This window comes from Dendropsophus ebraccatus, chromosome 13 (assembly GCF_027789765.1).
Source record: "Dendropsophus ebraccatus isolate aDenEbr1 chromosome 13, aDenEbr1.pat, whole genome shotgun sequence".
NCBI lineage: Eukaryota > Metazoa > Chordata > Amphibia > Anura > Hylidae > Dendropsophus > Dendropsophus ebraccatus.
The window spans coordinates 53,479,523-53,701,800 of record NC_091466.1 but is presented as its reverse complement, the minus strand read 5'-3'; the positions used below and the strand labels follow the sequence as shown (position 1 = coordinate 53,701,800).

Here is a 222,278-nt window from a genome sequence, read left to right as displayed (position 1 = left end):
GGGCCTTAACAGGCATGCTGTCCTCTATGGGGCTATCCATCTATCTGCCTGCAACCAAATCTATCCGTTTTTCCCCATACCAACCAATCACAGCTCAGCTTTCATATTTTAACAAGCTCTTTATACTGTTGTTAATATAGCTTAAAGGTGCGTTCACACATACAGGATCTGCAGCAGATTTGATGGCGCAGATTTGAAGCTGCAGATTCAAAGCAAATCTGCGCCATCAAATCTGCTGCAGATCCTGTACGTGTGAACGCACCTTAACAGGCTAGATAAACTCAAAGGAAAATCCATATGGTATGTTCATGTGCTTTTTTGTTATGTTACTGTATACACATCTTGGCTTTGACAAACAAACATGTTACTTTATGTTTCTCTTATGTTGCCTTTCACAGCTGTTATTTAATGTTATTTTTGCTCTCCGACTGTTATTATGGGAAATGCAACTAACCTTCTGTTAATTTGTAGGAGTTAAAGGGAAACCAAGCATCTAACCTGCTGATATCTCCTTGGCGCTGCTTCCGTGCTATTAGGAGTATAGTACTAATTAGGACTACCACCACCAGTGCACCGATCCGGCCTGTCCCTGGCTGGCCCACTCTGCTGATATTCATTTAAAGGGGCGGACCGGCTAGGGGCGGATTGGTCCACACCAAAACACCTAATTAGCATAAGCATTAAAGGGGTTATCCAGCCCTACAAAAACATGGCCACTTTTCCCCCTACTGCTGTCTCCAGCTCAGGTGCAGTTTGCAATTAAGCTCCATTTACTACAATGGAAGTAAGTTTCAAAACCCCACCCAAACTGGAGACAACAGTAGGGGGAAAGTGGCCATGTTTTTGTAGCGCTGGATAACCCCTTTAAACTCCTAATAGCATGAAAATGGCACTGAGGATCAAGGTAAGAAACTAACCTTCATCTTCAGCATCCTGTGCACATTAGGGAGATATCACGAGGTAAGATTATTTTATAATACTTTACTTATGAATGTAAATTTAGTATTTGTGATCTTTTGTTTGCAGTGCATGTTAATGGGATAAAAAAGACAATTACTTATCAGCTGCTGTATGCTCTGCAGGAAGTGGTATAATCTATCCAGTCTGACACAGTGCTCTCTGCTGCCACCTCTGTCCTTGACAGGATCTGTCCAAAGCAGAAAATGTTTTCTATAGGGATTTTCTGCTGCTCTGGACAGTTCCTTACATGGATAGAGGTAGTAGCAAGGAGCATTGTGTCAGACTGGAAAGAATGCACCACTTTCTGCAGGGCATACAACGGCTGATAAGTACTGGATGACTTAAGTTTCTTTAAAAATATTTTTTTTTTACAAATCGGTATAACTTTCTGACACGAACTGATAAAGAAAAATATGTTTTTTCTGTGGAATATCTAAATATTGGTAAGGGTGTTAGAACTGAGACCACAACACATAAAAAGCTTTTGTCTGTATGGTAGCGTGTATTTAGCAGGATGGGTTGTATTGTTTAGTGATCCAGTTTTGTAGTACATAGGTCATATTGTGAGAGAAACACAGAACATGCACAATCCAAATAACAGAATGGGTGCTCACTGCCAGTATACGTCCACGCCCCCCCCCCTGTTCCGCCCCAACCACACCCCCTCCCAGCCCCCCCCCCCCCCCGCGTAAAGAGCCCATTTGCGAATATTTTATTCGCAAAGCGGCCATTTTGCGAATAAAATATTCACAAATTGGCTCTTTAGGCCGAAAAACATATGTACGCCACTTGATACATGTCCCCCATAGAGTGTATACTATAAGGGCAAATCGGCACACCAAAAAGTTATATGTGTAGGTACTTTATTCAAACAAGTACAATAGAAACTGACAATACAAATGACAATAACAAATGACACTAAAAACAATCCCCAACTCGGGGAAAACACCAGGTAAGATTTTTGCCAAGACAACAACCCCCAACTTGTATACAATATCCAAAATAAAGATGGTAAGTACTATACAACACTTGAGTAACCAAGTTGAGTAACTTGAGTTTGGATCATGGTTATTCAAGTGTTGTATAGTGCTTACCATCTTTATTTGGGATAGTATAGTATGCGAGTGGGAATTGCCGTCTTGGAAAACATTTTACCTGGTGTTTTCCCAAAATTTGGGGACCTTTTTATGGGGACCTTTGTATTCTCAGTTTCTATTGTACCTATTTGAATTAACACGAATGTACCAGCAGTACATTCGCTTTAAGAATTTCACATGGATAGAACATGGATTCTGGGGGGAACCAGCCTTGGGTGAAGCACTGGAGGTGGGCCAGCCCACCCCCAGCGGGAGGAAACCCCTGCCCCTCTATGATGCAGCTCAATTGATTCTAATGGACATAGAGGGGCTGGGGTCTCCTTCCACTGGGGGTGGGCCGGCCCGCCTCCAGTGCTTCACCCCCGGCCGATGCGGGCGAATGGAATGAAGCCGTATGCGGGAACCGGGCCATGAATCAAAAAAAGGACAGCAGCACCAGCTTCACTGCGTCGGCGCTATTCTATCAATGTGAAAATCTTAAAGTGAATGTCCTGTGGGTACATTCGCTTTAACTACTTTTACATATATTACTTTCTGGTGTGCCGATTTGCCTTTCTTTTTTTGCTCATATACATAGGACATATTGATTGCTTTTTAGTAATAAAAAAAAATGGGGCAGTAAAGTGAATAAGATGCCCAGTCTAAGATTAAACCAAAATTTAAAGCCATCTTCAATGTACTTGGTTATTTACTCCTATGAACTAAGCCATTCACATATAATAATAGGATTTTCAAGCGTGTTTATTAAGTTTCATCTTTAATAAATCTATCTGTCCAGCAGACCTAAGAACTGCCAATACAAGAGTGCCCAGACACTACATAAGCCAACCAGAAAACAGTCATCAGAGGTAATAACCTTCTATAAGACATACATCACAATAGCCGTATAGCTCGCATTGCTATCGCCTGGGGGTGGCCTAAAGCCAAAGAAGAGTTTGACAGGAGCAGCACTAAACCAATAACTGGCAAAGCTCATGACATTCCAGTACAAAGACAACAAATGCTACATAAAGGGCCATCCTGGACAACCCCAGCTACCACAGAATATATGCACATTTGTACATTTACATACCCACCTGCCCTGCCCTCATCAGTGTAAGGAAAGTGTCTCTAGGAAAGTGGTGAGGGGAGTACTGCCCACTGGGTGGGGGGTGGGGGGAGCAACTACCTGGGGACTGCCTACATGGGGAAGGGGGCTACCTACACTTATACTTCGGTCCCTTCCCAGGGCACCTTACCAGTCTCCATTCCATATCCTCCTTGCCTGGGCGCACATCCCCACCTTCTCAGGGGCACACACATCAGCTCTGTTAGATTTAAAGGGCCAGTGCACCCTTAATTGGCTGCTTATGCAGCACGTGGGAATAACTGCCTAGTTTTTCATGGCTCCCTTGCTGGAGCCTCTGTGTGCTCCCCTAAAGTACTGTGTCCCAGCCAAGTGTATTCTCTACCCGAGTATACTGCCATGTTTCCTGCCCGAGTTCCCCTCTACAGTCTTCTGTTCCCTGCTGCTGACCTGCCCATGTTGCCTCCTGCTCCACCTCGCCTGCCACCGCAAGCAAGCCAAACCAGGGGTAGTCTGCCGCAGCAAGCCTATCCTTCCTTGCAGTGGGCCCTGGTGAAGACCAGCAGCCCCTTAGACTCTGCTCCCTGGTGAAGCTTACTCCATTGCTTGCTGTGGTCCTGGGGATCCCCATCCATGATTGTTACATACACATATTGGACAGGGGGATTTCTTATATTCTTGCCCTGCGTACATCAGCAAAAAAATCCAGATTTTTGAGCAAACCAGATCTGCAACTTTTTGCTGATGGTACTAGGCACGGCTCTCTGCCTGTCAGTGTGCAGTACAGAGATAATTGACAGGCAAAGAGGCCACTAATGGGTCTCTCTGTCTGTCAATCATCCCCACACTGCACATTGACAGGCTCCCCGCCCAGATGACTAGTTGCTGCCCCTCTCCCGGCCATAATAAAACATCTTTTTCACCTTTAAATAAAGCTACTGCTGTAGCCTGGCTGGTAGCCTTGTGGGAGCTGCACAGTAGATCTATACTCTTCTGCTGGGAACTATATCATCACAATCGTTCACTTTAAAGTGTATCCCACTAGACAATGGGCCTTCTCTGGAGTGATAACTGTTACCCTTAATCGTAGTCTAATGAATATATCTTGGTTTATTGGATGCCCAGAGATTGCAGAGATAGAACCTACAATAAAACATGGTGATGGGGGGAGATATTGTGCGGCTGAATATTAGAGCTAGGGCCCTTATTTCCATGGAAAGTAATGGTAATACAGACATCACTAGGTACATCACTATGGGTTTTTTTACATTAACAGACCAGGGCCGCCACAGGGATGCCGATGGTGTGGTCCTTTTCTTGAACCACCGCTCGGTTCCAACGCACAGAGCCAGTTTATTCCCGAGCACCAACCAGCATGAAGCACTGGAGGTGGGCCCGCCGGTTCCTACTGTGACGCGTCTTCATTGATTCTAATGGAGCTGCCTAAAAGAGGGGAGGGGTTTTCATCACACTGGGGGCCGGCGGGCCCGCCTTCAGTGCTTCATGCCTGGCCAGTGCTCTGGCAATAGACTGGCGCTTTGTTCAAAAAAAGGACCGCGCCACCGGCATCCCCGCTCCGGTGCTGTTCTGTTAATGTACAAAGCCCATAGCGACGTACCTGGCGGTCCATTCGCTTTTAACAATTGTATTCCTCTAACTTTGTATTGTACAGGATTAACTATTACTTACCTACCCAACTCAGCTGCTGCAGATCCTCTTTTTTTTAAAACAGTACCAGAATGCTTCTTTCTATGACTGATTGAAGGGCACTTTCACAAGAAAATCTACCTTTTATGAGACGACTTAGTTTATACAATGTTTTATTCATTTTTCGTCTTTGAGTACCCTATAAAAAACAGGGAATTTTGTGGTAAGAAACAAGTATATTGATTGCGGTAAAAGCGCTGGTAAATTTTTACATTTAAACATTCCCATACACTAGAGGAAAGTGTTGTCATTTTTTCCCTTCATTTAGTCATAATAGAGAGATAGGCGCCATCTCCCGAGAATAAATATGTCGTCTCGATCGTCACATCATCTGAAGGGGAAAAAAAAAAACTTTTGAACTCTAAACAGTTTATAAAAGCTTTGCCATCCCCATTCAGCGTACACATTTCGGAATCCCATGAATAAAAATGAGGGACGAGACAAGAAACATTTCCATTTCAACAAAAATATTTTTTAAGGCTTCTCTTTAATATAGTCTTTCTGGACGCAGAATTTTTCCTAGTTCCTCTCGTCTGTGCTCACTGGCTATTCCTCATGTTAAGTATGCTGCCTACATTGCATTGCAAGCAAGGACAAATGGTTGATTTTATTCCGGAACATACGGTAAGACTGCTTGCTCCATAACTTTAAAGGATTTGTATTTATTTTACCTCTGCTGTACATTTCCCTTTATATCTACTTCACAGCACAGCCTGACCCCTGAGCAACATTTTGCACTTTACTTTTTCATCTTCATAAAACTTCGCCATTTACAGCTGAGTTTTTGCCTCTTGTCTATACAAAGCTTTGACTAGGCTCTCATTTGCTTCAGAGATAATATTGAGGCCTCTGTTACAAATTCTGTTCTGGCCCGGAAAATGGAGCTAGATTGTCTATGCATATCAAAGGATGCCGATGGATTGCAAGAGATCCCATTCAATTCAATGGGGTTTGTCAGGTTTTCGTCTGGTGTCTTTGCATTTAAGCCAGGGCAATGAGAGGGAGCAAGCGAGCGCCGACCTGTCAGGTCAGCACACGCTTGCTCTTTGTTTCCAGCTCGCTGCCAGCACTATTACACGTGTCGGCAGCAAGCAGGTAAGAGCTGGGGGGGGGCTGCCCAGGTGATCGTCCAGGCAAGGTCCAGAGCACGTTATTTCTTTTATCCTCCTCCTCCCCATCGCTTGCTAGAAAAATGGATCTCGCCAGACTTCTCCTTTAGGGTGCCTTCACACCTACCGACTCGCAGCGTTAATAACACTGCAAGTCGGCTAGGTCCTGGCAGATCACTGTCAGTACATACACACAGCGGTCTGAACGACCGCTGCGTGTATGTAAATCTGCCGGCTGCTTAACCCCTTCTGATGCCGGCCGCCTCCCGCTCAGCTCTGTATACATTACCTCCTTGCTCCGCGGGGTCCCGGCGTCCTGCTCTCGCGCCCGGCCAATCAGTGTTTTGCCCTGCCGCAGCCACTGATTGGCCGGGCGGGAGAGCAGGACGCCGGGACCCCGTGGAGCGAGGAGGTAATGTATACAGAGCTGAGCGGGAGGCGGCTGGCCGGCATCAGAAGGGGTTAAGCAGCCGGCAGATTTACATACACGCAGCGGTCGTTCAGACCGTTGTGTGTATGTACTGACAGTGATCTGCCAGGATCTAGCCGACTTGCAGCGTTATTAACGCTGCGAGTCGGTAGGTGTGAAGGCACCCTTAATGTTAACCCAACTTTAAAGGGTTTGTGTAAGATCAAACATGGCTGCTCTCGTCAAGAAACATCACCTGTGAATGAATTGTGTCTGCTATTCCAGCTCAGTTCTATTTAAGTAAATGGCAGTGAGCTGCAATACCACACACAACCTGTGGACAGTAGTTGCTCTATGCGTAGAAGAAAGTGGCCATGCTGTTTTTTTTTTAATCCTGGAGAAATCATTTAAAAGAATTTTCCAGGGATAAGAAACTTCTTAAGAATGCCCAGAATGCCAGAATAGTAAATTCCTTTTTACACGGTGGTTAAAATATTTTGTACAAATTTATACTAATTTACAGGAACAATGGTCTTTCCTGGAACCACATTCATACAATGTCATGGGCAGTTCAGATGCCCAGAATGAGTGGTTGGCTCGAAGATTCAGCCAATAAGAGTGGGCAATCCTCTAATAAAACAGCTGTATTCAGTTAGTAGTAGAAACTGCCACTGCAATTCTTGAGCCAAATTTTAAGTGAATTGAAAATGTACGGTAACTATAAAGGAAGGCCTTATACTGATTCCCACTGGGTCCACCTCTGGCTTTGGATCAAAAAGAGCAGTGGCCCAAAAAAAATGCTGTATGTGAAACCAGCCTCACTGAAATGTTTTTGAATGTCCCCATCCCCTTCTCAGCCTATCTGCTGCCAACTGAGTCTGTGTCCTCAGGATGCAGATTCAGCAGAGATCTAAGGCCACTTTGCCTTGTACGCTCCAGGTTGTCTGGGCCTATGGCAGGTTGTGAGAGCTGAGGAGGTAACTTTAAGATACAGGCTGCATTATCTTTGTGTGCCTATATGCATCTTGCAGGAAAAGGACACAGCCAGTATCGGACTGGGGTATCTGGGGCCCACCAGAAGAAATTATCCTGAGGGCCCACCAATGAAGAACCAGTGAGAAACAGCATGTCAGTCAGTGTTTGTGCAGGTTCTAAAGCTGGGGGCCCACCAAAGGATTCTTTGGTCCAACACTGGACACAGCCATAACTCAGTATGAAAAGAGGTAAATTTTATTTCTTTGTGCACAGAGGGGGGCACAAAATGTGGGTGCACAAAAAACTTGTGAGGGCACAGGGAGTGAGTACAATGTATGGGAACACATGAGGGCACAAACATTTGGGGCACATAGAGGGTATTATTACAGAATGTAGGGGCACAGAGGGGGAATAATCAATATTTGCAGGAATGTGGGTATCATCAATGCATAGGAGCACAGAGGTGGATTATTAACATGTGCAGGCATAAAGGCGGCGTAATCTATATGGGCAAAGCGGGTGGCATAATTGATATGTGGGGGCACAGATGGGTATTATTTTGTGTTAGGACACAGAGTGGCACTGTTACATTATAGGGTCTAAAGGTGACTCTTTGGGCACTGTAACTTTATGGGGCAAAAAAGGAGGCATTATTACTATGTATGAAACCATGGGTACAGTATTACCATTTGAGGCACTATGGGTTTACATAGCTTTTATAACAAGGTATAGAGGGTGCTGAAAAACATGGAGTCTAAGAGTCCTATTAGACAAAGTGGCTTTTTGTTTTTGCCGATTAACGATAAATGATGGCAAATGAAAAATTGTTTACCATAACACACAGAACAATAGTTGTAACTAAGATCGATGTGTACATACATGGAAGATTAGGGAATATATAACGAACAATAAGTGAACGATTAAAAATGATTTAAGGTTCACACAAACAATTTTTTGACCGTTGCCTGCATACACACATGATTATCATTTAAATTGGAACGAAATAACGATTTTTTGTGCGATAATCTTCCCGTGTAATAGAGCTGTAAGATTCTGGAGAAACACAGAGGGAGATTCATCAAACATGGTGTAAAGTGAAACTGGCTCAGTTGCCCCTAGCAACCAATCAGATTCCACCTTTCATTCCTCACAGATTCTTTGGAAAATGAAAGGTGGAATCTGATTGGTTGCTAGGGGCAACTGAGCCAGTTTCACTTTACACCATGTTTTATAAATCTCCCCCATTGTAGCCAGAATATTTATCATGGCAGTCTAGGCCAGATGGAGAAGAAAGGGGAACAACTCCAATCAGAGAACACACTGCTTAACATTTTGCTTGCTTCTGTATAAAATCAAAGACAGACAGAAATGTAGATCAGACCTACGTGATTATTATATGATCCTTCAATAAAAAAGTCTTACAGAACTTTGACAGTCGCAGCAATATTATGATACAATACCAGAGCACATTATAAAATCAAAGTCAAAGATTGTCAGGATGTTGCGAATGTTTTCGGTGATTCATGTCGTTTTTGTCCTTGGAAAAGTGTTTTTTGATATGAGCGTGATTTACAATCCTGGGAGCTATCTTTTAACAGGTGATGCCTGAATTGTGAAGGTCACCGAAAACACAAAACTGAATGTATGTAATTTGTCTTGGTTCAAAATAGAATCTGCAATTCAGATGCACACAACCCTATTTATGTGTGAGGCTTCAGACGTAACCAGCAGCCTCAGATCAGTGACATAGCCGCTTCTCGGTGAGATCAGACAATGCTAATGATAGACCCAAAGTATATGTATCGTAATTAAACCTTGTGACAACGACGGAGTAAATTATAAAGGGCAGGAGGCTGCTTGTACTCTGCGTATAAATTAAAATGATCGCTCTTTGTGTTGTGGTTCTGTGATTGCAGAGTCAACCAAGCATTGAAATAAAGGATAACAGCAGAATGTAATTTTAGGAATAAAAGGAATTAGAGTTGGCTTCGGAATGAGAAATAGCTAAGCAAAATACAAACACTTGGTGATTTTTCTGAAATAGCGGCAATCAATGGTGAAAATCCTTGAGCGCTTTTCCTACTTATTCTTTAGCCCTGACATCAAAAGCACCTAGCTGACACTGGGGGTTGTTGAATAATGTACAGAGGTCATTGCTCGTGGCTTTCGACCTAAAAAAAATCAAGAAGTGACTGTAAATATAATTCACTGGACTGATCTTTTTTGGCATACTGATGGAAATTTCATAGCGCCGTTTCTTTGTTATTTCTTTGTAGTGTAAGAGTTCTTAAAGGGAATCTGTCAGCTGCCATTTACTTTCCAAACTGCTGACACAGTTAGATAGCTGTTAGGTCAATGAGACATGTTACCTGTCATATATCCAGAAAAAGGCTTTTATTCTCTGGTGCAAAGTGGTAAAGGGGCTTTCCCAAGCTTCTGAATAGCTGGAATGCTGCTTCGCGGCTTGGGGTTCGGCTTCCAGCGGACTGTCAATGAGGCAGGGATAGGGAGGGGGAGTGAGGAAGCATTCCAGCTTGTGGTAATGGGGCTGGGAAGCTTCTTTGAATAGAAGAATAAAAGCATTTTTTTATGTTCAGAAAGCACAGACGGATATATGAAAGGTATTATGTGTCACTTGACCTTATATCTATCTAACAGTGTCAGCAGTTTGCAAAGTGAATTGCAGCTGACATTCACTTTAAGAGATCCTCATGTGCAGTATCGGATTACAACAGGTCCTTTTTGGGCGGTAGCCCCAGGCCCTGAGCTCCTGGGGGGCCCATGGCAACCCAAAAAGACTTATACTTTCAGGGGTGTATTGTCTCCTGGCTACAGTTCTGCCATGATTTGCAAAAAATCGCTGCTTTTTTACCGCAATTTTGCACAAATCAGGGAACCATGACATTATCTTTCCTGTATTATGGACACCACCCTAGTGCTGCCATAGGTACAGTGGGTAGGGGGGGCCCAAGCTCGGTCAACAGCCCGGGGCCTATGGTAAAGTTAATCCGCCCCAGAGCACGTGACCTGTCCCGAAGCTCCAATCCCGGACAATTCTGCGTCTGAGTGGGGACATGGGATGTGACGTGTCAGGCCCACTCAGCGGTCAAGGTGGGACCCTGCTATGGCTGCTCACTGGCTGAGACGGCCTGACACGTCACGTCCCAGGTCCTGCCTCTAACCAGGAAGCGGCCGGGGACCGAAGCTGCAGGATACCGGCATCAGCACTGTTACTTCTTTCATCCTCCCCCTCCCGGAACACTGCCAAAAATCCCCTCAGCCCAGAATTCTACTTTAAACTTATACAGCCTGGTGTCAAAGCCTGACCTAGATTTGTGATCCTGGTGTTGATCAGAGCTAAATGTTAATCGAATGGTGCCTTTCTGCTGATGCCAGTATGTTGTATAACATCCTACTCGTATACAAATAATCATATCATCCAACACGTAATAATAACCTCCATTCAGCCTGATGCCGGTATAATAGCGCCATACATTTTCCTGAATACTAGATGCTATGGAGGAACACGATACATACTATAATAGAGTGCGCCAATACCAGCAGTGACCAAATGACATCTCCTTATAATAACACTGCTATACAATGTGAAAATAACAAATTAAGATCTGTGTTGGTTGCAAGTCTCAGTAGCAAGCCATCTGTGGTGCCCCCCTATGACTATACAGGTCACAGACCCCTAAGCTAGTCCCTTGTGCATACTGCTATGATACCCCAGATGTTTTCTCAGCATGCTGCACATGAGTTTTCGCTGCTGGCAATAACTGGACAGCCACATGCACAGGCCACATGTGCCTCCCTAAATATTAGATGGTAAATGCTAGTATCAAACATGGCATTCTAAGTGCCAGCTTAGAAATACACTCCACTGAACAGGCACTTTCTCTATTCGGGGTGTTTAGTCTAGACAATAAGGTGTAAATATTTAAATTCATTTACACTAATATTTGCAATAGTGGGGATTTGGTTAATTTTTCAAACCAGCGGCTACTTTCATAAAGCAGCATTCCATATATTCCTTCTATCCATCGCACTGCAGATTGCATTGTGATTCATGAATTTAGCTGAGCATAAATAATAATTTACAGACGAGAAAACTGCAGAATTGCAGCCCAAATGCACTTTGCAAAGTCATGTACTTAGGTCGGCAGAACTGAGATGGCAAAATTGCTAGTGAGATAAAAAGAAGGTATTCCAATATTTGTGGAATAAGCAGGGGAATGGCTATAATGAGAGGAGAAGTAGCAGCAGTAGCCAGGCCATTGTAATTGACTTGTATTGGAGCTTGTCTGTGCAGTGAGAAAGAAATCGCTACTAGCCAGGGAGTAAGGTACCATAGGCTTAAAGGGGTTATTCAGCGAAAATCTTTTTCTTTCAAATCAACTGAAATCAGAAAGTTATATAGATTTGTAATTTACTTCTATTAAAAAAAATCAAGTCTTCCCATACTTATCAGCTGCTGTATGTCCTACAGGAAATGTTTTTTTACTTTCAGTCTGACACAGGGCTCTCTGCTGACATCTCTGGCCGAGACAGGAACTCTGTCTTGGTTTTTAATGAATCCTCTAGATGAATCCTAGAAAACCTCTCCTGCTCTAGACAGTTCCTGTCTCGGCCAGAGATGTCAGCAGAGAGCACGGTGTCAGACTGAACATAAAACAACACTTCCTGCATGACACACAGCAGCTAATAAGTATCAGAAGACTTTAGATTTTTTAATAGAAGTAAATTACAAATATTATAGCTATAGCTATATACTATATAGCTTTCTGATACTAGTTGATTTTAAAGAATAAGATTTTCGCTGAACAACCCCTTTAATCCTTCTTTTTCTGACATCATGCACATTAGATAGCTGCCAGTCCTATCAAACTTTTATTGTAATATGTATGGGGGCCTTGAAATATCTCTGTCATTAGAAATCACTATTGACATGTCACAGATACAGGGTCAGGGTCTGAGTGTTCAAACCCACACTGATCTCTAAAAAGCGAAGTATCTGTCTCACTGCACAAGATAAGCTCTACTATAAGTCTATGGAATTGGTCTCATGCAGCCAGAATCATTAGTGACGTCATATACATGAAGGGGGAATTATAAACACCAGTAAACCAATACTCTGATCTTCACTCTCCATAAATCCCAGTGCATCTGAGGCAGCCCATGTAGCAAGTCCCCTTTATGCAGCCCCTACACGCCTTTATTTTATGCCCAACAAACTGGGCAAAAAAGGTAAAACCTTTTGCGCAAATGGTGGGTTTGTGCTAGGCACAGCTTTGATAAATGCGCCCCCATATTGGAAATGTGGACCCACATGTCACCCCTTGAACACAACAGGGAACATCTTTCCTTTTTGTGGATATGTTGCAGTGAAATGATAGAATCAGGGATTTGATCAAACCCTGGGAAATGATTAAATGACCGCACCGTTCCATCATCTCCCTAGGGATTTGATCAAATCACTGACACCTTTTGGGGAAATGATGGAACTCTATCATTTCCCTGCGACATAGAATTCACTTACCATATCGCCTCTCTGCTCCCCCTAGCCTGTCTGCTCTACTCCCCATCCGCCTCTGTCTCTCTGCTCCACATTAGGCTCATTTCCCCTGCTACACGCCACCTGCTCCTCCGGGCCTGTCCGCTCCGCTCCCTGTCCGCCCCACCACTGTATGCCTACTGGGAGGTGTGCCGCTCTGCTCTCCAGCCGCCTCCGGTCCCGTCTACCCCGCCCTGCGACATGCCTCCTGCTCCCCTGGCCTGTCTGCTCTGCTCCCCGTGCTGCCCTGCTCCCCTATCTGCCCCGCCACCATACGCCTGCCGGGGAGGTGTGCCGCTCTGCTCCCCCATTCGCCTCCACGCCTGCCGGGAGTTCCCGTTCACCCCCGCCACCATAGGCCTGCCAGGAGGTGTGCCGCTCTGCTCCCCCATTCGCCTCCGCGCCTGCCAGGAGTTCCCGTCCGCCCCCGCCACCATATGCCTGCCGGGAGGTGTGCCACTCTTCTCCCCTGTCCACCTCCGCCGCCAAACATAAAGCCGGACGACTCCTCGATCATTCAATCCATCATTTCCCCTGAAAGTGGTCAGGCATTTGATCAAATTCCTAGGGAAATGATGGAACGGCGTTCCATCATTTCCCGGGATTTGATCAAATCTCTAGTGATTTGATCAAATCCCTGGATTCTATCATTTCACTGCAACAGAAACAAGTTTCTGGAGTATCCCATTGCCCAGTTTCACATTTTAAAAAAACTATTTTGTGGTGTTTGTACAGTTTATTATTGGGTAAGTTGTCAGATAAGAAGCTATTGGTATTTAACTAATTTTATATTATGAATTATGTTAGGGAATAACTAACGTGTCCATTCAGTAGTTCTGTATTTACTACTGCAGAAGATGGATAACCAAGTAGTAGATCCTATGGGAAGATGTGGATAATCCAAGTGCTGTTCAGCAAATAAGAATCGTCAGTTTCAGATATAATCCATAGCAATGGTTTACTATTAAATAGCTTTAATAAACAGACGCTGCATATGGAGGGGTAACCCTCTTCCTTTTGGGTTTAGTATTGGATCTCCATCTTGGTTATCCATCTCTTTCATATGCCACCAGTGTTCCAGATAAGTGGAGGGCAGGAGTCGGCTAATATAGAAATAAAATACATATAGATAGTAAAAGAAAATAATCTTTAGGAGGTAAGATAATATGTCTTTCCTTCAAGTGAGTTGACCGGGTCTGCACCATACAGGTCAATGACTCCTATAACAGAGCTTCTCTCCGCTTTATTATATCACAATTTATGTCAATAATTTAGCTCCTTAGCTCCATTGCCCAGGATGTGTGAAATGATTCTTGGAACAATAAAGATTTCTGAATTATGAGATATCGTATTGCATGAGTGGAAGCTGCTGACCCTTGAATGGTCATTTCCCAACATTGTAGGACAGCAGGAATATGTTTAATGCATACACCTATTATAGTTACCATGGAAGACACTTGCTCAAGTAATAATAAGGTTTAAAGCGAATGTACCAGCGGTACATCGCTTTCTTGCTTTAACATGAATAGATCAGCACCGGCACAAGGATGCCGGTGCCATGGTCCTTTTTTTGAACTGCAGCCCAGTTCCCATAAACACCGTTGGTCTATTACTGAGCACCGGCCAGGCATGATGTAGTGGAGGTGGGCCAGCTGACCAAGTGGGAGGAAACCCCCTCCCCCTATGACACCCCTCCCCTCCATTAGAATCAATGGAGCTACGTAATATAGGGGAGGGGTTTCCTCCCACTGGGGCCGGGTCAGCCTGCCTCCAGTGCTTCAATGGCTGGCCGGTTCTCGGTAACAGACCAGCGCCATGCGAGGGAACTGAGCTGCAGTTCAAAAATAGGACTGTGGCACCAGCATCCCTGTTTCGGTGCTGGTCTATTCATGTTTAAAACAAAAAGCGACGTGTTGCTCGTACATTTGCTTTACGATAGACTTGTAATTCCTTTTCCTCCAAAAGAATAATGTAACAACAGCCGTCATTGTAATGACGGGGGCTCCTAGCGTGAAATGACGGACATCATTTTAAAAAATATTAAGTGGATAGGAAAACATGTCCTGTGAACATAGCCATAGTCGTTACATACACAGTTAATCACAGTGGGATATGAGCAGGTGGTCTGTTAAAGAAACCTGCTGACCCTTATAATGCTTCACATGTGTTACAATCTTGCCCCCATATTGTAATCAGGCCGCACTATCCATGAGGCAAGTTGAACCTGTCGCCTCAGGCGTCGCTCTACTGGGACTTCGAGCCTTCATCCCTGCACTCCTGCATATCTTTACATATATTTGATTTACGTATTTGAGAATTATTGTAAATTACTGATTTGGTTTGTTAACTGCGATGTACAATATCCCCGGGCACAGACAGATACAGGAGCTGCTGAGGGACCTGTACAGGGACGGTCACATGACAGGATCTGCTTAAAGGGGTTATCCAGCGCTACAAAAACATGGCCACTTTCCCCCTACTGTTGTCTCCAGTTTGGGTGGGGTTTTGAAACTCCGTTCCATTGAAGTAAATGGAGCTTAATTGCAAACCACACCTGAACTGGAGACAACAGTAGGGGAAAAAGTGGCCATGTTTTTGTAGCGCTGGATAACCCCTTTAAGTCCTCAAGACAAGGTGTGGAGCTGAAAATCTATACAGGGGAGAAGACTGTGAGAGAGGCTGGTGTATGTGTGTGTGTGTACACACTGCACAGTACCATGGCTCCTGTTCTATATGTTCAGTGTAATTCTTTGTATCTACACGGAACGATAATTGCCTGATTTGTCAGATTTTTGCTCAGTGTAATAAAGAGAGCGATCAGCCAATGAAATGATTATCGTCTGATCGTTTCTTTAGGTTCAAACCTAAAATCATCGGGCGTCAGGTGCGTATTGCCACATGTCATTGCCATGCGCGGCCGGCGGCTGATGATTATAGTGTAAAATAAATTTTAAAAAATAACTCGCCTTACTGCGTACCCGGGAAGCCTCGGCGGCCTTCCGCACTGTGTGCAGCTCTGCTTCTTCTCCGGTCTTTGCATTGACTGGCCTCAGCTGCTCAGCCAATCGCTGGCTGTGGCTTGTCTTGGCCGGTGACTGGCTGAGTGGCCAGCGGCCTTTCACTGCAAAGATTGGAGCAGAAGCAGAGCTGCACAATGTGTGGAAGGCCCGAGGACACCCAGGAATGCGGTAAGGTGAGTTAATATTTATTATTTTACACTAAATGCAAGGGTTCCACAGACATCGCTAATGATGTCCGTGCAGCCCTTGCTGCCAGACAATTGGCCGTGTAATAGCTCAGTAAACAAGAGCCGATCTACTGTTTATTACTATCGGGCCAAGTAACAGGACCTAATTCTGTATATAAGGACTCTGTTTTTTTTTCTGTTGTCTATATTGTCCAGGAGAACTAATGCAGACCCAGTTTTTAATTCTGCACTGTACATGTGCCAATGCATGCCCTGCACAATGCAAATAGCTTGCTCAGATTTTCCTGCTACTCTAAAAATCTGCAGTTAAATCAGAAAATGCGGTCTTCACTTTTGCAAGGAAATTTTCCCTGAACCCTGACCACCCTGCAAAATGCAAAATCTAAGATATGCCGGAAAACTCAGCAACATATGGGAGTTTTTATTCTAGAGCATGTGAATGCTATGTACTATATGTAAGTCACACGCACTTGATTGAAATTTATTTCTGACATGGCAATCTGTAACATAAGAAGGGGGATGGGGTGCCATTTGAGTTTTTGCCTTGGGCTATGTGTTCCCTGCCTGCATCTCTACCTCCCTCCTTCAAGATTGTGTGCAGTGGCAGCTGGAAGGGAGAAGACACACTACTGGAGCCTAGACAGGTACATTTATAACAATATCTTTGATATTAATTAGAAATGATTATTGTCAGCTTTTCCCGTCTGAATGGTTGATTGTACATGCCCAAACATAACTACCCGAGCACGCCCATACTGATATCTACTTGGCGAATCGTATGGAATAAGGCTAAAAAAAATCATCTCTATGTACTGTACACTGTATAAAAAGAACCAATACATACATTTCTGATTCCACACTCTTTCCCCAGGTTTAACCCAGTCTAACCGAACGTTTGCTGGAGGGGTGGAATGACTTTATGGCATATTGATTGGAATTCCCTAAAATTATCCCTTAGTGGTTCATTGTGTGTTCCCTGATTTCTGATTTTTTGGGGCTTCACTGATTCTATGGTCCTAGCTAATTTAGGGTCTTATTAGATGGGCCGATCATAAACTGTAAATAATCTGCTACATTGGCACTCATTTACTGAGCAATTACACGTGCAAACTATTGGGCAGCAAGGGCTGCACAGACATCGTTAGCAATGTGCGTGCAGTCCTTGGCTTTAGTGTAACATAATAAAGTATTAACTTACCTTATCACGTTCCCTGATATCCTTGGGCCTTCCTATTGTCTTCAGCCACGGGCCTGTCAGTGCAGAGACCAGAACAGAAGGGAACAGAATGCAGAGCTGCAGAGATGGGGAAAGGCCTCCGAGGACACCAGGGAACGTGGTAAGGTAAGTTAATACTTTATTATTCGAGATGACAGAGTAGTGAAATATTCGACTTCCGAGAATTCGAATCGAAAAGGCACAGAGATTCGACTATTCGAACGAATATTCGATCCCATTATAGTCTATAAGGAAAACAATTCTCGGCACTTGGAAATCAAAATTCGACCACTTGGAGGTCACCAAGTCCCCCATGAAACCTCCCTAAACGATGCAAACACTTCCGGAGTGACACTTGGACATTAAGGGGGGGGCATGCCTGGGTGCACCCAACACCCCAAAACCGCAGTATAATGCCACTCTCCGCAGTTGCAAAGGAAAAATATTTGCGAACGCTTTACGGCAATGTTCACACATTTCGTTCGTATTTCTTGCGCAGCGTTACATACATGATTCCAATGTGCATCTGTAGAGCGTCATGTTATTCCCGCGTATCATGCGTCATGCTGTACGAACGTTACTGGAACAGTATGTATGACGTGCCTTTTTGTGGGCTACTGGAACAATATGTATCATGTGCCTTTTACTGGGCTACTTGCACAATAGGTATCACTTGCCTTTTACTAGGCAACTGGCACAATAGGTATCACTTGCCTTTTACTGGACAACTGGCACAATAGGTATCACGTGCCTTTTACTAGGCTACTGGCACAATAGGTATAAGGTTAACGTGCCCTTAGTGGGCTAAACAAGGGACACTATAAGTAACTTGTACATACAGGGTACTGGAATGAATACAGCTGCTGCTGATGATGATGCTCTTGCTGATGCTGTTATATCATCTATTTCTTAGCACTGGGAAGTGCTTTGGATGCAGACTCCAGAGATGACTTTTTTGCTGGATATTAGCCCTGAAAAGGACTTTTGGGTTCTGTAGTAAGCCTACCTAACCAAAACGCTATTAAAACCTATCTCTCCCTGCTCGAAGATCTCTCCCTGACTAGGTTGAAAGCGCATCTGTGGTCAAGAGGCGGAAGTCAAGTCTTAAATATTCGAGGTCATGTGGTTCAGCCATCCAATGAGGGTAGACGCCGTTTTCGCACTGTGCGTGTACTCCCAGGGTCCCTCACGGCCTCCCTGCATGGTGATTGGATTAAAAAAAGCGCCAAGTGCGATGGGAGAGCTTTCGAATCTTTGCCGCATATTCGACACACTACTCGATTGTATTCAAATCTTTCGAATACCGCAATATTCGATTGAATACCTACTCATTTGAATCGTATTCGCTCATTTCTATTTATTATTTTATACTACAATTATCAGTCGTCAGCCACACATCACTATTACATGCAGCGCGCAATAATTTTAGGTCTGGACCTGAAGAAATTGTTCTCTCTATTACAAGGAACAATATTTGCCGAATTGGCCTGATTCAGTCAATTATCGCTCCATGTTATAGGGCCCTTACTGTTCAATGTGATCACACTTTTGATAGGCCCTATACTATGCTATCTGTAGTTACTTGTACTTCATTAGACATAAAGTTGAAGTGCATTTGTCACAACGATCCACTGCCAGATCAGCAGAGATTTCCTCTGTTAATCTGGAAGTTTGGGTCTCCAAGGCTACAAACACACCTTGAGACTGTAATGCATGCGACCCCCCCATTAGTATAAGTAAGATAATCAGGTACACGGTAACCCTCCATGTTTGGCACCTTCCTTTCTTACTTCTTTGCTTGTATGAGATGTTGCTCGTTGACTTTTAACCACATATTCTACTGGATGCCTCTCTCCCCTGTCCCAGATATGTGGATTTTGTTCTGGACCTTTCCATATATCAACATCTCCCAGACAGGAACTACATCTAGTTCTAATCATAGAATTTACGATTTACAGATTGCCCTGTATCCCAATGTCATGGATATTACTGTCAGCGTCCGCTTCTTTATGTTTTTGGTTGGTCTTTAATCTCCTGTTAAATCTCCATAAATAAACATTTGAATTTGAAAAAAAAAAAAAAAAAGTGTTCATCATTTTTATCTGCGGAAAAGACAAAATAAAGAACAGACATGTGACTTATACTTACAGAACTACAGCTGGAAAATAGAGGAATCAAGTTCTAAGAGGTGCTGAAATGTAACATAAAAGTCAACATTGCGTTGTCATCATTCTGACATTTGGTGGAAAGGAATATTTGGAACACTGACAGACGGGTGGAAACTAAATGTAACAATTAAAGTGACTCTGTACACACAATCTGTTCCCCCCAAACCACTTGTACCTTCAGATAGCTGCTTTTAATCCAAGATCTGTCCTGGGGTCCATTTGGCAGGTGATGCAGTTATTGTTTACAATAACTTACATTAGTATATGCATTAGGCTGGCACCACCTCTCTGTCCTTTCTCCCCACCCTCCTCATCATTAGGAATGCTCCAGGCAGATTGCTTCCTATTCCCCACCTGTGTGTATAATGAACATGGGCTGGATCGTTAATACACCTGTGCAAAGCTCAAACAGCAGTAAATGTTCCTGGATCATTCCTAATGATGAGGAGGGCGGGGAGGAAGGACGGAGAGGTTGTGCCAACCTAATGCATATACAAATGTAAGCCCCGGCTGTTAGACACAGCGCTGTAGGATTAAAAGTTGTTTTTATGACAATAACTGCATCCCCTGCCGAACTGACGCCAGGACAGATCTTGGATTAAAAGCAGCTATCTGATTCTGCAATTTTTCCCACTTACAAAGAATGGAGAGGTCTGTAATATTTATCATAGGTACATTTCACCTGTGAGAGACAGAATCTATAAAACATTCCAGAAAATCACATTGTTTAATTTTTAAATTATTTAGCATTTTATGGCATGAAATAAGTATTTGATACCACGACGTGGTTGTGGAGGAGCGATCCCCGCGTCTCATACCAATCCATTAAAATTCCAGTATGATCGGACGGCTCTTAGCCGTCCGATCATACTGGAATTTTAATGGATTGAAAATAAAAGTCACATTTTATAGTGAGTGCCCTCCCATTCATCTTTTTGCTTTTTGTTAGGTCATCAAATACTTATGTTGTGCATTAAAATACAAATTAATTCATGCAATGTGATTTTCTGGAGTTTTGGGGCAATGCCTACTGGTTAAGGCAATCCCTACTGGTTAAGAGGAAAAATCTTAACAGGACAAAAACCTTCAGGGCAATGACTACAGGTCTATAACACACCTACTTCTAGTGATGTAGCCTTTGCTTTTTACCTTTTTCAAAAGTAGCCAAAAACCTCTCCACCCTGGTAACCCATTTAACGCCACCAGAATGAAGAGTCTAAGCAATTGCAACATGCTTAAAAGTGTATTAAGATTCCCACTAAAAGCTGCAATCCATTACCTCCCTTTTATCCCTGTGCTTGGTTTTACAGCACACCTCACACCATCAATTGATTACAAGTACGGACTTACCTCTCCCCGTGCCTGCGGTGAGACCGTCCACCTCGGGGGGGACAGGCCTGTCCTGGCTGATGGACTGGTCACTCAGCCAATCAGTGCCTGGAGCGGCGTCCCGCCCCAGTTACTGACTGGCTGAGTGGCACGTCCACCAGCCAGGTCATGACGTGTCAGTACCGGAGCTCCCAGAGCCTAGCAGGTCCTGACGCTTACTGCAGGCACGGGGACAGGTAAGTCCGTACTTGTAATCAATTTCCCCCCTGCTCTTTCCTGATTTTATAAATCGCCTTTAAGTGAATTACAAATATGTTTCAAGTCATTATATCTATGGTGCTAATACAGTGCATTTCAATGGATGATGGTGGCACTATGTGTTAATAATCTTTTGTGCAACATTTCAAATAAATTTATTTCACATAATGCCAAAATAAAATATCGCCATTGCTGAAAACAAATCCTGAAAGCCATTATTATTATTGCCCCTGGGTCTAGCTCCAAAGCAATGCTGCTCCTGTAGACATGAGCCTTTGTGGACTTTTTGGAAAATACTTCTTTTTTTCACAATGTAGAATTTTTTTTTTATTATTAAATTATGTATTCTTGAATAAAATATATGAGCCATGCAGTCAATCATCAGCCCCAAACGATGAAGGAATTATTTTTAAATCTAAAAGACGGTTTATAAATATTCATTGTGATGTACTTCTCAATATGATATAAGAAGACACAAAGAAAAAAAAAATCTAAGAAATACATCAAGGGTGTCTATTCAGCTGGAGACCATAAAACACGGAAGATTAAAAGCAATTATTCTTTGAATTTCCACTGCTGCTCACAGCTCCCTGTTTATAGATTGTTTGGAGTATCTGGAATTTCTTTTAATTTGATGTTTGGCTGGAAATCCACTTGTTTGCTGAGAGCTAAGAAAATGGAGCGTTCAGCCTTCTATATGAGATCTTGTGTTATCTGTTATAGGATATCTAACACAGTCATCAGTCCTGTAGTGTTCTCATGTACACATTGTAGGGTCTGTGTATGCTAGTCACTGCATAACATTCATGGCCATAGGGGACCCCTATGCCTAAACTCATCTGTTCCCAGCCTATGGACAAGATATAGTGGTATTATGCTGGTGTCCATGCACAGATCTGCCCTTTTGGGTACTGTACAGTGCTATTATTTGTGCACTGTGTGGTGGTACTGTACATGGGGAGAATAGTTCATAGCAATGTATAGGACTATTTCTAGCTTTTTTTTGTCTCTATGGTATTTTTCATACCTCTTATTGACACATACACAGTTTTACAGAACAGAAAAAGTGAGAAACTACTTGTCACTTATTACCATGCATTCTGTTTTCTGGAAGACAAGCAATACAGTAAGTAAACAGACCCTGATTCCCGAGTTGTGGTGCTCAGCACTGAAATAATCAAGTCCCGGTGTAGAACTCTCAGCAGATAGAAAAAATACAGTGCGGCACTCACCAAGATACTTTAAAAGGCAAACGTTATTCCATCACAGAGTTACAGACAAAGGGCAGTGACCGATTCCTCCTGGCCCATTTTTTCTTTTTTTTTTTGTTCACAGATTTACATTTTTGTTGTATTCTGTATTTTCAGGAATACATAGCAAATAGAGAGGAGTGAATTTACAGTAGGTACGAAGCAAAGTGCTTTATTCCTATTTGTATTCTGCTCATCAAACGGTGGACTTTGAAGTCTGCTCTTCTCCGTGCCGCTCCTGCCTGGGTGCTAGGAAAGATGAATCCAGTCCTGGGACACTGGGAGAAGTTTCCCAAGACTGAATCCATCTTTTCCCAGCACCCAGGCAGGAGCGGCACGGAGAAGAGCAGACTTCAAAGTCCACAGCCTGATGAACAGAATGCAGATAGGAACAAAGCATTTATTCGTACTGTAAATTAGTTAGTCTCTAATAGCAAACCGATAATAAAAGAGAAGTCACATAGCAATATACCCTCTCATGCTGCACAGATGTTGGCATTAGGTTACTCATTTCTGAATTTCCGAGTTCCTGCCCACACATGGTCTATCAAAACGAAGTAAATCTTGAGTTTTGTGCAATCCATATTTTATGCAATAAATCGCCCTAACGATAGGGGTGAAGCTGGCGGCTCGCTCTTCTTCCCGGTCTTCCTGCAGAAGACTGATGTAGAAATCCTTCTTCTGCCGGGAGGAGAGAGCAGGGAGAGACCACGCTTAGCAGGCACTTCTCTATGATCACTCTAGAAATCACTAGCATTCTAAATACCCAAACGCCAGCCGATTAAAACTTTTTACACATCTCTAGGATATGCTAGAAGTGCCAATTTAAAGAGGTATTCCATAGAAGTGTGTATTTAACTGTGCAAAGTTAAAAAAGTTATACTTTTACCGCTTCCACGCTGCACTTTCCTGTGTCTGTGTCACTCAAGGATAAAAGAAAGTGCAGCGCCATGGGGACTGAAACAGAGATAGTGTCAGGGAGGTGAGGGGGTAAAAGTACATTTTCATTTAAACTGGTGCGTTATTTTTATATTTGCTGTAAGGTCTTCCCTTTGGAGCTTCTGTATTATTGGTAATGTTATAATACAAGGGGAGCTAGGAAATATGCCCATAACTATGCTACAACTGTAGTTTTCAATATTACCTGTCTTTGGCCATCTGAGGAATGCTGTGAGAAAGCACGGCTGTGGGGATATAATAGACATCAGGAGGATTAGACTGTATCTAAAACATTTATCTTTTACTAGCATAGAAACTCCAGCAGTGCCAAGGGATGAATGTACAGTCGTGAGCTGAGGCCGGGTATTTAGCAAGTGCAAACCTGAACAAATGCACTTAGGGTGGCATTTATTAAGTCCGGCGTTTTTTACGCCGGACTTATAAATGCCCCCGCAGCTCCGGCGCTACGGAGATTTATGTAGAGGCGGACTGCCTCTACATAAATCCTGTGCGCGCCGGTGCGCACCGCCGAAAACCTACGCCAGCTGAGGACTGGAGTATGTTTTTCGGCGTACATTTGGGCGGAACGGATGGTAAATCGCGCAGGCAGTGTGTGTGTGGGGTGGGGGTCAGGCAGTGTATGTGTGTGTGGGGTGGGGGTCAGGCAGTGTATGTGTGTGTGGGGTGGGGGTCAGGCAGTGTATGTGTGTGTGGGGTGGGGGTCAGGCAGTGTGTGTGTGGGGTGGGGGTCAGGCAGTGTATGTGTGTGTGGGGTGGGGTGGGGGTCAGGCAGTGTATGTGTGTGTGGGGTGGGGGTCAGGCAGTGTGTGTGTGTGTGGGGGGGGGGGGTGTCAGGCAGTGTATGTGTGTGTGGGGTGGGGGTCAGGCAGTGTGTGTGTGTGTGGGGAGGGGGTGGGGGTCAGGCAGTGTGTGTGGGGGGGGTCAGGCAGTGTGTGTGTGGGGGTCAGGCAGTGTGTATGTGTGTTCCATTCATGTTCAGAAAGTTAAATGTTAAGAAACTGTCAATACAGACATTTGAATCTGAATAATAATAGTTACATTTCTCTAGTCAGCAACTATATGTGGTTTTAACAGATGAAAAGATAAAAACATTTGATGACATTGGAATGTTTTTGTAAGAGCTTTTCTTGTGGAAAACCTGATGCGGCCCAGCCTCACCCAGACTCTACCTCCAGTGGCCCCCGGGTAAATTGAGTTTGAGACCCCTGGTTTACACACAAGCTTTCTCCAGAGATGTTCTATTGGATTTAAGTCTGGGCTAGGCTACTCTGTAATAGGTGATATCTGGTCACATATATAACCCTCTACAATGCACTGTAGGAAGCAATCCCTAGTCTAAAAGGGTTGGGCCTAAATCACTCTGAGCCGTGTCTAGTCCTAGTCAGCTACGTGTGAACATCTACAGAGTGCCAGTCTGGCTTTTGCCACAACCACATGTCTGGCAGCTCTGCTCCTGTTGGGCAGACTATTCAGTCAGCTACATTAACTAGTTCACCTGTACAAAGTCCATAGTATTCCTGCAAGAAGGTCAAAAAAGCAAGGAGAAGTTTTTGGCTCTTTAGCACCTCTGAACCTGATTCAATACCAAACAAAGTGCTACAAGCAAGTCACTGCCTTGTTACTAGTCCATGCTCTGAGAATAAAGAACAAGCTCTTCAGTCTGCTGTTATAGGAAAATAAATTGACATTGTCAAGGGTTGGACAAATGCAAAACAAAGGCCCCCTTTCATTACACTCATCCAATCTAAGGACTATGGTCAAAGACAGTAATGTTCGGCTGCCAAATCATTGAAAGTTTCCAGCATAAATCTTTCAGGGTATTCTGTGACAGACCAGTTTTTGTAAGTAAAAAGAACAAGTACTGCTTCAAAGTAAAGCAAATCTGTAAATATCAGCAGAGTATAAGCTAAAGTGTGCTATGTTAAAATCAACCTCAACAGTAATAACTACTAGAGATGAGCGAACCGGGTTCAGGTTCGAGTCCATCCGAACCCGAACGATCAGTATTTGATTAGCTGGGGCTGCTGAACTTGGATAAAGCTCTAAGGTTGTCTGGAAAACATGGATACAGCCAATGACTATATCCATGATTTCCACATAGCCTTAGGGCTTTATCCAACTTCAGCAGCCACCGCTAATCAAATGCCGAACGTTCGGGTTCGGATGGACTCGAGCATGCTCGAGGTTCGCTCATCTCTAATAACTACACATACCAAAACCCTTTTTCTTCAGTAAATGTGCTAGAAAGCCAACCATTAAAGGGTCAGTGATCAAATACCTATTCATGCTATGCTTATAACTGTAATATCCAATGTCTTGTTAAACAAGTGCATTGTGTTGGATTTGCACACTTGCACATTGCTAATTCCTGCAGTTTGCATCACTGAAACAGCTATGCTGACATAGAAGAGGTGTTAGCAACTCCACCCTGCCATGTGACATTTCAAGGCTCTTTAGGGGCCAAGCATTGTTTGGGATGGATGCTACCTCCAGTGGGTGGCAGTAGAGAGAAACTGTTTTCCTTCAGGAGGAAAGCTACTATGCATACTTTGGTTTTCCCCATAGGGCATTGCATGGCCTATATAAGTCATTTTAGATTTTGGAAACCCTGGGGAGCCACAACTACTACTTTTCTACAGGGGTTTTCTAAGCAGGGAGTGCTCTTGCATATGTTGCTGGAGCTTCAGGAAAAATATACTTACCCAGCCTGTTCCTCCGCTGCTACCAGTTTTCCAAGCATCTTGTCTTCCTATGATGTGCCACATGGACAAGAACTGCCCTATCATTAAAGTATTTGGCAGAGCAGGCAGTTCGTGTCCATATGGCATGCAGCTCCCTCAGGGCCGTTTCTAGGGCCGGGCGGGCCGGGCCACCGCACGGGGCGCCAACAGCTAGGGGGCGCCCGGCGGCCTCCGACAGCGCCCGGCCCCCCGCACTCACTAAATCAGCAGGGCCTCCTCCACCGCATCGCCCGCCGCTATCGTGCGCCCCCCGGGAGGGGGGGGGGGCGGGGGGTGGTGGTGCTGGTGCGGGGGTGCGATGGGTCCGCCGAGGTGAGCTTCCGGCACAGACAGCCTCTGTCAGACAAGCCGGAAGCTCACAGCTGCAGCCCCGAACCTCTCTCCTGCTCGATGACGTCATTTGTGCTGGGACCGCGGGGCTGCAGCTGTGAGCTTCCAGGTTGTCTGAGAGAGGCTGTCTGTGCCAGAAACAGCTCACCCCCGCCTTGTAACAGCATCAGAAAGGTGCCCCGGGCTGCTCCCCCTGCCCCCCCCCACTGCTCCTCCTGCCCCCCTGTTGCTCAGCCTGCCCCCTCCCCCTGCTCGCAGACTGCCCCCTCCTGCTCCCTATACTCCCCCTGCCACCTTAGCTGCCCCCCTACCTGTCACCCCAGCTGCCCCCATCTTCTCCCCCTGCCACCTTAGCTGCCCCCCTGCCTGTCACCCCAGCTGCCCCCATCTTCTCCCCCTGCCACCTTAGCTGCCCCCCCTGTATGTCACCCCAGCTGCCCCATCTTCTCCCCCTGCCACCTTAGCTGCCCCCCCTGCATGTCACCCCAGCTGCCCCCATCTTCTCCCCCTGCCACCTTAGCTAACCCCCCTGCATGTCACCCCAGCTGCCCCCATCTTCTCCCCCTGCCACCTTAGCTGCCCCCCCTGCCTGTCACCCCAGCTGCCCCCATCTTCTCCCCCTGCCACCTTAGCTGCCCCCCTGCCTGTCACCCCAGCTGCCCCCATCTTCCCCACGCCACTCCAGCTGCCCCCATCTTCCCCCCTGCCTTCCCAGCGGCCCCCACTACCAACTTAGCTGCTCCCCCTGCCCATCTGCTCTCCCTGCCCCCCGGCCGCTCCCTCTCCTCTCCCTGCCCTCTGGCTGCTCCCCTTGCTCCCCCCCCAAGCTTCTCCCCCTCTCACCGTAGCTGCGCACCCTGTCCCTGTCACCCCAGCTTCTCGCCCTGTCCCTGTCACCCCAGCTTCTCGCCCTGCCCCTGTCACCCCAGATACGCACCCTGTCCCTGTCACTCCAGCTTCTCGCCCTCCCCCTGTCACCCCAGCTGCTCCCACTGCCCCCCTAGCTGCTCCCATAGCTTCTCCCCCTCCCCTGTCACCCCATCTGCTCCACTTCTAACCCTAGCTGCTCCCCCTCCCCCAGTCACCCCAGCTGCTTCCCCTGCCCCCCTAGCCACTCCCCTTGTCCCTGCCCCCTAGCTGCTCCCCCTTTCCCTGCACCCATAGCTTCTCCCCCTCCCGCTTTCACCCCATCTGCTCCCCTTGTCACCCTAGCTGCTCCCCCTGTCCCTGCCCCCTAGCTGCTCCCCCAGTCACCCCAGCTGTTTCCCCTGCTCCCCTAGCTTCTCCCCTTGTCCCTGCCCCCCAGCTGCTCCCCCTTTCCCTGCATCCATAGCTTCTCCCCCTCCCGCTGTCACCCCCAGCTGCTCCCCCTGTCCCCTGTCACCCCAGTTGCTCCCTTAGTCACCCCCAGCTGCCCCTCTGCAAATGAGTTGTGGTCGGAGAAGTCTTCATGATGGCTGCGCCAGATGGAGAGGAAAGCAAAGAGTGAGTGAGAAGACGTCACCTGTGAGTCTTTAGTAACTGCACTGTAATCACTTCTGTAGTTTGCAGAGTCTGTGTACCATTGGTGTCTAAATGGGTAAGTGTATTGTTTGCGGTAGTGTACTGACACAGCCCTGTGGTCACTACAGTACACTAGCGCAAACTTTTAAACTAGCTGCCAACAAACTAGCTAGCAACAGCTGCCAGCACTACAACTCCCAGCATATCCTAAGGGCTGCAGACTGTCAGTACATGCTGGGAATTGTAGTACCTGCAGCTGTTGTAGTTGGGTCCTATACACTGGATGCTTTGTGGCATATAAGAATACATAGATCTGTGGGGGCTCAGTGTAGGGAAGTGACCCCAGAACGGCACTAATAAGGGACAGAACAAACACATCTCCCCCTATATCATATTAGTGATGTTCTGGGGTCACTTCCCTACACTGAGCCCCCACAGATCTATGTATTCTTATATGCCACAAAGCATCCAGTGTATAATGCACCTAGGACCCAACTACAACAGCTACAAGCACTACAACTCCCAGCAAATGCTGACAGTCTGCAGCCCTCAGGATATGCTGGGAGTTGTAGTGCCTGCAGCTCTTGTAGCTGGGTCCTATACACTGGATGCTTTGTGGCATATAAGAATACATAGATCTGTGGGGGCTCAGTGCAGGGAGGTGACCCCAGAACATCACTAATAGGGGATAGAACAAAAACATCTATCCCCCTACCATATTAGTGATGTTCTGGGGTCACTTCCCTGCACTGAGCCCCCACAGATCTATGTATTCTTATATGCCACAAAGCATCCAGTGTATAATGCACCTAGGATCCATCTACAACAGCTGCAGGCACTACAACTCCCAGCATATGCTGACAGTCTGCAGCCCTCAGGATATGCTGGGAGTTGTAGTACAGTGTAGACAGATTTATTGCTCTACCTTCAGGGCTGATGGTTGTCACCCACAGATTGCCGCTACCGGGAGCCTCTGTACACAGTGATTTGTTAAAGGGTTGTCCGCTAAGAAACTACAACTCCCAGCATACCCTGAGAGCTGTATAAATGTAGGGGGTTCTCAGAGTTTTAGTTCGACTGAAAACACATGGGATTTGTCACAGATACAGATGTCTCAGCATGCAAGGAGCCTAACATGAACTCTAAACACAGGCCTGCTCTAGACCAGCAAGGTTTCTCAATCTGTGCCACGCAGGCTGAGGGGGTACGGCAGGAGGCATCAGGGACCAAAAGGAGAGGACCTTAATTTAAAAAAATCAGGCCAGGGCTGAGCAGTTAGAGCACTGTCGGCTCCTGTCACACGGAACCGACAGTGCAGTGTGTACACACTGCTTCTTCCTAGGGACCCGAATCTTGATAAAAGCCCCCGTTCCTTTCCCTGCACTGAACTGAGTAAGGTCCAGGAAGGGGGGGGGGGGGGGCGCTTTTATCAGGATTCGCCCTGTTGCCAAAATAGCCTAGAAACTGCCCTGAGCTCCCTGCAATACATGCACAATCTCTCACTGTCGAGACAACCCCTTTAACTCAGCAGAAACAAATCCACACCAAATTCCGCTACAGAACATATGCAGCATATCCTCCAAGTATGATCATACCTTTTGCACTTTCAGACCAAAAGTTGCCATACACCTTAAATCAAAGTTAGACTAACTTCTCTTAGCTTTTCCCCAGCAGCAGAAGTCTGCGGGAATGGCAGATTGTCATGTTGGATTTCAGCATGCCTCATCCTTTTTCCTATTTCTATGCGCATGCTCGTCTTCATCCCTATGTTGTAGATAGGAGGAATACTTGTGCAGCTGATGGCTATCAGCTATCTTAAAGGAGAAGTCCCATGGAAAGAAAAAATTACAGGCAGGCAGGGAGAAGTAGGAACATAATAAAGAACAGGGCCGTTTCTAGGGCCGGGCGGGCCGGGCCACCGCACGGGGCGCCAACAGCTAGGGGGCGCCCGGCGGCCTCCGACAGCGCCCGGCCCCCCGCACTCACTAAATCAGCAGGGCCTCCTCCACCGCATCGCCCGCCGCTATCGTGCGCCCCCCGGGAGGGGGGGGGGCGGGGGGTGGTGGTGCTGGTGCGGGGGTGCGATGGGTCCGCCGAGGTGAGCTTCCGGCACAGACAGCCTCTGTCAGACAAGCCGGAAGCTCACAGCTGCAGCCCCGAACCTCTCTCCTGCTCGATGACGTCATTTGTGCTGGGACCGCGGGGCTGCAGCTGTGAGCTTCCAGGTTGTCTGAGAGAGGCTGTCTGTGCCAGAAACAGCTCACCCCCGCCTTGTAACAGCATCAGAAAGGTGCCCCGGGCTGCTCCCCCTGCCCCCCCCACTGCTCCTCCTGCCCCCCTGTTGCTCAGCCTGCCCCCTCCCCCTGCTCGCAGACTGCCCCCTCCTGCTCCCTATACTCCCCCTGCCACCTTAGCTGCCCCCCTACCTGTCACCCCAGCTGCCCCCATCTTCTCCCCCTGCCACCTTAGCTGCCCCCCTGCCTGTCACCCCAGCTGCCCCCATCTTCTCCCCCTGCCACCTTAGCTGCCCCCCCTGTATGTCACCCCAGCTGCCCCATCTTCTCCCCCTGCCACCTTAGCTGCCCCCCCTGCATGTCACCCCAGCTGCCCCCATCTTCTCCCCCTGCCACCTTAGCTAACCCCCCTGCATGTCACCCCAGCTGCCCCCATCTTCTCCCCCTGCCACCTTAGCTGCCCCCCCTGCCTGTCACCCCAGCTGCCCCCATCTTCTCCCCCTGCCACCTTAGCTGCCCCCCTGCCTGTCACCCCAGCTGCCCCCATCTTCCCCACGCCACTCCAGCTGCCCCCATCTTCCCCCCTGCCTTCCCAGCGGCCCCCACTACCAACTTAGCTGCTCCCCCTGCCCATCTGCTCTCCCTGCCCCCCGGCCGCTCCCTCTCCTCTCCCTGCCCTCTGGCTGCTCCCCTTGCTCCCCCCCCAAGCTTCTCCCCCTCTCACCGTAGCTGCGCACCCTGTCCCTGTCACCCCAGCTTCTCGCCCTGTCCCTGTCACCCCAGCTTCTCGCCCTGCCCCTGTCACCCCAGATACGCACCCTGTCCCTGTCACTCCAGCTTCTCGCCCTCCCCCTGTCACCCCAGCTGCTCCCACTGCCCCCCTAGCTGCTCCCATAGCTTCTCCCCCTCCCCTGTCACCCCATCTGCTCCACTTCTAACCCTAGCTGCTCCCCCTCCCCCAGTCACCCCAGCTGCTTCCCCTGCCCCCCTAGCCACTCCCCTTGTCCCTGCCCCCTAGCTGCTCCCCCTTTCCCTGCACCCATAGCTTCTCCCCCTCCCGCTTTCACCCCATCTGCTCCCCTTGTCACCCTAGCTGCTCCCCCTGTCCCTGCCCCCTAGCTGCTCCCCCAGTCACCCCAGCTGTTTCCCCTGCTCCCCTAGCTTCTCCCCTTGTCCCTGCCCCCCAGCTGCTCCCCCTTTCCCTGCATCCATAGCTTCTCCCCCTCCCGCTGTCACCCCCAGCTGCTCCCCCTGTCCCCTGTCACCCCAGTTGCTCCCTTAGTCACCCCCAGCTGCCCCTCTGCAAATGAGTTGTGGTCGGAGAAGTCTTCATGATGGCTGCGCCAGATGGAGAGGAAAGCAAAGAGTGAGTGAGAAGACGTCACCTGTGAGTCTTTAGTAACTGCACTGTAATCACTTCTGTAGTTTGCAGAGTCTGTGTACCATTGGTGTCTAAATGGGTAAGTGTATTGTTTGCGGTAGTGTACTGACACAGCCCTGTGGTCACTACAGTACACTAGCGCAAACTTTTAAACTAGCTGCCAACAAACTAGCTAGCAACAGCTGCCAGCACTACAACTCCCAGCATATCCTAAGGGCTGCAGACTGTCAGTACATGCTGGGAATTGTAGTACCTGCAGCTGTTGTAGTTGGGTCCTATACACTGGATGCTTTGTGGCATATAAGAATACATAGATCTGTGGGGGCTCAGTGTAGGGAAGTGACCCCAGAACGGCACTAATAAGGGACAGAACAAACACATCTCCCCCTATATCATATTAGTGATGTTCTGGGGTCACTTCCCTACACTGAGCCCCCACAGATCTATGTATTCTTATATGCCACAAAGCATCCAGTGTATAATGCACCTAGGACCCAACTACAACAGCTACAAGCACTACAACTCCCAGCAAATGCTGACAGTCTGCAGCCCTCAGGATATGCTGGGAGTTGTAGTGCCTGCAGCTCTTGTAGCTGGGTCCTATACACTGGATGCTTTGTGGCATATAAGAATACATAGATCTGTGGGGGCTCAGTGCAGGGAGGTGACCCCAGAACATCACTAATAGGGGATAGAACAAAAACATCTATCCCCCTACCATATTAGTGATGTTCTGGGGTCACTTCCCTGCACTGAGCCCCCACAGATCTATGTATTCTTATATGCCACAAAGCATCCAGTGTATAATGCACCTAGGATCCATCTACAACAGCTGCAGGCACTACAACTCCCAGCATATGCTGACAGTCTGCAGCCCTCAGGATATGCTGGGAGTTGTAGTACAGTGTAGACAGATTTATTGCTCTACCTTCAGGGCTGATGGTTGTCACCCACAGATTGCCGCTACCGGGAGCCTCTGTACACAGTGATTTGTTAAAGGGTTGTCCGCTAAGAAACTACAACTCCCAGCATACCCTGAGAGCTGTATAAATGTAGGGGGTTCTCAGAGTTTTAGTTCGACTGAAAACACATGGGATTTGTCACAGATACAGATGTCTCAGCATGCAAGGAGCCTAACATGAACTCTAAACACAGGCCTGCTCTAGACCAGCAAGGTTTCTCAATCTGTGCCACGCAGGCTGAGGGGGTACGGCAGGAGGCATCAGGGACCAAAAGGAGAGGACCTTAATTTAAAAAAATCAGGCCAGGGCTGAGCAGTTAGAGCACTGTCGGCTCCTGTCACACGGAACCGACAGTGCAGTGTGTACACACTGCTTCTTCCTAGGGACCCGAATCTTGATAAAAGCCCCCGTTCCTTTCCCTGCACTGAACTGAGTAAGGTCCAGGAAGGGGGGGGGGGGGCGCTTTTATCAGGATTCGCCCTGTTGCCAAAATAGCCTAGAAACTGCCCTGATAAAGAATACTTACCTATCCCCATGCTCGCGTAGCGCTGTGGTAAGGGGGTATTCCAGGAAAATTTTACTTTTCCCCTATCCACTGGATAGGAGGAAAGTAGGAGATCACAGGGGGTCCGACCCCTGAACCCCCCGGTAATCTTCGTATCAGGCCCCGCCGGCTCTTTTATGAGCCGTGACCCGTGCCTCTATTCATTGTCATGGAGCGACGGAAAGAGTCAAGTACGCCGGAAAAGCGCTGTAATCATCTCTTTCTGTCGCTCCATAACAATGAATAGAGCCACAGGTCACGTGCCGACCAAGGGCTCTATTCATTAAAGAGCCGGCAGGGTCCGATATGGAGATCACCAGGGGTTCAGGGGTCGGACACCCCACAATCTCCTACTTTTTCCCTATCCTGTGGATAGGGGAAAAGTTAAATTTTCCTGGAATACCCCTTTAACTATCTCTCCACTGCTGGCCACCAGCAGCTCCAGCTGCTGAAAAATCACATGCCCCGTTGATGGATTGCCCGCTCAGCCAATCAGTGACTGGGCCATGCAATTCTAGCTGCAGGACCTGAGGCTGTGACGCACTAAGAAGCCAGCATAAAAATTACATCTCGTGACTGTCAGGAGTGGTGGAACGGAGGCACGGGGACGGGTAAGTATTCATTCCTTATCATGTTCCTGCACCCCTTCCCCCCAAACCCCCCACCCTCCGCCTTCAGTATGCTTTTTTTTCATGGGACTTCCTCTTTAACTCTAATGCTGCCTTTCTCATGCTATTTCTTTCTATTATCCTTTTGTAAATGCATATACATATTCATTCTTCTTAATAGTAACAATTAGGAAGCGTTCCATCTATAATTATTAAGAACAGTGATCTAAAATATTTTTACCATTCACTCTTGGGGGATTTAGTATCCAAAAAAAAGAATATTATCATCAAACCTAACTGGAAAGACGTGTGGGAACATCTGTCGGATCCACCCGTTCAGTATTATCTGGAGAGAGGCAGCTAAGCTGAGAGGAAAGAGACAAGCAATTCCCACTCACTAGTGTGGAACAGAACTCGTGCCCCCCTTAATTACAGATCGCAGTGTGCTATTGGATGAAGGATTGTTACAAATAGGTCAAGAACTCCCTCGGGGCAACGTAAAAATCTCAAGGTGGAGGGCTGGGGATGTTTTCACAGCCAGTTAAGTGTTCCCAGTGGTTCTGGTCCTAGGATTCTGTATGCATAGACTAATACTTTTAACCTCTTTGTAATCAAAGGGCCTGGCATCTAATTCAAGGTTAAATACCATCTGTTAGTTATGATACTTTGAATTAAATTTAAGCCTGGCAGGGAAAGAGAAGATTAGTGGTGCAGGACACGTGGAGAAGAACACGGGTCATACGCATTCAGCTTCTCCTGAGCGGTCAGACATTGAATTCCTCTTTTTCTATAAATGTATCATCTGCCGGCCACACACAGCGCCACTGACTGCCAGTCCATAATTTTAGTACAATAAATCAATGATAACCCCCAAATAGGGAGCAAATACGATAGAGTTGCCGACAGTCAGGTGACTTTTCTGGCCCAGTAGAGGTTGCTAAGGCAACATTAACACATTGTCCAATGATACGTGACAATTGTGAGGAATGAGTAAGAAATCTGATAAAAGCAGGATTCATTTGTTGTCTGGTCTTAGGATATGTCAGCTAAATGTTCCGGTGCATCTTCGATTATGCCCAGTATCACTCATCCATAAACACCTTTTATAGCCCGTGGGCTGGATTGCATGAAATTGGCTGATTTGTGGTCTGTAAATAATGTTTTTCCATGCATAGAATTCATTTGGGTTATCACAACTGTCTAAATTGCTCCCATCATAACATCAAGACTAAAAGTAATTCATAGTGACACTCCAGGGGTCATATAATATATTATGTAGGCGTCATGGTGGCCCATTGGTTAGTAATTATTCCTTTAAATGATGGCCCATATTATTATTATAAGAGATGAGTGAATCTACAGTAGGAATTAAGCAAAGCACTTTAGGGGAGATTTATCAAACCGGTGTAAAGTAGAATTGGCTTAGTTGCCCCTAAAAACCAATCAGATTCCACTTTTCGTTCCTCACAGATTCTTTGAAAAATGAAAGGTAGAATCTACTTTACACCAGTTTGATAAATCTCCCCCTTAGTTCCTATCTGTATTCCGCTCATCCGTTCTCCGGGCTTTGAAGTCTGCAACAGGTGCTGGGAAAAGATGGATCCAGTCCTGGGAAACTTCTCCCAGTTTCCCAGGACTGGATCCATCTTTTTCCAGCACCCGGGGAGGAGCAACAGGGAGTGGAGAAGGCTTCAAAGCCCGCACACCAGATGAGCGGAATACAGACAGGAACTAAGTGCTTCACTTCGTTCCTACTGTAGATTCATTCATTTCTTATTATTATTATTAATAATTCCAGGACACTACACATATAGAAAAAAAGGGTTTAAAGGGAACCATTCACCCCGTGGCCCCCGGCAGAAACTGACATACAGTGACATAAAGGTCAATATACTTACCACATCGCTCCCGGTCCCGTCCCGGATCCCGTTGTTGACACGGAGAAATCGCCGATTCTTCTTCTCCCGCCCATTATGGTAATGAGTCCAACGTCCATAGGAAACGACGGACGAGTCCAACTTATTCATGAGGTCCTCTTCTCGTCGCCGCCCATCCACGCCTCCTGGAACTTGATTGACGTCTTCAGTCTTCTGACGAATTCCCGCGCAGGCGCCGCTGCGATGGTCTCGTCACCTCTTCTGCGCCTGCGCGGTAAACAGGATACGTGTTCGAGCCAATCGGCGCACGCGCAGTAAACAGTGAAGCTGCGGAGCGGCTTCAATTGTGAACTGCGCATGCGCCGAAAACGACTGTCACGGCGCCTGCGCGGGATCCGGCGAGAAGAAAGAAGACGAGGAGGAAGAGGACCTGGCGTCAATCAAGTGTCGGAGGCGGGGAGAAGGCTGGATTTCGGACCCGGCGGCGCTCATTACCATAATGGGCGCGAGAAGAAGAATCGTCGATTTCTCCGTGTCAACAACGGGCTTCGGGACGGGACCGGGAGCGATGTGGTAAGTATATTGACCTTTATGTCACTGTATGTCAGTTTCTGCCGGGGGCCACGGGGTGAATGGTTCCCTTTAAAAGGAAAACTGTAACCACCAATGCACATATAAAATCATAGGCATGTTCATGTGCTATTTCTTTAAAAAGTGCCTGTCTTTAAAGTACCGAGAAGGAGATTTTGATGTTGAGGGAGATTATAATATGTAGAGGTATTAAGTTCTAGAGTGTGTGTGTGTGTGTGTGTGTGTGTGTGTGTGTGAAAAATATTAAAGAAAATAATGTGAGGCATAGACAAGACTAGAGCACAGACAGAAGCCTTTGGAGACACAGAGGGTGGTATCAGTAGATCAAGTCAGGTGTTAGTAGGGGAAAGGTTTTTGACATTCTCAAATGTCTTTGTAAATATTTTGACTGGTCCAGGTCTGAGTGTTGAGACCCATACCGATTGGGAGAATGAGTCGGGAGAGGACCACGTTGCAGCGTATCCTCTCCCCACTCTAACTTAAAAAAAAGAGTCAGGCTTCATAGACTCTTTTTTCTAACCCTGAGCAGAGAGTGGACATGCTGCAGCGCATCTTCTGCCAGCTCATTCTCCCGATAAATCTCAACACTAAGACCCAGACTGATCAAAACCTTTGACATGTCTTTTTGGCATAAACAACAGAAAATTCGCAGCACTCCAATGCCTCTGTTCACACTGTAGGTTGCATGGTGCATGTGCCTAAAGTACAAAAAACTAAAAGTGCAACAGCAACCTACAGGAGCAAGTACTTACCACACATACTCCCTCCGGCGTACACATGATAAAAAACCAGCTCTATAGATGTCACCACATTAAGGTGTCCTGAGAGATTTGATCCTACTCTAGCATTCCCACACTAGCCTCTCCTGGGCTAACATTAAGCCTACAAACTGGGCAGATAGGATCCAACAGGTATTTATCGTGTGTACGCCAGGGGGAAGATGTACGGTAAGCCATTGCACCTGCAGGTTGCTATTGTACTTTTTGTTGTTTTTTTTTGTATGTCTCTATAGCATGTTCACGGATGAATTGGAGACAATGAGAACATAATTTTTTTTTGTTAAATTGAGGACAGAGCGGATTCAAGACTTTTTTTATGATGGCGGTGGTAAGGGTTTTGATGTGCCACTTAACTACAGCAGAGAATCAAAGGATAGTCTAGGTAGCAGACTTGTGTGATCGAGGGAAGTGAGAAGACATTAATTGTGATTGATTGAGTTTTGGTATGGTGCTGTGGTATCCCTTATGCTGAAATCTGACTAGACCAACACCTGCAAAAAGTTTGTATGTTCTAGTCGTGTTTGTGGAAATTATCTCCACTCTAGATAATCCCAGTTTGGTCCTAATCTTCTCGAAATAATATGTATATCAATTACATCCCCATGTGTTTAGGCTCTCACCTGGGAAAGGGAAATATATTCAGCGTTGGCAGCTGCAAAAATACAGACACTTCTGTGTTCTATGCATGTACACTACACATATGCCACTGTTCCAGGACCCAGACAAACATTGTGAGCCCTCTCTGTACCCTTTCAGGGGCTCCATGATGTACCAGGTATGTCCTGGGTCCTTGAGGGGTTAAAATTTTAAAATCTATTAAAAATTCTCCAAAATTAAAACAAAAAGCAAAAAAAGAAATTCTTAGACCATAAAATACCGCCATTGATACGTATAGAAAAATATTCCTTTCATTCATCAACTCAGTGGAATATATTGAGAAAATCAGTTTATTTGATTAGGTATTGAATAAACTAATAGATTAATTGACAAGATATTATCGATACCTTCCATGGAATTGACAACTTCCAGAGCTCAATAAAAGATCCCTGTTTCTTCATTTATCTATAGCTAACTGGCTAACTAGTTGTATATGGGACTATATCAAGAACTGGTACCATAGGATCCCCATTATGCTTCTATATTATTTCCCTGATAACTCATTTAAAATGGTAAAGGTTTACTAAGAATGCAGAGATACTTTCTAATAATTTCTAACAAAATTACACTAGACCAACAGGCTTGTCAGTGCCATACATTGGGGCCTTCCTTCAGCACTTTTGGAATCATTGTAATACATTGTATTGTATTGTATGTGCACACTATGGAATCCGCAGCTTGCCCCCGTCCGCCCAAAGAATGAGTGGGTTCATTCTTCCGACGGCAGATAGCGGAATCTGGCAAACCATAGAATGAAGCCTATGGGACCAGGGGAGATGCGTGCGGCCGCGAGCTGCAGGATCCACCGGGATTCTGTAGTGTGCAAATACCCTCAAGCTCAAACGTGATGTAAGCAGAGTCTAACCTGAAGATCCTAGTCCTAATGTAAAATTTGTAACAAGGCCATGGAGTATCTTGGCACAAAGGTCAAGGTCTAAGTAAGTGATCAACCAGAGCCACATTATTATTTGGTATATTAACCATGGCCTTCCTACATTGTGTATTTGTGCCCTAAGCATCTACTTGCTGTCATTGGTTTCTCTTAGTTGTCCAGATGAACCGTATATCACCTGGAAGAAAACACATCAAGGCGTTTTTGTCTATTGTGTTACAGGGTATTTTATTTGGATTAAACTTTACTTGATTGGTGTTTTTTTTGCTGTTCTACCAAATTGTTCATTCCCTACTACAACAGCATTTTTTACTTTCTATACAGTAGGCCTAAAAAATTGTTTTTATTTATGTTTCATGGATTTTTTTAGTGCAGATCTATGAAAAATTATACTTTATGCTACTATGTTATAGTTTCAGCTACTATTATGGTACTGTGATATTCTTTGGAACTTACACTTTGCTGTAACCTGTAATCCCAAGTCACCTTTTCCTAAGGGGTATAGTGTAATTCCCAGTGAGTTCCAAGAAGTCTCTATTCATTCTTAGCTGCAATGCCCACTGTGGGGTATAGGTTCTTTTTGGAAATGTAGCTTGGGCAGCCACTGGATAGTTCTTTTGGCCTTGCTTGAAGCCCTTGGTAAGGTAAGCTATGGGGTATGTGTACAAATCTCTGCACGGGGATGCCACTGCCGCTGTCCTTTTTTGAACTGCTGCCTGTGCACGGCACTGGTCTATTGCTGAGCACCAGCCCGGCATGAAGCACTGGGGGATGGCCCGCCACCCTTAAGTGTGACAATCTCCCCTTCCCTCTGCAACGTGGCTCTATTGATTCTAATGTAGCCACATCACAGAGTGGAGGGTAGATTGTCACACTGGGGACTGGCGGGCCGCTGCTTCATGCCGGGCGGCAGTTCAAAAAAAGTTCATACCGGAAGTTCATACCGGGTGGCAGTTCAAAAAAAGGGCCACGGCACTGGCATCCCCACGCCAGCGCCGGTCTGTTCATGTAAAAAAAACACTAAGCAATGTACCTAGTGGTTCATTCGCTTTAAGTAGTCCTAGTTTTAAGGCTGACTGGGCAGAACCTATCTCAATGAGAGGATTGAAGTACACTGGTTAACCACTTACTCTCAGTCACGATTGGTACAAATGCATTCAGGGCATAACAATAATGCAAAACAATATAATAACAATATAAAAGTACAAAATTACATATAAAGCAACGAACACCAAACCAACACGCAACCAGCAGACCCTGCAGGGTTCCCCAGAAACACAATGCAATAGGCCTACGTGAAAACACTTTTAACACATCATAAATCAGCAAGTTGGGTCAAGTAACAAACTCTTCTTTGTACAAGCATTGTTTACGAAGCTGTTAAATTTCTCAGTTTTTCCTTCTTATGACACCAGTAGGTTGATTTAATCCACAGAGAATATTCTAACAAAACACACCTGCTTAGCCTTTTCCCAATGTGAATTTAAGGGAATTCTTCTTCTCGGAAGCTAAAGAACTGTAAGGAACACAAATGGAAAGTACCCATTAAGTAGTCCCTTAGAGGCCGGTGAGATTCCAGTTACAGGAACCGTAAGAATAACACTTATACTGGATGAACTCATCTGTCAATCCTTAGTTCATAAACCACTTACTAATTGTTATGCATGCTGAGTAAGGCTAGGGTAACACCATGTTTAGACTCCTCATCATCATCTTCAAAATAATCATTGGTATTCTTCGAGTTTACAGTAAAACGAATGGGACACATGAGGCAGTATAATACATCATCACCATGGTGGGCCCATTCACATATGTGGACTAAATGTAGTCTATGAGTGACTACGCATGTGCAATTCTCCCCAGAAAGCAGTGAGAGTTGCCAACCCTTTAAGGACCATAAAAGAAAAAAACAAAAAAAAGCTCCAAACCTATTACTCTTAGGATTGTTGGCTGCACCTGCAGTGGGGCAACCACTGATCCATTAGTGATAGAAAATCTTTCCAATGGACCAACAATTTCCTTTAATGGGGAAACCCCTTTCAATGATACAGCGTTTCCCCGAAAATAAGACAACCTCCAAATATAAGACACCCCAGCTAGCCTACCAACTAGCCTAAAATAAGGCACCCCCAAAAATAAAACCACTAACCACTCCCCGACTCAGCCTTCGCACACTCCTGGTCTCCTGGTCCTGCTGGGACGATGGTGAGTATGCCTGGGTGGTTCCGGGGAGAGAAAGCCGTAGGGGAAGGGGGAGCAAAGGGGGGAGAGAACCCTGGGGGGAGGCCAGGGGGAAAGAGCTGTGGGGGGAGAGAGCCAAGGGGGGAGGTCGGGGGGACAGGAATAAGACATTTCTCAAAAATAAAACATAGTGCCTCTTTGGGAGGAAAAATGAATATAAGACACTTATTTACGGGTGAACACGGTATATGTGATACAACCTAAAACTTTTTACATGCACATAAATAAGAATGTAATACTATGCTGCATACATAAACCATTTCTGTTTCACAAGTGCAATAGATATCGCCTTTCTTGTCAGAATTAACACATCTGCATTATGTTTCAGGTCGTCCATTGCAAAGATACAGCTAATAATCCAGAGGTCAGGCAAATGAATTGTGGATGATACGTGTGATATAATGCCTGAGCGCAATCGGCTTAGTGGTGGTGTAAATTATATTTCTCTGGAGCTGGGAAATATGGTTCAATGCATCCGGCTTATATCATATTCTGGTCATGTTACATACTGGGTTATAAATTACCTGGTGGGGTAATGAACAGCAAGGATTGCAGCAATGAAAAAAAATGATACTGTTGCTATATCTAGTGGGATTTCTCAGCCTATTGGGGCCACTCTCTCTGTAGAGCACTAGTCACCATACTGATAATGAATGGTACAGAACATTCTTAAAGGGAATCTGTCCCCAGCTCTCTGAAGGTAGTATAAGGTAGTGACAGAGGCTCCAATTTCAGAATTTCAGGTATTTTTCAGATGTGTGTATTTTACGATTTGCAGTAGTCATGTCACACTGTAAGGAGAAGTCCTCGCCATTCATGAGTTGTGGGCATCTCCCCTCCCTACTTCCATTGATTGACAGAACACTACCCATTGCTGGCATGCACCCCTCTTCCCCCGAACCTAGCCAGTGAACGACAGCTGGAGAAGAGTAAGAGCAGCCAGATCAGACAAGAGAGGGGAATCGCTTCTTGGCCTTTTGGCTAAGATCAAGTGGAGTATAATGGATTTTTAGAACAGGGAGATGGAAAAAGAGCTTGCTCTGTCCTCTCCAGGCATTGACCTGGTATTGCAGTGCCTCCAGGTTCAGTGCAAAAGAAAAAAAAAAAAAAAGACGAGAGGGGAGGAGGCCAGAGCAGGAACCAGGCAGGTGAGATTACCCCCATAGAACTACAACCCCCACCATGTCCTGCAAACAGTTCATAGTGGGAGTTGTAGTTGCCATCCAGATTGTAGAACTACCACCCCCATCAAGCCCTATTGGCAGATCATAATGGGAGTTCTGCAGCAGATGATGACACAGTATATGGGGGGGGGGGGGGAGGCAGTGGCGTAGTAGTACTACATCTCCCAGCATGCTGTGTGGTAATATGCACGAGTACATCTCCCAGCACCCTGCGAGTTTCTTGGTGAAGTCCGATTTGATACTCGGTACTGTTATGGCCTATGATTCAGCATTCTCGCAGCAGATTTTCATTCTGCTGCAAGAATGTATCCACTGCCTACTTAACTAATTAGATGCCAGGCCTAAAACAAGATAACACTTTACCTGCCTGCACTCTCGCTTCTGGTTACTGACGAATGAGAGTGCTGTCCCACCGCAGCCACTGATTGGCTGAGCAGCCAGTCAGTGACCTGGGAACCGGACAAGCAGGCGAAGGCACAGGCAGATAAAGTATTATCTTGTTTAAGGCCTGGCATCTAATTAGTTAAATGGCCAAACCATAGGCTATAACAGTACCGAGTATTGCAGTGGATTTCACTTTTGCTTTTACATGATAACCTGTACTTTATTACACCTATTACATCTTTATTATACTTTTTTTTTGGAGGGCATGTTTTTTTTTCTGTCATTCATCCTGTGGAATAAAAATTATTACGGTAAATGTTTTATCATACAGATCATTATGAATTTAGTAATATGTATTATGTATGGTTTTTTTTTACATTTTTTAATTTTTGTAATATTATAGGGCTTTTTTAAAATAGAATTTATTTTGGCAGCTTGGCAGCTGTAGCGGGAGTGCGGCTGTGATTGACACAAGCAGAGCCTACAGAATCGCCAATAGCGTAACTATACAGCATGGTGCTTTAGGACACAGCTCAGTTTTTTTTGTACAGGTAAGTCATGGTACACCAATGGGTTAAATTAGAGCAGTGCAAAGCGCCTGAAGGCCGATTTGCTTACGATACAAACCCATAGACACAATCATGTCTCTTTCCATGGCAACACAAATACTCCAGAATCCTTTTCTAAACAGCCTTGCAAAAACGGTTGTCACAAAATGTCAAAATAATGTTCTACTACTTCCATTTTTTTGTCATTATTCTTTGTCTTTTTTGACCCTTATGTCATTTTCTAACTCCTCTGAGTTTCATATGACCTCAAACTCAACAAACTAAATGTTTTTTTTTTTCCGTGCTGCCTCTCAGCCAGGCATTAGAAGCAGCCAAGGCACTTCAAATTGCTCTAGTTGCTACGCCATCCATAGTAATTTCCATGGCCTCATCAAGTGCTGCGTGTCCAATATGATTGCACTTCACTGCATGTCGCAAAAAATATTCTAGGAGAACGACAATCAAAATTGTTGTCTCTGTAGGCATCAAAGAAAAAATTTTAAAAATGTCTTTGACAATCCTATGTTTTATACCAAGCTGTTTTCTTGCACTAAATCAAAGCTTATTAAACTTTTTTGAGGCTATGTTCACACGCTGTGAGAGACCGGCCGTTCCGTGACCCCGGCCAGGTCACGGAACGGCCGGTCTCTGCACGGATCACTCCGGCTGGTACTGCAGTAAGAGTCGGTTGATCTTTTGGCCGCAGGGTTCTGATGCGGGCGCGTCAGCGCGCGCCCGCATCAGAACCTCCCACAGCACACAATGAAGCAAGCTTGCTTCATTGTTTGAAATGACAGGGTTTCCTACGGCCGCAATTCACTGAATTGCAGCCGCAGAAAACTGACATGTCAGTTCTTTGCGGAGCCGCGCGGGATCCCGGCCGGAGCATATACGATGTGTATACGCTCCGGCCGGGATCCCATAGCAGAATAGGCTATGTTCAACTCCGCACAAAGTATGGCCGTTGTTGCCGATGGCAACAACGGCCATACTTTTACGTAGTGTGAACATAGCCTAAAGGTGTAAAGAAACAAAGAGAAGAGGACTAGACTTGCCACAGTAATAAAATGAACAGTAAAATACGGTCCTCAAATGACTATATATCCTATGCTTGTAATAGGAGCGGCAGCAGCAGACCACCGCTATCTCCTATGGGCTCTAAAGATCTTGGGGGTTCCTATGCGCTCTAAATGTCTCTCCTATGGGATCTGCTAGATCAGTGCTCGTTTACTAGGCCTATTACATGGCCCAATAATCGTTTAGCAAGGGCTGCGCGGACATCGTTAGTGATGTCCATGCAAACAGTTTACATAACATGTCCACGTTCCTGGTGTTCACCTGAGCTCTGCTTCCTCCCCAGCTTCAGAGTAGCCTGCCGTGGCCAGTGATTGGCCGAGGGACCAGCTCAGACAGTCCACTGTAACGCTGTAGGACCGGGGAGGTTATTGGGTCGTGAGCTCAGGAGAAGACAAAGAAGGTGAAGAGGTAACATAAACTGTTTGTTAAATCATCAGCCGTTGGCCGCGCATCGCTATTACACGTAGTGATTCGTGCTCGACAGCCAATGATTTTAGGCCTGGGCCTAAAAAAAACATCAACCGATGATCGTTGTCATTGGCTGATCGTTGTCTCTATTACACGGGGTGATAATCCGTCTGATTATCTCTCTATGTAATAGGGCCCTTAGTGTGACCACTGTGTCAGTAACCATAACCGGCTACAGGTTCAGTCATCTCTAAGGTGTTGCTCTTGCTTTGCTTCCTCTAAGCTGCCACAATTAGATTACATATAATAATACAATATATATAGGAACTAGACGTATAGTAGTTTGAATCATTACATGGTTTCCAATCAGTCCACGGTTTGAGAATTTGCAAAGAATTAAATAGATTAGTTTTGTGCTAGTATCGAGAATTAACGCTCCTACTTGTTTCAGGGGGAGGGAAAGTTGGGAGATTTCCAGGTGTGAGCAATAGAAATTCTTAGGGCAATTAAAATATGATGAATTACCATCTGATTAGAGCGGGAACATGTTCTACGCTCAGATCTAGTATTGCTAGGGCGGAATCCTCCTTTATTGTTGTTTTAGTTATTTATAACAGATGGAAGACATTTTTTCCCAGGTTTGTAATAGTGGGGAAAGACCACCGCAGATGTATCTGTGTACTTATTTTTCCACATTCTCTCCAACAATTTTAGAAAAGTTGAGCTTTATATTAGACTGACTTTGACATACAGTGGTGCCTTGGATTATGAGCATAATTGGTTCCCGGACTGTGCTTGTAATCCAAATCCACTCTTAAACCAAAGCAAATTTTCCCATAGGAAATCATTGAAATGCAGACAACTGGTTTCACACCCCAAAAATAAAGATTTTTTTTTAATTCTGAATAACCGGCAAAATTTTAGAAGGCTGAATATGTCATATTATAAATTACTGTACAGTATAGAATCAGCATGTGGAGTATAATGTATAGTAAGTGCATAAACCTGAAAAAACATGAGCAGTATGTAGATACAGGATGGACCTGCAGATCCCCATAATGCAGTGGTGTAGTACAACAGGATATAATAAAGAAGCAGAGCTGCTGTCAGAGATCTGTGTGGTCACATGACAGCAATGGGGAAGGGGTGTGTTCAGCATGGACCAATCAGGAAGGGAGAATCACAGAGCTGTTCAGGAGGACAGAGACAGAAACTTTTCTATACAGCAGTGTGTATAGCTGAGTGTAAGTGCAGGCACATTATAGCAGCAGTGTGTATAGCTGAGTGTTAGTGCAGTGTGAATGGCAGAGTGTGAATGCAGGCACATTATAGCAGGAGAGGATGGGAAACGCAAGGGCTGACAGAGACTGCAGGAAGAAATGAGCAGGGTATAGGGTAAGCACAGTATAGAAGCACTCTATGTCCAGGGAGCAGTGGCGTAGCTACCATTGAGGCAGGGTAGGCAGTTGCTATGGGGCCTGTACAGGAGGGGGTCCAGGGGAGAAGGTAAGGGCGTGTTTTCTTCTGCTTAACCCCTTATGTACTGCAGTGTGTAGGTGACCCAGTGTTCTCTTACATGCTGCAACACAAAAAAGGGTTAATATAAGCTCAAGGCAATTAGCTCTCTGATAACCCCTGACTTCTCCAGGAGGTCAGAGGTTATCAGTGCAGGTGTAGTGGAGAGAGCTAATTGTCTTCTGTATTAACCCTTTGTTTGTGTTGCATGTAAGAGAACACTGGGTCACTTACACATTGCAGTAAATAAAGGGTGAAGCAAAAGGTAGTCTGCTCCTGCACTTATGTATATAACCACGAGGCTCCTAATACAGCTGTTATAGTTAAATACAGTGGATGGACAGAACAAGCAGACATTGGCTTTCTCCTCTGCCAGTCACTGTTGTGGTTGCACGCAGGATTCTGCCTCTGGCCACAAGAGATTTTTTTTTTTGCCACATCACTGAATATATATATATACATAATATATATATATATATATATATATATATATATATACACACACATACATTATAGTGTGTAGGGGGGCCCCCCATACAGTTTTTTGCTATTGGGCCCCATGAATCCTAGCTATGCCCCTGCCAGGGAGAGAGGGGTTACAGCTATGGAGAGATTCCCTCCAAAGTCCTGTCCCCTCATACAAGCCCCAGCCTGAAGTGAATCTCCTTTAAAGGTGAAAGAGACTTAAACAAAGTCACAATTTTGAAAGACTGTGAGCTCCTCTTGCAAGATTCTTCAAATCCAAGTTACTCTTAAACTAAGGTACCACTGTATAAGTAAGGGTCCTATTACTCGGAGCGATTTTTAACGATTAACGATAAACGATCGCAAACAAGATTGTTTATTTTTAACTGGAAATTTTTCACCATATTACACAGAATGATGGTGGTTATGTTGCATTTACACAGGCAGATTTATCTAACAGATTTTTAAAGCCAAAGCTTCAATAAGGAAAGGAAAGACTGAGATTTCTCCTCTTTTCAAATCCATTCCTGGCTTTGGCTTTCAAAATCTGTCAGATAAATCTGCCTGTGTAAACGCACCATTAGTTACAATCGTTAGTTATGATCGTTACTATGATCGTTTACTCCATCTGATCCTAGAAAAACAATAAACAATGTGCAATTACACTAAATGATTAGTGAAAAAATGCGGAACTTTCAGCTGACAGGCTGCTCTGCCAATCACTGGCCGCGATGGTCCCGGCCAGTGATTGGCTGAGCGGCCTGTCAGCTCAGACAGGCCACTCTGAAGCTGGAGCGTGCAGCCTGGATAGGTAATGTAAATCGTCAGTCGGCGGCCGTGCACCGCTATTACACGTAGCAATGTGCGGTCGGCACCCGACAATTATAGGTTCAAACCTATATCAACGATCAGCCAGTGATTGTTGTCATTGGCTGATCACTTTATTTATTACACAGAGCGATAATCATTCGGCCGATTATCGTTCCGTGTAATAGTACCCTAAGTCTGCATGCAGGAACAATAGCGATATCTAGATTAGGTCGGACCAGGACTTTTGAAGCCGTGCAATGCCTCACTTGGCCATTGGTGGCAGAAGAGGGGCCATCTCACCTCTTACTGCTGTCAGTCAATGAAAAATACATTTTCTTTAATAAAGTTATCTTATATAATTATAGTTATATAATTGTATGAGAGGAACAAAATAATTTTATTTAGCTGAAATACCCCTTTAATAAAAAAAAAAAAAAAAAAAATATATATATATATATATATATATATATATATATATATACAGATACTCCAGTGGATGATGGGAAAACACCACCAAGTGATAATGTTCTACAATTTGTCACCATCATATCTAGTAACCACGGAGATCCTCCATACTAAACACATCTACAAAAATTGGAAGCAAATAGGTCGCTTTACGATCGCAAAACGTGCGTTTGGGATTTGACCAGACTGGTGACATTATGGGTTAGATGCAATGATTTTGTACGTGGCTTGTGCAATACTTATAATTATGTTTACATGTGAACATAGAACGGATGATACGCACTAGAGAGGACTGCACTTTTTTGAACATTGTATATAGCATATAGCCTTATTTATTCTGTCCCCAATCACATAGTCTGGAGTGATGACCCTTTAAGAAAAGAGTACACAGGGAGCGAAACTACCAATATTCCATAAGTATCTGTCATTGGACAACACCTTTAAGAGATGATCTGGAGAAACTATTTAACTAGAGATAACTGGATGACATTGTTAGTAAAGGCAGAAATATTTTGTTAAAATTAGAGACCAGATGTTTTCATCCATTTTTATAAATTTAGATTTTCTTGGCCATTACCATAGTCGTTGTAGTCATTTGTAGTCTTCTGTCCTAAGCATATTATTAAAAGAATTCCATCTAGTCCTAAAGGCCCACCTGACCACAGGAAATGAAATCATATCTGCCAAAATAGCATAGGCGAGACTAGAGCACCCAGACTTGTGGGATGTTTGACAGCTATCTATAGAAATAAGAGCTACTTGGTGGCTAAAATATGTGGAGTCCTGCTCTGAACAAACCCGACATAGGCCAAAAATGAGCATTTAGCTTCCTGTGGCCACAAAGTCTCTATTACTGTACCTTCATGGAGCACAAAATTCTCTTTTCTCCCAGATATTTCTAACTACATTTAAACAGTAACTGATCGATCACACAGTGATTCATACATTCAGAGGACAGATTTTAATAAAATACTATAATGGTGCGTTCACACCTACAGGATCTGCAGCTGATTTTCTGCAGCAGATTTCAGTTAAATAACTGAACACAGCATCAAATCTGATGCTGTGTTCAGTTATTTAACTGAAATCTGCTGCAGATCCTGTAGGTGTGAACGCACCCTTAGGGTATAAACCCACACACCGTATATGCTGCGTATTTGTTGCATATCTCCTGCATATACAGTGTGTGGGTTTATACCCTTACAGTAATTATACCTAAAGTATTTGGAGTTTGCATGATGATCCCTACTATAGTGTTATTGAAAAAGTTTTGAAAAGTCAGCCGGGCACCTTCTAAGAGTCAAATTAGTAGAGGTTCAGTAGATGGGGATAACAGCAAAGACTGGGTTCCAGAACACAGGTGAAGTCACCTTGCCACTTAAAGTGACTCTGTACCCACAATCTAAGCACCCCCCACCCAAAAAAGCTTGTAATGTCGGATAGCTGATTGGCTACCCTGGGGTCCGCTCGGCAGGTGATGTAGTTATTGTCCTAAAAACAACTTTTTACCTTGCAGCCTTGTGTCAAATTGGCGTGGCCTAGAGTGTCTGTGCCCTAGGCTTGCAACGCCCCCTCTATCCCTTCTCCCCGCCTTACTCATCATTAGGAATGCCCCTAGAACAATTTCACCTATTTATCACTTGTCTGAACACTGCACGGGTGCCTTAACGATCCAGCACATGTGTAGTGTTCAGACAGGTGATGAATAGGAGAAATTATTCTAGGGGCATTCCTAATAATGAACAGGGCAGAGAGGAGGGATGGAGGGGTGTCGCAATCCTAGGGCATGGGATCAACTGGTGTCAGAAAGTTGCTGTATATAGATTTGTAATTTACTTTTAAATGTCACGGACATACAGTAGGTGGCAGCAGAGAGTACTGTGTCAGAATAGAAAGAATAAACATCACTTCCTGCAGGACATACAGCAGTTCATAAATATTGGAGAACTTAAGATTTTTAAATAGAAGTAAATTACAAATCTATATAGCTGTTACTGGAGTACCTCTTTAAAACAAGCCCGGGGAAGCACGCGGTTAGGTGTTTTACCTCTTTTACATTGTTCTAAAGGAGATGAGGGTCAATATACATACTATAGAGAGTGTTTTATGCAGTGAGATGGAGATAGCAGTGTGCCAGGGAGTGAAGTATATAACCACACAGAAAAGTTATCAAAGCTCAGCTTTCAACAAATTATTTGCCCTGGGAAAGTAAAAGGAGAGCTGTGATTGGTTGCTATCGGCTACTAAGGACAGTAAGGGAAAGTTTCAGAGTCCTGAAATCGTTCACCCATTTACATGGAAAGATAATCGTTACTTATGATCGTTCTTGCGGTCGTCTTGTCGTCGCTATTTGCGTTCGTCACTACTGTGAACGACCGAACGACTTCTTATTCAATGCGAACGATTTGCGAACGAGCAACGCTAAAAATAGGTCCAGGTCTTATTGAACGGTCAACGATTTCTCGTTCGGTCGTTAGTCGTTAACTGCTGTTCAAACGAACGATTATCGCTTAGATTCGAACGATTTAACGATAATCTGAACGATAATCGTCCGGTGGAATAGGGCCCTAAAGCTATCCCTATACAAAATAGCCCCCCCCCCTCCATTGTGTCATAAAAGAGGAAATGTGATGCTACCGTTCTGGATACTTTTTTTTATCTTGTGATAAAAAAAATAAAAACTGTAAAAAGAACTAATTAAACAATACTTACACAAGACTGCATCAAGATTTAGCATTTCATTTTCATGTAATATCATTAGAGGTTTGACCATGTAATACTCCGGCATGGACTAAGTCATTAACACCTGATTATAGCAGGGATTATCATTACAGGTAGTGAATAATTTGATAAATCCCCCGGCCCCCTACCAGGGATTATTAATGACTTTCTTGTCAATCCCTGCTTCTTTCATTTTCTATGGGTCAGGATGTTTTCAGACACGCCGAATGCTTCCAAATGCCTCCAAGATGCTGAATTGACATTTGGATCGGTGATTAACGTCTTTTAATTGCCGATTGAGTCATTATTACAAAAAGATCTAATTAACTTAATTGAAGATAAAGATGAGTTTATATACAGGAGCTTTATTGTGCACGTTTTTTTACAGTATATACCTATTAGTAATGTTATGTGTTTGTGTTCTCTAATTCGATGTGTTTGCCATATCTAACCATCTAATCAGAAACCGCAAAAAGAAAGAAATTATTATTGCAATGTGTACAAAAAAAAAAAAAAGTAGATTGCTCCAGCGGCACTTGATCAAACTTTAGAGATCCGTCAGTGCATGAGCACTGTTTTTAGATATTACTATGGAGACTAGCCTGAATAGAATTTATAAAGAGACCTTGAATTGGAGACAAAGCTACAGAAATTAACATAAATTGGGTTCTGTTATTTTATGACGCACTGAACTCCTTTTTCTAAGAATTGCTGAAGGTTTTAGCTCTCAGAATACAAAAATCAGCAGGGTTTTTTTTTTTGGTATATGGCTGGACAGGGCTTCTGACCTGGAATCCATCACTTTGTTAATTCATATGCAAAATAGCCTTAAAGGGGTTATCCATCGGAAAATAAAATTCTTTCATATCAACTCAGAAAGTTATATAGATTTCTAATTCACTTCTATAAAAAAAAAAATCTCAACTCTTGCTATACTTATCAGCTGCTGTTGTATGTCCTGCAGGAAGTGATGTTTTTCTTTTGCCTGACACAGTGCTCTCTGCTGCCACCTCTGTCCGAGACAGGAGGGGTTTTCTATGAGGATTTGCTACTGCTCTGGACAGTTCCTGACATGGACAGAGGTGGCAGCAGAGAGCACTGTGTCAGACTGAAAATAAAACATTTCCTGCAGAACATACAGCAGCTGATAAGTATGGGAAGATTTGAGATTTTTTTTTAAATAGAAGTAATTTACAAATCTATATAACTTTCTGACACCAGTTTATATGAAAGAAAAAGATTTCCACTGCATAACCCCTTTGATTTGTATAGCATGTATCCTTTTTATAGTAGTACTATAGAATTGCTATTTGAAATATGTTAAAAAATAATTTTTATTTAGTTTTTTTCACAGTGAATACTGTTGCATCTCTGTTGCATAGATTACACAAGCCATTATGACTTACGTATTTAGATCAAGTACCAAATTGTTATGGCTATTTTCTCTTGAAGCCTTTGCCGCCTTCGTTCTGCTTCCTCACCAGTAATGGTTCCTTTAATGACAGCGTTTGTTTACCGCGTTTGTTTTTTTATCCTTCTTTCCGCACAGTGGGACACAGAGATCCGGTTAGTTCCGCCTATATCTCTGTTTTCATATTACATTTCCCCTCTATTTCGCTGATGACTTGGTAACATTGCCATCATCTCAGATATAGTTGTTCCAAATCTAATCTCCAGACCCACACACTGTTTTCCTGTCCACTTTCTTTCTTGTGCTTCATTTCTCGAAAATTATGTTTTTGTTCCTTGTAGCCTCTAAAGGCATTGCTGAAATGTGTTTGTAGACAAATAATTACTCATAAATCAGAACCTTATGATCACTGGTAGATATTATCAGGAGCAGCATTGTATTACAGGAAGCCAAGTGCCACTGGGTCTCGAGCCTCTGTGTACATGCCAGTGTCAACCTGGGTATAGATAGCAATAGTAATAGAAAATGAAGTATTGAAGTAAAGTTCTCTCTAGCAGAAAGGACAGGATGGTTGGAAAAAAAAAATAGCTGAAAGCGAATGTACCATCAGGTTTTCACATAAATAGAATGGCGCAGGCACAGGAATAGACCGGCGATGTGCCCGGGTACCCGCTTCCCCGCAACCGCAATCAATGCAGCGGCGCCGTCTGTGTCTGTCTGTGAAGCTCACGCCGACCCGTAAGGCAGTACTGGCCAGATGAACTTCAGATGTGCCTGCATTCCAAATTACCATAGCAGACAATGTAAAGTGAGGCCGGAGCCGAACTTTACATTGTATGCATTGCCAGTTTTGTGCTGCTGCTATTCAAATGAATAGCGGCCGCACAAAAATGACATATCATTTTTCTATGTGGCCGCATGAAATTCCAGTCGGAGTGTTTACAGAGTGTATACACTCCGACCGGGATTCCATAGGACACAATGTTATTTTCAATAAATAGCGACCGGTGTTGCAATGGCCGTAATTTCTTAAAAATTTACGTTGTGTGGCCTAAAAGTAGGTAACAGTAAAAAAAAAAAAAACAACGCAAATTTCCAAAAATAAAAAAGCATTTCGATAAGTAATGATAAATGTCTGTCAGCACAAAGCAGAGGGGTTCCATACGAATGGTACAGGAATGAAGCATTGTAAGTACATGAGAGCTAGTGGAGGCAACAGGAAATGTGGAACTAAGAGCAGGTTAAAAATTGCATAACGGGGATCTGAAAATTCTTGAAGGAATTAAGATTGCTTCCCATTTGTTTTTAATAAAGAAACCAATAGCGTATGTAAAATACTAAAGGTGTCCCTAGCCTTTTACATGAATTGGGTTTGGCATGACCATGTTTGAAGACAGGTTTATATTGAACACACAGGTCAGCTGAATAATTATTTGCTGCTTTGAGAACAGCAGATAATTGACATTTAGTTTAAGGACCACTTGAAAGCAAATGTAATCAAGATTTCCCATTCAAAATGACAGAAATCCACTAGTCACCTGGGGCAAACTACAAGCCAAGTCCTCAAAAATGGGAATTGTATCTCTGAGGGATAACGGTAAATCATCTCTACTGCACTTCAAGTTGATAGAAGCAAATCCACTATAATCTGTCTAAAGGACATGCGGTGGCCTCAGGAGACTTCAGCCTGCGAGGAGCCATGGCAGCCATTCATTTCCTTGTGGAACTACAAAGTCCACACAAATCCTGAGGATATAATATATAATCCAGGCTTTATCTTTGTCATTGCGGTGGGCAGGATTATCAGGCAGGGCTGTTGTGTGCAACCACTGGAAATAAGGTATTTTATTATATTTTATTTTTTATAGAAAAGTAAAAAAAGGGATTGTTAAAGGGGAAGTCCAGCCATTTTTAAAATCTGGCAGCCGGCAGGGGAAGGGGGGAAATTGATCAGAAGTAGGAACTTACCTTGCCCTGTGCCCGTGGTGAGTGGCGGGACCGGCCTCAGGACCCTCGCCAGAAGGCATTTTCGCCCGAGTTGTAATGACATCATGACTCTGGGGAAAATGTCTGTCCTGGCTGATGTACTGACCGCTCAGCCAATCAGTGACTGGAGCAGTGTCCCACCCCTGGCACTGGCTGGCCAGTCCATCAGCCGGGCGGGGGTCCAGAGGATGTCTCGCTGCTGACCGCAGGCACAGGGAAAGGTAAGTTCATACTTCTGATCAAATTTAACCCGCCCCTTCGGGTTCCAGATTTAAAAAATGGACAAACCTCTCCTTTAATCTCTACCAATCCAGCTGCTGCAATTCCCATGGGAATTGTAGTTTTGTAACAGCTGTAGAGCAGAATTTTCCCAATCCTTGTTTTACAAGGTCTCAGTCTTGGAGTCGGTAATGCTATACTTATTACTGTAGATAAAATAGGACTGGTAAAACCTCAGCTCATGCTTCAGATTGCCGCAATTACAGATTAGCAAATTTACAGTAAAAACTGACTACCTGACTACCACTCCGTGATGCTTCTTCCCGTTTATAGGAAAAGCTTGATCCAGTCCCAGGAAAATGGGAGAAGCTTCCCAGGACTGGATCCAGCTTTTCCCAGCACCTGGGGGGAAGCAGCACGGAGCGGCAGTCAGTTAAAAGGCAGCAGGGTGATAAGCGGATTGTAGAGATAACAAAGTGCTTTGTTATTACTGTAAGTTTTCTCATCTCTAACCACAATTATAGACTGTCGCACGGCTGTGTCAGTACAGTAGTGGGAAGATTTGAACAGGTTCGGAGCTCCAGGTATCATAATGATACATGATGCCAGGAGCCCACAGCTTCATGCTCTATATAGCATCCATGATCTACAGAGCGTGTGAATGTCCCACTAAAACTTTTTGGTCCTATTACCATATACACTCACCGGCCACTTTATTAGGTACACCATGCTAGTAACGGGTGGTCTTCTGCTGCTGTAGCCCATCTGCCTCAAAGTTGGACGTACTGTGTGTTCAGAGATGCTCTTCTGCCTACCTTGGTTGTAACGGTTGGCTATTTGAGTCACTGTTGCCTTTCAGCTCGAACCAGTCTGCCCATTCTCCTCTGACCTCTGGCATCAACAAGGCATTTCCGCCCACAGAACTGCCGCTCACTGGATGTTTTTTCTTTTTCGGACCATTCTCTGTAAACCCTAGAGATGGTTGTGCGTGAAAATCCCAGTAGATCAGCAGTTTCTGAAATACTCAGACCAGCCCTTCTGGCACCAACAACCATGCCACGTTCAAAGGCACTCAAATCACCTTTCTTCCCCATACTGATGCTCGGTTTGAACTGCAGGAGATTGTCTTGACCATGTCTACATGCCTAAATGCACTGAGTTGCCGCCATGTGATTGGCTGATTAGAAATTAAGTGGTAACGTGCAGTTGGACAGGTGTACCTAATAAAGTGGCCCGTGAGTGTATATCGTCAGGACAAATTAAATCAAATTTCGAGATGTACCTGGAGGAGAAAGCATAAAAAAAGATAGTTTGCACACTACTCCTCTCACTAATATGTAAGGTCTATCTGAAACAAGTACCAAGCAAAGATAAAATCTGACCTGCTCATACACAGGATGGAATATTGTTCAGGACAGAGAGATAATCTATAACAAAACCAAGGAATTGCAGATTTTACTACAAAATACCTGTTTTGGGAGTGTCGGAAATTGGACAGTTACTTAAAGCGGGTCTGGATTGGATTTCCCAAGTCCTGTTCAGCAATCAGCAATTTCTAAATGCTAAGGCTAGATAAAAATGAAAAAGGGAGGAAAAAGAATTCCACTGGAGTAGTAGGCCCTCTGAGAAGGTACCCATATGTTCTTATCCAAAAATGTGATGATTACGTCAGTGCTCATCTGTAGGAAGGTGCATAATGCAGTATATATTTCCGTACTGTATTCCTATTCCAGTGTCCTTCCTGACCCACCGGTGGTGAGTCATGGGAAAAGCATAAAAGAGGAAACAACAGAAAAAGGAGGACTCATTGCAGGGTGTTTTTATTGCCTTATTTACAACGAGAATTCAAATAAAAAAGTTATCTGTCTTAAATACAAAATACCTGTGATTCCACATCAACAAAACCCCCAAATATACTATAGCGCACTACTCCACTTTACAAAAAAGGTAAGTAGGAGATGCAGGTAATTTTAGAGAACTAGAAAAGACAGGGTCTAGGACATCCAAAGTCATCCAAAGTAGTTATTTAGTAGTTAGATACATTGCTTTTTTTAACATAAACAGACCAGCTCTGGCATGGAGATCCCATTGCTGTGGTCCTTTTTTTCAACCGCCACCCGATTCCCACACACAGTGCCGGTCTATTCCCAAGCACTGGCCTGGAATGAAGCACTGGAGGAAGGCCCGCTGACCCCAGTGTGGTGGAACCCCCTCCCCTCTGTGAAACGGCACCATTAGAATTAAAGCGTAACTATAATTTCAGTAGCCAAAAAATGAAATTCCTCAAATAAAAAGCCCACGTGTTACCCTTTAAAAAGAGGGTTACCCTTTAATGAATTTTTCTTCTGGCTGAGAGAAAGTGGGCGTGGCCTATCCCTCATCTCCCTGGCTGCGTCCCTCCATTCACTGACCAGAACCTTAGCAGATGTATCACACATAGCAGGATCAGATAGAGCCCCATCATACAGTATCACAATGTAAGGTTAGATACAGAGCCCCAGCAGATGGTATCACACACAGTGGGATTAGATACAGTTATCTGCTCTCATTACACTGTAGGATAATGTCAGCCATGGAGGTGGCGGCACCTGCTGGACATCTGATAGTGAATGTTATATGTACTATGGAAGGACTACAGCTGTGTTGTGCTGGGACTTGTAGTCCTCCCCTCAGTGACTCACCCACTCTGCCTCATGCAGTACATTGGAGTGATGGTGGCATGTCCCTCCTTGTTGAAGCTCTGGATACTTGTGCCTCCATCCAGCTCTTCCCCTGCGCTGCTCCTCACACACAACACCCTCAGCTCTGCTATGTGATCTCTGTGAGGGGAGAGGGGAGAACGTGCTGCTGGGAGGGGGGGGGGAGGATTTGTTTATTTCTGTGTCAGGGCTGTTATCTGATGAGTACGGATCTGCAGGGAGGGGGCGTGTCCAGCTGGAATGCAGAAATAAGTCAGAGCCAGACAGAGCTGTAAGGGCATAGTCAGCCTTATGTATTTAAAAAAAACTGTTCATTTTAGGTTATTAATGTATATTGCAAAAATTGTTATCATGCCCTAAGCTAACTAAAACTGAAAGGTCAAAATATTTTATAGTTATGCTTTAATGGAACTTCCTATCCTGTCTGTGATAAGGACGAGACATCTGGAAAGTGATCTGCACCCGATTACAGTGAAAGGTGAGACCAATAGACAGAGAAGCTAATAGCAGCTCAGTCTCTTTTTCCATGTAGAATGAAAGAACACACTGGCGCCAAAAATTGCAGCGAACAGTGTTTCCTGCTTTAAACTTTCCCCCTCCGACATGTTTCGGGGGTTTCTCTCTACACTTGACCTTTGTGCAGTGTGTTTCATGCATGCATACAGAGTAACAGAAGCTCTCACCATCTTGCCAACATTGCTCATATTTTATGAATTGCATACATTGCCTTCCTGACATGGCCGCTGTAGTACAGGTGACATACATAAGTAACATCAAGAGTTTAAATTGAATCTATGATTGAAATGCATGTCATCTCGGCTGACAGAATACATTGCATGAAGCCAGTAACAGCTGTAGATTAGCTTCATCTTGGGCCTTTAGGGGCATATTTATCAACCAGCGTAAATTTGAGGCAGTCACAACAATTCATTTCAATACTCTTCTCAGTGCAAAGTGATTTGCAGTCTGCATGTATTTAGAAAACAATTGTCGGGTGCAGACAGTCACAGGGCCAAGCAGATGGTCCAATTGGTCTTTATAAGCTGTCAGCATTGGATGTCACAGGATAATCAAATGGAATGAAGTGACGGAGAAGACGAGATGCCGACATGCAACAAAGGTGAAGGTGGGCAGAGAATCATATATAACACTCCGGTTATACTTGTTTAATAGTACAGTGGCTTTCTTCTCTGTAGTAAAAAGAGAAGCACACAAATAAATTCCTCTTCCCCTGGCTTCCTGTACTCTGGTCCACTAAATGAGATTATAGACTTATTTTAAAGAGAACTCACAATGCTTAATAATAATCTAATAATAATCTAGCTAATCTATGTAATTAGTCTCTTTATAACTCTACTACATCTATACTATAGTTTAATCCCGTTTATTATTGCAGTTAAAACTCAAGGAGACATTGCAGAAGCTGCATCTCATAGGAATACACTGATACACTATGGTGTAATTAACGGGACAGAAGTTCTATGTCAATGCTGTGTCATCTGTTGCTCTTAGTGAGGACTCAAGAGCTAGTATAATGTGAGGAGACTCCACCTCCTCTGTCCCTGTAAAGCCAGGGGCATCATGGGAAATGTAGGTTGCATTCAGAGAACCACATCAGAAGGTAAAGGATCACATAAATGGTACATCAACTGCAATAAGTATACACAAGGCATTGCCTCTACTGTATTCTCTAATAGTAACCTATGTTGCCATATATAAGCAAAAAATAGTAGGAGTGCTTCTTTAAAATGTCCTAAAAAAACCCTTACCCCTAGTAAATGATGGAACAAAAATAAGAGTTTTTGGAACAAAAATAAGGCCATCCTTCGCTCATCTGTTTAGAAAAAAACTGAAAAAATAAAGAATGCCAAGGGTTAACAGAATTAACCCTTTCCTCCTTGGGCGGCTGTCACATGATGCTCCTAGCCATGATTTTCTATCTTCTGGTGATTTCCTGCTCTTCTTCATGTTCCGGCTGATTATGTGTATGGTAATGTCCTTGCTTCAGGGGCTTAGTTATCATCTGTACACAGCTTAACCTTATTGCGCAAGGGGGGCCTATCTGGCTACAATAAAGGTCATATCTGGCTGCAGAGGACATATCTAGCTATAAAGGGGCATACCTGGATGGGGTGACCTTACTATAAGAGGTATATCTGGCTACAAGGGGAATATCTGGCTACAGGGGGCATATCTGGTGGCCTATTATTTATGTAGCGATAAATTATTTGGTAGCGCTTTATAGAGACTGTCATCACCGTACTCTGTTCCTGTCCCCATTAGGGCTCACCATCTTAAGCTACATTCACACATGCATGCATGTTGCCACAGACCCGCAGCTATGGACAGGGCTATGATTACGCACTCACAACCGTCCGCAGTCTATCCACAGTGGCATACACACCTTGATTCACTTTAAGTGATTTGTGCCGCAAATACAGGCAGTCATATGTCTTGTCGTTTTTTTGTTGTTTTTTTTTTTTTTGCAGTGCAGACTGTGGCCCAAATAGAGATCTGAAAAATTATGTGTATGTGTATAACGGCCCATATGAATGAATGGGTCTGTATTCTGTCCGTATTTGCTCATGTGCAAATAATGGATGTGTAAAAGCAGCATAAGGCCCGATTCACCTATCCATAGTCCTGCCCATAGCCTCACAGGAAACAGGAAGAGGCGGAGCAGCTGGTAAACAAACAGCCAGGATGTAAACAGAGCCGTATCATTGCAGGAGAAGCTGATAGATGAGAAAAAAGTATATAAGGGGTTGGTCTGGGCTAGGGATGGGGAACTTTTGGTCATTTAGTTGTTGCAAAGCAGCAATCCCTATCATGCTAAACTATAGCGTTGGCTGTCCAGGCATGATGGGAAATGCAGTTTTGCAACAGTCGGATGGCCAAGGTTCCCCATCCCTGGTCTAGGCTTTGGCAGTACAGCTGTGCTTTTTTGGACTATGTTATTAACCCATTAAGGACCTTACGGGCCTAAAATGCCCTTGAGGACCGAGGCAAATTTTATGAATATGACCTGTGTCACTTTATTCATTAATAACTTGGGAAAGCTTTTACCTATCCGGCTGATTCTGAGACTTTTGTACTTCACATTTCTGGTAAATTGGAGTCGATACTTATAACGAATCTTTATGAAAAATCCAAAATAACGTGAAAAATTGTGAAAAATTGCATTTTTCCAACTTTGAAACTTTTCTGCTTATACAGAGAATGGTAAATATTAATGGAAAATATTTGCTGTTATTTTAAAACAACGGCTGTTGTATTGAAATAATGGCCGTTATTTACTGTTATATGGCGGCCATCCACTCAATTTCAACATTGTGTGAACAGATCCTTTCTGTGTTTTCAATCCACTCCTGGTTTTGGTTGCAATATGAGGACCACAATACTGACTGAAATATACGTAGTGTGAACCCAGCCTCGAAGTGTATTTGAGGGGACTGCATGTTAGAAAGACCCACAAAGCACCCCATTTCAGAAACTGCACCCCCCCAAAATCTGCAAAAGCACATCCAGAAAGTTTTTTTTAACCCTTTAGGGGAGTCACAGAAATAAAAGCTAAGTGTGTAAGAAATTTGAAAATCTTAATTTTCTGTGCAGAGATTTTATTGTAATCCAATATTTTTCATAATTATAAACCTATTACCAGAGAAATGCACCCCAATATTTATTGCCCCGTTTCTTTACATGACGTTCCCCAAACGTCATTTTGCGGCAAGGGGTTAAAAACACAGAAAGGATCTGTTCACACAATGGTGAAATTGAGTGGATGGCCGCCATATAACAGTAAATAACTGCCATTATTTCAATATAACAGCCGTTGTTTTAAAATAACAGCAAATATTTGCCATTAAATGGCGGCCATCCACTCAATTTCAACATTGTGTGAACAGAGCCTTTCTGTGTTTTCAATCCACTCCTGGTTTTGGTTGCAATATGAGGACCACAATACTGACTGAAATATACGTAGTGTGAACCCAGCCGCATAGTGTAAAAAATGTAATCTAACAAGGGGTGCAGTGAGCATATGGACCCTATTGGTGATGGACACATATGGAGAACATGTGGTGTGAAAATAAAAAATGCCATTTTTTTTTTCATTTTCACAGCACGAATGTGGCCGTCACCAGGGGGCCATATCCCAGCTTGTTATCCCTTGTTAGATTCCTTATGGGGTGTAGTTTCCAGAATGGGGTCACTTGTGGGGGGTTTCTACTGTCCTGGCAGCACAGAGGCTTTGTAATTGCATCATGGCATCCTCTAATGGGAATGGCGGACATACCTATTTAGCTGGGGAATAGGGACAATTATTAATTTATTTGGGGGTATTAGGCCAATTATGTTTATAAGGTTGAGAAGGACAGGAGTCCATTAAATTCAACCTGTGTTGATCCAGAGGAAGGCAAAAAACCCTTGTGAGGCAGACGACAGTAGCTTCATCACTGTGAAAAAATTCCTTCCCGAATCCATAATGGCGATCAGAATAATCCCTGGATCATAATGACCCCTGAAATAGGAATAAGGGGAAGAATTTAGATAATGTAGAACTCTAATGACGTGTGGTAGAGGCCGGGATGATCAGGACAGGTGTCCCACTGGAAAATGGTGTCCTTCCCCATCCCCCCCAGCCACACTCTGAGCTTCTTCTGGGGTCTCCTGTTTTCCAGTGTGGGGGACGTCACCTGAAAAATGTTTTCCTGGTGCGATACGGGGTCCCTCATATCTAAAAGCGCTGCTACGCTCCATGGCTGCTAAATATTAGGGCTCTATTACTGCTTCAGATATTTTCGGATTGTGCCGCAAGCTACAGTAGCTCGGGCAGCGAGGGAGCGGAAGAGGGGGATGCTGGTATAAAAGTTATCCCTGCACAGGTGGTGACCTTTATCCAGTAGTGGGAAGATCAGTTCCCGAACGATCTTCCCACTAACTCTGAAGATGGGGGGGGGGCATCTGGGGGCTGGATTCTGGTGTCCCTTCCTTCGTACACTCTAATGGTACAGGCACACTGCATCCGACGGCGGACTGATGCAGGTGCGCGTCTCTGCTCGTGTCATACTCCATTCTATGCACCGGCGGATTCCGCCCTTTGTCCAAAGAATGAACGTGTTCATTCTTTGGACGGACGACGGAATCCGCCCGTGCATAGAATGGAGTCTATGACACGGGTGGAGACGTGCGCCTCCATCAGTCCGCTGACAGGTGCTAGCTGAGGAATGCACAAAGGGTTATCCTTCTCCATTCTGCAGTGTGCACGTACCCTAAATCTGTAAGTGTACCCAGAGGTACTCTCACAAAGTTTGGAGAATTTCACGCCATACCTTGATCTCTTATTGGGACGGTACTGGCGGAAAAGACGTGTCTGGGGGGCAGCGTACACTACGCTACCCCCAGACACGTCACTGGATGATGATGAGGATGAATGGAGGAAAAAAGGATCCCCCCCCCATTCATCCTCACTGGCTGTTTCGGTGTCGGAGGCAATAATAGTGTATGCGTCCGACGCCGAAAACACCCTGGGGACAATTTTATATGGGGCTTGGTATATGGGGTATGTAAATGTGTAGTGGTGTAGTGTAAAACTTTATTTTGTATAGTGTAGTGTTTTTTTTAGTTTTTTTTTAACAGTATGGAAAAAAAACCTACACCAAGAAAGGAGTTGCTGATAAATGCTGCACTTATGTGCGGCACTTATCAGCAGACAGTGGCGGTAGGATATAGGGGGGAAAAATGCCCTACGCCAATAAGGAGGAGTTGCTGATCAGCGGCGCACTTACGTGCGATGCTGATCAGCTCTCAGCGGCGTTAGGGAGCATAAAAAGGAAAAAAAAAATGGAGAAAAAAAACCACCCTCTTTTTACCCTAAAGCAAATGATCAGTGTACAATAAACACTGATCAGCTGCTAGGGGGCAGTAGAGTGAAGCTGCCGAAGATTGCCAAAGATAGGGGCGACGGAAAAACCCGAAGAGCCGAAGATTTCCGACGAAGACCGACGGAACCCGGAAGTGAGCCGACGAGGAGAAGAGGACGCTGAGGGACCGCCGATCATCGCTCCGGACGCCGGAATCAGGTGAGTATATTGCACCTACACTACACGCTACCTAGCTGAGGGGTGCAGAACCCGGCCGGACACTTTTCTAACTCTTAGATAGCTGTGATGGGCTGGCCGGTACTGGCCGGCCTATCACGGCGATCGTGGGGGTGGCACCAGCGACATCTTTGGTGGGGACACTAATGGCGATTGGTGCTGTCTTGGACAACACCAATCACCATTGCTTTCCGGGTCACCGGGTCACTGATGACCCGGAAAGCTCAATTCAGCTGCAATTGGCTGATCTGTATTGATCAGCCAATAGCAGCGATCGTCGGCACGGGGGGAGGGGTTAATCACCCCCCCTGCTGACAAGCTATGATGGCTTGCTATATATTATAGCAGGCCATCTTTCCCGATCGCTGTGTGTACGCACAGCTATCGGGGAAACTGCAGGCGTAAATGTACGTCCGTTTGCGTTAAGTCACGGACTTCGGGGGCGTACATTTACACCCGCGGTCGTTAAGGGGCTAATATTGGCAAACCTCTTTAACATCTCTTTCTATAGGACGACAGATGACTTGAGGATCTTTGATCTGCAGCAGTGGATTCTCAAGCTAGAACCATCAGCTAATTACCTGCAATCCATCTTTACTCCAGGAGTCTGTGCAATTTATAACTGCAATTAGAAATTACGTTTGGGTCAGTAATGGCTGATTATTTTTCATGCTTTGAAAATTGTAGTGTAATTCAACTGAAAAACAGATTACCGAGCTTGGGCATTACTTATTATTTTATGTTACAGAGAATTAGATTGTATAATATTCATAGCTAGCAAATCAATATTTGTAAGTCTGAACGTTATTGGGATTGTAACTCAGCACTATTTTCATATAATTCAGTTTAAAGGAACTTCATCATCACTGTCATGTGTACTAACCTTCTGTTAATGGCACCCGGATTGAAATTAATTTTTTTTTTAAACTCATTGATTTATTGTGGCATTCTGTGGCAAATTATTTCCAATGAACTGGTTCCAAAAAGTGCAAGAGATTTTTATTCTACTTCTATTAAAAAAAATCTAAAGTCTTCCAGTACTTATCAGCGGCTGTATGTCCTGCAGGAAGTGGTGTATTCTTTCCAGTGCTCTCTGCTGCCACCTCTGTCCATGTCAGGAACTGTCCAGGGCAGTTGCAAATCCCCATAGAAAACCTCTCCTACTCTCGAGACTGGAAGGGATACACAACTTCCTAGAATGAGCTAGCATCGCTCGCAAATATTTGTTTTTGAAGATACACTTTATAAGATGGCCATTAGAGATTTGTTATCTCTGCACTCCGCTCATCAGCCGGCTGCCTTTCAACTCACTACCGATCCTCCCCGGGTGTTGGGAAAAGCTGGATCCAGTCCTTGGAAGCTTCACCTGGGGAGGAGCAGCAGTGAGTTAAAAGGTAGCCGGCTGATGAGCAGATTGTAGAGATAAGAAAGGGCTATTTATTGGCCATAAATGACAGAGTCGTCCTATATATTTACTAAATTATTTCTATCAAAAGAAGCAAGTTGTGAAGAATAAAAATACAACTGGGAAATTACTAAATTAGCACCCCCATGTTAAATTGTTAAATTCCTAGCTAGGCAGGCGGAGCAAATACATTCAAAAAATAGACGTAAAAGGGTTTAAAAACAAAAAACAAAAAAACATTCCAGTAATTATTATCATATCTACAATAACGAAAGTGAATAAAATAGGAAACTGACCAATGAAAAAACAATAGTTGTCTCATAGTATCTTAGAGACAGCATTAGAGACAATGTTCTGATATGGATGGAACTTACTAATGTATTATAAAAGCCCATCTAAAACCTGAAAAAGAAGTTCTTTGAGGCAAAGCCTTAAAGGCAAAAAAAAAAAAGAGAGAGAGATGCCTGAAGGAATACAGCCATAAGATCATTATAAACATAATAAACAACTACTGAGAAAAACATGAGGAATAGACGAGCCGAGGCTGGAAAAGACACGAGCTTTTGTGCGCACGTGTTCTACAATGCAGAAAGTGGCTTTATAAATACACCCTTTTGTCTTAAGAATAGACACAAGGCACTGAAATTTGTTCAGCTCTGGGGCAAGCAGGCTTGAGTGGCAGCTGAGCAATTGGCCCGCAGGCTGGTTTGATTTTAATGATTTGGATCAACGTCGGAAGCCAGTCATCCACCACAGAGGTCAGTACAGCAAAGTCTGAGGCTGTTAAATAAGGAAACAGAGCTGTCATTCTCTGTTGCTCTTCACAGTGGAAGCGGGTGATTTCAAGAGGCAAAATCATGATTGACGGCCAGGCTTCCCTTGAGGTTCTGCATCAGATGAGGTCTCATGGTTCCAAAAGTCATGTTAAAAATAAAAAAAAATATGGGGAGGTAATCATAAACTGGATTTTTGGGGGACATTGAATTTAATTGGGCTATGGCTCAAAAGGTATTCTTGATGATCTGGATAGGACTATGATGAGAGAAGAAGAGATTTTCTACTGTAACCTGTTTAGTGCGGCAGATTGTTTTGAACTGTTGACGTTTCTCACACAAAAAGATCTTAAAATAGAATAGAAAGTAGAATACTTGGAATAGTATAGGGCTCATGGTTGTCAGAGAAGCTACACACACACACACACACACATATATATATATATATATATATATATATATATTTCCCTTACGTCCTAAGCAGCAGCACATAATGGGGAAGATTCTATCTTCCTGCAATGATAGGACAGATGGTAACAAGCAATAAAGAGTTAATTGCCCCGCCTATAAGGCCCTATGCTGACCCAGCCTCCTTGTGTTTTTTTCTGTCCTTCTGTGGGACAGGTGGTAGGAGGAGAGCAGGGAGCAGGCCTATGTGTGTTTCTCTGCTCTCCTTCCAATAATTCTTCTTTTCCACATGGTCGTGTGGAGAGGGAGAGTTTTTTTGTATATGTATTTTGTTTTTATCCTGCTTTGTTGTGTACAGAGCAAAGATTTTATTTTTCTTAAGGAAACAGCCGCCATCTCAGTGATCGCTCAGCTTCTATGCTCTGGTCAGTAAGTATTATGGCGCCATCCGCTGCCGGGCTGCACGTGGCTGCTAACCATGGCGCTGCTCAGTCAGGACGCCGCTTCTTGGTGTCTGTCTTCTCTCTTCAGAGAGGTAAGTCATACGGCCTTTTTTGTGAGGAATTGTATGGTGCCTGTGCAGGCTCTCTGCCTGGAAGCCTGACCTGTATTGCAGGAGGCCTGTGTGCAGGCTAATGGATATAAATTACATGAGATTTATAATAGTTTATCATTTTTATTATTTTTTTTGCCTGTGTGAGCTCTGTGAGACAGTTCCGCTATGTGATCATGCAGTATGGGTCCTGCTATGTAATAATACAGTGAAAGCTATGGATCTGCTATATGTGTATGCAGCCTTAGATAAGAGCTGTTAGTTGTGCGGTCACTGAGCTGATTTCTTGCACTAGTTGCTGGTTGTGTATTGATTGCACCTGGTATCTTTCTTACACTGGCACTGCTTTTTCTTGTTGCATTGAAGCTATGAAACTGCATTGTGTGTACACAAACCTAGATTTGCTAGGTGTGTATAGGTGACACCTGATGTATGATTCATTACACCTGAGTGTGATTCCTGGCTCTAGTACTGCGATTGAAGGATGCAAGTGAAGCTGTGAGACTGCAGTGTGTGAACACAAGCCCAGAGTTGCTAGGTGAATATTGATTCCTTGCTCCAGTTCTGCTGTGGAAGGATACATTGTGTGAACACAAACCTAGAGTTGCTGTTATTGCACCTGACCTCTGATTCCTTGCTCTAACACTGCTGTGGAAAGATGGTTCTGCTGTGGAAAAATGCATTGTGTGAACACAAGCCTAAAGTTGCTATTTTTTTATTACACCTAATGTTTTATTCAGTACTGCTATTGAATGAGGCTGTAAAGTTATGAAACTTCGTTGTGTGAACACAACCCTAGGATTGCTAGTGGTGTATTGATTGCACCTTACATGTCAGCTATAGCTCTGCTTTTTGTTTGATGCAGTGCAGTTATGAGACTGCATTGTGTGAACACAACCCTAAAGTTCCTGGTTGTGTATTGAGCATCTGGGGTCTTTTCTAGCACGGTTACTGATATTTAATGTTGCATTGAAGCTATAAAACAGCATTGTGTGTACACACGCCTAGAGTTGCTACATGTATAGTACTGCTATTTTTAAAATAGTAAAACGAAGATATTGCAGGGTATGATCACAACTTTAGAGTTTCTAGTTGTGTACCGAGTATACCTGGTTGAAACAATGATCCATTGAAGCAAGGAGGCTGCATCGTGTGAACACAGCCTTAGAATTGCTAGTTATGTATCAGCTGCTCTGAGGTATCTGGTTTTCTTGTACTACACAGCAGTCTGTTGCCTCTTTACCTGGCGCAGGTTTATTTATCATTTTATCTCACTTAATGCAGGAATCTAATGCCCAAAGTTTCAGGGTGAGTAAACCTTTGGCAAAGCTCAGTCACTTATGTATGTGTATCCTGCAAGATTCCACATCCAGATGGCAGTGGAATTTATTTTTGTTTGTAGATTGTATCTTCATTGTAACCCATTACAGAAGATGCTATGTCTTAAGCAGATGGTGCTCACTTCTGAGTATGCGTGTAACTCCACATTTGGCTTACCGATTCGTGGCCCCTCCACATTTGGCTTCCCGATCCATGGCCCCTCCACACTTGGAGAGGAGCATTAGACTTTGCCAGAGATAGATGTTCTTTCTAATAATACTCTCTGTACCATGAGAATCCACCTGAATGGATTGGGGACACTGAGGAAGGACTCTTCCTTACAGAAAGGTACAATCTCTGCCCCAGTCTGAAAAGGAGAAGGAAGGAAATCCTCCCTTGTTCCCCATTCTATAGAAGTTTCCAGCATGGAAGGTACTGGAAGAAATGATGGATCCGTCACTAAAAGGGATCGTCCATCTCAGAAGTCTTGTGGATGGGGACAAATAAGCTTGTGACTAAAGCTTCTCTGGCAGCAACCGTGGGTTTACCTTATGGGGCCATATTCTCGACAGTTTCCGATCCAAAGAAGGTAAGTTGTTGGTGAACGTCCATAGATCTACAGTTCTAAGCAAAGAAGGTTCCATATGGAGAACATATGCTCTGTGCTCCCCCTCCTAAAGGAGACTAACCATGCTAGTTGTGAAAGACACATATCTACATGTACCTGGCTACAGAGAAGACTGCATGTACCTAGCTACAGAGAAGACTGCATATTCCTTTTGCATCTTTCTGAAATCACCTTCGCTCCCTTTACATTCACTAAGGTTACCTGCCGGGTCTGGGATGACATATATCTATCCTAAGATAAGAAGGGAAGTAGATGGGACACTCTTCTATGTTATGTCAGCTGTAGTCACCATCTGCAGAGAATCCAAGATCACCATTGTCTCCTTCCTGCACGAGTGATTGTTAATTATCAAAAACTTACAGTACTATATTTTCACCTACCCGTTACCATTCCTGGGTCAGGATTCCTAGAACTCCCCATTGGTGTATCTTCACCCAATGATGATTGTCAGGTCTCATGACGTCTGCAAGCAACGAATTGAAAAGGCAGGTTGGCATATGTATCCCCTTGCAGCAGATGCTGTCAGTATGGGACCAAAGAATAAACAGCCTACATTGGGTTATGGTTTATACCCACAGATAAAAGGGCCTCAACATTTTCTTCAGTCAGTGGCAGACCAATCTCGCCCTCAAAGTGGGTGGAGGCAACCACCGATCCATCTAAGAAAGGGTGATACAGGCGAAGAAGACTTTGTTCCTAACAGAAGTGGCTGTCATCCAACATGTGAGAGATGAGAGCGGTAAGTGAGCTCCAGTCCACTTCAGCACATCAATCTATGGGGAAGCTATTGGAGTAAGCTCAAGAATGCATCTACAGTGGTGCATATTGATCTTCAGAGCTGCATGTGACCAGTAGCATTACTGTTAAAAGCAGAAGCTGTTTTTTGCATGGACCAAGAGATCTATCCAGCAACAAGGGAAGTCACAATGCCTTAATGTAAAAGGCTAAAGCCATTATATTACCCTGACAGAAGAATGGTCTCTGGACCAGGAGAAGTTCTGGTGAATCGCCAGATATTACAGCTACCCATTGGTCCCATGGCCATTTCGGGTAAAACCAGGGTGCGTGGTTTTAACTCCCTAAAAACTACTGTGGACAACAATCAGTAGAAGTCTTGTAAAAGACAATGCAGGATCAGTCTCATTAATTCTGAGAGCCACAGATTGGCCCAAGAGGTCATTGTGGTAATTGTTGTCCTCTCCTGATGAATATGTCCAAAAGGACATTTTGGAGACTTCCCCAGATTCCTCACCTACTGCCCCATGAGGACGGATTATGTCTGGCAAATCACCAGATATTATGGCGACCCTTACGTGGACCTAATGGCCATTTCGGATAACGCCAGAATACGTGGTTTTTACTCCCTAAAACTGCTAGGGACGACAACCCGTAGTAGTCTTGTAAGGACAAGACTGAATCATGCCTCATTACTCCTAATAGTTCAAGAAGGCATGGCTGTTCTCTCCTGATGCATGTGTCCAAAAGGACATTTTGGAGACTTCCCCAGAATCCTCACTTACTGTCACAGAAGGGCAGATTGTGTCTGGGTCTGGACCACCTATGATTGACGGCCTGAAGATTGACAGGCCTGATGAGCTGAGGCTTTTTAGAATTGGTGGTAAACATGATTCTGCTATTAAGAGCAGAACCCACAAAGAGAACCTCCCTGAGGGTTAAGGACATTGTCTATCCTGGTGTGAAGAATCGGACTTCTCCCATATCACTGTCTATCAAGGCGATCCTTCGATTTCTCCAGGATGGGTTTGAGAATGGGCTGAAGCTGCGACCGTCAAAGTACATGTCTCTGCTCTTCCAGACAGCTGACTGTCCGAAAAAATCCCTAATACAAAGATTTATTAAAGCTACGCAAAGGATTAAAGCAACTGTAATGGATCCAACTCCCAGGTGGGATCCGGGACTCGTCCTTCATCACCTTGCACGGCTCCATTTTGAGTTCTTATCTTTAGTTGAATTAAAATACCTGACCCTCAAGGTGCTTCCTAGTAGCTATTACATCTGCTAAACGCAGGAGTATGTTCAGACTTTAGGAGCCACTGAACCATATCTTGTTATCCTTCAGGACTTTGTCTTTTACCCTTAAGGTTCCTTCCTTGTCCAACATTACTCCGCAGATTGAGTTACCTGTTTTTGCCTAAATTCCTCCAATGAGGAAGCGTTACAACGGCACTCTCTGGTTGTGGGCGGAGCCTTGGGCCTGCACTCTCTGGTTGTGGGCGAAGCCTTGAGAGTTTATTTAGTGAGAACCAGAGAAGTCAGAAGATTTTTATCTGTATCTTTTTCAGGAAGGAACAGTGATTGGAAGTCCTCAAAAGCCACTTTATCCAGATGGATACGGCAGACTCTGTGTGTTACCAAGAGGTGAGAGTCCAAGTACCTGAATCCATTAAGGCCCTTACCACAAGGGCAATGTCTACATCCTGGGTGGAGGAGATGTGCATTCTCATTGATCAGATATACAAAACTGCATTGTGGTCTTCTTATACTTTTTGACATTAGAACCTCTGGGCAACCAATCTTGGTAAACCGGTTCTCATGACTGCTGTATGATTCTCCCACCCTTTATGTGATCTTGCTATATCCCCATTATGTGCTGCTGCTTAGGACGTAAGGGAAAGTGGAATTTTATACTCACCGTAAATTCTCTTTCCTGTAGTCCGAAGCAGCAGCACAAACTAACCCTCCCTATAAAAGTTTATGCATCATACCTTGAGTGTTTTGGCTTATGTTTTCCTAGATCGTTAGAAGTACACAAGGAGGCTGGGTCAGCATAGGGCCTTATAGGCGGGGCAATTAACTCTTTATTGCTTGTTACCATCTGTCCTATCATTGCAGGAAGATAGAATCTTCCCCATTATGTGCTGCTGCTTCGGACTACAGGAAAGAGAATTTACGGTGAGTATAAAATTCCACTATATATATATATATATATATATAATTTTTTTTTTTTTTTTACACATTAACAGAGCCTAACAAATCCTTTCAGAGAGAATCACTAAGACACAAGAAGTCCCTGGCCCACACACGGCACACTGGATTTATATAGAGGCGCACAAAAATAAAATCTTACAATAAAAATACAGAGACATAAGAAAATATACAATATAAGCAATGTATTACCTATACCACAGTTACAACTTAGTTCTATTCCTGTGTTAAAAAGTTAAAAATCATATTGCTGTTGCTGGCAAAAAATATATATATACTTACCTTTCCTCAGTCCCCCACAGATCTCTCTGGTTCTCTGATGCTTGTTTGAGATGAGAGGTCAGAGCTCAGACAGCCAATCACTGGCTGCAGCAGTGTCCAGTCTAATTCAGTGATTGGCTGACTGTCCTGTTTTGGAAGTTGGCAGAAAAAAATGAGGATTTGGGGACCATAAGCAGCAGCAACAAGAGCAGAGGAGGACAAGCAGGGGGACTGAGGGTAGGTAAGTATCTTTTTTTTTTCATGTGCCCAAACAATATATGAATGATTTTTATAACACCTGAATATGTATTTGATCATTTATATATATGTTAACTAATGCTGAGCAAGCACTAAAATGCTCAAGTGCTCGTTACATGACTACATGACTTAGCACTTTTTAACGCTTGAGTGACGAACCCCATTAAAATCAATGGGAGACTTGATCATTTAAAGGGGTATTCCCCCCAAAATTATTTTTGCATTAATACGTTGCTCACCTGTAGCTTTCCACCTTTCCAATATAAATTTATTACGGATTCTGCACAGTTTTGCTGTTATCTAGGTGCCCCCACCCCCACGGATTGCAGAGAATCATCAGCTCTCAGTCCACTCCAACACGCTCCCTGCTCCTGGCCCCCACCCTCCGAGACGGCATTACGTGTCCTCCTTCTCTTCAATGGGCCAGATTAGCGCTTCTAACCCAGCACATTGAAGAAAGGGAGGGCACTGAGACAGTGACAGCTGCTGCTGCTGAGCACTGTCACCCTCTCTGACAGCAGATTGTACCCAGCCCCAAGCTCACCCCACTGTGTGCCCCCCCCCATCCCTCCCTCAGTAGAGGCCGTGGCGGCGTTCGCCCGCCGCTCACCCCGGTGCTCCTGTGCACCTGCAGCTGCGCCCGCCCGCCGCTCACCCGCCCGCCGGCTCCTGTGTGTGATCTCCCAGTGGCCGCCCGCCCCCTGCTCACCGCTCACCCCGGAGCTCCTGCAGCGGCGGCGCCCGCTGCTCCTGTGCACCTGCGGCAGCTGTGCTCGCCCGTCCCCGCCACTCACCGCCGTGGCCGCCCGCCCGCCGCTCACCCCCAGGAGCTCCTGCGGCGGCGGACCGATGCTCCTGTGCGTGATCTCCCGGAGGCAGCCCATTCAGAGCTCACCTGGCCCCGCAGCCGCCACCCGCCCGGTGAGTGCGCCCCCCCCCCAGCACGCTCGCGGTCCCCCCCCAGTAGAGCGCCAGGCCACCCGACATCCGCACCCCCTTGCAACTTACCCAGCCCTCTCAGCTCTGCTAAATTGCCCTCTTAGCTCTGTTACATCGCCCTCTCAGCTCTGCTACATTGCCTTCTCAGCTCTGCTACATTGCCCTCTCAGCTCTGCTACATTGCCTTCTCAGCTCTGCTACATTGCCTTCTCAGCTCTGCTACATTGCCCTCTCAGCTCTGCTACATTGCCTTCTCAGCTCTGCTACATCGCCCTCTCAGCTCTGCTACATCGCCCTCTCAGCTCTGCTACATCGCCCTCTCAGCTCTGCTACATTGCCTTCTCAGCTCTGCTACATCGCCCTCTCAGCTCTGCTACATCGCCATCATCAGGCAGAAGCATTGCATGATGGGAAATGTAATTTCCTATCTTGAATATAGAACATCTTTTAGAAAAACTTGTAACTCGGGAACGGCAACAGCTAGAAAGATGGGAGACGGCTCAAATACTCAGGGGGACTTGGTGAGTAAGAATAGCTAGGTTTGGGAACATTTCATTTTTTTAGCTTTTGGGGGGAATACCCCTTTAACCAGTTGCCCCCGCTCGGCAGAGCAGAGGGAGACTGGTTCACCTTCAAGGGATGTGTAAACAAAAGGTACAAAAATTAAAACAAAAAATGCAGTAGGTTACTTCTAGACATATATGAACTCCATGTACATTATAATATTGTGTCACTATTAAATAAAGGAGTGAATAATGGCGTTTACCTGAATAAGTCTAAAGACTGGAGCTTCAGTGATGGCTTTGACCAATTTGTTGCAGTGGTGAATATGTGGTCCCATAAGACGTCCATCAAGTTGTAGAGAAAGCTGCTAAATAAAAGAATTTTGGTGACTGATACTATTGCTACATACTATTTCTGTATCTGTCAGACCTGTCATACAGAATTTCTAAAAAAGTATTTTTTTCCCCCCACAAACGTGAGAATGCTTCAGCTGTATGTTTTTTTTTCTTTTGACATGCGGCCCAGGGTAATGGCTATATAAAAAAAAAAAAAAAATCAACTCTTATGTTCAGTTGTCGTTTTCTTTTCAAAATCTCCTACTTGATGAATCTGTTTTAGGAAGGAAACCAGATGGTATATTTTTTTTCCTTTGCACAGATGTTTATGTATTAAACAAATATAAGGATAATCCCAGAATCAGAAGTTGTTAAACACAAATTAGGAGATTTAAGATCAGTGCGACGTAATAAAGAAATAAATCTCCAGGCTGTCTGAATATTCTGCATCACCCTGAACTGCAAAGATTAAAATTAGCACAAAATATAATAAAAGCATACTCAAATGACACAGAAATTAAAGTTTTTTACATGAATGGATTAGCAACAATGCGGGGATGCCGGTCCCACAGTCCTTTTTTTAAACCGCCACACCAGCCAGTCACGAAGCGCTGAAAGTGGGCTGGCCAGTCCCCAGTGTGAAAATTTTGCCTCCCCTCTGTGACGCGGTTCCATTGATTCTAATGGAGCTGCATGACAGAGGGGAGATTGTTAAACAGGGGGCCCGGGAAGAGACAGGCGCCGTGCATGGGAACCGGGGAGGCGGTTCAAATAAGGACTGTGATACCAGCATCCCCGCGCTGGTGCGGATCCACTCATGTAAAAAACTTAAAGCGATGTACCTAGTGGTACATTCACTTTAGAAAAAATAAATATAAAAATAATTTTTATTTAAATAATCTTTATTTTGTATAATAAAGATTATACAGTGGGGGAGATAAAAAAAAAAATATTCATCTCAGTCAGTGATTGGCTAAGAAGGCTGTCACTCCCGAGATGAGCTCCTCTCAGAATTAACAGTGGCTACAGTCAGCAGAGGAAACCGGCAACCACATTGGGACATCGACGGAGCACGGAGAGGTAAGCATAACATGTTTGTTATATTTACTAATATGGCAGCAACATGTTAAAAAATTTGGAGCACTGGATAACCCCTTTAATTTCTAAATGCATTCTATGGGATGGAAAACTGGGCACAGTAGCCCACCTCGAAGACAGTAATAGACAGTCAAATCTTTACCACTGGATTCTTCATTTGAACAGTATAAGAAAACTGGATTTATAAAATTTTCTCATAATAAAGTTTTCCATTTAGTGACATCTATTTGTCACTTTAAAACGGCAATTGAAAGCTCAACGTTTTTAAAGGACATTTTCTTTATTTCTAAAAGTGACCCTTAATGTACTTAAAAGCATCTGCCACATTCAATCTTGCAGCCTTTCTTCATGAGTGACGCACAAGGGGAAACAGAACAATCCTGTAAGTGTGATTGCTCCAAGGTCACTCGTAGTCTCAGTCCTCCTGACTGTCATACCATTTAGTATTAATAATTTAGCTGATATGACATCCAGCGACAACCTAACTAGGGTAAAGTGGAGAATAGTCAACTCTCCATAACATACTTATCCTTTGTCTTCCTATCATCCTCTTGTCATTGTACAGTTGGATAAAGTCAAGTTACTTTCCAAAATTTACTTTACATCATAGATCTATAACCAAGTTATCGGCTATGCATCCAACACAATAAACACATTTCTCTCCAATTGAATAGTTCCAGTGGAAGTAGAAAGCATAACCATGGCAAGATGGGGTATAAAGTGACCATATTAACAGCTCTGTCAAAGGGAGTAAACATGGCCCACCACTGGAGGTTAGTACTAAGATTGGTTCAGGACACATGCTCCCTCTCCCTGCTTGATTGACACCTGGAAGCTAAATCCCAAGCAGATTTCAGGTAGAGGTGGGATAAAGTAGGTATTACAACCCTCAGTAGTTTAGGAGCTGTGAATGCCTATTTATATTGGTGTAGCTACCAGGCAGACCATGTAACTGCTATGGGGTCTGTACAGTAAGGGCAAAGCATGGCCTTTTTAGTAGGGGAAGTGCAAGGAACTCTGCCAATATATAAGTGAAGACCATTAAGGCATGTGCCATGCTCGGGGGTTTCCAACCTCCTATCAGTAATACATGCCTACATGAAAAACACAGGCACTGTCTCAATGATAGAAATGATACATGCAGTGGCGTAGCTACCATAGAGGCAGACCACGTAACCGATACGGGGCAAGTTCTATGGTTGTTACGGTTCCCTGCCCTGCCAGTCTCTCTTGTGGCTGTAGGCAGCATTGCAGCTCCAGCCATAAGAGCCCCCCCATGCACATATCCGGACCCGGCGGCTGCTGCCTAAGTCCCGCGTCATTCCATTCGCCCGGCTCCCCGACACGTTAAAGGGGTTATCCAGCGCTACAAAAACATGGCCACTTTTCCCCCTACTGTTGTCTCCAATTCAGGTGCAGTTTGCAATTAAGCTCCATTTACTTCAATGGAACTGAGTTTCAAAACCCCACCCAAACTGGAGACAACAGTAGGGGGAAAGTGGCTATGTTTTTGTAGCGCTGGATAACCCCTTTAAGGAGACACTGTCGTTTTTTTTTTTTCAGAAATCAATAGTCCAGGCGATTTTAATAAACTTTATATTTGGGTTTATTAGGCATATATTCCAATTATCTGCATTCAAAAAGCCTTTTCCCAGATATCACCCCCCCCCCCCCCCCCCGAGTAAGTCGGCAGCAGAGAGCAGAGGATTACTCAACAGGGGGTAGGTGACAGCGGTCAGAGGTCAGTGCAGTGTCAGAGGAGATAGCTGTGTGATTAACTTTAGATTAACTCTTTGTTGTCCTGTTTTGGTGCCTCATCTCTCTCCACCCCTCCCTTCTCCATAGGCAAGCCATGAGGACAGGGGGGAGAACTTCAAACTGTTTTTTTCATCATAAAAATGCATTTTTTTGGCTAATAAACCCAATTACAAAGTTTCTTAAAATCACCTGTGCTATTCATTTCCGAAAAAAAAATAAATAAACGACAGTGACACTTTAAGTGATTCCGGGAGTCTGGGAGAATTGAACTGTGCCGGCTGCCAGGTTCTGCGAGTATGTGCATTGTGGGGGTGGGCTATAAAGGATTAAGGAGGCCCCATACAGTCTCTTGCTATAGGGGCCCCATGAATCCTAGCTATGCCCCTGGATACATGACTCCATTTGCGCGATTCAAAGTTCATTCCTCTTAGGCAGGATGCAGTTTCATGCAACAAGTGAAGATGGTGTCCAAACAGAGTCTTTCATACTTTGACGTCACTTGCTATGTTTCAGAGGAAAACACCTTCACATGCATGGGAAAATGCTGCTGTTTTTGTTCCCTGTTGCTACCTAAAGTAGCACTGAAGAGACTAAGGGGCCTACTACATCAAGCGTTCTGGACGATAATCGCTTGGTGTAATAGGTCATGTTAAAAGGCAACAACCATTGTCTATTGTCTATTAAAACAACAATAGCGACAGTCTGATGCCTGCCGTTCCATGTAATAGGAGTGGCGGCAGCAGACAGCCACTATCTTCTGTGGAGCAACGATTCCTCCAACCACAAACACAAGGGTGTGAGGGCGCAGGTCCAACAAAAAAATAATAAAACTAAAAAATATGTATAAAATATATGTATAAAATTTTATAAAAGACTCAAAAGAGTCTTTTAATAAATTTTATACATATATTTTATACATATTTTTTAGTTTTATTATTTTTTTTTTGTCGGACCTGCGCCCTCACACCCGTGTGTTTGTGGTTGGAGGAATCGTTGCTCTATTGATCCCTGGAGGATATCGGGAGTAGCTGCGGTCTGTCTCACATGTGCTTCTGAGTGTTGTGCCTCCTTGCTAGCACAACCTTACCAGGTGAGGGTTACCTTGTTTTTTCCTCCCCTTCGTTTTATCTGGTTGATCCTCGCCATGGAGTGCTGTCTCCTTCTTCTTTTTTGACTATCTTCTGTGGGCAGGTTGGTGTTCGCTTACTACTTAATATCATCCCATCTAATAGGACCCTAAGGCTCTCACGCCAATACCGCTAACGCTTTAAACAACTGATAAATTGGGATTGACCCCCATACATTTATCCTTAGATCTGCCTGAAAACAACAGTACTACTTGCATCTACAAAACTCCCTTGGACTCTCTCAGATTATCTTGATAATATTCTACCAGTGGGTATACTAATTTAGATATCTCCTGCCTACAAAAATGTACTGAATGTTCTCACTTGTATGAAAAGATTGCCTCTACAATAAACAGAAAATAGCAGAGAACACTAAGAATATATATATATATATATATATATATATATATATATATATATATATAACCAGCAATTTTTTTTTGTTTATTCTTACCATTTAAAAAAAAACAAAAAAAACTATTTGTGTTATAATGCAATAAAAAAAACTAGGGACTACCTGCATGAAGTATATTTATTTAGGGTGTTAACTACCAGATGAACTACCTACGGGGGGATGCCTACATGGGGTATAGTTTGTACTAAAGGCCTATCTTCACAGAGAGGCCTAACTACTATATGGAAGCACTATTATTTGTCCTTGCATACTGCTATTATTGGTAGTACTAATCTTGGTACAGAGTAGTAGCATCCACTGTTTTTACCCATTGCAATGCAAAGGTTGAAAGCTGCAGGTGACCTAGCGCAACTACAAAAGGTGCCCAGTGATTATATTTGGTGTCTGTAGTTTCCTTTTTTCTTTTACTGCCACTTCATAAGTTGCTCTCTAAAGGGACCCAGTGGCACAGTTGCCCAAGGGCTTACTGAAGCCTGAAGCCAGCCCAAGGCTATATTACAGTTCACTGCAGCCTGAACCTGGTCCCTCTGATTGCAGAAAGAGAGTAATAAAATTTAAGGGGTATTCAGGAGAAAATTTTTTGTAGTGAACTTCTTAGGGCTCTGTTACATAGAATATATTGGTATACTTACCTCCCTCGCTCGCTCCTCCAGTGCTGCCGCCCTCTGTTAGCCCCTTGTTGCTCTTCCGTGTGTCTGTGTCACACAAGAACCTTCCTATTCAGCCAATCAGCTGGAGGGATATCTTGCTAGTCCTGTGTTTCGAGACTTTTAAATGAGGCTCCAGGGGCTCTTCTTTTGCATATTCATGTTTCCCAGGTGGCAATGCACCTAGGACTTCACTGCATTGAGCGCTTTCACTAGCAGCCAGCAGTGTTACCGTTTGACTGGTCTCCCTGAGATCAGCGATCTGTTTCTCTTACGGCTCTACTAGGCATTGCTCCCACCTAGCCAGAATCCTTCTCCACACTGATGAGGGGCAACACCTCGAAACAGCTGTCTGGGGATGGATACCTGGCCGTGTTTTTTTCCCTTTTCATTACATTGACTTATAGGGCCACTTAATATGGTGGTTTAAGTATTTTCCCTACAGGAGCCACCCCTTGCTGGGTCCTTCCCAGAGGGATAACTGGCTAGTCCTGTGTTTCGAGACTCCTAAATGAGACTCCACGGGCTCTTCTTTTGCATCAGTGACTGAGGCAGGATAAACATAGTGGGAAGAATCAGAAGGATATTAACCTGGACTTTTGCAAGGTTGTTTGCTCTAGGAACATGTTGAAGGATAAAAATTGAGGGCCTGTATACTTGTTTCATTCATTTCTAGGTTTAGTGTTGCTTCAACTTGCACATTAAAGTTAAAACCAAGGCACCATAATTATGGATTATACAGAACCAATTAGAGGGGGAGGTTGCCTACCTGGACCACCCTTTTTAAGAAGCAAAAGGCAACAGGATTACTTCTCTCCAGAATGGCTTTCACCTTGGTAATGATATGCTAACAGTCAAAGCCTTAACATGACTGAATCTCTTTTTTTATTGCTCAAATAGATTCTTCAAAAACATGCAATTTTCTCTCAGCATTGGGTAAACAGGATACAAACTCAACACTAATACGGGGTCTCTTGAAAGTAAGCATTGCGTGCTTTGACGGGGCTCTAATCTGCGCTCGCCGTGTATTTACAGCACAATAATGTTTTAAGGAGATTTGTAACGGGATGTCAGATTACTGTAATTTAGAAAGGAAGATAAATACGTTTCCTTATGAAAATGCTCTCATCTGAAAATGTGATTTTCCTCATTTACAGAATGTGAATTTTAAGATTAACCAATAATAACCATGCTCTGAAAATAAATAAAAAATTTAATTTCCTGCACCTTTTATCAATAATTACATGCTGGCAATTCCACCAGTGGAATAATGACATGGTGAGCAAGTATCATTCATTGTGATGTCAGGACCACGCTGAGGCTTTGTTAGCTGACATAGACATATTACACTTGTGCTGCCCTAATCACAGAGCTTTCTTGCCTATAATGGTAAGCCATGGTAATCACACCCTCCCATCCTTCTAGTACAGCAAGTGATGGTTCATCATGAAATATATGTGCAGGGTTGTCACCCTGTGCTGATTAAAGTAAAATTAAACAAAGCTGCGTGTTATTCACAAACATTAAATTATAGTTTAGTTGGGATCCAACAGCACCCCGGAATGAGATCAGTCTAGTGGAGAGTGCACGCTGTATGATTGGTATTCCCAATTTACCAAAAAGTAGACATCAAAAATAGGGAAAATTCAATAGCATCCAGGTGAGAGATTAATCTGCAGATGAGCTTCATTGCATTATCAAGGACAAACAGCGACGTTTCGACCATCAGTTTGTCTTTATCAAGTATATGTAAACTGCTCAAAAAATAAATGGAACACTCAAATAACACAATCCTAGTTCTGAATGAATGAAATATTCTCATTGAATACTTTGTTCTGTACAAATCTGAATGTGCCGGCAACAAAATCACACAAAAATCATCAATGGAAATCAAAATGTATTAACCAATAGGATTTGGAGTCACACACAAAATTCAAGTGGAAAAACACACTCCAAGCTGATCTAACTTTGATGTAATGGCCCTTAAAACAAGTCAAAATGAGGCTCAGTATTGTGTGTGGCCTCCACAGGTCTGTATGACCGCCCAACAACGCCTGGGAATGCTCCTGAGATGGTGGATGTTCTATGAGGGATCTCCTCCCAGACCTGGACTAAAACATCTGCCAACTCCTGCACAGTCTGCGGTGTAACATGAAGTTGGTGGATGGAGCGAGACATGATGTCCCAGATGTGCTCAATCGGATTCAGGTCTGGGGAACAGGTGGGCCAGTCCATAGCTTGACCACCTTCATCTTGCAAGAACTTCTGATAAACTCCAGCCACATGAGGTCTAGCATTGCCCTGCATTAGGAGGAACCAAGGGCCAACTGCACCAGCATATGATCTCACAAGGGGTTTGAGGATCTCATCTCGGTAGCTAATGGCAGTCAGGCTACATCTGGCAAGCACATGGAGGGCTGTGCAGCTCTCCAAAGAAATGCCACCCCAATGCATTATTGACCCACTGCCAAACCAGTCATGCGAAAGGATGTTGCAGGCAGCAGATCACTCACCATGGCATCTCCTGACTATGTCACGTCTGTCACATGTGCTCAGTGTGAACCTGCTTTCATCTATAAAAGGCACAGGGCGCTAGTGGCAAATTTGCCAATCCTGGTGTTCTCTGGCAAATGCCAAGCATGCTGCACTGTGTTGGGCTGTGAGCACAACCCCCATCTGTGGACTTCAGGCCCTCATACCATCCTCGAGTCGGTTTCTGTTTGTGAAGACACATGCATATCTGTGGCCTGCTGGAGGTCATTTTGCAAGGCTCTGGCAGCGCTCCTCCTTTTCTTCCTTGCACAAAGGTGGAGGTAGCGGTCCTGCTGCTGGGTTGTTGCCCTTCTACGGCCTCCTCCACATCTCCTGGTGTACTGGCCTGTCTCCTGCTAGCGCCTCCAGCCTCGGGAAACTACGCTGACAGACACAGCAAATCTTCTTGCCACAGCTCGCATTGATGTGCCATCCTGGATGAGCTGCACTAACTGAGCAACATATGTGGGTTGTAGGCACAGGTACTGAGAAGTGATCAGCCTGTAGTGTGTTCTTCCACTTGAATTTTGTGTGTGACTCCAAATCCAGGCCTCTATTGGTTAATAAATTTGATTTCCATTGATGATTTTTGTTGTCAGCACATTCAACTTTGTACACAATAAAGTATACAATGAGAATATTTCAATCATTCAGATCTAGGATGTGTTATTTGAGTGTTCCCTTTATTTTTTTTATCAGTGTATATATGCTTGATAAAGACAAACTGATGGTTGAAACATCAGTTTGTCCTGGATATGCAAGAAACTCATTTGAAGATTAATCTCTCTACTGGGCACTGTTGAATTTTCGCTATATTAAATGATAGTTTGTCAACTGAATTTCTACAGTAAAACTTCCTTTGAAACTTTCCTTTGCTTCCAGGGCCAAGTACATTAAAGAGGCAATGAGAATAAAGGTAATTTGTCACCCTTTAATTTTATGGGGTTGTCTCATCTGGATAATTCCCTTTGTTACTAGGGGATAACATACTGTAACGGGTAGAGCTGGCACAAGGAAATGGATCTCCTGGGTCACAGAGGAGTGCAGAAGTACACACTCCAAGAAGCGGAGTCTAAGGAGTCCCCGGACCACACCAGACCCTGCCGCAAGGCAGGATTGGTTTTACTGTAGAAATCTCCCAGGTCGCGACCCTCAGAGATGGTGACTGCCGACTGAAGGAATACTGGAGGCCAGGATAAGACGTGCTGATGCTGCTGCCAAACTTCTATGTTACTTTGTGAAAAAGTCAACCAGAGCTGGGCTGAGCAGAGAGCCAGGATTGAAACAAAGATCCAAATGGCTAGAAGGTCAATGGGGAGGGAGGAAAGTGGTGAAGTACAGTGGCTCGGAAGCACAGATGTGGTACCAACAATTAAGCATAAAGGTCTGGAGGGGATGGAAATAAATACCCTTAGGTGATTAGCCTAGAATTTCTCTCCCAGCAGGTACGGGATAATGGGCAAGACCATGGATAAGATGAGGGGCTGCGGCGTGTGCCATTACAGTTATATCTACCTCATTCCAAGGATGCGGCATAGGATTAAGATCTAGAGACTATGAAAGTGAAAGAAACTAAGAAAATGTGTCAACAGGTTCCTGTACCAAATCCATGTTGCATAGTTTTCCTGAAAGTCCCTCTGCCATAGATTAACCAACTTTCCCAACAAAGGTATCCGAGGACACAAGTTGCAAGAAAACATTGCAACTTCCATCATAGTTGTGAAACAGAAACCCAGATATATCTAACCATCCAATGGTATTCCATAGCTAGTATTGCGATTTTATTTGCCCTGGAACATCTTCTCCACTTGTATACCCCATCCGTAGCAACAAACGATGAGTTATACAATTGGAGTTAGAGCACCAGTGCTGAATTCAGCTGCACTTTGCATGACTGCGCACCACCAACGATCACTCCCTTGCTCCTCTTACTACTTTCATCAAAGAGATGTTTATGTCCACTGAATCCCCTTTAAATGGGTGTTTTTCTTAGATGCCACTATTCTCAGTATACTCTAAGAATCACTGCACAAGACAACGCCACAAGGCTGGCAGTTGCTTAACTTCTACCCCAAAGCTAGTCTAGTGCCGATAACCAAGCCTCTTTCCAAGTCTTTCCAATTATAAATGTGGATTTACACTAAAACAACGAAAGGAAAACTTGCTCACTTGATTGTATGCTGAATATTCAGGGTCACATGATTCATACAGAAAAGCAATGTCTATTAAGGTGGGTTTACATACGTCCCACAAGTCCCAGATGGGAACGTTGGCTATGACAAGCTAGATACTTTCCATCCAAGATTATATTCATTGCCCAATAGGATGATATGGGGTAAGGCACTAGAATTATGGACCGTCCAGTATGCAACATTTATAAATTTTGCACCTGCCGCCAGATGGTAAATATGCCAGATGAATGGAAATGAACAATAATAGGATATAAAGAGAACCTATTCAATAAACCTGTTGTGGGCACGGGTGTTGCAGTCATCTAATGGCTAACAGTATACTGGACAGCGGTCTTACTAAAAGATATCTTGTATAAAAGATCCAGTTACTATACAGTATATAACTATGGTACTGAACATGTATTACCTAAAAGCACAAATTGTTCCATCTGTAATCATTTTCGGAGGTTCTTGGAAACATAAGGAGTGATTCAATAATAACTAGTTGTGTTAGACGCAGAGATGAGATTTTGGAACGTTATTCTGGTGATTGTTTCGCTTCTGCCGCTGTGATTGGTAAGAGCTCCAATTGTTCGAATATTTTCACATTATTCCAGACCCAAGTGTAAAATGAACATACTGCAAAGTGTTATCTGACTACAACACTCGCAAACACCTTAATATAACAGGTTGCAAATACGAACTACTATGATAAACAGAATCTGGAATGAGGGAGGGAGGAATTGCTTGGATGTCTATTCTACAGATTCAATTAAAGGGGCCGCTTTATCGCAGAAATGATGGTATTTTAGGACAAAGAACACAGATGATACATGAATGTTACCAATTCCAGTACAAATCTTGTGCCCTTAAAGGGATGATTTCATAAAGACAAATGCTCTCTGGCGGACAAGGCCAGGCCATAATATTGCATGGCCAAATACGAATTTGAAGGGCATCATCTTCTGATATACTTCCCTGTACTGAATACAAGAATCACCTAAATAGATCAAGATACTTGAACATGTTCTTTTTTTTCTGCTTCAGTTTACTGGCGTCCCCTTTTGCTGTATTTCTGAGCAAATCATTTTCCAGCAGCCCCTACTTATCATCACGGACAGAACGGAAAGTCTCGGTTAAGTTTTAGGCCTACTGGACAAAATAAAAACAGTAAGATTTTAAGATTATTTTATAACTAAAAATAGAAAATTTGACAAAACCTCAATAAAATTCTTTAAAGAATATATTTAACATAAAAAAACTTGATTTAAAGTATAGGTTATTTTCTGATGACACATTCCCTGTAAGAGTAGAGGCAATCTTGATGAGACAAGCCTATTAAAGTATAGTAATATATGTTTTTCTTCTGCTTTTGGTTACACTGAACCCACAAAATTCTAACCTAAGGGTGCATTCAGTAGAATTGTCTCAGTTGCCCCTAGTAACCAATCAGATTCCACTTTTCATTTTCCAAAGAATCTGTAAGGAATGGAAAGTGGAATCTGATTGTTTGCTAGGGGCAACTGAGACAGTTCTACTTTACACCAGTTTGATAAATCTCTCCCAATCTGCATATCAGGGCACAAAGGAATGACTAGCATGGTTCAGCCCAATGTCTTAAAAGAAACAATATACAGTACCCCCTTGGTTTTAGATTGAGAAGGTATTGATGGAAGTACCATATGTTATAACCAAGTTAACAGGTAATGTTGAGCTTCGCAATTCAACAAATTCAAGGAACAAAAAAAGCTATAAAGCTCTATGAAGAAAAAAAAAAAAAAAAGAACAAAAAGCCCAAATATATTTATTGCATACTCCATGCATGGACAGCTGTTGAGCGGATGCTCAGAAAAGCGCAGAATCTCATCCTGTCCTGCTGTACAAATGCTCATTTTCTCCAGTCTTAATCCTTGCTTTCCAAACACAGGACAGTAGCACGCCAGGAATATATTAAAAAAAAATTCTCTGCCAGCCAGGGACCTTCTACACTAAATGCTGTCCATATGTTGGATGAGTGTGGATAATGCATGCCAATGGAGTTTTAAATCCATTCACTGCAGCCTTCTAAATCCCCCGGGGACAGGAAGCAATACCAACACGTCGACAAGATTTGCTACAATCTAATATCAGAACATACATGGAGGCTTCTAATCAGTATGGGCTACCTAAGACGATGGATGTATTCCTGCGGACTGCTGTCTGTTACCACAATGGAGTAAATACAGACAGAGCGCTTGATTTTAGACCCTTCAACACTGCAATGAAACACCAGTCAAAGCCCCACTTGTAAAGTAGCCCTTTCTTTATTCACTATTGGGTGAGCCATGCTTTCAGTAAATTTTACTTTTCTTCATAGGAAATAAATACTGCTAAAAACTGCAAGGAAATAAAAAAAAAAATAGTAAATGGTAGTGCTAGATCTTAGCATTACTTACCGGTATGGGCAAAAACACAGAAAGGACTAAGTGCCTTATTAAACAAGATGATTATCGTGTGGAAAATAGTTATATTGTTCAAATTTAAACTATAATAGCCTTGTGTAATTGCAGGCAACAATCGAAAAATTGTTTGAGTGTCGTTGATCATCGTTGATTAGACCTGAGCCTAAAATTATTGGTAATTGTTCACTGTATTTCAAGATTCATACGCTGTAATTCCGCATTTGTTTACTTATCGTTCAGTGTAATTTAAAATCGTTCCTTCTTTGGGCCCTATTCCACGAGACGATTATCGTTGGGATAATCGTTAAATAGTTAGGAACAAAGCGATAATCGATCAGTTGAATAGCAGTTAACGATTAAACAACGAACGTGAAATTGTTGATCGCTTAATAAGACCTGGACGTATTTTTATCATTGCTCGTTCGCAAATCGTTCGCATGGAATAAGACATCGTTCGGTAGTTCGCAGTAGCGGCGAACGCAAAAGCAACGACAAGACGGCCACAAGAACGATCATAAGTAATGATCATCGTTTCGTGTAAATGGGTAAACAAAAGCAACGACAAGACGGCCACAAGAACGATCATAAGTAACGATGATCATTCCGTGTAAATGGGTGAAAGATTTTAGGTCGTTCACAATAGTGGTCGTTTGAGATTGTTTATCGTTAACGATATCGTCCCGTGAAATAGGGCCCTTTTGCTGGGATCAGATAAAGCAAACAATCTCAGTAACTAATGACTATTGTTCTGTGTAATATGGTAAAAACTTTTAGGCGTTTGCGATTGGTCTAATAGGACCCTAATTCCTATCGCTTCTCTGCCTTTTGGCTAAGATCACGTGTAGCATCTAGAGATGAGCGAACCTTGAGCATGCTCGAGTCCATCCGAACCCGAACTTTTGGCATTTGATTAGCGGTGGCTGCTGAAGTTGGATAAAGCCCTAAGGCTATGTGAAAAACATGGAAATAGTCATTGGCTGTATCCATGTTTTCCAGACAACCTTAGAGCTTTATCCAACTTCAGCAGCCCCCGCTAATCAAATGCCGATCGTTCGGGTTCGGATGGACTCGAACCCGAACCCGGTTCACTCATCTCTAGTAGCATCTATTCTTATATGTTTAATATCTGATATGTCCCCTATCTGGGGACAATATATTAAATGGATTTTTAGAACAGGGAGATAGAAAAAGAGCTTACTCTTTCCTCTCCAGGCATTGACCTGGTATTGCAGTGCCTCCAGGTTCAGTGCACAAAAAAAAAGAAAAAGAAAAGAAGAAAAAAGGACTAAGTCCTACCGCAAAGGAGAACTTTCGGGTATGTTCACATGTAGTGTACACGCTGCAGATTTCACACATTAGGGGTAGTCAGAGAGTTTAAATATTTATTTTACTCTTCTTTTAATCATTGGACACGGCATAAAATCCCACCGCAGGAATTTTCATTTTTCGTTACGTTCAATATCCAACTCAATTATGAGTTGAATATGACAAGGGAAAAACCAACACCAAGTATCCATCCACAGAATCCTACTCAATGTGGTGTAGGATTCTGGTTAGGTGGAAGCAATGCCTAAGGGTCCTATTCCACGGGCCGAGCAGGGCCCGATCAACGATGTAAACGAGCGCCGATCTGCTAGATCGCCGCTCGTTTACTGGGCCTATTCCACGGCCCGATGATCGTTGAGTGAGGGCTGCAGGGACATCGTTACCGATGTCCTTCAGCCCTTGCAGCATACATTACCTGTCAGGTCTTCTCCTCCGCTCTGTCTTCCTCCCGGGTCCCACACGCTCTGACAGGCCACTCAGCCAATCGCAGGCCATTCTGAAGCTAGAGCGCGTGGGACCCGGGGAGGAAGACAGAGCGGAGGAGAAGCCCTGCAGCTAATGTATACTGCGCTTCTCAAATCATCGGTTGCCCGCCGTGCACCGCTATTCCACCGTAGCGATGCACGGTGGGGGAACAATGATTTTAGGTCTGGCCCTAAATAAATGATCAGCCGATGACACGATCATCGGCTGATCGTTCTCTCTATTCCACCAAGCGATTATCGGCCGAATGGGGCCGATTATCGTTCCTGTGGAATAGGGCCCTAAGTAGACCAATACAGCAAACAGATCACTGATCTCAGGGAGACCAGCCACAGAAGACACTGCTAGTCGGCTGCTAGGTAGAGATGATCAAACAGCGCTAATGTTCTGGTTCGTATGAACCTGAAATATCGGCATTTGACTCCCGCTGCCTTCCCATTACGTGGGGAAGGTGGAGACAGCCCGAGTATCGCCTGGAAAACAGGGATACAGCCTATTACCTAGGCTGTATCCCTGTTTTCCAGGCGGTACTCGGGCTGTCTCCACCTTCACCGCAGAACGGGAAGGCAACGGGAGTCAAATGCCGATGGTTTGGGTTAGTACAAACCTGAACCTCGGCCCTGATAGATCATCTCTACTGCTAGGTAAAGCACTCAGTCACTTGACATCTTCACTGTCATTTCTTTTGTTCATGCCACATTCATATTGTACACAAATCTAATGCATACTCACATGACACCATGCTTGGTGGAACCAAGGTTTAAGAAACCCCTGTTCTCATGATAGGTAAAACACCCATCTGTTAGAGATTCATGGAATGGATTCATTCATGGCATATCTGCTGGTTACTGTAATTGCCTTTACTTGTTGTCTATCTTCACAGCCTAGTGTCACAAATATCGATTAAAATTAATTATGGACTCCATGAACCCGGGACGTCACTTTCTTTGACTGCTATAAACAAAATACTCCCAATAATGAGGTGTTGCAAAACCTCCTTGTAGCCCATACACATTAAATGCTTTACTTCACATAGGAAGCAGCTTTCATCTCTTCCCTGACTGGCTCCGGTTCTGCAGTGTCTACAGTTCTGTACAGAAATCAATTTATATGACTGGTCCTGTGTGGAAGATTTAATATTCTGTCTGCGGCAATCATGAGCAGAAATCTGAAAAAGCTACTTGAAGTGCAGGATTGCATAAAGAATGGTTTAATATTAACCAGAAGCAGGTCTCTGAAAACAATCACAAAATCACAGTTAGGGTCCGCGCTTCATCAAGGTCCTCCCGGTGAAGAGATGGAACACGTCTTTGGGGAGCGTTGGAGCAGGCTTGTTATTTGAAGCATGGGGAAACAGGAAGACGTGACCTGTACAGAACGTGAAATTATGAGCACGGAATGGAATATATTCTTGGTTGCTGTCCTCTATGAAGATAACCCCTCCATTTGTAATCCATTAAGTTTTATGTCTCTTTGGCAATGCCCATCTTCTGTTGGTCTTGGTACGATTTAGAGTCCTCCCATGGACGAGGCCCCCGGATGTTTTTCCACTCTTCGAATGACTTGTCCTTCAATTTCTGCAGAAAACATAATGGGATACAAGTCTATGACGTACGGTAATAGCAGGGTAAAAACAACAGAGCTTATTATTTAGCTACAATAAAATACAAAAAGCATGCTGGATTCTAGAAGTAAGCAGCAAAGATATGACACACAAGCGAACATCTATAATAAACAATCGTGAACACTTGGGAGAATTTCTCATAATCCTATTACTAGAAATTTTCTAACATGTCAAAAGATAATAGTTACGTGTATACGAGCTTCAACAGCAAAAAGAGCTAGACAAAAGAGTCTGCACATCACTCTGACTACTCTACCGATGCGCAGCACAAAGTGTGAAGAAATGTTTGGGTACATTATGGGAAACTGATGCCACTGTGTTATGGGAATGAATAGTGGGTGTAAGTTCACAGTCCCCCATCAAGGTTATCTCTAGAGATGAGCGAACTTACAGTAAATCCTGTATTACACGTATTGATTATTGTAAAGTTTGGCTAGAACAATTGATCACTAATGAAAACTATCAATTTTAGTAGCGAACGATTCTGAGGTTATTACATTCGCAGATTACTGTAATAAACAATCGTTTTTATGTTGTTTAACGGCCACTAATTGTTCCTCATGACAACCCACACGTTTTATTGGTGAACAACTAACTACACGAACAAATATGCGAACGATCAGCAAACAATGAACGATAATTTTTCAACATGTTGGAAAACAAAACTTAACGATTTTTCATTCATCGTTTGATGGTTGGGTGTTATTACAAGGACATATAATCCCCCTTTTTTGATCTTTTAATAGAATTTTTAAACGATAATCGCTTCATGTAATAGGGCCTTAAATTAAAGGTTGATCCAAACCCAAACTCTCAGCATTTCACTCCTGGGGGCTGGAGAAGATTGATGAAGTCAAGTGTGTGTCCATGTTTTTCAGGCAGTCCTGTCACCGAGGTCTAATGCTGAGAGTTTGGGTTTGGACAAACCCGAACTTACAGTAAGTTGAGATAAGCGAACTCATGAAAAGTTCGGGTTCTTCTGAACCTAAACTCTCAGCATCTCTAGTTATCTTTTTACATCCCTGACAACTGTTGTGAAAATTAAGATTTTAAACCATTACTATTTAGAAACCTGAATGGAATGCAATTCAAAGAAAAGCTGTCCATATTGAAGAATAAGAATACCCACCTTATAGCCAATAAGACACTGAGCCCTAGAAATGCAAACAGCTTCTAGAATATTGGCAGATATGATGTCTATCTATATACTAATAGTAGCTTCTATTTAAATGAATAAAGGCCACATATGTTCACACTACATTATTTTTATCCATTTTCTTTTTTTTTTTTTTTTTTTTTTAAAAAGCATGTAAAAAACGGCTTCATCCGTTTTGATCTGTATTTCCAACTTTTATTATAAAAAAAATAGATCAAAACACATCCGTTTTTTTTTTCAGCATACCCAAAAATGCGGTTGACCACATTTTTATGTACATAAAACAAACAAAAAGAAGGTGTTTTTTGATCTTGGAATGGAAAAACGGATCAAAATGGATGAACATTAATGCAGCTGTTTTTCTATCAGTGATCAATTTGGTGGACACTTGCCACAGTGAGAAAGCTTTTTGGCACATACATTGTATATCTGTATACTAGTAGGCAAATGGTGCCAATCTCCGGTTGCAGGTGGGGGCTCATTTTAAAAGGGTTCTTCAACATACACAAAGAGATACAAAAAAAATTCTACGGCACACCAAAAGGGTCAATCTCTCTATCTCTACCTATTAGCGGCCAATTCTACTTGACAAGTCATAAAGTCACAGAATCATTGTACATTATGGCTGTATTAGAATGTTTTTGTGTCTGAATAAAATACATACCTTTCTTAACAAATTTTAAAAGAAGACACAAAATAAAAAATGTTTCCACTATTTTGCATTAATTTTGTGAACAATTATTAAAGTGCAACACATGCTTCCATCTCACCCTTTCCTATGTCTAGAATACAAAAGACGGCACCATATCACTTCCTGTCTTGGGAAGCAGAAAGACTAGAATCTCTGGGTACAATTTTTAAATAACAGATACAGCTATGGCATTTATAAAGCACCCCGAGGAAAGGTTCAGCAATACACTTACAAAAATACCTGCAGTAACATTAAAAACTACATTATAGAATGACCAGCAGGCTAAAACACGAGAACACATAAAAAGTACATTTAGAAGTAAGGGGAAAGCTATGAGAAGTCATGAAAAATGAGGCTCTCCGGCACAGGAGACTGGAAATTCTTCATCTGGATCGGTTATAATATGTGAGACCGGCTGCTGTCTATACCAAGCAGATAAAGTAGGAAACAAGATATTAAGGGATGACAGTGTGTGCGCCAACAGATGGATATAAAACTAAAACTTATACACAGAGTAGTCAGGTGGATCCCTATGGCAAATAAGTGACTGCAATTTATCCTGTTCAGAAGCCTATTACCCCAAGACTGCACTCAATCACTTTTACATTCTCAGTTGCAATACAATATACTCATACACGATAACATTAATTCTATCTATCTATCTATCTATCTATCTATCTATCTATCTATCTATCTAGGTATGTAGATGCAAAGCACTTCAAACAAAACCTGATAGTTTCATCAACTCTTGGTTTTATCTTGTGCACGATTATGGGGGATTAGGGTATGTTCACATGTCAAAGAGGCGAGCCTAGGGTCTCACTGTGCTGTATGCACATGTGTGTAATTATCCAAAGGGTCAGGCATCCAGCACAGTGAGGCGTAGTGGTGCTAGGACCCAGGAAACCCCAGGCTTTACCTCCTTAAAACTTTTCACAGCCCAAATAAAGGCATGGTTTTATAAAAATAAAAGACAGACACCAGCAACAAAAGTATTTTCATCACCACCAACTTGGTAGGCAGTCAGGAGGTGACAGCTAAGCTTTAAGTAAAGCTTTAAAGTGTACCTGTCATAACTTTTAAACAGTAGATGTGATATTAATCAAGTCTGTAATTTAATTTATTTAATTAAGTTATCATGGAAAACACGGTACTTCCTGTGTTCTGACTTTTTTCTCTCTCTCTCAAAGAGTCTAAAACACAGGAAGTCCCATGTTCCCCAGGCCATCTGAGCGCTAAGAAAGAAGGCAGCCGTGTGATTGCTGGACACATTGAGCTGTGACGTTCTGTACAAGTCAGACCATGTGTTTAATCTCTTTTTTTTTTTTTTTTTTTTTTTCAACCAGCACAAGACTAAAAAGCTTGGGAGACTGGACCTGGTTTTCTGGCAAGTTCAGCTTTGTTTTACAGCATGGTAACTAAAAAAATAAATAATGAATGTATATTGCAAACTTGCTTTATATCACATCCCCTGGTGATTTAGAGTTCGAAAGTAATAGCAACAGGTACCCTTTAAGTAAAGCATCCATGGCAGATTTATTGATGCATGAGATTAGGTAAACATGGGCTGCCATCAGTCAGGATTTGGTTATGAAATTCTTATACTTGTTCTTCAGTATACCATATATACAACAGCTGAAATAAATACACCAAAACTTGGCCATTACTCTATTTACGGATGATGTTGTCCTCTTGAAGATTACCCAACCTGTTTCTTTCCCAAAACTTCACAGCCTAAAGTTGGTTGATAACATTGATATAGAATGAACCCTTGCTTTTGGACATGTAGATGGCTCTGGGGGGTCTCTCTCGCAAGATGGGTTTGGTCAGCATATTTATCCTGGACATGCAGTTGTTATATCTGCCAGGTATTTTTACGTGCTGAGTTTTGGAGTTTATTGCCTTTTTGCTCTATGTGGGCCCAACTAGTGGAACCATAACATTTCGATTTGTATGTATCGATGTATTGATAAAAAAAATGTGAAAAATGAATAAAAACATATATAAAAAAAAAAAGAATGAACACTACTATACTTATTTACAGAAACAATTTCTTGCCTCGCTTCAACAAAATGACCAGTAGAGCCGGGGAAGGAGAAGACACATATTCATTCTTCAAGAAATCAGGAATCTACTTGCCAAATGGAAATCACTATACATTTCTCTTTTTTTGGATGCTTTGTCCGCACACTGAGCATGGCTGAGATCCCCAAATCCATGTTCTAGATTGAAATACTCTCTTATCCCAGTCCCTATTCATACTCTGTCCAGACAGCACTTATGCAACACAGAGGGTGATAACCATTATAACAATATACTATTATGTGCTCACTTCCACCAATTCCCCTTTCAAAACACACTTCCATCAATTCCCCTTTCAAAACACACTTCCAACTTACACCCCTGTTACACCCCACATTTAGTTCTAGTTAGGAATCAAAAGATCCATTTGTATTCACTGTGTACACCCTGACTTAGGGTACTATTACACGGAACGATAATCGGCCGAATCGGCCCGATTCGGCCGATTATCTTTCCGTGTAATAAAGACAACGATCATCGGCTGATCGTTGATATAGGTTCTGACCTCTTTTTTTCGGGCGCCGACCGCGCATCGCTACGTGTAATAGCGGTGCGCGGGCGGCGACTAATGATTTACATTACCCATCCACGTTCCAGGGCTGCTGCTGCGGTCTTCTTCTCCCCCGATCCCGCGCGCTGTGACGTCAGAGTCGTCAGCAGCAGCCCTGGAACGTGGATGGGTAATGTATATAGTTATGCAAGGGCAGCCCTTGTTTATAGATTATCGGGCCGTGTAATAGGTGCAGTAAACGAGCGGCGATCTAGCAGATCGCTGCTCGTTTACAGGTATTATCGGGCCCTGCTCGGCCCGTGTAATACCACCCTTAGGGCTGTAATGGATGGCCCAATACCCTGAGTAAGCGATAGCTGATCTGCTAGATCAGCACTCGCTTACAGAGTTACTGTTCAAGATATCCGTGCAGCCTTCCTTTATATTGTAAATAAAGAAGTTTTATTCTTACCTGCCCGCACCCCCTGGTGTCCTCCTGCCTGTTTTCCGCTTACTGGAGCCGCTGTTCCTACACCCATCTCTGAAGTGACCCAGCGGCCAGCCAATCTGAAGGCGGCTCAGCCAATCATTGACTGAGACGAGACAGGGCTGCGGCCAGTGACTGGTAAATGGGAAATGGGCAGGAGGATCCTGGGGACCGTTGACAGGCAAGAATAAAACGTAATTATTTTCTATATACGTCTATATCTTACACAGGGGGATGAACGCCGATGATTTTTAAACCTGCTGAAAGACAATGATCAACTGATAAGTTGCTCCTCACCTGATTGTGGTCTCCCTTCCTTCAACAAGCCCTCTGTTATAGTTATAAGAGAAATAGATCACTGATCTCAGGGAGACCAGCCAAAGATAACACTGTCGGCTGCTGGTTAAAGTGCTCAATACAGTGAAATCCTAGGTGCATTGCTCCGAAGGAAACATGAGATAGCTGACCTCATCCAAGTCTAAATTGGAGAAATGGTCAGTATTCTGGCATGGGATATCTAACTGGAAAAGAATCTAATTGGAGTAGAGGAATCTAACTGGAGACGGGTTTGTGAAAAATCATGGCACTCACAGTCTAGCAAATGCATCCATAGCTCTACCTCCCACTGGGACTACTCATTACTCTGTAATGAAGAGAAGCTCTAGTGATAATCTACTAACTGTTCCCTCTAATCTCTAGATACTTCGCATATATCTAATTCTATGGACTAAATTATTTGTAATTATTTGTAAAGTGTAACATGTGTTTACTTCCTGGCATTGTAATGTTCCTATTTATACCTAAATACCAAGAAAAAGTGACAAAAAAATTACCCAGCACTGCAGACCAAAGTCTATGCAAAGTTATCTTCAATCATATTAAATCAAAAAATATTAATTGGGAGATATCACGATTTTTGCCCTTTGTATAAACTATTGTCCAATATGTCATTACTTTGCTGGTCTCATTCAAAGTAATACAAGTACAAACAAAGCCAAAGACTACTGTCAGAGAAACATAGAAGATTGTCGGCAGAAAAACACCACTTGCCCTTTTAGTATTTCCCTTCATATTATTTTAGGATAGATATATGTTTATCCCAGGCAGGTTTACATTCTATTATAGATTTACCAACCACATCTGCTGGAAGTTAGTTCCAAGCAACTACTACTCTTTCAGTAATATTTTTCACGTTGCTTCTGATCATTCCCCCAACTAACCTCTCACTGGGTCCTCTTGTTTTCAGTTTTTTACTAAAAACACTTCCCTCCTGAACCTTATTTAGTCCTGTAACATACTTAAAGGTTTCAGTCATGTCCCCTCTTTCCCTTCAGACTATACAGATTCAAATCCTTAAAGGGGTACTCTGGGCTGGGGTTATTTTAAGTGTACGGACGAGGAGGGGGGTGGATATAAAAGTCGCTGGTCACTTACCTTCCCGTCCCAGCGCCGGGTCCCAGATCACACCGCTCCGTTCTCCCGTCTGGCTGACGCTTCCTGGTCTGAACTGTGGCTTGAGACATGACATCTTAAGGCAGCTCAGCCATTCTGTGCCAGAGGCGGGACTCCGCTACGACCGCTGAATGGCTGAGCTGTCTTGAGACGCCACATCTCAAGCCACAGCTTAGACCAGGAAGCGGTAGCCGGACAGGAGAACGGGGCGGTGCGATCCGGGACCCGGTGCTGGAACAGGGAAGGTAAGTGACCAATGCCTTCTATATCCACCCCCTCCCCGGCCGTACACTTAAAATAAGCCAATCCCGGAGTACCCCTTTAAGTCTTTCACGATATGTTTTATGCCTGACACCCTCTACCATTTTTGTAGCCCATCTTTGGACCTGTTCTATTTTATAAATGTCCCTGTCTATCGATTGCACAACTCAAAAGAAATCACACAAATCATCAAATCTAAAAATCTGAATGGATTGAAATAATTCATGAGAAGTAAAGATCAGACCCGACAGCCAAAGCTTTCAAGCGTCATACCTATCGAAATTGAAGAAATAAAAGGGAACAAAGAAGCTTTTAAAAGGGAAGCGTCATATCATATTATACAAAAGAAGACACCGCAACCATATTGGACACACAAACAGTTCTTTACACAATAAACAAATCTACATGGTATATGCATCTTCAATATTAATTTTGCTTCCAGACTTTGTATTAACAAACATCAGGTAAATTTCACAGGAATGTTTGCTGCAACTAATTGTAATTGAAGAAGCATATACTGTGTTGTTTACTTTATTGTGCAAAGACGTCGCAACCGTTTCAGAGCAAATATGCAAAAGGTTTACCTTTCTCCTCTTATTATTTTAATTAACAAACAATTATTATTTACCCACCTCTTCCCGCACGTCTCTGGCCTTGTTTGATGATGGCTGTTTTTTTCATTGCTTATCACAGATTCATATATCCAGAAAGCCATCGCTGTTTGAAAATCTGTCCCCTAACAGGCTGTTTATTTGTACCTTTAATTTATTGTGATAGCAAATGAGAGTGAGCCAGGTCCAGCCGAAAGAGTTGTGGCAGGCGGCACAGGTTCAGAGTTAGTAGTGCAGGTTAAACACAGGAGGGTCAGTGTAGTACACAAGGGTCCAGCAGTGGCAATGTCATATAAATAGGCAAATGTCAGATAAAGAATAACAGATCAGGAATAGAGATGAGCGAACCTGGAGCATGCTTGAGTCCATCCGAACCCGAACTTTCGGCATTTGATTAGCGGTGGCTGCTGAAGTTGGATAAAGCCCTAAGGCTATGTGGAAATCATGGATATAGTCATTGGCTGTATCCATGTTTTCCAGACAACCTTAGAGCTTTATCCAAGTTCAGCAGCCCCCGCTAATCAAATGCCGAACGCTCGGGTTCGGATCGACTCGAACCCAAACCCGGTTCGCTCATCTCTAAATCAGGAACAAACACCTTCACCATGAAAAACCATACTATTGCTCCGGCAGGTGAGAGGGAACAGTGGGATTAAAGGGGTTGTCAAGGGAGCAGAAAACTGCTGAAGCCCTCTGTCTCTCAGAGACGCTTGAAGTGAGCGTCAGGGAGCAGAAGGCTTCAGACGTCTTCCGTTCCCTGGATGAACCCTTTAGGGTGCCTTTACAAGTACCGGATTGTGGCGTATTTCAGGCTGCGAGTTCCACTGTGATTTTATTTTGAACCGCGGCCCAGTTCCCGTGCACAGCAGTAGTCTATTCCCAGTCACCGGCCCGGCCTGAAGCACTGGAGGCTGCCGACTTGCCCCCAGTGGGAGGAACCCCCCCTGTGATGTTGCTTAATTGAGTCTTAAAAGGGACTGCGGCGCCGGCATCCCCGCACCGGTCTATTGATGATAAGTTCTTAAAGCGATGTACCTACTGGTACATTCGCTTTAAATAGGTAGTGCCAGGCAGGAATAAATCCCTGTCCAAAGCTTAGTAACCCCTTTCAAATAAGCAAAAAAGATTAACCGCCACCTTTCTATTGTAAACCGATTCAACTTATATTCTGGGTTTCATTAGTTCCCTTGTGTCTTTGTTCTATTATTCACAATGAATCTGTTGGTGCTATATAAATAATAACATTTTTTATAATTCATTCTCGTCATTTGTTTCCCATTATTGACACTCCTTTTATTCTAAAGTGAAACAAAACTAAGGGATGAAAAAAGTAAACTGCCGTCTTTAAAAACACGTCTTAATGTCCTACTTCGTCTTGGGCCTTAGGTGACACACCGTACATTCCTTACAATCTGTTTTACATGTCCTCAGCCCAGGAACAAATCATCTTCATTAGTCTTAGCACAGCAGATAGAAAGAGTGATGATGGCTTAGACAAATGGTGTCTCCAATGAGCATGTTTGTGTGCTAAGAATACGAAGTGAGATGAGGAAACAGGTAAACGTCTCAAAAATTCCTTGCAACTACAGAAGCTGTGATCCTAAAAACTACTTACAGCTGTGTGGATGTACAAATATTACAAAGGCCGTATATCAAGGTAAAAAAGTCCTTAATAAACCAGCCGGAATATGAAAAAAACACCCTAAGTCTCTTACAGGGTCCTCTATTCTACAAACTGTTAGTGCTCTCTTAAGGGGGTATTCCTACCTGAGACTGTGAGATGTGTGTCCCACTTTTTGCTCCCCCATTTTAACAGGAGTCCCCTGAAGGTCAAGAGCCGACCTTGATTCTGTGTTTTCTACACAGCTTAAGGATGATTAAAGAGCCTTTTCCATTACATTAAAAGATTCACCATTAAATCTGTACTTCTTCTGTCAGCCTTTTTATAGTGTATAGTATATTTGTGTCTGGGAAAGCTACACGGCAACTAATATAGCTTCCTTATAGAGATGGTCAACCAGCTTACTAAGAGTCTAAGGCGGCGTATAATTCTAGACAGGCAGTGATAGATCTCTATCACCACTTTTTTTCTCACTTTCACATGTCAAGATTTTTTACTGTATAGGGTCAGTGCTGCACACCTCTGCCTTAAATGTGGAAGCCGGTGCTCAGTGGTAAATGGGTTCTTCACCCATGAATCTTGTATCGGAAAGAACCACGGCACTTCGGTATTTGCAAGAATAAGTGAAAAGTTTATTTTAACAAAATGATATACGGTATTTTACTCCGACCATACATAGAAAGTATAAGGCATGAGACCAGGTGCAACGTTTCGGTCCGCTATGGACCTTCCTCAGGCAGTAGGGTCTCTTTAAACGCTGTATGTAGGGAGAGAGGTCCACCGACCTCTCTCCCTACATACAGCGTTTAAAGAGACCCTACTGCCTGAGGAAGGTCCATAGCGGACCGAAACGTTGCACCTGGTCTCATGCCTTATACTTTCTATGTATGGTCGGAGTAAAATACCGTATATCATTTTGTTAAAATAAACTTTTCACTTATTCTTGCAAATACCGAAGTGCCGTGGTTCTTTCCGATACAAGATTTTTTACTGATCTAGGCTTGGGTATTCAGGCCCCAACCAGTCATTAGAGGGAACAGGAAAAAGAAGGGTGTGCTAAACATGTTCTTCCCCTGCTCTGTCCTTACAATAGGAGACAAACTTCAATAGAAAGTCTATTGAACCCGAACTCCCCAATGCTCTTTCCAAATGTCCTTTTCAGCTAGATGCCACAGTATTCAAGCAGACTCCTAAAGATGTCTACCTTGAGTGCATTAGTAAATATATGGTGTCAGAGATGATTCTGAGGCAGACTAGTTCATTTCATTCCGGAGTTACTCTCTATGTGCGTTCAGTTCCTTCATTATCCATTCACAGCTGCCTTCAGCCAACTGCATGACATACATTCATAAGAAGCCTTGTCCTTCTCTCATTCCGTTGTGCTGCATTATTTGCCTTTACTTATTCCGTAGGTTACGTACTGACTTGTTCTCAGTCCTCTTCATGTGACCTTCAGCCCATCTCCAGCCACATGGCTTTTATTTATTTATTGGCCTAAACATTTTCCATGCCTCCTTTGTATGTTTGCATTCACCTTTGCAATTGCTGGCTAAGAATGCTTAGCGATATACCCACCAAGGGAGTTCTAGAGGTTGCTAGCAATAATTTCTTTACTAGGCCGCTGTGTCCTTCTCCGTATTCCATCTCTGATGACTAATCAGGAAATTAAATGCAAATGTATGATCTGTCTCACTGACAAAAATGAATGTGAAGCTCTACGGCTGGGCTGCCTTCCTGTTTACGGGGAAGATTACATATCAGCTAGAAATATTTCTACTGCTATATGGCCAAGAGTCAAAGTGGTGAGAGTAGAAAAGTAAATTACATATCTGACAATTGACGGAAATATGCAGTTAATGATCACTTTATGTGACCCCCCCCTCCCAAATGTAGTGTTGGACCTACTTTTGCTTTCGGATCTGCAGCATTTCCTTGTGGCACAGATTCCCTTAGGTGACGGCTTCTTGCAGCTACCTCACATTTGATGGGTAGTAAGAAAATATATACATGTGCTTGGAACCATTCCTTGTGGATGGGGCAATGCCTTGCTAAAATATCCTCAAGCTTTAGGGTAAATAGCTGTCATAAAGGGATGAACTCAGTTGGCCACAATGCCAGATAGGCCCTACTGTCTAATTGCCCAAACCCAAGGTCGATTCTGTGTTAGAAAAACATTCCCCACACCATTTTGCCAGTCTGAATTATTCACATATGACAGGAAGGGTTCATCGATTCATGCGGCTTGTGCCATTCTGAACCTCCCATCAAGCATGGTGACACAAAAATCTAGATACATCTGGCCAGGCAATGTTTCCCTGCTGCTCAGTGATAAAATTTTTCCATTCTTTTCTTACTGAGGGTATGTGCACACTAAGGCATTCTCATGGATAGTTGCCGCGGATTTCGCTGCTCGTCCCCGCGCACTCCCGCTTCACTCTCTGCCGTCCCATGCATTCTATGGTCAGGCAGATTCCGCTGATCGCCCAAAGAATGGACTTGTCTATTCTTTGGGCAGACAGCAGAATCTGCCTGACCATAGAATGCAGTCTATGGGACGGGCGGAGAGTAAAGCGGGAGCGTGTGTTCTCTATGTGGAGGGGTGCCAGCTCATATCTTCCAGAACAGTTGGTTGGGTTCAGTGGTAAAAAAAAAAGAAAAAAATGACAACACACCAGACTCTTCTTTCCACCGACATCATCTGTTAGGGGAGGAGTTGAGGGGCCACTATACACATTCAGACAGTCGACCGAACCCACTGAAGTTAGGTTCAATCAACATTAGCCTCAGGTGCGTGGAAAATGTAAACCATACTTGTCATTAGGAATCTTTACCCAGTCGCCAAGCTGTTGCTACTGCCACTGGAAGATCGGGTAACTATAGACCTTGCGCCGGGTAAGTTCTGTCCAGAATTTCAAAGGGATCGTAAAAGGAACTCCCCTGGTATGGTTGTATCCATAGTTACCCAATCTTAAACGGCAAGAGCAACTACACGCCGATTGGGTAAAGATTCATGATGACAGGTACGCTTTAAGAAATCTATGTGCCCTGATAAGGTTGTCAAGATGGAACACCTTCTCTAGGCTCATTCCCATAAGTCTATATTCCAGCCATGTCCCCTGCGGTATTGTAGATGTTGTAAAGAAATACTCTAGTAGCAGGACTAGTAGAAATATTCAGCTTAGGCTGCATGGTTAAAGCTAATAGAGCCTGAAACATGCTCCATATCCCTATGGCTAGATCATACTTGGCAGGAAAGACAAGCACAAGAGACAACACATCCTAAAGGTAAAAAGCATAAAATATCTGTTTTGAGGCATAATAAGAGCGAAATGTAGTACAAAAACATTCATAATCTATCTCTGCGCTAATAAAAACATTATTAGTGCTGTGGAATCTGTCGGTGCTATACAAATAAATATTATTATTATTATTATTATTGATCCCAGAATGCCTAATCTATGGGATGTATTAACAGCTTTTGTGCCTTATTCTATGTTAAATGTCCATAGTCCCTCATCCAGATAAGTGTGAGATAAAAACTAACAAACAAAAAAACAGATGACTTTTTGAAGACTTCTTGTATATTCGACCCCAATATTACCATAAAACTTACCATAACTTAAAAGTGCAAAGAATCAAAAAGGAAATGTCTAGGATTAAAATCAGTTCCAAAGAAATAGCAGTCACCTAGGGGTCAAAGCAATTCTGTGAGCACAAAGCAATCTTCATATTGGTAGGGAGATGGATAGGATGACAAAACAGCAATCTCAACCCCAATCCAACTTCTGCCAAACACCTCCATTAGTCTGGACTACGGAAGTGAATGGTGTAGACGTCTATAGTCCTATCTTTAGCTGGCAGCAGTTGGCTGTAGAAGGGGTTGAGGCTTACAGCATATACTGCGGCTATAGTATATTTGTACTTAAAGGTGTTGTCTGGGCGTATTCCTATTAGAAATGGAAAATGTTGCAATTTACCAAAACAAGAAAACAACATCTAGCAAACTTTAAAGGGGTTATCCAGCGCTACAAAAACATGGGCAATTTTCCCCCTACTGTTATCTCCAGTTCAGGTGTAGTTTGCAATTAAGCTCCATTTACTTCAATGGAACTGAGTTTCAAAACCCCACCCAAACTGGAGACAACAGTAGGGGGAAAGTGGCCATGTTTTTGTAGCGCTGGATAACCCCTTGCAATGCAATGTTAAAGTCCTTATCTACTCTTTACCAACCTTTGCGGTGATCTAGTACAAAATCTCCATTGGGTGCAATCCTCCCTGTTTAGTGGCAGTGATACCAGTAATCGTGCACATGACCACTGAGGCCACTTATTGGCTGGCGTGGTATATATCTGCTGCTAGTAAACAAAGACGGAAGTGTCCATTAGAGTTTCTGTGCTGGATTGCTGCAGGACTGGAGACAAGAGAAAGTGTGTTTTAAAAAATTTCATAACATTCGGGCCCCTAACTTTATATTTTAAAGTGTGAATAAGATATAACTAGTGCCAAATTTCTTTCTTGTCTCTCTGTCCTCAGCTTAGTACTAGTTCAGGCTTGAGCCCAGCTGGGGACCTTAAGGCCATGTTTACACTTTGCGTTTATAATAGAGATGAGCAAAGTGATTGGTTTGATTAGCACGACGATCATCAAGCCGACTGAATTTCAGCGCTGCTCCGCTCCCTGCCACTCCTTCAGAATCTTGGGAAAAGCTGGATCCAATCCAGGGAGCTGAGCAGCGCTGGAAGACCGTCGGCTTGATGAGAGGAGCTCTGATCAAACAAAGTGATTTGCTTCGTGTAAATGACCAATTAGCTCGTCTCTAGTTTTTAACATGCAATTTCCATTTTTGATTTGTGAACACCCTCGTCTCTAAAAAAAAAAAAAAAAAAAAAAAAATTAACCAATCAAAAGACAATCTTCATGTTAAAAAAGGAAAATGTGAACACAACCTAATGGTAAATGACCAAGGGATGGAAATGGAAACAGATTTTAAAACTCTGTGAGGGTACAAACCCACTTGCCGGATCTGCAGCGAGTCTCCTTGCTGCGTTTTTGCAGCGAGACTCGCTGCAGATCCCAGCCCTATACTTTCATTAGCAGTTTTTGTCTGCAGCCCTCCCCATTAACCCCCTAGCCTCCGGACATTATACATTACCGGGTCCCCGTTCCTGCTTGCTTCGGGGCTCCCGGTGTCTTCACGGCCCGCCCGGCCAATCAGTGCGCTGCGGCGGGGAAGCACACTGATTGACCGGGTGGAATGTGCCGGGAGCCGCCGAAGCAAGCAGGAGCGGGGACCTGGCAATGTATATCCTGCCCGCCCCCCCCCCCCCCCGCAGCCCCGATCGCCCCTGGCCGCATGATCGCCCCCCGCACCCCCCGGCCGTACGATAGCCCCCCCGCAGCCCCGATCGCCCCCAGCCGCATGATCGCACCCCCCGGCCGCATGATAGCCCCCCGCAGCCCCGATCGCCCCCAGCCGCACGATCGCCCCCTGCACCCCCCGGCCGCATGATCGCCCCCCGCACCCCCTGGCCGTACGATAGCCCCCCGCAGCCCCGATCGCCTATCGGGGGCTATCGTACGGCCGGGGGGTGCGGGGGGTGATCATGTGGCCGCGGGTTGCGATCATGCGGCCGGGGGCGATCGGGGCTGCAGGGGGGGTGGGCAGGATATACATTACCAGGTCCCCGCTCCTGCTTGCTTAGGCGGCTCCCGGCACGTTCCGCCCGGCCAATCAGTGTGCTGCCCCGCCGCAGCGCACTGATTGGCCGGGCGGGCCGTGAAGACACCGGGAGCCCCGAAGCAAGCAGGAACGGGGACCCGGTAATGTATAATGTACATCCCTGCTGCGAGTTTCTCTGCTAATGAAAGTATAGGGCTGGGATCTGCAGCGAGTCTCGCTGCAAAAACGCAGCAAGGAGACTCGCTGCAGACCCGCCAAGTGGGTTTGTACCCTAAAACTATAAAACTCTGCACATCTTGACCATTATAAGCAATTGACTTTAAATTGACAGAATTTTTTTTTTTTTTGCACAGGAAAATCTGCAGCAAGAAAATCTAAATCTATATGCTTTATGCTTCAGAATTGTTTTGAAAATTTCCCTGTACCTTTTTCTTATAACGTTGTGGATTCTCATATGTGAATGCTATATATATATATATATATATATATATATATATATATATATATATATACATACATATACACACACACACATATATATATATTCTTGTGATCCCCTCCATCGCTACATCCCAGGCACAGACTTGAAGGACATCAGTTTGTTCACATTTAGCATCACCCATGGACATGGTCTGCCACATCTCAGCAAGTGTAGGACAAGGAATACATAAATTGAATTCTATGTATACGTTGCCCATGGATATAAACAGGATATTAAGTGCATTCCCCGTAGCCACAGTCCCCGCAACCTGAGACTGAGAATTGTAATTATGTGTTCAATTCAATAAACTTCATATCATAGCACAGGACAATCTCACTGTTCAATAACACAGTAATATGACCTAGTCTCTGACAACCTCGCCTGCAAAATCTGACCCAATGACACTAAAATGCAATAAGAACCGTGAAAAATCTATAAAACACAAACACATCAGACAACAAGGCGTGCTGTATACAGAGCTGGCATGTATCCATACTTGTACAAAGCAGCTATTGAAGTATATGTATTGTGCTTAGCCATCTGCATATGATAGATCGATCTATATATACACATATAGATATATATAGAGATATAAATACATAGTGAGGGTAACAACACGTGCAATTACAAGGTTTAAAGATACAGACTGAGAGCAGATGTGACTAAGATGAAACTGTGTCACTGACGTAATAACAAGATGCAGAGAATTATAGACTGCAGGAGAAGCGTCAAACTGTCGCCATTATTTACCCCGGCTAGAGAAGCCTCAGAAGAAACGACAAAAAATTAGAATTCTTTCCAACATTCTCTACATTATGGCCCAATCTAAAGGTGCTGCAACAGTCCTTGAGTGAAATACCTCCTAAATAGGTTGTTACAACAGCCCAAGTATACAAGTTTTCAGCAGAAATTGGGAGTGGTTGTCTTATTTGCTCTATTATGGTATGTGCACACTACGGAATCCCAGCGGATCACTGGCTGTGGATTCCGCAGCTTTCCCCCTCTCGTGGCCGCTGGTGGCCGTGCGCATCTCCTCTGGTCCCATAGGTTTAATTCCATGGTTTGCCAGATTCCGCCATCCACCTGAAGAATGAGCGGTTTCATTCTTTGGGTGGACGGCGGAATCTGGCAAACCATAGAATGAAGCCTATGGGACCAGCGGAGATGCCGCCAGCATCCGTAAGAGGGGGCGAGCTGCAGAATCCACGGCAGGTGATCCACCGGGATTCCGTATTCCGTAGTGTGCACACCCTTACACCATATAAACTAGTTGCTAAATGTGAGCCAAACACCTCAAATACAACAGCTCTCTCTCCCAATCAATCTATTAACATGAATACACTTGTAATGCGTTTAGAGGGACTATCCAGGATTAGAAAAACACAGTTCCTTTCTTCTAAAAACAGCACCACTGTTGTCCTCAGGTTGTGTGTGGTATTGCAGCTCAGTTCCATTCTCTGACTCAGGATTTAGTCTGGTCATTTATTACTTTGAAAGCCATTCATAGAAGTAGATGTTTGTAATACTATTGTTATCATTGCAGGTATACCTGGGCGGAACGTCCCCCAGCAAAATAATCCAGGGGTTTTGGGAGTGCATATTATAATGAGATATTCCCTTAAAGCGAATGTATCATAAGATTTGCCCATGGATCGAACGACTTTGGCAGATTCCATTAGAATCAATGGAGCCATGTTGAGGAGGAAACCCCCTCGAAAGGAGGGTGTTTCCTCCCACTGGGGCTGGGTCGGCCCGCCTCCAGTGCTTGACCCTCGGACGGTGCCTGGGAATAGAACGGCTCCGTACACGGGAAACGGGCCACAGTTCAAAAAAAAAAGGACCGCAGCTCGGCATCCCCGCATCGGCGCCGTTCTATCCATGGGCAAAGCTTAAAGCGAATGTACTGATGGTACATTCACTTTACCTTTTTTTTTTTTTTTTTTTTGCACTGAACCTGGAGGCACTGCAATACCAGGTCAATGCCTGTAGAGGACAGAGCAAGCTCTTTTTCCATCTCCCGGTTCTAAAAATCCATTTAATATATGGTCCCCAGATAGGGGACGTATCAGATATTAAACTGATAAGAACAGATACTACACTTGATCTTAGCCAAAAGGCCGAGAAGCGATTACTTTACCAATTTAATATTTATCCTTTTTTTTTTTTTTTTTTTTAGGAAAGGAGGGTTGGGGCACAGCTAGTGAAAACTGGATATGAGCACTATTAATATAAAGAGGACCTGTAACCACCCGTGCCAGGGTGACAGGCTCCCGACCCCCCGCTAGAGCACCTTATACTTACCTGATCGTGCTTCTTGGGACGGTCCGAAGACGGAGATTTCAGCGTCCGAAGCCCGGTGCGCGCTCTCCTGAGAGGAGTTCAACTCTCATAAAGAATGAATGGTGAGTCCAACGCTCCGTTATTCTCTATGAGCGTTGTACTCATCTCAGGAGCGCGCGAGCGCCGGGCTTCGGGCGCTGAAATCTCAGTCACCGGACCGCCTCAATAAGCGGGACACGGAGCGATCAGGTAAGTATAGGGGGCTCTAGCGGGGGGGTCGTGAGCCTGTCACCCCGACCTGGGGTGACAGGTTCCCTATAAGCTTTACTAAAGGTCCCGTGGCATTGTGTGTCTATTGATACTTCTTTAGCTATAACCCGCTTTGTTAGGCAGTGTACAGCCAGTTTTGGTCCCAGTGCATCTGATAAACTGATCCATAGACCCGACTGAAGCCAAAAGTGCATCATTTTGGCTTCTGTTCAGGACATTTGTGGCAAGGTTTGTTGGATGGAATAGCATGGACCTCAAGATATTTCACATAAAAAATATATTGCAGGAGGGGCGTGTCTGGCTGCTCATCAGGATGGCCGCCTGTTAGAGGAGCTCCGCTCGTTACCGCCTGCTACATTAGCTTTTTACCCGCTTTACCGTCCTTTGGCCCGTATCCCCTTGCCGGTGACTCACGTGAGACCTCCGAGACGCTGCTGAACCTGTCCCCCGGCGAGCTGGTGACTTCTGACAGTGAGGAGGGGACCCGGGAGCTGAGCACGCAGGAGCGCCCGCCATCTTGGGAAGCACAGAGCTGTGCCGCTGCCGACACATGCCACAGGGAGAGAGCCAGCCCTACATCCAGCTTGACACCGGGACACCGTGAGTGCCCGATTCCGCCCCGTTTGCCATCTGGAGCCTCCTTGGCTGGCCTGCCTCCCGACCGGGAGCCGTGTGAGTAGCGCCGACCGGCGCCATTTTGCCCCCCATCAGCGGGATCGGCCCTATCCATAGCTCTGCAGAGGGGAGCCACGCTGTATAAGCCACTGGAGCAGAGACAGGCCCTTATCCATACCGGGCAGTGCCACTTTCCCTGCCACGTTCTGGCCCCGCTTGCTCTTCCCTGAGACAGCTCAGTGCCGTACCTGCATAGTGATACAGTGGTGGGGGAAGAGCCGCCATTTTACAAGAAAGCGTGCTGGAGTGCACAGGATCCCAGACCCCCTCTGCTCTGGGGGACACTGACTCTCTCCCTGCATCCTCCCAACCCTTGCTCCAGACATCCCTGTTGCATTACTTTACTCCTAAACATATGACATTAACTCTTTCCAGGGGAGATTTGCATATACGGGATCAGATATCAGATACATTGAATACTAAGGGGGCGCACCTGGCATCCGTTCCAGATACAAATATGCCTTACAGAAACTCCAAGCCCTCCAATTCAGTAAAGAAGGGCCCCGCGGCTCATACTCGGCGACATATGGGAGGACACTCTCAACATGAGGATGATTATAACTTAACCCCTTCTATATTGGCCCCTGCGAAGGGGTAGCGCTCCTCCTCTGAATCTTTACACGAGGAGACTGCTGAACAACACGTGGCCTCACATACGGCCCCCCCTGAATGGCGAACATTATTACAATCCCTACCTACTAAAGCTGACTTTCAAGCCTTGATCACCGAGGTGAGGGAGGCCTGTAGGGCCGAAATTTCACACATTCGCAAAGACCTTAAGCACGTTGCGGAACGGGTGGACGGCATAGAACATGCCCATGATGACACTAGGAAATATATCTCCAGCCTCCAAAGACATGCGGCACTCACTACCAACCATTTGCAAGAAACAACACGGCACCTGGAGGACTTGGATAATAGAGGTAGGAGGCACAACATAAGGGTCAGAGGCCTTCCTGAAGCTTCACCTGAGGACCTTCCCACGGTCTTGCAGACTATTTTTAATGGCATCTTGGAACGCCCTGAAGAGGCTACGGTGCAGCTGGATCGCGCGCACAGAACGCTTCGGCCCAGGAATGCTACAACACAGCCAAGAGACGTCATCTGCTGTGTCACCGATTATTCAACCAAAGAACTGATTATGAACAGGGCGCGGCAATTAGACACCATCACCTACCAGGGACATACTATACAACTCTTCCCGGATCTGTCATGGCTAACATTACAAAAGAGACGCCATCTCAAACCTCTATTGGACCTGTTACGAAGCCATAATATCCCCTACAGATGGGGGTTCCCGTTCGCTCTTATTGCTAGACAAAATGGCCGGACGGCCACATTGATTGCCCACGCAGACCTGGACGACTTCTGTGGGACCCTGGAGCTTGCTCGCCCTGACATTCCAGACTGGGAGATCCCTCTTCCACCCAGACCTCCGCCGCTCGAGTGGCAAAGAGTGGAAGCGCAGAAGAGGAAATCTACTCCATCCAAAGCCCCCCCAGAACCTTCCCCTCGCTGATGACTATGCTCTCTAGGGGGCAGGGGACGTCCACTACGAAGTTCACTTATTGACACTGATTAAGGGCTGTCTCTGAGACTCTAGGCGTAACTATGCTTCTGACATCCTGTGTATGTCCTGAGCCCCCCCTCACGGCGGGTACCTATGTCCCTGCGACTCACTCTTGCCTAGGGCTATCGCATTGTTTATTGCTCCATTAGCGTATTACGATTCAAATTGAATGGGTTTAAGTGAAGTACCTGGCACTGGTTGAGTGCCAAGATAGTTAAAATGTATATGCTTAGTTAGCGGTTGAGCGTTCTCTCCTTGAGAATATTTAACTTATAGTTGCTTCACTGTTGTAAGCTAGTTCCTGTTGGGTAAGCCTAGATACTTTCCCCTCCTCCTACTAGGGGTCTTTTTCTTTGGGAGTTCATTGGATCCCCCCTTTTCCCATTGTGATTGGGGGGATCTGGTTGACTCCTTTCTAGTCACATGCACCTGACTGTACTTACTTGACCCCGGTTCAGGATACCCAGGGCACCCTCGCGGATGCTCGTGAGGGCCCTTGGTTTAGTCGATTGTGAGTTTAGTTTTGCTTTTTGTATACATTGCTTTACCTTTTCGTTGACTTCTTACATTGTTCTTACATTGTTTTTCTTTTTTCTTCTAATTTAGCTTATATCCCTACTTGTCTGTTGTCCACCTCCTTCCTAGTGTTTTTATTCCTCCCCCCTCCACAGACGAGGTCCTCCTGGTCTCTGGTGAGTAAGCTACCCCTCTCTTTCTTTGTCTGGGAATAGGGGCTACTGCGCTGTGTGGAGATGGTTCGGCTTCTTTCCCTAAATGTACACGGCCTGAACACTAACGCGAAACGTAAGCTAGCCCTCAATGAGTTCTCCTCCTCTAAGGCGGAAGTAGTTCTCCTACAGGAAACCCACCACGGTTCTACAGGCAATTTTAATTTTGCTAAACACAAGTTCCCTATCTCGTACTCTGCACCCTGCAATAAGAAAAGAGCGGGAGTAGCAATCCTTGTATCCAGACATTGCCCTATACAAGTCTCCTTGACAGATGTAGACCCTGCTGGCCGCTATCTCATTCTGCAGGGCTCCTATAGAGGTGCTCCCATTACCCTATGTAATGTTTATGTACCCAACGCTCACCAAATAAGATTTCTCCGTAAACTCTTACTGAAACTCACGCGTCTACCTCCCTCCACACTCATAATTGGAGGTGACTTCAATATGATATTTTCTGAGCTGATGGACCGTCTCTCCCTGACACGCCCTCACGCCCCTCCCTCTTCAAGCAGTCTGGCTAGGGAGTTTCGTAAATTGATGAGACAATACTCATTGTATGACCTCTGGCGGATTAACCACCCTAGGGATAAATCTTACTCCTTCTACTCATCCCCCCATAGTACCTTCACGAGAATAGACTATTTCTTTAGTAACATTATGGGGCTTCGGCTTATGGCGGATGCGGCTATGGGCATCATTTCTTGGTCTGACCACGCGCCCATCACTCTGGATCTTAAAGATACTGTTTCCCACGTAAAATCCTGTCATTGGCGCCTTAATGAGACGCTACTTAAAACCCCTCATCTGCGTGACTCCCTCTTCACATCCTTAACTGCATACTTTACTGAGAACCTGGGGTCGGTAGAGTCCCCGGTAGTCCTGTGGGAAGCTCATAAGGCGGTCATGAGGGGACATTGTATCTCTCTTAGCTCCAAGCTTAAGAAAGATAGGAACCAGATGATGGAGAAGTTGTCTGCTCAACTGCGAAAACGGGAAGCTGACTTGTTAGCCGCCCCTTCGCTGCACCTCCTCAGGAAGGTCATAGGCCTTCGGGCGCAAGTGAAGAGCCTGGCTCTACACAAAGTGGAGAAGCTACTTCTCTATACCAGACAAAAATACTATGAGAGAGGCAATAAAGCCCATACGCTATTAGCTAAGCAACTCCGGGATCGCGCTGAGCAGCAAACTCCTCACGTACTTAGAGATAGGTGGGGCACATTAATCCATGACCCCTCTGCCATAGCGGAAAAGTTTTGGGACTACTTCAGCCGCCTCTATAATTTACCCTCCACGGTGCCGGGGGATCCAGAGGAGCGCACAAAGCTCTTCGACGAGTTCCTGGCTGAATGTCACCTTCCCAGGCTCCCAATGGAAGCCCAGGAGGCCCTAAATGCAGAGATATCCATAGAGGAACTGGGAGATATAATGAAAGATTTACCCACTGGTAAATCCCCGGGTCCAGATGGCCTCACATACCTATACTATCGTACCTTTGCCCCGACGTTCACTCCCCACCTTCTCAATCTCTTTAATGCATTTATGGCAGGGGCCCCCCTTCCGACATCACTGACACATGCCTACATATCCTTAAGTCCTAAACCTGGTAAGGACCCCGCTGACTGTGGTAGTTACCGCCCAATTGCCCTCCTGAATGCAGACCTTAAGTTGTTCACCAAGGTTCTTGCCACCCGCCTGTCGGCATGGTTACCACAGCTTATCGATAAGGACCAGTGGGGTACACCAGTGGGGTTTGTGCCATGCCGACAGGGGGGGGACAACACTAGCAGGGTCATTGATCTGGTGGATGCAGTCAATAGGGAAGATGGCTCGGCCCTGCTTCTAGGCCTAGATGCAGAAAAAGCCTTCAACCGCCTGAATTGGCCATTTATGGTGCGGGTCCTAGAAACGTTCGGTGTTCACGGAGCCTTTCTCAGAGCGGTCGGGGGCCTGTATTCCTCCCCTACAGCTTCCATAAAATTTCCCCACGCTATGTCAGGAAAGATCTCTATACGCAATGGCACCCATCAGGGGTGCCCGCTCTCACCACTAATTTTTGTGATGTGCATTGAGCCCCTGGCGGCGGCCATTAGACGCCACCCAGATATCCATGGGGTGCAAATCCGCGGAGTGGACTACAAACTATCCCTCTTTGCAGACGACGTTCTACTTACCCTGACCCAACCGCATATCTCCCTTCCCAACCTCCACACCCTCCTGGCCCGCTTCGGTTGTTTATCTGGTTATAAGGTGAACGCGTCCAAAACAGAAGCCTTACCCATCAATATCCCCAACCCTTTACTGGATAATCTGAAGAGAAATTTTCATTATCATTGGAGAGACACCTCCCTTAAATATCTGGGGGTGCAAATCACAAACACCTACTCCTCCCTCTATGCCCTTAATTTTCCGAAACTGTTTGCGGACGTCCGGACCCTCTTGGACAAATGGAATTCATTGCCCATTTCTCTACTAGGGAGGATAGCGGCAGTTAAGATGACCGTATTGCCCAAAATTCTCTACTATTTTGAGACCCTCCCAATCCAAGTCCCTATGAGCGCTCTTAAAGCTATTCAAGCCTCCATCCTCCATTTTGTGTGGGCTCATAGACGCCATAGAATCGCTAAAAATATCCTGCAGGCTCCCATGTCTTTGGGAGGACTAGCCCTACCTGACTTGGTCTGTTATTATTGGGCGGCACACCTCCGCTATATTCCGGCTTGGTCGGCGCCTGTGGCCTACACAAAGTGGATGCTGCTGGAGAAGTTGTGGTTAGCGCCTGTCCATCCCAACTCTCTCTTGTGGTCCACCCCTGACACGCCCCTCCAGGGACCGGTCTTAGGTCCTATAAACCATACAAGACGCGTCTGGCGCGCTTGCATCAAAAAATTCCCCTTAGTCTCCAAATGCTCTCCGATGACCTCCTTCCTTTTCCACCAGAGTCTCCCGGATAGCCTGACGAGTGGAATGTCTAGAGTCTGGCATGCGAACAAGTTGTTCCGCTTTGCAGACATCGTTAACCCTAGGGACCGGACCCTCCTGCCCTACGCAACTTTAGCTGCCGAATATGGCCTACCTCCCACAGCGCAGTACCAGTATCTGCAGATAAAGCACTTTATGCTTACTCTCTTTTCCTCTACTACGGTCTCCCTTCCCACCGACTTTGAGAGGTTATGTAAGGAGGGGGTCTCAACTAAGGGCCTTATTTCTGATATCTATTGTATTTTGAAAAGCTCCCCCCCTGACGAAGAAGTGAGGTATCCTTATATGTCGCGATGGGAGGCGCTGTTTGGCAGACAGCTGCCACAATCGGTATGGCGGGTGATATGGGACAGGGCTTCTAAGACGTCTATATGTACGACCTATAAAGAAAACCAATACAAATTAATGCTTTTGTGGTACCACACCCCTGAATTCCTACACGCTATGAACCCCATGTTACCTAATGTATGCTGGAGATGTCAGGGGGGAGTGGGCTCCCTGCAGCACATTTACTGGTCTTGCCCCCTAATTATTCCTTACTGGGTGATGGTGAAGGATCTGATCAGGGAAGCTGTGGGCATTGAGATTGCACTGGACCCTGTCTTTTACCTTTTCAATGTCTCATCCGTAAAATTGGGGCGCAAGACTATGAAACTGCTGCTTCATATTCTCACGGCAGCACGCTGTCTAGTAGCTAGATTTTGGAGGAGGACGGCCTCACCTACGCAAAATGACCTACATGCTCGCATTCTCGATGTTAGAAGTATGGAACAACTGACTGCTATGCTTAATAATAGACTGGACCACCTCAAGCAGGTCTGGCACTTGTGGGATGTGTTTTGGGCGGAGAAGGAATCCTCTAATATTAGGGCTCCACGTACAGCTTGATCTTCAGTGACTGGTAACCCTCTCTGTAGCCTTTCCTGGTGTACCCTCTGTCTTGTCCGCTCCCCCCCTCCCCATCTGTTGGTCTGTTTTCTCTTTTTTCTTTCTTTTTCTTTCTGATGTGTTTTCTTTCTCCATTTAGTTTGGGACAGGAGTAGTATGGGCAGTGTTTCCACTGCTCCTGCATTTGATTTTAGGAGCTGAATCCTCTCTAGTACTGAGATGTTCGACCCCCGATGCTGTGTACTTGTTAATGTATACTTTGTTGCATTGTATTGTCTGATGTTTAAATGGAAAAAATTCTTTAATAAAAATACAATGAAAAAAAAAATATATATATATTGCATACTATATGTTTGTATCTATGTATAAAGGATGGCACTAGGTGGTATTCATCATAAGTATACATTGAGGAGCCCCCCCCCACACACACATATATAAATGGGCACAACCATATAGAACCAACACCATCGGTACAGGAGAAAGCTATACGCAAGAAGCATTCCCATCTCAGGATTAGAGTAGAAGTCCAATTCTGTATCCTTGTAAAGTATTCTCTCTGGCATCACTATGCACCATGAAATACAAGCCCTCTAGCATATGGTCTACATTCATGCTCCTGTACTGCCTACGTTCTCAGTTCTATAAGGCTGTGAAATTGGTTGGTTCCTAAGATATGCAAATAAAACTTTTCAAACAGAAAAGAAATTTCAGTCATTGTTAGGGCATCCATCTGTGTCCATACTCCTTCCACGCAACAGCAGTCCATCCGTCACTTTACATATAATGTCAGGGCTGAATGGTTATACTCAGGGCTGATAGTCATTACTTTGCGGCACCATGCTACTCACTGGTCTGATCACAATGGCAGTCATGGTAACAGATAGGTAGCTGGAGATATCACTAATGTCAGTAGTCCTTGTTATCCCATAGCGTTCGCTACAGGGGGTCCACAACCTCTGCAAGACTGCCCTCCCCAGAGCAATTGAATTGTTAGCAAGCAAGAGTGAACAGAATTGTCCCAAAGGTCATGAAATGGGGATTTTAGCCAGTTAGCTACTAAAAACATTTAGCTTTGCCATTAAATATATTCAACTTTAGTGTTGCATGTTGTGCATGATGAAAAGCTGCAGAAGTGCAATGTGCAGGCCTGTGTTCATATTAGCACAATGGACTTTAAAAAAAAAATAAAAAATTATACAATTTTATACTTAGTAGGGACAAATGGTCCAATGAATGGCTTACATGAGGATGTAGCCAGCCCCAAAGAGGTCGCACAGGAGCAGCTACAGTACATTGCTACAAATTTGCTGTAGAGCTGTGTACAGTATGTGACTAGCAATGCATTTACACAGTAGTTTCTGTGTTTTTCTACGCTACCAGCATAGAGCGCTATTGAGACTCCATACAGTAGGTGGAGCAGGAGACAGGACTCCTATTCTACAGTTACAAAACAGTAAGTCAGCAGCGTTTTATGCATCCCTAGCTAACTGTTAGTAGATTCCCTCTATGCACAGGTTATTACAATCCATGACTATTCTAAGGACTGGGAATTTTCCTGCAGACCGCCCCCCCCCCCCCTCCCGCTCTTACGAGGAACGAGGAGCAAACGAGCACTGACTTGACAGGTGGGCACTCATTTGCTCCTCTTAATTGCCTCATGTAGCAGGGGCTTTAGTTCACTTCTTAGCCCAGATTTTAAGGGTGGGAACAAAGGGGAAGCTCAGACCTTGTACCCTATCCAGATAGCAACTTAGAGAATCCACTTTCCAATATGTCACCAAAAAATATGTAACAAAGGAAACAAAGCCTGGATGAGATCTGATTTGTTCTGCAGATTTATTTCCTTTCTCTTGCGTGTTATTCAGAATAGAAAACTGAAAGGCAAGTAAGTCAGAAGAATAGAAAACAATAATACTCCACTAGAACTGATCCACACTGAACCAACCAGACAAGTTCCCGGAGTTGTGCTATGTTTATATACAGTCACCTTTAGCGGAATAAATACAAAGCATTAAACAAAATGAAAAAGGAAAAAAACGGGAAAACCAAAGGACTCTGGTTTTGCTTGTCGCACCTTATCTTATGCAAGTTTTGCTGTTTGTGCTCTAGAGTTCTGTTCAGCCAATAAACACATTGGCCCAGATATACTAATACTGGGGCACATTTAGCAAGACTCATGTGCCAGTCTCAAATAAGTCCCCATTTACCCAGCCGGATTTAGAGGCGCAAGCCTCTTAGTAAATCCAACGGGACCTGTGCCTGTTGTAGGACTTGTGCGGAAATCTACACCTGCTCTGGTAGACCCCCTCAACACCCAGCCTTTTGCCCTAGCTTATTCTTAGGGATGGCCTCCGGCAATGGTTGGGCAGTAAGGTTATAGGGATAATCATTTTCCTACCGTTTTTCTCCTTTACTTTATATACTGTCATTTATTGCTGCCAAGTATATCTAGTTTATCTGTGCCCCTATTTGGCACATAATTCTATTAGGAACCAGTTCTTGATAATTTTTGCTGTTTATTTTACATCCCATTTTTCGTTAACAATACTGATTTATACCTATAATGTATTTTATATGTAAAGGTCTTAATAGTAAAGGGGTATTCCGCTCAAACATAACTTTTCATATGTGGCTGCCCATGGCGAGAGTAACAATTCCTTCCATACTTGCTATTATCTATTCCAGTCCTGGGCATCGTACGGCCTACTCTGACTGCCCCGAATCCCCTTTCAGCATCCCTATGATGCCCACCACTGTAATATTCAGCCAGCTCACTGTAGTTCAGGGTGAGCAGGCTGAACATAAGGAGCAGTACAGAGCAGCAGGACCTGTCAGCATTCGTCTGTTTTATTCAATGTCATAGGCTGTGGGCATTTCGTGCCCGCAGCCTATGAAAAGCCAGAAAATTGCACCTGCTGGAAGATCAGTCCCCGCGGCTCATAGGCTGCAGGCCAGAAGATGAAGAGACCTGTGCTAGGCCTGGAATAGGCTAGTATGATTTTTTTATTTTTATTTTTTTTAAGATGGAGCACAACAAGGAGGCATTATTACTATTATGGGGGGCACATTTTTTTGCACAGTGGCCCTATGCAGTGTGTGTCTGCCCCTGTGTAAGAGTGTCAGCACCACTCTAAACATTACGTTTGGATTCATGGAGCCCCTAAAGTAATGTTCAGAGTGCTGCTGACATGCCAGTTTACTGGCCCTGCTCCCCCCCTCCCCCAGACACACCCACTTGCCGCACCCACCAGAACAGAGTTAAGTATATTAGTCTGGCCCCAATTTATTGCGAGGGAAGGAAGGGTGTTTTGTGTCTTTAGTAGAAAGCAGCAGCTCAGAAATGGGTGAAGGAGACTGAATAGATATAGATAAGTATAGAAGGAATTATTAGTTTCACCATGAGCAGCAACACATGAAAAGTTATGTTTGAGCAGAATACGCCTTTAATAAACTGAGTTTTAAAAAAAAATGCCACATGCCACATGAAGCCTTATCCTTTAAAAGTGTTCTTTTAGGGGTGTATCACACTTACAACAACCCTCTACAACTCAAAACTGCTCGCTAACTTGGTCTCTCACATTGGTTAACCCAGTATCACATGTGGCTTACTGGGAGGGATTTGTTGGTCGACCTTCAGGAATCATCAGATTGCCGAGTTGGTTTCTACTCATACAAGCAATTGTCTTTAGGAGAGTACTGCCCCCTTCACTTCTCCACTGTAAACTAGGAGGGTGTGCTGGCAATGAAATGCAGCGATGGAAGGAGTAAGCTATTTCATGCAGGAAATGTATATTCCTTAACAAGTCAGTGGAGTGTAAGTTAAGTGCTTGTCTAAAATCTGAAAACATTAAATAAATTTAAGTAAAAAAAAAATTAACAAACAGCTATTTTTACTGGACACAAATCGGCGTCTATAACGGGGTTTGATCATTTTTTTGTTTCGTTGAAGTATGAAGTGAAGCGTACACCGAGCGGACAACAGAGCTGCCTCGGAAAATTAACCTGCATATGATATTGATGTTGAAAACAAGAGGAACATTTCCTGGCAAGGCCCAGCTGAGACCAGCATGCTGCCGCTTAGTAGCTGAGGTGTGTAACAAACTGTATGTGGCAGCACTGGATGACAGGCCAAAGGCTTTGGGAAGCCGCTCCACTTGAATAAGATCTAATATGAGCTTCAAGCAACAGTTCTGGCAGAACACAACAGCAAGTGATGCGGTGAGACAGTCATCGTGACGAGAGGGTTTTTTTTTGTTGTTGTTGTTTTTATTATTATTTTAGAGGGAGGGGGTAATAGCTGCACAGAGGAAAGACGGGAGAGAAACAAAACGCATAGATGAACAAGTGTAACTCACTAGCCTAACTAGAAGGTGATAAAAAGGCCGATAAATCATCCCACCGATGCGGAGAATCAGGAGAATTGTGACAAATATTGCCTGGTTCGGGGACTTGGGCTCTGAGGAGGTGACAGATCATCTCATCTGCCAGACTGCTTTCCCTTCTCCTGTGAAAATAGATGGATACACAACAAAGCCGAGGCAGTCATCAGTGTTCATGCTGAGGAAGGAAGACAACTGCTGAGTGGGAGACTGATGACACACAACGTAACAAGTCATCCATTAACAATTGTGTATGTGAGCATGTAATCTATACACACGTGAAAGCCAGGCGCCGAGCTCCAAATGCAAATAGTATAGTCAAAAATACAATGTATGACTTATAAGTCCCATGTGTCCCAATCCTCCTTAAAGAGGACCGTGGGAATGGAAAACTGGCAGCATGGATATATACATAACCATGCTGTCAGTTTCCCTTTAAACCCCATCTTACAAGACAACTCCAGCTGCTTGCAACATGGGCCCGCACAACAAAGCCAAGCTGATCCATGTTATGCTGCCTAAAATGTCATAGCCACATACTGTGTGCATACAATCTATGGTTTAATGTAAACCTATAGAGGCATCTGCCACACAGCAGTCAATCGATTTGTCACGTGTCAACATGCATTTAGAAACTGTCATCTAACCCCAGCCTAAAGCTAGCTTTCCTTATTACAAGCGTCATCTTTTCACTTCCCGATCAGCACTTTACTGGGCTATACGATGCAAACATCTTCTATTTCCTCTCTGCTTATCTACAATGATACCCACCACATAAATAGTTTATATTCTGTGAATAATTATAGAGTTTGTCCCCATCATGATCTCAGATAGTGTATTCACCTCCTCAGCCATCAATGTCTTATTAGTAGGAGTCTTCACCAATGACTAGGGGGTCACAGTGGTTGGCAATTGTTCCTCTTTTTTTTTCCATTTCATCCTCATCATTTATTATTAAAATTTGTATATTATTGTTCAACTGACTAATTATTGCGGACAGTACACCATTATTATGGCCGTGTGCAAGCAGCCTTAGGTCGGAAGTAGTGTTAAGCGGAGAGGCCAAATTGTCTAATGTCAAGTGTATGGAGAATGCTGCCAAACCCCAAGAATTGGGCCTCTACGCTCAACACTAATCGGAATAAACGCTATCTCATATCAAAGGGAATGTATCATTGGAAAATGTATCACATAACCCCATCTGCAGGGTGCCAAAGAGGTATAGGAGGGAAGTTTTGCCCCTCAGCACTTGCGCGCCGGTGCCGTTCTATCCATGGGCAAAAGTTAAAGGGATATACTGTACCTGTTGTACCAGTTTTATATATTGAGCAATATATCTCCCCAAATCGCTGACAAAGGCAATTTCTACATTGAGAAGCAAAGGCAAATACTTCCTACATAACCATTGTCTTCTAAGATGTTAATAATTTTATGGGGCGAAAAGCTGCTAAAAGAATAATCGCTCAATGTTATTGAATATATTTGCACTGCTTCTTATGTAACATTGTACATTGCACCTTACCATAACAGCATTATAACCTGTTCTACTGTAAGTTATCTATATTCAATGCTTTGCCAGAATGATCAACGAGAAAAGTAACTTGAGAATTAAAAGTGGATCGGCTCTTCCAACCAGAAACTTTTTGAAAAGAAAGATATTGGGATATGATGAGATAAATGGTCATTTACTGACTTTCCTTCACTATGAAATGATATTCTGTACCTCTATACGGCATCATCTTCATGTGATATATAGAAATCATCCACAGCCGCCTCTGCTATAACCAAGAGAGAAAACATTAGATGGTTGCTGATCGTAAGTTTATGTTCTTGTGTTACTGGATAGGGTATGATCACATCCAGGGTTCACCTAGGGCAAATTCATTTTTTAAAAGAATCCAAGAATGAGCCTTCGACTTCAGCACTGAACATGCCAGCTGATATCCACAATGACTGGCACAATTACTATGCCAGATTTTATCATCTACAACAGGGGTGTCAATCTCAAATACACAGTGGGCAAAAATTTAAAAATTGGACAAAGTCACGGGCCAACCATGATAGTAAATGAAGCGCGAATGCAGTGTTCCTGGTACTGTCAGTGGTGTACGTCTCCCAGCACTATGATAAATGACATGATAAATTGCTATGATATGATTAAACCCCAACCCATGTAATAGCCAACTCTCCAATAATACCCCATGTAGTACCCAAGCCAACCAAAAATTTCCCCACATATAAGCCAGCCCTCCCAATAGTGCCCAAATAGTAGCTAGCCCCCCAATAGTCTTATATAAGAGCTAGCCCTTCCCCATAGTGTTATATAGTAACCAGTCATCCCCAATAGTCTCATATAGTAGCCAGCCCTCCCCATAGTCTCTAATAAAGTAGCCAGCCCTCCCCAGTCTCATATAGTAGCCAGCCCTCCCTAATAGTCTCTTATATAGTAGCCAATCCTCCCCATAGTCTCATATAGTAGCCAGCCCTCCCCTATAGTCTCTTATATAGTAGCCAGCCCTTCCCATAGTCTCTTATATAGTAGCTAGCCCTAATAGTCTCATACAGTAGCGAGCCCTCCCCCATAGAGTCTCTTATATAGTAGCCAGCCCTCCCCAGTCTCATATAGTGGCCAGCTCTCCCTAATAGTCTTATATAGTAGCCAGCCCTCCCCCATAGTCTCATATAGTAGCCAGCCCTCCCCATAGTCTCATTTGGTAGTCAGCCCTTCCCCATAGTCTCATATAGAAGCCACCCCCCATAGTCTCTTATATAGTAGCCAGCCCTCCCCTATGGTCTCTTATATAGTAGCCAACCCCCCCATAGTCTTTTATATAGTAGCCAGCCCTTCCCATAGTCTCTTATATAGTAGCCAGTCCTCCCCATAGTCTCTTATATAGTAGCCAGCCCTTCCCATAGTCTCTTATATAGTAGCCAGCCCTACCCATAGTCTCTTATATAGTAGCTAGCCCTCCCTAATAGTCTCATATAGTAGCGAGCCCTCCCCCATAGAGTCTCTTATATAGTAGCCAGCCCTCCCAGTAATCTCATATAGTGGCCAGCCCTCCACAGTAATCTCATATAGTTGTCAGCCCTCCCCCATAGTCTATTATATAGTATATAGCCAAAAATAATGGCCCCGCGGGCCGGCCAGAGTTTAACATGACTGATCTACAACATGCGTCAGCCTATTTTATGTGAATGGATTATGGGTGATTGTAGTAATAATTGGACCCATACAATAACAGAAAAAGATGCCATCACTTTGTAATATAACATCACTTTACATGGTGGGAAGGTTTAGCATGTACAGTTTCTCCAGCGTATCCAAGTCTCACATTTGTGATATTGTCCATTAAAGTGACTCTGTACCCACAATCTGACCCCCCCAAACTGCTTGTACCTTCGGATAGCTGCTTTTAATCCAAGATCTGACCTGGGGTCCGTTCGGCCGGTAATGCAGTTATTGTCCTAAAAAATTAATTTTAAAATTGCAGCTCCGTGCCCTATGGGCGTATCTGTGCCCTAACTTTGCACCACCCCCTCCGTCCCTCCTCCCCGCCCTCTTCATCATTAGGAATGCCACTGGAACATTTACTTCTGTTTGAACATTGCACAGGTGTCTTAATGATCCAGCCCATGTGCTGTGGTAACACAGGTGGTGAATAGGAGGCAATCTGCCTGGAGCAACCCTAATGATGAGGAGGGTGGGGAGGAGGGACAGAGGGGTGGTGCAAAGTTAGGGCACAGATATGCCCGTAGGGCACGGAGCTGAAATTTTAAAAGTAATTTTTTATGACAATAACCGCATCACAGGCCGAACAGACCGCAGGATCTTGGATTAAAAGCAGCTATCCGACGGTACAATCAGTTTGGGGGGGTCAGATTGTGGGTACAGAGTCGCTTTAAAGGGAAAGTGACAGCATGGATAGGCATGTATCCGTGCTGCAGGCTTTCTATTGCCGATCACATGAACAAAGCATACTTAACTTCTGTGCTGCTCTGTGATCCTGCATCTTCCAAAAAAACAAACAATGTTTATTCCCAGGCGTGTGGTGTGTCTTTGACACTGTCTGCTCCTCACAGCCTCAACCCGCCCCACTCTCCAGCTGATGCTGTATCTTCAGGTCACCACCCACCTTCGGAATGCTGGAGAAGTCAGACAGTGGCCTGAAGAAAATGCAAAAGCCAGAGTGCAGGGTGGACTGAGGCTGTCCGGGGGAAGGCGCTCATAGTGGCACAGACACACCGCTGTGATACTGCCAGCATGGTGATAAAGATCGTTCTTTAAAAAGATGCCGAATCACAGAGCAGCAGGGAAGGTAAGTATGCACTGGTCATGTGATTGACAATAGGAAACCAGCATCACGGATATATGCTTGATAATACAATGATACTGTATTATATTGAAAGGGGGGGGGGTTATTGGAGGATTGAGGGGTGAATGATGTTAGAGCACAGTGTTGAAGTGTACAATACTTGCACATCACACTGCAATGCCAAGTGTAGCAGCCACTTGGATGCTCCTTGGCAGCTATAAGGCTGAACTGATCCATGGAGCATGGGGTTAGTCTGGTTTCACACCTGTGACATTAAAGCACAACAACAGAAGAGATGGTGCTGACAGATCAGTTGCATGCCAAAGACCAACCATGCCCAATGGACGCCATCAATTCTAACATGGTCTGTCTGGTTTCTGGCTCAGTGTCCAGCGCTTCACCAAACAAAATATCTCAGCATGCTGCCCTATAATGCCTGATATTCTGGAGAGAACCTGAGACACATCCAATGAAGCCTCCAATGCAGGTGTGAGCCCTAACATGGAAAGTGCAGGACTCATGGATTCATGTGGAGGTCAGTTGTGAGCAGAAGTCAGGACTGCTCCCCCCTTCAGAGCTGCACTTCTAATTCAATGAGTCACAGACAGACAAAAAGCAATGCACCCCTAATGCTGGGTTTACACGGAACGATTATCGTTCGAATTTTCGCTATAACGATCGCATTTGATCAATAATCGTTCCGTGTAAACACAGCAAACGATCAGGTGATGAGCGAAAAATCATTCATTTTGATCTTTCAACATGTTCTCAAATCGTTGTCTGTCGTTTGCTAAATATTCGCAGATCGCTTTGTGTAAACAGTCTTTCAAAGATTCAACCTATTTGAAAGATGGGCTTAAGCGATCTTAAAAACGATCGCAATAACGATTTTTCTTACGAATCTTCTAATGATTTTCCTCTGTCTAAATGCTGATCGTTATAAAAATAAAATTGTTACTTCAAAATCGTTACGCGTTCGATTGGGCGAATTATCGTTCCGTGTAAACCCAGCATTAGATCCACAGATAGGCCGATGTCTGCAAACTGTACTGTATGTATTTAATGCCTATGGCTGTATCCATGTTCTCCAGGCAGCTCCAACTTCTTAAGCCACTGGTAATCAAATGCAGAGAGTTCAGGCTCAAACAAAGCCAAACAGCTTGATGTTCACTCATCTCTAGTGTCTAGTTTGTGCACCATTATCTTATCCCTGGCATCACGGTGTCTATACAGTAAAACCTTGGTTCCCGAACACCTCGGAGTTCGAACAATTCGGTTTTCGAACTAAATTTCCCCCTAAAGTTTTGCTCGGTATCCGAACAAAACCAGGGGGATAACTATCAGCTGAACTGATGTTCAGCTGACAGTTAGAGATGTTCGGGAACAGTGAGAGGCAGGAGCGGGCGGCTATTTAAACTTGCCGCCGCGCTCCTGCTCCAATCAGCTGCGGGGGACACCCTGTAAAGAAGTGGGGAATCCCATCATAATCATAACGCTGTCCTCCTGTCCCTCCCCACCAGCCTCCGCCGGCCTGGAGCGCTTCCGATAAACTTACCCAGCCTGTACACCCCTATAGACTGCGGCGCGCCCGCAGCCCCGCTCACCAGCTTCTTGCTCCCGCTGCTCCCCGCCGCCTCTGCAGGGTAAGAGAGAGTCTGCAGAGGCAGCGGGGAGCAGCTGGGGCTGGTGGGGAGAGACAGGAGGACAGCGCTGGGAGACTGCTTCTTTACAACCTGTCCCCACAGTGAGAGGCAAGAGCGGGCGGCTATTTAAACTTGCCGTCATGCTCCTGCTCCTCTCAGCTGCCGGGGACACTTTGTAAAGAAGTGGGGAATCCCATCATTATGATGGGATTCCCCACTTCTTTACAGGGTGTCCCCCGCAGCTGATTGGAGCAGGAGCACGGCGGCAAGTTTAAATAGCCGCCCGCTCTTGCCTCTCACTGTTCCCGAACACCTCTAACTGTCAGCTGCACATCAGTTCAGCTGATAGTTATCCCCCTATCCACTGAGGAGCGGAAACGTTGCATGTGAATTTGCCATTTATGGAATAAAAACACGTTTGTTTTCACGTTATCTCTGAGTGCTGCAAGAGTATATATTATGGTAGCAGTTTACACAGGGGTGAATGACGGTGCACAAACTAGAAGTAACATGTTATGATCACCAAGCTGTCTCTGTATAGAGAAGAATAGACAGTAGCTGCAGTGGCTCATCCCCATGTTATTTCTAGTGGGCTTCATCTTTCCCCATATACTCCGCTATGTTCAGGTCTCCACAGTAAATCTTAAGGAACACTTTACCATGAAGCTAGGTATAATAATAAAGGGACGGCACAGGATGCCGGAAGGTCACACTAGAATTGCAGAGCTAATTGATATATAATGCATGTGACTTAAATAGTTTTTTTTAAGGTCTAGATTTATTTTTTCAAATAAACAAATGTTAGAAAATATTTTCTGATTTTGACATCTTCTACTAAACATAAAGAATAGTGATCGCTCCTCTTTAAGCTCTGACCTCAATGTTCTTCAGGGATTCGCAACTAATAACGCTGCCCGGATAATGATTCATCGGATGGGCTGAAGGATTCAATAAATAAAATCCCAATAATGTTTCTTTCTTGAATTACCTCCATCTACTCTCTGCCTCTCAGCCCATGGGCTGCAAAACATCAACATCCACTTCTGTAACTACCCGCAAGCTCTACAGTCACATGTATTGATGTGATAATCTATTCAATATATTCGATCCTTCAATCGATCATAAACCTGACATATCCAATTCAAAATAACCAGATTCAGCGACATAATGGCTCTAGACACCAGCGCCATGGAGTGGATTACAACGGTCTACCGGTGTACAGATTAAGCTTGGTGTATCTATGGCATTCTGGTGGAAGCCAAGTGAGTACCACCTCTGATTCCACCCAGGAATACAATGAGATTACAACCTGCAGTGAATTCCGCAATTGCCAGAGAGAGATAAAGAATCCACCACTACACCAGCATGTCTCTCTGCTGTCATCAAAGGGAGTGAACGAAGGAAGTAAGGGCCCTATTACATGGATCGATAATCGGCGGAATCGGGCTGATTCAGCGGATTATCGATCTGTGTAATAGAGACAACGATCAGCCAAGTAAACGATCATCGGTTTAGGATCATTGGTTCAGGTTTGGACCTAAAATTAGGCGCCGACTGCACATCGTTATGTGTAATAGAGATGCGCTGCCAACAGCTGCCCAAACACCTGATACCTTACCTCTCCCAGCTCGCTGTCTACTCTCCTGTGCTCCCCAGCTTCCCGAACCCGGCAGCTGACAGGCAGCTCAACCAATCACAGGCCATGGCGGTCGCTTACAATGTCCGTCTAAGGACCGGGCCGTCTAAGGGTCCAGTAAATGAGCGCCGATCTAGCAGATCGGTGCTCGTTCACTAAAATTAACCAGCCGTAGTTGGCCCATGTAATAGGACGCTAACAGTCAAAACCAATTACAACTGTCTTCTCCGTAACCAGTATGGTGTCCTTACATGGGGGTCAAGCCAGAAGTAAGAAACTATACCATCATTCCTACAGAACAGAAAAATACAGATCCTATAGGGTTCTATTGGTGTGTCCGTGGAGTAATTTCAGTCTGCGCTAGGGCCTGCCCTTTTTATTTTCTGGTATGGAACACAGTCCTGTAGACATCTATAGATGTGTGAATGAGGCCCCTGAAATACATTGATCCTATTTTCTGTTTGCAATTGCGGAAAGAACTGCAGACGTATTAATAGACCCTACAGGGTCCAGATTCTCGCACTCCCAGCAGTCAGCTGTTACCGAAAAAATATTCTATTTTATGTTTCTAACCAATAGGCAAATGCATGGGGCAAGCTGCTAACTAACTGCTCTCTAGACTAACAATTGGCAGCCCTGGTTTTTCAAAAACGGTTTTCAGATCTTAAAGTGGTAGTCAAGGAGCAGATAAGGTTCTACACACCCCACTTCCTCCGACTGGCCATCTTGTAAGTATATCTTCCAAAATGATAGGGGGGTGGGTGCATCTCAGGCGAAAATGCTTGTTACCTGTTAGGCCGGGTTTACATATGTCCGGCGGTGCGGCGGCGTTTCCCTCCGGCGCAGGAGAAAAGCGCCGGAGGGAAACGCATCTTTGAACTGATCCCATTGTTTTCAATGGGATCGTTCAAAATGTGCGGCGTGAACTAGTGGCCGCCGCATCACCGGACCGTCGGTGCGTTAGGACGCATCTTGCAGCGTCCTGGCGGACCGCCGCTCCGGTGATGCGGCGCCGCACCAATTCAATCGAATAGAGCGCCGGATGCCTGGCCGGGCAGGACGCATGCCGTTCGGCTCTGGCATCCGGCGTTCAGGCAAATAGTAACACAAAATAAACATATATCTCCCCCTGTGTGCTCTCCCCCTCCTCTATAGTCCCCCCTTGGTCCCCCAGTAGTATATCACCCCCCCTGTTTCTCCTCCAGTAGTATATAGCCCCCCTGTTGCCCCCCCAGTAATATTTAGCTTCCCTGTGTGCTCTCCCCCAATTAGTATACAGCATTGCTGTGCGCTCTCCCCCAATAGTATATAGCCCCCCCATGTGCGCTCTCCCCCTCCCATATAGCCCCCCTGTGCGCTCTCCCCCTCCCATATAGCCCCCCTGTGAGCTCCCCCAATTTAGTATATAGCCCCCGTGCGCTCCCCCGCAAATCCCATTGAAAATGACAGGAAAACATACTGGGGAAAAAAATGTCAACTGATAAGCGCAACTTGTGACAACTGATGACAACTGATGGAAACTGATGGCAACTGATGGTTTTTAATGAAAAGACGGATAGAAAAACTGATCACAACTGATGCATTTTTGGCATCAGTTGTAACATCAGTTGTGGTCAGTTTTTAGGCAAAAAACGCAACTGATGCCAACTTATATATGTAAACCCAGCCTTACCGATGTTGTATTGACATTGGGCAGCTATTGGACACTGTGTGCAGGCCAGTGGGAAGAAGTGATGGCCAGTGGGAAGAAGTAACAGCCAATGAGAAGAAGTGGAGCACCGGAGAGAGGTGCTTCTGCGTCTCGGATAACCTCTTTAATATTTGCATACGTAGAAAAATAAGAAAAGGTTACATACTTCATGGCCCTTATGACTAGGTTATACATGGACAGATGTTAGATGTAGAAGGAAAAAATGATTTCCCAGGAAATGTGGCCAAACTCTTGCCCTGACACACAGGCGCGCGACTTTCATCAGTGGAATAGAATAATTATGTCCCACGACCTAGATATGTAGAAAATGTCTATCATAGCCAGTGGGAGCGAACGGCAGGGGAAAATTAAAAATGTAAAGCTTCATGTATACTTCTATAAGCTGAGGGATGCAAATGGGAAGCGTGAACACATGGAAAGCGTATAAAGCAGAGCAGTGACAACTCATCTCTGTTAACCCTTCTGCTCAGGGAACATATATTATTAATTTTATATGTCCTATAAGTTAGAATGAGTTCACATATATCAGGTATATGCATCTGGTTATTCTATGCTTGAGCTGAACACGACCAATGACATTTTTGTACAGTCTGTGCACAGGTATGGCATCCATAGCATGCATGGATTTGTCTGTCTGGCAAAGGACGATCCGGCCCTCAGTGACGCGAATATGTGGACAACCTCTTCCGCAAGTACAGTCGTTTGATTTTAACAGGTGGCCTAAATGAGCCAAATAGTGATGTCAATGAGCTCTAAGGGAAGTCACATTATATTCTTTCATTTCCTAATATGTTTAACCCCTTCATGACCGAGGTAATTGGTGCCCGGATCAAGTTAATGCAATGCTCCTCCTCGCCTTCTAAGAGCCATAGCGCTTTTATTTTTACACCTACAGGGCTGGATGGGGTGTCATTTTTTGCGCCATGATCTCTAGTTTTATTGGTATGATATCGGTGCAAGAAATAAATTTTGATTGTTTGTTTTATAATTTTTTTTTCTAATATATAATTTTTTTAAAATCAGCAATTCTGTTTTTTTTTTTTTCACTTTTTATTTTTGCTGTTCACCCTGGAGGAACAATATTGTTATATTTTAATAGGTCGGATAATTCCGCACGCTACGATATGTAATATGTTTATTTTTTTATATTTTTATTTGTATAATGGGAAAGGGGGTGATAAATGTTTATTGGGGCATTTTTATTTTATATGTTTTAAAAGTTTTTTTTATTTATTTTTTCTACATTTTGTACTGTATATATAAGCCCCTTAAGGAACTTACAGTATACATGCAATGCTCTGATATATACTCATGAATGCTATGCCATAGCATAGCATAGCATGCATCAGTGTTATCGGCGATCTGTACATAGAGTCTGCCTGATCGCAGATCCGACAGGACGGAGGTAAGTGGCTTACTCCCGCCTGCTGCTGTGCACTGCAGCATTTAAAGGGGTTTATGACAGGTAGCTGCGGGATCACGGCTGCCTGTCATTCCCGGGTCTGAGGGCAGTAATGTGTGCAGGGCTGATCGCATTGAAATGGCCCTGCACACATTAAAACTCCTTCACAGTAAGGAACGTTTACAGTATATACAAGTTCCTGCTGCACGGGGTATGTGCAGCAGGAATGTATATAGCCGTATGGCTGAAGTGAAAGGATTAATTGCATTGGGAAACATTAAACAACATTAAGCAGATAAATAAAGTAAAAGTAGGTTATCCAATCTAATGGTCCATATCCTGGGCAGCGGCGATTCATCTTTGTTTCATCCTAGATTATAGACTAGAAGATGTGGGAAAGAAGAAATAAAGTTATAGAGCAGGCAATTCCTATAGATAGAAAGTGCTCATTTTGGTTATGTGTGGAACACACCCAACTTTGTGGTCGGAGGAGAATTCCCTGGAGGAAAAAATAGACGGCAAATTACTAGTAGAACATACCTCGTACTCAGATTCCAGGGTAACCTCTTTTTCCTTATTTTTGATCATGCCCGCTATAGAGGGGTCCACCTGCAAATTAAACAGAAATGGGATTAAAAGAACCTTAGAAAGACTAAAGTAACGTGTGCAACTATGCTTAGTAACAATAACTATCATTTTTATAAGAAAAAAATGTCAACTAAATAACATACAGCAATCTTTTGCCATTTGACGTGTGGCTATATGGCCCTCGCCTCATACAACAGGACTACAAAGGTCTGGAAGAAGCCAACCCTTATATAGTATTTGAAATAAAAAATAACTTTCTGGAAGTATTTCAGGATGCCCCCATTTTGACTCCCCATTTTTTTCATAGGTCTCAAGAAAACAGTGTTTAAATACAAAGATACTGCAAAAAAACTCATAGAGGGACACAGGTAGAACTGATGTGCTGATATGGTAACTCAGATGAGTGAGCTGAAACGCAGTGATATCCTTTGTGTGTTGTGCTACAAACACCGTCACTACTAGCACTTTCCCACAAGAAATAAATCCAGTTTCTTGGTGGGTGCCAAACCTCCAGACTATACTTGTCTAAATAGTAGGAAGGACGTGGGCAGACATTAAAAAAAGAAAAAAAAGAAAATTAGTTTAAAATACAGACAACGCATTTCAGGGAACAGACTTCTCCCTTCATCAGGTATCGACATACATTGGACCCTTGGACCCAATGCAGAGGTTTGTTGCCCTTTGCTGATGGATTTTTCCTTCCAGGAAAGCCATTTTTATTCTCGCAGTGAGTGCAGAAACGGAGCAGGGATCCAGAGCCGACCCCATTTCTGCCATCACAGTGAGAAAAAAAAGATGGCTTTCCTGCAAGGAAAAATCCAGTCTGGGGAAAGGTGGTGGTGGTGGGGGTGCATAATGGAGGCCGACCTCACCGACACCGAGACCGAGTAGCCTATCAGAGACCGGGCCAATTATCCAGCCTCGTACTACTGCAGCAAGTTTTAGGGGGATTGTTAACTAAGAGGCCAGTGATAGTGTGGGTTCCCACTCTTGACCAGCATTTACTGGTTTTGTTTATTGAGTTCTATGACCCTCGGCTTGTTGTTCCGCTAACCTCGGCTTTGTCTATTGATTTTCTTCCATGCCCTAGTCTGTGTTTTGAACTTGGCTGAACAAGGGCTGTACGGACATCATTAGGGATGTCCATACAGCCATTACCCTAAACTGTTATATATTACCTCTCCATGCTCCCACTGTTCTTCTCCCCTCTGCTCGCTTCCCAGGGACACCACTGTAGCTTCAGAGCAGGTCTCTGAACTGACAGCACGCTTAGCTAATGACTGGCCAGGAGCAACCAGAGGGCAGATCAGCGATGTTTACTGAGCCTATCACACGGCTCCATAATCGTTTAGCAACGGCAATGCAGCCCTTGCCCTAAACTGTTATACACTACCTCTCCACGCTCCCGCTGTTCTTCTGCCCTCTCCTAGCTTCCTGGAGCCACCACTGTAGCTTCAAAGCAGGTCTCTGAACTGACAGGCCGCTCAGCCAATCACTGGCCGGAAGCACCGTGGCCAATGATTGGCTGAGAAGCCTGTCAGATCAGAGACCGCTCTGAAGCTACAGCGACAGCTCCGGGAAGCAAGCGAAGGGCAGAACAAAAGAGGACTGTGGAAGAAATGCATACAGTTTTTTTTGTTGTTTTTTTTTTACAGTCACCAGACATTGGCGACACATCACTATTACAGGCAACAATGCACGGCGGCTGGCAATTTTAGGCTAGGACCAAAAGACGCATTCAGCTGATGTTGATTGTTGTCATTGGCTGATCATTGCCTCTATTATGCTGCGTTTACACAGAACGATTATCTTTTGAATTTTCGCGATAATGATCGCATTTGAGCAATAATCGGCTCATGTAAATACAGCAAAATATCAAGCGATGAGCGAGAAAACGTTCCTAGTGATCTTTCAACATGTTCTCAAATCGTTGTTCGCTAAAAATCCGCAGATTGCTTCGTGTAACAGTCTTTCACCGATTCACTCTATGTGTGAGATAGGTTTAAGCGATCTTAAAACGATCGCAATAACGATTCTTTTAAATGATATACCATTCCGTCTAAACGCTGATCGTTCTAAAAAACACATTGTTACTTCAAAACCGTTAATCGTTCGATCGGCCGAATTATCGCTCCATGTAAACGCACCATTAAACAGAGCGATATTCTGCCGAATCATTGTGTAATAGGGCCCTAAGTCAAACCCCTCTTCTCCTTCTTCAGTCTCAAAACAAAATGGAGGTGGATGAGGGCAAAACTACCACACTCCTCCGAGGCTTTTTATTTCAAGATCTTTTATAACAGATAATATGACTTTAATCTTACCTTTTCTAAAAGAGCAGCATTTCTTAAGTCCTTGGAGGCATTCCTAACCTTCACCCGCTGCCGTTAACCACTATGTGTATTTATAACAGTAACGTAATTAATATACGCCGAATATTACACAATATCCATATTTATTTAGAACTGCCAAGCTCGCGCCTATTAAATTGCATTAGATCAGTCTGTTTTTTTTACACCTTTCATTAGCCAGGCCATAATAGCACAAGAAGAATTTGTTAACTAAATTTATCACCAAATGAGTTATACATGTTAAAATGTAGGGTTTTTATAATGAGAGAAATAAAATCACAGCTCTTTTTCGTGCAATTTTTTTCCCCTAATTCCCAAGATAGCCCTCCGTGTGCTGCAGCCTTTCCCATCAGCTGAGCTTCTACAAAATAGGTTTCTGTAAAAATTATGCAGCCGAGTGTGAGGAATCATTATGCTGCAGCCGAAGGAAGGGAACACGGTCAGACGGAGGAAAGTGCTCTATACCACACATTTGGTTTTTATAGCATGAGGTCAGGAAATACATACATTAATGGAGGAGACTTATTAAACTGGTGTAAAGTGAAACTGGCTCAGTTGCCCCTAGCAACCAATCAGATTCCACCTATCATTCCTCACAGACTCTTTGGAAAATGAAAAGTGGAATCTGATTGGTTGCTAGGGGCAACTGAACCAGTTTCACTTTACACCATGTTTGTTAAATCTCCCCCATTGTTCATTAATGAATCCTTTAAACTGCACCGGCCTGGACAAGGTAACATCCTTTGGACGACTTTGACAAGTTTTTCTTCCCAATAACGTTCTAAACTTGTAGCTGGGTGACAATAATGGTGTCATTATTTCTCCTTAAAGAGAATCAAACACCGGAAATGGTGCTAAAACAGCCCCTAACAAACTTCCCAAACATGTAACTATTGCCTGGAATACCCCACAAACAAACTGATAAAGTCCCACGCTGTATGCAAATTCATCTAAATTAGTCATCTGGGCGTCCCTCTGGCCGAAGTATTCATGATCCTAGGGCATGTCAGCGCTGTAAGGGCCCTATTACACGGGACAATTATCGTGCGAAAAATCGTTATATTGTTCGAATTTAAACAATAATCGTTCCATGTAAGTGCAGGCAACAATCGAAAAATCGTTTGTGTCGTTGATCGTTGATTTAAATCTGAACCTAAAATTATCGTTATTTGTTTGCTGTAACTCCACATTTGTTTGCTTAAGTTCCGCATTTGTTCACTAATCGTTTAGTGTAATTGCACATTGTTGGGATCAGAAGGAGTAAACGATCATAGTAACATTTGCAATAACAACTATCGTTCTGTGTAATATAGTGAACGATTTCAGGTTAACGATAATCTCATTTGTAATAATTTATTGTTAGTCGTTATCGCTCCATGTAATAGGACCTTTATTATGCTTCTACTGCGCATGTTCAAAATAGCCTCAAACATTTTCTTCTTCACGGAGCTCAGAGTTTGAGGCTATTTTGGACATGCAGATGGGATAGGACGCTGCTGTACTGAGCAAGCCTGTCATAATGTACACATTGGCGCAGCTACACGCTGCTAGGCCTGTCTCTGTATGCCGCACCTGTGATGGAGCGCTGTCAATCCCGCACCTAGCATAGGCGGTTCTACGTCTACTTTATGGCAGGCATGCGTAGTACAGTAGCATCCTTTCCCCGCTAAACTGCGCATGTCCAAAATAACCTGAAATTCAGAGCTCCGTGAAGGAGAATGCGTTTGAGGCTATTTTGAGCATGCTTAGTATAGCAGGGATAGGGTGCCGTTGTACTGCATATGTCCGCCAGAATGAAGTTGTTTGGTTCAGAATACCTATTTTCAAACACATCAGGGTATTATGAGTCCTCAGCGGATCAATCATTCAGAAACACCATCTATATCAGCCAGAAGGGAAAGCTGTTGCAATAATGATCTCACACACCAGGGAGCCTGTCCTGTCCATGTGTTACAGTCTGCTAACTGATTTAAGTGGAAACAGTGTAATGCCTCATTAGACCTGTGGTGGCGCTGCAGGGGAATTAAAAACTTACTACACTGTTTCCTCTATAAATATCTCGAACACAGGCATCAAACTCAGCCCCCCCCCAGCTGTTACAAAACTACAGTTCCCATCATGCTAAAGCTTTGGCTGTTCAGGCATGTTGGGAACTGTAGTTTAGCAACAGCAGGTGGGCCTGAGTTTGACACCCCTGCTCTGAAGTAAGTTGAGGGATCCTGTAATGAAATATCCTATGGCCAACTTATCAGGATAATTTTTTTACTTGTCGAAAGTAAAAAAAAAAAATCCCTTTAACAAAAGGCTATTTTATTTCACTATATATATTAAAGGGTAACTATCAGCAGGTTAGACGAATCTAACCTGCAGATAGGCCCCTATTGAGCATGGGGCAGCAAGATGGAAGGTATGTTCCTTACCTTCCTCCTCTGCGCCGTTCCCGTGCAGTTAGTAGTCCCGAGTACAGTAAGGAGCACTACCCCACCCCGCCCCCATCGTTCCAAGCTGGCCCGCTCCTTCTAATGATAATCAATGTAGGGGAAAGGCCGCATCGGCGTGATGGGGGCAGGGCAGTGCTCCTAACTGCCCCAGGCCGTGTATTCAACTACTACCTGAACGGGAATGGCACCAAGGAGGAAGGTAAGAGACATACCTTCCTCCTCGGCTCCCCATGTGCATTAGGGAGCTATCAGCAGGTTAGATTCATCTGATAGTTCCCCTTTAGGGTGCGTTCACATGTACAGGATCCGCAGCAGATCTGCAGCAGATTTGATGCTGTGTTCAGTTATTTAAGTGAAATCTACTGTGGATCTGCTGTGGAGCCGCAGCAGAAAATCAGCTGCAGATCCGGTAAGTGTGAACGTACCCTTATGGTGCATTCACACCTACAGGATCTGCAGCTGATTTTCTGCAGCAGATTTAATTTAAATAACTGAACACCGCATCAAATATGCTGCAGATCTGCTGCAGATCCTGTAGGTGTGAACGCACCCTTAGGGTGCGTTAACACGTACAGGATCTGCAGCAGATCTGCAGATTTCATGGCGCAGATTTGAATCTGTAGCAGATTTCATGGTCCAGATTGGATTTGCCTTGAATCTGCAACTTCAAATCTGCGCCATCAAATCTGCTGCAGATCCTGTATGTGTGAACGCACCCTTAAGAAAATAAATATGGCCTCATCTATCGGGCATGTCCCACTTATCACTTCCACTTGTGCTCTGCCATAGATTAGATTACCGTCTGGCAGTCTCATTCAGTAAAGGAGGCAAAGGTCAACCGAGAACAAGAAAATGGCTCACAAATACTCATCATTATGCGATGGGTAGCGATCAGCTGATCCACGCCAGCTTGTTTAGATGTACATCATCTTCTGAGAAGGAGCGATGTCACTGCACTATGCACATTACTAAATGACAAGGTGATCTGGCAGGCCGGCGTTCCAAGCGGCAAGGAAACATTACGGCCATGTTTTTCACGTAGTGTGAATACAGACTTAGAGACCCAGACGGGTCACGGAACGGCCGGTGTCTCTGAAAAGATCATCCCTGCAGTACCGGCCGGATTATCTTTAGGGGCGCAGAGTTCTGATGCGGGCGCATCCGTGCGCACCCGCATCAGAACTCCCCACAGCACACAATGGAGCGCGCGGCCGGAGCCAATCGCTCCACAGTGTGCACTGACAGGATTTTGTGTGCCCGCTAGTCAATGAATAGTGGCCGCAGAAAACTGACATGTCAGTTGTTTGTGGAGCCGCTAGGGATCCCGGCCGGAGCGTATACCATGTGCATACGCTCCGGCCGGGATCCCGTAGACAGCAAGGTAACGTATAGTTTCGTAATAATCACGGCCGTAGTTTTACGAAAATATATATAGTGTGAACATAGCCTGAATCTGTATCTGTAGCAGTGACTCCGCATGGAAATCTTTATAATTGGGGCGGATTGGACACAGCAGGAAACTGCATTTCCCCCCCATGTGATGATCCCTTTAAATTACGTGGGTTTTTTTTCACATCGTCCTGTGTTTTTCTGGCACTTGTCCGCACGCAATAACTTGTCCGGGTACAACCCATTAATACTGCGCTTAAGCTTTTGATCAAGCCGGATGTTTAATCTGGAAACTCCATTTGATGATAATGAAATCATCCCACGCTTTGTTTCTATATGGGATTGCAAACCCCATAATTGGATCACAGTTGGCATTCTGTCCTGCCAAAGAGCGATTCAGGTCACATCGAAAACTACAGAACTGATCAGAAAAGAGACTAGAAGAAGGAAAGGCTATGCTTGTGCTGTGAGCCTTCCCCCATCTTCCTCCGAGTCCCCTGCTCTTCTGACATCTATCCGTTCAGCTAATGAACAGTAAACACAAAGCGTCTGGCAATCAGAATATGTTCAATTTTGCTAATTGTTCAAATATTTAATTTCCTGACTTTCCGCGGTTCCGCATTATGGAGCCTGCTAATAGTGACAACCACTTCATTGTTCTTCATTCAAGACGTCAGTGAATTCCTGCGCTCAACTATCCCAATGTGAAAGGAAACAATGTAGCTGTATAAAGTGTAACTTTCGTCCCTTTTTCTCCGCTATCCAATCTCTCCATCATACCATGCTAGCGTATGACACCCCAATCATCAACAGATGTGCCCCCCAGCGTGTTTCTCCTTGTGGATTATGTATTTGTCCCTAAAATAATGACCTCAAAGTCAGACTGTAGTGTACTGGGGTGTAAATGGGTGTATATTACTATGTAGAACCACCCACATACATATACATATATATATATATATATATATATATATATATATCAGCTCAGCTTACCCTGCTCTATAACATTATACCTTCAGATTGGACCACATTTTCCCCATGACTGGTTCCTTGTAAATTTCCTTAAATTTTGTGATGAAAAATAAAATAAAATACTACAGTTACACAATTTGAAGAAGGTTGGGGGTCTTTATTTTTTATTGTAAAAGTGACATGTTGTTAGGCCCTGTTCCCACTGAGCAAAGGTAGCGGAATTGTCCGCCGCGGAATGCCGTTAGCCTCCCGCTCATAATGGGAGTCGCGCGCTCCTGCCCTGTCCGCGCTGAAGAATGAACATGTTCATTCTTCAGCGCGTACAGAGCAGGAGCGCGCGCCTCCCATAGACTCCCATTATGAGCGGGAGGCTAACGGCATTCCGCGGCGGACAATTTTGTCGCGGAATTCCGCTAGCTTTGCTCAGTGGGAACGTGGCCTTAGTGGGTGAACTGGGCGCTGCAAGGCGGAGAGGAGGCATGTCCCACAATTCATGCGGCCCCATAGCACAAAACTGTACTGGGCCCCTTGAATCCTTTACAGAAACCCCCCTAATATTTGTCTGGCCCGGCACAGTCCCACAGTGTTCCTACATTCTCCAAGCTCCCCAACGCAAGAGTGGCGTCACTCATGGTCTGGGAACCGGGAGAACGAACGTCGGGAAACTGTGCTGGGCCAGGTGATTTGTGTTTGGAGGAGGGGCTCTTGAGGTTGATGGCTGGGGGTGTAGTACTGCCTCTGGCCATATAAGAGATTGCCAAGGCAGGAAGGCAGTCAGAGCGCCGCAGCATTTAACTATGAGGGTTCATTGCAGTTATAGGGCCCCCTTAGTGTTCATGCCCCGTAGCAGTTGTGTGGTTTGCCTTTATGGTAGCTACGCCCCTGCTGCGGATCCTAGTTTTGAAATCTGCAGTAAAATACACATTGCCCACACAGCAGCCTCTATAAGGAATATACTGTATTAAAGAGGTTGTCTGGGAAAAATGAATACTTGGTCAAGCTGCCAGGGACATGTCGGTGATGTATACTTACCTGCCCTGTTCTCCTGCCGCTGCCAGTTCTCAGGCCACCCGCTCTGCACCCCTTCCTGTGTTTTTATAACATACAATGATGTTGTGGTCGCTTAACACAGACATTATATTGAGCAGCCATTTCCTATGGTAGCGCAACATCATTGGATGTTCTAAAAACACAAGAAGCAGTGCAGAGCGGGCGGCCCGGGGACTGGCATCAGTGGGGCAACAGGACAGGTAAATATACATTACCAACATGTCCCGCTAAGCCCCAACAGCCTGGCCAAGTATTCATTTTTCCCAGACAACCTATTAGTGACACAATGCATGACTGGGTCAGATCTCTATGGTGAAGCTCTTTGTTGCCCTGTTTTGGTGAAGCAGTCTGGGATTCTGACAGTGAAAACATTTCAAAGTAACATGTTTTAGCTGGAGAGCAAGACTGATATATAGGGAACCTTACAAAAGTGAATAGAAAGGATGTTAATGACGACTGCACCATTATACTGCAAGGCGGTGCTGCAGGGTGCTCAGGTCTACAGTTCGATAGCATAGTAAAACAGCAAAGAGTTTTATAACTCCTCCACTGACTTTACTCTAGGGCTGTTAAACAGCGGCCTGACCTCAGAAAGAAAAAGCTGTGCACATGCAGGCAGTGATCTAATACCGCTCTGCAAAAGACTCTGTAGCCACTTGATACATAACAAACTAGATAAAGCCATCTACCAGCGACCATTCTCAAGTGGATACCTGTTCTAAAAGGAAGAACAGGACGGCATAGTGCCAGATGACAAACCTAAAAATGGTAAGTGCTTCTATACCACTTCTTCATACTGTGCAACAGCACGCTGCAAACGCTCATACGCATGGCCAATATAGACATTTAGAATTGCAAAACTGCAAAAGAAAAAAAAGAGGCAAACAATTTGATTAAACAATGTGTACCATTCCATGGTAAGGTAGCCTCTGATACGGGATGGACCCACACTGGACCTACAGTACACTACACCTCATTTTTGTGTCCACTAAAAAAACTGATCCGTTTTGATCCGTTTTTTTTTTTTTTATATATATAATGGAAGTCAATGGAAAAACGGATCAAAACGAATGCACACACATGCATCCGTTTTTTTCTATCTGTTTTTTTGCAAAAAACGAATTGCAAAAACGTAGTGTGAACCCAGCCTTAGGGTACAAACACACACGGCTTATACGCTGCGTATTTACTGCTGCGATACGCAGCAGATTAGATCTAAATAACTGAACACAGTATCAAATCTGCTGCGTATCTGCTGCGTATCTGCTGTGTGTGTTTGTACCCTTAAAGGACAACTCCGGCGGGATGACAACTTCTAGAAGCCTTTTCATTGGCTGGAGCATACCACATGGCTTCAAGCAAGCTCAGCCAACCAGGGCTAAACAAGCTGGAAGCCATGTGATGCAGCCAATGAAAAGGCTGCTGGTGCGCAAGTGCACCAGCAGCCTTTTCCTCTCCCATCCACTTTACTAGAAGATGCACAGGAGGAAGAAGACCAGGCCTGCCCCCTGCTGTGACCACATTGACACAAGATTCCACCCCGGAATAGAGAACGTGGTCGACAGTTATTGGGTATGAATACCCAATGGAAGAGGGGGAGAATGGGGCCAGATAGCTTATTAACACACATTACAAAGTTTAAAAAAATGCACAGAAAAAAAGACAAATTTGGTCAGCTCTCCTAAAACACCATTCACACTAGGCAGGTGCACGTTGTTATGGCTGAAATTGCAAACACACAAAAACACATGACATGAGTCGTGACATCATCAGAACTCGGGGGAAGATGCCTTCTGGCACGGTGATTAGCAGGCACGGGGAGAGGTAAGTAGTTGTTCCTTATGATGTTCCCCCCTGCCCCTGCCATATTTTAAAATAAAAAGCCAGACTTTTTTAATTATTGGCCCCTTGCCCAGTATGGACGTCTTGTTCGACTGTGAAGTATGTTTTCTACAAGGATAGGCAGTGAATATTCGGTGGGGTTATTATGCAGGGTTGTGAGCATAATACAATCTGGTGTTTCACAACAATGCATTATCATTCAATATTTAATTATGTCAAAACAAACACTTGGGACCAAATGAAAAAAAAAATAAAGATAAAATCATTTCAAATAAAAGATGCGATAATTGAAAAACAAGTGAATATGTTCTCTATCAGCAGCGTCTGGATCACCAAAGCAGCCAGAAAGAACAGAATCTGTACGATGATATCAAGTGGAAAACAAATTGTAATATAAAAACCTTGTGAATAAAGAAGACGGAGCTTCAGCGACAGAAAATATCTGCAGTTTTTAACGCTGGAAATAGCAACATAAGCAGAAGGGACACGAGTAGCTGACTTAAAGGGGATGTCTCATCACAGAAAACCCCCTTAAAGAGGTTGTGCAGGGAAAAAAACAGGATAGGGGAAAAGTAAAAAGTAAGAGATTGCGTAGGGGTCCGATCTCCGATTTCTCGCCGATTTCCGTATCGCGCCCCCCGACATTTTTGTTATGAATAGAGTCATAGGTATGGCGCATGACCTGTGGCTCTATTCATTCCTACAGAGCCGCCGGAGAGAGTAGAGTAAGCCGGAAGAGTGCTTACTCGGCTCTTTCTGGTGGCTCCATAGGAATGAATAGAGCCGCGGCTGTACCATACCCGCAACTGTATTCATAACAAAGAAGCCGGGGGCGCGATGTGGAGATTGGCGAGGGGTACAGAGGTCGGACCCCGCGCAATCTCTTACTTGTCCCCCATCCTGTGGATAGGGGAAAAGTTAACTTTTCCCAGACAACCTCTTTAATGTGAGAGCTGCCAGCTAGCACCCTGCTGATTTTGCATGAGCAGGATGACATCGATTGGTCAAGTCACATCCTTTTTTTTTTTTTTTTTTTTTTTTTACCTTAAAAGGGATTGTCCATCTTGTCCAAGATAAAAATGCTTACCTAACTGATCCTGCTATTCCATCTCTCACTGGATTCCTGCTGATCTCCACTTCCTGGCTTTGTCTCCACAAAGGAGCCTACTAATTAGTTATGTGTCTGGTCCTGGTCAGTAATTGACAGATATCTGTATATAAATGTACACATACCACTGACTTACCACATTTACCCATTGTGAACATACCCTTAGGGCCCTATTACACCAACAGATTATCTGACAGATTTTTTGAGCCAAAGCCAGGAATGGACTATAAACAGAGAACAGGTCATAAAGACTGAGATTTCTCCTCTTTTCAAATCCATTCCTGGCTTTGGCTTAAGAAAATCTGTCAGATAATCTGTTGGTGTAATAGGGCCCTAGAGTGCATCATAGAAGCGCATCTACCCAGTGATTTCTCACCAAGACGTACACTACCCATAAGTAGCTTCTGCAAGCCTTTATGTACATGTATCAGTACAGGGCATGCAGGGTTCAGAAGAGTATACACAGACTTGATGAAAGCAATTAAAAAGATTTTATTAACACCTTTAGCACGAATAATGGGGGGGATTTAATCCGCACGGCCGGGCGCCTGAACCTGCGCCCGGCATACTAAATCTAGATCACGATTTAAGCCTGTGAGCAGGCATAAATCATAATAAATGAGGTGCGGGGGGAGGTCATACCTTCTTCCCAGCCTTGTCATGCCCCCCCCAACCCAAGCTCCCCCAGCCTGCCCATCGGGTGAGCGGGGCATATGGCAGGCTACGCCAGGGAGAAGGGGCGAATCTGCACCTTCTCCCTGGCATACGTTTCATAAATGTCTCCCAACGTGTTTCGAGGTTACACAACCTCTTCTTCAGGTCCAACTTCTACAGTCAACTGCAATGGGTAATATTATAACTCATACATGACTGATATAGAGGAAAAACATTGTCACAGTCTTCTATAGGAAGATATGAAAGGTGCATTGTGGGACTGCTGGAGACATTGTGCTACAGACGTGCCCCAGTCTGATGCAGGGAGCCTGTGATGCATTGTAATGTTACAGCTGTTCCTCTGTATCCACGATGACTCAGACATACACTTAGTACCTGACAGGAACGTGCGCAGAGCCAAAAGGATACAGCACAGAGAATATCACAAAGCCAAGTATCTCAACTCCCTCTCCTTGACCTAGATTTCTCTGATGCAGTACATGTAAGTTAAAGCTCCTGCTGAGAAAGAATCCTCAATGCTATAGTAAAGCTTCCATAAAAAACAACATGTATTTGTCTACAGATTTCTTTCAATAACTATGGTGTTCACTAAACAAATACTGTCTGTCGTTGTCCGAGATGAATTTTCTTTCCGATTTTCATTCTCTATAGTAAGCTTAAAACGAGTATTGCAAAAAAATTGTCAGATGAGAAACCCAATCTTAGGACACCTGCGGAATACTTATTTCTCAGCGACTCCCCTTCCCTTTGAATGTGCACTACTGAGAATGGAGAAATAGGAGGACAAACAGCACCACCTCCTGGTAGTATTATGATACTGCACCAATGTGACGGCGGTACGGCTATAACAATCAGTCTGGGGAACAGCTGGCTAACTGATTATTCCATGATGAATAAATTGGATCTTTCGTCTAAAAGATCTTTCATCTTTATACTTCCTACAACCTTGAAGACTAAGGCTGACCTTGAAACAACACTTGAGGAAACATGGAGCAATTCAGGCCTGTCTAGGAGGCTGTTCAGGCTGTGAAACATGGGTCTGCCATGTGTATAGATGTCGGCAATCTGTAAGCAATCCCCCCTGAACTAAGCCCCTTCCCCTGTAGGCTATGCCGCCTGCTGGAACCCCCACCACCACCACCCTCAGGCATCCCACTTTTGTGAGAGTGACTGGTGACTGGCAGGATTGGGAGCCAATATCAGCGCTCTGTATTAAACTATAAGAGCTCATTAGGAGCCCTTATAGTTAAAGGTATAGGCTCCGCACCCAGATTCTGAGAGGGAGGGAGCCACAGCCAGACACCACTGGCGACAGCTTAAATGGGTATTGCCACTTTTGACATTTTCAAAGTTTCTATTGTATAAACTCCCACTAACCATTACACAGAGCAAAAAGAATTGCTCAGCGTAAAGCTTCTCCCCCTGGGCCGGCTGCAATCTCCACCTCCATGCAGGAGGGGCAGTCTTCATAGATTTACAACAGTGAGCTGGGAAGTAAAGCATTTAGCTGAGCCCTTCTCCTGGCTCTAACGATCAGTTGGGCTCTGAACACCTAGACTATAGGTCTCCAAACTGCGGCCCTCCAGCTGTTGTGAAACTACGATTCCCATCATGCCTGGACAGCTAAAGCTTTGGATTTCTCTGTCCAGCCATGATGGGAAATGTAGTTTTGCAACAGCTGGAGGGCCGCAGTTTGGCGACCCATGATCCAGACCCTCGCAGATCAAAACTTCTGACATGTCTCTATGACATGAAAAAAAGGGGGTGGCAGTAGATCTTCCGTGGGGCCCATAGAGGAGAGCGGGAGTCTACATTCACCGCTCCTGTTGCAAGAAACAACGGGCAGCTGACCATCGCTATCATCATCGTTTATTTAGAACACGCGGAAAGACAGCTATCAGCCCTCATTGTGCATGTCGGCTGATCGTTGCCTTTAAACATGAGCTATTACATCAAATGATTATCAGTCGGAACGGCCAGTAATTGGCCAAGCACGGCCCATAACTGTTTAGTGTAATAACACCCTAAGGATTGCACAGGTTGACTACAAACATACTGGATTCTTCTTCTCCCTGAATATCTGCCATCGGGGGAGAGTCAGTACAGCCCAATGCACATAAGACCTGTCAGTACTGCCAAAGAATCAGCAGGTTCACCCAGTTTTGGGCACCCAGCTTAAAGCGACTCTGTACCCACAATCTGCTTACCCCAAACCGCTTGTACCTTCTGATAGCTGCTTTTAAACCATGATCTGTCCTGGGGCCCGTTCAGCAGGAGATGCAGTTATTGTCCTAAAACAACTTTTAAACTTGCAGCCCTGTGTCAAATTGGCGTGGCCTAGAGTGTCTGTGCCCCAGGCCTGCAACACCTCTCTGTCCCTCCTCCCCACCCTCATCGTCATGAGGAATGCTCCAGGCAGGTTTTCTCCTATTCACATGGGCTGGATCGTTAAGGCACCTGTGCAGTGTTCAGACAAGTGATGAACAGGAGAAATTCTGCCAGGGCCATTCCTAATGGTGAAGATGGCGGGGAGGAGGGACGGAGAGGCGGTGCAGGCCTAGGCCACGCCAATTTGGCACAGGGCTGCAAGTTTAAACACACAAAAACACAAAAAAAATTCAACAGCTCACCGCAATGGCAAGATACAGACCCACTACAGACATGAAAATAGTGCCTGATGTGAATTGTGTTCTAGGAGAGCTGACCAAATTTGTCTTTTTTTTTTTTCTGTGTTTCAGATGGGGGGAGTGGCTGCCTCTACTTGGTCGTGCACTCCACCCATCCCACCTAGGTGGTGTAATTACTCGTGCCAGTATAAGACGGATCTTGCATGCCCAGAGCATAGGTGTATTTCATGCCATGGAGAGGCCATAGTACAGTGTAGGACTGCCCTGTTTATGAGGCCACCGTAACGTGGTGGGGCAGTTTACACCATTTTCAGATGGTAACCAAGAGCCTTATTATTTTTGTGGGAGTTTTTTTTTGGCAGTTGGGGGGGGGGCTGCTTTTAACTATTTTCATGTCTGTATCTTGCCATTGCGGTGAGCTGTTGCATTTTTTTGTGTTTTTGTGTGTTTGCAACTTCAGTCATAGCAATGTGCTCCTGCCTAGTGTGAATGGAGTTCTAGGAGTGCTGACCAAATTTGTCTTTTTTTTTTTTTCCTGCAAGTTCAAAAGTTGTTTTTTAGGACAATAACTGCATCACCTGCCGGACGGACCCCCGGACAGAACTTGGATTAAAAGCAGCTATCCGAAGTTCCAAGTGTTTTTTTTTGTTTGTTTTTTTTGGGGGGAGGTGTCAGATCGTGGGTACAGAGTTCCTTTAAGCTTAACCAGATAAAGTCATGGTAAATCTGTCTAGTCATGCAGGTATACTCCTGAAGCTGAAGAGCCAGGGGTGAGAAGCTGGACAGAACTGCGCTAGTATTTTGGAGGACATGTTTTAGTTGGTTACTTACTGTGTTTTTTATCTTCTGAACGTCGTAACGAATTTGAGCAAATTCACGAAGTCCAAAAGAGCCGCCTATGACCAGCACCTGCAAGTGAAGTGAGAAAGTTCATTAATACATCCCCTTTACTATGTATTATTAAAATCATAGTGAAAGTTTTTAGCAGTTGGGGGGCTACGTTTAATTATTTTCATGTGTGTAGTGGTTCAGTGTCTTGCCATTGCTGTGATCTGTTGCATTTTTCTGTGTTTTTGTGTGTTTACAATATATAAAGTGTCCGTCCTTTAGGAAAAAAGATTGGGTCAAACGTTTTGATTGGTAAGGCTCTGGGTGCGGAGACCCTCACCGATCGTAGCAAGAAGCACTCCGCTAATCAGTTTTCTAGCTCTCTTTCCTTCTTCTCGCTGCAAAAAAAAAAAATTAATTAATAGAAACTCTAGGGAGTCTGTTTCATGCAGCGAGGAGAGACACTGCTTAGCCAAGTGCGTCTTGCTACTTGTGGTAGTGATTGGTGGAGGTTTGATCCCAACTGATCAAAACTTTTGACACGTCCCTAGGATATGTTAAAACTTTTTTTTATCAATTATATTAACCCTTTTTTTTTAAATCAGAATAATTTTGATAAAAAAAAAAATAAAAAAAAAAAAACTTTTTACAAAACAGGTTTTCTCCCCATACAAACAAAAATGCCCTGAAGACCATACCCTCCCACCCATTCCCTCCCCAACTCCCACCCCCCAAACTCCCAACTCCACATTCCACATTAACTTAAATAAAGTGCAACATTTTGAAGACCGTAACATCACTTGTGCAGCATATGTGTCCTTGAACTACAACCTTAAAGAAAAAAGAATGAGAAGACTAACTAGACTCAGAGTAATGATATTATCACTTTAAATGAGTAATCCAGGATTATAAAAACATAGCTGCTTGCATCCAGAAACAGCGCCACCCTAGTCTTTAGTTTGTGTGTGGTACTGCAGCTTCAGTGAATGGAAATGAGCTGCAATACCAAACACACACTGAGAGGATAAGAGTGGCGCTGGTTATGAAAGAAAGCATCTGTGTTTTATCTTAGATGACCCCTCTAAGGTGTTCCAGCACTCCACAAGTCCTTTGAAGGAGTCCTCTGGTATCTGCACCGAGTTAGGGCCCTTTTACACAGAAAGATTATCTGACATCTGCCAAAGATTTGAAGCCAAAGCCAGGACTGGATTTGAAAAGAGGAGAAATCTCAGGCTTTCCTTTATGACCTGATCTCTGTTTATAGTCTGTTCCTGGTTTTGGCTTCAAATCTTTGGCAGATAATCTGTCAGATAATCTTTCTGTGTAAAAGGGCCCTTAGCAGCAGATCCTCCATGTCCTGTAAGTTGAGAGGTGCTGCCTCCATTGATCAGACTTATAGATTCTCGATCGGGTTGAGATCTGGAGAGGTTGAAGGCAAAACCACCACTTTGAACTCTTTGTCAGGTTGCTCAAACAGCTCTTTCTGAGCGGAGGGTGGCAACTCTTTGGTAGCCAAATTGGCTGTCAACCAGCCTCTGCATAAACAGCCTAAGGGCCCTATTACACGGAACGATAACCGGCCGAATGGTCCCTTTCCGGCTGATTATCGCTCAGTGTAATAAGCACAACTTCCCAGTGTGACAGTGCTCCCCCTGTGCCCCCATGTAGTAGACAAGCCCATTGTGTGCCCCATATAAGTAGTTTTCCCAAATATGTGCCCCATATAGTATAGGGGATCTTCTTTGTGCCTCCATCTAGGTAGGGAGTAGAAGTGGGGGTATAGTGGATAAGGGGTGTAGTGGTACAGGTAAACATGAGGAGTGTGGTGGTAGTAGTACAGTTATAGATGAGGGGTGTAGTAGTAGTACAGGTAAAGAAGAGGGGTGTAGTAGTAGTACAGGTATAGAGGAGGGGTGTAGTAGTAGTACAGGTAAAGAAGAGGAGTGTAGTAGTACAGGTATAGAGGGGGGGGCGTAGTAGTACAGGTATAGAGGAGGGGTGTAGTAGTAGTACAGCTATAGATGATGGGTGTAGTAGTAGTACAGGAATAGATGAGGGGGACTGGGGCAGCTGAGTGTGACTGAGGGGGGCTGAGGCAGCTGAGGGTGACTGGGGGGGACTGAGTGGGACTGGGTGACTGAGGGGCTATGAGGAAGACTGGGGGTCACTGAGGGGGTATGGGGCAGACTGGGGGTCACTGAGTGGGTATGGAGCAGACTGGGGGTCACTGAGTGGGTATGGAGCAGACTGGGGGTCACTGAGGGGGTATGGGGTGACTGAGGGGGCATGGGGTGACTGAGGGGGCATGGGGCAGACTGGGTGTCACTGAGGGGGTATGCTGGCCTAAGGCAGGCACGGTAAAGTGACGGGTCTGGGATAGTGTCGCTGCCCGCTTTGCAGCTTCAGGACCCGCAGCGGCACTATCTCGTTCTGCTGCAATCCCTGCCGCCTCCTCCACAGACCGGAGACCTGCACGTTTGCCAGGAAGAGAGCGGGACGCAGCTAAGCGCGGCTCTGCTATGTAAGGGGCGGGGACAGGTCAGCTGCGGCTTTGTAAAGAGGCTGGAGCCGCCGATGCCACATCTCTCCTGACTGCCGGCCCTGCACCTCACCGTCCTGCAACTCTCCCCGGACCCGACACTTTACCGCGCCTGCCGCCCCTGCACCGCTCTGCTTGCAATGATTTTTTGTGAAAATGGAATTTACGATTTTCACAAAAAATCTAATCGATTCTAACTGTCTGGGCGAATTAATCGAATTAATTCGATTAATTGCCCAGCCCTAGTTTGGACCTATAATTGTTGAGTGCCGACCGCGCATCGCTACCTGTAATTGCGGTGCGTGGCCAGGGGCTGACGATTTCCAAACTGTATACATTACTAGAGATGAGCGAACCGGGTTCAGGTTCAAGTCCAACCGAACCCAAACGATCGGCATTTGATTAGTGGCGGCTGCCTAAGTTGGATAAAGCTCTAAGGTTGTCTGGAAAACATGGATACAGCCAATGACTATATCCATGTTTTCCACACAACCTTAGAGCTTTATCCAACTTCAGCAGCCACCGCTAATCAAATGCCAAACGTTCGGGTTCGGATGGACTCGAACCCGAACCCGGTTGGCTCGTCTCTATACATTACCTATCCAGGCTGCAGGGCTCCTCTTGCGGTCCGCTTCTCACCGGGTCCTGTCTGCTGCAGCTTCAGAGTGGCCTGTCTGAGCTGACAGGCCGCTTAGCCAATCACTGGCCGATACCGCCGTGGCCAGTGATTGGCTGAGCGGCCTGTCAGCTCAGACAGGCCGCTGTGGAGCTGCAGCAGACAGGACCCGGTGAGAGGCGGACCGCAAGAGGAGCCCTGCAGCCTGGATAGGTAATGTATAAAGTTTAAGCAAGGGCTGCAAGGACATCGGTAACAATGTCCATGCAGCCCTTGTTAAATGATAATCAGGCCATGTAATAGGCCCAGTAAACGAGCACCGATCTAGCAGATTGGCGCTCGTTTACAGTTATTATTGGGCACCCATCGGCCCGTGTAATAGTACCATAAGGCTGCGTTCACATATACCGCAATTGCAGCGGATTTCATGCTGCAAGATCCGCAGCTATGCGGTACAGTTATTCCCTATCGTCGCTGTATTTTCGCAGCAGATTTTCAATCCACTGCAAGAATGCAGCCTCTGGCTCTTATTAGCTAATAGTCTGCCGCAAGTCGGGTGCTTGAAGAGGATCATACATTACCTGCCCACACTCCAGCTCCCGCATAACTGCACACAACAGCAGATTTCACTGCAGATCTTGCAGCGCGAAATCCGCTGTGAATGCAGTACGCGTGAACGCACCCTAAGAGCATATCCAACAAGCAGCAAACATATAAATAAAAAAATTTAAAAAGTCAACCTGTGACGTGCCATCCCTTCCTAGGAACATCAACTGCACCCTGAAGGAATGAGTGGGAAGATACATCTGTCGTCTGTATCCCCAAACCACCTGTTTAATCATGTAGCAGAGCATTACCCAGGCATCTGACTACAGCGGGAAAGCTACAGGGTCACAAGAGGACCCCGGAACCTGGACTGAGAGAAGTAACATGTTATACAAAAGGGGTTATCCCGCAAAAATAGTTTTTCCTTCAAATCAACTGGTGTCAGAAAGTGCTAGAGATTAGTAATTTACTCCTACCAAAAATATCTGAAGTCTTCCTATACTTATCAGCTGCTGTACACCCAGCAGGAAGCAGTGTATTCTCTCCAGTCTGACACACTCTGATGCCACCTCTGTCCAAGTCAGGAACTGTCCAGAGCAGCAGAAAATCCCCATAGAAAAACTTTCCTGCTCTCCAGACTAGAAAGAATACACCACTCCCTGCAGCACATACAGCAGCTGATAAGTATTGGAAGACTAGATATTTTTTTTTTTTTTTTTTTTTTATAGAAGTAAATTACAAATCTCTGGCACCAGTGGGATCGGGCAGTGGGAGAAGGCTGTGTCACACAGGGGGATCTGCCCCTCCCCTTCCAGGCAGTTAACCTCATAGGCACTGCGATCACTGCAGTGTCTATGGGGCAGCCGGAGGGAGTTCCGCTCCCTCCGACCCCCTTTTAACCCACCCCCACCCCCGGAGCCATGCGAGGGGGGGGGGGGGGTGTTACCATAGCAACCCAGACGCTGTCTGGACTGCTATGGGTGAGAACAATCAGGCCCCTGCACTGAGGCAGGGGCCTGATCATATGAATGAGCTGTCAGCTTCTGACAGCTCATTCATTCTATAATACATTACAGCACTGTGTTATAGAGGTTTACTGTAAAGTGAAAGTTAAACACACATAATTACACACAAAGAAATAAACAAATAAGATAAATAAATTAAATAAAAAAATAAATAAATAAATATACACATTCCCCACCCCCCCTTTATAAATGATCCACTATAAATAAGATACACATATTTAGTATCGCCGCGTCCGTAATGACCCCGTCTATTAACTCATTACATTTATTATCCCGCCCTATTAACGCCGTAAAAAATAAATAAATAAAAAACTAACCAAAATGAAATTTTTTTGTTAATCCCGCCCCCTAAAAATATAGATAAAAGCTATCAAAACGTCACATGTACCCAAAAGGTGTACAACTAAAAATGTCAGCTTATGCTGCAAAAAAAAAAAAAAAATCCCTCGCATAGCTCCATTGGCGAAAAAATAAGAATATTACTGCTCTTACAATATGCAAGACACAAAACATCTTTTATAGTATAAATGCCATAAACTATAACAAAAGCTATATAAAATGGAAATCGCTGTAATCGCACCGCCCTGACGAATAAAGATAACATGTCATATGTGATGTATAGTAAACAACGTACAAAAAAAGATTTTAATAAATGCTGCTAAATTGTGTTTTTATTTATACCACCTCATAAAAAATTTAATAAAAAATGATTAGAGTGTCACATGTCCCCCAGAATGGCACCAATGGAATCGTCAACTCGTCTTACACAAATATTTTGGCACAGCAAGGCCTCCGTGACATGGTATAATAGCTGAAAATAACCTGAAATAAAAAAGGCCACAAAATTCACCAGGTCTCTGTCTGCGGGCCTGTGGTTGAGTCAGGTGACGCACTGAGGCCACATATGGGGGATTTCTAGAAAGATTGGAATATGGAGAATATATATTGAGTTCCATTTCTCAGTTAGTATTTGCTGTGTTAGAGGAAAAAATGGATTAAAATCTGCCAAAAAAAAGAAAATTTCTCCTCTAACTTGCTTAAATTTCAGCGAAACACCTAAAGGGTTAATAAACTTATGAAATGTTACTTTGAATACTTTAAAGGACAACTCCGGCGGGACCCCCCCCCCCCAAAAAAAAACACAGACACACACAGACACCATACTCACCATCCCTCCGGTGACGATCGCCACTCCATTCGCCCGCCGTCCGCCTCACCGTCACCTGCGTCCAGCGATGTCTCTTGCTTCCGGGTCCATGAGAGAGAAAAGGCTGCCAGTGCGCTTGCGCACCGGCAGCCTTTTCATTGGCTGGAGCGCATCACATGGCTTCCAGCAAGCTCAGCCAATCAGGGCTGAGCAAGCTGGAAGCCATGTGATGCGCTCCAGCCAATGAAAATGCTGCTGGTGCGCATGTGCACCAGCAGCCTTTTCTCTCCCATTCACTCTCAATGAAGATGCCGAAGAGGAAGAAGACCCGGACCGCCCCCCAGCTCTGACGTCACCCGTCACCAGATGCCGCCCGGGAGAAGAGGACCATGACGACCGTAATAGGTAATGTATACATTCTTTAACTTCCGGGGTCCAGACCGGGTATTTAACCACATTACAAAGTTATATAACTTTGTAATGTGTGTTAAATAAGCCAAAAAATTTTTCCGCCGGAGTTGTCCTTTAAGGGATGCAGTTTTTACAGTGGAGGAATTTATGGAAGTAACTAACATACAGGCCTCACAAATCCACTTAACTGGTCCCTAATAAAATCAGAATTTAAAATTTTCCTGAAAATTTGAAAAATCGCAGTAAAATATCTAAGCCCTCTAACATCCTAACAAGAAAAAGGACGTTCACCAAATGACGTCACCATAAAGCAGACATCTTGTAGATGTTGCAGTAGTAATTAGTTCATGTGGCATGACTAGCTTTCTTAGAACAAGAGAATTTTGAGTAAAGAAATGTAAATTTTTCAAGTTTTTGTGCAAATGTGTTTTTTACAAAAAACTACTGAATGTACCAACCAAAGTATACCACAAACATAAAGAGGAATATGTCACGAAAAAAACAATCTCAGAATAACCGCGATAATTAAAAGCATCGCAGAGTTATCACTACAGAAAGAGAGACAGGTCAGATTTAAAAAATAGTCCCTGGGCATTAAGGCCAAAACAGGCTGCGGAGGCAAGGGGTTAAGAGTAGCTCATCATGTCGACCACTTTGTGTTTTTTTTCTACAGAAACCCAAGTTCATGTAGTAATAAAGCTGGATCCCCTGTGAATGCCCCTGATAATTATGCCCGGGCAGCACAGTGGCTCAGTGGTTAGCGTTAGGGCTGGGGTCCTGGGTTTACATTTTACCAAAAACATCTGCAGGGAGTTTCTATGTTCTCCCTGTGTTTGCGTGGCTCTTCTATTACAGCAGGACACCAGGGACAGGCTGGATCACACTATTACAGTAGGACACCAAGGACAGGCTGGATCACACTATTACAGTAGGACACCAAGGACAGGCTGGTCACACTATTACAGTAGGACACCAGGGACAGGATGGATCACACTATTACAGTAGGACACCAGGGACAGGTTGGATCACATTATTACAGTAGGACACCAGGGACAGGTTGGATCACATTATTACAGTAGGACACCAGGGACAGGATGGATCACATTATTACAGTAGGACACCAAGGACAGGCTGGATCACACCATTACAGCAGGACACCAGGGACAGGCTGGATCACACTATTACAGTAGGACACCAGGGACAGGATGGATCACACTATTACAGCGGGACATCGGGGACAGGCTGGATCACACTATTACAGCAGGACACCAGGGACAGGTTGGATCACACTATTACAGCAGGACATCAGGGACAGGCTGGATCACACTATTACAGCAGGAGACCAGGGACAGGATGGATCACACTATTACAGTAGGACACCGGGGACAGGCTGGATCACACTATTTCAACAGAACATCAGGTACAGGCTGGCCAGACGGCTGTAGGAAGGCGCATGTGCCTCTTACTAAATCTGGCTGGGAAAGACAGACGGTGCTCAATTAAAGACTAGTACGCTAGTCTTGTTAAATCTACCCCCAGGTATAATATATGAAAATAAGCAACTGATAATGACAAACACAAATTTAGAACCTATTTCAGGGTTTCTTAAAAAAAAAAAAAAAAGACTTTATGATCAGTCCATGAACTTCGCCCAATATACAGAGTGTGTTTTACAAGCTCAACATAGCAGTGTGTAAGTGGCCTAACAACATGGAAATATAAAACAGATTATAGGGAAGGGAGACACCTAGTGGCCTATAGATTATAGTAGATAGTCAAATAGAAGGAAATGGTTTTAAATGACTGTAACCATTTATAGGGGTTATGTTGTGTTAGAAACTATTATATAATGCTGCCCTGTTGAAAAAACCTAATAAATATGCTTACCTCACTGCGCTCCCCAAGTGTCCTGTTGCAGCATCTCCTGAGTCCCTGCTGACTGCAGCTGCCGCCACATCCAAGGTGACCTTGTCTTAGGAGTGATAGTTTGCTCAGCCAATCACTGGCCGTGGCACTGTCCTATCTCAGTCAGTGATTGACTGGCAGACTGTCACTCCCGAGATCAATTCCCCTTGGTAGTGGCTGCAATCAGCGGGAGCCACCAGAGATGCTGCAACAGGTTCTAATGCGGAATAACCCCTTTAAGAACTCATTTTAGGATATGTATAATGTAGTGTCTAGTGCAGGCCTTTGTAAGGCCCCATATTGCCACCATAAAACCATAGGTTCTAAAGATTGCCAAGCCAGGTTTACATGCAAAGGGAACACAATTATGGCATGAAAAAAAATAATTATCTTTCAGTGTACATCAGAGCACTGTGTGAGAAATAGTCCTGCCATATGCCTCTGAGGCTTGTCACTCTACAGACAATCCTTCTTACCGACTTCCATTATTTATTATTAATTATTTTGAGAAATACTTATGTATCGTGTTCCGCAAAAAAAATCTTTTTTACACCAGCCATGGTTTTTTTTAAAAAGTGGGCAGGACTTGGAGGGCAAAACATGGCCTCCTGGCACAGGAGCCGGCATAAGCTGTATCTAATATCTTCATTAACTCTTTGTTGGTTCACTCTGAGAGACTTGGACATCAATGGATGCACCAAAATTATTAAAGGAGTTATCCAGGCTGAAAAAAACATAGCAGCTTTCCTCCAGAAACAGCACCTCTTCTGTGCTCAGTTTGGATGTGTTTTTGTAGCTGAATTCCATTGAAATGAATGACGCTCAGTTGTAATACCACACACAACCCCAAGAGTAGTCCCATCTGCACAACTTATGCCCTATTCACAGTATCCATTGGATGGGGCAAAACTAACATCCCAGGGGGTCTGATCCCTGGGGCCCCCTCCAAAGAACAGGGACCCTGAAATCTGAGCCATTCATTCTTTACGAAGCCGCTGCATATGTCTATCTCCAGCAGCTCCACAGAGAATAAATGGAGTGGCGGCCCACAAGCAGGGTTTTTTTTTCGGTGTCCCCATACTTGAGATCGCAGGGAACACTGGCGGCCAGATACTCCACAATCTCTTAGTTGTGCCCTATCCTGTGAATAGGGCATAACTTCTCTAGATGGACATAACCCTTTTACAGAATTAAGCCTTTTAAAGGGGGTATTCTAAGCTATATTATGCTTCTAAAAATGTGCTCAGCCTGTTGCATAATTTAGTGGGAAGAAAAAAACCCTCCATTCTTATGTTTTACACTTCTGCCACTGTATTGCCAGAGCTAGTCCCATTGGGGTGTTCACGTGCACTGTCCATTGCTGATGACAGGCCCAGCAAAAAGTATACGTGCACACTGCAAACAGAAAAAACAATGTGCTACAGGACTGGCTGCGGAAGAATGGCGTCAGCGAGGAAGTTATGTAGGTATGTACAAAGTTAAAAGTTATGCAAGAGGCTGAGCATTTTTTTAGAAAAAAAAAAAAATTTGAAATACCACCTTAATAAATTAAAGAAGAAGTCCAGCCACAGTGAATTAAAGGAAAAGTCCGGGGGGGGGGGGGGGGGGGGGGGGAATTGATTACAAGTATGAAATTACCTCTCTTCGTACCCATGGTGAGCGGTGGGACCGGCTCCGTGACCCCTGCCAGAAGGCATCTTCCTCCAAGAAGTTATGAAGTCACAACTCAGGGGGAAAGGACAGTACCGGCTGATGGACTAGCCGCTCAGCCAATCAGGCTGGCTGAGCGGCTAGTCCATGAGCTGGGTCATGACGTGTCAGCGTCAGAGATCCCTTAGGCCGGCAGGGGTCCTGAGGCCAGTCCTGCCACTCTCCGCGGGCAGGGGGAGAAGTAAGGTAGTACATGTCATCAGTTTAACCCCTGCCGGATTTTATAAATCGCCAGACTTCTCCTTTAAGAGTGGAGTACTGCCCACAGAACAGCTAAAGGCCAGTATGTAATATGATGGTCTTCTCATCCTTGGTGTATAGTGTTTCCTGGTGTGAACATTACCAGTAGATAGGTTACACATAGGTCCAGATATATAGAATGTGTCCGATGTTTCCCTTACAGATACTCTAGCAGCCACCTGCAGCTTGCATTCTGCTGTTATTGGTTACTATCTGGGACAAATAAATCAGACGCACAGATAAATCCGGTCCATGGTATTAGGTAGGATTGTAGATGTAAAATCAGATCTTTGCAGCCTTTCATGTATCAGACTGGAAACCAGGTGTCTCAGCTCTTACAGAACTAGCTAGATTTATGCAGGAGGGTTGCCATTCACTGACAGCAAGCAGCAACATACTAGAACAAGTATATTGGACCATGTCATAAGCTTTTATGTATAATGAGATACTACAGTGGCCTTCTCTGTTGGAAAACTACAACTCCCAGCATGCCCTGGCACTGTTTGCCTGCTAGGTGTTGCAAAGAGCCACAGCTTGGGGGGACACAGCACTACAGGGTCACTCATACTGACATGCACCTGCAGAAATCCTGAAAACTCTATTGTTAGGGTATGATAGTATGAGGCACTACTCACCAGCATGGGCACTCCATACCGCAGCGTTGGGTTATTTTTACATGATATCCATAACTTTTGAAGCATTTTGCACCGATTTCCTTTCACCTTGGGGGAAGTATTTGCCTGCTGCACACAGTCCAGCTTCCGGCTGCCATTCGGCAAGCTTAGGGACCTGACGACGTCGTCATACGGTCACGTGACGGTATCAAGTCATGTGACTTGTAGCTCAAATTCTATGGCGCGCTGGAGGAACCGAGGGGAGTGATGGTGTTTACATGGGACTGTATGTTAGAGAGGGGAGTGAGGTTATTTACATGGGACTGTATATTAGAGAGGGGAGTGAGGTTATTTACATGGGACTGTATGCTGGAGGAGCCGAGGAGAGTGATGGTGTTTACATAAGACTGTATGTTAGAGAGGGGAGTGAGGTTATTTACATGGGACTGTATGCTGGAGGAGCTGAGGGGAGTGAGGTTATTTACATGGGACTGTATGTTAGAGAGGGGAGTGAGGTTATTTACATGGGACTGTATGCTGGAGGAGCTGAGGGGAGTGAGGTTATTTACATGGGACTGTATGTTAGAGAGGGGAGTGAGGTTATTTACATGGGACTGTGTGTTAGAGTGTGGGGGTGAGATTATTTACAAGGGACTGTATGTTAGAGGGGAGTGAGGTTATTTACATGGGACTGTATGCTGGAGGAGCCGAGGAGAGTGATGGTGTTTACATGGGACTGTATGTTAGAGAGGGGAGTGAGGTTATTTACATGGGACTGTATGTTAGAGAGGGGAGTGAGGTTATTTACATGGGACTGTATGTTAGAGAGGGGAGTGAGGTTATTTACATGGGACTGTATGTTACAGAGGGGAGTGAGGTTATTTACATGGGACTGTACGTTGGAGGTCCTCTTGTGACCCTGTAGCTTTCCCGCTGTAGTCAGATGCCTGTAGTCAGTAATGCTGTTGCTCACTCATCCATCTTTTTGCAGGGTTCTGCTACATTATTGAAGAGGTGGTTTGTGGATACAGACGATAGGTGTCTTCCTACTCTTTCCTTCAGGGTGCAGCTGATGTTCTTAGGAAGGGATGGCACCTCAGTGGATGATTTATAAAAAAAAATAAACATTGTCATTTATTGTCTATAGGAGTGTCTGAGAAAGCTGAGCACTGTACCTGGCCATTTCTGGTGGTCCCATAGACTCTGCATTCTCACACTTATCTCTTTAATTTAAGTTGCAATACCCCTTTAATAAGGTGGAACAAATTTGCCTATTTAAAATATTAGAAAAATTTACCACTAGTAATTTTCTCCATGTTGGCAATGTTTGGTGCTCGGGATATGTCTGCGGTGACGTCAGTGCATATGGTCATAACTCAGGAATCCTATGGTGAGACACATAGCAGAGGGTCACAAGCTGTATGTGGCTCCTGACAGCCTTAGTTGGATACCACTGCACTATGGGCACTGTAAGGTTAAGCCTAAAAATTATATGAATGCACAGGGGGGATGCACATAGAAGACCTCCTACACTATATGGAGACACAGAAGTTGTCTATAATATATATATATATAGGAGCACATATATACGGCGCTTGTCTACCATATGGAACACAGAGAGGCCTGACTACTATTTGGAGACACATACAGTATTAGACTTAGCTGCTTATATGGGAACTCAGAGATAGCGCTGTTACTGTGTGAAGCAATACTATTTCTGGCCCAAACACCATTAAAATATTAACCGAGGTGCCTGCAAGTAAAAAAAAAATGTTATATTTATTTAGCAAAAAAAAAAAAAGAAAATTGGCATTTAAATCGAGAATCGTTCATAATGTTTTTAAAAAAAGAGATTTTGTTTTTTGGCTAAATGTAACCCTTTAAGCTCTGACATCCCATACACATGGCAAACCCATGCACTCACAGTCTGAACAGCCTCTTAGATGGGCCTGAGTTTGCGCCATGTTTCCTCAAGTGTTGTTTCAAGGTCAGCCTTATTCTTCAAGGTTGTAGGAAGTATAAAAATGAAAGATCCAATTTATTCATCGTGGAATAATCAGTTAGCCAGCTGTTCCTCAGACTGACGTGCAATATCCTAATACTACCAGGAGGTGGTGCTGTTTGTCCTCAAAAGGAAGGGGAGTAGCTGAGAAAAAAAGTATTCTGCAGGTGTCCTAGAAATGGGATTCTTTTTAATACTTGTAACTTTACTGTAGAGGATTGGAAAAGCATCCCCCAGTCTCTGGTGACAGAAGGCACAAATATCTGTTTTCTGAACGCCATAGGTGTTAGAAAAAATATATTTTTTTTTTTTGTCAGATTTCTTTCATGGAAACATTACTATAGCATTGAGGATTCTTTCTCAGCATAAGCTTAAGGGTGCCTTCACACCTACCGACTCGCAGCGTTAATAACTCTGCAAGTCGGCTAGGTCCTGGCAGATCACTGTCAGTACATACACGCAGCGGTCTGAACGACCGCTGCGTGTATGTAAATCTTCCGGCCGCTTAACCCCCTCTGATGCCGGCCGGCCGCCTCCTGCTCCAGCTCTGTATACATACCTCCTCGCTGCGCGCGGTCCTGGCGTCCTGCTCTCGCGCCCCGCCCAATCAGTGTGTTGCCCAGCCGCACTGATTGGCCGGGCGGGAGAGCAGGACACCGGGACCCCGTGGAGCGAGGAGAAGTAATGTATACAGAGCGGGAGGCGGGCAGCATCAGAAGGGGTAAGCGGCCGGCAGATTTACATACACGCAGCGGTCGTTCAGACCACTGCGTGTATGTAATGACAGTGATCTGCCAGGACCTAGCCGAGTCGGTAGGTGTGAAGGCACCCTTAAAGTGAATGTACCATCAGACCCTGGCTGAAGCACTGGAGGCGGGCCGACCCACCCACAGTGGGAGAAAAAAACCTCACCCCTCTATGACGCGGCTCCATTAGAATCAATGGAGACGTATCATAGAGGGGCGGGGGGTTCCTCACACTGAGGTGGGTCGGCCCGCCTCCAGTGTTTCAGCCCAGGCCTGATGGTACATTCACTTGGGGGCTGCGTGTACACTACGTATATTTCAGTCAGTATATGTATATTTCAGTCAGTATTGCAACCAAAACCAGGAGTGGATTAAAAACACAGAAAGGCTATGTTCACACAATGTTGAAATTGAGTGGATGGCCGCCATTTAATGGCAAATATTTGCTGTTATTTTAAAACAACGGCTGTTATATTGAAATAATGGCAGTTATTTACTGTTATATGGCGGACATCCACTCAATTTCAACATTGTGTGAACAGATCCTTTCTGTGTTTTTAATCCACTCCTGGTTTTGGTTGCAATATGAGGACCACAATACTGACTGAAATATACGTAGTGTGAACCCAGCCTAAAGGAGAAGTCTGGCCTCAGCTAACTTCTCACAGGTAGCAGGGGAGAGAGTAACCATAAAACTCTGCTTACCTTTCCCCATGCCTGTGATGCGCCATCTGACCAACCCAGGGACCCCCACTGGAGGGCATATTCCCCCCGAGTCGTGATGATGTCACAACTTGGGTGAAAATGCTCATCCCAGCTGATAGACAATCAGTGACTGGAGCAGCGTCCTGCCCCAGTCACTGAGCGGCCAGTCAATCAGCCGAGTTGTGACGTCTGCAGCTCTAGAGCAGTGATCCAGTGCTGAAGAGGTTGGAGTTAGTGCCCTTTGTTATTTCCCCCCGTGTTTTAAAAAAAAAAAAAACACCAGAGGCCGGACTTCTCCTTTTACTTTAACTTTTTTCCCCTTGAATTTTTTGCAATACTTGTTTTAACCTTACTATAGAAAATTAAATCTAGGTCAAGGAGAGGGAGTTGAGATACTTGGCTTTGTGATATTCTCTGTGCTGTATCCCTTTGGCTCTGCGCACGTTCCTGTCAGGTACTAAGTGTATGTCTGAGTCATCGTGGATACAGAGGAACAGCTGTAACATTACAATGCATCACAGGCTCCCTGCATCAGACTGGGGCACGTCTGTAGCACAATGTCTCCAGCAGTCCCACAATGCACCTTTCATATCCTACTATAGAAGACTATGGTAATGTTGTTCCTCTATCTCAGTCACGTATGTGTTATATTATTACCCATTGCAGTTAACTGCAACTTCTGGTAGCTGTACAGTTATGTTGTTTTTTTTTTTATTGCACAGGGCAGGTCATAGGGCTCATTGGGTTGCTGACATATATGGATCAGCTAATGCTTCTGTCCAGTCCAGCTGGGATCTAGAAAAAGATACACACACAGATATATATATATATATATATATATATATATATATACACACTCACCGGCCACTTTATTAGGTACACCTGTCCAACTGCTTGTTACCACTTAATTTCTAATCAGCCAATCACATAGCGGCAACTCAGTGCATTTAGGCATGTAGACATGGTCAAGACAATCTCCTGCAGTTCAAACCGAGCATCAGTATGGGGAAGAAAGGTGATTTGAGTGCCTTTGAACGTGGCATGGTTGTTGGTGCCAGAAGGGATGGTCTGAGTATTTCAGAAACTGCTGATCTACTGGGATTTTCACGCACAACCATCTCTAGGGTTTAAAGAGAATAGTCCGCAAAAGAAAAAACATCCAGTGAGCGGCAGTTCTGTGGGCGGAAATGCCTTGTTGATGTCAGAGGAGAATGGGCAGACTGGTTCGAGCTGATAGAAAGGCAACAGTGACCCAAATAGCCAACCGTTACAACCAAGGTAGGCAGAAGAGCATCTCTGAACGCACAGTACTTCGAACTTTGAGGCAGATGGGCTACCGCAGCAGGAGACCACACCGGGTGCCACTCCTTTCAGCTAAGAACAGGAAACTGAGGCTACAATTTGCACAAGCTCATCGAAATTGGACAGTAGAAGATTGGAAAAACGTTGCCTGGTCGATTTCTGCTTGAACATGACAATGAGTTCACTGTACTCCAATGGCCTCCACAGTCACCAGATCTCAATCCAATAGAGCATCTTTGGGATGTGGTGGAACGGGAGATTGGCATCATGGATGTGCAGCCGACAAATCTGCGGCAACTGTGTGATGCCATCATGTCAATATGGACCAAAATCTCTGAGGAAGCTTCCAGCACCTTGTTGAATCTATGCCAGGAAGAATTGAGGCAGTTCTGAAGGCAAAAGGGGGTCCAACCCGTTACTAGCATGGTGTACCTAATAAAGTGGCCGGTGAGTGTATATATATATATATATATATATATATATATATATATAATTATCAAGAGTTAGTTACATTTTGGTACATGGTGGAGATGTTACAGTGTGGGCAGGTTCAATACAGAACTGCCCTATAGTTTGTGAATGGTAGTGACAGGCCTATACTACTTGAATGACATCATTAAAGGGGTACTCCGGGCCGGGGGGTATTTTGGTAGATCGCCGGGGAGGGGGTGGTAATTGAAGCCGAAGGTCACTGAATGGCAGAGCTGCCTTGAGATCCGGGCACCGGCGCTGGAACAGAGGAGGTAAGTGACCTCCGGCTTCAATTTCCACCCCCTCCCCGGCGATCCTCCAAAATACCCCCTGGCCTGGAGTACCCCTTTAATCCAGTCATTGTGCCTCCTCATCTTCATGGATGACAATGCTACAGCTCATAGAGGTCCCATTATTAGGGAACGGCTGCTGGAGACTGGTGTACCTCAAATGAAGCAGCCTGCACTTTCCTCAGACCAGAATCCCATAGAAAACAGCATTAGAAAAAAAATCTGATTCTGCACAAAATAAAACATTGAAAAATAGGTAAAACAGCTTAAAGGGGTAGTGTGGCACTAAACAATTATTCACAAAATAACACACATTACAAAGTTATACAACTTTTTCATGTATGTTATGTTAGTGAATGGCTCCCTTCCCCGTGTTCCCTTCCCACCCACGCTAGACCTGGAAGTGTGATGCACTATACTCACCTGATTCGTGTCGACCCCCGTCCGCCATCTTGTGACAATGATGTCATCTTCGAGCGGCGGGCCGAACCGCTCCATCCGTCCCTCGTGCCGCCCCCCCTCTGCGCGTCATAACTGTGCTCAGCCACGATTGGCTGAGCACAGTTATGCTCAGCCAATCGCGACTGAGCAGCTGATGACGCGACAGAGGGGGCCGGTACGAGGGATGGATGGAGCGGTTCACCCGGCTGCCCGAAGATGACATCATTGTCACAAGATGGCAAACGGGGGTCGACACGAATCAGGTGAGTATAGTGCATCACACTTCAGGTCTATCGTCGGGGTGGGGGGGAAACACGGGGAAGGGGGCCATTCACTAACATAACATACATGAAAAAGTTGTATAACTTTGTAATGTGTGTTATTTTGTGAATAATTGTTTAGTGACGCACTACCCCTTTAAAGGGAGCCTTTAGCATTGAAAATGCAATTAGATCTCCAGATTCCATGTAAGGGTATGTTCACACTGAGCAAATGGGGGAGGGCGGAATTCTGCGGCGGAACTCTCCATGCTTACACACCTCGGATCTCCTCCGCTCAAAGAATTGGCATGTCAATTCTTTTAGCGGAGAGTGGAGGTGCACGAGCCCTCCCTTAGAGATGCTGTCTGACACTGAAGCAGGCAGGATTCTGCGATAGAGAGTTGCGTCGTGGAATTCCACCCCCTTTGCTCAGTGTGAACATACCCTTATAAAGCAGAAGGAGCTGAGCAGATTGACATATCATGTTAGAAAAGTTCCAGTATAACTTTGTTGCAGCACAGTGTTCTGTGTTTCGGGTCATTTTCCCACCCTGCAGACAAGTTTCATACAACATATAGGGAGCACTAGACATACATTTTGCGTTAGGTATAATATCCATTACTACTCTTTATACATCACCAGTAAAGAATAACCCAGCTATGCACTGATGCAGCCTGCTTTTCTGATATCCATTGATTGTGTCATGGTGCTTACATTAGTTGTCACTCTCTCTTGTATAAAGACATAACTAGTAATAACCATAACTAACAAGCATAAGGTAGGATAATATAATAGGTGTGGATGTGAGTGAAAAGCTCAATGAATTACACTTCTATAAATGATGGACGTATATAAATAATGCAACTAAGTAACCACCGGAAGGAAAACAACCGAGACTCTTCCCGTCCTATGTAAATATTTCATACAAAGAGAAGACAAGGCACTACTTGAGAAAATAAAGTAAGTTATTAGTGTAGGGTGCTCAACCCAATATGACATAAAGCATACAACACCGCAAAGAGAAAGGAAGCATGTCATATAGGAATAGGTGGCACATCCACAGTAAGAAGCTATATCCTCAAAATGTAAACAATGAATCTTTATTAATACATCAGACTACAAGTGCAGGACATACACAATAAAATCATTTAAAAACACAAAAAAAAAACAAGCAAAGCACCATGTCTGTCAAGGGTCCCTTGAGAAAGTCTTGTGGTAGACAGAATGCATGGGGTTTCCTGGACCCCGACATGGATTCCCTCCTATGGTGATATTAATCCTTTTTCTTTGGTCTATGTTTGATCTTATTTGCCTTCTATCACTTGAGTATAGGCCTAGGAACATATACGCATAACTACTCATTTATATATACTTTTGTTGTAACTATATTGTTTGGGCCATTAGGAGATGTGTTACATTGGTACCTATCGGTATGTCCTGGTACCGTGTTTATCAGACACAGTCCTTTGCTAGTTTTTTTTGTGTTTTTAAATGATTTTACTGTGTATGTCCTGCACTTGTAGTCTGATGTATTAATAAAGATTCATTGTTTACATTTTGAGGATATAGCTTCTTACTGTGGATGTGCCACCTATTCCTATATGACATGCTTCCTTTCTCTTTCCCGTCCTATGTAAATATGAATGTATTGATCAGTGTTGCCTGGAGATGCGGGTATAATTTGCAGCCCAGTATCGGCCTATAATAAGAGCGGCAGGCCAGATAGTTCATTCTCTTCAGCTCTTACACTGATGTTTCCTTGCTGCTTGGAACGCCGGCCTGCCAGATCACCTTGTCATTTAGTAATGTGCATAGTGCAGTCACATCTCCTTTTCAGAAGATGATCTAAACAAGCCTACTTGGATCAGCTGATCGCTGCCCATCGGATAAAGATAACAATTTGTGAGGCACTTTCTTGTTCTCACGTGACCAGGGCCATATTAACAGTATTATGGGCCCCTGGGCAGAGCTGTGAACTGGCCCCGAGGCCTGGACTTTCCCACCAGGGACTTCTGTTTGGCCCAGGACTAGAGTGGGACTGAGGCGCCAGCATCACTTACAGCACCTTGCAGTCATGTGGCCCTTTGAAGCGACTCTGTACCCACAATTTGTCCCCCCCAAAACGCTCCAAGATCTGCCCTGGGGTCCATTCGGCAGGTGATGCAGTTATTGTCCTAAAAAAACACTTAAACTTGCAGCCCTGTGCCCAACGGCCGGGGCTTAGATTGTGTATGCATTAGGCTGGCACACCTTCTCTGCCCCTCCTACACACTGTCCTTATCATTAGGAAAGCTCCAGCCAGGTATTCTCCTATTCATCACCTGTGTGAGCACAGCACATGGGCTGGATCATTAAGGCACCTTTGCAGTGTTCACAGCAGAGGAATTGGAAAGAGGGTGGGGAGGAGGGACGGAGGGGTGGTGCAAAGTTAGGGCACAGATACTCCAAGCCACGGCCAGGGACAGGGCTGCAAGTTCAAAAGTTGTTTTTTAGGATGCAATGCATGTCAGCTGGAGGTGTAAAAACACAACCTGTAACATTAGCTCATTGAAAGCTCGTACTAGGCTTATACATAATGAATGTATATTCTATTGATTGACATCTTATCCAGAATTGACTTTTAGGCTTAGTTCACACAACGTATTTATTCAATTAATAATGCCCGTTGTTGCAGATTGCAACAACGTTCGTTATTAATTGAATAAATACATTGCGTTGACTTATATGGAAGCCTGGCCAGAGTTTATGCACATAGTATACTCTCCGTTTGGGATTCCTTGTGGCCGCACTATATAGGTCCAGTCTCCTCCAGGCTATATTAAAAGTCATCATGAGGAGTCATAGGTTTTGATCACATTATAAATAGCTGGCTTACTAGCCCTGGATAGTAAATGTGCCACATGACGGAAAGTTCTTGAACCATACAATGCTCTGTATGATCATCTATGTTAAAGAGGGCAGAGTGTTTTGTATCTGATTGGTGGCTGCTGTGCTGCTGAGTACAGTGACATCACTTCACATGAGAATATGTTTGTACACTAACTTGTCAGCACCAGTGCAGAGATTCCAGTGGTGTGGTCCTTTTTCAAAACGCTTCCCAGTTCCCACGATCAGTGCCGGTTTGTTTATAAGCCAAAAGGGCTTTTCCATGCAGTGGAGTCAGGCCTGGCACCCCCAGTGTAACCATATCCCCTCCCCTGTCGGTGCCCAGGGATGGCCTCTCTGGAAGTGTTATGCCCAGGGACGGCCTCTCTGAAAGCGTCGGTGCCCAAGGACGGCCTCTCTGAAAGCATCGGTGCCCAAGGACGGCCTCTCTGGAAGTGTCAGTGCTCAGGGAGGGACAATCTAATAGTGTCGTTGCTCAGGGCAGCCCCTTTGGAAGTGTCAGTGCCCAGGGACGGCCTCTCTGGAAGCGTCGGTGCCCAGGGACTGCCTCTCTGGAAGTGTCGGTGCCCAGGGACGGCCTCTCTGGAAGTGTCGGTGCTCAGGGAGGGACAATCTAGTAGTGTCGGTGCCCAGGGACGGCCCCTTTGGAAATGTCAGTGTCCAGGGACAGCCTCTCTGGAAGTGTCGGTGCCCAGCGACGGCCTCTCTGGAAGTGTCGGTGCCCAGGGACGGCCTCTCTGGAAGTGTCGGTGCTCAGGGAGGGACAATCTAGTAGTGTCGGTGCCCAGGGACGGCCCCTTTGGAAATGTCAGTGTCCAGGGACGGCCTCTGTGAAAGTGTCGGTGCCCAGGGACGGCCTCTCTGGAGGTGTCGGTGCCCAGGGACGGCCCCTTTGGAAGTGTCGTGTCCAGGGACGGCCTCTCTGGAAGTGTCGTGCCCAGGGACGGCCTCTCTGAAAGCGTCGGTGCCCAAGGACGGCCTCTCTGGAAGTGTCGGTGCTCAGGGAGGGACAATCTAGTAGTGTCGTTGCTCAGGGCAGCCCCTTTGGAAGTGTCAGTGTCCAGGGACGGCCTCTCTGGAAGAGTCAGTGTCCAGGGACGGCCTCTCTGGAAGTGTTGGTGCTTAGGAAGGGACAATCTAGTAGTGTCGGTGCCACGGGACGGCCCCTTTGGAAGTGTCAGTGTCCAGGGATGGCCTCTCTGTAAGTGTCGGTGCTCAGGGAGGGACAATCTAGTAGTGTAGGTGCCCAGGGACGGCCCTATTGGAAGTGTCCAGGGACGGCCTCTCTGGAAGTGTTGGTGCCCAGGGACGGCCTCTCTGAAGGTGTTGGTGCCCAGGGACGGCCCCTTTGGAAGTGTCGTGTCCAGAGACGGCCGCTCTGGGAGTGTCGGTGCCCAGGGACGGCCTCTGGAAGCATCGGTGCCCAGGGACGGCCTCTCTGGAAGCATGATTCTCAATTCTGCCTGTCACAGAGTCCGAACGCTGACGCTCCCAGAGAGGTGGAATTATAGCTGACTCCAGCGCGCTATTGGTGACTAGTTTGGTGCTGAGGACCGCCCACATGACTAGTTGAGGGTAATTTGCATACAGCGCAGGACTTCGTTTTCAGGGGATATGTGCAAAGCTCATAGGTGTGAGTTATAAGTTTGGAGTGATTAGTTTCCTTTAAGGTGGGACCATTGCAGCTAGCCATGCCAAATATAATTTAAAAAAAATCTACTAAAATGGTGTCACTATGGGTAGGTCCCCCTTCATTACTGAACTGTCCAAAATGGACATTGGCAACTCCATTCTAGCCACCTAGTGAACAGTAGACAAGTGGAATTGATGGTTAGGGGGCCAGCCATAAGTTCTATATGGTCGACGGAAGTGACGCACATTTACTTCCGCCCTTCTACAACGCCTCATTGATCTGCCCTCAACCATCATGGCCGCCGAGCGACTCTGGCACCACGTGACACGACCCGCCTCCTGTAAGCGGTGGTCGCTGCCGTCTAGCCGCTGTCACTCTAGGACCGCCCCTTTGTCACGTGACGCGGCCGCCATCACTCCTCCCCCCCTTTCCCTGTTCATCGGTTCTAGCCCGTCCTCCCCTGCCTGGCAGTGACCGTCTGAGCCATGATGGTGAGTAGCAGGGAGGGCGAGAGAAAGATGCCGCTAGCCGGGGCCCTAAAGCTGTCGGTGGTCGGTAACGTTGCGCCTCTGCTTGTGTTTGTTTTGCAGCAGGAAGGCCTGGATGACGGACCCGACTTCCTGTCAGAGGAGGACAGAGCGGTGAGTGACCACCTCCCCCATGGATGGCACCTCACAGATGCTGCCAGGCTGTGGTGGGCAGCACACATCTGTATGAGGCAGTGTTCACACCTGTGCTGTCTATTGCATTAATATTGGAGCTGAGTGCAGTGATCACCTGACCACCACTATGACAAGTGTCCAAGAGGTGGGCTCTTCTTATATATTAATTTTTTTCTGCTCCGCCTCTCTTTTGTGATTTACAGCTCAGGCAGTGTCCTGATTGGATGCTACAATTGTCAATCATATCTGAAAGGCGGGGCCAGGGAAGCCTGTAATGCAGAAAGTAAGACACTGCTTACACCACAGCTGCAGGAAGGATTGCTGAGGAGGCGGGGCTCCCCTGTGAGTGGGGGTGCCGGAGTCAGGGGGTTAGGTTGGTGGGGCATATAGGGGGTTAAATTGCCTGGATATGGGTAATGTACTTGGTGATCAGCTGTTTGGAAAAGCTACAGGGCTCCTTCGAGGAAGGGGGGGTGATGTGTGTCTTAAAGGGGTTATCCAGCGCTACAAAAACATGGCCACTTTCCCCCTACTGTTGTCCCCAGATTGGGTGGGGTTTGAAACTCAGTTCCATTGAAGTAAATGGAGCTTAATTGTAAACCGTACCTGAACTGGAGACGAGAGGGGGGAGTGGCCATGTTTTTGTAGCGCTGGATAACCCCTTTAAGTATTTTCAGTTACAGGCCAATTTGTACCTTCAAATGCCCCAGTCTAAGTAGCGGTGGTGCACAGTGCGGCAGTCTTGTCCTTTAGTACATTACTCCGATCCCGGCCATTTAACCCCCTAGATGCCACGATCAATTCCATTGGCCGCCTCAAAGTTATTGCCTTCTGCCAGCCCATCGGAATCTCCATGATGGGTTTGCAGTTTGCCGCGGCCTGCCATATGTGTAACCCCACTAGTCCTGCCAGCGGCTGGATCTGACAGTAGGATAACAGGTATGATAACAAAGAGACCACACGTTCATGTCCTCATGTGTGTCCCATCTCAGCTCATATAGTTACACTTATAGGATTCGCCAAGCTAAATAGATTTGGAAATACATTCATTTATTAAAGTGGATGTACCATCAGGCCCGTGCTGAAGCACTGGAGGTGGGAGGAAACCCCTGGCCCTCTATGATGCGGCTTCATTGATTCTAATGGAGCAGTGTCATAGAAGGGAGGGGGTTCCTCCCACTGGGGGAGGGTCGGCCCGCCTCCAGTGCTTCAGCCCGGGCCTGATGGTACATCCACTTTAAAGGGAACCTGCCACCCACGACACGGGCGCAGAGCCCCCCTACCCCCCCGGTGCAGCCCCGGATACTTACCCTTTCTTGCAAGTCCCGCTCCTGGATCCGGTCCTGGGGCGGTGATATCGGCGCTCGAAGCTGAGCACGCGCTGTATGCTAATCAGCAGAGATGAGTCCGATGCCCATAGAGAATGAATGGAGCCGTCATTCTCTATGGGCACCGGACTCCTCTCTGCAGCGCTCGCGCACAGCTTCCGACGGGGGTATCTTTGTGCCGGGGCCAGTTCCAGGAGCTGGACTTGCAGGAAAGCGTAAGTTTCCAGGGCTGCACTGGGGGGTCGGGCAGGCTCTGCGCCCGCATCCCGGGTGTCAGGTTCCCTTTAAACTCCTCCCCTTCTCCTCATATGCTGCTCTTTCCTCCCATAGTTGACAGCTTGTTGTTTAGTTACTGACCACCACTCTGCTCTAAAAGCAGTGGTCTGGCTGGTGTGTATATGAATATAGTATACTGATTTAAATATATTGAACATATACACTATCTTTGTGTGTGTGTGTGTGTGTGTGTATATATATATATATATAATTTATTACTGATCACTGTGAACGACTGATCGATCAGTACTCCAGTAAAAAATCTTTTTCTTTCAAATCAACTGGTGTCAGAAAGTTATATAGATTTGTAATTTACTTCTATTTAAAAATCTCAAGTCTTCCAGTACTTATCAGCTGCTGTATGTACTGCAGGAAGTGGTGATTTCTTTTCAGTCTGACAGTGCTCTCTGCTGCCACCTCTGTCCATATCAGGAACTGTCCAGAGCAGTAGCAAATCCCCATAGAAAACCTCTCCTGCTCTGGACAGTTCCTGTCTCGGACAGAGGTGGCAGCAGAGAGCACTGTGTCAGACTTGAAAGAAAGCAACATTTCCTGCAGGACATACAACAGCTGATAAGTACCAGAAGACTTGAGGTTTTTAAATAGAAGTAAATCACAAATCTATGTAACTTTCTGAAACCAGTTGATTTGAAAGAAAAAGATTTTTGCCGGAGTACCCCTTCAACAATGATTTTGAGTGTAAATGAATTTTCGTTTGTCATTTGATCATTGTGCGTTTCTTCCAGAGACAGCACCACTCTTGTCTCCAGCTTGGACTGGGTTTTGCTGCTCAGTTCCATTGAAGTGAATGGAGCCTAATTGCAAACCGCACCTAAACTGGAGACAAGAGTTGTGTTGTCTCTGAAAGAAAGTGGCCATGTTTTTGTAGCGCTGGATAACCCCTTCAGGGTACAAACCCACACAACGTATACACAGCAGATACGCAACAAATACGCAGCAGATTTGTTGGTACAGATTTGATGCTGTGTTCAGTTATTTAGATCTAATCTGCTGCGTGTTTGCTGCGTATTTGCTGCGTATCGCAGCAGTAAATACGCTGCTTATACGGTGTGTGGGTTTATACCCTTACGGAGCGTTCACACCTACAGGATCCGCAGCAGATCTGGAGCAGATCCGTAGCAGTTTTGATGCTGAGTTCAGATATTTAAATGAAATCTGCTGCTAATCTGCTGCGGATCCGCTGCGGAAAATCAGCTGCGGATCCGGTAAGTGTGAACGTACCCTTAGGGAACAAACACACACACCGTATACGCAGCAGATCTGCAGCAGATTTGATGGTGCAGATTTGATGCTGTGTTCAGTTATTTAGATCTAATCTGCTGCATATTTGTTGCGTATTTGCTGCATATCACAGCAGTAAATACGCTGCGTATACGGTGTGTTTATACCTTTAAGATTAAACACTCTACTAGATAAGTGATGTGGAGACCCCTGCAGCTTGGAAGACAGGGACTCAAGTCTTGATTTTGATAGGGGATACGGATTTTAGCTTGAAAGACCCCTTTAATAAAGTTTAGAGGGGACCCCTGACCTTTGTCTTCTGTCTTCTGTCTTCTACAATCCCTGCAGTATCAGGAAGCAGCAGACAGTAGTATTCCTGACCTGTGTGCTTCTCACATGGCTCCTTGCACGCTTGGAATGCTTTTCTTGCTGCATCTCTTAGTACTGGCTGTTAATAAGTTATTCTTTTAGAGGAAAATGTGTAGGTTTGGCCCATTCTGTAGAGAAGCTTTATGGCTGGGGAATGGTGATTATTAGGGGATTAGCCATGAGTGCAGTACACAGCTGTCTGATCAGTAGTAGTGCCCATGTCTGAGTGCTGCTCCATTCATACGGGACAAAGGACCCCTGTTCACATGATCGGAGATGAGTGTCCTTCATGGGGGAAAAATGTAACACATCCACCAGAGCTGGTTCTTTCTCATGAGTGGAACAATGGCAGAAATATTTGCAAAAATTCTGCGTAATGTGAATGCACCCGATGGTCACTTGTGATTCCTAACATATTTGTAAATCAATTTATTTACCAAAAATGATTTCTTACCCTAGGTGCATTACTTCCCTGCAATCTGCTGTCCACTGCTTGTTGTTAAGGGGATTTTGTCTCTAGTAAAGGAGAGACTAAGATGAGCATAGGAAGAGGAGGTAGGGCCAAGATAGTGTTATGTAGGGGAAAATATCTGGACTGTGAGCATGCACACTTAGGGTCCCATTCCACCGGCCGAGCAGGGCCTGATCAACGATGTAAACCGGCGCTCATTTACTGGGCCTATTCCACAGCCCGACAATTGTTTAGCGAGGGCTGCAAGGACATTGTTACCGATGTCCTTGCAGCCCTTGTTTCATGCATTACCTATCCAGGCACCCAGGACCACTCAGCCAATCACTGTCCGCGGTGGTCCCGGCCAGTGATTGGCTGAGCGGTCTGTCAGCTCAGACAGGCCGCCCTGAAGCTGCTGCGGCGCTGGACCGGGAGAAGAAGACCTGCGCCTGGACAGGTAATGTATGATGTTTTGAAATTGTCAGTCGCCCGCCACGCACCGCTATTCCACGTAGCGATACGCGGGTGACGACCGATGATTTTAGGTTTGAACCTAAATCAACGATCAGCCGATGACACAATCATCGGCTAATCGTTCTCTCTATTCCACGGAGCGATAATCGGCCGAATCGGCCTCTAAGGGCACTATTAAACGGGGCGATTATTGTGTGAAAAATCGTTATATCATTCGAATTTAAACGATAATCGTTGTGTGTAATTGCAGGATACGATCAAAAAATCGTTCGTATGTCGTTGATTTAGATCTGAACCTTAAAATTATCATTAATCGTTCGCTGTAATTCCACATTCGTTCGCTCAAGTTCCGCATTTTTTCACTAATTGTTCAGTGTAATTGCACATTGTTCATTGTTTTCCTGGGATCAGAAGGAATAAACGGTCATAGTAAGGATCGTAACTAATGAACATCGTTCTGTGTAATATGGTGAACGATTTCAGATTAACGATAAACAATCTCGTTTGCAATTGTTTATCGTTAGTCATTAATCGTCAAAAATCGCTCTGTGTAATAGGACCCTTAGCCTGTTATTCTCCTTCAGAAGATCCACACTGTCCCTAAAAGGTAAATCAACACTTATCTGATCACACATGATGTTCTGGGCATCTGGGCCTGTTATGTATCCTGCCATTATAAGAAGCAGTTTACTGCTTACACCAGGGCTGCTTTTTTCATGCATTGCTTTCTCTTTAGTTTGTCCTCAGCAGCAGCAGCAGTAGTTCACTGCTTAGATCAGAGCTTCTTATATCATTCAACCCTTGCCTTGCTATGATGTTGCTGCTGTTTTCTCTTACATTGTACCTTGCAAAGTCAGTGCATCAATAAACCCATTACTCTCCCCAATGCCATCTATTGTACTATACAGTAAATCAACTCCCAGCACAGTGCTAGGCTGTTTAGTCCTATGGCATAGCAGAGATGAGTAGGTGCTGTCTGGTGATTGGCCAGGGAAATAAGAGAAAGGAGATCCAGGTCTTCTGAATTGGGGAGAATAGAAAAGAGCAGTGCACCATGGAGGGGGCTCTTTGGAGGTCAGTAGTGACAATAATATCGCATTGTCACCACCCTAAAGGGTTTATATAGCGTTATTATTTTTAAAGTGCATTTAGAAGTCTGGAGTTACCTGTATGGTTTGGTTGTCAGATCAGTTCTCAGAAACCTCCTGGAGGTGACCTACCTTACCGCATGTTTTCTAGTGATATGCTTTTTCTTTTCCTCCTAAAGCCACGGGCCATTAATGTAGATCTGCAGCCGGATGCCACTCTGCAAGTCGATATATCTGATGCATTAAGTGAGAGAGACAAAGTGAAATTTACTGTGCATACAAAGGTGAGTGCTGCTAGCAAATGAAATCAACCTGTCACATACTCTCTAACTAATGAATAGGTGTTCTTCATAGTACATCCTATATGGTTTCTTTTTGGTTGATGTTTCTCTCAGACTTAAAAAAAACTTTTAATATGTCAAAAGTTTTGATCGGTCAGGGTCTGGATGTTCACACTCCACCGACTGTTAGGCCCCCTTCACGTGTCCATACCCTTCAGGATTTTTCAGATTCAGATTTGACAGAGAATATAGGGCATGTCATAGGTTTGTCCCAAATGCCGTCATGGATGCCCCATAGAACCCTATGGAGGCATCCAAAATTTTGTGCGCACATCCAGAATTCTGGATGCACTATATGGCAGCCCAGGCCAGCGCCAGCACCTGGGCATGTGTCAAGGGGCCTAAGAGCTGGGATACTGTTTCTATAAATTTACAATGGAGACCACATCTTGATAATAAATTGGAAGAGAAGAGAGCGAGCTGGCGACTGAAGTGCTTAGCTAAGGGCTTCATCCAGCTCTTAACAGTCTGTGAAGGTCTAAAAACCTAGGAAATTCAGAATTCATATAGGGCGATCACAGTCCTCATCTAAGACCCAGAGAATTCTGAATTTTATAGGGCGGTCAGGATCCTCATCTCTTAATCAGGGTAGACACCTGCCACAAAGACCATTTCTCACCCCAGATGACCCCCTGTCCTGCATTACATCCAGGACTAGGAGGGGGATTGATAGATGCTGATTATTGCTGTGAACATCAGCTGGTGGGAATACAATATTTTGATGGGGGCTTAAGTGGTCAGACTCCTTGGTATATTGTATTGCTGTACCATGGTTTGCTAAGGGGTCTACCTGTGACTTCATAAAGCAATGGCGTGCAGTGGGCACTGGCCATGACTGCCAGAGATTAAAGCTTCCCTAATAAGAGTCATGTGTTCTTCAAATCTAAATAAGCATATAAAATGATGAACAGGCCTTTCTTCTTCACCACCCCACCCCATTTTCCAGCAGTTTAACTCCTTAGCAATATTTGGTACACTAGGGAGATATGGTGCAGGCCAGGCATGGACAGGACACCAATCGTTTGTGGTAAACTCTTCGGATGCAAAGTGCATAACTATTACTTAGAGCGAATAGATTGGATAGATTGGCGCCGGTGCCGTGGTCCATTTTTTTGAACCGCGTCCCGGTTCCGGTGTACGTCGCCGTTCTATCCACGGGTGCCAGGCCAGGGCTGAAGCACTGGAGGCGGGCTGGGCCCCCCCCCAGTGGGAGGAATCCCCCGCCCCTCTATGATGTGGCTCCGTTAGAAACAATGGAGCCGTGTCTTAGAGGGGCGAGGGATTCCTCACACTGGGGGCGGCTCGACCCGCCTCCAGTGCTTCAGCCCTGGCCCGATACCCGTGGTTAGAATGCCGCCGTACACGGGAACCACGCCGCAGTTCATAAAATGGACCGCGGAACCAGCTTCCCTGCGCCGGCATCGATCTATCCATGGGTCATGTTAAAGTGAATGTAAATGATGGTACATTCGCTTTAATATTTAAAGGGGATTTCCAGTATTTTTATTAATGCCTATCTGTGGTGCCCTCATATAAGATCTGGAAGCACGCAGCTCCATTCATTGTGTAGTGGCCATACTAGGTTACTACAATTTCAGCTACCATTCATGTCAGTGGTTTTAGGCGCATCCGTGCATACTGCACCTACAGTCACAGACATTAGAGTGGCTGGAATCCACAATTGTGTTCATAGTCCCTTAGACTTGAATGGGTCCGTATACTGTCAGTTATTGCGTACATGTGCAAGGAGCCATAGACTTAACTTTTTAAAAACTTTTTTTAACCTCACAGGTAACAGGATTTCTTTGAACTGCATTTACACCTAGAAATGTGCTCCTCTCTGCTTCAAGGGTTTTCCACTATGAACATTTATCATCTATCTACAGGATAGGTAATAAATGTGTGATCACTGGAGGGCTGTCCGCTGGGACCCCCACCAATCACCGCAATTGTAGTCCCTGAGTCTCTTTTGGTGAATTTTTTGGCACTGCACCTGTTTAACCATTGCTCTTGTCCCTGTCTATGGGTCTAATAGTAATAACTTTATAAAGGACCTGTACGCTCTCTTGACATGTCTTTTTGGTACAGGACAACATCTTTCACATATTACATTGTCAATGTAGTTGGATATACAGTGGTGCCTTGGATTACGAGCATAATTCGTTCCGGGACCGTGCTTGTAATCCAAATCCACTCTTAAACCAAAGCAAATTTTCTTATAAGAAATCATTGAAATGTAGACAATTGGTTCCACACGCCAAAAATCATTTTATAATCATTATAGCAGCAGTGTGTATAGCTGAGTGTGAGTGCAAGCACATTATAGCAGGAATGGAGAGGATGGGAAACACAAGGACTGATAGAGACTGCAGGGAGCATGAAGGAATGAGCAGGGCAGATGTGGACACAGTATAGCAGCACTCTCTGTCCGGGGAGAGAGGGGTTAAAGCTATAAAGAGATTACCCCCACAGTCCTGTCCCCTGATGCAAGTGGATCTGCTATAAATTGGAAGGTGAGAGAGACTTCCTGGGTCAGAGTACTGTGCTGCAGACCCCGCTATGCAGGCCATGCCCCTCCCCCACTCACGCTCCCACCCAATACCAGGAGCTCTTAAACTAAAGCAATGCTCTTAAACCAAGTCACAATTTGGAAAAACTGAGCTCTTCTTGCAAAACGTTCTTAAACCAAGTTACTCTTAAACCAAGGTACCACTGTGTATATATATATATATTTTTTTATTGACAGAGTTCACTCCCAAACTTCAAGCAGAATGAGTTCTCTGTGGTCAGACAGCACGAGGAGTTTATATGGCTTCACGATTCCTTTGTGGAAAATGAGGATTACGCTGGATATATTGTAAGTCTATGAAAAATTACAGGTCACTTTTGGCCTGACTGATGTCTTTCTGTATAATTGGCTAATATATTACATTGTGCTATGTATTTCCCGTAGGATTATAGCTTGTTTTCTATGTGTGAGTTGCGTGCTAGGAGATTTTAGCTGTATAATTCATGTAATTTCATTCCCTCGAGTATAAGAAAACCTGCCAGGACCATCTGTGCTGCAGAAATACGGCTCACAACACAGTCACTACACTACAGAGAGTCAGAAATAACCTTCTGATTGGGAAAGGTTGCTCTGCCAAGTAGTGAGTCTGTGTTGGGTGGTGGGAAATATGGGATTGTTGGGTTTCAGTTGCCTGACCTTTTTTTGTTCTTGGAGAGATAAGCTGCTGGCACATCTCCTATTGAGAACACATACACACTTGGCAGAATTGAGCATGTATGTGTATGGGAGATCAGGAGTAATGGCTGTTGGCAGAGTGAGCCATCTTATATGTAAAGCCAACTTTACACTGACGTCTGTACCCTCCTCTATCTCTATCAAATAGTCTGCCACAGCAATACCAAGAGAAAGACTTGTGGAATATATATATATATATATATATATATATATATATATATATATATATATATATATATATATATATATATATAATTACACACACACACACACACACACACACACACACACACTTTATTGTATAGAACTGTCATCTATAAACACCTACACACCGTAGGATAGGCCATCAATAATATCTGTTTGTTGTGGGACTGTCTAAACTGGATGAGGATTTTAGATTGGATTAGTTGAGCCTTTATATATAAACGCTTTAGTTATTGTGGTGGTGTCTCACTACGTAAAGAGGCCCAAGACAGTAATACTTATATAGTATGGGGGAGATGGTGTAAAGTGAAACTGGCTCAGTTGCCCCTAGCAACCAATCAGATTCCACCTTTCATTCCTCAGACTCTTTGGAAAATAAAAGGTGGAATCTGGTTGCTAGGGGCAACTGAGCCAGTTTCACTTTACACCACGTTTGATAAATCTTCCCCTATATGTATACCATTATAAGAGTGTTCCCATTTGGAGTAGTTATGCCCTATCCTGTGGATACTGCAGATAGAACATAATTATTTCAGATGGTAATATCCCTTTAAGGGTTATGGTACAGATTGCTGCGCAGAGAAGAGACTTCCAGTTCCAGTACATGCATTTGCTTCCTCTGTGGGTTCTGTGATGGAGACTGGAAAGAAGATTATATAGAACCCATAAGATCACGTCCCACTAAAGGCAATGAAGACTTCCATAAGTTATCACTTACAAATGTTATTTTATATAAATACAGATCCCACCTGCACCTCCCAGACCGGATTTCGATGCCTCAAGAGAGAAACTGCAAAAGCTCGGAGAAGGGGAAGGTTCAATGACGAAGGAAGAGTTTACTAAAATGAAACAGGAGCTTGAAGCGTAAGTGTTCGTAGTATTTAATGTAAGGCGTTACTGTCTGAGGAGAGGTCAATAGTTACTGTGTGCAGCTGAGACTCACTGCTTTCCTGAGATACAGCTGGGAGTCTATGGAGTGAACGAGTCAGATGTTGAGCACACTGACACACATCCCCCCCCCTGACTGTGTCTCTGGGTCACAGTGGTTCAAAAATTACTGCAAATTAGAGTTACCCTTAATCTTTAAAGAGAACCTGCCAGGTCCTATTGCCCCACATGCTGGCTTTAGTACCTTATGTATGCAGACTACATAGGTTCAGTGCTTGTCTATGCTCCATGCCACATTTTCTGGTAACAAGTCACATGGCGTAGATGTGGCTGCTTCTAGTCACACCGGCCGTTCCCTCATACTTCCTTCTTGCCTTATTGATACTCTAAGTGCAATGACATCTGATATGTAACACTGACCTAATGTAAACTAGGTCTTACAGGCAGACCACTTAGGGGAGTATGAAGGCTGGTCTGGGCATGTAATAAATCTAATATACATTTTTATATACTTTTTTTTTCCCAGGGAGTATCTGGCTATTTTCAAGAAAACAGTAGCCATGCATGAAGTGTTCCTGTGCCGCGTGGCAGCTCATCCTATCCTTAGAAAAGATCTGAACTTCCATGTCTTTCTGGAATACAATCAAGATGTAAGTCATTTTTTAGAATCTCCCAGATTCTGGACTCATACAGCATAAATCCTATGGAAAATCTGCAGCATTTCTGCACCAGATCATTTTTGGGGTTCATGTAAATTCAGTTTAAAGGAGGAAAAAAAGAACAGGTTTGTGGTATGTACCTGTATGCGTTTTGATACTGATTCTAAAGACAAGTTACTTGCCGCCATTTTTGTATAATTTCTAAAATTTCCAATATTGAAATCAGGTTCTTTAGTGCATTTGGGGCGTTCCTCTATTTATACATGCCTAATGTTGTGACATCTTCTTCCCCATGTAGAGAGAAGACATTACTACATTATGCATGCATAAGTAGGCGGCACAGTGGAGGCTGGGGGGTGGGGGATCCTGTGTAAGGAGGGGCCAGGGAATGCTCCAAAGGAGCTGATTTTCTTATATGGATTTTTATAAATAAATAAATAAAAAAAAAAGGAGTAGCAGATCTGCTCCCAGCACCTGGCAAACCCAGTGTATCAGTAACCCCTTCCCCCTCAATATGCCATCAATAGTATGGTACCCCCAGTCAAATTGCCAGCCAGTTCAGCGCAGTTTACTTTCACCAGCACTATGTCAAGGTATAGCAGCAAGGACTGCTAAGGAGTGTTGTGCTGTGATGTGATTGGCTGAGCAGCTATAAGAAAGGAAGTGTGTGTGTGAACTACTGGCAAGAAGCCCAGGCCGTGTCTGGTCTGGTCTGACTGTGCACCATGAAGGGGACTCTTAACAGCAGTGAGCAAAATGCCTAAAATAGCCCAGTTGCTGTTTACAGCTTCCTGACTACCTGACTACCTCCAACCTCTGCAAGCAGACTCGTTGGGGCAGGGGGTCTCTTAGTCTCGAGGTGCTGCTCTCAGAGTTAGGACTCAAGTCTGTCAGACATTTATGGAATATCCCATGAATGCCTCTGACTTTGAAGTTTTTTTAATGTATTGTACAGCCACTACGACTACATCATCTACTTCTACCAGCCACAGGGTGACCAAGGAACAAGTAAAATAAACCGGAGTAGGCCTGTTCTGCATAAAGATACCGTGCCCTGACGGTCTCTGTGATGTTGCGATTGCATTCAACCCAATCAATAAATATTATTTGTGTCCTACAGTTAAGTGTTCGAGGGAAGAACAAGAAGGAAAAACTGGAAGACTTCTTCAAAAGCGTAGTGAAATCAGCTGACGGCGTCATTGTTTCTGGTACAAAGGTAAGTTAGATTTTTTGGGGTTTCTTTTCGTATTGTTGGACTTAGTAAATAATCACTAAACAACAATTTCTCTCTTTCCACTTTCTTTGAAGGATGTGGATGATTTCTTTGATCACGAGCGGACATTCCTTGTTGAGTATCACAACAGAGTAAAGGACGCAAGTGCGAAGTCCGATAAGATGACAAGATCTCACAAATGCAAGTCTCTGTACTGAAACTGTACTTTGTTGCTAGTATACCAAGTAATATTTTGTGACTCTTCCTATATAACCCGTCTTGTGTAGCAGCAAGCGCGATGTGGAGAGAAGAGCATAGCCGTGCACTTCCCTTCACCTTATTCTAGCAACTGGAGGAGACTTGAACACCTGGATCCTGACAAATCAAAACTCCTGACACGTATTTCACATAATTTAGATTATTTTTTTCAACAGCACTTGGTTGGGCGCACAGTCAATCACAACGTTTGAAATTGTGATGATTTTGTAGCGTTTTCCGTCTGCCGCACTAGTTTTATGTGGCCTAAATATATAGCTGTATTAATACATCTCTCCCCTTGTGCTTATGGATCATCTGTCTGAATCAGAGATCAGTGTTGTCGACAACCGAGACGTCTTTGAGGTCTAAGAGCCACAGGCTGTTAGCAGTTTTTTTTTCCCCTTGCTTGTAGCATATTATCAGAAAAATATTGTGCAGCATACACCCACCATAGAGAGTGTAATGGAAACTGCCGTTCCATGTCCACCCACCACTTTTTGCAAATTCCTTTTCAGTCAACCTACATAATAACCCAGTATCACAGATGTCAGAAGATTTCCTAGAATTTGTAGGCATCTTTATATTAAGGAGTGTAATCTGGTAGCAAAAGTAGGAAAGATTTTACTATAGATTTCATCTTTTTTTTTCTTTCTCTTTAGGTGTTGCTGACGATTATAACAGAATAGGCTCCTCCATGTACACATTGGGAACCCAGGATAACACTGACATATGCAAGTAAGATATATCCAGGAATGATCACTGGATTTTTTTTTTATTCTTCATAGATTGCCACACATCACCTGTTTATACTGGGTGATGTGCAGCCTATAACAATGTAAATGGCCACATAGAAGATCCAGATTGTATGTTCTCTGATCACTGGCCCTTTTGCATGAGCTGATTATTGCTCTCTCTTTTAACTGCAAATGTCAAAACCTATTTGTTCTGTTTGAGGGAGATTTATCAAACATGGTGTAAAGTGAAACTGGCTCAGTTGCCCCTAGCAACCAATCAGATTCCACCTTTTATTTCTCACAGGCTCTTTGGAAAATGAAAGGTGGAATCTGATTGGTTGCTAGGGGCAACTGAGCCAGTTTCACTTTACACCATGTTTGATAAATCTCCCCCTTTGAGTATATATAACGTCCATGTTTTCAGACAACCTAGGCAAATTATAGCCATGAGAAAAAACACGGGGACGGTGCTTTCCCCAAACACGAAGAATTGTGTGCAATGGATTAATATGACTTTCCTAGGAAGAGGAACTCATTCAAACGGGTTATCTGGCATTCAACAATTTATTTCTATAGTGCCACCCTGTTAGAAAACATAATATACATGTTAGGCTTACCTGTCCGCTCTCCCCCCTTCTCCTGTTGTGGTGTCTCACACTGACTGCAGCCGCTACCATTCATTTTTGGTTTTTAGCTTCATTCACAAAAATGTTGTTGAGCTACAAAACCACGACCAAACTGAGGACATGAGTGGTGCAATTTCTGGAAGAAAGTCCCCATGAATTTCTAAGTCTTGGCAACTGCTTTAAGATTTAGGGTCCAACCTCTGGGATAAAAGGGCCACAGTGTAAGGGGTATTCAAGTGTTATACAGTGTAAAAGGCTATGTTCACTTACCGCTTATTTTCGTAAAACCACGGCCGTTGTACAAGGGCCGTGATTTATACAAAAATATATGTCCATTGCTGCCTAGGAATCCCGGCCGGAGCATATACAAATAGTGTGGTCGGGGGCACTAAGATGATTACTTTAATCTCACTTCTTTCTCCCCTACAGGTTTTTCTTGAGAGTGTCTGAACTGTTCGACAAGACCCGTGTATGTATCTCTGTTATCACTACCACTGTGACCATAATTGTCCCAATAGTGGACGTGACTGTAGCAAAGGAGTGTCAGGCTGACCTTGTAGCTATGAAAATAAAATATTTGATTCATGGTTTAAAGCAAATGTACCATCAGGTACATCGCTTTCTTTAAATTTTTTTTATACACTTAATCAATTGTTTTAGGGATTCCAGGAGCTCAGACCGTTTTTTTTTTTTTTTTTTTTTCCCTTGAAACTCCAGCTGTCTCCCATGCTTAGCGCTGTTCTCTTCTTGTGCTCCAGCCTGGCTCTATACACTGGAGGCGGGCCCGGCACCCCCCAGTGCGACAATATCCACTCCCCTTTCATGTGGCTCCATTAGAATGAATGGAGCCACATCACAGAGGGGATATGGTCACACTGGAAAAAAAAAAACAACGCTGAGCAGGAAATCAGACTGCGTTTTTAAAGTAAGGACTCTCCACCTGGATCCCTGCCCCGCAATAGCCAATTTGACTAATGTTTTTTTTTTTTTTTTTTTTTTTTTTTAAAAACAATGTACCTGATGGTACATTCGCTTTAGGATCTGGCTTAAAGAGTAACTGTCATGTTTTTTTTTATTGCAGAAATCAGTAGTATAAGCGATTTTAAGAAACTCTGTAATAGGTTTTATCAGCCAAAAAAGCCTCTTTCTTTACTCAAGAAGCAATCTCCCAGCCTCCCCCCCCCCCCCCCCGACTTCTTATCTGTGCATTATCAGGCAAACACGTCTTCATTACAGAGAAGCCAGTGAAGACGGGTTCTGCTCTCTCCATTGTAAGCCTATGAAGGGGGGAGGGGCTGAGGGAGATGAGGGAGCAGGAACAGGTGATATGAAGGTCAGCTGTATGTAGACTCTCTGGGCACCTAAACCGCAGGATTCCGGGTCAGAAAGGTCAGTGCTTATCTATGAACTTACTGAGTGAAGATTGCAGGGTGTTGTGCTGTGCAGAAATTCTCCGTGCTCAGTCACTCCTAACAGCCCCTCCCCTCTCCATAACCACATAATGGAGACAGAAATCCTGCTTCATTTGATGTGAGGGGGGAGGCTGGGAGATTGCTTTTTCACTACAGAAGGAAACTTTTTTAGTACATAAAACCTATTACAGAGTTTCTTAAAATCGCTTGTACTGTTGATATTTAATGTTTTCCAAAAAATGGCCCTGAAATGACAGTTACGCTTTAAAGGGAATGTAAAGTATTAGAAAACATAGCTATTTTACTAAAACAAACATAACCGCTCCCCACCTGTCTTTAGGTTGTTTGTGGCACTACATCTAGGCTTCATTTCTTGCAGCGTAAGTAAGCTGCAATACAACACACAAACAAGGACAAGCGCGGTGCTATAGTCTATGAATAGAGTGGCAGTGTGTGTGCTTGACCATTGCTCCACTCACACTCCTCCTTGCTTCAGGCAAACAGCTAAGAGGGACATGGGTTCCTTTTACAATTGGAAGGGGTCCCGGGGACCTCCATCAGCCTAATATTTATCACCTATTCTGCAGACTGGTGATAAATATTTCCAGATGGAAAATCCCTTTGAATGAAACCATTCACATTGTGTACAGCTGCTTTTTATTTCATGAAGAATATCATAGGATTCCCACTGGAAATACCACATACACAGATGGGGTGCAGGTGTTTATATATAGCCCTGTGCTCACTCAGAGCTGCTTGTGTAATGTGTATTCTCCTATGCAGTCTGGTACCAGTATTGTGCTGCATAAGAAAACATGTTTTATTGTATTGTTTTTAATGATGTTGCAAACTTTGTCCACACAGTCAGGGAGTGGTTTTCCTATATGGTTTTTGCGACACATTAACTATGTCAGTCAGAATACAGGCTAATACCCATGACTTGCTTAGATTGTGGAAAAAGGTCATACTTACTTACACCCAGTCCCCCAGATCTCCTGTTGCCCTTCTGCGATCTCTGTGCAGAACCTGCCTGCTCAGCCCATTGATGGAGATGGAACATTATTGCAGCCAGTGATTGGCTGAGTGGGCAGGTCCTGCACTGAGCTCTCGTCTTGCAAGCAGGAAAAGGACAGGAAATCAGAGTCTGTAAGGATATGAACACGAGCTCTGGGGGCTTGAGGGGTGGGTGAGTATAGCTTTTTTGTTTTCTATATTGCCATGGCCCCAGCAACATATAAATTTTTCCAAATGCTGGAATACCCCTTCAATTACTCGTAATTACTATTTAATGTATTTGAGCTTGATAGTATGCAGTTTTTTTTCATGTTTTTTTTTTTTTTAAATACTTGAAACTTTTAAGGGATAATTACTCATTTTTTTCTTGTATTTTAATTTTGAGCTACATAATTTTTTATTTTATAATTTCCATATAGTAGCATCCCTATAATAGACTTCCCATTTGGTCAGTATATCTGTTCTTCTCTTTCCCTTTAGCAAATGTAAAATGAGCACAATTCCCTAATATAATGAAGGGGAATGTTTGGAGAGAGTATCCATCTAGTAGGTCCCACATTCTGTGCTGATTTCTATTCATTTCTTTTAATAAATTCCCATAACATTTTACTGTAACGTGGCCTCCCTACAAAAGGACAAGAGACAGAGAAGCTCAGACTAGAGTTATTGCATCGCCACCTTTTGTCTTTTCTCTAGAAAATTGAGGCCCGGATATCAGCTGATGAAGATCTGAAGCTTTCTGATCTTCTGAAATATTATTTAAGGGAATCTCAAGCTGCTAAGGTAAGTGGTTCAGTGAACATTGATGCAACCTGTTACTCTGTCCACGGTTTCTAATTGCAAAAAGTCTACAGCCTGCAGCACATTTCTTGACACCCCCAAAATAGAACCTGTTCTAATATTGTTCCTGCATAGCTGTCATGCTTGCCATAAGTGAAAGCCCAGACACTAGTGTGAACAGCGACTTACAAGGTCTATACCACAGTTCCTGTTCCTAGGTTCCTGTCCTGAAGCTCCTATTTATTTCCGTGAGAGCTTTACAGCAAGACAGAATGGTAAAAAAAAGTGACATTTCTATGTTTTAAGTATCTCATGCCTCATTGTTACTAAACTAAAGGCAAACTCCTACAAAAAAAATTGTATTTTTTTTAAATCAACTGGTACCAGAAAGTTATATAGATATGTAAAGTCCTTCTATTTATAAATCTCAAGTCTTCCAGTACTAATCAGGTGCTGTATGTCCTGCAGGAAGTGGTGTATTTTTTCCAGTCTGATACTGTGCTCTCTGCTGCCACCTCTGTCCATGACTGGAATTGCAGTAGTAAATCTCCATAGAAAACATCTGCTCTGGACAGTTCCTGTCAGCGACAGAGGTGGCAGCAGAGAGCACTGTGTCAGACTGGAAAAAATACACCACTTCCCGCAGGACAAACAGCAGCTGATAAGTACTGTAGTACTTGAGATAAAATAGAAGTTATTAACAGATCTGTATAACTTTCTGACACCAGTTGATTTGAAGAAAATTATTTTTATTGGAGTTCCCTTTTAAAGGGATTGGATCATCAAATGTATTCACCAGGTATCCTCAACATAGGTAATAAATGTATATGATCGCTGATGGTCTGACCAGGAGTGCTGTATTTAAATGGAGCAGCAGTGCACTTGTGTGTTTACCCCCAATCTCCCCCATTGTTTAGGAGCTAAGAGTATAATTATTGTATCCTGCTTCATCCCCTTTCCTGTATAAGTTGGACGTGTTGTAATAATCATTAAGAATTTTTTCTTTTACCTATGTTTTATAATTGGTGAAAATATTTCTATTTCTTTCCTAGTGTCATTTGTCGGCCATTTTATTGTTTTGCCTTTTTATTTTCTAATAATGTTCCTCATTTCCAGGATCTGTTGTACAGAAGATCCCGCTCTTTGGTAGATTATGAAAATGCTAACAAAGCACTAGATAAAGCGAGAGCTAAAAACAAGGATGTGCTGTCAGCAGAGACCACTCAGCAATTGTGCTGCCAGAAGTTTGAGAAGATCTCAGAGTCTGCTAAACAAGGTAAAGAGAATGAACTGTGGATTATATTCTGACACGTGTATGGACATATATATATATATACACACACACATATACACAGCGGTGCTTTGGATTATGAGTATAATTCGTTCTGGGACTGTGCTTGTAATCCAAATCCACTCTTAAACCAATGAAAAATTTCCTATAAGGGATCACTGATATGCAGACAATTGGTTTCACACACCAAAAATAAATTTTAATTCTGAATAACATGTAGAACAGATGAAACAAACAATGAGAAACATCTGAATATGTGATATTATAAGTTACCGTACAGTACAGCAATCAGCATGTGGAGTATAATGTACAGTAACTGCATAAACCTGAAAATACAACAGCAGTTTGTAGATACAGGATGGAACTGCAGATCCCCATAATGCAGTAGCGTAGTACAACAGGCTAGAATAGAGAAGCAGGACTGCTGTCAGAGGTCTGTGTGGTCACATGACAGCAATGGGGAAGAAGTGTGTTCAGCATTAACCAATCAGGAAGTGAGAATCACAGAGCTGTGGAGGAGAATAGTGACAGAAACTTTATATACAGCAGTTTGAATCTAAGTGCAGGCACATTATAACAGCAGTGTGTATAGCTGAGTGTAAGTGCAGGTACACTATAGCAGCAGTGTATATAGCAGAGTTTGAGTGCAGGCACATAGCAGGAATGGAGAGGATGGGAAACACAAGAGCTTACAGAAACTAAAGGGAGCATTAAGGAATGAGCAGGGCAGATGTGGGCACAGTATAGCAGCACTCTGTCTGGGGAGAGAGGGGTGGCAGCTATAAAGAGATTACCTCCACAGTCCTGTCCCCTGATGTGAGTCCCAGCCTGAAGTGCATCTGCTATGATTTGGAAGGTGAGGGAGACTTCCTGGGTCAGAGTACATGGCTGTAGACCCCGCTATGCAGACCATGCCCCTCCCTGACGCCCCCTCCCACCCACTACAGGGAGCTAGAATCCCTGAGGGAAAACGACCGCCTATGGTGACATTAGTCAGTGACAGAGCTGATCTGCGTCTAGCTCGTCCATGATGGTGACATTAGTCAGTGACGGAACTGATCTGCGTCTAGCTCGTCCATGCCATGTCTAATAGCAGCAGCAACATTGCCTTTATTCATTACATGGAGCTTATTGAGCACTAGCAAGGCTGCAAAATAGAACACAAAGTCCAGAGATTAGCAAACATCCTATTGTGGTTTTCAGGAATTTTGGCTGTAAAAATTGTTTTCTTAAGCACACTGAGTAGTCTTATGACTCATAACCATGTGACAGATGCGTTATGTAACTGTAAACTGATCAGCCATCAGTCCATATTGTAGGTGTCCAACTCGGATATATTCTTGGCTGCTTCCAGTAGAGGGCGCCCCAGTGTCATTACAGCAGTTCTATTCATACTTCAACCGAGGGATCTGTAATTTAGCATACCCTCCCTTCCTGATCTGACACCAGATGGAAACTACACAAATAGGGTTAAAAAGTATAATAATAAATTAAATAAATAAGTTAGAGAAGAACAGTAAAGATGAAAATAGTCCTTAAAGAAGCATTCCACAATTTTATTTTATCTGTTCCGGTAATGAGGTGCTGTTCAACTCCTGCACATGGTGATGTCACCGTTCTTTTGTCTCCATTTCAATTTAAGGCCTGAAGTCACGCTCTCTAATTCTTTTCTTTGAGAGCGCTCTCATAGAGATGCAGTGGAGAGCGTGACTTCCCTCCTTCAATCAACATGGAGACAGAAGAGGGGTTAAAACAGTGGTAAAGGCGCCGCAGGATGTCGATCACTACTGGTGAGCATGTGTGCCAGTGTGCGGACAAATACAAAAAAAAATAATTGTAGAATGCTTCTTTAACCCCTTAAGGACAGAGCCTGAAATGGCCTTAAAGAGAACCAATCACCTAAAAATCACTGTCCCTATTATCAAAGGAAATCTCTCCCTAAGTCTATCTATGAAGATACAGACTGCCTGTGCAGTCTGTATCTTATCCCTTTACCCAATTCTCTTGATAGCTGAACAAAGGCCGGGCGCCGCCATCTTGATGACGTCACTTTGCGTTTCACCGCTGGAACGCAAGTGACGTATTCAAGATGGCGTCGCCCGGCCTTCCAGCACCGAACAAGAGCATCAGGTAAAGTATAAGCTACAGACTGTAAAGGCAGTCTATTTATGAAGATACAGGCTGCCTTTGCAGTCTGTATCTTATACTTTACCTGTTCCTCTTGTTTGCTGCAGCAAGGCCGGCACCGCCATCTTGATTACGTCGCTTGCGTTCCACCGCTGGAACGCAAGTGACGTATTCAAGATGGCGGCGCCCGGCATCAGACTGCAACGGACAAGAGGATCAGGTAAAGTATAAGATACAGACTGCAAAGGCAGTCTGTATCTTCATAAATAGACAAAATGAAGATACAGACTGCTGTTGCAGTCTGTATCTTATACTATACCTGTTCCTCTTGTTCGGCCCGGCCGCGGCCATCTTGATTACGTTACTTGCGTTCCACCACTCGAACACAAATGACGTAATCAAGATGGCGGCGGCCGGCCTTGCTGCCGCTGTGAATGATTGGAGCTTCCTGTCTCGAGCCGGCTCTTTTGAAAAGAGCCGGCGCGAGACAGTGAATTGAAAAGTTAATAAAACAAAAACGCGGCCGAAAAAATAAATAAGAGTATTTACAAATGTAATTAAATAAATAATTACATTGAATTAGAAAATAAAAAAAAATTAAATTTCTTCCGTGATTGGTTCTCTTTAAGGACAGAGACAAATTTTATGAATATGACCAGTGTCACTTTATTCATGAATAACTTCGGGATGCTTTTACCTATTCGGCTGATTCTGAGATTGTTTTCTCGTGACATATTGTACTTTACATTTCTGGTAAAATGGAGTCGATACTCATAACGAATCTTTATGAAAAACACCAAAATAACGTGAAAAATTGTGAAAAAATGCATTTTTACACTAAAATGTTGTTCTAGCCTTCATTTTTCATTTTTACAAGGGGATAAAAGAAAAAAAAAAAAACACCAAACATGTAGCGCAGTTTGTCCCGAGTACAGAAATACCCCACATGTGGACATAAAGTGCCAAGCGGGCACAGGACGAGCCTCCAAAGGGAAGGAGTGCCAATTGGCCTTTGCAAGCTGGATTTTACTGGAATGGATTTCAAGGGTCATGTCGCATTTACAAAGCTTCGTGCTGCCAAAACACTGGAAACCCCCCACAAGTGACCCCATTCTGGAAACTACACCCCTCAAGGAATCTAACAAGGAGTTCAGTAAGCATATGGACCCCACTGGTGACGGGCACATAAGTGGAACATGTGCCATGAAAATAAAAAATACATTTTTTTTTTCATTTTCACGGCCCAAATGTGGCCGTCACCAGGGGGCCATATCCCCGCTGCCCCCCTTGTTAGATTCCTTATGGGGTGTAGTTTCAAGAATGTGGTCACTTGTGGGGGGTTTCTACTGTCCTGGCCGCACAGAGGCTTTGTAATTGCATCATGGTATCCTCTAATTGGAATGGCGGCCATACCTATTTAGCTGGGGAAAAGGGCCAATTATTAATTTATTTGGGGTTATTAGGCCAATTATTAGTTTATAAGGTTGAAAAGGACAGGTGTCCATCAAATTCAACCTGTGTTGATCCAGAGGAAGGCAAAAAACCCTCGTGAGGCAGACGACAGTAGCCTCATCACAGGGGAAAAATTCCTTCCCGACTCCATAATGGCAATCAGAATAATCCCTGGATCAACGTGACCCCTGAAATAGGAATAAGGGACAGAATTTAGATAATGTGGAACTCCGATGACGTGTGGTGCGCCTTGAAGTGATCCTGTATGCAGAGGCCGGGGGGATCAGGACAGGTGTCACACTGGAAAATGGTGTCCTTCCTGATCCCCCTGTTACGCCACACTCTGCACTTCTTCTGGGGTCTCCCTTTCTCCAGTGTGGGGGACGTCACCTGGAAAATGTTGTCCTGGTGCGATACGGGGTCCTTCATATCCAGAAGTGCTGGGTCCGCTCCATGGCTGCTAAATATTAGGGCTCTATCACTGCTTCTGATATGTTCGGATCGTGCCGCAAGCTACAGTAGCTCGGGCAGCGAGGGACCGGAAGAGGGGGTGCTGGTATAAAGGTTATCCCCGTACAGGTGGTAACCTTTATCCAGCAGTGGGAAGATCAGTTCCTGAACGATCTTCCCACTATCTCGGAGGATGGGGGGGTCATCTGGGGGCTGGATTTGGGTGTCCCTTCCTTCATACACTCTAAGGGTACGTGCACACTGCGGAATGGCGAAGGATAACCCTTTGTGCATTCCGCAGCTGGCACCTGCCGGCGGATTGATGGAGGCGCGCGTCTCCGCTCGTGTCACACTCCATTCTATGCACGGGCGGATTCTGCCCTCTGTCCAAAGAATGAACGTGGAATCCGCCCGTGCATAGAATGGAGTCTTTAACACGGGTGGAGACGAGCGCCTCCATCAGTCCACCGGCGGGTGCCAGCTGCGGAATGCACAAAGGGTTATCCTTCGCCATTCCGCAGTGTGCACGTACCCTAATTCTGTAAGTGTACCCTGAGGTACGCTCAAAGAGGTTGTAGAATTTCACGCCATACCATGATCTCTTATTGGGACGGTACTGGCGGAAGACGTGTCTGGGGGGCAGCGTACGCTACGCTACCCCCAGAGACGTCACTGGATGATGAGGATGAATGGAGAAAAGAAGGATCCCCCAATTCATCCTCACTGGCTGTTTCGGTGTCGGAGGCAATAATAGCGTATGCGTCCGACGCCGAAAACACCCTGGGGGCCATCTTTATACGGGGATTGGTATATGGGGTATGTAAATGTATAGTAGTGTAGTGTAAAACTTTATTCCATGTGGTGTAGTGTAGTGTTTTTTACGTGTTTTTTTGACAGTAAGAAAAAATATCCCTACGCCAAGAAAGGAGCTGCTGATAAATGCCGCACTTATGTGCGGCACTTATCAGCAGACAGTGGCGGTAGGATATGGGGGGGGGAAAACGCCCCTACGCCAAAAAGGAGGAGTTGCTGATCAGCGGCGCACTTACATGCGATGCTGATCAGCACTCAGCGGCGTTAGGGCGCAAAAAAAGAAAAAAAAAAATCTTTTTAACCCAAAGCAACTGATCAGTGAATTATATTCACTGATCAGCCGCTAGGGGGCAGTAGAGCGCCAGTACCTAGCTGAGGGGTGCAGAATCCGACAAAACTGTTTTTTTACAGTTTGATCGCCATGATGGGCCGGGCGGTACTGGCCGGCCTATCACGGCAATCGTGGGGGTGGCATCGGCGCCATCTTTGGTGGGGACACTAATGGCGATTGGTGCTATCTCGGACAGCACCAATCGCCATTGCTTTCCGGGTCATCGATGACCCGAAAAGCTGTTTTTAGCTGCTATATGCTGATCTGTATTGATCAGCATATAGCAGCGATCGTCGGCACGGGAGGGGAAACATTGGGCATAAGTATACGCCCGTTTGCGTTAAAGCCCACCCTGTGTCGTTAAGGGGTTAATACATCAGACTACAAGTGCAGGACATACACAATAAAATCGTTAAGGGGTTAATGCACAGGTCAATACATTTATAACAATGTTACAGGGTTTGGGGGGGGGGGGGGGTTGGCTTTGGTCTGAAAGCGTCACCCCAGAACAGTGAAATCCAGAATGTGTGAACAGTAGCCTATATATGTTTTAGTCCTCTGCCGGTGGTGGTGTTTCATGTACTTATCATTAATTGTTGTAAACTCTGGTCTGAATCCACCTTCATGATCTGATAATAATTTTCCAGAACTCACAGACTTCAAAACAAGAAGAGTCGCTGCTTTCCGGAAAAATCTAGTAGAGCTTGCTGAACTAGAACTTAAGCACGCCAAGGTAAACTGTCTGATTTATAGGATTTGTCTATGTCCTTCCAGAAACCCTCATAATTGTCACTACAGTAAAAGGATTCCTCTCAGTCCAGAATAACCTACCATGCTATCTGCTAAGGGTGACGTATACACGCTATGGAACAGACTTGCTCTTGTTTTTGCCTTTTGACTCAGAATACTTTACATTATTGAAGCATTTCATCTGACGCAACCACAAAGCTGGAAAGTATGCACTTTGCTGTCATCTTCATCTTAGTTTATTGTTCACACAAAGTAGATTTTTTGCTGTTTTAATTCTTAAAGGACAAGTGCCATGAAAAACTTTTTCTCAGTAATTGAAGCACATTACAAAGTTATATAACTGTGTAATATGCTTCAATCACCTATCTGCTTCCCTTCCCTGTCTTTCCCCCCCCCCCCTCCACCCCCCCAGCAGGAAGTGTAGGAAACTCACAGATACCTAATTACTCTTCTCTCAGCTTCTTCTTGTGAGGATGAGTCATCAGCAGGAGGGCTGCTCTAGCTCCTGTTACACCAGCCTCCCCCTCCCCTGCCTTGTCAGGTGACTCAGCTTGCTCAGCTCCGATTGGCTGCAAGAACTGCAAGCCATCTGAGTCATGTCACTTGCTTATCTTCTCTCCGACTGACTCCCAGCACATAGGCAGCTCCCCCCTCTCACCTCATACTCTCTCCTGCTGCCAAGTGGACTCGGTGAGTGAAGGAGTCATGTCACTAGGGAAGATAAGCAAGTGACATGGACTCAGATGGCTTGCAGTTGTTCAGCCAATCGGAGCTGAGCAAGCTAAGTCACCTGACAAGGCAGGGGAGGGGAAGGCTGGTGTAACAGGAGCTAGAGCAGCCCTCCTGCTGATGACTCATCGTCACAAGAAGAAGCTGAGAGAAGAGCTTGGTGACAACAGTAATTAGGTCTGTGTGAGTTTCTTACATTTCCTGGTGGGGGGTGGAGGGGGGAAAAGACAGGGAAGGGAGGCAGATAGATGATTGAAGCATATTACACAGTTATATAACCTTGTAATGTGCTTCACTTACTGGGAATAAGTTTTTCATTGCACTTGTCCTTTAAGTCTTAATATTTTATTATTTTTTTTTTCCTGAAAAAAGTTCCAGAACTTGATAACCTCCATAGGCAATTCTAAGTTGGCCATACACCTCAGATAAATGTAGGCCATTCCTGTTTTTTTTAGAAGGACTGGGTGGCCAAAGCCTCCTGATTCTCCCCTGACTGTAAGACCATACTGGATTTTTATTGATGAATCCTATAGTTCTGGGGAAGATAACACACAGCCAGTGGTGTCTGGTAGCCGATATGTGTATGAGGCCGTGAGGTGAGAGAGCTGTTGGACAAAAAGTCTGAAAGACATAGTCCGTTTACACGAAGCGATAATTCACCCAATCAATCGTTTTACGATTTTGAAGCAGCAACTTGGTTTTTATAACAATCAGTGTTTAGATGAATAAATTGTTTGGAAAAATCGTTATTGTGATCGTTTTTAAGATCGCTTAAGCCCATCTTGCACATAGGGTGAATCGGTGAAAGACTGTTTACATGACGGGATCTGCAAATTTTTAGCGACCGACAACAATTTGAGAACATGTTGAAAGATCACAATGAACGATTTCTCCTCGTCGCTTGATCGTTCGCTGTGTTTACACGAGCCGATTATCACTCATATGCGATCGTTATCGCGAAAATTCGAACAATAATCGTTCCGTGTAAACGCACCAACAGAGTCTGAAATGTTAATGAGCCACATGTAATCCAGAGCAAACTGCACATCTGTGTATATCATCCACTTCCCTGTTGGCTCAGTCGCAGCATTATTCAACTGGGTGGTGGTATGTAACTTTAAGCGACTATACCCACAATCTGTTGTCGGCCCCCCCCCAAACCGCTTGTACCTTCAGATAGCTGCTTTTAATCCAAGATCTGTCCTGGGGTCCGTTTTGGCAGGTGATGCAGTTATTGTGCTGAAAAACAACTTTTAAACTGGCAGCCCCGTGCCCTACAGGCGTGGCCTGGATTGTGTATGCATTAGGCTGGCACAACCTCTGTCCCTCCTCCCCACCCTCCTCATCATTAGAAATGCTCCAGGCAGATTGTCTCCTATTCGTCAGCTGTGTCAGCCCGGCACATGGGCTGGATCATTAAGGCACCTGTGCAAATGTTCAGCATGGAGAAAATGTTCCAGTGGCATTCCTAATGATGAAGAGGGTGGGGAGGAGGGACAGAGGGGTGATGCAAAGTTAGGGCACAGATACTCCAGTAGGGCACAGGGCTGCCAGTTTAAAAGTAGTTTTTTTAGCACAATAACTGCATCACCTGCCGAACGGACCTCAGGACAGATCTTGGATTAAAAGCAGCTATCCGAAGGTACAAGTGGTTTGGGGGGGGGGGGTCAGATTGTGGGTACAGAGTCGCTTTAAGGCTTCCAAGATCTGAGCAGGATCGGTGGTATGCTGAGTGCTTCTACATACTGCAACTACCACACATTTTGACTGGACTTGCTGCCCTTTGCAATTTAACCCCTTAAGGACGGGGCCTGAAATGGCCTTAAGGACCGGGCCAATTGTCACTTTTGCGTTTTTGTTTTTTCCTCCTCGTCCTCCTCCTTTTTTGTGCAAATGGGTATATTTAAAATGGCTCTATTGTGACTCTTATAGAGCTTATATTTTTTCACCTATGGTGTCGTATGGGGTGTAATTTTTTGGCTCATGATCTCTAGTTTTTATTAGTAACATTTTTTTTCTAGTTTAGCTGTATTGATCGCTTTTTATTAATTTTTTTTATACATAAAATGTCATTAAAAAAAGAAATCTCTGCATTTTTTAACTGCTTTTTGTTCACGCCGTTCTCCGTGCAAGAATAGTATTGTTTTATTTTAATAGATTGGACTATTACGCACGCTACGGTATATAATATGTTAATTAACTTTATTACTTTTTATGTGTTTCATGTATGAAATGGGAAGGGGGGGTGATTTTCCTTTTTATTGGGGGAGGGGCTTTTAGGCATTTTGTAAAACATTTATTTTTTTTACACTTTTATAGTTCGCTTAGGGATCACATACATACAGTACATTTGATCAGTAACACTGATCACTGCTATGCCATAGCATAGCAGAGATCAGTGCTATCTGCGATCTTCTGATAAAGCCTGCCTGTGGCACTGCACGGAGGTAAGGAGAAGACCTCCGGCAGTCACTTATACTTAAACGCTGCGGTTGCGGTGCGATCGCAGCATTTAAGGGGTTAATGGCGAGAAGCCACCTGCCTCTAGTAATCAGCCCGAGCCGTTGCTTGGTAATAGACCCGGCAACGTGCGCAGGAACCGGGCCGTGGTTCAAAAAAAAGGACCGCGGCACCAGCTTCACCGTCCCGACACCGGTCTTAAAGCGAATGTACTTTCGGTTTAAAGGAGATGTTCGGCTAAAAGTATTTTTTAATATGTTATTACCTATGGAAAGTTTAGACAAATTCCTAATGTACATTAATTATGGGAAATGCACATATAGGGCTATTTCCCTTAATTTATTAGATCATGGAGTGTTCAAATTCTCTCAAAAACCGTGACGTCACGAATCAGGTGTAATTCCTACAGATTGTCCAGCAGGGGGCGAAGTATATGTAGAAGTCTATGGACTGTTTTGAAGTCTATGGAACATGTAATGTAAAAACTACCCTTTATTGATGGACTATGGAGGGCACCGAGCAGGGAGGGATCTAACTACCTCCTCCCTCCCTGCTTGGTGCTGTGGGACAGATAGACACTGCTACGTCTCCCATCATCTGCTCATAGTATGAGCAGATGATGGGAGGAGTAGTACCAGGGAGATCCCTATGACCATGCCCACCCCTCAGCAGACAAGTGTTCTTGCTCCCTAAATTATTCTATAAACATTGTCCATCAATAAAGGGCAGTTTTTACATTACATCTTCCATAGACTTCAATACAGTTTATAGACCTCTACATATACTGCGCCCCCTGCTGGACGCTCCATAGGAATTACCATTGATTTGTGACGTCACTGTTTTTGAGAGAATTTGAACACTCCATGATCTACTAAATTAAGGGAAATAGCCCTATATGTGCATTTCCCATAATTAATGTACATTAGGAATTTGTATAACTTTTTCCATAAGTAATAACATATTAAAAAATACTTTTGGCCAGAGTTGTCCTTTAATATGTCAGTAATGCTTTTAACATGATGGAACACCCTAAGAGGACGGTCTAACCTCACTATAAAACCGAGCCCACCATTGGGAGCAGTATCCCGCAGACATTGGCCACTACATGTGCGTGAGATTAGAACATACTGCCTTATTTTGTTGAGTTGATCAGCCACTTACTGTGTATTTTCTATCATTTACAGGGAAATTTGCAGCTGCTGCAGAGCTGCTTGGCCGTGTTGAATGGTAAACCATAAAGCACACTCCGTCCTAATATGACAGTAAACCAGACCCTCCCGTCGCCTCCAGGAGCTGCCACATTTTCCGTGGATTGGTCAAATGGGAATTCCCAGCTCCAGAGGATGACCCCCCCCCCGAACAGACATTGGGCTACCTCCATGTTAGAAACAGCACTGTGCTGCATAAGCCCACACTTGTATCCACATGTACCTTTATTTAGTCATTGTACGCTTTCTAGTACGTCACCGATACAATCTCCCTTTTTTTTTCGGATGAAATGAAGCAATTTAATGCTCTTCGTGTATTGAATTGTATGACATAATGCCAATATTATTTACCAATGTATGTTACTCTTGGATGATGTTCGACATTCACGGTTCGAATGGATTAACATTGCCATTAGATGTTCACGTCGTATACCTTGTCCAAGTTCCATGTAATGATTTTTTTTTTCTCTCGATGTTTTTTAAGCCTCCGTTCTCTTGATTTACTGAACTCTATTTTTTTTTATTAAACATTTTGCTTAGATCTTTCCGAGCGTTCCAATTATCTTTCTCAGTTCATAACGCTAATGCATCAGTATGTATGCCTTAACTTGTAGACTTCTCAAATATTGTAAAATAAACTGTGAATCCAATGATTTTTAATTGACATCGTCCTGGTGTTCCCTGGTATACAAAAAAAAATAATAAATCATTATAGTGACTGTATGGAGCAGTGTTCCCCAACCTGTGGCTCTCCACTTGTTGGGAACACTGCTGCCCCCATCATGCCCTGAGAGACGAGCATAGTTGAATTCAGTGCTTGGCAGTGTCCGCAACCACCGTAAAAAATAAATGAATCTCTGGTCGTGCACATTATGTGCGCTTAGTTCATTCGAGGGATGGTTATTTTGATTGGTTTGATTGATCAGTTAGTTATGCCCTGTCCGGGGATAACTTCATAGGTAGGGCGTGCACAATTTTTTACAAAATCACAGTAAAACATTAAAGGGGTTGTTCACCAAATGTTTTTTCTTTTAAATCAACCTGTGCCAGAGATTTGTAATTTACTTCTATTTTAAAGATTTTCAGTCTTCCAGTACTTATCAGCAGCTGTATGTCCTGCAGGAAGTGGTGAATTCTTTCCAGTCTGACCCAGTGCTCTCTGCTGCCACCTCTGTCCATGTCAGGAACTGTCCAGAGCAGCAGCAAATCCCCATAGAAAATCTTTCCTGCTCTCCAGACTGGAAAGACTACCACTTCTTGCAGGACATAGAGCAGATAATAGGTACTGGAAGACAACTTTTTTTTAATAGAAGTAAATTACAAATCTCTGGCACTTTCTAGCATCAGTTGAAAAACAGTTGAAAAAAATAAATTTGAACCCTATTAAAAAAAAAACAAACAACTGACTTTTGTACATTAGTCTGCTTCCATCAATATCAGCTTATTCTTCTTCCTCGTTCCTCACTTCTTCTGCGTATGCTCAGTGACAAAAACTGATTAAGAGTGCCTTCACACACACCAGATCCGCAGCGGATTTGACACAGCGAATTTGCAGCCAAGTCCGCTGTGGATCCAGTGCCCGTTCATCCCAATGGGAATACATACTCGCAGTGGGATTGACATCCTGCTGCGAGTATGTAAGTTAACCCCCCGGTGGCTGGAGCATACATCACCTGCTCCCCGCTCCAGCTTGCTTTGGGGATTCTCGGCTGGAAATCCCACTCGGCCAATCAGTGGCTGCGGCGGGGCAGCGCACTGATTGGCTGAGCGGGACGAGCAGGCGTCTGGGACCCCCGAAGTAAGCCGGAGCGGGGAGCAGTGATGTATGCTCCAGACACCGGGGGGTTAACTTACTGAACAGGCACTGGATCTGCAGCGGATTTTTCTGCAAATCTGCTGCAGATTGGGTGTGTGTGAAGGCACGGAAAGGGTCCGTTCACACGTACAGCATCCGCAGCAGATCTGTTGCAGATTCAAAGCAAAGTAAATCTGCGCCCTCAAATCTGCTGCGGATCCTGTATGTGTGAACGGAAACACCTTCTGTTCATATGCCTAGTAGGGATGGTCCCGAACTCTCGGAAATAATTACTGCTGTCTGCCCGCTCCGTAGAGAGGGTGGTTGCAGCCGGAGGACCGCCTGGAAAACTGGGATACAGCCATAGCCATAGGCTGTATCCCAGTTTTCCAGGCGGTCCTCTGGCTGTTTCCACCCGCTGCATGGAGCGGGCAGACAGCGGGAATCATCACCGAGAGTTCGGGTTCATACGAACCCGAACCTCAGCAGTTTCGGACCATCCCTAATGCCTAGTCATCGACTAGGATGTTTAAAAAAAAAAGTCTGAAAGACAGAGCCCTGACAGATTTAATAAAAACAGCACAATAAAAAAAAAATATATTAAAAAAAAAAATAAATGGGGGAGTATGACGGATCTGCTCGGTTCAGGTTTTTCATCATAGAAGTGGAAAAGAGAAGCAGAATAGTGGCGGAGGGTAAAACGCTGGTGTGAACCTAGCCTAAGAAACCAATGTCAGCATCATCAGCAGGAATGGAGGAACTGACCTACAAATGATACCAGAACCTCAGAGACTAATCCACTGTGATGGGAGAAGACAAGGCTTCTGCATACTACCACAGGTGTCAAACTCAGGCCCTCCAGCTGTTGCAAAACTACAACTCCCATCATGCCTGGACAGCCAACGCTTTAGCTTTCCAGGCATGATGGGAGTTGGAGGGACACCTATTACTGACTGCAGGCCAAAGGAACTGAAACACAAAAGTCTATAGCACAGATAGGGAACCTTCAGCCCTCCAGCTGTGGCAAAACTACAATTCCCATCATGCCTGGACACCCTTTGGCTGTCCAGGCATGATGGGAATTGTAGTTTTGCAACGAGGGCCAAAGGTTCCTAATCCCTGGTCTATAGAAACGCATGAGACTATGGACTGAAATAACGGAACAATCCCAATTGCTCCTTTACATGATGCGGTTCAGCACAGATAAAAACGCTACGGAACTGATGGGCAGCTGCGACAATAATGCGGTCTAGCGGCATAAGTGACAACTAGCGTCAGCAGTAGCCACGCCCACATCCGCTTTACGGCGCTCATTCCAGGAGGCGCGGCTAAGCTTACGTCATTATGAGCGCGACTTGAAGAGAGTGACGTCACTAGTGCGCGACGCTGGCTCCTGCTTTTTTTCAGTTCCGCTAGAAATATAAAGGTACAATTCCGATTTTCTTATGATTGTTGTCCTGGAAACGGGTGTTATATAGTGACAGGAGCTGCTGTCGTGTATGTGGATCTTGGATTGTGGTCTGGGGGGGGGGGGGCTGCCACGACTCTCAGGCCGGATCATGTGTTGTTGGGTTTTTTCTGTCTATCTTCAGCCTGGAAAAGCTGAGTGAGAACCATAGGAGCGTTGATCCAGCTTTCCTAGAACTCTGACTGTTAGACCTGCCCAGCAGGGTGACAGTGTGCTAGGATAAGCATTCTGCTCTATGCATAAGATGTTTAGATTCACTTAAAGCGGTCCCCTGCCTATAGGAGCAGTGTGAGGGATGTTATAGACGAGTGCACTATGTGCACCCAGCACTGAGATGTGAGATCACACTCACTACAAGCTGCTGCAGTGTCGGTCGGTCACTCTAACCACTCTTCCTCTATGCTGTATAGATTGCTATAGTGAAGCAGATTCTAACCTGATCCTTAAAGGGGATTTCCTGGCTTCAAAAAGTGTTGCCCTATCCTCAGGATAGGCCATGGCTGTTAGATTGATGGGGTGTTGACTTCCAGCACCCTGTCCATCAGCTGTCTGAAGGCGCTGCAGTGACTGTGCAAGTGTTGCAGACTCTTAAAGGGATATTGTCACCCCCCTCTTTCTCTATGTGGGTTTTTACGCACCATCCACAGGCTTAGAAGCTTCATCAGCGGACAGTGTCACCTAGGCGCTGCTTCATGGCAGTTTGGCACTCCACTAACCCAGGAGGTGAAGCTCAACTACCATGAAGCCCCGCCCAGGTGACACTGTCCGCTGATGAAATAAAGAAGAGACAGACAAGTTTTATACAGGTATATCTTCAATGTCCAAGAAAAACCAGTGATCCAGAACGCAGCGAGGAAATATGCCTTTATTTCCAAGTTGCAAATTATAACAAGTGATACACCATAGTGCAGGGAGCCCACAGGGATCAGACGCATTTGCAGTGGTTATCAGTGAGCAAGAGTGCGCATGCGCTCGAAACACGCCTGATCTCTGTGGGGTCCCTGTACTATGGGGTTTCACTTGTTGTGATTTGCAGCTTGGAAATAAAGGCATATTTCTTCGCTACGTGCTGGATCAAGTGCACACCAGCCAGGTTTGGATCCGTAGCACCGAGGATTGCCATCAAGGGGTGAGCTGATACTTTTCTTCGTTACTGGTGTATATCTTGAATGTGCAACATCTAAGCTTGTGGATGGTGTATCACTTTAAAGAAAACCTGTCACCTTGGAGAGCGCGGCTGAACCCACCTTACCCCTTAATGCCTAATTCTGACTCATCTCTGCTCATTATAATAAGAAACGAGAAGTGTAGCAGTGATTTTCTGGCAGCAGGAGGGGGTAAGTATTGGGCAGCCTATTAAGGGGTAGGGTGGGTTTGGCCCTCTATTCCCGAGTGACAAGTTCCCTTTAAAGGGGAAGTCTGGTGAAAATTTTAATTAAAGTATTGTATTGCCCCCCAAAAGTTATACAAATCGCCAATATACACTTATTACGGGAAATGCACATAAAGTGCTTTTTTCCTGCACTTACTACTGCATCAAGGCTTCACTTCCTGGATAACATGATGATGTCACCTCCTGGATAACATGATGATGTCACAACCCGACTCCCAGAGCTGTGCTGGCTGTGGCTGCTGGAGAGGATGATGGCAGGGAGACACTGAGGGACACAGGGCACTGGAGGGACACTGAGCATCCCCCTGCCATCATCCTCTCCAGCAGCCACAGCCCGCACAGCTCTGGGAGTCGGGTTGTGACATCACCGTGTTATCCAGGAAGTGAGGCCTTGATGCAGTAGTAAGCGCAGGGAAAAAGCACTTTATATGCATTTCCTGTAACAAGTGTATATTGGTGATTTGTATAACTTTTGGGGGTAAAACAATACTTTAATAAACATTTTCGCCAGACTTCTCCTTTAAGTTTTAAGGAGAAGTCTGGTGAAATGTTTTATTATAGTATTGTGTTGCCCCCCAACATTTATGCAAATCACCAATATACACTTATTACAGGAAATGCACATAAAATGCTTTTTCCCTGCACTTACTACTGCATCAAAGCTTCACTTCCTGGATAACATGGTGATGTCACTTCCTGGATAAAATGGTAATGTAACAACCCGACTCCTAGAGCTGTGCGGGCTGTGGCTGCTGGAGAGGATGATGGCAGGGGGACACTGAGGGACACAGGGCACTGGAGGGACACTGAGCATCCCCCTGCCATCATCCTCTCCAGCAGCCACAGCCCGCACAGCTCTGGGAGTTGGGTTGTGACATCACCATGTTATCCAGGAAGTGAAGCCTTGATGCAGTAGTAAGTGCATTATTTGCATTTCCTGTAATAAGTGTATATTGGTGATTTGCAGTAAATTCTAAATGCAGTAGAAGCCTGAATTTGTCATTACATTAAAGATAGTCAGGCAGTGCCTTTAAATTATAGCAGGTTATGAAGTTTTTCTATGCAGTGCAACTTCATATTTTTATCACAAATTTAACTAGTCTTTATGACCACAGGTCACCTTGAGTGTATGGTTTACGAGTATTACACCAAACAAGTGTGATCATGAACCGGTTACAGCAAGAATACGACGCTTATGCAATTGAAGAACCCAGTGATGAAGAACGTGGGAGCAGCAGGTGAGGATCATGATGTGTTTTAATAATTCAGAGTTTCAAGCCTAGATTGAAATGATATATAAAATATGTGTGTAAAAACACACAGACAAAGGTAATAAAAGTTAATTATTGGCTTCAAAGTTAAAGTGTACCTGTCATTATAAAAAACATTTGACATGTCATAGAGAGATGTCAAAAGTTTTGATCGGTCTAGCTCTACTGTTCAGACCCGGACCGATCGTAAGAATGAGCAGGGAGAGGTCCATGCTGCAGCGTGTCCTCTCTCTGCCTTGTGTCATTAAAGAGTCTGGCTTCTTCGACTTACATTAGGAGTCTAACTCATCACGTGACACAGAACCAGCGTTCTCTTCTCCCAGCTTGTCCTCGCGATTGACATGTCAAAAGGTTTTTTTATGATCACAGTGACACTTTAAACCAACTGGAAAATAAAATTGATGGCTCTTAGAATGCCAAGATGAAAAAAAAAAATTGCTTTGTCCAATGGGTTGATGACCAAGCTTTTCAACCCTGAGGGTTCGTGCACACTTGGGAATTACTGCGTATGACCCGCGGCGGATTCCGTCGGTTGTACCCGCACGCAGCGCCGCGCATCTCTCCCCGTGCCATAGACTCTATTCTATGCACGGGTGGATTCCGCATTCCGCCGAAATAAATGACATGTCACTTCTTTCGGCGGAATGCGGAATCCGCCCATGCATAGAATGTCTATGGCACGGGCGGAGATGCGCCCCGCCGCGGGCTGGTACGAGCGATGGAATCCGCCGCGGGTCATAGCAAGGAATTCCGTAGTTTGCACTCCCCCTCGGGTGAAAGCAGAGGCCACAATATCTGGTTGCACAAGTGGTTAAATTTCTTGACTATCACAGCCTTACCTAAATAGGATCATAGGTGACATTGAAAAACAGTCACATACAAGCCTAGTGGATTGAGCTTTATTTCTGAGAAGTGCGGATGTTACAACTGTGAACTTAAAAGACACGGATAATTTTTTGGGCATTTTCCCTTCAATTCAGTACAAGTCGGTGGGGCAGAAAATAATGTTTTTCGAGTTACAAACCTTAATCAGTGTTCACATGTGAGTATTAATAATGGGATTTATAGTGACTATTTTCCTTCTGTCTTGGAAGCTCCGAAGATGAATTAGATATTCTTTTACATGGAACCCCTGAGCAGAAACGCAAGTTGATTCGTGAATGTCTCACTGGAGAAAGTGAGTCTTCTAGTGAAGATGAGTTTGAGAAGGAGATGGAGAAGGAGCTTAGTTCTACCATGAAAACAATGGAGGGAAGGTGGCAGAGTCGTATCCCAGGTAAATTCATAGCTTTTTAGGATAAAAGAAATAAGACTCTGTTTACAAGGCTGTCCTAGTTCTGTTTTATAAGATCTGTGTTGTCTGTTTTGTAGTGGATCCCATCAGTTCTATTAATGATATTATTTAGTTATCATTGATCTTTTGGGTTTCCATTTTTTAAGAAACAGAAATGCAAAGCTGACGACACAGTTCTGCACGTCACTTCTACTGGAATTTCTGAGAATAATAGTTACTGATTATATGACCGGATTGTACCGTTACACATGGTCTAATATTGATCCAGTTGCACAAGAAGCGTACACAACTAATATAGAGCCTCTGTCTGCTCCAAAGCCCTTACAGTGAACGGTCTATAATAACTCAAACAATGCTAAATCCGATTGAATCTTTTACTCGCTTGCATTCCCCCACTGTGAGGCTAGTTTGACATGGGCGTCTCAATTCTTGAAGCAGAATTCAAATCTACATTTATTTCCGCTTAAAAAAACAAACAAAAAAAAACTACCATGTGTGCATATAGTTGTTGACTTCTCATTAAAACCATTGGGACTTAGACTCCATGCAGACTGAAATTGGTCAGTGTGATCATACCCTTAGAGCAACTCGTAGAACCTCAAATGGATGACTCCGAAGTTTATTGAAAATATTTCATACATCTGGCTAATTTACTTGTCGTCTTTGTATTGTAGATGCCTCTACAAGTGCTGCCACAGCATCGGCAGAAGACGGCAATCAGCAGTATTATGATGATGTGTACTTTGACTCTGACTCTGAGGAGGAAGGTAATTTAGCATCCTATGGGTAGCAGGATATGAATTGTGATCTATAAAGAGGTTACATTAAAGGGCTTAGATGATCACCAGAGGTTGATCTACTGTAATTCCAAGTTGTCAACTAATGCTGTATGTTTATAACTCAGTAGCATATATGAATGTAGGAAAATATCTTTTTAGTATACCTTCCATTAGTCTGTAGTTCCCCTTTCCCTGCCTCTGGGTTCAGAAACCTCCCCAGTCACCAATAAATCTGTCCAGTGTAACAGTTTATTATAGAAGATGGAGGAAGGGGATGCAGCTGCAGTTTCTCACTCAGTGTGGAGCAGCAGGAGACTGACCTTTCTGCATAGCTCTGATACCACACCAGAAAGAACTTATCTGCCCTGCAAGCTTAAAGAGGGAAACTGGACATGTGTGGAAACAAACAATCGTATTATATGTCATCCACATCTAGATTTTCATTTTATATTCTTATGGCTTTCATAAAAAAAAAAAATCCCGTTTCCCGTTTAAACTTTCAATCTCTGGAGGAAAAAAAACAACTTTGACTTCAGATTTGTCTCTATGACATAAGTTTTAAGTTTTGTTCGGTCGAATCTGGTTGCTCCACAGATCAATAGGAGAGAAACACATGCCTAAGCTCTTCACTCCCTGGCTGGCAGTGATCAGAATCCAGCTTCTCTGAACAGCCCTATTGTAAGTCTATGGAGCCTTTCCAATGCAGCCAGATGGGAAATAAAGCACGTTACCATATGCTTCTTGGTTTAATATTTAGAGATTGATCTATTTCTAAACACACAGACACTGAGCGATCAAAACTTTTGACATGTCACACTTTTTTTTCTAAATGACAGGGACATATCTCAAGATTATAACCAGAGATGAGCAAATTTACAGTAATAACGAAGTGAAGGGTAATCCGCTCATCAGCCTGCTGCTTTTTGACTCACTGCCACTCCTTATTGGGTTCTGGGAAAAGCTGGATCCAGTCCTGGGAAACTTCTCCCAATTTGGGTATGGGCGTGGCCACAAATGCGGGCGGGCTGCGGGATTTCGTAGTGAGGTCATACCCTTACCCAGGACTGGATCCAGCTTTTCCCAGCATTTAGGGAGGAGCGGCAGTGAGTAAAAGGCAGCCGGCTGATGAGCAGATTGCACTTTTCTTTTTTTATTACTGTAAATTAGCTCATCTCTAATTATAACTATACCACCTAGGCACAGTACTGGGACCCCACTGACCACAAGCTCAGGGCCTATGTTCCTTGAGTGAATGAAATGGCAGCACACTTGCTGGGCTGCTTCTACATTGACTTGCTATGGAACTGCTGAAGATAACTGGTTGCTGTACTCTATCTTCAAAAGTCTCATAGTGAATGAGTGGAGCATCAACAAAGGATGTGCCCTATTTACTTCCGGGAAAAGTGTGATCTTAACAGTTAGACCCCCACCACCCAAATACTTAACAACCACTATGCTCTTAGATGACATTTTGCAGTCTTGGAATAAACCCTTTTCATTGAACTTTTTCATAGGAGCTGAAAATGGAAAGAAGCAAAATCGCAAACAAAAGCGTAAAGTATTGACTAATGATGATCTTCTGTATGACCCACATGAGGATGATCGCCATCAGGAATGGGTAGATGCCAAAAGAAGAGGGTAAGGCTATAAGACGTCTTCTGTCATATAACTAGAATTATATGACATTATATGACATATGAAATTATTATATGACATATTATTATATGACATTAATTATTAATTATTATGACATATGAAATTATATGTGGAGCCTTCAATGACCATTGAGGTAACAGATGATGTATGTGCTTTATATGGTGCTTTCATATTCTAAACGACACGTGTCAAACTCAGGCCCTCCAGTTCCAAAACTATAATTCCCATCATGCTTTGGCTGTCCAGGCATGATAGAAATTGTAGTTTTGTAACGGCTGGAGGGCCTGAGTTTGAGACCCCTGTTCTAAACTGCAAGCCTGGAAGGAGGCTCACCAAGCCTCATGTTACAGTGCTGTAGGTACCTTCTTATGGTACCATATTTTCCATCATTATCCATGTTTTTTACATGAGGATAACGCCATATTGTGGTATGTGGTGGAATATGGCGGTATGTTTCTCATAGATTCTGTGCAAATCCTTAAACTATAAAACCAGCCAGACATAGCTTTCTATTACAAATCTCTGCAATAGGGATGTATGGTAAAATTGGTGACTACTAGTAAATATAGATGTTACTTGGGATATTTTGTGAACTTTCTCTTCAACTTCTAGTTACCGAAATATCAGAAAAAGGAAGCAATCGCAGACTAATTCCACCAAACCCAAACCACTCCCCAGCAGTGACGCCATTTTGAACTGCCCTGCCTGTATGACTACCCTGTGTTTGGACTGTCAAAGGTACGGACACCTAATATGTATTTAAAGGAGTATTCTAGTATTGTCAAAGTTCATTGTACAGTTTTTGCAATATATTATGTGTATGAATTCCTCGAGATCTCTGCTTGTCTTCTGGCGTCCATTCACATCATACGCAGGTTTTTTACAGCAGTATTGTCATGAGAAAGAAGAGATTTGACCTATGATCACAACTGAGGTGATCTATGAAGATTTTAAGTCCACGTTGCATTTTTACCTAGTTTTTATGCAGATTCACATTGATTTGGGCCGTTGCGGTAAAATAAAGCCATGTGTGAACACACACAGTCTATCCTAATCAAATAGTAACAGCAACATACACACAGAACTATGAGCTGCCACAAAGGACCTGATAGGGGATGATTCATCCTGTAGTTTACAGGAAGGAAGCTGACCCAGGATAGACCACTTCCTCTCACACATTAAAGGAGAGCTCAGACCAAAACTATTTTTTATATGATATTACATAAGTAAAGTTAGACAAATTCCTAATACACACTAATTATGGGAAATGTACATCTACTCGTTCAGGCAGGCTTCAATCTCTCTAAAAAAAAAAAAAAAAAAAAGTGACTTCATGACCTAGGTATATGTACCTGAAGTGTCCATCTGGGGGCACGGTATGTGTATAAGTAGAAGTTCTCCCTCCCTGTGCCCCAGTGCCCGTACAATCTCCCTCCCTCCCTCCCTGTGTTGACTGTTCCCATGCAATCTCCCTCCCCGTCCTTCCCGGTGCCCATGCATCTCTCTTCCTCCCTGTGCGATCTCTGCGACGGAGGGAGATCGCACAGGCACCAGGCAGTACAGGAAGGAAGAGAGATGCATTGGAGGGGGGGGGGGGGACGACATGATTCCACTACATATACTTTCTACATAGACTTCTACTTCTATACTTCTACATATATGGCGCCCCCTGCTGGACACTTCAGGTACATACACCCGGGTCATAACGTCAACATTTTTTTAAGAGAGATTGAAGCCTGTCTGATCTACTAATTTGATGAAAAAGCACTATATGTGCATTTTCCGTAATTAGTGTACATTAGGAATTTGTCTAGCTTTGCTTATGTAATATTTTTTTCATTTTGCCTCAAGTTCATCTTTTAGGCACTGTGATTTTCTGTGGGTCAGACTAGTGATCACATGACCCAGTCACAGCAATGAAACTCATGGATGAATTAAACAAATCGCATGGTGGCATGATGGTAAGGGTGCATATGATATGGGCTATAAAAAATGGAGTCCTTCTATCTATCTAGCAATTAATTTATCTTCAACTAATCTCAAACACTGTGTTATGTTCAACTTACTAGAAGAATATATTAGCTGCATGAATGCTTTGAGTCTAAAGGCTGTAATATTCTTTGCAGACACGAATCCTATAGGACTCAATACAGAGCCATGTTTGTCATGAACTGTACTGTCAACATGGAGGAGGTTTTAAAATTTCCAGAACAGCCCATGAAGAACAGACGAAGGGAGAGAAAGAAGATGAAGACTCCTTCTGCAGATCCAGCAATGGAAACGCAAAGTAAAGAGGTGGCCTTGTATCATCCGGTGAAATGCAACGAGTGCTCTACAGAGGTCGCCATGTATGACAAAGAGGAGGTCTACCACTTCTTTAATGTATTAGCCAGCCACAGCTAGGACAGGAGCCATGGCCCTCTATCTGTGATGCTGCACGTCACTTAGTTTTTAATTTTTTTTTTTCTTTTATTGATTTGGATTTTTTAGCTGTAAAATATCTTCCTTCAAGAGACTTTAAAAAAAAAATTGAGACACTGAAATTTATATATTTTTTTTTCTGTAAATCATTCCAGTGACTTGAAGCTAGTACACCCAGATATTACTGGGAATGTATGGGTAGCGTTTCTCCTGGATCAAGATCTGTAAATAATGTCTGACATATTTTCCTTCACAATTATATATTGGTCTATTCTTCAGAACCCATATATTCAGTGTTTGTTTGTTTTGTTTGTTTTTTTTAATTGGGTCAATCTAAAGGGGAACTCCAGCCTAATCTATAAGTCTGGTGCAGGCAGGGGTTGGAACATATTAGACAATCTATACTTACCCATGCCTGGGTCCCTGCAGCTCAGTGCCACCAGCTGTCTGACAGCTGACAGTCTCTTGTTTCTCCCACATTGTGCATGTCGTGTCATGTCCTGGCGGGAAGTATCCGCACAGCTAGACAGTTATTGCAGCGGTCACTGGCCGAGCAAGCATTTGTTAACCGGGACGTGATGTGGCAGGAGCTTCAGGAGACTGGCAGCTGTCAGAGAGCTGGTGAGGCTGCTTTACTATGTCCCTCTACCCGCACCCAATTTGTAGATTTGGCTAGAGTTCTCATTTAACATATTTGTTAATTTAAAGCGGTTATCCAGTGAAAATCTTTTTTCTTTCAAATCAACTGGTTTAAGAAAGTTATATACATTTTGTAATTTACTTCTATTTAAAAAAATCCCAAATCTTCCCATACTTATAAGCTGCTGTATGTCCTAAAGGAAATGTTGTTTTCAGGGTGTTCCCTTTACCTCCATACCCCTGTAAAGGAGACTATGCACCTTCAGTAGCTTTTGGCCACCATGATTCCCCCATTCTCATGCCTGCTCGGCATGCCTGCCAGACACCGATCCTATAAAGTCACTTCTGCCTCCTTTTCCTTCATCTAGAGTGTAGGAATCATGATCTACAGGCAGTAGTTACTAAACATCCCCATGATGCATTGCTTTGACATCACATAGGTATGGGTGGCCAGGTAAGGACTATCTGCAGCTATAGTATAGATCATTAGAAACCATGAGCTAGCCATATATACATGTTTTTTGCGGGTTTTTTTTAACTATTAACGCTAAACGATCGCAAACGAGATTGTTTATCGTTAACCTGAAATCGTTCACCATATTACACAGAACGACAATCGTCAGTTATGATCGTTACTATGATAGTTTGTTTCCAGCAAAACAATGAACAATGTGCGATTACACTGAACGATTAGTGAAAAAGTGGGGAACTTGAGCGAACTAATGTGGAATTACAGCGAATGATTAACGATAATTTTAGGTTCAGATCTAAATCAACAATTAACAACACACAAACGATTTTGCGATCGTTGCCTGAAATTATACTGAACGATTATTGTTTAAATTCGAACGATATAACGATTTTTTGCACAATAATCATCCTGTGTAATAGGGCCCTAAGGGGTAATAAACACAACGATCAGCCGATGATCGTTGCCATCGGCTGATCGTTGATATAAGTTTGGCTGAGCAGCCTGTCAGCTGGGACAGGCCGCTCTGAAGCTGGAGCGCAGCATTACAGCATGGACAGGTTATGTATACAGTTTAAACAAGGGTTGCAAGGACATCGGTAACTATGTTCATGCAGCCCTTGTTAAACAATTATCGGGCCATGTAATAGGCCCAGTAAACGAGCGTCGATCTAGCAGATCGGTGCTTGTTTACAGTTATTATCAGTTATCAGCACAGTTAGGCTGTCAGCTACTGTATGTCCTGTGTAACACTAGCGGCGGAAAGGGCATAAGTGGTTGATATGAGGAAAGATTGTGGTAGAAGAGAGATGACATCTGCTAGTTACGCTCTTTCTGTAACTCCTGTCCTCCATACTTGCACAGATCCTACTTCTGACTCTTGGGAAGAGAGAACACCTCTTTGTGTTTTTGCTCATGTTTGTAGCAATTATATTGTTGTGCTTGTTGAATCGGTTATTGATGGTTACCTAAACTTGCAGACTAACCCAATCGTAATAGGTTTTATAGGTTGTACAGCCCGGGAGTTACATAAACAGCATAACTTGCGCGGCTACTAAGGGGCTTACGTAAATTGTATAACTCTTGTGTAACGCTCCCCGAACAATCTCTGACTGTTGTTTAACTGCAATCTTGGAACTTTTTAAGTTTACTTGAGAGACTTTGGACGCAAAAAGATTCCACAGATAGAGAATGCTGTGATTTACATCTGTCCATCTAGAGATCCCTGAGGGGCCCAGAGGTTTACCAAGCCCCCCCCCCCTCTGCAATCTCATACGTGGGGGGGGGGGTGATAAATTGGAAAACCCCTTTATCTGGCTTATGCTTTTTAAAAAAATAAAAATAAACCTGCTTCTTTTCAGAAACAGCACCACTCCTATTATCAGTTTGTGTGTGTGGTACTACATCCCAGTTAGATTAAAGTGAGCCCAGTTGTGATACTAAACAAAACCTGAGGACAGGAGTGGCACAGATGATTATTATTATTATTATATTTTTTTTATTTTAATTAAAGGCTATTTTTTTCTATTCCTGTATAACCTTTAAAGTGCTAAAAATGACTGCCTAACAAAAGGATATTATCTCACAGAGGATGAAAGCAGTTATAAGTTTATTTAGAAGTGAAGTTTACAAAGTAAAAGCAATACGTCATGACTGAGACCCCCGTAAAGCAAGTAGAGAGAGGGTCTGACCGTACACAAACCTAAAAGCTTTTAAAGAGGTTATCCAGGATTAGAAAAGGCACAGCTACTTTCTTTCAAAAACAGCACCACTCCTGTCCAGGTTGTGGGTGGTATTTCAATTTAGCTCCATTCACTTCAGTATAAGGGTACATGCACACTACGGAATGCCGACGGATAACCCTTTGCGCATTCTGCAGCTCGCACCCGCCCGCTGACTGTTGCGAGCGCGCGCATCTCCGCCTGTGTCATAGACTTCATTCTATGCACGGGTGGATTGCGCCCTCAGTCCAAAGAATGAACATGTTCAGCTTGTTCATCTCTAATGACAAGGTTGGAGTTACACTTGTAAAATAGGTTGATATGTTTGTTGTGGTGAGCGTACAAGCTATTGTTTCCTGGACTATGATTCTGATTGACTTTCCTGTACCATACTGTCTTTCCTGTTTCTGACCCAACCCTTTGACAGCTGCGCCTCGCGCCAGTGTACAACCCAGTCTACCGAATAGGTGTACCTGCCTGACCTCCCTGGTGTCACACACCAGTACCATCTGTTCTGCTGGGGGGGGGGGGCAGCTATCTCCAATACCAGGACCACACAAGGGACCTGGAACCCGCTAGCAACAGACGTTCAGCTGCATCCTGGAGCAGAATAAAGGTTGAAGTACTGGAGCCTGAGCTTGGCCCAAAGCCAAACCAATGTCCACACACACTGCAATTAATTGCTGCACGTTTGCAATATGTTTCCCAAAGGATATAATATTGTGACATTCAAGAATTTTTCCAGGAAATCACAGGATATTACACAATCGTGTTCTGCCTGCACATGAGATTACACAAGCATGTTTTAGTAATACTGTAACAGCTAAAACCTTAATCTGTGTATCGAAGTGTTGTACTAATGCCCTCAGAGCATTTTATATATAAGGCCCCAGAGTCCAGTTAATGCCTAAACAAGCACTATCTCTTGTAGATTGTATGCCCTCGCGGGCAAGGTCCTCTATCCCCATGTACCAGTCTGCCATTTATCTTATTTATGTAACATGTTTTGATCTTGTAATGTTCCTATTTGTTAACCCTTATCACCTTTGTAGCCGCCTGTGGCCTGCTGCTCTTCCAGCTGCAATGTTACATACTCATTTACAATTGCCTGCTGAGCCAATGACTGGGGTGGGACACTGCCCCAATCGCTGACTGGCTAAGCAGGCAATCACTCAGCCCGACTGTGACTTTGCAGCTGGAAGAGCCGTTAACTTTATTATTTTCCCACACCCCCTGCCTTCCGTCCTTCAATTTCAATTTCCTTTAAGCGTATAGGTCTCATTCTCACTTCTATATAAAATATATAGGGACATTTATCAAGAAGACTAGCATACTTGTATGCTAGTCTTAAAGCCCCACCCCCATTTACCGGACGGATTTATTAAGGGCCCTATTACATCAACAGATTATCTGACATTTTTTAAGCCAAAGTCAGGAATGGATTTGAAAAGAAGAGAAATCTCAGTCTTTCCTTTATGACCTGTTCTCTATGTATACGCCATTCCTGGCTTTGGCTCAAAGAAATCTGTCAGATAATCTGTTGGTGTAATAGGGCCCTAAGAGGCGCATGCTGGAGCAGGTGTAGATTTCTGCATGACGTAAACCATGATGAATTAGGGTCCATTTACACAGAAAGATTATCTGCCAAAGTTTTTAAGCCAAAGCCAGAAACAGACTATAAACAGAGATCAGGTCATAAAGGAAAGCCTGAGATTTCTCTTCTTTTAAAATCCATTCGTGGCTTTGGCTTCAAATCTTTGGCAGATAATCTGTCAGATAATCTTTCTGTGTAAATGGACCCTTAGGCCACGCCTCCGCACCCCCTTGCCTGCTCCTTAGGCAAGTGGGGCTTATAGGGGAGTAATGCTATGGACGTTTGCCAGTGACGCATTTTGATCAATGTGTTCCATAGTGTAAAAAAAACATGTATCATATAGCAGATGCATTTTTTTTTCTTTTTTTATAATTCGTTCCATATTGGGTCAATATTTGCTCCACATTTTTTTTTGTTTTCCGTCCATATTTGTTCCGTTTTTAAGAATTAAATGGGTTGTCCGACAACTAGAAGATGGCTCACTTTCTTAGATTCCATGTCTCTGACGTAAACTTTTCTGAGCCGTGGGAATTTTCCCACAGGGGATGTCAAACACCTGCACAGTATCTCTATTGCGGAGACACTGTACAGCAATTGGACGTTGCGTGCAGGTGTGTTTCGCCCACATCTCAGAGGGGAGGGGAGAAAAAAGTTTCAGCACAGGAGAGCAGAAGGTTTTAGCTAATTTTACAAAAGTACACATGTAAAAGGTGGAGCAAATACAGACATGGGAACCATATAAAAATGTTAAAAATGTCATCAATAGGAGCTTTAGTGCTGAACTACATTGAAAAGAAGCGACTTATTACCGTGTTTTGTCCGCTCCTATTGAAGTCAAAAGAAGCTGGGTTTTGGGGACTGTGCTGTTTTGGGCAAAAGGGTCTTTGGTTTACCACAAGTAAGAGTTGCCTTAGCACAGATTTTTCAGTTTCCTCAAGAACAAAGGAAAACTCAATGCATGTGTAAACCCAGCCTTAAAGTGTCACTCGTTTCAATAGTAATCAATATAGGAATCAATAGTACAGGCGATTTTAAGAAACTTTGTGATTGGGTTTATTAGCCGAAAAATGCATTTTTATCATGAAAAAGCCGTTTGAAGCCCTCCTCCCCATCTTCATTGTTCTCTTATGGAGAGGGGAGGGGTGGAGGGAGATGAGGCACCAAAACAGAGCAACAAAGAGTTAATTTACAACGACATCACTGGCTATTTCCTCTGAGGTCAGCACTGACCTCTGAATATTGGCTTTTACACAGTTCCACACTGTGTAATCCTTTGTTCTCTGCTGCCGACTAAACTCCCTCCTCCCCCCTCTATAGAACAGACAGAATGTAAAAGAGTGGAGATTTCCTGATAATAAGCAGTGAATGAGAGAGAGGAGGGGGGGGGGGGGGGGGAGACATGGGAAAAGGCTTTTTACATGCAGATAATGGCATATTTGCCTAATAAACCCAATTAAAAAGTTTCTTAAAATCGCCTGGACTATTGATTTCTGCAAAAAAAAATTTAATCAATAGTGACACTTTAAACATGTATGATGATATTGGTGAGACAACCCCACTCTTGTCTCCAGTTCAGGTGTGGTTTGCAATTAAGCTCCATTCCCTTCAATGAAACAGAGTTGCAAAGCCCCACCTGTAGAAGAAAGTGAACATGTTTTTCTAATGCTGGATAACCCCTTTTAGAAATAAAACAAATAAATAGTAACATCAAACAAATCAAATCCCCAAACAGATTGTAAGGGCTAAGAGATGGGATAGCACTAAAAACATGAGAAAAATAAAGAATTCAAGTTGCTCAAGAAAGAGTATAACGTTACTGGTATCAGTCACCCATCGGGAGATGAGGTCCCAAGCTTCAAGAGCTTCATCAGGATCTTTAAAGAAAACAGGCTTTCCATTGAGGACAGGGAGAAGCGAATGTTACGTTGATGATGTTCTTTACAGACTGAAGAGAAGGTCCTCCTTTTACCGACAATGTGAGCTGAGAAATCTTGGAAGAGCAGTTCTTTAAGAGCAGAGTGTGTCCTTCGTAATGTAGAAAGGAGAGAGAATGGTATGCCCTCACGAGGTGCAGTTTCTCCCAATATTTTAGTAGCTTAAAGATGACCTGATGAGGCAGATAACTGTGGTCAGGATGTTCTAGGCCAATCCTATGGGCCTGTTCCATCTACATAGAAGCAGATGGATCAGGGCAAGTTCAAAGCTCTAGGCAGACAGACAGAAGTACACTTTCTGGAGATCTCTCACCAACTGAGCAACCCCGATAATATGAAAATGATTGTGTCTGCTGCAATTGATTTTATCTTTCTTCAGTGTTGTTTCCTCCCCTCTGCTATCTGAGGGCCCTAGATAAAGATGAGTCTGGGTCACCTGCGAGGCCTCAGAATCAAGTTGTACCGGGGGGGAAGGGGAAAGCATACTTTAAGCCGTGTTGTGATTCTCATCAGAAGCATAGTCTGTGAGCCAAGGCTGGAGCAGAGGTCTTGGGCGAACCGAGGTATGGGCCGTAGTCACTGGGACAAAGAACTCCGGGTCATGTGATCTGTAGTGGAAGAGGGAAAGACTTGATTCCAGCATAGCATGCTGGGCAGGTCAAAACCAGGCAAAGGTTTCTGTTTGGAAGGTAGGCCGCAAATTCAAAAATTCTTAGAATGAGGCAATATAAAACTCAATCTATTCCTTTTGACTAGATAAAAATATGTAGGCCCTGGGGGGTGAATGGCTTGATGGGGCCAAGAATGGAGGTGGATTATTTTAGGATATGGCAGAGCAGTGCGAGACATGTCTGCTTAGTACATAAGGTCAGACGTAAACCACAGAGCAATACCTGGGCAGATAATAGACCTGTGTAATGTGGCCTTCAAGCGACTCTATACCCACAATCTGACCCCCCAAACCACTTGTACCTTCGGATAGCTGCTTTAAATCCAAGATCTGTCCTGGGGTCCGTTCGGCAGGTGATGCAGTTATTGTCCTAAAAAACAACTTTTAAACTGGCAGCCTCGTGCCCAATGGGCGTGGCCTAGATTGTATATGCATTAGGCTGGCACAACCTCTCTGTCCCACCTCCCCGCCCTCTTCATCATTAGGAATGCTCCAGGCAGATTGTCTTTTATTCCCCACCTGTGTCAGCACGGCACATGGGCTGGATCGTTAAGCACCTCTGCAATGTTCACACAGGAGTAAATGTTTCAGTGGCATTCCTAATGATGAAGAGGGTGGGGAGGAAGGACAGAGGAGTGGTGCAAAGTTAGGGCACAAATACTCCCATTTGGCACGGGGCTGCAAGTTTAAAAGTTGTTTTTTTAGGACAATAACTGCATCACCTGCCAAACGGACCCCAGGACAGATCTTGGATTAAAAGCAGCTATCCGAAGGTACAAGTGGTTTGGGGGGGGGGGGGGGGGGGGTTCAGATTGTGGGTACAGAGTCGCTTTTAGTGACAACTACAGTATAAGAGCAGAACTATGTTGCTGCTTATAAGAAAAAAAAATCTGCAACCTATGAACATTTAGGTGCATTAAAAATGGACTCCTCCTTTAAGGTGTAGCTGTTATATCTACTTTTTGTTATATTGTGATAGACTGTCTGCACTATACTTGCCTAGCCCTATCTGTATATATCACCTGGCCGGCTGGTAATTGGCCCGGTAAGGCCGATAGTTGTTTAGTGTAATAGGACTTAAAGAGGTATTCCGAAATAAAATGAAAAATGAAGTATGAGATCGCGGGGGTCCGACCCCTAACCCCCCCGGCGATCTCCGTATCGGACCCCGTCGGCTCTGTTATGAATAGAACCCTGGGTCGGCACGTAACCCACGGCTCTATTCATTCCTATAGAGCAAGGGTCCCCAAACTTTTCACACAGGGGTCCAGTGCACTGTCCCTAGGACCGTCGGAGGGCCGGACTATAAAAAAAAAAAAAAAAAAAAAACTATAATCAAATCACAATGCAAAATGCCACAACCCCCACCCACCACCCCCAAAGTAAAAGCATCCCTCTTTCCTTCCACTTCTCATCCAGCCCCCACTGAACCCCTTACTCCCCGTTCACCCCCTCAACCAGCCCCCTCACTTATCCTTCACCCCCTGAACCAGCCCCCTCACTCCCCCTTCATCCCCTCAACCAGCCCCCTCACTCCACCTTCATCCCCTCAATAAGCCCCCCTCACCCCCTTTCAACTCCCCCCTCACTCCCCCTTCCCCTCACACTGGGTGCTGTTCTGCTTGGAGGAGGCAGCCCTGTCAGGATGACAGTGAGGCAAGCCAAGCTCACACAGGTCCAACCGCAGCATGCCGAGACAAGTGACGTCATGCTGCGTCCCTCATGAGCAACGTAACTGTCACTTGCACTCAGGAGGATCGTAGGGCACGCTGTCAGCGCTTTGCTGAACAAGGGCCCGGGGATGGCGGCGGCATGGATGCGGGGCAGGGATAGGCAGCGGTGGAGTTTGGCTGCAGCTGGCGTGATTCAGAAGGGTGGGTCCTCTCACTGACCACAAATGAAAGTTGTCTCTTCTGTAAGTGCGGCGGGGGCCGGATAAATGGCCTCAGGGGGCCGCATCCGGCCCGCGGGCCTTAGTTTGGGGACCCCTGCTATAGAGCATCGAAAAGAGCCAAGTACATCGCTCTTTAAGTGTACTTGGCTCTATCCATCCATAGGAATGAATTGAGCCGCGGGTCATGTGTATACGGGGTCCGATACGGAGATTGCTGGGGGTTCAGGGGTCGGACCGCCCCGTGATTTCCTATCCTGTGTTTTTCCCTGCAATACTCTTTAAGTGAGGGCAAAGATCATCAGAATAGACTTCCACGCATCTGCCTTTTTGCTTTACTTTTTGTGTGGCAGCCCATCTGAGATGAAGGTACTTCACTAAAGGTTTTGTGGGAAATTTATCAATTTTGGGAAGCTTCATATGCCACTCTAATCTAAAGCTCCAGCCTGGTATTTAAAGGGGAGATCCTGGGAATGTTTACAGCAGGCCCGGATGCAGGCGAATGTGATGAATGTGTCAGCGAGGCAGAGGTCAGTGACATCTGCATGGGAACTACATTCTATAGGAAACTCTGATAGATACTGGAAGATTTTAAAGGGGTTATCCAGAATGACAAAAACATAGCTGCTTTCTACCAAAAACTGCATGACATTTTACCTCTGGACTTCTTGTGAGCAGTTCTACTTAAATACACGGCCTCTGCAGCTAACAGTGGCTGATAACAGGGAGAAGTGGCTACAATAAACTGCTTATTGCACATAGGGATCCCGCACAAACACTTTCTGTTTCTCTGTTATGTTTAGTCTTACGTAATCTTGGGCGTCCTCCTGAGAATAGCCGTATTCTCTCTGTAAACTGCAGAGTCTATACCAGGGGTAGGGAACCTTGGCTCTCCAGCTGTTGCTTTGGCTGTCCAGGCATGATGGGAGTTGTAGTTTTGAAACAGTTGAAGAGCCAAGGTTCCCTCCCCCTGTTCTACACCCTGAATGAGCGGTGAAAGCTGAGCTGGTGGATTGCATGTCCCAGTCTCCTCCTCTTATCCCCCTCGCCTCCCCGCCTTACTTCCTTTGGAACATATTTGGCTCATAAGGCAGAACAAATGTGATGTTTACAACAGACTGGAGGGAACACTGAGAAGGAAACAAGAGAAGTGAAACAGAAAAGAACTCGATACCCGTTTCATCCCACCGAAACAATGGCCGTGAGCACTGCCCAGGTGGGCAACTTATCTATCACCACCCAAGTGGTTTCAACAGCTGAGAACAACATCCCAGGACTCTCCGCTCTTCCTCAGGCTCCGAACTGGACTCAGGTGTTGTCTCAGAAGAAAAGGCAGCCCATAAAGTCACTGAGCGCTGTGATCATCCTGATAGGGGCGCTGCAGCTGTGTGTTGGGGTCTCCATGTATGTGGCTGAGAATGGATATCTGTCGCTTCTTTCACGCAGTGGTGCCCCCTGCTGGGTCGGTCTAGCGTTTATTACCTCTGGAATCATCACTGTGGTCCTTGCAAGCGAGGAAAGTATTCGCATGATAAAAACCTGTCTGATCAGCCACACGATAAATGCCACCCTAGCCGCTATTGGGATGGTTTTATACGCAATCCAGGTCTATACAGATTCCCAGGCCTGTTGGGTGTTGGTATCGGAAGTGTCTAGATACAACCGGTGCGTTCGGATAAATTCATCTACCCCCAACCCGTATGACTATGATTACAGGTATTTTTACTGGAATTATTCGGACTATATTTACACACTGCGCATGTCGCTGACTTCTCTCATACTCTTCTATGTTGTTGTTGGCTTCGCCATTTCCATCTCTATCATCTTATTGAGACTGAAGTCACTTAAAGCGGCCAGATACACCCTGCTCGGAAACTAACACGTGGAAGGACCGAAGAGGATTACGGATGATTATTGTCGTATAAATAGACACAAATTAGCCAGATTCTGAAATTCCAAAGACTCGCACGTCCTTGGCTTGATCGACAATGAAAGCATTTTGGACAAATATAGAAATAGATAAGAGACGCACAAAGTATAAAGCCTTCCAAGGAGAAACCTTCTAGTCCAGGGGTGTCAAACTCAGGCCCTCCAGCTGTTGCAAAAATACAATTCCCATCATGCCTCGACATGATGGGAATTGTAGTTTTGTAACAGCTGGAGGGCCTGAGTTTGACACGTCTACCCTGCAAGGTTTACAATGTATACAAAACAAAGGGGAGAAGTGGAGCAGTTGCCCATGGCAACCAGCTAGGCCGAGACCTGTAATCTGATTTGTTGCTATGGGCAACTGCTCCACCTTTTTTATATATATTTTTTATTAATACCTTTATAATGTCTGAACTGCGTTGTTCGGAGTTTTTCTGCAGCTTTATATATCATATATGCCGATTTTGCTCTTAATTTTTTTTATGTTGAGGGGTATGTACACTATAGCAAGTGTAATCATAGTATAGGAGAGGATTATAGCTCAGTAAATATTCTGTTTAGGCTTCATGCACACACAGATCTGTAATACAGCATTCACAGAGTTGGTGCCCATACTATAGTACCGTATATATCACTAAATCTATATAGATGAAACTGGGGGTTTCTTATGGCATGTTCTATTATAGAAGTACAAAGTTCTCGTTCTAAACATTACAAATTTCTAATGGTGCCTCACAGACATCCCATATGGAATTACAGGGCCTCTGTACAAGGTCCATGTACATGGCAGTGCTGTAGGCAATGACCTTTGGGCTGTGTTCAGACTTTGCATCTTTATACAGTGTTTAAGAATTCAGGCGATTTCTAAAATCCGTCAGGGGGGAATTTGATTACAAGTATGAACTTACGTTTCCCCTTGCCTCGGGCCCCCCACCAGAAGACATTTTCCCCCAAGTTGTGATGACGTCATGACTCAGGGGGGAAAAGGCCTTTCTCGGCTGATGGACTGGCCTCTACGCCAATTAGTGACTGGAACAGCATCCCGCCCCAGTCACTGACTGGCTGAGTGGCCACTCCATCAGCCGAGTCCTGACATGTGCAGCGCTAGAGGTCCCGTCAATCACCGTGGGGACAGGGAGAGGTAAGTTCCCCCCTGCCGAATTCTAAAAATCCCTGGACTTTTCCTTAAATTGTTTTGTTTAGCCAAAACTGTACCATAAATATCTTAAAGGGGTTTTCCAGGATTAGAAAGAAATATACCTGCCTTTCTTCCAGAAACAGCGCCACTCTGGTCTTCAGTTATTGTGTAGGGTACTGCAGCTCAGTTTCATTGAAGTGAATGGATTGTAACACCACACACGACCTAAGGACAGGAGTGGCATTGTTTTTGGGAGAAAGCAACTAATATATATACCATAATATACTCTTACAGCGTATCAGCAGATTAGAATACGTCAAAGCAACAAAAACCTGAATTGTGTGAACATGGCCTACAGCTTTTCTTTGTAGATAGAACTTACTGTCCTTTTTTGGGAATTATGGCAAGAACTTTCCATTACCTTGTGCACTATTTTAAAGGGAATGTATCACTAGATTTGGTTCCCATAAACCACTAGGATAGATCAATAGGGCAATATACTGTATAAGGACTGGTATATTTTAAAGGGGTTATCTAGCGTTAGAAAAAGCACAGCTACTTGCCTTTAAAAACAGCACCACTCCTGTCTCCAGGTTGTGTGTGGTATTACAGTTCAGCTCTATTCACTTCAATGGAACGGAGCTGCAAAACCCACACCCATCTGCGGACAAGAATGCTATCTGATAACCCCTTTAAAGGGAACCTATCAGTTTTAATTCATGTTACAAACTGCTGACACTGTTAGATAGCTGTTAGGGCAAGGAGACAAATGGAACCTCCCATATATCCAGCTGTGCTTCCAGAATTAAAAAAAATGTTTTTATTCTCTGGTCAAATAGGTGTTCCCAATCTCCTAAAAAGCTAAAAGCTGCAATGTCACCCCATTTTCCCCTCCCTGGTTAATTGACACCCAAGCAGGATCAGGTATGGGAGGGGGAAGTAAGGAGGTCAAAGCTTACTGAACTACAGGAGCTTGGAGAAGCCTTTTTGACTCTTTGTAGGTTAGAATAAAAGCATTCTCCTATGTTCTGGAAGCACAGCTGGATATATGAAAGGTACCATGTGTCTCCTTGTCCTAACCGCCATCTACCAGTGTCAGCAGTTTAGGAAGAGAGTTGCAGCTGACAGATTGCATTTACCTTTGATCTGTCCAGTATAACCACTTTTTAACTGTATGAGGCTTACCTGTTATAGCCATACCCAATTGAGAGGAGTTAGCTGGCCCTTTGCTGTGACGCATGCGGTTGCTGGATCCATATATCACGCTAATCCAGTTACTTCGTCGTAATAGCGGTCCTGTGTTACTGTGCAAGCACGAGACTCGGGTTTGGTTACTGCTTCACCAACTGTATTGTAATATGTTTATACAGACATCTTTTATACTAAGACCATAAGAACATATATTCAGCCATAAAGGAGGCTGATAGCAGATCCCTGCTGATCTCCACCTCCTGGTACCCTCTGGACCTTGGGTCTCCAAACTGCTGCCCTCCAGCTGTTGCAATACTACATTTCCCATCATGCCTGAACAGCAAAATCCAAAGCTTTAGCTTTCCGGGCATGATGGGAATTGTGCTTTTGCAACAGCTGGAGGGCCGCAGTTTGGAGACCCATGCTTTGGACAGTTGAATATCTTTGGGGCACAGCTGGTTTTGTTATATTCATTATAAATATGCTACATGTAATAAGTTGTGATTCACCACAATCACCATGAGTGCATTATTTCTTATATCCTGATGTTTCATTGTATTCCTACTGTTAGGGTTGCCTGCAGCAATGACACCCTGCTACACAATGTGCCAGTAATAAAAACTTATATTGTGGAACTTGGAATCTATTGATTAGACCACCAATTCTGATACATAAAGCACCATTTTATAGACTATTTATATACTCACAGTGTCAGACTGCCGACCACGGGGGTTCCCTAGGTAAGCCCACACACTAAATGAGGTGGCAGATGCCAGAGAGGCCTGTCTGGGGAGCCAGGGACACAAAGGGGGGGCCTAACTACAATGTAGGGGAGAAAGTGAGGCCTAACTACAATGCGGGGGGCACAAAGGGGAACTTACAGGGCCCTATTACTGTGTTTGGGGCAGATTCCTGCATGAGACAGCGAAGGAAGTGTGCAAAAAAGATATTCATGCGGAGATGAGTTGCAGCTGGAAGGTGGTCTTACCCACATGGAGAAGAAACGGGAAAGTCAATAATTTTTAGAGGACATCAGCTATGACTCACAAGATGCATCTTTACTGTCTCTATATGATCACACTGTATGGTGGGAATACTGATCTATATACTGTAGATAGTATGGTGGGAATAGTCTGGCTCGATAATATCGGTCTGTATGGTGATATTTAGATTGTAGATTATTATTACTTGGCAGCTATACATCTGTAAAAAATACTCATTTATTATCATACTATACATAGAAAATTGTCTGAAAGTTATGTTATGCCTGTGGGATACATTTATTTTCTTTGGGGCACAAGTGGTGCAAAACATATGTTTAAATACCCTAGCAATGCTGCCATTGGGGGTGGATGGGCTGAATGGTGGCCTCAAGAAAGAATTCCTATGGTGGGCCCAAAGGTACTCCATCTAAGGGTACAAACACACACACCATATACGCAGCAAATACGCAGCAGATATGCAGCAGATTTGGTGGTGCAGATTTGATGCTGTGTTCAGTTATTTAGATCTAATCTGCTGCGTATTTGTTGCGTATTTGCTGCGTATTGCAGCAGTAAATACGCTGCGTATACGGTGTGTGTGTTTATACCCTAAGGGTACAAACCCACACACCGTATACGCAGCAAATACGCAACAAATACGCAACAAATACGCAGCAAATACGCAGCAGTTTGATGGTGAAGATTTAATGCTGAGTTCAGCTATTTAGATATAATCTGCTGCGTTTTTGTTGCGTATTTGCAGCTGTGTATACGGTGTGTGGGTTTATACCCTAATAGTGTATAGTGATCCATAGATTTGATGAAGGCACCAGGCTGTGATTATACGCATGTGGTAACAGGGCAGTATTGGTGGTATGGCTGTCAGGGGCTCGGGCTCATACTAGGACTTAGGGGGGCCCGGCTGTCCAGCCTCCCTGCATAGAAGCTCCTGACAGCTGTACCGCACAGGCAGGAAGGTAGAGACACAGGATCCCCTCCTGCCCAGGCATGCTGGGGGTTGTAGTTTCACAGTAGCAGCTGACCAGGCATGCTGTGGGTTGTAGTTGCACAACAGCGGCTGACCAGGCATGATGGGGATTTTAGTTGCACAACAGCGTCTGACCAGGCATGCTCAGGGTTGTAGTTGCACAGCAGCGGCTGACCAGGCATGCTGGGGGGTTTAGTTGCACAACTAATAATAATCTACAATCTAAATATCACCATACAGACCGATATTATCGAACCAGACTATGTCCAAACATTTCCACCATAGTATCTACAGTATATATATCAGTATTCCCACCATACAGCGGCTGACCAGGCATGCTGGGGGTTGTAGTTGCACAACAGCGGCTGACCAGGCATGCTGTGGGTTGTAGTTGCACAGCAGCGGCTGACCAGGCATGCTGGGGGTAGTAGTTTCACAGCAGTGGCTAACCAGGCATGCTGGGGGTTGTAGTTGCACAGCAGTGGCTGACCAGGCACGCTGGGGGTTGTAGTTTCATGGCAGTGGCTGACCGGGCATGCTGGGGGTAGTAGTTTCGTTTCACAGCAGTGGCTGACCAGTCATGCTGGGGGTTGCAGTTGCACAGCAGCAGGTACCGCAGTTGGCCATAACTAATGTATAGCACTTCCCATACATTGCAGATATGTCTTCATCAGAAAGAAAAATAGTTGAGGGGGACCACAAACCTGATCAGCTGTGTTGCTGGTTACATGGCTTTGGATAAAATCAAACCTGACAAACTGCCCCCCCCCCCCCCTT

General features: G+C 44.4%; 3 protein-coding genes, 1 non-coding gene and 2 pseudogenes across 4 annotated transcripts; 4 read left to right on the top strand and 2 right to left on the bottom strand.

Moving 5' to 3' along the window:
* Positions 1-41,570: 41,570 nt before the first annotated feature.
* LOC138771592 (U2 spliceosomal RNA) lies at positions 41,571-41,707 on the top strand (annotated as a pseudogene).
* Positions 41,708-86,202: 44,495 nt separating this feature from the next.
* On the top strand, positions 86,203-86,375 carry LOC138771593 (U2 spliceosomal RNA; annotated as a pseudogene).
* A 1,746-nt stretch (positions 86,376-88,121) lies between these two features.
* COX16 (cytochrome c oxidase assembly factor COX16) lies at positions 88,122-154,845 on the bottom strand. Its single transcript, XM_069950272.1, has 4 exons — positions 154,689-154,845; positions 143,918-143,995; positions 128,584-128,652; positions 88,122-88,504 (listed from the first exon to the last, which is right to left on the bottom strand). Exons 1-4 carry the CDS (start codon positions 154,752-154,754, stop codon positions 88,391-88,393), a joined length of 327 nt encoding a protein of 108 aa, XP_069806373.1. The 5' UTR covers positions 154,755-154,845; the 3' UTR covers positions 88,122-88,390.
* On the bottom strand, positions 105,502-105,692 carry LOC138771589 (U2 spliceosomal RNA). The gene has a single exon (XR_011359650.1). It is a non-coding gene; the product is annotated as a U2 spliceosomal RNA (small nuclear RNA).
* A 10,920-nt stretch (positions 154,846-165,765) lies between the features above and the next one.
* SNX6 (sorting nexin 6) lies at positions 165,766-194,937 on the top strand. Its single transcript, XM_069950893.1, has 14 exons — positions 165,766-165,894; positions 165,994-166,044; positions 171,473-171,577; positions 174,381-174,491; positions 175,825-175,946; positions 176,497-176,620; positions 177,750-177,845; positions 177,938-178,043; positions 178,760-178,835; positions 179,890-179,929; positions 182,583-182,669; positions 183,783-183,942; positions 189,778-189,863; positions 194,254-194,937. Exons 1-14 carry the CDS (start codon positions 165,889-165,891, stop codon positions 194,305-194,307), a joined length of 1,224 nt encoding a protein of 407 aa, XP_069806994.1. The 5' UTR covers positions 165,766-165,888; the 3' UTR covers positions 194,308-194,937.
* A 2,487-nt stretch (positions 194,938-197,424) lies between these two features.
* Positions 197,425-206,451, top strand: EAPP (E2F associated phosphoprotein). The gene is made up of 7 exons (XM_069950895.1): positions 197,425-197,498; positions 200,049-200,171; positions 201,299-201,480; positions 202,173-202,265; positions 203,792-203,915; positions 204,546-204,671; positions 206,060-206,451. The coding sequence occupies exons 2-7, from the start codon at positions 200,098-200,100 to the stop codon at positions 206,334-206,336; spliced, it is 876 nt and encodes a 291-aa protein (XP_069806996.1). The 5' UTR covers positions 197,425-197,498; positions 200,049-200,097; the 3' UTR covers positions 206,337-206,451.
* The last annotated feature ends 15,827 nt before the right edge of the window (positions 206,452-222,278 follow it).

Excerpts from the sequence above, each read along its gene's own strand:
- COX16 (XM_069950272.1), bottom strand. The coding sequence starts at position 154,754 with ATGCTTCAAAAGTTATGGATATCATGTAAAAATAACCCAACGCTGCGG. Across the intron at positions 128,653-143,917 it reads TTCAGAAGATAAAAAACACA|GTGGACCCCTCTATAGCGGG; the intron begins GTAAGTAACCAA and ends TTTAATTTGCAG. Across the intron at positions 88,505-128,583 it reads CCCTGGAATCTGAGTACGAG|AAATTGAAGGACAAGTCATT; the intron begins GTATGTTCTACT and ends TGTTTTCTGCAG.
- SNX6 (XM_069950893.1), top strand. Across the intron at positions 176,621-177,749 it reads TTCTGGAATACAATCAAGAT|TTAAGTGTTCGAGGGAAGAA; the intron begins GTAAGTCATTTT and ends TGTGTCCTACAG. Across the intron at positions 179,930-182,582 it reads AACTGTTCGACAAGACCCGT|AAAATTGAGGCCCGGATATC; the intron begins GTATGTATCTCT and ends TCTTTTCTCTAG.
- EAPP (XM_069950895.1), top strand. The coding sequence starts at position 200,098 with ATGAACCGGTTACAGCAAGAATACGACGCTTATGCAATTGAAGAACCC. Across the intron at positions 203,916-204,545 it reads GTAGATGCCAAAAGAAGAGG|TTACCGAAATATCAGAAAAA; the intron begins GTAAGGCTATAA and ends TTCAACTTCTAG. Across the intron at positions 204,672-206,059 it reads CTGTGTTTGGACTGTCAAAG|ACACGAATCCTATAGGACTC; the intron begins GTACGGACACCT and ends TATTCTTTGCAG.